The 267668-nt window shown below is 42.6% G+C and overlaps 14 protein-coding genes and 1 long non-coding RNA gene across 30 annotated transcripts; 2 read left to right on the forward strand and 13 right to left on the reverse strand.

Annotated features, from left to right (window-relative positions):
• Positions 1-7982: 7982 nt before the first annotated feature.
• On the reverse strand, positions 7983-38744 carry LOC125335538 (T-box-containing protein TBX6L). 2 transcript variants are annotated; one of them, XM_048323223.1, is made up of 13 exons: positions 37196-38744; positions 35999-36110; positions 30588-35593; positions 29854-29996; positions 20137-20462; positions 15849-15993; positions 14755-14857; positions 14145-14309; positions 13685-13831; positions 13112-13182; positions 12261-12352; positions 11752-11944; positions 7983-11160 (listed from the first exon to the last, which is right to left on the reverse strand). In XM_048323223.1, exons 5-13 carry the CDS (start codon positions 20150-20152, stop codon positions 10734-10736), a joined length of 1359 nt encoding a protein of 452 aa, XP_048179180.1. In that variant the 5' UTR covers positions 20153-20462; positions 29854-29996; positions 30588-35593; positions 35999-36110; positions 37196-38744; the 3' UTR covers positions 7983-10733. The 2 variants fall into 2 exon arrangements, with proteins under 2 accessions (XP_048179180.1, XP_048179182.1); XM_048323225.1 differs by lacking the exons at positions 29854-29996; positions 30588-35593; positions 35999-36110; positions 37196-38744 and adding an exon at positions 23585-24731.
• Positions 38745-38817: 73 nt separating this feature from the next.
• CABIN1 (calcineurin binding protein 1) lies at positions 38818-146486 on the reverse strand. Of its 6 annotated transcripts, none has more exons than XM_048323221.1 (38): positions 146367-146486; positions 145224-145361; positions 143728-143792; positions 143204-143296; positions 142812-142925; positions 142509-142643; positions 142064-142244; positions 141184-141313; positions 140315-140464; positions 139146-139429; positions 138421-138589; positions 137850-137986; positions 137249-137466; positions 135756-135834; positions 135327-135514; positions 133913-134062; positions 133331-133525; positions 132053-132289; positions 130001-130154; positions 129648-129763; positions 125779-125940; positions 123963-124169; positions 123458-123603; positions 121337-121598; positions 118885-119145; positions 118136-118287; positions 117523-117614; positions 107045-107227; positions 104584-104933; positions 99320-99433; positions 69494-69657; positions 67391-67487; positions 65527-66168; positions 64996-65070; positions 54896-55187; positions 42693-42857; positions 40713-40939; positions 38818-40218 (listed from the first exon to the last, which is right to left on the reverse strand). In XM_048323221.1, the coding sequence occupies exons 3-38, from the start codon at positions 143728-143730 to the stop codon at positions 40075-40077; spliced, it is 6468 nt and encodes a 2155-aa protein (XP_048179178.1). In that variant the 5' UTR covers positions 143731-143792; positions 145224-145361; positions 146367-146486; the 3' UTR covers positions 38818-40074. The 6 variants fall into 6 exon arrangements, with proteins under 6 accessions (XP_048179178.1, XP_048179176.1, XP_048179177.1 ...); XM_048323219.1 differs by having other exon boundaries at positions 117436-117614; XM_048323220.1 differs by having other exon boundaries at positions 139137-139429.
• On the forward strand, positions 97723-100224 carry LOC125335539. The gene is made up of 3 exons (XR_007207476.1): positions 97723-97904; positions 98511-99453; positions 100026-100224. It is a non-coding gene; the product is annotated as an uncharacterized LOC125335539 (long non-coding RNA).
• A 2706-nt stretch (positions 146487-149192) lies between the features above and the next one.
• On the reverse strand, positions 149193-151828 carry LOC125335344 (D-dopachrome decarboxylase). The gene is made up of 3 exons (XM_048322897.1): positions 151649-151828; positions 151339-151514; positions 149193-150533 (listed from the first exon to the last, which is right to left on the reverse strand). Exons 1-3 carry the CDS (start codon positions 151754-151756, stop codon positions 150461-150463), a joined length of 357 nt encoding a protein of 118 aa, XP_048178854.1. The 5' UTR covers positions 151757-151828; the 3' UTR covers positions 149193-150460.
• A 1287-nt stretch (positions 151829-153115) lies between these two features.
• Positions 153116-162513, reverse strand: LOC125335343 (glutathione S-transferase theta-1). Its single transcript, XM_048322896.1, has 6 exons — positions 162324-162513; positions 162164-162220; positions 158992-159079; positions 157704-157854; positions 155346-155522; positions 153116-154342 (listed from the first exon to the last, which is right to left on the reverse strand). Exons 1-6 carry the CDS (start codon positions 162433-162435, stop codon positions 154142-154144), a joined length of 786 nt encoding a protein of 261 aa, XP_048178853.1. The 5' UTR covers positions 162436-162513; the 3' UTR covers positions 153116-154141.
• Positions 162514-167335: 4822 nt separating this feature from the next.
• On the reverse strand, positions 167336-172612 carry GSTT2B (glutathione S-transferase theta 2B). The gene is made up of 5 exons (XM_048322468.1): positions 172479-172612; positions 169642-169729; positions 168833-168983; positions 168115-168291; positions 167336-167578 (listed from the first exon to the last, which is right to left on the reverse strand). Exons 1-5 carry the CDS (start codon positions 172588-172590, stop codon positions 167372-167374), a joined length of 735 nt encoding a protein of 244 aa, XP_048178425.1. The 5' UTR covers positions 172591-172612; the 3' UTR covers positions 167336-167371.
• Positions 172613-173859: 1247 nt separating this feature from the next.
• Positions 173860-182652, reverse strand: DDX51 (DEAD-box helicase 51). Of its 2 annotated transcripts, XM_048322454.1 has the most exons (16): positions 182595-182650; positions 182043-182422; positions 181410-181657; positions 181157-181307; positions 180359-180504; positions 179954-180025; positions 179665-179771; positions 179022-179130; positions 178507-178652; positions 177648-177840; positions 176927-177042; positions 176721-176837; positions 175610-175711; positions 175289-175352; positions 174942-175076; positions 173860-174109 (listed from the first exon to the last, which is right to left on the reverse strand). In XM_048322454.1, exons 1-16 carry the CDS (start codon positions 182615-182617, stop codon positions 174083-174085), a joined length of 2136 nt encoding a protein of 711 aa, XP_048178411.1. In that variant the 5' UTR covers positions 182618-182650; the 3' UTR covers positions 173860-174082. The 2 variants fall into 2 exon arrangements, with proteins under 2 accessions (XP_048178411.1, XP_048178412.1); XM_048322455.1 differs by lacking the exons at positions 173860-174109; positions 175289-175352 and having other exon boundaries at positions 174952-175076; positions 182595-182652.
• A 788-nt stretch (positions 182653-183440) lies between these two features.
• LOC125335136 (macrophage migration inhibitory factor) lies at positions 183441-185862 on the reverse strand. Its single transcript, XM_048322469.1, has 3 exons — positions 185627-185862; positions 184547-184719; positions 183441-183705 (listed from the first exon to the last, which is right to left on the reverse strand). The coding sequence occupies exons 1-3, from the start codon at positions 185732-185734 to the stop codon at positions 183639-183641; spliced, it is 348 nt and encodes a 115-aa protein (XP_048178426.1). The 5' UTR covers positions 185735-185862; the 3' UTR covers positions 183441-183638.
• A 2124-nt stretch (positions 185863-187986) lies between these two features.
• On the reverse strand, positions 187987-191692 carry LOC125335137 (macrophage migration inhibitory factor-like). The gene is made up of 3 exons (XM_048322470.1): positions 191493-191692; positions 188905-189077; positions 187987-188230 (listed from the first exon to the last, which is right to left on the reverse strand). Exons 1-3 carry the CDS (start codon positions 191598-191600, stop codon positions 188164-188166), a joined length of 348 nt encoding a protein of 115 aa, XP_048178427.1. The 5' UTR covers positions 191601-191692; the 3' UTR covers positions 187987-188163.
• Positions 191693-193895: 2203 nt separating this feature from the next.
• On the reverse strand, positions 193896-203417 carry LOC125335133 (solute carrier family 2, facilitated glucose transporter member 11-like). Of its 2 annotated transcripts, XM_048322465.1 has the most exons (12): positions 202005-203417; positions 201004-201102; positions 200406-200566; positions 198284-198408; positions 197896-198025; positions 197174-197322; positions 196428-196615; positions 196172-196282; positions 195556-195657; positions 195317-195392; positions 194512-194639; positions 193896-194174 (listed from the first exon to the last, which is right to left on the reverse strand). In XM_048322465.1, the coding sequence occupies exons 1-12, from the start codon at positions 202026-202028 to the stop codon at positions 193968-193970; spliced, it is 1500 nt and encodes a 499-aa protein (XP_048178422.1). In that variant the 5' UTR covers positions 202029-203417; the 3' UTR covers positions 193896-193967. The 2 variants fall into 2 exon arrangements, with proteins under 2 accessions (XP_048178422.1, XP_048178423.1); XM_048322466.1 differs by lacking the exons at positions 201004-201102; positions 202005-203417 and adding an exon at positions 199145-199277 and having other exon boundaries at positions 200406-200492.
• A 1162-nt stretch (positions 203418-204579) lies between these two features.
• Positions 204580-215002, reverse strand: LOC125335131 (solute carrier family 2, facilitated glucose transporter member 11-like). Of its 2 annotated transcripts, none has more exons than XM_048322463.1 (12): positions 214885-215002; positions 214192-214290; positions 213172-213332; positions 212453-212577; positions 210943-211072; positions 210649-210797; positions 209848-210035; positions 208690-208800; positions 208513-208614; positions 207388-207463; positions 206322-206449; positions 204580-206001 (listed from the first exon to the last, which is right to left on the reverse strand). In XM_048322463.1, the coding sequence occupies exons 1-12, from the start codon at positions 214906-214908 to the stop codon at positions 205795-205797; spliced, it is 1500 nt and encodes a 499-aa protein (XP_048178420.1). In that variant the 5' UTR covers positions 214909-215002; the 3' UTR covers positions 204580-205794. The 2 variants fall into 2 exon arrangements, with proteins under 2 accessions (XP_048178420.1, XP_048178421.1); XM_048322464.1 differs by having other exon boundaries at positions 205911-206001; positions 207388-207552.
• A 2348-nt stretch (positions 215003-217350) lies between these two features.
• LOC125335130 (solute carrier family 2, facilitated glucose transporter member 11-like) lies at positions 217351-228788 on the reverse strand. 2 transcript variants are annotated; one of them, XM_048322462.1, is made up of 13 exons: positions 228702-228788; positions 227669-227767; positions 226913-227073; positions 226309-226433; positions 225838-225967; positions 225084-225232; positions 224532-224719; positions 223420-223530; positions 222715-222816; positions 222316-222391; positions 221404-221531; positions 220848-221067; positions 217351-218027 (listed from the first exon to the last, which is right to left on the reverse strand). In XM_048322462.1, exons 1-12 carry the CDS (start codon positions 228723-228725, stop codon positions 220861-220863), a joined length of 1500 nt encoding a protein of 499 aa, XP_048178419.1. In that variant the 5' UTR covers positions 228726-228788; the 3' UTR covers positions 217351-218027; positions 220848-220860. The 2 variants fall into 2 exon arrangements, with proteins under 2 accessions (XP_048178419.1, XP_048178418.1); XM_048322461.1 differs by lacking the exon at positions 217351-218027 and having other exon boundaries at positions 219943-221067.
• Positions 228789-231576: 2788 nt separating this feature from the next.
• LOC125335134 (solute carrier family 2, facilitated glucose transporter member 11-like) lies at positions 231577-239959 on the reverse strand. The gene is made up of 11 exons (XM_048322467.1): positions 239725-239959; positions 238754-238914; positions 238120-238244; positions 237080-237209; positions 236482-236630; positions 234227-234414; positions 233772-233882; positions 233044-233145; positions 232634-232709; positions 232174-232301; positions 231577-231783 (listed from the first exon to the last, which is right to left on the reverse strand). The coding sequence occupies exons 1-11, from the start codon at positions 239818-239820 to the stop codon at positions 231577-231579; spliced, it is 1473 nt and encodes a 490-aa protein (XP_048178424.1). The 5' UTR covers positions 239821-239959.
• Positions 239960-242867: 2908 nt separating this feature from the next.
• LOC125335129 (solute carrier family 2, facilitated glucose transporter member 11-like) lies at positions 242868-256338 on the reverse strand. 4 transcript variants are annotated; one of them, XM_048322457.1, is made up of 12 exons: positions 256241-256336; positions 251509-251607; positions 250811-250971; positions 249279-249403; positions 248438-248567; positions 248160-248308; positions 247243-247430; positions 246828-246938; positions 246258-246359; positions 246052-246127; positions 245038-245165; positions 242868-244408 (listed from the first exon to the last, which is right to left on the reverse strand). In XM_048322457.1, the coding sequence occupies exons 1-12, from the start codon at positions 256271-256273 to the stop codon at positions 244208-244210; spliced, it is 1503 nt and encodes a 500-aa protein (XP_048178414.1). In that variant the 5' UTR covers positions 256274-256336; the 3' UTR covers positions 242868-244207. The 4 variants fall into 4 exon arrangements, with proteins under 4 accessions (XP_048178414.1, XP_048178416.1, XP_048178415.1 ...); XM_048322459.1 differs by lacking the exon at positions 256241-256336 and adding an exon at positions 253354-253590 and having other exon boundaries at positions 249279-249399; XM_048322458.1 differs by lacking the exon at positions 256241-256336 and adding an exon at positions 253354-253590.
• A 5050-nt stretch (positions 256339-261388) lies between these two features.
• LOC125335291 (derlin-2-like) lies at positions 261389-266266 on the forward strand. 3 transcript variants are annotated; one of them, XM_048322800.1, is made up of 7 exons: positions 261389-261523; positions 261636-261698; positions 262342-262415; positions 262901-262994; positions 264368-264563; positions 265025-265115; positions 265643-266266. In XM_048322800.1, exons 1-7 carry the CDS (start codon positions 261431-261433, stop codon positions 265755-265757), a joined length of 726 nt encoding a protein of 241 aa, XP_048178757.1. In that variant the 5' UTR covers positions 261389-261430; the 3' UTR covers positions 265758-266266. The 3 variants fall into 3 exon arrangements, with proteins under 3 accessions (XP_048178757.1, XP_048178758.1, XP_048178756.1); XM_048322799.1 differs by having other exon boundaries at positions 261390-261523; positions 261633-261698; XM_048322801.1 differs by lacking the exon at positions 261636-261698.
• The last annotated feature ends 1402 nt before the right edge of the window (positions 266267-267668 follow it).

The raw sequence follows: 267668 nt of genomic DNA on the forward strand, positions 1-267668 counted from the left end.
CTCATGCTCTGCAGGGCACAAAGGAAATGTAATTCATCAGGCTTGGCGGCCTTCGTTGTGTTAGGAAGAGCCGTATCCCACAAAGATGGAACACCTCCCGCTGTGCCTGACTACCTGGAATAGCTGTGCCTACTCGGCACTTTGGAGAACTAGATCTAAAATTAACAAAGATCATTTCCCTGCAAGAAATAGCACCTTGGCCTGGACACGGGACACATCAGCAGGAGTCTGAAACAGAAAGGCTAAAATTAACGCAGGTCTGGGATTCTGCTGAATGTGCTAACACAGGTCTGACCACCACATGCAGGATAAGCAGCACCGTTGGAAATCTCTGGCCAAAATCATCCCAAACCCCAGCAATGACAGAAAGGTTACTCCCAGTACTCAGTAGCAGCTCCTGCCTGTATGAGGCTCAGTGATCCACCCTCACCATCACTAGTGACCATCTGATTGCGGCAGAGGTGGGTGATGGGATGGAAACGGTTCTCCAGCTGGTGCTGGATTTCTAGCAAGGCTTTGTGCTGTACAGCAGTGGAAGCCCACAGACCTCCACAGTGGTGTTTGTGGGATCAACACCAGCAAATTTAAATAGACAAAAATAAAGACACATTGAAGAGCAGCCTAGGAACAGAAAGCATGTGCAGACAGGGCAGTAAAGATGCGGAACTTGCATCCATCAGCCATGCAGGGCTCATGCCTCCCTCGCTGCAGTGCCCTGATTTCAGCCCATGCTGCAGCCCTGCAGCCCCATGGCAGCGCCGCCTTGGAACAGCTGTGGGAAATGGAGGGGGGTGGAGATGATGTACCTGGAGAAGGTCAGGCTGATTTAACACCCCTCCCTGCTGCCAAATGCTCCATGGGCTCTGCAGTCATCACCCAAAATAGAGCCACGGTCTGTACCTCCTCCAAGAGACAGTCCCTGCTGGAAACATATCAGGGCATTGCTTGGGGCAGTGATTTACTGCAGGAGCCACCTCGGGAGATGCCGGCACCATGCCCCACTGTACCTGGCTCCTTTCCCTCTCCCCCACCATTCAAGCTGCCTGTTGACGCTTGTTAAGCCTGGGAACACAAGACACAGGGCTTGACCCAGCAAGGAATGTAGGCAGGATTTGGGTGGAATGGAGGGAAGGTCCTGCATTAACCTCACAAATCCACCACACGTGGCTGTCACCTACTACCCAAGACACAAGAGGTCCCTTCCTGGCACAGGCCAAGGGGCTCCAAGGCAGCTCCTGAGACAGCCTTGTCTCTCTGGGACTAGACACGCTGCCCAGGAGCCACCTGTGCTTCCCAAAGCAGAGACACGTCCTCCCCATGGAGAGCAGCTCGTCCCAGGTAACCACCTCCTCCTCCCTTTGTTTTGCTGACAGGTCCCTCCTAAAACGTGAGCTGCTTCAGCCCCAACTTGCCCAACACTTGGCTTCTGTCAGCACCTGAGTGAATTGTGCAAAACCCTCGCTCCAGACATGGCACGACAGCTCCAGAGCTTTGCTCCTTGTGCCCTGTAACCACAAAGCAACAACGTCGATGGTTTCTCAGCTTTCTGTTCTCCACACTGCCCTGGGATGCCCTTGCTGCAGCTTCCAGGCCTCAGCACCTTTGCAGCAATCCCCCTGCAGGCTGCCCCAGCTGTCCCCTCGCAGGTCACACGCAGTCACTGGGTGGCACTGTGCCCCTGCCTGTGCATGCCCGGCTCCAGCCTCCTCCTCTGCTCGGGGGTGCCCGGAGGAACCCCCGGCTGGGCCAAGGGGCAAAGGCTCTCCTTGCCAAAGTGCACCCACGGTGGCACCGACAGATACCCGGGGACCCCAGGAGCTCACAGGGTTGTGACCCCAACTCCCAAACACAGGCTCCCGCTGCCTCCCTGACAGGGTCTCTCTCTCTCCCCACCGTGGTTATATTTTCATTACCGTGGCAAAAGGAGACCAACTGCATCCTTACAATACGCCCCTCCATAAAACTAATAGGCCAGGCAATTGGGACAGGCCTGTGAAGTACTTTATAGTCTGGACCCAAGGAGTTTGTGCCACAGCTCACAAGCTCTCCCAGCCCTACATCCCAGGAATCACAGCGTTATTTCTCCTTATCATCCCCACTTTCAGCCTGGGAGCAGCGTGAGGATGAGCATGGTACCCCCATACCTGCTTTCACTTGTCTCCTGCCACCCAGAGCCTCACCCGACTCCAACAGCACAAGGCTCTTAGGACCATCAGTAAGAATCAGGGTTTCCTTTTTCCAGGGCACCATGATACAGTTCTGCCCTGATTCCAGGAGATTTGACACCATCAGTACGTGTCCAGGGTCGGGAGGCTGGACCCAGCACTGGGCCAGGGCAAAGGCCAGGGAGGTCCTTTGTCAATGCTTTGCCATTTGCTTCATTTGCAGTTGAAAGCCAGAGGAGCAGAGACCCCTTCTGACACTGCAATGGCAAAACTTGCTCAGCTCTGTAGAAGATCATTCCCGCTACATTGACACCCCATGTTTGTTTGGGAAGCTGGGGTGACACATTTGGTGTAACCCAGAGCCCCATTTCAGAGGGTACCTGGTGAGGTTTGAGGGACTGCTTTGCCTTGCTGGGTCCTGGCCAGTCTCAGTGGTGCACTCCAAGTGTTCCTAGAGTAGGGAGCTGGGCTCTGGCCCCAGCAGGGGCTGGGCAGATGACCCTGGGGACAGCAATAACCCAACAGAGCAGTTGCTGCCACCTTCCCTCTTCCTGCTGTGTAAAAACTGCCCAAAAAAAGCCTCCTTTAATCGTTCCCCCTACATTAGACCTTCCAGGGGAAATTAGCACAAATGCAACATCAGTGGCACCAAGGGAACAGACCCTGAATGACTTGGAGGGAGGTTAATTAGTTTGTTAAAATCCTTCTCTCTTTAGTTGCCACCTAAAGCTCCAAGCCTTGACAAACAGTTGAGAAAAGGGTCTCTGCAGAAAATCAATGCTCTTTAGAGGTAAGAGCTGAAGATCCTCCAAGGAACACACTGTTGGAAAATAAAGCGGAGAAGACTGTTTCTCCACCATTAGGGTAGAAGACAAATGTTAGATAGGAAATCAAAAGGTTTCCAGGTCTCCATGAAAGTCAGAAGGGAGACAAAGAGCCCTTTCTCCCCCTGTGGTTTACTGTCTTTAATCTCTGCCTTAGTGTCCCCACCTACCCTGCAACAGAAGTGCTGAAAAGCTTAACTGGCTTTTGCAGAACTGATTCAGGATCCCCAGATACTGAGTGCCCGAAATGTGCCAAGTGTTATTGCCTGTCCCTTTGGAGGACCACCCCTCAGTGCCGGAGTTGCCAGCAGACTGCTCCCCACTCCCAGATGCACCAGCCAGGGAACACGAGTGTGCTGGGGACAGAAAAAAAACCCCACAGCCCCTTACAAACAGCTTCCCTCTTAGATTAATTTAATAGATTACTGTTTTGACCCCAGAGAATTTCGTACAACTCCCAGCCCACTGTAGCCACCCTGAGCATGGTGGCACCAGGAACCTGTCAAAGGGCTGGTGTGTGCTCACAGTGAGACGAGGCCCTGCCAGTGCTTCTGCTACTTCCACTGCCACTTTAGCATTGTGGTGGGACAGCTAAAGCACAACGCTACAGCTCCGTGACTGCTGCAGGCAGCCCTTTGGGACAAAATTTCCTTGAATACCTGGTTTAAAGCTGGGACTAACTTCATTCAGTCTCCACATCAGAGCTCTGTGCTACCCCGTGGGGGTAGAAGGGCAGACAGTTCTGGCTCCAGAACCAAGTCTCCTTTAATCTAAGGACATGATTTCTTTGCTAGGTATAATGAGCTGTGTGCCCTGCCTTCTATACTGTCCACTGATGTTTGTATTTCAAAAGCCACTACATCACCTGATTCTGCCCAGCTGTCTAAAAAAACCAAAACAGACAACATCCTGTGTACCGCTGGGACCTCTTTGTCAGAGGCTGTGAACTCATCTGCATCCAGCGCCAGGATGGATTGAACAAACTGAGGCATATTTTATTGCTGAAGCATAAAACACGGGAATAAACAAGCACCAAAGTGCTACTGATCATTAAAACCAGATGGGAGCCCATTTACTGCCTCCAGCAGCGAGGTGCCACGGCTGCTCCGCTGGGGCCCCCTTGAAATAGGAAACCCAGCACACCATCTGGGAGGTGCTGGATGGCAGTGGCTACAGGCAGCCCCTGCAATTCCAGCCTGGAGTTATCTGCACTGTCTGCTCACCACCACCCCTGGGATAACCAAGGAGTGACAGAGCTCTGAGTCCTAGCTCTGGAAATACAGTCACCCCTGTAAGGTTGCGCCTATATGAAAATGCCCTGGTAGGGACAAGCAGCCCGGGGAGATGGGATGGGGAGAATCACAGGCTGAGCTGCCCACACACAGACCCGGGACTCGGCGACATTTATAGTATTTGTTCAAATGCACATCAGAGAACCATCAAGGGGTTCTGGTCATTCGTGTGCAATTCAACTCCCAGATGGTGGATTATCCAAGGCAGCCCAGGTCTGACCTTCTTCCTTACCAGCCAACGCTGCCTGGCATAGGAAGTAAAGTACTATGGTGGGAAGAAGCCAGGGGCTATTTCCTCTCCTTCCTAATCAACACACCCACCACAGATAAACACCAATGAGAACATTCTCAGTCTGGAGTACTGGATACTGGCCTCCAGGAACAGCTCCATCCTGAGTACCCCTGGCTGCAAGCTGAGATCAACCCCCTCCCTAGACTGAAGCTTTGCACCTTTGCCTCCAAGTCCCATCTTCCTGTGATAGGGAGCCCTCTCAGCAGTCAAAACCCGAGCACTGCATGGGGCCAGGGATGGATTCCTGGGCAGCCCGAGAGGAGATGCAAATGGAGCGCGAGACTGCTTGAGAAGCAGAGACAGACAGATGCTTTTACACTTCAAAGGGAACAGGGCCCTGTGAGGCTTTCAGAAATACTCACAAATCGATAGACTCCTTTCAAACACCGAGCACATTTGCTCAAGTGTGAGGCAATTATTCCCTGAGGATGGAAGCAGGACAAGGCCATTAACAGCCATACGGGCAGGATGAGGAACATGCGGCGGCTCCAGGACTGCCAGCCCAGCCTGAGGAGCAGAACACCGCTGTCCTGGCCGAGCTTTCTCATTCAGGATTTACAAAATGCCCTTGTGTCCCCAGGGGCTCTACAGGGAGCACGTTAGTGTCATTCAGCCTATGTCAGTGCAATACTCAGCACATCCCTTTGGTAGACATCGGGTTTGATCACATCCCCTCCACTGCTCTAGTTCACTGCCTTTATCCCTGGAGGGCTGACTTACACTTACTGAAGCAATTCCCATTTCCCCCTCACCTGAATGCTGCTGGGCAGTGCCTGAGCTGCTCTGGAGAACTCTGTCTCCATGGAGCCCCATCTAGATGGCAAAGCAGAGCCCATACCAGATTGTGGGCGAGCAGAGGGCTGTCTGCTCAGCACGAACAGAGCCAGCATGGGGACAGACCCCGTGGTGTGACAGGAATCACGCCTGACTCATCCCTGTCTACTCTGCACCAGCACTTCCACACAGATTACCCTTAATGCACCATCTCCCTCCCAGCAAGGATGTTACAGAGATCGCAGGTGCCGGTGCTTTGCGACCCCACAGATGGGAGCTGGAGTGACAGTGCCAGCACACAGGAAGTCTCTCCTGTGAACAGCTGCTGTTTTACATGTACAGTCTTATTTGTACAACGAGAGGCAGAGATACTGAAAGTGAGCAGTGCTTTATGCCTGCTGTATGACTGATGGGAGTGCCCATCCTGTATCACTGGCTGCCCACTCTGCTTTATGGAGGCACATAATTTACCCTCTTCAGTAAAAATAGAGGAGGAAGGAATAAAAATCTCAGCATGTCCCCAGAGAACTGTAGGAGATTAAAATTAAATCCATCCATTACACTCACCAAGCAGGGCGCTGTCTGGGCAGGAACACTGTAGTTGTACACCTGCACGTTCAAAGAAAAGAAATTGAGTATTAGAGAGGTGTCAGAGGCAATCCAGCACCCCACAGCAAAGTACTTCAGGTCGTAAAACAAACTCACATGACTTGGAAAAACAAAAAAAGGAATAACACTAAACTAAGCTGAACAGCAACACTGCTCAGCACAGCTGCAGCACCTCTTCTCAACCCTGCATCACAGGGTTGCTTCGCCCTCAGTTAAAATTTTATCTGACACTTCTGCTCAGGCTGAGGTCTCAAGAACGTTTCAGGGTTTGTTCTGGGATGTGCATGTCGTGCTGTGGGGGAGAAACACCTTTCCTACTTCTTTCGCTGTGTCCTGTAAGCCTCTCCATGTTCCTCCTGCTGTTCCCCAGATCTGCTGCAATGTCCAGAAAGCACATTTAGACCTCACTACAGCTCTGCAAGCCAGGACAGTAAAAAGCAGCTTACCTGGAGGAGCAGGGAGCCAGGCCAGCAGCAGAGGACTAGGAACAGAGCCCTGGAGACAGGCAGGAACAGGCTTCCCTCACAGCCACTGATGCTGCAGCAAAAGTCTTGTCTCTGAGCACGACTGTGCCCAGGGCAGCTGAGAGATACAAGAAAAGCCACCCCCACCACCATCCAGGAAAACCCATCCTTTCCCCAGCTAGCCCTGCACAGTTTTATCCCTCTCTCTTTGCCACTCACTGAGTACCTGGAGGCCGAGGGCGGGCAGGCAGGTAAGTGAAGGCACCTGCAGCCGCCCATGTGGCTGCTGGTGAGCGGGAAGAGGGGCCAGCCCGGCGGGCAGCTCCAGGCAGCAGGGATGTGGCTTGGAGCCGCTCCGGCCTCTCACGGTGGGTGACCAGCACTGGTTGTTGCTCCAGCCAAATGCTGCCTCCCCCCTGCTAAGAGGCTCCACATGGATCCCAGCCTGGGGCTCGGGAATTAAGTGGATTTTAAGCTCTGCAATAAAAACCCATTTGACTTGAAGAATGTTGTTATTCCCGGAAGGGGGTTTGCGCTGCTTGCTTGGATTGCCTTAAAGTGACCCGGTACTTAAGCTGACCAAGGAAATGCACGTCAGAGTCTCCTGGGAGGCTCAAGGAGCACCACGACAGCAACCCCAGCCCGGGCAGTCGGGTGAACCCAAAGCAAGCCTGCAGTCCTGATCAGCCTGGCTGTCCAGCACCGGGTGATTCAAGAGCCCCAGCCCCCTGGAAAGGCTGCTCTCCAGGATCTCCTCATGCCTCTCTGCAGACGAGGAGCCTCCTTGGCCCTGCCCCGCCCCACATGCGTGAGGGCTCGCCCCCACACCGGTGCCCAGAGCAGCGCGGCCCCGGGGCCGGGCCCGGAGCTCGGCCAATGGCACCATTCCAGAGCTTGGTTTGCACCAGCACATCCCTGTCCCTGCAGCACCTGGAAATTAGATAAGCTCTTAGTGAAACCAGCTGGAAGTTGCTTCTGCAGAGCCAGGGCAGGTACAAGTGCGGAGGCCACACGCTGGGCCAGGTGAGAGGGGACCCTGCAGGCCGGGGAGGACTCGCCGTGTCCCCACAGGGGCGTGGGGAGAGCTGGAGCTTTGCTGCGCTGCAGGGAAACAGGTGCTCTCCCCAGCCTGCTGCTGCCTGGGGAAGAACTGCAGCATCGGCAAGAAAGCATTTTTCTGCCATTCCCATCTGCATTGAAGCAGTGTCAGACAAGGCTTAAGGCTGCAAAAACCAGTAGGAGAAACCAAAACAAATCAAGATCTTTATTTCCCATAGGAAATTTACCTAGATCCCATTTATAGTCCATTTGCCCTCCTCCTTATGTAACTCCTCTGCAGGAGAGGAGCAGAAAACATAGAGAAAATAAACAATTTGCTACAAAGAATTGGTGCAAGAGCCTGAGTCACATCTAGCAGTGTGAGCAGATAACCTGAGGCTCGCTGAACACACTGTGGAGAACAATGAATGCTGAGATCAACAGCCTGTCATGCATGTACAAACTGGCCCCAGGTAACATGACTAAAGCAGAGCACGTTGTGCTTGAGAAAGATGCACAAAACCTACATTTTCGAGTTTATTTTATTAGTCTTAATGGCCTGACTTCCGCATGTCTCATTTCCTTTTATTGAAGCTGTCAGAGGCATTACATTATCTCACATGAGTGCAAAAACAGCATTTCAGTCGAGCTCATACAGACTTTAAATGCCACAGCTGAAGAAAACAAGCCAGTGGGAACTGCAAAGGGAGGGGGCGGGAGCAGAGTCCAGAGCACACCTACAGGCAAAATCTCCAAAGGCCTCCCAAACCAGCCAAGCGCAGTCTCTAATCAGAGGCAGGGAGAGAGAAAGGATAGGTACTTCTCTAGCAAGCTGGATGATTCACTGAAGAGCGGCAAGCAGTCCTGTTGCAACAGAAGGCTGATGAGTAATTGATGGCTCGTCCTAGGCCCAAAGCTGAGTCTTCTACCCCAGTGCAGAGTCGTCTGCCAAACCACCTCCAGCCATAGGCCCAGGGGGCAGCAGCACCTGCACTGCTACTGCGAAGGTTTGAAAGAAACAGCATTGCACTCGTATTTTCACAGGAGTTCCCAGTGCTGCCCAGTTCCCCTCAGTTACTCATACTCACCGCAACATTTCATCCTTATTAGCACTCTGTGACAGGGAAACACATCCCAGCTACAAAGACAAAGAAAGAGCTAACCAGGTAGCCAGTGGGGGATGTATTCTCTCTTTTACAGGCATGCTGCTGGCAGCGATTCTGTGTCGTGCACAAAGTACCCCCCTCGGGTCCCTGCACATGAGGCTCAAGGCACTCACTCACTCACCTCCCCAGCCATTCTGCTCATCTCATTTCCAAGATGTGAAAGACAGTGGTGGCAAAATTAACTACTAATGGCCAGAGACAGCCTTTTACAGCTGACCTGCCTTCACACAGCTGGCATTTGGACAGCAGGAAACCACGACATTCTGGCATTAGAAAAAAACCTGCTCCACATTTTTTTCCCAGCCAGATTTCCTTTTAAGTGAGTCGCTCACATCCACATGTGTGTCATGCACAGCAGGTACAAATCACTACTGGCCAGGATGCCATCAGAGGGGAGGCTCACAGGGCATTATGTACATGTACCGTGGCAAAGTCTGACCTTTATTTCAATGCTGCACATCCTCAAATCCTGGGAAGCCCAGGAGAAGTACTCAGCTGCTCTGTACATATCATAATTGTGGTATAAAAGCAGTTAGCAATATACAGTTTAAATAAGGCAACAGTCATTGTAGTTGAGTCCATAATTTACAGGACTACTTTTCACAGTAATTTTAACAATAACAACACAGCTCAACATCCCTATGCTATGCACATGCACAGTGCTGAGCTAGTGCCCCAAAAGCCCGTGCACAGCCTTTCCCAGTGTCCCTGCACAGGGGTCCTGAGGCACTGGGCACAAGCCTGCCCAGGTCTGCTCAGAGACAGTATCTTGCCACACACACACACGTGTGTGCACACAGAGAAAACCATCTGGCACACAGGCTAAATGACACACCTCACTGCCTACTGATGGCTGCAGGCCACACAGCAGCTATCAGTGTGACAAGAAAACATTCCCTAAATAACACCTAGGAACATGTCTATCCTCCCTGAGAAGCAAAGAGCCTGTCTCACCTAGTCCCCAATGCCAGGGCCATCTGCACTTGGGTAAACAGGGAGGCCTCCCCCTTCTAACAGGAAGATGAAAAGAATCCCTGCTTGCACGGCACTGCACAGGCTGCTCCTGCCCAGGATGGGACCAGGGAGAAGGGAGGTGGAACCACTCTGATAACTGAATGTGGACAGATCCCTACAGACTCCCAAACAGCAGCCAGATGACTTCACACACTCACAGAGCAGCGCAGGAACCACAACTATAAATGATATTCTCCAGGGGTGGTGGGAAGCGGGAGAAGGAGTAAGTTCACAGCGGAAAATTTCCTTTCCCTCTAAAGGGAGAGGTTGGAGTGACACAGCAGCACTGCTGTTCATGGCCTTGCTTCTGACAACCTTGGAAAGCCCCAGAGGAGACCCCACATTCCATGAACAACCTCCCTCCACCTCCACAGAATGAAGAGCGTTTCATTGACCTCGAATCTAGGGCTGACAGAGGAGGGATGGGCACGGGGACAGGAAGACACCACACAGCCTTGCTGCTGCTCCTCCTGCATATAACAAACTCTTCCCTGCCTGCACAACCCACTGCTGTGCTCCAGACATGCCTTACTGTGCATTTTACTCTCATCCGCTGCTGGAAGAAAGGCAAGACTCTAGCTTTAGTTTGACTATACTAACTGAGGAAGCTGCTCAAAGGTCACCAGGATTGCTTGCTTTGCTCATCTTTGCAATATTTTCTGCAGCTTTTTGGCCACGTGGATGGCTTATTGAAAGTCCTCAGCCCCTATCTCCTCTCACCAAGTCCCAGGAGGGAGGGATGCTGGAAACTGCCAAATGTGAGGTGCCAACACTGTGACTGTGAGTTCAGCAGCTCTTTAAATACTGTTCTTGCAGATCTGTGGTTTCCTACTCCTGCTGGGAAAAAAAACACTACAGAACACATTGAGCCTGACCCACAAGACATGGCTGGGGCAGCCATCAATTTAACCACTGCTTGTGAAATATGGTGAGGGTTGTGCAAGGAGATAAGGAAGTGATGGTGTCCCACGCTACTGCTTGCAGCAATACCTCTGCCTAGTGTAGGCAAAGCTTCAAAAGTCCAACACCCCAGAGAAAATCCAATCTCATTTACAATTCTCTTTCAGTTTTTTCACTGGGAAGGGTCCTCCCCCTTCACCAGCAGGCGTAGGGGAACAGAGGGTACTGGCTCCACTCTGCCATGGTGCTGTGGGCATGTCCCGGAGTCCCTTGTGTGTTGTACTCCGTGGAGAAGGCCGAGTAGCTCATTGCCCTGTACTGGCTGTGGGAAGGCACCACCCACTGCCCGAGGCCCTGCTCGGTGCCATAGGGACTGTACATGGGCGCCCGGGCCCCGGCTTTCCCCACAGAGTCCAGAGCCATGTTCACCACTCCTGTGTAGTCCTGGGGAGGAGGCAGAGGTGGGGGCAGTGGGGGCAGGTTGGTGAAGCCCTCTGGGAGCTGTTTGGAGTCGTGCTCGGGCACTGTGGTGAGATCCAAGGCGTGGCACCTTGCCCGGAAATCGTTCAAGGTCGCAGCATCGCGGGTGGGAAGCTGCTGGCTGTCCCCAGCTTCGTGGAACCTGAGTCCAAGGGCAGAGAAAAGAGCGAGTCGGACCTTCCAGAGTGGAAAACCACGGAAAACCCACACAGATCCCCTGGGGAAAGGCATGGCAAGCTCTTCCATTTGCCTACTGCTTCATCTTACTGTTACTGTGGATTTTAGCCCAGGCCTCACTCACACCCACAGAAAAATGAAATGCCAGAGAAGGTGAATCCAGACTACCTTATTTCTGGCTCAATTCTAGTCTGGGCTCACTCACACCAAATTTTGCAATGAGGAAGGAAAAATCACTGGAGTCTTGCCACTCCTCCAATGGACAGGCAAGCTCTGTAGTACACAGAACTGGCTGAGAGAGCATTTTGGGACAGGGGAATAAAGAACATTACAAAGACATGAGTATGCCCAGAACCAGTGGGTTTGAACTGGAAGAGAAAGGCTATCCTTGGACCTATCTCCATGCTAATCTACCATCTCTCAACCACGTGTGCTATCCAACAGAAAGGCATCCTCCCCCTACTCCCAACTAGCTGTTTTTGTTAGGAAATACCCAGCATAAGATGACAAACCCCACCAATTAAAGGGTGGTGTTGGAGGAGAAGGTAGGACTCACCGGTATGTCTGGTAAGACGGCGTTGGCACTTGCTGCTCTCTAGCCAGACCCTCCCTCTGGTCAGCAGGCACTGGTGAGGCTGGAGGGAAGGCCTGGCTGCTGTTCTGCTCCGAGCCCCAGAAGGGATATCCACTGCTGACCACCACGGGGTTACTCTCTTCCTTCACATCTACATTCTCATCCTTCTCAAAATCTGACTCAAAGCAGGGAAAAGAAAGAATGGAAAAGAATGAGGAGGGGGAAGAGGGAGGCAAAGGTCACAATGGTCTATTGGCAGTTGCAGTAATCACAGGATGGTGGAAGGAAACACGCTAACACCTCCTGCAGTCCTTCTGTCTTAAGGGAATAACCCCTTCCAGCTCTTTTCTGCCCAGATACTGCGGTGATCAGTCCTGCCCTCTCTCCTTAGCTGTGCTACTGCAAGCAGCACTGTGAGCTGGAGCAAGGAATGACTTAGCTTAAAAACCTATCTGAATATCATTTTCTGGGTTTGTTGTGATCAATATTACCACGTTCCTCAGCACCAGGCTCCTTTTCCTCAGGCAACTTCCTCTTCTGGCTCTTGGCTGGACTGGGCTTCTGGCATTTGGCTCGTCCTTCCCTGGAAGGAAACAAGACATGGGGATAGCTTGGACGTTTTTTGCCTAGATATACAGGCAGCAATGCTATTAGGAAAAGAAATAAAATCAATAACATTTTTAAAGTTTAAGTAAAAAAGAGTCAGTTTTGGCCTTTTTTCATCAGGAAATGAGATTTTTTTTTTCAGGCATAAAATAATGCAAAAAAAAATCTCAGATATTTTAGCAACATTTTCTGCTTGGGAAAAAACCTCCATTTTTTCCTTCTCTATTGCCAGTCTGGGGTTTCAATTTAAGCTTTTTTTTTCATCTCATCCACTGGCTGCCCTCAGACCAAGCAGAAGATCTCACTGGTATTGGTATCCATCTTCCGTCTTGCAGACAAAATCTCCCACTGGAAGAGACACTTTTCCACTCACAGGAAAAGCAGACAAGGGAGCTTCCAAATGTCAGAATCAAGCTGATCTCCAAGAGACCAAATGATCTGCTGTGGACTCCTGTTATCACTGCTATTCACATGTCAGACTCCAGTCTAGCTCCAACATGCAGGTCTCAAATTTGTCACACCTCCCACATTTCTGTAGGAATTGTCACCTCCCACTCCCCATGTCTCTTGAGAAGAGGCTGCACAGAGGGACATCACTCCCAGATACAGGCAAATGCAGTGTGCACAATGCAGCAGGCTCAGCAGAGCTGGCTGGTAGAGTTTTGCTCAAAGACTTTGGGTAAAATTCACAAGTGAACTCCAGCTATAAATAAATTAAAATGAAAAAACAGTTTACCTTCGAGTGTTCTTCCCATGTTCACGGAAACCTTTAGCAAATGGATTGTTGTCAATCTTGAGCTTTGTAATCTTTAAGTAAAAGGAACAAGACTCAGCATCACAGTGACTGGTTGGGTTCTTCACTGTTCCAAGACCTTCACCTCAGTATTTATCACAACAGATAAACTGTGTGAGAGTTTTGGACATGGCCTTGCCACAGTATCTCAGCTCTCCCAGCAGCTCCCATTATTGATAAGGAACTGACCCACAGAGAGAAGTGACTTTACCAGGGTCAGCAGGGATTTGACTAGAGAAATATGCAGGGTGAGTATCTGTATCTGGACCTGCAGCCATACTTTTTACTGCATTTGGAGTTCTGTGTGTCACTGACAGTGCACTCAATACCATCAAGGTGCATGACTCATCTCATCACGGAGTAGATTTTTCCACAGGAACCACAATGTGCCTATTTCTTCCCACTGTCCATCACAGGTGCCCAGGATGAGCAGACAGGAAGGAGACACCCTCCTTTACGAGAATTTTACGGACAGCATTTCGCAGTGCGTCCAGAAGCAGTGCTTGCACACCGTACCTGCTCGTTCTGGTAGGCAGTGACAGAGGTGAACACAGTCTCAGGGAAGCTGAACACCTGGAAGATGCTCCAGCGGACACTGAAGAGGTCATCTGCCTGCACAATGTGGAAGCGTGGCTTGTAACGGTGCATGGAGTGCAGGATGATCTGGGACAGACAAGGGACAAGGATTCCATGTGCAAACACTGCCAGCACACTGCAAATCTCCTGTGGAGACTCTCAGGACACCCATTTCAAACCAGGGATGCCTGCTGGGACTGGGGTCTCCACCAAGCCCCTTGTAGTGACAGTACAGACCCACGCCTTCCCTAGCTAAGAGGGCACGAGGGCTGGGCTGAGTGAGGAAGAAAGGGCACTTGGATATGTTTTAATTTCTACATTATTTAATTTCTCACAGATCCTGCTTATTTCCCACAGAGTTCGTCTGCAATGAATTCCAAGAGAGCACAGCACAACCTACATGCCCATGTTGATCCAAAGTGTTGTTAGTGAGCTTCAGTTTTTGGAAGGAGACAGGTTCTTTCATCCAGTGGCTGCCAGGAGCTGGGGAATCTGGGTGGACATAGGTGCGACAAGGGAGCTGGGGCTCTGCTTTTCCAGCAACTTCCCACTGATCTTTATTCCACTGTGAAGGGAAAGGCAGAAATCTGGAGCTTAAAAAAAAAACGCTTTCAGTACAGGAAAACCCCGGCAAGTTTGCTTCACTGTCAATCCAGTGCACTCCTCTGAAGCACAAGTAACAGATTCTCTCTTACAAGCCATGATCATGTTACCAAATCAGCTCCAAGTTTAGGCCTCATTTTTCCTCCTTTTCTCCCAACGGCTGCCAGAAAAGTCTGACATTAATCATGATTAAAACTGTACTGCTTACAATGAAAATTAGTTACCTTTCCAGCTTCTCCCCAAGCAAAACTGACAAATAACTCCACAGAGGCATAAAATCCATCAATTACTTCTGAACTTTGTCCAAAGAGAATTTATTTATCAGTGTGACAAGTGAAGCATAAAGATTAATCTATTTCAAACAAAGATGAAAGCACAGCATAAATTCTGTTATTTAAAGTACTTACCTTGTACCTGAAGTTGTCCATTGGCACAAAATCTACCAGCATGAGGTACTTGGCATATGGGATTAAGCCAGAGACTTTGATTTTGCATTGTGGAAACATTCGTCTGAAGGAGAAATAAAAAATAGAGTATAAAGATTTCTCTATAAAGTGGTTATTAATGATCAAGCAGCATGTCATGTTTACTCGCTACTGTGCAAAGCCCTGGCAGCAGTATTTCTCCAGCCAGCCATTGACCATTTGTCCATCTTTTTGATGGACTGTCTAGTCCTATGGGTTTAGATGGGATAGACACTAACAGGGCAGCAGTCACTGAAGGCCTGACACTGTTGCTGCTTTTGTTCTTCCAATTCCTCTAATACAACAGTGGGAAACTTAAAAGGAACTATTTGGAGGCTGTACGTAGTTCCTGGCCTGCTGCAGCTCTCACAGACCTGGAGGATGGATTAAATCTGAGCGTGGGTAGAAAATGCGCTCTCATCTAAGAGCACACCCAGCTTTCTGTTCCCGTGCTCCCTGCCACTACTTTTAACTTCTGACTTTGCAAAAGAGCTTTGACAGCTACCTCCCTACCCAAAGGGATTATTCCAGCTCACAGCAGCTTTGACACAATACTTTACAGTTTCACAATTCCATCTTCTTTCACTGCAAGCTCCACAGTACATGACTCATTTATACTTTAAAGGAGTCCGCACACACAGATCGTTACGAGTCTGCGCCATGTTCTTGTCTGCAAACAGACTCAAACCCAAGCACTTACTGCTCAACTGCTGCTGCCTCCTGTGACCCAGGCAAAGGGAGCCCAGGGCACTTCCCAGAGCAACCTCCAAGTGACAGGAAGAACACCACTGTTAAGTGGTGAGATAAGAATACAGGAGTTTTCTCAGCATGTCAGTCCCACAGTGACCTTTTGCACTTCACAGTTTGGACTTCTATAACACCCTGAAAGTGCAATTCTTCTGCCAGGATCAGGGAGATCTGCATAACTGGCTACAAAACCAGTTTAAGGGCTACCATTTGAAAAATGAGCACTTGGAGACTTTGATAACAGCTCAGAAGGGTGTGGTGTGTGTGGGCAGCTGTCCTGTACGCCTTACCTGCCAGATTTGGTGATGATCATCTCAGTGCCTATCTGGTGAAACTTCATCCAGAGCCCCATGTCCTCGAGGGTGACCACGATGGAGCTCTGTGGGAAGGGCTCCAGGCTGGGGGAAGGAAGGGCCTCACACGGCGCTTTCACGTCTAGAGAGAGGAGACCGTGACTGCAGACAGACAGGAGGGGAACTGACCCTCGGGCTGGGAAGCCTGTGCCACAACAAACCTCTTAAAAACTGTTACTTTTCTTCAAAGGATTTTTGTTACTTAGTAGGCTCAGAGGTGCAGAGCCTTTTCCAACAGGTTTGTCTTTAGCTGGTAATTCCTTTTGTAAGGATCTGTGTGTTATACCAACTCAGTCTAAATTCCACTGTTACAAAACCCACACTGGCAGGTAGCCACAATCTACTGTTCTGGTATGATCAGGGTTACACAAAACACTTTACCAAGAGAATACAATGAAAGCTGAAAGGACTGGAAAGATTTTAAGTGCACCAGTGGGTAATAGGGGAAAATGACAAGTAGGTGGTCGCAGAGGTGAAAAATCCCCCCAGAAGACAAAGATGAGACAGACAGGAGTCCTAAATGTATGCAAAGGAAAGAAAAGGAGGTGACAGAGATAGATTATGGATAGACTATATTGTGAAAGGAGGATGGCTGGTCTAAACTGGAAGTAGAGATGGGGACCACTGAGGAGCCTGTGAGAGTGGTGGAATGTGCCTCTTCAGTAACACACCGTGGCACAGTGCTGCAATCTGCCTGCACTTCCTCTTGGAGGCACAGGACCAACTGTGGGCCTGGGGAAGAGGAAAGGGAAACCATTCTGGAGGAACTGCCTTTGGTGTTGATGGTAGCAACCACCTCTGTACAGCTGTTTGGATAAAAAACTCCTTAAAAACCCCCAGTAGGTGTTCTCAACAATACTGTAAGGCAGGCAAGACTGCTGCTGCCATACTGAAAAGCCCAGTCCATTTTAGGCCAGAACATGGCCCAGTACAGTTCTGGTGGGCTGAGTTCATACCCAGTAGAGCTTTAGGAACACTGCCCTGAGGTTTGGCCGAGGGAGGAGGAGCCTGCTCGGTGGGACACCCACGGCAGCAGTGCTGTCCCAGCACAGGGCCAGCAGGACCTCTCTGGGTGCTGCATTAGCAGCCAGGCACAGCTATTTGTTTCAAAGGTTGATTTTTCTGCTTCTCAGCCTGATCAGATCTTATTCAGAGCATAGCAGAAAAAAGGGAATTTTCACCTTGTTACAGCTTTCCTGAGTAATGTCTTCAAAAGAGTTTTCACAAAAAGTAGACAACTATTTTCAGAGAAATTAGCTTTTTTCACAAATCTTTCCACCAAAACAACCCAGTACAAATCTAAGCAGTTCTCCCCTCAGTATTAAGAAGTAAATAACATTAAAATGTAACTTTGTCAGTTTGTAGAGGTCTTTAGGCATTTTAAAAAAAATCCTCTACCCTTTTTTCTGCTTTGATCCAACATTAATGAACTGGCCAAGAAGTGACACCTAGTTTGCTCACCAAGATTAGCCTGTTAACATCTTCTTACTAAAGCTTCCCCCATATCCTCTTGCAAAGACATGAAAGCTGCCATGAGACCATGCATTTGGTAGCTCAGTGCAGCACATGTATCAAAAGGAGTTACAATAAAATTCGGCTGATTTCCCACAGGAGCCATCCAGTCACAAATAAATGCAAACAGATTTTGATTAGCTAGACAGATGCTTGCTCCTTCCCCAAATGAATTTTAGAATTAACATTTCTTTAAGCAAATTCCAATGCCATTAAACGAGAATACAACAAGGCAGATCTCAGGAGTCCTTAATGAGGGGAGATTTCCAATGAAGTTGAGAGGAATTGAAGTGAAAGGAGTTCAACACTGAATTAAAAATCAAAGGCAGATCTTATAATTTGGTTTTTACCAAAATGAGTCCACAACACACTTGTAGGAGCACGATGCTGCAGGAGACAGGGACAATAAATGTTGCAGCTAAGATTTAAAAATGTAGTTAACGCCTTTCACCGTGCAGGTTTTGTGTGCACAGGCTGAGGCTGAAAAGCAGGACATGAACAGTCTGCATGAGGACCTGGACCCCAGCAATGGTGTGAGCTGGTGAACGGACCCACACAGCTTCAGCGGGATCCTGCAGTGATGGATCTGTTTGTAAGATCCACTTTGGATTTTGTTTGCAAATTTTGTTTGGATTTTTCTTTCCCTCCTAGTTTGTGCCTGTGTAACTGATGGCAAGGCTCATGCACTCATCCTCCCACAGAGATGCCTGAGTGTTGGACTTACGGCACGGAGAGGTTGGGGCAGAGTGTCCAAGCACTGAACGGAACCTGTGTGAGCTGTACTTCTATGGTTTCCTCTCCTGTGCAACTTGGTTTTAAAACCATTATTATCTGAAAGAGATTCAAACCTTTTCCAGGAATTCTAGTATTACTTATTAAAAAATATTACTATTATCATTGTGCTGGTAACATCATATGTGGCCCATTCTAAAACATGTTTTTTATTCCAGATGAGGTTGAAAGGTAGGAAGCTGCTATGATAAAAGCACTGAAAATTAAGAGATCTTCAATCTATTCTGTGCTTGATTTGAAGGTCCCAATACCAACAGGAGTAGCTTGTGCTACAGTTTCTGTATCTAGAATGAGCTGTACATATCTTTTTATCATCTTGGGGACAGAAAGGAAAGAAGGAGAAATGAGAGACAATTTAGTAGTTTTAGGAGGAAGGCCTTTGGATAGAAGATGATGGAGTACAATTGCCTCACCTATTGCACTGCCTCATTATTGAGACAATGTTACAATGTCAGAAAATTTGTTGCAGCCTTCCCAAAATGTGCAGGATAGGATTTGCAGTACTGGGAAACCTCCAATAAGGGAAAAAGCTATGCTTACCTTGACTAAAATCAGTTATTATTACATTTGTTGCTGCTATCTTCCAAGTGAAGCCCAACACTAACAGCTATCCAGTGTCCACCAGGGAGGAATGCACATCAATATACAAAACTATCTAATAAATTAATCTTTGAAACAAGCAAAAAAACCCTCCCCATGCTCTCTGATCTTCTAAATGTCAGTAGAAACACCCCAACCCTCTGGAGGGAACCTCATTTCTCAGATCCAGAGAGTTTTTTGGCAATAACAAAAGTACACTGTTTCCACAAATGCAACGGCTTCATCTCTCAGATGCATCCAGTCATCACCTGGAATATTTCTGCTGTAGGGGGTCATATACCAGAAGCAACCCAGTAAGAAAATGAGGTGAACACTGCAATATTTTGAATCTTTAACATGAAAATACCACAATACAGTCTATATTTTTTTCATTGCTGCTCTTTTGTTTTTCAGCTCAAAATTCAAGTGGCAGAAGTCAGCATGAATCAGATCAACACAGCAGGGACTGAAAAAACCCAAAACAGTAGCAAAGATGGAAATAATCTAAATCACTGCACATGTATTTTGCTCATGAATGAGACAACATCTTGCAGAGGAAGAGAAAGGAAGCTGACACTGCCCAGTCACCTCTGATGTGCCTACAAACTGCACACCTAAACCTGGGCCGGTTGTTTTCTTCTGATGTAGAGTAAAATCCCAGAGTAAATCTAGGGTTCAGTTGCACTGACAAATGCAGCACCTCTGGGCTGGCCCTTAGTGTCCCAAGGCATATCTGTCATTGTGCCAAATCCAGTCATGCTCCACGCGAGAGATTAACAGCATGCTGTGAGAGATGGATTGAAGGAAAACATAATGAAACCCTAAGGAAATCACAAAAATCCTGTGCTGGGTGTGAACCTGGAAGAAGTCGGCTATGCCTGCTTGGGGTTCATACTTTCAAAGGGCATAGGAAATAGGAAAAAAAACCCAAAACCAGACAGTTCGTATCAGAACTATTATTAAAAGCATAACAAGTATTTCCAAACCTTCTGTGGCCTTCAACCTGAAGAACTCAGTACTTTGCAGACAATACACAAATAACACCTCCAGCCTTCAGCTGAAGGCTCACACTGCACAAGGTGATGTGGGTTAAGTGAGTTTTGGGCACAATTATGAGCAAACCTTTGCTAGCTTACAAAAGATCTTCTAAGGCTCTCAAAAAACACTCAAATGCACCATTTTTCATCTATTCCTATGAAAAAAAGCCCAGTTTTTAGATGCTCTCCAGCCCCATGCACTCTTCTATAAATGCTGGTAGCCCTTCAGGAGCACTTGTTCCTTTTCTGGCATTAGTCTAGGATCTTTCCATGCAGTAAGAAAAGGGAAGGAGTCCTTCACTTACCTGGTAAAGCTTGCATTTTTCCATGTACTGTGACGTCGAGGAGCTTGCACGACCAACGGAGCCCCAGAGTTCTTACAAGGGGAGCCAAAATAGTCCAGTTCAAAAGCAGGTCTGATTTCCTGAAGCAAGCACAAGCCCTTCCTTCCGAGATCCAGTGTCAAGAGTGAGCGGGATGAGGATGGGACTCCAAGCACAGCTAGCCAAGGTGAGTTCCTGTTTTATGGAGGCTAATGAGCAGGGAGGAGCTTCCCGCCAGGGCTGTCCCCTTGTGAGCCTTTGATGTCCAAAGGGACAAAGAGAGGAAGGATCTGCAGCAATGGCTGGGGCTAGGGGAAGAAAATCAAAGAGAATTAACATGGCTTTGACATACAGGAAACCCTACAGGGGAAATGCACCTTGATTTACTGCTAACGAACTTTTAAACAAATAGAGACAAGACTGGAAACATCAGTTGAGGACTTAGCTACAAAATAAAAACAAATCCCTTAAACAGCAAGCAGGGAGAATTTCTCTTTGGCTATTCCATGGGTTTATGATAATTCTCATCTTCAGCACACAGAATCATTTTACTCTTGATTTCTGGTATCAGAATCAGGACAGCATGGAGCTTGTTCCTTCCCAAATGGGTGATTAACAGTCTGTGTGAAGTTTGCTCTCACAACCAGAATGCTGCAGCAACACATCCCTTCACCCACAGATGTCTTCTCCAACAACATAAACACATTTGATGGTATAACGTCACTCATCTGCCCAATTTCTGCATTCCCAGCCTTTAACTGCACTTCTTTTCCAGGAGGATCAGGCACTGAGGTTATGCCTTTCTCAAGGCGCTGGTCTTACCCAAGGAAGGCTGAGCAGAAATCGAAGGGCTTGAGCATTTTCCCTTAATTAGTTTATTCTGCAAGTGTGACCATTAGCTTTTGTGCTTATAAGTGCTTACAAGTGCTAAGAGACAGCAATCAAGGCTCAAGCTCCAGGGCACAGCACAGGCACCTCCAAGAGGCAGGAGGTTCTGTGCATTCACACACAGAAATGGCTGTACTAACATTTACAGGGCCAAGACAGTCAAAAAGTGGAGGTCAAAAGCAGGATATCAGTCTGAATGGGCCATTGCTGGGTCCTGCACAGCAAATTTAGGAGCTCTGTTCATTTCAAAGAACTTGCTATAAGGCTGCATTTCTTTCACTGTCTAGATTTATTCCAAATAAAAAAAAAAGTCTTCTCTGTTTTGTCAGTGATGTTACCTGGGACATCTAATCTTCAGTCTGATGTACAAAACAAACTTTGAATTTATTTAGTGAGTTTCTACACCCAAACAACATTCCTTCAGTTCTGTTTTTACTGCCTTTTGGAGCAGGCAATGCAAGGGCATGCAAAGAGGACAAAGGAGCTTAATCAGAGCAGGGACCGACTCTCTTCCAGTGGTATATTGGATTTTAGGCATCCCAGTGCTAGCCAGGGAGAGAAAAGCCAATGCTCAGCGTGGCAAGGAAGAATGTTTTAAAGAAAAGGGTTGGAGAATTTGGGAAAGTCCTGAGGAGGGCTTTATAGCAAGAGATGGTCCACTGGCTCCTGGCACCTCTGAAGAACCACATCCAGCCTTGCTGGCATCTCTTTTAAACCACTGGTTAATACAGAAGACTACAGGCTTTTCTCCCTCAGGTAACTTGGAGACATCCAGAGCTGTGGAGTCTCAGTACCACTGAGGAGAGGACGACCATGTGGTGGAGAAATGTCAACCTGTAGCTCAAATGGCAATTGTTTATTAAATATGTGGATAAATAAATCAGAAGGGGAAAGGTCAGCTGAAACAGTATCAAGGTCAGATCTCTGCTTGCACTTGCACAGCCACTACCAGACCCAAACAAAATGGGATTCAGAAATGCTTTCCTGCTCTGCTACAGAAGGAAAGCTAGCATCGCATCTCCTCCCCCCTCCATGTCCTGCTTTTCTAATGCTAGTATTTTAATTGTAGAAAGCGGAAAAAGACAACCATAATCAGAATCTGAAAAGGAAAAATAGAACAAAAATTGGGTCAGATTTAAGCTAGCAGCAAGATGAATCAACATCCCACACAGTCAGAAACCGCACAACAGCAGTAGCAGCACTGGGAATTTCAGACTTCACCTGACAGGAGCGTGGGATGTGTATCATGACTTACTGCTTCTTCCACAAAGGCTATGAGATGGTCTCCTGCTGCCACTTCATTTGCACACTGCGTATCAGCATGTCTGGGGAACACACATTTGCTACCAGTACTCAAAATCCTTTTGGCTTCTCCCAGCTGATTGATGGGGAAGGTGGAGCCATTAATTACCCATGACTAGTTAACAACCAGCTTTCTCCCAGCCATTCTAGTTGCACTGGAAAGGTTTTAAAAGTGAAAAAGAAGTGATTTTGTTACTATTGCTGGAAAGTGTGGCTAATAGGAGCAATCCCCAGGAAATTCATCCCTAGCAAAGGGGGAATTTAGCACATTACCCTCATCTGTCCATCCATGGAGAGCCCTCAGGCAGTTTGATGGGAAGTCAGAGGTGAATGTGCTGGTGTCTAACAATTCACTGGCAAATTGGAGGCTGAGGGTGTGGAAAGGGATGGGAGAGAGAGTGGATCTGACACGTGTAAGGCAGTGACATACACGGCTCTGCTCTGAGCCCATTTACAGCAGCAGGTATAAATCCTGCTGAGCCCAGCTCTAACAGAAGGCTCTGCCCTATGCCGAAGGGACGAGGTAGGGCAGGAGGGAGGGGATGTGTGATGACAAAAGCAGAGGCCAAGAGCTTTTGCTTTGCATCTCTTTGGGAACCCGATCAGAAAGAAACATTCCCCTCTGGGTTTTGTAGTAAGGCAAATGTTTTCTGGCATTTCTCCCACCTTAAGTGAAGGTTTAACCCTTACTGCTCAACAGGACCCTGTAGAGAGCTGGTTTGCACACAAGCCTCCGAGCTCTCCAACACAGTGTTATCTTGCCATCTCTGGCTGCTGCCTGGGGCTCCCAGACAGCTGGAGAACAGATAAGGTGTCAAGCTTTGGCTAATGGGGTCGGAATCTGCAATCGGCTGTGCCCAAGGCACTGCCACCTCTGTCCAGGCAGAGTTCCTAGGGAAGCATTCTGCCCGGAGAGCAAGCCCCAGTCAGGGGCATAAAGTTACTGCCTGGGAGACAGCTGAAATGTGAAAGTCATCTGTCAAAAGAACCAGCCTTGGATTATTGCTCGTGGGTGCAGTAGCCAGTATCCAACCCTCAGGTTTCCGAACTCTGTGAGAAAGTGTTACCATACCAGCTTTAATAAAGTGGGCTTAAGTGATGCTGCCTTGTCTGCCTGGATCTGCACAAGCAGGAAAGAACAACATAGAGCAGTACACACTGCATCTAAGAGATACTCCCCTCTGAAACGTGAGGAAAGCCTTCCTGCCATTTGAATGTGACTCATTTAGCCGATTCCCACCTGGCACAAGGAGGCCACAGTCCCAGAGCATCTTGGCAACTCTTTGTGAAGGATCCTCTGCCATCTGCACGGGATGAGTACTGAAAAGTGAAAGGACAGCATGTCATCAACAGGGCCCAAAATAAAACAGAGAGCTCTACACCGATACCTACTTACTTTCATACTTCAATAAAAACATGAAGTGGCCTCAGATTCTCCAGGATCCACAAACCAGCTCCTTAAATCCAGGCTCAGCTCACTGTGAAGCAAATGCAGCCTGATTTATGCACACAGGGCCATGGGGAAAAGCCGAGTTTTTCCAGAGAAGCTGCCTGATGAAACTCTTGCTTCTGCAGCTGTGCCAGCATGTGACTCCTTGTCCTTGTTAGTGCCCGACACCTCACCCAGAAAATAGGAAATACAAGTGCAGGGTCTGCCAGGACAGAGCTGCTGAGCTCTGGCAACACAGGCACAGCCTGAACTTGGGCAGCTTTCTGAGCAAGTCTCTGTGGGCGGCTACAGGAATGGTAAAAGCCTGCAAAGTGTTTTGAGAGCCTCTGAAGAAGTGGTACATATCTCCTATCATGCTGCAGCACAAGAAACAGCTCCTACCCAGCTCCTTACAGCAGCTCACATAACACAGCATTTTCTTCTGATGGAGGGAAATGGCACCTTTCCCCCTCCTTTTTATGGTTTTGATTGATTTTTTCCTGGGAAAAGCTAGCTGGTGTCTTCAGGTATATTACAAGTGTCATGCAGACCTTCCTACCCTGGGACCAATGCAAGGGACCCCACAGAAGGCATCTGCCAGCTCTCTGTAGGGCTGAAAACCCCATACTGAGCCCCAAATTGTATCACCCCCAAATTTTCCCTGTGCTCTCGAAAGTGCAAAAATGACATTTGGCAAACCAAAACAACTGGTTGGAGAGGGCCTGTTGGTAACATCTCAATGCTAATTCACCACAGGGTCCCTGGACAGAGGTGCAGTGAGCTGTGGGGACGGCTCACAGGCTGCAGGTCAGCTGTGACAGGATCTGTTCTGGAAGGGAACGTGGGAAAGCAGCTCACATAGACAAAAAGTTGTACCTTATAAGCTTAACACAAGACTTTTCCTTTTGCAGGTTTGTGGATTGAGGTATCTGGCCGCAAAGATGAAGAGGCCACTCCTCTGTCTGTCTCCCTCCCTCATATCCGCCCTCCCCAGCCCTCTGCAGTGAGCCCCAGCAGTTCGTTAGCATGGACACAAGAAGGGAAATACTTAGCGGCCACTTAACACGGCAGGCTGAGTTTGGCCTCAAAGGCTACAGTCCAGAGTCAAATGCAAAATATGTCTGTCCAGAGCCCTTTCAAGTTCTCACAGACTCCTGATGTTGGGCGCACTGTTTTCCTGTCCATCCATTGTGTTTCCCAGACACAGCTCAGCATTCTGTCCCGCTCAAATCCACAAAAAATACCTACTGAAAGGACTGGCAGCAAGCAGCAAGGAGAGCTCTGCAGACAGCACAGCAAAGGGCCCCCGAGCAGCACGGTGCAAGCACTGCCTTTCCAGCCCTGCACCGGGAAGGCTCTTTCCTCTCACACCTGGGACACAGCAGCCCTGCCTGAACTCACCGCTCTCCACCGGCAGCCACAAAGGAGCAGCCTGAGAAAACAGGCAGCAAACAACTCTGGCCTAACATCCATCTATAAATACTTCTGTATTTGTACACATGTGCACACACTCATATGCAAAGAGAAACATCGTGCAGAGCTTAAAAACGGCAGCAGTTTACTTAACCATGAATTGAGACCAGACAAAAGCCCTGAGCAGAATGGATTCTGCTGAGCAGAAGCCCAGCCGGCAATACTGCAGCAATCTCTGTTAAAAAGCTGACGTTTCCAGAAAAAAAACCCAGCAGCTCAGACCCAGAAGGTTTTATCTAAACTTTATGGACTTTCCAAGATTGCTGATACACTGTCATGGTATCTTGGTTTCCACAAAAGATTACTTTTGTTGGTGATCAGGCATTTGTAAAGCCATGAAACCAACAGGTAAAAAGCCAGACTTCAATCGTGCAAGTCGGGGTGCAAGTCACTTTGTTTGGCAAAGACAGATCTCTTCTGCCATCAGGAAGTTTCCATAAGCTGTTCATCACAGTAAGGTTCTAATCAAACCAGGAAATCAATAAACAGTATAATTCCTTATCAGAGGAACTACCTTCAAAGAGCAAATTAAAATTGATAAGACTTAAAGTGTTTGGAATTTAAAAATAAAAACTGCTGTGAGCTCTACAGAGCTGCGTAGAGCTCTGTTCCTCCAACATCACTATTGACTCTAAAGAACTTTCTGAGGAAGTTAATTATCATTCGCAGAAATCATGACAAGAGAACAATTAAACCATATGCAGTAGATTTTGATTCAGAGCACTTACAATAAATCATGTTTCATTTTAATAAGATTTTATTACTGCGTATTTATTTTCCTTTTATAGTACCATTTATAATTTAAAAAGAACTATTAAAAATTATATAGCCATAGGATACATACAACTGCACATACATCTCCCAGCATGAAGGGAACTGAACACACAGGATGTCTAAATGACCTGTAGAGTCTGAGCTGTGCTTTATAGGATCTCCCAAAAATAAAAACGAACACCAAGACAGAATCATGCAGTACATCCTCCAAGATGATATTTGAAAACTGGTATAGAGCACTATGATGGGACATACATCATCTGCAGCAAAGTCTGAAGTCAGTAACAAAGAGCTGGAAATATATATGGGTTTTAAGCAGAAAGCCCTTGGATAAACTCTGAGCTGTACTTTTTCTCACCCAGCTTGTTCATCACCTTGCAGCAAAATATTTGGGTCCATAATAACAATATTCAGGTAAGAATCCTTCAACTCCACTGATAATAGAAAATAACGCCTGTCAGATTTCATGGGTTCCTCAAGTCAGCACTGGGATGAGGCTGCCATAAGTGTACGTGAACTGGCAGAATCAAACACAGCTGCCACTTCTTGCACTCCCTAATCTCACCAGAGTTCTTTCCTTCATTCTTCCCATACACTGAAATTTCTCGTACTCTTTGTTGCACTCATGGGTCGGGGTACAGACTGTGGGCAGATCACAGCCCAGGGCTCCCTCCCCCTCCCCAGCAGATTGTGAAGTGTTTATGACCTGGCTCTTATGGCTCTAGAGGTGCTGAATGGCCTTTTCCCCCCTCCGAGTCTCAGCTCCTGATGGGCAGCTACAGACCAACTTTTAGCCGGTTTGGTCCGTAGTTGTGGATTTTATTGCCCAGTTTGTCTCTTCAGCTCACATTTGTAAGCTCCAGAGTAGATTTTTCCCTGGGTAACACTCTGCAGCTCAAAGAACTCTTCTTGTTTTTATTACATCCTTAGTGATTAAAGGGATATTTAAACCTCACAATGTTCCCTGCTGTGAATATAAAAGCCTAGCATCATTTCGGATAGATGTGCTTAGAAAAATAAATTAAAAATTAGCCCTACTATATCGAACAAATGCTTCTAAGTGGTTAAGAACATCAGACACCTGAATAATTTAAATATATTGGATGCAATTCCTTGAGAAACCAAGGGATGACACATGGCTTTGTCCTGTCAGAGCAGTTATATAGGAAGGAAGACAGCAGAGGTGTGCAATGAGTGCATTATACTGAAAATACTGGATTTTATCTACTTAGGCATAAATGACTTAGATTTCTTCTCCTCTCTAACCTTGCAAACACCAATACACATAATAGATGCCACTCTTAAAAACACTTTGCTTTTGTGAGTCAAAACTGTTTTTAAATGACTGCCACTTCACAGCCTGACCTATGCCTGCCAATCAAATGCAGATACAAACAATGCAATGTAAATTTAACAAAAGTATTTATAAATTCTGCTCAGAAAAGTGCTGGGGAGTGTGCAGGAGGAAATCAAAGTCACATTTGGGAGTAAGCATTCCTGTGAGCACAGATCAGATGGTTATCAATAATGAGGTCACTGGTTTTGCCATCCTCTAATACTGCAGTTACTGGTTTAAGTTCCTGCAGGGAGCTACTGCTGGGTTCAGATTCGGTGAGTTGAGCCTGCCTGAGATGGAGGTTTGGACTCACTACCAAGGGGCTTCATTTTCAAATAACTCCTGACAGTGCAGAGAGAACCTACTAGTCTTAGACGGCTTGTGCTCTACAGGATGGGAGTGTGCAAGTTACAACAGCAGCTTGGGAGGGCTGGTTTAGATTATCAGAAACCTGAAACAAAAATTTGAAATCTAAGTACATACATGGTCCCCCAGTACATCTTTCTGACTTTTTTGTCTCGTATTTCCTCTCCAAGATGGAACTATTCCTTCTCCTCCCTTTGCATCATACTGTGAAGAAGCTGTCCAAGGGAGGAATTGCTGAATTCTGGAATTCTTCACCCCAATTCCAGATTTTCCCTTAAGAGAAGATCACTTAAACTTCTGTTTTGAACAGTGATGTTCAGCCCTATCCACCTGTAAAAACATGATAATATTAAGGAGGTTCCATTACAGAGGTAATTTATAGGGTTTTCTGCACTATGTGTGATGATTTCATTTCCTTGTTGAAAATATAACCACAAATAGATACGTATGTGAAAATACCATGTAGTTGAGCAGGAAACTGGCAAGGCTTCTTTCTGTGAGCCTGCTGTAAAAGAAACTGGCAAAACCACATGTAATTCTTATCACCTCATTATCAAAGCTACTGGGGAACTGCAGGGAGACTGGATGGGGTGAACACCAGAAAAGATTAGAAGAGTTGGTTAAGGAAAGCTTCCCTGATTGATGGCCCTGTTCATGAAGAAGAAATGAACATGTCTGCAGGGTGTAAACATACAGATGACAGAGGAATTAATATTCTACAAAGGGATATAATTACCTTCATCAGTTGGGATGAAAATGAGAGAGAAGCAATTTGACTATCCAGGAAAAACTGCGGCTGTGCAGTGGCAGCCTATGCACAGAGGAACAGACACAGTCCTTCCTGTATTATGCTTTTAATGGCTTTTTGCACACATCAGTGGCATTACACAGAACAATCCTGCCTTCGTGTGAGCAGTAAAGAAGGCTCTGAGGTATCTGCTCCTCTCTTATTCCTATGATTCCTCAAGTGAGCACTAAATGAATTCTGGGACCACATGGAAGAATGGATGTTACACTGGCATATGAACAGGCTGTTTCCCAGGAGGATGGAACCTGGGCTCACTGACACACTGTGGGTTACAGCACCACACATACAACACAGAAAATCCTGTATTTCTACACATCATAATTCACAAAAGACCAGCTATTGACTCACAGGAGAGGTGTGACTGCAATCTAAATATCACTGTCCTTGGGAGAGCATTCCTCTTTCCCACTCCAAGGATTAGGTCAGAGTGAGGGGAAAGGTGACAAGTTATTGAGCCACTGGGTTACATTTCCCAGGAAGTGCCTTTGGGTGACAGTGGAGATATACTAAAGCTGTAACAGCAGCCATTGTGTTAGAGCTGACAAAAGATTGATCCATGGACAAGAGAAGCATTTTCTCTGCAATTCTGAAGCACAAAGTTTATGAGCTATTCTCTGGGCTTTCAGAGGGCTTCAAACGGCCCTCAAGGGAGAGAAAAGAACACCACCATGCCCACTCTGTTCAATCAACTTCTACACAGTGTTCATGGTTCACCAAGTCATTTTCTGTGTTCTAACAAGCTCCTGCCACAGGCAACTCCTCCCTTTTTCCATCACAACTTCAGAAACAGAACATTCCCTGTGCTGAGAAGTCCTTTCCTTTGAGGAAAGCAGCCTAGGGGTGTTTTTGCAACAAACTGGGATGGACAATACCTCCCTCTCTTCTGTTTCACCCTCAAGGTTCTCAGAAGTGCCAGATTCAGCTTTGCAAACTCAAGTCCTTTTTACCAGAACTGATATAACTCTGGTCAAGGCAGTGGGTATTTCTCATGGATTCTGGAGAGGAATATGTCCATCTTGTTCAGTAAGGTCAACCTTGAGATTGACTTTGCACCCTTCAATACCTGGGTTATGGTCTCTGATTAGTAGAAATGCAGCAAACCCATCAACTCATTGTTTAAAGATGGCTTTAGCCTTGAAGAGAAGTAAAACTCCCGTAACAACAGTTATACAGGAGCAGAACTTGTCAGGTTCTGCTTTAGCACTTACTGCCTGAATTTTTTCTTGCCTGAAGACAAATTAAAATATTTTTGCAGAAATACAGGTCTTTTTCGATTTGCACCAGGATCAGAACAGTCATAATAAAGGAAATCATCACTGTTACCTGCATGTCCCACTGACCAGCTTTGGCTTCTGCAGTGCAGCCATCTTCAACGATTTTGTGACCCAAGGAGTTCCAAACTGCTTCTGTGCCACATCCTCATTAGTCAGTTCTGCATTGCATTAGGTGAGACAGTACCAACAAATCTGCAGTGGGATTATCACCATTAAAAGGTTTGCTGGCAAGCCTGGCCTTACCACTTGTTTGCCATTCCCAAAGTTAAAACCAAGGCCTGCATCTTACTAACATTTTACTCAGCAACATAACAAGGGTATTCAAGCCTCAGTCTGTTTCTGTCTGCAGAGATAAAAATTATGTTAATGGATGAAGATAGTGTGGGAGACAGTTATTCTTGAGCAAACTCTGCCCAAGCTGAAGAATCCTGGGTTTCCTGACAGCAGTTCTGCCCCAGTTTTTCCAGCAGGTTGGATTCAGAAATGGAATTAGGGCCATAAGAGAGCTGTCATTTAAACGCATTTACCAATCAGAGGGCATCTTAAATAAATCTCAATGCACTTATGTTCTCATTCCACGTTTAGCCAAACAATATAAGAGATTTTCTTCAGCAAATAAACCAGAATTCAGCAAAAATAAAAGCAGCAGAATCAAGCCTCCCTACTCTAACATCATTCTCCAGGAGGCAAAATGCTAAATCTACACCAGTTTTGGCAGTGAGGAAATATTCTCAAAACAACAGTATCACAGCAGTAATGTCTTCTGCTTTGGAAATGTGTTACCTTGATGTTTATATAGCCACAGGAGACCATTCAACAATGGCAATGTGTTAATTCCATTGACATTATCGCTCAAATGCAGTCACAGGGGCTGGCGAATGCTTTTTTTTTACATGGCTCTTTCATCTAAAAGAGAATAAAGCAGGACATAATGGATGGTTAGTAACATATTGTTAAATGGTTACAAGACTCAGGAAATTTCAGCCAGGGAATGGGAAAAACTGAAAAATCCAAGTAAGTCTTAATTAGAACAGAGATTTGGTTTTGCTACACTGCATTATGCCAATTTCTCAGCATTCAGAGGTAAGGGCTCTCAAAAAAACTGAGCATGTTTTACATCTACATGAGCAGACATTTTTTAGTCCTCTCCAGAACTCTGTTCATGGGAAGCTCTGTTCATGGGAACTCTGAATATTTGGAGTTATTCACCATCACAAAAACTCAGGTAACTTTTTGTGTTGCTTTCATTTAACTTAACTATGGGAGTGGTTCCTAGTAGATACTCATATTCAATCACTCAAGATGAAAAAACCCATTGTTTTACCTAAAATTGGCTAGAAGATATTATAAACAATTTATGACAAAAATGTCCTAGCTGCAAATTCAGTGGCCATTTAGAGGAGGGGGATAGTTTGGACAAGTAGTTTCTATTTGATGGAGACAGAAAATGGAAGATAAATTGAAAAGCTCACCAGCTAGTGGGAAAGCTCTGAGGCAAAACTGAGTTCTTTTGACTTACAATTTAACCAATAAATCAATGGTGTTATCATTAAATAGATGCAGAAAGTGAATATTGACAAAGCCCAGATACAGAACCCAGGAAGAATGAGCCAGCTTCTAGTCCATCTCATTCCAGATGTATCACCAGTTCTGCTGCTACTATTCTGAAAGCCACCAGGATTTCCTTGCTGGAGCAATATCAGCCACTGAGGATGCGGGAGAAAAGCTGTTAAAGAAAATTGTATTCTTAATAAACACCGCCTCAGGAATCACATGAAGACAGGTGCCATTAAACAGAGCTTACACTAGCTGTTCTGCAGAGTTCATCTATATGCCATAGCCACCATAATTTCAGGGAGAAGTAATGAGGGCCGAATTTTTTACCAGCAGAGGTATTTCCACCTTTCCTTGGCCTTTTGCATTTTTCAGTGGTTAACCGTGAACTTTTGAGTTTGCATGTATTAAGGAAGTTAAGTCTGTTTATTTTAAAGCATCTATTTTCCATGGAAATTTTAGTTGTAGAAATACTTCATGTCACTGAAGAAACTGTACACATCATAAGCCTAGGGTGACCCACAACCTGAGGCTGCCCTTTGCTGTCTTCATTGAAATCAAGAGGAGCTATTTAAGTTTTGGTGCCTTGTTGAATCAGGCACATCTTTTAGAAGAAACATTGCTCTCCTCCTCTCTCCCTCTTCCCCAGCAGACACTCTGCACTTGGAAATAACATTTCCATATTTTCATATTCTTTCCAGGTACTTTTCCACATGTGTTGACAGTACCAGATAACAGACAGTTGCTACACTGTTGTTGTCTGTGCCTGAGTTGTTGTAACTGAAACATGACCACACATCCAGCCTGGACATTATCACATCCTGAGCATTTCCGAGTTTCACTGACATTGCAACAAGTTCATCTTATTAAAAAATAAAATGCAGCAGGAGTGCATTTAAGCACAGACTATTTACTCTCTCTTACAATTTAATCGAATTCTCAATTATCTAAAAGTGAACTCCCCAGTTTGGAGGATAACACCTGCAGAGCAGCAGCTGGATTATGCACAGTTGTTAAGGCCCTTGTGTCTGGCTCTCAACAGCTGCCAATACACATGTTCAGGGGCTCAGCCCAGGCCAGGCAGCTGCACAGGGACATCTCTGTGGTGAGGGGGAGGCAGTGCAAGACATCAAGGGATTAAAACAACTCCCAGGCCTTCCAGCAATCCTGCACTGCTTTCTCATCTTTCTTACATTGAGGAAAAACAGCTGTATTAACAACTTCCAAGGAAAAGTACAGGCCTGGTAAAATGTGCCATTGTAGGAGAATCCTTGTGCAGTTCACTGGAATATTCATGTTAGAGACAGTAAAAAGCATCCCAGAGCATCCATGCATGTACCAGTAAATGCACTTGGCTTGTTTGCCTTCTGCAGAAAGACCCACGTCTGCCCTATCAAACTAAAACATGAGCTGACAGCACTGCCTGGCTGCCAGCAGCTGGTTCTGACTGCACTAGCAGAATCCAAAGGCTTCCTCAGCTTGCAAAGCAATGGGATCATAGACCAGGTTATCATTATGAATCCTCTGCACTTCTCTTTGCAGAAATACTTCACAACATGCAATTCCAAGCTATTATTATGTTCCAAGAAAGCCAAACTGAAAAATCACCTTGTACCACTGCTACTTGCTGGGAGAAAATACATCAGGCTCTATGTTTTGCTCCCAGGAAAGCCTGTTTACTTATGAAGTGTAGGAAGCATTTCCAGCAGGGTGTCTATTGGGAGAGCCATGACAGAAGTTATTTGCTTGAACTTGTGCTGCTTACTTGAGGGCACAGCATTGCAAATTGATGTTTTAAGCTCAGAACTTCCACTGTGAATTTCTAAAGTTTAATTTTTTTCCCTAACCCGCTCTAACCTAATGGAAATCTAACATCCAGCCAAGACTTTCCTAAGTGACAAATTTCTATATTCAAACTGCTTTCTGACATCCACATAGCATGGTGAGTTTCTTGGTGAGTATGTTGGCTCAATTAACAAGTTAAGCAATTCTTTGAGCATCTAATGCCATCTCCTAAGGGGAAAATTATCGCTGCAATCTTACTGAAAGAGTTACATTTTATATATATCCATGCATTTAGAAGAGAAAATGTGACTCTTCATACACATTAGGGTGTAATTTAAGGAAATTAAATCTCTGGTGCGACTTAAATTACAAAGCATCAAAGAACACTTCTAAAGTATGAACCTTTTCTGCTCTTACAACATCCTCTACTAATTATTACTGAACAGTATGTGTTCAATGTTATATGAGATCATAGTTCATGCAATGCATATTGCAAATAAAACTCAGTTGTGTATTATTCCTTGTGAACAGCCCTCTGTATGTGTCAGACACCTCAGAGAAGCAAAATGAAAGGAATGTGAACATAGAGGCAGGTTCTTAGGCTAAGTGTGGATATATGTAACAATTCAGCATTCACACAGGAAGCACTATTTCTAAAATACCTTTGCCTTGTTACGTGGCCTTTCACTTCTAGTTATTATATCACTCAACTAAAATTAAATGAATACCATTCCCATGTGGTTCTCATATGCTTATACCATATACGAACTTTGTTTATACTCCATTTATACTGGAATTCACCCTTGTTTGCACAGTTTCTGAAAGAGAAGGGAGAGAAAAAAATAGGCTGAGAAATAAAACTTGAGAGGGGGATATCTGTGTCTAATCTGAGAGCAAAAACTACTTTTTACCATATATGTTGACTCGGCTTTAGATAGGCAGTTTCCTTCAGTAAGACAATGCACTTAAAGAGACATTGCAGAGTGTTCCTCCCACTGGGATTATATAATGGAATGTTTTTCTACCAGCTACAGACACAATCATTTAATTGCGCAGATAAATCTTACATGCAGGCAGAAGTGTGATTTTACTTTTCCCCTTGGTAGAAGTGATTTGGTTTTTCTGATTCTGGAGTCAGTGAGTGGCGTCAGCTCCATATCCCTGCTCCCTTTCCTGAGCTGCCAGATGGCTGCAGGACCTGATCTCACCTCCAGGCTGCTCCAGATAACAGAGACTGTCTTACAAGATTTTACCCAAGATTGAACACTACGTGTTTCTTCCATCATTCTCATACTCATTTTCACCCCCGATTAGAATTTTACTTTAACAAAACGACCTCAAAACACTTCACAGATCCACAAGTTGCATGTTTATCACCGACTCTTGGGCTCAGTTATGCCAGCATAAGCCCCACACCACTGCCACAAGCCAGGGTTGAATTATCAGGATTTACACTGACAAAGCTGAACGCATTATTTGAGCCCTTTCACACAAGGCTGACTGTCAAGAGATATCCATGACACCCCAGTATAATATGCTGCACATTATGAAAATGGAAACACCCAGGGGGCTTCTTATAGGGGAACTAAGGGTAAAAAAAAAGGAAAAACATGGTCATGGGGCAAACAGATTTTGTGTGAAAAGCAAGTATATAGTGGATCTGTTTTCCTGCCAAGTGTCAATATTAATGGTAACAAAGCGAGCTCTTGTCTTTTGTTGCCACGGCCAGGGACACAATCCTGTAAACAGCCTGTGAGGATTCTCATTCCCTCTGCCTTGAATCAGACATACATTATGCAAAGGACATATGCTACAGTAGCAGAAAGCCCTTAGAGCTGAATGAGGTCAAAACCAGCAACGCACTGTAGTCTCAGCAGTTTCAAGATAGATCTTGGACACCCATTTAGGGTGGGGGGTTGGTCCCCCCATTTTTCCTCCCCCGCCCTTCCCTCTTCTGTCCTAGGGCCCCCTCTAGTGCTACCGGAGCAGCCAGTGTAGCTTCCAGGTGACACGGGATAAACCCCGGGCATTGTGCTGGAGATGCACCCACAGCCAGCAGACAGCTGCACAAAGCTGTGCTGAGGCCAGTGAGCTCAAAGACAGCTTTGAAGGCTGGACCAGAGAGGTTCTGGAGTTGGCTAAACAAGCACTTGTTGATGGGTGTCATCCTCACAGATGCATTAAACAAACAGCATCAGGAACAAAAATGTCTATCCAGGGAGATGCATCTCTTAATCTCTGGTGAGACTTGCCTGGGATTCTGTAAGTATTAATGTGAAAGAGCCATTTGAGTGAAGATAAGTCATCTTCCAGAAGCCAATAAACTCAGATGCTGGTCTGTTGCCCTCTGCAATCCTACCTGTTCCACCATGCCCTGCAAGGACAGCTGATAGTACCAGAAAGGCATAACTTGGGCTAGTACAGCCTGTGGTACAGTACCCTGGGGTTACCTGAAAAATAATAAATAACACCACAACTTAGCTATTAGTGGATCCCTAGTCATTAACTGGAAGGCAAAGATGGCAATTAATACTCAACCTACAGTGAACTTCTTACTATCAAAGAGCAAAGCCTCTTCATCCCAGTTTTCCATGACTAAGAGACCACAAAATTTATGTCTGTTGTGCTTTTTTTTTATGTGCATCTCAACTAATTTACCTGCCATCTAGTCCCCTAAAATATGACAAGCACCTGCAGGAGCAGAAACAAGCCATGCTCAGTGTATAACTGTACACACAGGCTGCACCACAGATGCTTCACCTCGTGGAAATATCCAATTCAGTACCGTGCTTCTGGCAGTGGAGTTAACAGTGCTGTGATCCCACCCTTAATGGTAAGACTTTGTCTATTCTCACCTGGCCCCTGTGATTCCTTCAGTCCATTTTGTGTCCTATCAACTTCAGCTGCTGCTGTGCCTTCCTCATCTTTTCCTGGCCCCTTTCCCTGACCATATGGTGTTTATTTTGGCTGCAAAAGACATTAATTTCATTATTCATGAGAAACCTCACTCCAATTAAGAAAAAAAAAACAACCAAGAGACAACAACTGACAAACCCTAGTACATAATAAAATTAAGGAGATACTCAGTATCTTCCTTGATCTGCTATTTTGGTTGTGGAAGGAAACATTATTAGCTTTTGAAGAAAATGCTACAGCATTTGTCAGACAGTGGGCAGAAGCCACTAATGACAGCCGTGCTCAACAAAATTAATTCTTAGTAAAACACTAGTTCTTGCTTGAGAGAGAGAAAATCTCAGTGGTCTTAACTGCACATAGATTATATAATCCCTGTGCCAGGAAATGAAATTGCATTAAACCCAAACTGGGCCAAACCCCAGTACTATGTACCTTAACAATACTTCCACCTTAACAGACAAAGACATCTGTGTGCAAACAGTGCCCAGTAACTGCACAGAAAGGATATCAACTCTCCACAAATTACCTCCACAGCCAATTTAAAAGAATTCCTTTTTCCATCTCCTTTGGAACAAAAATGGTTTTGCTATTTGCCTGAAAGTCTTAACAGTCTGGCTTTTCAGTAGACAAAAAGGATTTGGTTTTTAATGAATTATGGTCAAGGAAAAAAAAAAAGAGAAAGCCTCATCCCACTTGGTCACAGACCTCACCTTTAAGTTTACTTGAGGCACCAGACATTTCTGTCCCTATGGCTTCACAGGGAAAACCCAAACCAAAATCATACCAAAGCAATATACTTTAGTAGCTGCCATTTATTTGTCTGGCACACTGGAAAGGCACCTGGGAACACAGATTTCAGAAGCAATGGTTACCCAGTAAATCCTGAATGCAGAGGTAATGTTTACATTTGATCTGGAACTTGGTAAACTGGATCTTGCCTAGGCTTGGATTTCAAGCTCTTACTACCAGGATTGGACCAAAATAAAAAAAAATCTACTTCAAGTCATCACTAACTGCAGTTTTACTATCATACTTTTTCTTGACAATGCCACAAGATGATACAGCCAAGCTTCAGGAGATGCATTACTAAGTGAATACCTCTGTTTGTAAGGATTTGAAGTTCTTGCTCCAAGTACCTTTAGGTATGGCTCTTCAGACAAACATCGTTATCTCCATGCATCCAGGGCTCTTGGCATCTTCACTCCAGAATATGGCTCCTTGAACTGAAGAACTACGTCAGCTGTACTTACAGAAAGGTGATTTCACACATGGAGAAGAAGAAAGGCTCCTTCAGTGCAGCCCAGCAGTAACACCTTTGTGGAGGAAGGCCCACAGCTGAGCAACAAGGTATTTAGTCAACAGCAGAGGGGCAGGATTGGAGGGAGGTGGCTTGTATAGTTCAGTCTCAGTAATTTCTTGAGCTTGAGAAAAAGTCCTTGAGCTATTTAAGAGCATAAGGAAAATCAGGTAAGCGAATTCAACATAGGATAAAAAAAGTTGCACAGTTGAGTAGTTTGAAGGTTAAAATGAGTTTAAAGAACATCAGCAAATGCAGCTCTTGTTGCTGGCAGGAAAAGTTACACTTAACTGTTCTAGCTTTCCTAAACCAGCAAAATTTTAAACCCTTCTCAAAAAGCAGGACTAGAATTCAAAAGAAAACTCAAGACCAGCATTTTAGGAAGTCTGGAGAAAAAAAGCCCAGAAAGCCTAATGCCAAGGAATCCTTAAGAATAATAAAAGAAAAACAACAATTTTAAGTGGTCCCATTCAATTAGAAAATCAAATGCTTTACACATCAAACCCAAGCTAAAGCGTGGACCTAAAAATTTAAATGTGATCTTTAAGTTAGCAATACACTTAAGAATACACATTAGCCAAAAAGTCTGTGTAGCTTACTCCATTTGGGTGAAACAGCCCTATTCAGACCTACACCCTCCCTTTCGATTTCTCTTAAGTAGATGATTTATTTTATCCTGGGCTTTCTTCTAAAAAACCTAAACATCATGCTTATCTAAAACTTCCTCAGTCTTTTACCAGTCAGTGACTACACAGTATGCTATACACTGCATTTATAATAACCTACAGCAAATCAAAGAGTAAACACTGAAAATATATTACTACTGAAAACACCTATTTGCTTTTACCATCAGCTGACTCATCTTTTCTACATCAGTTGCATTCACCTCACCTATCAATTGTAGTAAATGAACAAGTAGCATGAACAGTTGCTAACACATCCAAAATGGACATGCTCACTTCCTTGTAAACCACATTTTCTTCAAAACAAAGCCCCCAGAATTTGAGAACAAACTTGCAATACAAAGTTTGCCACAGCTTCTTTTTATCCACAGTCTATTTATCATTCTTTATCAATTAGATCAATCACTGTAATAATGGATCAAGTGCAAATTGGTACAGCCAAATATTCTGTGTGATCCTGTTCCCCATGTGGTGTCTTCCCCCTTATGCTGCTCACCAGCTTTCAAAGACACCAAGATGGGTGAAAAAGAATTCACATCACGTCTCAGTGGGGAAGTGAACCCACTGCAGGCACCCTTGGCAACACTGGCTGACCTGGGTTCTGGGTCACACAGACCAAACCCATCCCAAGAGCTCTGGCAGTCCTCAGAGAATAAAGTGGCTCCCATCACATCCCCCCAACCCCTTTTTTGTTACCCAAGAAACAAAAGGAAAGAGAAGCAGTACTCTTTCCAGAACCATGGCACCTTGTGCCCTCTCAGACAAACAGAGACAACAGTGCATTTCAACTTTATTAGAAAAGAAACCCAAAGGTTTATACAAAGCTCTGCATTTTACAGAAAACCAACCCCCCAAACACAAAGAAATCCAACATTGCAAGCTGTATGCATTTTCTGTTTTCATATACAGACATATATATATGTACATACACATATATATGTGTGTGTGGGCGCACGCGGGTGTATATATAGTGTGTGACTTTTTTTTTGCATGGTTTGCATTCATTATTTTACAAAGTTAACATTCAGTAGAAAAAAAAAAGGATTTTTGTTACCATTATTTTCTCATATAAATAACTGTGAGCAGTCCCTCTGCAGATAGATAAAAAACACCTTTTCGTGTCATTCTGTAAAAAACAGACATTACTGAAATGGTACTGAAATCTTTCAAGTTTTTTTTTCAATACCACCATAAAAATATCATCTAGCCCCCAATTCAAAATGCTTGTCCAAGGCATTAGAAGATAAAGGACTGTAAGACAATTCTGGAAAGATCAGTTCTTTAAGCCAACATTCAGGTAGATAATTTTTGCTGGACCTCATACATTGGTGTGAAATGAGCACAAACAGGAGACCAATGTCTCTGTCTGCCTGGAAAAGCTGGTTCTTTTGTCTGTTTGAAAGAGTCAAATTCCAACAAAGCACCCAGCAGTGTGAAGGAGCTGACAGACTCTCAACTCTCCCTCCTTGCCCTATGACAAAGCCACAGACTTTCTCGATACAATTAAAATCTCTACCAGCTCAGCAAATTTTCCCTACTCCATTCACCTTAAAAGGAGCTGTTGGATTAATCATGGCATGGTTAGACAGACATCAGGTTGCTGAATTCCTGGGAGAAAAACTTAGCTAGAGGGGAAAATGCAAGACAACTAAAAGGAAGAAAACACTACAGAAAAGAGCTACCGGAGCAACTCCCAAGGCTCTGGTTTGAAGAAGCAGGAACAGTAGAGAGATATAAATTGCAGCTCAAAACATCCTTGTGTTTACTGAAGTTCCCGGTGACAGCGTGATCCAAATTAACGAACTGCCTGGTAAACAATCAATCATTCTTTCCGTCAAGCACCATGATGGGGAGAATGGCGAAGATTCTGAAGGCAATACAAGTGGTTGTCGTGATAACAAAGGTAATGAAAGTGAAGAACACAATGATGCCAATTAAATGGAGAGTAATGCCAATGAAGATGTTTCAACTTCCAGAGATGCTGGCAACAAGAAGAATGGTTATGTGGTTGGTGTTGATGATGGCCAGAATTCATTCATATGTCCATGTAGTCATCATCTTCATCAGTATCACTTTCCAGTGAGGACTCCTGGCTTGAGGTCTCTAAGATTTCCAAAGCTGGCTGACAAAGGCTCTCCTTCTTTACATTCGCTGCAGACTGAGCAGACAAAATAGCAGACTGACCCCAAAAAGAGAGAGAGAGAATATATTGCTAAATAGTCAGGATAAACCCATGGTCACAGGGACAAAACCCCACTGGTTGCTATTCCTTCACATTCAGTAACTGTCCTGTGTCTATGAAAGATATCATCCTAATGTAAAACAACGTAACATTTACCAGTAGGCTTCCCCACAGTTAATGTTCTGGTAACTTCCAGTAATCTAAGAACTGCAATGGCTGCACCAGGTCACTCAGCCATTTCTGTAATTTTTTCCAAATCCCTCAGAAAAGGGATAAGGACTAGAATAGCTCTCATTTCACCCACAGCCAGTATTTCACCAGTCCTTTAAAAACTGGCTCCTGCTGGTAACAACTAGCACCTCCTTCCACTACTTATCTGCCTCTTGTTATGAACTGGGGACATGAACTGTTGCTTCTTTCATACAAGTACTTTACTGAGGAGAGAATTAAGATTAAAAAAATCTAAAAAATTACTGTTTCCCTTTTATTACCTTTAATTTTTGCTTGGTCTCTTCTGAAATGCTGCCCTTTGGAGAAAGGAGGGTGGGAGTGGGTGGAGTGACAGTGATCTCAGGTGGAAATTTGGTGACAGATGAAGGTATGAAAAGCTTTGGCATGTTGGGCAGAACGCGAGTTTTTACTCGGGTGCCATCTGTCTTGTTCTGCTGACTTCCCAAAGTCTGTGAACTGGAGCCGAGTTCAGGCTTGGAACTGGAGGCTAAACAGAAAACAGTAAGAAAAAATATGTTAGAAAGTTATCTAGGATTTCAGATGTCAAAGAAGAGGGAAGAGTTCATTGTTAGACGTAAGGCTGGCTCAAAAGGCCTTTCTTCAAGCCTTGCAATAAGCAAAGCTTAGAACCAGAAAAAAGATTGTATAATGACAACTGCAAACCAGTAGAAATTAAAAAATATCTTACTGGATGGCAGAAGCTCAACCTGACCAAGCACAACAAGTGGTAGTGTAAGCACTGGCCATCTACATCTACTACAAACACCATCTTCCCACTTGTGTCAGATGCAATCATCTGATCTTTGCATTCTCTGTCTCTCCATTCTGTAACGCAACAAATGAAGCCCTTTAGCTTTACTTATGAGTCTTAATTTCCTCCACCACAGCGTTGTCTCTTTAATTATTGAGAGAGCAGCTCCCCAACAATTAGAGAAAAATACATGGTAACACTTGTCAAAATTTCCCCATTACTCTGGTTCAAATCCTGCCATAAACCCCTCCTTGGTGTGCTCATGCCACTGGCTCCCACACTAGTTAGCATAATTTCCACATTCTTCCCAAGTGTCTCAGCTTGTGGTCTTCACAATGCAAACTGGCTCAGAGTGTTTACTGAGTACATCTCATAAGAAGGATTCAGCCCTTCCCCAGGCACTATCACATTACAAGCTGATATATACACAACAATAACCAGTATATGAAAATGCTCTCACATTAAAAACTGAAGATGTGTTAAAAGAGATTTCTTACTAATAATGCTACTTCATATGGAGTCAAAATTATTTTTTAGAAACTATATAAATGGAAACACCAGAGTCTTTCTCAGTCTGGTAATAATGACAGGTGTTCATACACATTTTTCCAGATTCAGTATTGCCACACCCATCTCTGGCAGATACTGAGACCGACATGGCCACTTACACACAGCAAAATAAAATGCCAGTTTCCTAATGCCATCCTGAGAAACAAGAAGCAGAAGAACAAACTACTAAGGGATGTAAAATTGAATTGCATGTTCTCAACAGTACACGGGAATGTAAGAAGCTACCACAACAGATGAGACATGGCTTTCCATCAACATCAGTGCCCCATCTCCATGGGCAGCCAATCCTTTCAGACAGTAATCAGACACAGGATAATCTGCCTCTCACAAATAAGGAAAAACAAGATACCCCAAAAATAAATATCTAGATTATGCTTGCCTGAAATAACAGGTTTTACATTTTTTTCAATTAAAACACCAACTTCTACTTCTCTTGGGAAGAGGGCAGAAGAGGGATAGAACACGTTAACTGCTGTAATGTTGGTTTTTATGTTTACTCAAACTGAGTCAGTTTTGTGAAAAACGATTTCCTTCTGTTAAATGTTCCAACAGTGTAATCCAAAGTGTTACCAAATTGCCCCATGTAGGACTTCAATTAAAAGAAAAGTTCTGCTTTAAAGGATGCACAAATGATATTGCATGAAAGCTGGTACAGAGGTTTTTTATTTGGCTTTGCTGCCATGGTATTTAGCATGCGAGACATGCATCAAACAGAATTACCACTAAGGGTTGACTGGGCACTTGCCCAGGAAGTTTGGACACTGCCAGGAATGCATCTAAACTCTGGAATACCTGACTGGAAGGCAGGCAGAGAAATTGAGGAATATCATTCCCAACTGTCCAACCAATCAATGCCTGCAGACTGATGCACAGCTCACCACCCCATTTCAGAATTCTCTGAAGCACAGGAAGCTCCTACCTGGGGTACAAACATGTCCCGAATTTGTGCTGGTCACGGGCTCCACTTGCCAGCAAACAGGCTCTGGCGATGGTGCGACAGTAGCCATTTTCATCTGCTGACAAAGCCGTGACTCCTGCTGCTGAAATCCAAGCCCCTCCAAAGGCACTTCAAGCTCTTCTTCCTCTTTAGTAATGAAATATAATTCACAGATTAAGAGACATCCTGATCTCTCTCCTAAGCCTCAATCCTTTTGCTGTCTAACCAACTGGTAGGAAAATTCTTTTAACCCTTGCTCTACTTCTAAACTGTAACATGACTGAGTGAAATTAAATATTGGCAAGCCAAGATGGCAATAGCAACTTTTTCATACTTAGTGCCATCAATTCAAACTCGTAAAAAGAAGTAAATGTCATTTAAAAAGTGAAGGAAAAAATTATGAGTCTGACATTTTGTCATCTCTGCACATCTGCAAAAACACAGACAGCCAAGCATTTCCTTTGGAGCTGTGAGGGCTGGGAGGCAGAGGTGCCATGTGCAGAGCAAAATCCATCACTCTTAATGAAGGACCAGCTGTGATCAATGGGTCCCTCTCTGATCTCCAGCCACAGGTACCCGCTACACTGAGGTACAGCTCACTGCTAAGGAAGATTAATTACTGTGAACATCAAATAACAGGGCCAAATCCATTTTTCATGAAACCAATATCAAGTGATACTGAATGCCCAATTTTCACTGATATGTCCACTGTACCTCTATAAATATATTAGCCTAAAATTCCCACCTTCTGCTATTCTAGAACCTGGGATGTTTGTAACTCAGAATCCACGTGTGTGTGTACAATCTTGTTATTATGTACCAGCTGTACCTGCTTTGAAATTAATGCAGTGTTAAACCAGCTTTCTTACACACTGAGCTGCATGTTGTACATAACAGGAATAATTTTCACTCAACTACGGAGAGCTGTCAGTGCCCTTTCTGGGCAGGGCAGCAACCCTTTCAAGGCTACGGACACACAAACAAGCTCTTATTCTCTCTTAAAAATGGAGATGTTCTTCAAAAACAAAGGGCTGCCTAGTCTAATTTGAATCACCTTATATTTACACAGGCTAAGGTGTGCACAGGCAGCTATCATGGGCCAGCACATGCAGTGGATATTCACAGTCTCACTTGCTCTAAATTCTTTGTATGTCAATGCTCTAAACTAATTTAGGATTTTGACCATGCAATGTCTTAAAAAGGAATACATATTTTAACTTTTCCTCATTGGAAAACTGCTCCCACCCCCTCAAGTGTTGAAAACACTTCTCCATCTCCACCAATATAGAGAAGAACTCGGAATTTACCATGGTAATATTCCCCTGTACAAGAGTTCCCCTTGCAGAAACTGCTTCAGACAACATTACAGCTTAACAGTCTGATCTACGCAGTTTGAAAGATGCAACTTTTTTATAGAGTTATCATTTCTATGGTTCTTGAATAACTTGTATGAAAAAAAGCTCAGGAAAGCAGGCTGTAAGTTCTTCGATCCGCTAATTTTCATAGGTAAAGAAAAAACCCTGTCATCTAGACTTGTAGCTGAAAGCTTGTATAAGCCTTAGGATAAATGAGATTGCTTGTAGAAAATAGTCCAATAGCTCCCAAAAAGGAAAGGTCACCCACTACAGCACAGATCACAGGCAGCTTCTGTTCTGTGATGTTCCACTCACTATCAAGCACAAAATGGAATCGTCTAATGCAGAAGAATGTAGTTCTCATTCTCAGCACTCTCTTGCACATTTCTCTCTGGATACTTCAAAATACAGCACTGGAAGCAGGAAAATAATACTTGCATCTGTACATGTATTAATAGACCACATCAGCTGAGAAGCAACACAGAAGGAAGCGCTTAACTGCAGGAATCTTGAGTAGGAAAATCCTAATTCACTGTTTCCCTGCTGAAGAAGCAGAGCACAGCTGAAGGATCCCTAGGTATTGCCTGCCCTTTCCACCATCACACACAGGATTCAACCACGCACTGACAAAGGAGCGGAGCCCGCAGGAAGCAGGATCAGCCCCAGCGTGGCCCAAAGCCAACACACACATATCCCATTACACTGCTGGTGCCTGATGACAGGCTGCAGCCTAAACCCAGAGCACTCCCATACTGAAATGGCTACAAGACACTTGATCAAAGGTAGGAGGAAACATTACAACAACATCTGAAGAAAAGCAAGATGAAAATTATGATGATTTCAGATTACTTTACAAGACAGTCAAGAAGTCAACTCGTTCTTAACTTACTCCAACACTCCAGAATCACCATCTTAAGTAGCAAGGGTAAGTAGTAACAGAATCTTTCTTATCCACTTATTAACTCAGAATACAAACCAGTAATTAATTTAGCAGGTACAAAACTATTTACAAATGAACTGCAAATCCTACAGCCTCAACTATACTGCTAACTGAGAGCAGTTTGGTATGTACTCTACTACTTAACTACATTAGGGACTTATTAGTTCACAATACAGAATAAGAGCTCTGATTTGCATTACTATTTAATGACAAAACTCTACTTCTTATGCTGATAACAATATTTGTTTAACTATAAGATATATCATTGCTTAAACTGATTTGCTCTACTTTATTTTAACTAAATTATGGCCCACTGACAAAAGCTCTTTTGAGCAGCCTAATTCTAGGAAGATGCTACAAGACCAGTATCAGTCTATGTTCTCTCAAGAGCACTCAGCATCCTCATATACATCTCCATTTTCCAGATCACATTTTTGTTAAGTTTTGAAGATGCAGTTTTACAGTGCAGTAAAATTAGATTTAAATTTGAATAAGATTATCTGACAGCAGTTTTTAATGTAGAAGTGAATGGAAATGAAAGGGCAGGAGTCTGGCACACTGTGTATATTTCTATCACTGCACTTGTGGAAACAATATTTGTTAATATTCTATTAGAATGTGCCTTTCAGTACAATAGAAATCAAGAACCACTGTCTGCTAATCAATCCCTTGCTGTCAGAGATGTTCAATACAGTCACAGAATTCTATCCCCTGACTGGGTCATACACTTTATTCTTTCAAGACTGTGCAATTTTAAATTTTTTTCTTTACATAGAAAAAATGCCACTCAAGTGACCAAGTTAAAAATAAAGTTAATGAACAAAATATTTTTTAGACTTCTTGAAAATAACAAGAAGTGGTTGTTTCAGTGTATATATCATAATTCATACTTTAATATATTGCATAGATATTTGTTCTTTTTTCATTACAGACAAAAAGGTCAAAACACAGGACAATCAAGAAGAAATATACAGTTGGATCTCCTCATTATTTGTCTAAAACAGGTTTCTGAAAAGAATATTTTAATATTTGTTTTGAGGAAGATGCTGTTAAAGCCCTGAACATAATGTCCTAGTTCTTCTAATAAAAACTTTCCCCAGGGAGGTAAAGACTCCACTAACTTGTGAGCCACAATATTCTGCACAAGTGCGAGAACACAAGAATATGTAAGTGCAGCACATTCTGAAGGTGTTCAGAAGCTCAGATTTAATATCTGTTAATAAATCTTTTGGTATTACCCAGTACTTGTACTGTCTTGGCAGGTTTTCAAACATTAGCTCTACAAACCCAGTTTAAAATAAAATCAGTTTCTGAAGATACAGTATGAAGAGACACTTGTCCCCGGGCTGAGGATGGGACAGGTACTGTACTCTGGAGACCCATTTAGCACTCTCACAACACAACACACAAAAATTAAGCATACCGAGAAAAGCACAGATTTGCAATGCACATCACTATTGATATTGAAAAGTTCCTCTCCAATCGAGCTGAATTACAAGTATTTTTTTTTAGCCTTCCCTTTCCCAACAACTGCCTAAATACACATAAAAAATAGTACACGACATAGAAAGAGGGACATCATACCTTTCAACATCTCCCTGCTTTAGTGAGGAAGAAACAAGCTGACAACAATTCAATGCAACAACCTACTCCAGCTTTCCTCTCCAACCTCTTCCCACTTGTTGCCAGGGTAACCAGTGTTTGCAGATGCCTATAGCGGGCGCCTGGGTTCATGACTTCATCACAGTTAATATCCTCTCCCCATCTCTTTATACAGAGAATGCACTACATACATTTATCCACACACTATAAGCACACAGATTATACAACCCTGCAACCGTTTTTATACTGAGACCATTCACTTTGCTATTCTGATGTATATAAAATCAAAAATAACACTGGCAAAAATAATCACTTGGCAATTTGAAGATGTGGAGAAAGTTTAAAAGCAGTAGTACTGCAACCAGTAAGCAGCCGCTCTGGTCCCTCTGCACTGAACACTTATTAATTTGATTTCATCATGCTGTCAGGTATGAGACATTAACATTACATTAGTGTTATAAAATATTTCGTATGGAGTTTCAAAAAATTCTTTAGTCATGCACTAAATCTCTTACATTACCACTGAAAGGCAAGCCCAGAAAATGTGACTAGCACTTGGAAAAAAACATTTTCCTGTTTCAGACAGAAGCAGTTTGAAGTATTATAGCACAGATATGTTAAAGAATATAAGCAACACACAGTGCATGCAAAAAGCACCATTTCATTATAGGAAAGAAGAAGGAGCTGAGCTTTGAACTCCAGGACAAAATATTAACATAGTTTCAAAAGAAAATACAAGGAGAAATGAACAGACAACAACCTTGAATGCTTAAATAAAGCACTTGCACCACTTGCCTTCATCCCTCTGCAAAACACCTTCCCCAGCAGTTCTGTGTGTTGAGACAAAAAGCCTCAAAATACATCAGTAGGATTTAGCTGATTTGTACTACCTTGCCTTCCAATCACTTCAAAAGAGTAAGGATGGAATCCTATGTGCCTACAGACTCTAGGAAACACTTATCTTCCTCATCCCAGTAACAAATGGTTTACTCTGTACTAGTGGCCACCCACAGCACATACAATTGTTCATACAACTCATTTACCGTACAAGGCAGAGACTGTATTTTTTTCCACAGTGATGAAAACGGGTCTGATCCTTTGCTCCCTGACATAGTGGAGTAAGTATCTTACCACATTTCCAAGAAATAATACTAATGTGAAAACAATTCATTTTCTGTATTCCATCCGCCTTGCCCTCCAGTGTGCTGGGAATTAATACAGCTTTTTTCCCCACACAGCAGTTGCAAAGGCCATGGAAAGCCTGAATTTGAAGGAGCTCAGAGTTTCCTTATGAACTGTGCTTCTAAGTCAGTGGAAAGACTGCACTGGAACACAGGTTGGCTCAGCTGAACAGAGTTAAGGATGCTGAAACACAGAAACAACAGAGCCATTAGCCATGAGGTACGACAGCACAGCAGACTGTGAGACTACCTAGTTCACCACAGAATGTGGCAGGTATACTTGGTAGCCTGGCTTTCTCTGAATTAATTCCAAATATCTTGCCATGAAATTTATTTCTGGAAAGCACTGCCAAGTTATAGCTGTAGAAACAAGTATTTGACTTGAAATGCCAAATGCAGGAAATTACATTCAAAGCTGACACACAAAGTCGTATGCTAAAAATTAAGCATCAGAGTAATTTTGGAGGCGAAAAGCTGCAGAACACAAGTTCTATTGCCCCCTGAAATAAAAGAAATTCAAGCAGTCTGGTGAACAGAAGTTTGCAGTGCAACAGCACAGCACAGTGCTATATTTACCCCTAGGTCCTGAGCAGGGAGAGTGTACTGTACAATTATATGAGACATACCCCAAAACTCCTCCTAATGCTGAGGTCAGCTGTCACAGAACATTAGTGAGACTAAAATTTAAAACAGGTGGCTGCTTTGAAAGTGCTTCCTGGAAATAGTCCCTGGCCCATACTAACTCCCAGATCCCTCTAATAGCCATGCTGGTGCCAGTCTAACAGCAGAGACAATGGAATTCCTGTGCCCAAAAACATTTCCTGCCACCACCAGCAGTCCGAGAGGTGCAGAAACCTGGCATGCACGTGAGTAAAGAAAAACCCTGAAGTTCAATCCTAACTTTCTCTTTTTTTTTTTTTAAACAAAACTTCAATTTAAAAGAGCAAACAATGGGCCTAGATCAAAAAGACAACAGCCTGATATTCAAATACATGAACTTTCAAATGGCATTATCAAAACACAGCTAATTGATATTGTTTAATATCTGACTCAGCAAGGACACATCATCTGGAGAGGACCACACAGCAACACCTGTGGACAGGAAGAGTCATTTGCAGTCTTCTGCTTCTGAATTTTCTCTATGAGTTATCTAACAGAAGCTGTAAGACCTTTCCTTCACCATCAATATTTCACCCTCCTAAGCCAGCTAAGCACAAGGAAATTAGCAAAAGCAGCTGGGAGAAAAATCTCTTAAGTGAATGTAATGACACCCCACAATTTTCTAAGTACTTTGTAAGCAACACAATACCTGTGCAGAGGACTCATAACTACATCTCTCTTCAGTCTGCCTTTGTGCAGGAATATATGTAAATTTTATGCTGCTGACAGCAATCTAAAACTAGTGAAACTGAACCATATTGTAACCATACAGCACTGCTACCACGTTCCTTTACAAAAGACCTCCACAAAACGTGTTTCAATAGTGCAAGACAACCATAGGCCAGTGACTCTCCAGGATTTTCAAGGAGATCTAGGAGTGCACAGGGCTAGAGAGCCTCCTGGAGCACAGACCTGCCCTGACTGCATTAAACCCCTGGCTCCATACCAGCACCTCACCTGCCTCTGCTGGGCAGCTGCTGCCCCTGCCCTATTTGCTCATACTGATCCAACACAGGTACATAAAAATTATGACAGTTTAATGTCAAAGGATTTTCTGCACAACACTGGATTGAATAAATAAAACTTAAGGAATCTGAAGTGTAGATATCAGAAATAGACATTAAGTGTACTGAAAAATTCTTCTGGAGTGAGTTTGTTTCAACAGGAGGCAAATCAGCATACTTTTACAAGGGGAAGAGAAAGAGCCATGACTGACTGGTACTGTCTGAGCACTGCAAAAAGGAATTAAGAAGTCATTCGCAAACAGGAAACCCCTGCTGACATTCAGCAGTCAAGTTGTTTTCAGAGTGCACCCATTGTGAAAAATAAAAAGCTTCATGAAAAGCACAGATCAGACAAGGGGAAGTGAGAATACCAATGCCAAGGAGGCTGAAACAGCAAGAGATCAGAGAGATCCCATGCAGAGCTCACTGGAGGAAGCCTGGCTGATTTCCATTGATGATTCTTCAGTCACTAACAGGTGGGCAGGAGCTTCTACCCCAGGACAGTACCAATAGTGTGGGACTCCATGCATTTAAAGAAGAGGTTTTAAAGCCTTGGAGAAATACAGCCTTGGGAACTGGGGAAGACAGCTATCAAACACCAGAACACATCAACACTGGCAATTAAGGAGAAAGTAGTGAAAGCAAGATGCACACAAGTGACACAAGAAAATAGAGCAGAAGAACACATCCATTTAAGAGAGAACCTTCATACCAGGTAACTGCAATATGAAGGCAGCTCATATGAGGCCACTGGTCCTCGGCCTCCCTAACTTTTTCTGTTTCATCTTTTTTTGAGTCATCTGTTGAAAACAACTCTGTGCTCTACAGCACAATTTTGAATTCAACAGAAAAAACAAGGTAAGACACTGACTGCAATTAAGAGGGTTGAATGTTACTACTTAGACTCATTTAAAAAGTACCTGAAAATGTGAATTGAAATGTGTCATTAAAATAAGGCACAGCCAACAGGGACAAATACTTTTGTGTAAGAAGAAAGTTGTCAAAACACTGAATCACAGGCTCTTAAAATCTGTGTTTGTCTCTGGAAATTCATGACAAGGAACTCAGGAGCCACTGAGATCAATATGAGGTTAAGCTCAGCTAATGATGGCAAAGTACAATCTCCACTATTTTACTCAGAAACAGGAATTGTGGATGTCCACTGATGTCTGGGTATCTAGAAACTGTAAGGAACCAAGGTGGACCCTTGTGCCATGCACTTTTAACACAAAGACAGATGCTGTCAATGCAAAATGATGGTTTACATCCTCTGTAATAATGCCTTAGGAGAATGTTCAGTCTTCTCAGTCTTCTGAGAACCCACTATCAATTTAAAGTCATGTATCAGTTGCTAAAATAAACTAAGTCACAGACTTCTGGAAAAAGATACTCCTTACACCTAAAAGTTCTTCTATTGTGGCGATGCGATACCTTTACTGTATTTTTATATAAGTTTTCTGTACCCCAATGGTTCATCCCTACCTTCCCCACTCCTATTCCCAGCTGGTTTGCCCCAGACCCAAGCTGCTCCCCCGGTGCTCCCTACATGGTTCTAGCTCTTTCCCTATCAATCACCCAAACCCCTCCTGTTGTTCCCGAAGGTCCCGTGTCCATCATGTGAAACCTCCCAATTTACCCTTATATGGTCCCCGTCAATCCCCCGAGACCCTACCCCTCTAGACACCTCCCCCTTTGGAAATCCCCTAAACCTCGATGCCCCATTGGGGCAGGTGATCCCTTTCCCTCCTCCCCTTGGGGCTATTGGCCCAAGGAAATGTCTATCCTCGTCCATATCCCTCCCTTAGAGATTTCTATTGGTCCCCAGTTAAGCCATCCCCATTGTAACACCTCCCTTTCTAAGAGGTTCCCTGGAGCTGCTCGAGGCTTGTCTCCTGGGCGTTGCCGCCAAGAAATTTGGATTATCCCGTGTGGCAAGGTTCCTTGCTACTTTTTATCCTCTCCCTCGTCCGGACTGCTGACATCCACCGTGCCTGGAGCTTCAGCTCCCCTGGGCAGAGCTGAACTCCTGAGGAGCAGCTTTAAAGCCGAGAACCTCCAGCTGCTCCCCACTCCTGTCGCACACCGCAGGAGCTGGCCTGGGCAGTGGTCAGTGGCGGTCCCTGCGACATCCTATGACTCCAGCACCCAGTTATCCTACAGGGTGAAATGTCACATTCCAACACTACTGAACATTACTGAATTCTTAGGACTTCCCACTTCAAAACCCTCTTTAATTGGAACATTTGCCTTTCAAGGAGTCTGCAGCTGCCTACACACACTTAAAACAATTTAACTTCATTGCTCTCTATGCAATAGTCTGCTCACCTTTCCATGCAACTGTCCACACCTGTATTTATTTCTTGTGCTTCTGAAACTCTCAAAGTTCTACAGGTTAAACTATATTTATACCTCTACTTGCCCTGTTGTGCCCATTTCACAAACATCTGAAATTACAGCAGGATATTCACGTGGCTTATGGAGTGCCACTTCCCTGCACAACACAAAGAATTGTCTTCCCTAGCTTTGAATTTCTAAGTTTGGGCAGCTTTATCATGACCTTACTTGCATACTGAAGTGCTTAGGCCTTAAATGGACAAAAAATTAATAGTGGGGAGTCTTCTACTCAGATTTTATATTCCAACTTGGTAAATACCTGGCTTTAAGCAAAACACAGAACTTAAATAATTCCAGGTACAAAAACCTTCTCTTGGTATCAGAACTCAAATGTGAATGTTTTCCTGTTCATTCCTCATAAAAATCATTATTGCAATAAGACAGCAAAGAAGAAAATGTCAAGACTTTTCAGCAATTTAGAACAGTGTAATACTGGAACAGTGTGACAGGCTGGAGGGAGTTTACCTTAATTGTCCTATTTTAGCTTCCCCAGAGAAATGTTAGGCTGAGCTACGAGGGCTAAAAGTCCCAAGTACATTTATACCCAAATGTAGGAAGGTGTCATGCTGAAACTGCCACCATCACCACTCTGCTGCTGGACTCCATCACGCCATATTTTGTACCAGTTAGTCATGCACTAGACAAAATCTCAGGAAAATATTTACATAAGAAATGAGTGGCATAGCATCAACATTGCTTGGAAAAACAAATCCTTTCCCTGGGTGAAATCAGAGAAAATGAGAGCAGCTAATAATCTCTGATGTGTAATACTTCCACGTGAACAAACATGGTACACGTAGAGGTGATGAGACAAAAAAGTTGAAAACAGTTTACTCTAAAAATGGGAGGAGTTTTTACCCAAACAGAACTAATGGAAGGCAGATGAAAAAGGATTGTAACAGAATTATAAATAATTCTTTTTAGAGGAGGTGGATGCAAAGGTAGGAGAATTAAAAAGAAAAGAAGAAGAAAGGACACAGCAGTAATTGGTGTCTCCCTCAGCTAGAAAAATGACCTGCAAGGTAAGAAAGCCAGAAAGCCAGATACAAACACATGCATTCAGTGCTGGGCTGAGAGCTTTGGAGAGAGAGCCTCTTGATCTTCAGACAGTTTCACAGGTGTAATTCTAGCAGCTAACCCTTCCATCTCCCTCAATCAAAATGATGTATAGAAAACATGAAAGAAGAACGAACAATATCTAACTCTACAACCTTAACAAAGCTGAGAAAGTCAAAAGATTAAAATAAATGTTCCAATCACTGCAACGTGGCCTGGGGAATTGCAGAGAGGAAAGCACATCAGAAATGCTCCTGAGTTCTGTTTGAAAACCAGAAGAATGCATGTGTTCTTACCAGCATTGTCATTCCTACACCAGTTTCCTTAGTAAGTACATAACAACTTCACAGAGGATTCATTTTTTCCTCTCCTGTTGTCTACCCACAAACCTGAATTAGTCCCCGTTGAACAAGCCTGCCAAGACATCTTATGACACCAGGCAACTCCATTCTTTTGCTTCCCAAGGACAGTAACAAATGTAATTTACACACAGCCTAAGCCATTCCTTCCTTATCACTCCCCTCTTCTCTTTTCCCTTCCCAAGACAATCTCTCCCTGGAACTGTGAAAAAGGAAAATTAGACAGCCATAATACAACTGCTGATACTGGATGTTAAATTTCAGTTTTGTCCTGTACTCAGAGATTAGCAAATTGGGAAAACCTATTTCTCCCTAATTTGCTCTTCACTGCTGATGAATTCAGACTATGTGCATTCCAGTACCAAGGCTGATTACGTAAGGAAAGAAATGACACACAGAAGTATAAAGACAAAAACTTCACAAAGTCACAATTCCAAACTAAGAAAACATTCTGTCTCACAAATCTGGACACTATATCCACTGTATCTTCATGCATCATTTTCCACAATACCTGTTCTGTATATGGTTCATTCATAACTTTATCTGGGCTCCCATGACTTTGTCTAAGGCATTTTTTGAGTAGTGCCGGGCCCAGGTTTGTGAACAGATGGAGTGAGCACAGGCAGCAGCAGATGCTTTTTCAGACAGTGTTTCTGCTAAAGTTGCAAGAAAGTGCAGGCTATGGCAGGTGCTCTGCCACCTTAACATGCACAGTGTCCCACAAATATTCCCAAGCACCTCTTTGGGCACCCAAGGCAAGTCTGAAATTGGGTCTAATCTTACTTCATTCTCCAAAGTGGATCAGTATTGCCTGGCATAGAGATTTTTTGGCTGCTAACAAGCCAGCCTGCCATGGTAGCAGTAAAGCAAATGACAGCATTCTCATTTATTCTTTCCTCATCTAGAAAACCATATAGAACCAATTACATAATACAGTCATAAACAAATCACACAATCATGCTATAGAATAAATAACATTTGTTCGGTTTCTTCAATCCTTTCTTGTGCTCTAACCTGGCACATAACCATACCAGGGCTATAAATAATACATTCCAACATTCTGGTCCTTTCAGAGGCTTCTTTTCTGAAATGTGAAAAGTAATAGTGATGATAAGCTAACTTCATAGACCATGCAGAATCTTGCTCATCAGTGTTATGTATCTCCACACACACATATGCTGGGCAGTGAGAGCAGTGCAGCTAATTATGGTAATCAAGCACTTCTAAGACAGATGTAGGCTGCCCACCAGTTTATTTTAATTGTAATCACTTTAAAATACCTTAAATCTTGTAAAAAGTTAAAAGAACTGGATCCTCAACTCATTGAAGAAAACAAAACAATTTTAACGCTGCTAGAGACTTCAGTTCTCTAAAGGAGATGACTATTTTCAGACTGCTATTTCATGATTTCACACACAAGTTACATAGAGTGGTCACTTCTAATCTATCCTACAAATTAATGTATGTATCGACTATGCAGATGCACCCATTTCAGGACCAAGACAAAAATCTGTGTAGTCTTTTGAATGTGGTGGAGTGATCAGGAAACGGGACAGAATCAGAACTCAGGCACTAACGCACCATGTGGCAACTGATTAGAGGGGGCCAAAACGTTCTCCCTGGCTGAGACTTACCGCGAACAACATCACTGATGCTGGGGGCAGCCTCTGCGCTCTGACTCCGGAGCTGCTCGGTGTCCCTGTGTGACTCCTGCGAGGGCGGTACTGAAGATGCTGAGGAGGAGGAGGATGAAGAAGAAGAGGCTGGTTTGGATTTGGAATGCAGATCATTCAGTCTCAGGAGATTTTCAGGAGTCACAGTGTCTGGATTCACTGGGGTAGGATGCAGTGTGGCTGGTGCTACTGGGAAGAAGCCCTCTCTGTTGTCCTTTGTATGCTTTGGGGTTGTGGGTGCTTCTCCTGTCGACTACACAAAAAAAGGGGGCAGCAGTGAGAAAATGTCTTCATGTCACTAACTCTGTGCCACCTGCTTCAGTGACTACTGCAAGCAGCACTTTTTATAGACAGAAAACACTCTCTTTAAAGTGAATATAATAGTGACTCAATCACTGTTATGAAGAAATCTTTTCTCCTTTATGGATTATTTTTCCGTTCTCTATGGTCTATTTATCAACCTAGCACTTGAATGCTTATTCACATTTATAAAGTCTAATTTAACACATCCCTCACAACATAACATACTTTTCTGAACTCTGTAATTAAGTATGAGTTACAATCTCCTGTAAACAGAAACATATTTCTTTCATTTAAAAATATGTTGACAAGTGCTTGACCTGAACAAACAGATCTGCAGTGCTTTGCAAATTATCACAAGAAATAATTCTTAGTGAATGATGTGAGAAAAAATGGAGAAAATAGAAAACTGTATTCGCTTGTGAAACAAGAGATCAGCATAACTCCAAATCATAAATTCCTGATAACTGCAGACCTGAGTAACACTGACATCCAGTTGAAACAGGCTTGGGAAGATCTGCCTGTGCAGAAGTAAGAGAGGCACCAAGAGCAACGCTCTTCTCCAAAGCCAGTGCTAAAAATTTAACGCAGTCTCATTTATTATATAGACAGAAGGTGGAAGTGGGACATAAATTCACCAAAGAAGGGAATAAAAGTACCCATAAAACGAGTATCTTCTCTATAACTTTTATCAGTAATCAAATAAAGTATTCTTGCTTGTGAGACCACAGAAAGCATTTATTTTACACTCTTTACAGTCTTCATTTAATGGAGATTTATTGGACTGTAAAAGATATAGTTAGAGAGAATTCTCAGATGTTTAATTGTTTGTCTACTATCTCTACCAAGAAAAGAACTCCCTTATTTCAATCATGGTGGTAAGAGGTGAATGTCCAAAATAGAAACAGAGTTCTGCTGTCCAATGTAAAATCAAATTGGACCCTAATGTCCTAGATGACCAAGGATTTATTACAGAGCCAGAAGAGTCAGTAGAATTTCACTGAGAAAACAGAGGAACTTTCAGGTGAAGAACATGCATACTTAAAATTCAAAGGTAGAGAGCACACAAGTACATTTTTTTAAAAAATAATTGGCAGAATGTATTTTTGAAGTTCCTGAACTTGATTAATCAATCTCTAAAAAGCATACAATTAAAACCTGCCAGATTCTATGTGTGCACACACACCAAAAAAAAAAAACCAACCTGCAATGATATTCACAATTACCATCCTGGGTCAAAAAAAGGTCTATTCTGCCTCTGAAAGCAGCAAGTTACTGATGCTTAAAGCATCAGTTCCAAAACTAAAGGTCTCAACACACAAATGGGATCACACAAACCTGAGGGAAATTAAACTGCAGAAGAAAGCCTTAAGCCAGAAGTGAGATCACCAGAGGAATCGTTTTCAGCTGTGATTTAAAGGGAAAGCCCTTCACACCCATGCACTTCATTAACTTGCATAATAGATGATGTAGAACCTGACATTTCTGTGCTTGTATTGTATCCAATTTTTTTCCAGAGAAACACATGAAGGTACTAGTACTTAGGTACATATATGTTAAAAATATATCTGCACCTCAAAAACTGGATTTCTACAAAAATGCACAGCTATTTCCAGAGCCAGAAAGAGGACATTTGGAAAGTAACTCAGCAATATTTGGATGGTATTCAGACGAAAAATGATTAGAGGAAGAGAGCAACCCCATGGAATAATTCCTGCTGGAAGGGACCTCTGGAGGTCTCTAGTCCAACTTCCTGCTCAAAGCAGAGCTGATTTCCCAGTTCGACCAGTTTACTGAGGGCCCAGGGCCAGTCCAGTCCAAATACTGCCAAGGAAGGAGATTCAACAGCCTCTCCAGGCCCCTGTTCTAGTGTTTTACCACCTTCTCAGTGAACATTTGTTTCCAATCACTTCATCCAAATTTCTCCTGCTGCAACTTTAAATGGTGCCTCTTGTCTGGTTCCTTCCTTTCTGCTGAAGACCACAATTCATAACCTTATCCTCCATTATTCTTCTCCCTACCAGGATGAAGTATCCCAGCTCTTTTTCCACAGAATTGAATCATTTTATTTGCAAGAAAGAATAAAGCTGAAACTAACATGATGTTTCTGACTTGGGAAAACCATGACCAAAAAGTCTAATATGTAGTCAAAAAGTGCAGCCTTATACAGAAGAAAGCAACAAGAAGATTACTGTGTTTATGACTTTAAAGAGAACTTTCCAGATGTGACCTGGTAAAAAGTTGTCTCAGGCTGCTGTAAACAGACAGGTTCTTCTCAACCCAATGAAACAGAGACTTAGGAAGGAAAAATAAAAAAATCTCACACTGACTTTGTTTTCTCAAAAGGGGGGATGGGGGTGGAAGAAAAAGGACAAAGCTTTCTTTAACGTAAGAGCCAAGCATTAAAAAACCCATTGTTGTCTACTGCGCACTCTGCAACTCACAGAGCCTAAGAAAAGTGATTTAAACCTGCTTCATGTATTTTTACTGCACTCAGAAACTGAAGACCATCCAAAAGCTGTAAGCACAAAGCTAAAATGAGCATCACAGTGAGGCACGTGTTCTTTAAAAGATTTTGGGTTTAGTGTAGGGGCAAGAATTCCAGCACCTCTGATCAGTAAGTGATGCTACTCACAAAACCCAGCTCAGGGCAGTGTCACTAACTACACTGCTCAGGACTTACGGGGCCACATTTCATCATCCTGCAGATCTCCAAGAAAACACAGGACCTCCTAACACCCAGCTGGGAAATAAACCCAGAAAAACTCACTACAGCAAGTTGTGGATTTACCAGAAGCCTTTAATGTTCATCTCTCTCTACTGCTAAACCACCAGTAAGGCATAATAAAGACTGTTTTCCACAGACAGATAGTAGGAAACTGAGAGGCAATGACAATCCTTTACCAGTGTTTTATGTGGTTTCTCATCAGAAGATTGTTTTTTAGTTTTTACTTTGCTGTGGCATTAACTCAAAATTTAGTCTGTTCTGACTGAGTCAGAACTTCTCCTTTTCCCCTCTCCAATCCATCTCACCACGCTCAGTGCCTCTGTTACTACCACTATTACAAAGTGGCTTCAGTCACCAAGAAGAAACAAATCTTTTCTCACATTTAGTGTTACTTACAGAACAAGTGCATATAACTGAATTAAGATAAAAAATCTTTTATCTGACTTCTTCCTGTCTTTCATTGTAATTACAGGTTCCTCTAGTCAAGACTGGACTTCCTTCTAGGTTTTTAAAAAACACATGAGGCACTGAAGGGTATGCAGTACTAATTTTGTATGGGCTACTATATCAAAGTGGATGGAAGAAATATTTAAGGCTTATTAATATCCAAATTATGTGTAATGGATGATCCACTGGTTCCATAAAGACCCCACTATCTTATTTCTCTTCTATAAAAAACTTAGCAAAAATTGTTTCTTATTTTGAAGAATGTATAAAGATGAAATTTAAATGAATAATTAGGATGCATGTCTGTGTGAATTGTGACTATTTCTTACTTAGGTTACAAAAACAGTCTCCTTATTTGTTAGAACCTTGACTATTTCAGCATACTCCTCAAAGAGTTCATTCAGCTTCACGGAGGTGATGGACAAACCCTTCCCATGTTGAAAGCTTATGTAAAAAGAAGTTAGGAAAATGCTGGAAATCCAGCTCTGGGACAGCCTTCCACCAATAAAATTATCAGCAAAAGTGCAGAATTTTTTCACAGATGTTACTGGAAAAAAAATAGCTCCCAGTTTCCCAGTGAGGCACTTCAGTAGTGAGACAACAGCAGCAGCAAAAAGAAATAGAGCATTAAGATAAAACATAAGAAAAATTTTACTTTGTAACCTGTGAAGTCACAAACCAGAGAACCTGACCAAGGGTTTATTTTTACCACACTTAATGTTTTTTCAAAACATTTGTCAAAAAACAAAGAAATCCTACAGCAACCTTCCCACTACTGCTCTTGGGAGGGCTCACTGCTCTGCGGCTGTAGGAAAAATTAGCAACCAAATGTTCCGAAGAAAGGGAAAGTGACAGTTTTCCCAACAAAAGTTTCCTAATGAAAAGTGCTGGAACTGCAACTGTTACATAACAATTTTTTGTTTGTTTGTTTTTTGTTGTTTCAGGTTTTTTTTTGGTTTTGGGTTTTTTTAATTACTTTTACAATTTTTTTTTTTTTTAATTACTCCCATGCCTGAGTTTAGCACTCTAGTGGGACTGAAGTCAGAATCCACCTCACACAAAGGTGTGCCTTTTTAGAAGGATACCAGCACATCCCCACAAAGCCTGGAAGCTGTCTCACAAACTGACTGAACAATATGCTGGCCACATTCCACAGTAGTACCACTCCAACTCCTGCTCAATATTGTGTTTTAATTAAATTATGCCTATTCATTCTTCCCCCCACCAATCTCTCTACAGCAGCATTTAAAAGAAATCTCATTCAGAAGTTTTCCTCTAGGTGCATCAGAAATACCAGCAGTATCCATGATCAAGATTCTGAAGAACCTCGTATTTCTTAAGACCCTTTATATACAGAAAATAACAAAGGTTTAGATACGTATGATTGAACTCTAGCCTTACTAAATCCCCTATTTACACAAATGCATGCAGGGGCTTCATGTCCTGCTCCACACAGGCAGCCATATTGCAGCAACACTTTCATACACAAAAACATCATTATTGGACCAAAAGAGATCAGGTAGCAGGATGAAAAACATTAATATACAAAGTAAAAGATAAAAAGTGTCTTTTCTTTCCTTCATGTTCACTTAATGATTGCTTTCTGCAGGAGACAGAAGGAGGAGAGCTGTTAATTATATCAAGAATACACCTCCAGGATAGAGTGAGAGGGGGATGCCATGGCAACTGGCAAATGCAATAGTGAACAAAATGGTCACCCTTTGGTAGGAGACCATGAAAGAGCTCGTCCTTTTGTCCCCCCCCCATCCCCACCTCCTCCTTCCCCCTCCTTTCTTGTCATCTTTGCTGCATTAATAAAGCATACAGACAACTCAGGAAAAACAACTTTTTCTGTAAGCAGTCTCTGACGTCTTGATGTGCAGGAAGAAAAGATGAAAATTAGCAGCATGTGGGTGGAACAAAAAGGGGGAGAAAACACATGAGGTAGAAGATGATTATTTTCTAATTATTTAATATTCTCCTAATCTCCTCCCATTCCCGGCAAAGTGCCTTTACAGAAGGCTTTTAGCTGTTTCCTGAAGAGAACAGCTTGGTGGTTTGTTGCTTTGTGGGGGTTTTTTAATGTGAGAATTCGAGAAGAAAACGCTCTAGACACCCAAAGCAGTTCAAACAAGTCACTCTCAAGTTTTCTCCTTGAAGAAAAATGCCTGAGAGCCCATGTCACTGCAGTGCTGACGGCATTCCACAGCAGAAGGGGAAAAATCCACGGGAGTGCCCTCTAGCTTCACCCACAGAAGAAAAGTTTTTTCCTATTCCAAGTGAAATATCACATTCACTGTAAGGTCCAACATAGGGACTGTACCCATGCTCCAGAGTCAATCTGAACTTGTTGTGTGTGGTTTCAGCTGCAGCCCCCATAGACCAAACCCACAAATGATCCCATAAAATTCTTCAGTACAATGTTGTGGATTCAAACTACTCCTCACCAGCCCTGGGAAGAGGTAAACACTGGTAGAAGGAGAAAACACGACCCCTGTTTTGGAACCAGAGAAGGGCAGTAAGAGCACTAAAACAGCACCTTCCCTCAGGAACTACCACTTTTATATTACAGTAGCAACAAAACTTTATAAAATCAGGGATCACCCTGGCAGCCTGCCAGGAGCCTGAAAGGCACAGCTCGTTCACATAACCTGATTGTGTTTATAATAAAAATCATTGTTTTGATTCTGGTGGTAGCTTCATGAAGCATCAGTTTTAATTAGACCTGACACTGAAATCTGCTGATGAGTTTTGACTGTAGGTTGAGACAGGGAAATGGGAAAAGCACTTGGAGTTTGGCATCAGCCAGTGGGAGGTGGTCATGGGTGTGTTACTTTGGAAGAGGTGAGTGAAGCAAAAGCTGAAAGGGAAGATTTGATCAGTCAGAACCAAGCAGGAAGAGCTCAAGGCTTGGCAGTTGGAGCAGGAAAGAGCAGTTGAAAATTTCCTTTCTCTCCCTGACACTTCAGGGATGGAGTTGGTCCCAGAGCAAGGATTTTTTGGCTAAGGCAACAGTGAGTCTTAAATAACTCAGCAATGCTGAAATAGTCCCTTCTCATGACATTTAGATGATATACTACACCTTGAAGAGCCAACAGAAATTTCAGCTCCTACAACACTACCCATTACTAGGGCTTTCTACATAGAGTCCCATATTCTCAGGGGTCACAACACATGACTTGGGACTTAGTGGCATTTTGGAACTTTGCCTCTGAACATTCTTGTATTTTTAGAGATGTTAAATCCAGCCCTCTGTGCAATGTTGATTTTTGCAATGTTTTAAGGTATTTGTTTTATATAAATTCAGTTCTCAGGATTAGTGGTACATTATATCCCAACACACAACCACAGAGTTTTAACTGTCATGACTTTCAACACTGGTGAAAGGTTTAATTTTAGTATTAAGGAATTCAATACTAAGTCCACAGTAATAAAAATACCTTTTCAGATTGCAGGAAAAAAGAAGACAGATGGGTCTTTAAACTGAAGTATCTCCACATGCACTTATAGAATAATCTGTGCAATACAAAGCTTCATCCTGGCTTGTACTGCAGTAACTTTCCCATATCAGTATGTCTTTAACAGCATAAAATGAAGAATTTAGTAAGAGCAATTTTAGGCAGTCAGTGGAAAGGCTTATTAGGAATTCTCTAATTATCTAGAATCCTTACAACTGCTCTCTGCCAATATGTCCCCTCCTTGATCCTAAGAACCACATATTTAAGTAAAATGCTACTTCAAAATCAAACTAGTCTGCCTCAATCTTTCATTCTCCCTCAACAAGGCCTCCTTCATATTCCATTTCCAGGGACCATTAATTTCATATGAAAATCACAGTTGGCAAGACTAAAAATATAACTCAGAGCAATAGATGACTGCTTTCAGGATCTCTGCAAATCTTTTAGATAACATTCTCAGATAGAAAAATCAAAGAAAAGAACAAGAAACCTTCAAATGCTGCTTGATCAGAAAGTCAGTTAATCTCCAGTGTAACTTTAGTTACTTGACTACTAATGACACAGCAACCACCACTGGATTTCAGCCCATTTGATACACGTATATCAAAAGTCTTGTTCACACTTAAGAACTTAAACTGCAAAGGACAAAAAGTGGAGGAATTGCTTTTGGCCACACCTGTTCTCTACAACAGCATTAATATCAGCACTTAAGAATGTTGCATCACCACTCTGTAAACTGTGAACCAAAATGTGCTGAAGTTGATGAATCTATCACTTAAAAAAAGTATTAATATGGAATACTGAAAGAAATGTCCCAGCAACTTACGTAGAATACAGTTTTATATCAGTTACTGGAATCTCCCTATGGAAAACACTCCAATTTCTCCAGTCCCCCAGGAGCACTGGAACTTATCATAGCAAGGTTTTGTACCACTTTTTCTGCCTTCTTCAAAGCTGGAAGCCAACCTTTCTAAGCCACTTTCCATGTTTTTAGCTGACTTTGTAGAAGGTGATGTGCCTCTCATTGGCTTGAAACATGTTAACAGTGCATCACTCGTGACGACTACAGAGGATTTCTGAAACCAAGTCAAAGGGTCACAGCATTGCCAAGCTATTAAAAAGATTAGATCTCATCACAAAAGTGTAAGGACCCACTTTGTCCAGTTCTGCTTACTGATTGCTGTAGTGTTTCCTGCTTGTGCCTGAAGAGGCAGAGAAGTAGATTTTAACACAGTTGTTAAATACTTAGGTTAAAAACTGACTGGTCTGGAAGAAAGTAGAAAAGCCAGAATTTAAGTAATGCCTAATTTTAGTAGCAAGTGAAAACTTTCATAAAGAAACCATATAATGCCTGGAACTGTAAAATACAACAGCCAGCTGAGAAAGACATATATCAAGGTGGATTCTGTGCTCACTTTTTTTTTTTTTTACTGTCAATTTCTTGGATAAGTGACTGAAGGCCACTTATTTGCAGGCCCTGCAAACCCACTCAAACTATCCAGGAACAAAGCATTTCCCTGGGCTGCAGCAGCTCTATACATGACATCATTTGCTTACAGAAGGCAAATACTTGCCAATTTTAAATAAAACAGGATTCAGGCTGTTGAAAACAGACAGATGTCTACAAGAGTGGCTATTCCTGTGTCTCCACACTAATTCATAGTGCTATACGAGCAGCTTCACACAGCTTGCAAGATCCTGCTAGAAGCAGATGAAAATGATACTGCAGGATGTAATAAGCTCGTTAGCTGGGACTGCTTCCTAAAAGGGAAAGCTTCCAAGCTTCCAAGTGCAGCATGTTAAGGGGTATGTTTTATTTCAAGTGATTTAACAGGAAGTCTTACTGCTTCCAGTGCTGTTAAATTCAAGCTCACCTATTGTGTCTACACTAAAGATTAGTTTGTGTGTAGGTTTTTCACCATTCTCACATTTTGTCACATGCCTGAGTAACCACTGACTCTGCTGGAAGAGCTTGAATAGCAATCACATTCCCAGAACCTTCAAGAAAGCCCAGCAAGGAACTGGGCTGACACACGAGAATTTGGGGAGTGTTTTTTAAAAAGGTGAACACATCCAAAAAAGCAACGGTAGCATTACTTTTTAAAGAAGCTTATTAGCAAATTCTTTTTATTTTGAAGTCATAAATCACAGTGTGATGACGTCTATTTTTTCCCCAAAATAAACTGAAAAAGGCTTACCATGCTGAGCTAACATTTATTTATTAAAAAAAATTTAAACCTGAAATACCAGACTACAAGCAAGCAAACATGTCTACTAGAATAAATACTTCTCTTGACATTTCTGTTCATTTCTATAGTTCAATGGAACAATGTTACTGACTTCCTGAGGGGCACAAATTGGAGAAAGTTACTTCCGTGAAAACCTAACAAAGAAAAAAACCTATCATTTCTCTTACATCCTCTCCTATTACTCTGCTAAGAGGTGCACTATACAAAAGCACATTTTAACTGAAGAAAAATTATGGAAAATACAGATCTAGTAAATACTTTGGGGCTGCAAAATGAATACCACTGAATATGTCATTCATCCAGTTTTCTTCTTGGCTTTGATTTCACATTAAGGACAGATAAATAATGATCCCTTTAAAGCCCTTATAATTGTTTGCTGGATAAACCCAGAAACTACAAACTAAAAACAAACTGAGTAACAGTTTGTTTTTAACAGAGTTAAAATCAGATTCTCAAACATGCACGTTGAAAGAAAAGCTATCTGGTATCTCTGGAGCAGAGTGCAATGTTAGCAAGGGAAGAGCTGATGAGGTTGTAGCCCTTAAGGAGCAGAGAGAAGTAATTACCACCCATGAAACGCTGGGATATGACGTGGACATCAGGAAAATTGTAGTGTGCCATAAATATTTCAATTTGAAGATGGTTTGGGGTTTCCCCAACAGCTTTTGAGCACGAAAACTATTCTTCAAGCCTGACATAAACAGTAGCAATGACCCTAATAAAGGGGATGATCCTCCTACTAATGTAGCCCAACTTATCTTAGATGACACCAATACAAGGAAAGTAGGTATTTCTAGGTGCTGCAGACACTGAGCAACAGATTTGCCTGTACAGACTCATAAAAGCTTGTTAGCAGCAGTCAAAGGCTTCAGAGCTTACCTGTTTCTGTGCTGATGCTCCCATATGCACCTGGCAAAACTTGACTGCCTGTTCAAGTGCTGCTTCTTCATCCACCTGAACACAGAATCACAACTAATGAAGTAATAATTACTTAGCTAATGTATAAATCTAATTAAATTGAGATGAAATGGGGATGTAGAGCATGGGAGCAAGGGGAAGAAGCAGTACTTCTACAGCAGAACGCTGACCTTAATTTACTGAGGAGCATATATCCCAAGATAAATACTCAGCTCTCTCAATTCAAACTAACATTTAGCAGGAACAAATACCACATAACTGGTACTACAGCTCTTAACTCATTTCAGAAATTTAGTTTCAAAACATGGAGGGTCCTACTCCCCATCCGCAGCAACGGTCTTGTCAAGAGAATGGTTCTTTGGGAGATGTTTATCTCCCCAAGTTTTAAACAGATACAGGGCCTATTTTATACTGCTTGGTTTAGCAATTCCTGTTATATCCTAAAACCATGTCTGAGGCCACATAGAGAAATGACAATTAGTCATACAATACCTGCTTAATCAGCATGTACGTTTCAGACATGATCTTCTCAATTCTGCCCAGATCATAGGCCATAACCTTCTGACCTTGCTGCCAGACTCGATAAGCATCAAGCAGAAGTGTTTTTCCAGACTCCACATCCTCAAGTAATTTCCTCTTCCTGCTTGACCTCTGGACAGGTTCTTCTGTAGGTACTGCTTGCACTATTCCTTTGGCTGCCTGCTGCTGGTGTTTTGAGCTGATACTTAGCTCTTCCAAGGAAAGTTCTGGAGTCCGGCTCTCTGGAGCTCTGTCCTTTGAGATCCTGCTGGACTGGGGACGGTCTGGCTCACTGCGTTTACATGAGGAATCAATTTTTTCAGGGTCATTGGAATAGCCATCAAAATCCATAGGCTCAACTGAGCCAGGACCAGGAAGCTCTTTAATCTCCTTGTCATTCCTGTCCTCTTGCTCCAATACGTCCATAGCATTGGGAATTTGTCCCTGGGTCACTTCCTTTACTCCATTTTCAGTACTATGTACTACTCCATCTGATAAAACTGGCTTTTTGGGAAGGACATCTTTTCCCTCTTCAGCACTAGTTTTATTGGAGACGTCTGTTGTCATCCTTCCTGAAGCAAGGCTAGAAGACTTGGAACCCTGATCTTCTGAAACCTTAATAAAAGAAGTCATTCTTCTCTGTTATCATTGAAATCAGAAAGCATTTGAGCGCAGCTGTGACTATCATAAATATTGACACATACCTTTCATTATTGCTTCTGCTGAAGAAAATGCATTTATTCTATGTTCATTCTTTTTTGTTCCTTAATATTAATTAATCCAGGCCTCAAATCTTACAATTAGAAGTATTTTAATACGTGAAAACACCACAGAGAAGTGTCAGCAGCTCAGGCTGAACTGAAGCCACAATGTTTATTTTCCCTCACTACTTCAGTCCATGCTAAGGGATCCATCTAAATGAAATGCAAGGTTTTAATTGCACAAATTTTTCTTCTAACATATTGAAATCAAAACCAAACCTGTTTCTTTTGGCAGCTGCAGATCAACCTCAAATTTAAGAATCTTTCCTATCGTTCATACATAACCTTCTGGTAAATAGATCAAGAAGTAGGCAAAACCCTGCTATAGTATTTTAATTTTTGTACCTTTACTTCGGTGATGTTCCAAAGGTAGAAAACCTCAGTACATCATCTCTTCTTTCAAAAATTGATAATGATACAATTCTTCCATCCAGATTTATGAACAAACTATTTCATACACAGAGTTCCAGGGTTCTTGAGGATGTTTTCATTTAATTTGTTAAACCTGCAGTCTATTAACTTGGAAAACCCTTAGGAACAAGTTCTTCCTTGAATGTATTTACCAAGTAAAGCTCCAATATCCAGATCCCTTAACCTGGAAACTGATTAGCTTCTATATGACCGTTAAAAACTAAATCTAGATTACAATTATATGTAATAATGAGTGTGGTGCTGTCAAGGACTAGCAGTGAAAAGTGGCTAGGCATGTAAGACCGAGTTATCTGTTTTGCAAGAGGAATCTTAGTTCATTTTTAAAGGAAATTTTCTATAGATCCCACCCGAAAATGGAGCTCTTGTACACTACATGTATCTACCATTATTTGAAGATTAAGCAACAGTCAGACCAAACTTACTGCAATCCATTTTTAAAAACTGTATTTGTTACTGAATTTCAAAACCAAAAAACAACAATGCTGGAAGAAAATTTTCTGTGTAGTGGCATATAAAGAAAAGGCATTAGAAGTAAGTGCTTATAAATGTAGCCCTTCAGTCTCAGGAGATCTAAGGAATAAGTAAACTGAACACTGCAAAACCTAATTACTAAATTACAACCATGAAGTGCAATGCTGCCTCACCTGTGTGAGATCGTTGAGAGTGTCCTCCAGCACTTTCACTGTGAGCACAAAGGCTTGTTGGGCCAGAACCTGGCGATCTGCATCACGCAAGTACTTCCTGTGCCACAGCAAGAGAGCAGAAATGAAGTTAACTGCCAAAAGCTTACAGGACTCTAAAAGCAAGAACCAGTACATTGAAAGAAAAACAAGAAAAAGCCAACACAACAACTTTAAAACAAGAAGAAAGCAAACAAAACATATACAGGTGCATATTGAAATATAACAATACAGGGATATAACATTTTAGCTCTGTTTCCCTCCACTTCTCCCCTTACCACAAGCATCAAAGATGACACAAACAAAGCAGAAGACAGCATGGGCTACAAACAGAGGGAAGGGGAGAAATGGGAAAACACCAAACAACCAAACCCAGAGCAAACCAAGCAACCAGATTTACAGTTTTCTTGTATAAAGCCTTCTGTGCCCCTCAAATACCAGCTTTTAATTCAATCCTTTTTTTTGAAAAGGAGTATTATAGTTACACAAAGCTATGTTGAACTCTCAGGTGATTTTCATGTTCTGGATAAAGCGTGCATGTGAGATTAAGGACATCAGCAAATCCTCTCTCTTTGATCATATCAGCTGCCTTTGAACCTAGGATTTTTAGAGCTAACACATGGGTGTGCTACTACCTTTTTTCCTAGTTAGTATTACAAAAAAATTATATTGTATGTGTAAAACATTCACTCCATAGCTTCATTTAATTTACTAAAGCACTATAATTTCAATGTATTCTGACACAGTTTTAGTCTGCTTTCAAGGAAAACCCTTCCAGCTGTCAATTCCACCTAATCAAGTTTAATGGAAAACTTAATTTCTATTTCAGAATTAGCTGGTTTTATTGAGAGGGCTACAAATCAAGTAAATAACTTTGAAGGGTACTATTTCAGTCAGAAGGCCAACATTTTTAATGCACATATTTCCTCTCTATGATTTTAGGTTAATTTGGTAATTTTGTACCTTTTGTCTGAAAAGCAAACCATAAACATCTGACTCCTCATTAGTTCAGTAATAACTAAAACCTCCCTATTTTTAAAAATAGGGCTGTTCCAAGCATATACCAGACACACCCAGAATATCTGCACTGCTAAGTTCCTCTAATGATTGCAGCTCACCATGGCTGGCACCAGCTGATCCAACATGTCAAATTATTTGTTTTTTGAATTCAGTCTAGACTTATAAATAACATAGTATTTTTAGTACAGCTATGGGCTTGCTTAGGACAGAATTTAAACCTTCTATGGTCCAGCTCTTCTGATATGCTAAAAGTCAAAGTATTTTTGCCCTCAAGTTTGCTGAACAAGTGGTGACATATTCCCAGACACACTACAATCCATGCAAATTCACATGCACTCACACTCAAAAACACATGAAGAAACCTTCAATGCCTCCAACTTATTGCCATCAATCATTCAAGTTTCATTTCTTAAGCATTTGCCAGAGACTCATTTCAACATTTCCCACAGGGCAACCTACTAGAATTTTACCTCAGTTGCTTCTGTGTTTTCCTTGGATGTTTATTATGGTCTTCCCATTGATAGGAATCCACATATAGCTCACATTAATAGCTTCTTTTTTCTTAAATAAGGTTAATGCAATTAAAATTAGATCACCCCCTGAACAGGATAAGCTTTTTAAATAGCATCAGCTGCCAAGAGGTACATAACCATTGTTCAGTCCATCAAGGATTACAGGAAGGCAGGATGCTGGGCCGTGACCTCCTGCGCTGGACTCAGCTCTTATGCAAGAGCGAGCAGAGGGTGCACAAATCACAGCATTCTGTTTCCCCAGCGAATCCCTCCACGTGACACAACACCTCTGTAAGCCTGTTAAGGCACCTCTAAGGCTGCTCTGAGTTGCAACAGAAATGCAGAGAAACTCTAGGCTGTATTAAAGAATCGTAATCCTGAGAAAAATTAACCATCATTCCACTATATTCCCAAGGGAATCTGTCTAAAGACTTTTTTTCCTAAACAAAGAACAGCTTTAAATAAAATAGTCATACAGTGAACAAAATATATTCAAAGCTTTAAAAAGTAATGGCTTAAAATAAATCTATCGTACTTTCCCTGATCAGGGGTCCTCTGCAGCATAGATGAGACTTTGAGCAAGGTGTTGTAATCCTTTAGCTGTGACAGCACATTCAGCAACAGGACAATTGAGCGGTTCATATGAGACGCAAAACTGCCCGGGCGGTCGATCTCATCCACGGGGATGCGCCAGATTCCCTGCAGAGAAAGGAAAAGAAACATTTAAAGAGGGATCCAACTGAAAAGGACAGAACCATGAAAATATGCGTCAGATTCTACAGCATGTTGAATTGCACTGAGGGCCAGCGGAATAATGGACAGACAAAAGTTGTGGTCCCACAGATTTAGATCTAGATTTGAAGTCAACTGACTCCTGCCAGTAGCAAAAGAGGAAGGCTCGCAGAAGCCACAGCACACCTTCTACATATGCTTGTGAACTATTCCAAGAAAAAGCAAGCAAAGCCCAAATAATATTGTGCCTTTTTTCTTCAGTGTCAATGAACATGCCCTACTAAGCCAAAGCTCAACTACCAAAAATATAAGGAGTAACTTGAAGTAAGTTTTCCTAGCCTGAAAGCTGTTAATATGCGGTCACAGCAAGTTTCTATCTTCAAGTAATCTGTTACTAAAAATCTTAGGAACTTGATTAGTGCCTTGACATCATCAGTGTTCACTATGGACTAAGCAGTCCAATAGGAATCATCAGATTCCTCAGCAGAATCCATTTTCCAGTGGCAGATGCAAATACTTGGCCATACATCCTGATCCTTCTAATTAAATTTCTGGGACAAGGGAATCTTTGGAGAGCAAGGCTGGAGACTGATAGGAAATATAATTTAGTTAGGGTTAGCCAGCTCAGATTTTGCCATGTGTAATAAATCTAACGAGATTGTTTTCAGGCGTTTATTGGTGGATGCTGACAGCATCCTAGTCAGCCACACCTGAAAAAATGAACTGCACATACTACCATGCTTGCACGTTAGGATGGGACTTAAATTATGATCATTCACAAAAACTGCTCTTGCATTAGTGAAAACCCTTCCCTCATGCTTTATTCGGTTCTGAAGCTTTTCCTGTAGTAGCTTTCTAAGATGAAAATCTTCTGATCATGTAAACAATTTTGTGACAAGGCAGGAAAGAATAGTCTCATTCATAGGAGTACCTGACTGAGAATGAGCTTGGCTTTCCAAACCTGTTCAGAGAGCAGGATATACAAATATTTACTCCTTTATCCTTGTTTAAAGGTCTTGTTTCGATTTGTTTAGCTTTACTTTCAGTGTGATCAAAACTCTTCAGAACTTAATACAAAGTGGAAGCAAAGAAAATTATTACTGCAATCACAAATGACATTTGACCAGAAAAGCAGACCCATAACCCCCTAAAATGGACCCTACCCCTGCATGTCTGCAGAAAATCTGTAGTTCCACTCCATAAGATGTATAAGAACCCAGGAAAAAACAACACAGAAGTATCAGTCGTTTAGTATCAGTGTTTTTACATGAAAAAACATGTAACAGTGTTACATGCAAAGCAAAACCCAATGGCTTCACCTAGATATAATGCACAGACTAATCTGCCAAATTTTCTTGGTTTTGCTTTTCCTCATGCTCTCTGCTCTTACTCCCGGGCAATCACAATAAAGATGTTCTTCCTCTTTGCTCCCTGAAGCTTTCTTTCAAACTCTTTTTGTAGCTTTCCTTTTCCAGAATGTACCTAAAACCGTACCATGATCAAGCCCCAGGCACAACCGTCACTTCCTCCTATTCCCAACAACCAATGTCCACAAACACCTCCTGTGGCCTGGTGGCCAAGAGCTCATCTGCTCAGGGAGCTCAGCAGCTCCCAAGCACATAGAGATCGTGCAGCTAACAGCTCTGTAAACCAGTACATACTTCTGTTTAAATAGACATGCTTTTTCTTCCCCCAGACCGTACAATGGCTTTCCTTTCAGGCTACAGATGAAACACACATTCTGGAGCTGCTATTTTTTGCTTTTCTGCACGTATGTAAACTGGGTTTCTGCCAAATCCCAAACAAGTGAATGCCTCATAATGGCACCACATTGCAACAACCTACTTAGCCAATTTAACTACACAAAACAATTTATGGTCAACTACAGCATGCTGTAGGAGTGGAATACTGCCAGTGCGTAGGTAGGTTCCTGGTCTTTTTCAGCATTATCTCATCCTTCATTTGAATCAGGAGGATCACTTGGATCAGATACCGTATCTGGAATTAGTTGGAAATAATTTTGCAGCCCCTTCTCACATATCCCATGTATACATTTTAATGCTACCCTGGAAATTACAATAATGTATTAGAACCATTTTCAATGACAGAATATACAAACTGCATCCAGAAAGCCAGGAAAAAGTCCCTCAGATAGAAACAAAGTTGTGTGTTTTGAAGAATGCTTCTACAACAGGGCACATTAGAAGAGTTTAAATTAAAACTCACGTTAGGGGTATTCAAGTTTACCACTGCAATTACAAAAGTAGGACTGATTTTGAAAGGAAAGTCACTAACTTTTCATGTGTTGACTTGCAGCTTTATAAATGCAAAACAGCAATAGATAGGTGCCCAATGTTACATACCTGCCTATTCCACAGGCAGCTTCGAGCCAAAAGCAGAAAGAAACCCGCCATCAGAGCAATCTTCATTCCATCACTGTGATTTTATTAAGCAATATGCAAAACACTGATGTTAAAGTGAGTTTATCAGAATTTATTTCATGAGTCATATTGAACTTTTAAGACTGCGATTGCAGTCAGAATCTAAAGAATGTCTGCTTTAAATCTCTCCCAAAGAGAAGATTAACAAAGCCCATCAGGTATTAATTTTTCCTTCCTAAATATCAATAAACTTCAGGAAGAATACTTCTGAATTCAGATAACACACTGCAACTTTTTTTAAGAAGCTCAATGTTAGGTTTTTATTATTTTTAACAAAGCTTAAGAAATATACAAATGCAAAACTTGTAAAGATATAACTGGGGAGACCACCAGGAAATATTATTCAGTTTGACTAAAATAAAAGGTTTTATATCACCACTTGAAAACTGAGATTTGTTAGCAAAGTACCTCTCTTGAAAGTACATTCACAGAGGAGTGCAGATCCTTTTGACAACAATTTCCAGTTCTTTGAAAGGTTTTCTTACTGATTATCGCCACTCACAGTACCTGACCAAATGTCTCCAGCTCTGGCCACCAAAAGGATTTTACATCCAATGCCCACTCCTGTTTGCTGGCCACCATTCCTGAAAGGTTCTCCTCCCCGGGGCCACAGCCAGCAGAGCTGTTTACACCAAACCAGAGGAAGGAGTGAGACACTTCCAACAACTCCGAAATGCCTCTCAAGATCCAAAACATCAGGCTGCTCTCCATGCCTTCCTGGGAAAACAAACATGCTGCAAGAGTGGGGGCGGGGGAAGCCTGACACACACTGCTAAGAAAAAAATAAATCTGGGAGTAGTGAAAATCCTGCAGAGAACTTAATACTGAATGTTACATTAAATACAAAATTGAATAATGAAGCCAGTCTACCATAATCCTGGTGACATTTTTACAATTCTTTTTCAGCTTGGAATTGCTGCTCTGCCTCCCCTTGCAGAACTGCAGGCCCAGGAGGTAGGTGAGCAGAAGAGGACGGTGCTGTGAGCAGAGCTGCAGCACTGTGGTACTTTCTAGTTCAGTCACTGAAAATAGAAAGGAAGGAAGTGCTTATTATTCCTCCACGCTGCTTACTCCAGAACTTTAGGGGAGGGGATTCCCTGGGGTTTAGGAATGCCTCTCTGAGGAGGAGAGGCTGACAGATCCCAGCAAACCCCAAATTTCCCTGGGGATGGCTGCTGCTGCCACGGCACAGCTCCAGGGTAAGCCATTTTCTAAGCAGAGATCAAACTTTACTCTCTCAGTGCTCGGTGGCTTTGTTTCTTAATGAAATGGAGAAACACAAGTCATGCCTCAGATGATCCAATTCACATATAACAAGCGAACACATAAAACCCACACTGCCACAAATAAAGACTTCCCATTACTTAACTCCCTCTTTTTAATCCTTTTTTTTTTTTTTCCCCAAGGGGTCCAGGAAGTTCAAGTTGCACTACATACAACAAACTGGATTCCAAGAGACCAAACCAAAACCAAACACTTCTTTATTTGTCAGTCTCAGTAATGTCCTGCTAAGAGCCCTTAGTAAAAACAAATATGATTTAAATATTATTTTAAGATTGCCAGAAAGTGTGACAAAACTAGCAAACTAACTAATTAAGTGGTGCAGGGAAGGCACCAATTAATAATGCAACATCCTACATGGTATTTCAAAGTCATGAAGTTGAAATAAGCACACCTGTATAATCCCTGGAAAGCTCACACTTTCCTAAACTTTCTAAAGTCTATGCTTTTATACAGGGTTAAGCACAACATACTGAAATACTAGTTTTACTCATGTCCTGTCTTCTTAGTTACTTATATCATTTTAATGTCTTGCTCTGGGTGCCTGCAGAGGAAAGGAGTATGGTTCAAGCCGAACAAATTCAACACACAGGATTTGAGACCTCTCTATTTTAAGAAGGTACACCACAGACCCCTGAATACCCCCACTTTTCTCTGTAAGCATTGCTTTATTTAGTGCTCAAGTTGGGGAGCGTGTCTTTGCCTGACTCACGACTTCCTGCTACTTCTGAGTGTAACCATTAAAACCACTTCCCCCTCCCCCATTTAGCAAATTACTAAACCATCTTTCCTCATCCAATCTTAACATGCTCCCATATCTCTTATTATTTTACTCTGTCACCTGATTTGGACTTTTCTTCTTTTCTACAAATAATTCTATTATTTTTCTTCCTCAATTCCTCATTTCATCCACACTGCTATTCAGCAGGTAATGGAACAATTCTGCCTCTGTGAACAGGAATGCGAGTGGGCACAAAAGTATTAAGAAAGGAAAGCAGCTACATTCAGAGTATTAAAACTATTATCTGCAGAGACCTGTGTCATCAAGTAACCCTTGCTTCCTGTAACTTAGCCAATTTCAGGAAAATCTTACCAACTTTTTCAGACTATAGTTATTACATAGTACAGTAACAGAATATAAAAAAAAAGTATGATAATAAATAAATTATATTTTATCGGCCCAGAAAAGAAACAGAAATAAAGGCAAAACTGCAGCAACCTCCTTTCAGTAAGCCAAGAACAAGCAGGATTACAATTGCTAGTCTATAAGGCAAATATTGTCAATTCCCTATTTTCTTATCTTTTAAACACACACCCACTTGGAAATAAAAAAACCAGCATGTATGCATTTTGGAAGAACTGTGGAATTCTGTAAGGTTATTTCAGCAAAACAGAAGTAAGAAAAAATATTGACAAATGGAAGTGCTCCACATGTTCCAATCATCATATGCAGATAAAGAAACATAGTGGACAATTTTCACCTCTTATTTCTCTCTTCAAAATACAATGTATTTGCAGAGCCTTAAATTTCAGACTTTTCAATTTCCAGAACATTTTACAGTTGACTTGACATTAAGTTAGTTTTAACCCTATGAAAAGAACACCCAAGCCACAGCCACTTGGGAGACTGAGCATGAGTCAGGGACATACACACAGGAGGCAGGGAAAAGGAATGATTACCTTGCTGCATAAGCAATTACATAAAACCAGAAATGCCTTGTTAAGAAGATGAGTTAGAAGTTCAGGTGGAACTAATGAAACAGAAACTGAGGGCTACAGATGGCCTTTGCAGAGCTTTGGGTTTGGCTATTTGCCAGGCAGAATCTAGAGGTTTATGTTCACCCGGTCAGGAGGCTTGAGGAGTTTTTACTCAGATGGTTCCCATGTACCATGTGATTTCACAACCATGTCAACAGAAAGTCACATCACTTTTTTTTTTTTAAAGGGAAACAGCTAACTAGACTGTAAGAAAAGGAAATAAAGAAACCGTTCTACTGCATGGCTATGACGGAAAGAAAGACAAAGAAAAGTAAGGAGAAGCAACAGACCAGTCTCTTAAAACCTGTTTTGAAGGTGCAGTCCTGCTCAAACAATAACACAGCTGCACTCCCTCCGGAGCTCTGCACCAGTGTGCCTCAGGCAGACATCACCCACATGAAAATCCAGCAAACACAGAAGGTGTGTGCATAATGCATCATCCTCTGGATGAAGGGGGTTGCTCCCTGCACTGCTTTTCCACGTTAACACCAACAGTGCCGGGGCAGTATTTTTCTCCACTAAACAAGAATTCCCTCTTGTTTAGTCCCTCATTCCTCTAACCTGCAAATCTGGGATGCTAAAGCAAAAGTGGATTTGAAGATAAAGCTGTAGAACACTGACTTTTTTCCCCTTTTTTCTATTGCCAACATTAACAAAGGTTACCTTTTGGACAGCTGGACAACTTCTCAAGCTGGAAGGTCAGTTACTGATAAAAAGACTTTGGAACAAGTTACTTAACTACATTTATCATCTTTCCTCTGTAAGTTCCTCCCTTTTACCAACTGTATTTTAGGAGAAAGAAAAAAAGAGATTGGTTAGGAAGTAAATTACCAGCAGTTAAGTTTCATTCACTGTGTCTTGCAGACAATTCAAGGTTGCCAAAGGGATGAAGAAGAGCAGAAGTCATCCAGAGATTTAGTCAGGCACTTCCACTTGCTCAACAGAAAACACTGAGGAGAGTCTCCTCATCCATGTTGGAATTTCAGATTCTGCCTTTGTTACTTCAGTATCCTTTTTTGGGGTACATTTTGGTTTTATGTCATGTCCCCGTCTCAAAGAGTTTGGCATTTTTTCTTTGGGAGGATATAAAGCACAGAAATCCAGAGAACACAGACTGCTTCTAAATCTTCTAACACGCAAATAACTTGATGCAGAAACCTAATAAAAGAATATGAAATCTTTTATAGGAAAACCCTTTACCAGAATTTTGAACTTCTTTAGTCATTTTCTGGGGCCAGATGTGGGAAGACTTCTATACCACCAAAATAAATGGCTAGCAGGGCACATCTAGACAGTGACAGGGGTTCTGGTTTCGCCTAATAAACAGCCTTTCCTTGTTTTAAGAGGCTTTTTCTGCTAAGAACTTTTCTGTGTATCTGCTACAACCAGACTGCCTGGCATCAGATGCAAATGGTATTCAAAGCTAATGAAACAAGCTTGGTACAGTCCATCCATCAGCCTGGAAGTGGGTGGGCTTCTGCCTTAGCCCCCTGAAGAGATAAGCAAACTTTTTTTTTTACAACATGCGGCATTAATTTAATCTAACTCCACACGTCTCTGATATAGACACATACATTTAATAGCACCACCCAGAAACCTTTTACAGAGGGAAAAAGGCATTTAGGGGATGTGGCTCCCCTGAGCTATTACTGGCTCCACTTCAGGATGAGATGAATTACAAGCTACAAACATCTACTTCCTTTCAACACAAAGAGGGATGACTAAGTCATAAAAGATGACAAATGTTAGGGGGCATAAATGACAACTAGAAACCAGGTGGTTCTGGTCTCTATCAGTGGCAAACCAAGGCTGAGCCCCACCATTCAGTCTTACTCCTAAAGGAGGTGCTGCAGAACCAGAGAACTGGCTTTAACACAGAGCTGGGAGAAACTGTTGGTTCCCAGAGAATGGCAAGTTTAAGGATTATGAGATTTTTTTTCACCCAAACACTTCTGTCACTACGGTGATTGTCCCCATCTCCCCAGAGGTACAAAGTAAACAGCCAGTAGTGTACATGAACTGTAACTGGTATTATTTGGCAGAAGGAACGTTACCTGGGGATTCCACCTGGAGTACTGTGTCCAGCTCTGGGGTCCTCAGCACAGCAAAGACATCGAGCCACTGAAGTGGGTCCAGAGGAGGCCACAAAAGATGATCAGAGGGCTGGAGCACCTCTGCTGTGAGGAAAGGCTGAGAGAGCTGGGGTTGTTCAGCCTGGAGAACACCGACTCCAGGAAGGCCTCATAGTGGCCTTTCAATACTTAAAAGGGGCCTTTAAGAAAAATGGGGACAAACTTTTTAGCAGGGCCTGTCACGACAGGACAAGGGGCAATGGTTTTAAATTAAAGAAGGACTGATCTAGGTGAGATGTAATGAAAAACTTATTTCACAATGAGGGTGGCAAAACACTGGCACAGACTGCCCAGAGCAGTGGGCAGATGGATGCCCCATCTCTGGAAACCTTCATGGCCAGATTGTACAGGGCTTGGAACAACCTCATCTGGTTGAAGATGTCCCTGTTCTTTGCAGGAGATTTGGACTGGATGACCTTTAAAGGTCTCTTACAACCCAAACTATTCTCTGATTCTACAATTCTGTGATTCTACCTCAGCCTAATTTTAAGAAATTTGAAAATTGCTTCAGAACACAGAACTATCAGCTATCATTTCTGACTACATCTTGTAGCACCCAAAAATAGTGAACCTGGCACAGAGCATTATTAAGGTTATTCTGACAGCATTCCTGCCTTAAAAGATGGCATGGGCAGTACAGCATAACAAAGCCTCCATCTTCTAGTGCAGTATATACAATACGAGAAAGGAAAGTAGGACAAGAACTTCGTAACGTTAAGTGCTATGCTAATTGTTGAGATTCAGCACACTGTTAATGTGGAATTAAGAGTTGTTCAGAGATTCTTAATGCTGCAACACTGCAGTAAGGGTCTCCATCTCCTCCTTGTACAGGATGTCGCGTTCTACTATTTCAGCCTGAAATCCTTCAGACTTGAAGGATTTGAAGAAACACATTTTCACCTACTTAAATACCAAGTTTTAGATGTAAATTACTGATTATCCAATACATAAAGACTCATTGATTTTGAGTATCTTAAACTAGGCTGTCAAGAGTGCTAAAAAGTTATCTTACCAAAATAGTCCAGTTTTTATGCCAACACAACCCGGTCTTCAATCCTACATTGCTTGCTTTTCAACAAACAAAATGCTTAACTGCCCACTCCCACCCAACAGCTGACATCCAGCATCCCTGCACTGACAGCAAAAAGTGTCTTTCAGCTTTTACTCTCCTCAACATAATGACACACAGAGTAAAATATCAAGATGAGAGTCTATAAAATCCCACTGTTTGCAAAATATTTCAGCATGTTCATAAAATGCTTAGAAAAAGTGACATCATTACAGCTATATCACTGTGTTAAGACTCAAAGTCTCAGAAAACATCAAAAGCTAGAGGGCTAGATCAGCAGCACAGAGGAAAATGCCCATTTCAGAAAACAATACTGATCAAGCACTCAGTGCTGACAGTTTCTTGTCAGTACTAAATCACTAGAATCCATGGCATTAGGGGATCCTGCTGAAAGAGATCTTTGAGCCTGAAGGAACATAAATCAAAAGGTCCAGAAAATGCTTGCTACTAATTTCCATCACAATTTTTGAAAACAGAAGACCCTCTATAGCAGCATCACGTGTCAGTTCATAAAATACAATCAAGTGATGACCTTTAAAACTGGAAGATATATCACTATAATTTTACCTTGATACAAAATTACATCTTCATAAAAACTACCTAGAAACATTCTCCTTAAAATACCTGCTGGCTAAGATGCATCTTTCAGACAAACACTTTTACCTCAGAGTACTGTCAGTGACCATACAGCCACATCACCTTGGCGGCCACTTAGGCACTTTTCAAAAGAGTACATTTTTCTTCAGTGACCTGTTGGGTAGCTTTTCTCAACTGACCCCAGTAAGTAAGAAAAGGTTCAAGGTGACACAACACAGAATCATATTTGTGTACTGTACATACTGAAACTTGGTCAGAAAAGGGCCACGTCATTACTCAGAAGTGACAAATCCATATGTAACAACTACTCTGGTTAGGTCCTGGCAATTTTCTTTAAAGCTATTATGACCTTAGATTCACGTTCAGTAGTTTATAAGCCACAGACTTCGAAACACACATAGGTAGAGGGTTTTGCAGCTTATTTAGGAACAAATCAAGATTATGAAAAAAGCTAGTAAACTTCACTGAATAGATTGTGAAGTCATTTTCAAAAGTTAAACGAGCTGCATATTGGAACTTAATGAAGAACTGTCAGTACTTTTAACAGCACGAATATAAACAAGCACTACCAACCAGGATGAAATATAAAATGCAATACATACCAGGAATAGTACTAAAAAAAAATACACTCAACTGTTCACTATTGGAAAACACTTTTGGAAAGTGACAAGAATGGCATGTTCCATGACAGGCCAGTATTTTGGTATGTGCACACAATCTGGAAGCACAGAGAAATACTTGAATCTTTTGTCAATGTTGAGAAGAAAAAAAGCAATGAAAAGCTGAAGGGAACAAAAATTTAAACTCCTCTAGAGTTGTAACAGAGGTAAAGTGACAGCAGGAGCTAGCAGAAAAGCCTTTCAAACCAGAATCCTGTAAGATCTAACTAGGGTTCCCTGCTCCTTTTTCTAATGCCAGTTCTAGAAAGACTTGTGTTTGTAAACACATGACTTAATTCGTATTGGAAGGTCACAGCTCTGTCTGAGGTTTCATACTGGCTTAGGAATGACAGAAGTACACATCCTGGATTTCAAACAGTTTGTCAGCTGAAGTTGAGGGCAGGAAGCAGCTTATTTGAAATAGGTAGTAAGAAACAAATACCCCATAATAGAGGTTATGAACCAGAAAAAGACATAGGCAGTGGTAAAGCCTTGGAGAAGACATACTCCTCTCCAACAACTAAAGCTCTACATGAGTTTGCACATTTCGTCCCCAACAATTAAGAGCCTCAAATTAAGCCATTAGGAGCTGACAAGTAATTAATTTCATTATCTCTTTTTCCCTCACTACAGCAGAATCCACAGAACACTTCCCTTCTCTGTCTAGCAAGTGGAGGCCCTGAAGGAATCCTGACGGCTATAAAAGGTAAAAAAATCTCTTTCTGTTATGTACCCCACAGCTAATCTCAAGTATCTTTTCTCCTCTGATACAGGAATTCATGCAGCAAAAAAGAATTTCATTAACTCTATTTTTCAAGTATTTTACCTTTTTTCTGAGGGGAGGACATATATGTGTGTTAACACCTTATGCTGTCTTGCTTTCAGACACTCCCAGGGCTTCCTCAGAAAGGCAAAAGCAGTTCTTTATCCAGTTGTTAAGAGTTAGTGGAAATGCTTAATTCAAGTAAACATTTAAGCAGCAGCCTGCCTAGAACCCCAACTAAAGTTGACTGATCTTTGATAACACCAGAGGAACAAGACATTGCAGGGAAGCAATAATTCAATTACCCTATTTACAGTAACATAAATCACAGTATACACAGGGGAGCTTCAATATTCAACCAGCAGCAGTACTACAACAGCTTCATCTAACACAGGGCACGGCAGTGTCTCAGATCAGCAGAAGACAGGGCACAGTCTGCTGGTGGTTGATTTCAACGATACTGTGAGATAGAAATTATTTGAGAACAACCGGAGTAATTATTGAGGGGGAGGAGGAGTTAGGAAGGCCTCAACATTTAGAGTATTTCAGACTCCAATAAAGATGCTAAAAACACACAACAGTCCTATTACTGAAAACAGTATCTGGGTATTCAAGATGTCAACCTGAATATGCTCCAATAGAAAAGACACAACTTGCAGCTCCCTGGGTAATAAAATCCTCTACAGCATATGCTTTAATTCCTAGATCTGCTTCATGCAAAATGCCCTCAGCACACTCAAAAAACTGCCATTGCACAAATAAACAGAGGCTGCAGTAAATTAAAAAAACAGAAACATGGAGCTGCCACAGCCAATGCCGCAAACAGCATGTGTGGCACTTGCTTTATGCACAATACCAGAATTTACTGCAATTAAGACATACGTTCTAAAATTATAAACACGTGACCAGACAAAGCTGACTGGTTTTTAACAAACTGCTAATTAAATTGGAATCCTCTTATCCTCTCTCTCTCTCTCTTTAGCTGAATGAAGCAGCAACTGTTACAGCATAGTAGCTCATGCAAAATAGACACTGAACAACAGGCTTTCCTGTTAGGTCACCGTTAAGCAGGGGAATCTCCCGTGTGCGCCTGGCTCTCGTAGCAGAGCAGGGAGCGCACAGCAGAGAGCACAGCTGGGCTGCTCTGTGCCAGACTGGATTCTTAGAGACCTACCGGCTCTTCGCTCTTCGAGACATGAAAGCCGCCCCTCACAAGCTTTAGGGCTGGATTGAAAACGAGGGTGCTAAGTAATTCATCCCACCCAGGGGGTGGAGGAAGGAGAAATACCAAACAATGCAGACCGAATCAAACAAAAATCCCTCACCCTTTCGTCCCCCCTTCCAAACTTCTCTCGACTCCTCCGTTTCCCATCGCCCTTAGGATTTTCCTGTGCAGCAAAGCAGCTCTGTTCAGCCTCTAACCGCAGGCGAACCGAACTAATGAAATAAGTATTTCTCAACCACGACGGCAAATGTCATCAGATCCCATATCCCTCCCCCTAGCTCGGAGCTGGGAAGAGCCCAGCGGCGCCCGCAGCTCGCCCAGTATCGGGGAAGGGATTCCCCTCAGGTCACGGCCAGCTGCTCCGGAGGGTTTGAGTACCCGGGGGCAAGCGGAATGGGAGAGGGCAAAGGCACGGCACACCGAGGAACGCCCTACAGCGCAGGGGGGCCGGCAGCTGTATGTGCTGCTGCGGGCAGAGACACCGAACTTCCTCCAGCACCGCATCTGTCCCCGCCGGAGCTCCCGGCCTCCCCGCGGGGCATCACCCGCAGCCCGGCGCGCTGGCGGCCCGCCCGCCAGCCCCGGGCTCCCCGCGCGGCGGTGGGAGCGTGTGCGTGGGGGAAGTTCCCCCCGAGCCGCCCCCCGCACTCACCATCACCGAGGCGCGGGCTGGCTCCGCCGGAGTTCCCCGGCAGCCGCGGAGCCGGAGCGCGCCCGCCCCCGCTCGGGCCCCCGCGCCGCCCCCGCGCCTCCACCTGACCGCCCCCGCCCGGCTCACACTTCCTCTCGCACCGGAGTTGCCCGAGCCCTGGAAGCCGCATACCTCGGATTTCCTGCCACCGCGGATAGTTATTTATTTTATTTCTCCCTCTGTCTTCGCCGCCGGGAGGCTGCGGGCCGGGGCCGGCCGTGCCTGACAAGAGGATGTCGGTGCCGGTTACCGCCGAGCCTGGCTCGCAGCCATCCCGCTTAGGGTAACGGAGCGAACAGCTGCCGCTGTCGGTTCGCGAGCATTAATAAAAACCAGTTATCTGCTCCCACCTGTCCGCCAAACCTTCCCGAAATATTCCCTGACCCAGTTTAACCCCGCGGGTGCCGCTTCACCGCCCTTCACCTCGCCGCCACCGAAGGCCCGTCCGTGACCTATTTTTCCCCGGCGCGGCCGGCTGGCTGCGCTGCCCGCAGCGCCGAGGCGGCGGGGCCCGCCGGGATGCTCGGAGCGGCGGAGCGCGGCCGCCCGCCACCGGCCGCCTCCCCGCCGCAGCTGCCGCCATGGCCGGGCGCGGGGCCGCCCCCGCAGGCGGCAGAGCCCGCACCGCTGTGCGCTCGCCCCCGCGGGGCCACACCGCAGCTCCCCCGCACGGCACCGACACGCGGCGCGGCGGCCTCGGACCATTCTCCCGTGCTGCCGCTGTCGCATCGTCCCCTCTCCAGCTCCTGCGGTACCGAGGGTGCTGCTGGCACCGTTCTCGCACCAGTCCTTTGCCACTTCTTTCATTACATCCTTCTGCCTTTCTCAAACTATTTGAAGGGAAAAACAAAGATCTCCCCTTGTCCTTTCCCCCGGACTTCCCTCTCCCTACTTTTGATTATTTCGTCAATCCCCACCCAAAACGTGTGCCAGTGCACTGCCGACCTCAGTCCATGTAATCCTGCCTCACAAACTCACTGATACAGCTTTCTCAATCTCAGTTTACCACAGCTAAACCCATCTTCTTTTCCCAGACACTGATCCAGGCTCTGCTCCAGATTACGTTCATCTCAAAAGTTTAAACATTTTATCTTTGCTTGCTCCTTTCTCTCACTTTTGCAAGCAGGGCAATTGCTTTGACCTCTTCCTTGCCGTTCTAAGCATTGCAGGGACTTGGTTCAGTTTGGTTTTTTTCCCTCTCCCACTTAATAGGATTATTCTGAAATGATCAAAATCCATCCTCTTTACTAACACCTCAGGTTTAATACCTTGCTTCTCAACTACGACAGTCCCCACATGCTAGGTAGAAGGCAGGTGCTAACATTATCTTCTTTTCCCATCATTTTAGCCACTTTTAACCCATCTTTTCATTTCTTCATGTTCCTATTTTCTTAGCACAGCAATTCAAGGGTTCTCACGTTGAAAGCCACTTTGCCACTTCCTACTTGTTTGCATACATCATATACATACTTTCATGCTTAACAGCATCTTGAAAAAGTAGCTAAAGAATAATTCAGCTATCATCTTTACCTTCTATAAAATTATATTAATCAACAATACCCTGTATCTATGTCTCCACTTAAACTGTAAGAGAGAGTTTTTCTTATTTTAAAGCTAAGATTTCACTATGGGCATTACCACTCTCTAAAATAAACCATGTCTTCATTGCCTCTCACACCTTTCCACCAAAGGCAATAACAAACTCTATACTGATTAACAACACAGTTCTGACACTACCATTTCAAAAATCCATTAACCTTTACTCTTTTGACTGCATAACACAGATTTACATTTTAAATACAGAACTGGAATGAATACTTACTTTCTATGTATTCAAGCAAATAGGCTTCTTTCTGACCTGCCCTTTTTCATCTGCTCCTTTAGTCACAGTAGAGCTCCTATCTCCCCAATTACACTGGGGCTTTTTCCTATGTATTGTCATTTTTTATGCAAATTAAGTAGTTTGTGTACCTGGAATTAAATACACTGTTGGTGTTCATTAATTTGAAATTATCTCTTTATCTTTAAAGTTTAAAAGGGTATGTTTTTTTACCACATATTATCTTTCATTCTGTCCAATTCCAAAGGTTTCTTATCAGTTTTTTGTCTCTCTGACCAGCATTTTCATAATCACCATGGTATTTCCCATGTTTGCATTGCAGACTCCTACAGCATACATTAGTCAGTTGTCTGAACCATCACAAGCAGAATGAATTTTGAATATTTGCATATGCAGGTGTACATAACTTACAATGCTACTGAGCAAAATAATTCCGAATTAGTTACCTAAGGTAAAAAATACATCTGCTCGATGAAGGGTAAGTGGCATCCCCTGTACCTGTGGGAACCAACAACATGCCACAGGATTTTCATATTCTGGCTATGGGACATGTTACAGAGATGCTCCAAATTCAGGAGGGTTGTGAAAAGTAAGTGGATAAAACCACCTGGTGCTCATAGAAAGGGACTAAACCTTTGGTGCTCACGTCAGAAATGTCCTTGAGTTATTCACAGGCACCCACACACATCCCCATAAGCTGCAGCCCTGGTTCAGGCAGTCCTGCTCCCAGCGCTGCCTGCTCCAGTTCCTGCAGAGCATGGCTGGCACCATCCCACCAGCATTTTTGGTTCAGACTTAACACCACGTAAAATCAAAGGCCTTTTCACTCATTACTTTTATACTGAGCAGTATTTAGGACACTATTTAAGTCTTCTGGCTGATTAAGGGTAAAAGATTATATACTATTTTCTTATTTTATTAGTTGGAGACACTGTGCAAATGAGGGCTGTAGAAACAGCTGACATTTACTGCTTTTTAAGCTTAATTTAGGTGATATAGGAACAAAACAATGTAGCTTTATGCATCTCGGCAAGGAAGGATGGATGGGAAAAAGACTGACAGAGCAATTACAGGGAACTTGAAACATGCCCAGAGTCAACAAGATGACCTAACATTTGTCCTTTTAAAAACAAATACTCAAAATGAATAGTTTCAGCTCAGCAAACCATCTCTGAGAAAGAAAAACAATCATCCTAGGTGCAACTGGTAATCCTCAAAGATCATGTCCTATACTTGTCCTTCAGTTATGGGAAAGCAGGAGTGCAAAGCACTATTCCAGACCATCAAAACTGAGAAGTTTGTATTGCACTCTGTGTTTCCTGCTTTGAGTCTCATTTAAATTTTGTTTAAAAATCGTCTCTTCAAATCAATAACCATCAGAAAAAGTCTGATGAACACCTCAGCCAGAATCACCTACAGGATGTGAGCTCTAGCACATGCTCTCCAGTGCCACAATACTAGGAGCCAGATGGAAATGATTTTACACTTCTGTACACTGGGATTTCTCCATGAAATGTTCTAGGGTGAATAATGAATGTTCAGAAAGATTGCAGGCCTCTCTGCACTGTTGAGATAAGGGTGCCAGTTTTCCTTGCAAACACAGCATATGAGTTTGTTAAGGTAATTTGAAATTCTGTTCCATTTTCAAATATTTTTTTTTCAGTTTGAAGGATATGCACTGTAAAGCCTAGCACAAACTCTATTTCCACTTAGCAGAAGTAGATTTCACCTCTTGTTTTTAAGGAAAAAGGACATTGTTTTCACTTACAGATGACTTTTTTTTTCCTTGTTGAGATGAGAGTAATCTCAAGTTTCCAGTTCAGTGCAAGTCCTACAGGAACTACAAAGTATCATTCCTCCAGCAGCAGTATTTGCCTCCTTTAACTCAGGTATTTTCAATCTTGCAAACAGTCAGATAACAACAGCTACCAGACTGAAATATTTGCCTAGAAATCCCTGTCTAATTCAGTGGTAAATTTTGTGGTCTTCCACAAGTATTTTCCAGGAAAATTTCTCTTTTCCATCAGTGCTGGAACTGAATTTGATGGAATTTTATACCTGAAAAACTTGCTCAAGAGCAGCAATTTCTACAGATAAAGCTATTATTTTGGGAATTTCAGAGGGACTATATGCTGTCTGTCTAGAGACAAACAAATCATATCAAATTATTTATCTACACACTACATTTAAACTGTTCTCAAAAGGGCAAATGGAAGAAGCCTAAGTGCAAATGGAAAAATGGGAGAGGAGTATGTCAAAAGGTGTCAATAGGAATAAATGAAGCCTAAAGGAGACTTGGAACAGAAATCTGCAGTTCATCGTCTTGTTGTCTTCACCTTGCTGCCCACATACTTAAAAGACTTCAGATTCAGATTCATCTCCTGGTGGGCCTTTCATTTTGTCAGCTCCAGTCTTCTGCTGGAGACAGCTCTCAGACAGAAGTTTTCAGGAAGAAAGACACTTTTCTTTGCTTTACCTTATTGATTTGAGAACATACAGAGGCAGGAAATTTTATTCTGGCTCAATTATTCACAAAAAGCAAGCACAGACTTGTCAGATTTTGAAGGGAGGAAAGTGACATATTGAGAAGACAGTGACAAAATAACCCAGAAAATAGGCCTACATGGGAATGGTTTACCTGCCTGCCCTGTCACAGTGATGCTCAGCCCAGAAAACAGTATCTGTGGCTTCTAGCAAAGATTTCAGAAAGAGAGCAATACTCACTGACTACTCATTTACATAGAAGAAACCCACCCTTCTTCCTAAAATTGTTTCTCCCATATTTTGTCAGCAGGGTCACATTTACTGATTCTTTAGGATTACTAAATCCTAGGCTGAGAACTCCCCAGGCAGGAAATGTGCAGGGCAGTTAAGTCCTGTCTATATGTCTCCTCTTTTCTTTCCTAATTCAAATCCTTTTGCTTTCTAAGTGCCTGGGTGACAAGGGGCACAACTTGAAATAATAACTTTTATGGCACAGGAGTTGGTATTTCTGAATGTCAGCAAGGGCAACTGACTTTTCTGAAATTTCACATCAAGACACTGACGATCTCCAAAGCAATCAACACTGGGTTTTTTGGTAAAATTCTTCATTTGAAATTCTGTAACACAACCTAGCAATGCTGAGAATCCAAGCCCGTTTCCTGATCAAGACTTCCTCCAGCTGGAACACACTCACTGCTGTTAATTTTAAATTTCAGTCAGTTTCTAATGCTTTTATAGCTTAGTGTTCTGTTTATAAACTATATAGAACACTGCTTATTTGCTCAAGGAATTTAAATATTGAAAAGAAGTTTTTTTAAAAAAACATTTAGTAAAAGCTTAAGCTTCCAAAATCTTTGTTTGAAATAAGCTTAACTTTCAGAAAATGTGTACATGGTTGCACGTTTTCTTTGAAACACTGAAAAATGCTAAGTATTATTTTTGTTGGTCCTGAAAGTAATGTTCTCTTTAGTATAAATAATTCAGAAAAATACTTTTGCTTTCGTATTAATTGGAAAAAAAAAGACAATGAAAATACCCTGACCTGAAACCTGCTGGGAAGTAAGTAATTTTCAGTAAGACCTTTAGTACAGAGCTGTCAGTCTAAGGGCAAACAAAGCCATATGTTTTTCTTTCAAGCCTGTTGGAAAAACTACTGTGTTACAGGCATGAAAACAGCACCTTTATGTGTCATTAAATACAATTTTTAAGGATTAAGTTTATCCCATTGTCAGTATTTCAGCCTACAAAGTATTTGGAATGTGCATTTCATTTCCACACTTACATTCCCTTTATGAGTATTTTCTCTTATGCTACCAAGAAAACACCTTTGAAATCATTGCACTGCATTCACATCAGAAATCCCATCTTCGTTATACAACTACACGGGCCTGCAAGCCCTACTTCTCTTTAAAATCTGATTTATGATTCTATTTAAGTTTTTTTAACACTGAATCTGCCACGAGCTGTGACACACATGGATTACAAACATAAAATATGTACTCTATATTAAGAAGATCAGCCATGATAGAAGGCAGTGTTAAAGTGTCAGAGTTTGGGATGGCTACACACGCTTCTCCATGGATGAGCTATATGGACATAAAAGCCTGGCCTATCTTTAGGTTTGTCCAGATTTTTTCCCACTGGAAATACTTCAGTCACTTCAGGATCACTGAAATAACTGGAGCTCAGAGATTCTGAAATGCTGTAATAGCTAGTTATACTATTCATTAAGAAAAAAACAAGCAACAAACCCCAACACACACTTTTTATTAAACCCTTAGTGTAGTCTGTCAGGAGGAATAAATCAGGTATGTGTAAACAGAATTCATTTTAGCTGTTATACTGAGCTAATTAAATTATCTCAAACATCTGAATACTTAAGAAAATGCCATTATATTAATGACTCCCACTAGTTTCAGTCTACTAAGCAGATCATAGTCTAAGTGCTAATACACTTTGAATATACACACAGGGAGCAGCTGAAGAGACAAAGATTTAAATAGAAAATGACCTGGTAGGAGTTTTCAGTTCTGATTTTTACTGTGTCAGCAAACCAAATAGCCAGCAAAATTCATAATTCATTCTGAGTAACTGTTAGGAAGAGCTTCAAGTGAAAAGTTTGTGGTGGCTTTTTTTTTTTGATTTTGCTTCCTCTAACCTATAGAAAAATCAAACAACTTCATAAAAGCTGAATTTGTGAAACTTTATTGACAGAAGGTGAGTAAGCAAACTGGAGGAGATGAAGTGGAGGCAACTGAAATGAACAAAGGCCATAAGCTCCTGGAAAAAAGCCATTTGTCACTTAAGCTCTTATAGAAATTCCCTTGTCAGATCAGTCGTACATCTGAGTGTTCAGAGGAGCAAGCTGAAATACTGACCACTATTGGGCTTCATTACTTTCACTCACCCACTCAATCCCATTTTGTTTTAATTCCTTTCAGAAGGCTGAGAAATTCACCTTTTCTAAGTGGTCAGCCCCTGCTGTTTCCCATAGTAGCTACCAAGCAAACTCCAAAAGTGTTCATATTATGCCAGGAAATCCTACCTCCTCCACAGGAGCCAAAGAGTCTGGAACAATATTCAACATTTTTACTCCTCTAACTTTAGGAATTTTGCCAAAAGATGGAGTACTATTACTCAGACAACTCCTGCTTCAACTGCTTATCACTCTGCACAGTGATAACTGCAGTCAGCTAGCAAACTGGTCAGCCTACACAGCAACAAATATGCTCTTACCTATCATCATCTGCCACCTTATTGTCTCTGTCTTAACCTTTTTAATTTGGCCAGTTATATCTTGCTGTAGCCATTAAGTTAAAAACATTTATCTATAAATGTTGCCTGTTTGCACAGGTACACACAGACTGGCACCATGGTGCTCCCATCCCACATTTTTCTGGTTTCATTTTTACACTAAGGCAGTGTATATCCATGAAAAATACTTATTATCCTTTTCCAGAGAACTGAAATTCCTGGAATATTTCTCATGAAATATACTTCTTCTATAAAATAAAGTTAATTTCACCATTAATTCTCTTCTTTCCACAAGGATGAAAGTTAAAATAAATTACCATAAGTCCAGGTAAATTAAAACCATCACTGGTGCAGAATGAAATGCTCACAGGATTCCAGAAAAGCAGGATGAGCTGTTTGACTGATGGAAGTGGTTTTGTGTTCCCTTACTGCCATTTGGGGTCTTCTGCCTTCAGAGTGAGACTGGTATTTTTACACAGACAAGATACAGGAATGAAAACAATCTGCCATACCTGGAATATGGAACAGACAAGTGCCATACTGAGCAAGATCAGATATAGGCTGGTATCTACCTCAAAAGCAGTCCTGGAAATATCCACAAAATTGAATATATAGAAGAGGAAACTGCCTTGGTTAACATCACAGAATCCTCTCAACATACAGCTGGTAGAAGCAGCTCATCAAAAAGCACAGCTCATCTTGGCATGATCACACAGTTTCACCTAAGAAAGAAGCATTGAAGAAAACTTCCCTGAGTATGTCTTGATTCTGGCTCTACATCCATTTCACAAATATTCCTCAGAGTGATGCCACCAGTTTTAGAACAAAAGAAGAGGGTATTTAAAGAAAACAAGGTACAACTTCACCACTCCAGACACATGCACATTATTTGCCTGTTCAACATTCTTGTGTGAATTCCACACATGGATATTAATAGGAATTCTGTGTCAAAGCTTTCAGAGAGAGACTGTAGGAATTTGTAGGAGAAAGGAAAGCTAAAGACAGCCAACTAAAGATTCAATTTTATGTCTTAGATTTTCTTCAAAGATTCCAGATTTAGTCTTTTCTGGTTTTGTTTGCTTTGTTTTGATTATGCACAGTCTACACTGATGTAACTGTTCTTGCCATTTATTTCCATGATAAAACTAGGAGAAATAATTCATAGTAAGAACCTGCAAAAACTAGTCTGGTAACTGGATAATAGACGTATAACAGACATATAATATAAAAACACGTATTTTAAAGACCTTTCATGGATCACTACCTTTAAAACTCTGTTCTCCTACTGTATTTAAAAATCTCAAGTTAGTTAAAAAATCCTATTCAAATTATTTTAAGAGGAAAGAACCCAATCCAAGTGTAAAAGTAACCCCATTAAGTGTCTAAAGGTAGCTCTCCCACCTGTATCTGATACACAGCTAGCAGATGGAAAAATCAAATTATGGATTTATTCATTACACATTTGTAAAAGGACACTCATCACACAGTATTCCAGCAAGTCTCCATCTTTCAAATACTGTGCAGAGTGGGTGGAATGGTTGCTGCTAGACTTTTAAGATCCAGGTTTAAAACAAACTGCTTTATGTCCTCTAACACACTACAATCTCCATGACAATCTCTCTTCCGTAAAGCAATACCTTCATTTATTTCAAGGTTATTTGTTCCCTTGCTTACCTTTGCCTAGAAATTCATCTACTCAACAAAAGAAGAAACTTTTCCTAGGGAAACAGAATGGAAAAAAATAGCTGTTTAATATCCGCTGGCACAAACGACAGTCCAAAACCCCATGCTTGTATCTCCAGGGATTTAGATTTATTGGCATCTTTACTAGCTGGGTCTTGGAAGCCTGCAAAGTTGGCCAGAAAGAACAGCGTGTATATATTGAGACAGAAAACTCTGTGAACGACAGACATTTTTCACTGATGAGTTCTGTTTTTCCAAGAGGATGGAGTGAAGAACTGTAAATAACATGTTGGGCAGAGGTTGAAAAAGTTATCTAGCTTTTTATAGGCAACTTTAAGACTTCATTGCTGACTGGGTTTCTGGTCTCAAGCCAATCACTATGAAAGCTGCACTTGCACAGTTAACTCCTTGCTTACCTTTGGTCCCAGAGTTGGTATTAAGGTTGCATAAGAAACTGAGCACACATGAGAGCAAGTGAGAGAGAATGAGAGAATAAACTCCTCTGTACCTACTAAAAACATTCTTTAAACTGTTAGAAAATCAGTGGACAAGGGATGTATGAGTAGAAGTACATTAACTTTACAAATGGAAAAACAAAGAGCAAAGATGGAAAATGGCTTGTTACTGACAAAAGAACAATTATCAAGGGTAAAGTCAGAAAAGAAATCATTTAACTCTGACTGTACGGACAACTTGGATCACACTTTCCTGCTTCCCCTTTCCCCAGTGGAGGCCATTTACCAAGTTAGACAAGAAAAACAACGGACATTAATATGATTACTTGACTAAAATATGATTTTTGAAAAGCTACCTTTTTCCACATAGAAACAGTCTGCCTATTTCAAACACAAAAACCTCAGTAAATTCAGTAAGTCAGAGTCACTAATCTCTCATACATTCAGTTTCACAAAATTGACTTTCAGTCATGGTTTGAGAAAAGGGCCAGGCTATCACCTTATTATGCATTTTAATGAATCAACTTGTCCAAAATTTAAGTGTTCATTAAAAAAACAAAAAAAACCCCCACCCCAGTTTCTAGATTTGATGCAAAAATAACCTTGTAAATAAGAACTATATTTAACCAATGAAAATATGCTTTCCTGAATCTGCAGGCAGGTAAGACAATTATTTTTTTCAGTAGGAGTTCCTCTATTCTGTGGCTCAAGGAACATTCAGTGATGGGTGCTGGAAGCATCATACCTGTAACATTATTTTGCTCTGCAGAAGATACAGTGAAGGAAAATGAAGAAAATTAGCAAAGACCAGAAAGGAAGAAAAACAAGAAAGAGGATGGGAAAACACTAATTTGTTTTCATTTTTCAGTCTTCCAAACTTTAGCTTGTACTGTAACCATAAAATATCTGCCATTTATACAGCTGACTGTATTTACAAATTAAGGCATATGATCATACAATCATTTGGCCCAGAAGGGACTCCTGGAGGGTTTTTCATTTATTCCTCAGCAGCTTTCCACACAAATATGCGTGGAAACACCAGAAATGTTTCCTCACACAGATGAAGAACAATAGCTTTATAATGCCATTATTTGGGAACGTAGGAAAAGCTATGAAATCCTTGTTAAAATTCCTGGGGCAGCAGCCAGGCAGGCAGTGTGTCAGCTCCAGCCCAACTCCGAGGCAGAGCAGCAAGGTCTCTTATCTCTGCCTAAGGAGAGCCTTGGCTCCCCCAAGCCCCTCTGCAGCAGAGGCTCCCCACAGCAGGTGCCTCCCGAGCACAGCCCAGCACTGCTGACACCACCAGTTCTGAACTGTCACATCATTTCCCAGAGTAGCTTGCTCTTCCCTAGCACAAGGAGAAAATATGTAGCAGAAAGATGTCTTTTACTGGAGAGCTGGCAGGAGGATCTGCATTACTGAACAGCCCTTTCACAAAGCAGAGCACTCGCTCGTGCTGGGCCTATTCCTGCCCAGGGAAAACACTGACATTTCATGGCTGTAATATGGCCATCTCCTGAAGAGATTAAAGACAATTCTATCCTCTAAAGTAGGTAGGGATTTAACCATCTGCTAACCAGATGTCCCTATCTACCTAAAATTAGCACAGAAAAGAAAAATAAGTAGTAGGAAAAAAAAATTAGACTATTATTATATGTTGTCATTATGGTATCATTACTATTTTGTTTAGTGCAACTACACAGTGTTAATGGTGGAGGTCACCTTTTCTGGACACTTTTTTTTGCATATTATATGGTACTAAGTCTAATAACTCTCTTCAAGCATTATCTAGTCACTGAAATCAAAGTGTTGGGGTTTTTTTTAATGATTCCTTTATGGTTTCTGTTCCCTTGAGGTTGCCTAAAAATGGCATCCAAAACACTCAGAAGCAAGAACGGCAAAACTGAGTAACTAAACCCTTCTGCTTCTGGGATATGACTTGTGATTTCTTTTTTTTGTTTTTTAATTTGAGTTGGCAACCCCTCATACTCATTTTCACAAAAGGTGTTAGAAGCACTAAAAAGACCAACATTTTTTTCAGAACCAATCCTGATCAAACTAAAACATAACCATTAATTTTCTTAGAGCCCCCCCATTAAACTCCAACTCTCACCATGCTGAGGGCACAATCTCAACTCAATGGATGCACAGTAAGTTTCATCAAGTTTTTTCCATTTTCCCCCAGTCTGATTTAAATGGCAGTAGTTTGGTCAGAAGGCTCATGTTCCACATAGCAGATGTCTAGGAGCTGGAAGCACATTTGCCAACCAAAAAGAGACACATCAACTATGAGCAGGAGGAGAGTAACTCAGATCTCTCACCAGCCAAGGACAGGAAGGAAAGCAGAGTGGTAAGATTTCTACAAAAGTGGCTTTAGTCTGCTGTTGCCTCCAGTTCCAAGTTTTTCAAGTACATGGCAGGAAACACTGAACCTTAGCTTTCAGTCAGGTTGTCTCAAGCAACCTTGAAGAGCTGCCCCTTGGCATTGCATGCTGTTTGGGGGTTCTTCAAGCCAATATTAGTAGCAAACTCAGACTGGGCAGAACACACGTCTAAAATAGGTTCAGAGCACGGCTAAAGGATTTCCCTCTTCCCTTGGATGATACATAGCCAGTTACCTCTAACAGAGACATTAAATTCTGTAACTAATCTTTCATTTTAATCAAAGTCATGAGAATCCTTAATGCTGAGGTTACACTTCAGGAAATGGGAGAGAAACAAATGACAGCTGTATTGGATCAAAAGAAAATCCCATATATTCACTCAATGCCATATTTTTGACAGTGACCAGTAATGTATGTACAAAAACAACTGAGGCATAAAATGAAATTTCCTTGATAGAACAGCCCAGCTTCCAGGAGAGCTGAGGCATGTTGCCTTTTTGTCCTCTACATTGGGGACTTCATAAGAGCCTTCTTTTCTACATCTCGAATTCACCTGTACAGCTCTGGTCACACAGAATCCCAAAACTGCACCCTGCTCTCCTTTTCAGAATTAGCTTTCCTCTTAAGACAGACAGATGTAACTCTCAGCCTGGAACACAGCTAAGGAAAGAACCTGCTACACAGAGAGTACCAGAGAAAGCTCCCACTGGTTAACACCATGATGTATAATAAGAACTACCTTTAGAAACTTGCAGCACCAAATTTAGACTTCAACTACTTAAGCGTCCAGAACTTGCCCTTCTGCTCAGCAGAGTCTCCTGCCAGTGCTCAGTCACACTTGGCACAAACAAAGGCAAAATAAAGGAAATCACTGCTGTCTTCAGCTTCAGGCTCTCAGTGGATGCCCCCACCTTAATTTGACCCTGCTTGCTCAGACCGCAGAATGAAGGGCTTTACACATACAGAAGAGAATTAACACACTGCATTGCTTTTGGAATTAAAAATAAAACAATTATCCATAACAGTTTGCAGCAAGACTTCAAGCACATCAACATCTACATTGTAGTATATAGGGTGCATGCACAGCTTTTGTCTGTGGGGAACAGTTACCAAAGATGGACATCAAGATCTTTATTACAACGGATTATTATTACCACAGATGATGTGCCAGGAAAATACAAATAGAGTATATTAAACCATATGGAGAATTTGCTGGTATGTGGAGCTCAACCACCAAAATGCTTCTTCCACAATCCCTACCCACCCACAGCCTGATGAATGCCCATCATCTGTGCACAAAGTTTAACTTTGTTTTATTAATAGAAGCATGAAATCTGGATATATAAGAAAGTGCCCTACTATATAAAGCAATATATTGAGATTTTTTTCTCCTGCTGAAATAATTTCTAATTTAGTTACTATAGAAACGATCCTGCAGCCATCCTCAAAAAAAAAAATCTCTGTATATATCTACACTCACACTGAGAAAAAGAAGAGGAGAAAAGCTGGAGTGTACCTGGACATGCAAGAGAGAAATGGCCAAACAAAACAGATTTGACAGTAGTTTATAGGAACACAGCTAAAACTCCTGAAAATCCAACAGCAATATTCATTCATACGATCATCATCACTAACAAAGCCATGGACATGCAAAAACCTCTGCTTGTAAAAAATCAGGGCCTTTCTTTTCTGCTTGGGAAACAATGCAGTAACACTATTTTTTCTCAGAACTGAAAAAGGGAAGTTCTGAGCATCCTGACATTATTCTAATACATCAAATGAGAAGAAATCAGGGCTAACTGAAAATGCCCTTTTTGCTCATTTAAGTCGCATATGAGTGACAGCTAACAAATTATACAACAGCCCGTGACACACAGATCCAGACCAGCAGTTCTGCAGTAAAATTTAACAAGAGACAGCTTTACCCAGGTTTATTTCTTTTCATACAGTGCTGTCATAAACATTTCATAAATAATTCTACTAGGAGTATGCATGATTTATAAAATGTCTGGGAGGAGCTGCTAGCTTTCCCTCTTGTACTCTGTTGTTTGTACTTGTAAAATTGAGTCAGCTGTAATTTCAACAACCCTAAATCTTCTATACAAGAGATTAAAAACACCAGTGCTACTTACTCCAGAAGAAAAAGGTATTCCAGTAGTAAAGTATCTATCTACAGAAAACCACTGAGACATTCATTTAACTCTTTTGTATCATGACGGCTGAAGACTTCTCAAAATAAAACCAAATGCATTTCATGGAAGCAAATAAACACTTTAAGTGAAAGGTTTCTGTTGGAAATAGCCCTGGGGAACATAAAAATGATTAGAAAATTGTAAGGTTGGCCATTTAATTTCTAAGATTAGATGAGACTACTTTTGTAGAGTGCTAGAATTTGTGTTTTATCACCCGACTCTGTATGTGAAGACAGGAGCTGGGACAGTGGGCTGCACCACCATCTGTACAGGGGATGACACACCAGAATGTGCTCTGAGCACTGACCCAGATGGTGCAGCTCAGTCGATTCCCCACTGCCTGGCCGGGAGCTTTGCATGAGAACAGAATAGTTGTGGTTTAACCCAGGCAAGGTCAAGGCAGAGCTCAGAGGTTGTTTTCCAAGTTGTTCACAGATTTAGGTTTGTCCAATTCTGGAATGTCAGCTGACACCACTGGCTTTTTGTCATGGGCACTTGTAGCCCTTTCCCTCTCAGATCTGGATTTTCTCACTGTGCTATGTCTGTGTCATCTGTTCTGGATTAATGCCACATGCTTCACACAATGTTACTTGAAGAGGATTTTGAAAATATAGCTGGGTAGAAAATGAGACCACCAAAACATTTTATCATGCTAAACTCGTGCCTGTTACCAGGAAGATTAACCTACATGCATGCAGGAATAAGTCAAGATGTCCCCACAACTGAGACACTGGAGTTCATCCCCAAACCAAAACTTCTAAAGCCTGGAGACAGTGGTCTGCATGGAGGACTCCAGACTAACACTACCTTTGTATGTTGACAGACCCAAGTTCAAAATGAGAATATCATTTACAAATACCTTCTGCCTTTTCTAACAGCATTCCCAATATATTGCACTGGGCCAGCATATGAAGGTTGTCTTTTCTCTCAAAGCGTATCTAATTTCTGATTAAAGAAATCAATTATGGGAATTGTGTTTTTGTTGATTTACAAAATAGTACTATTATACTGCTGTCTAGTATCTATATTAGGACTTTTCATCCTTCAGAGTTTAAAAATATCAGTATGCAGAATAAGAAATAATTACGTTCTGAAATAATGCTAGAAAATTCCACCTAGGAATATAGTGGAGTTTCCTTAAATTAAATTAGCTAGCATTAGCACTCAAAACCTAGACACAATTTAGGTCAACCATTGATCTCTCTTAATGTGGTAATTCACATTTTCAAGTAGAAACACTCCCTTATACACACCTCTCAGTTCCCTACTGCTCATCTTCCTCACACATTAAAACAGAATACTTTTGACACTTAACCCTGCAGTGATGAACAAGTCAGCCTTGGTCATGCAAAGTTCACACTTGGCTTGAAGCATGTTGAATAATTCCATTAATTTCTACAAGAATACTTGTGCTATGTGAATCTGAGTCAAAGCATCCACCAGTTTGAAGAGCTAATCACAGCAGGATTTTTGTAGGGAAAACTGGCAGACAGTGCAGGGAAATAACCAGCACAAAGCCACCAATTGTAGTCATCAATCAGGTCACAACTGTTCAGTCTATCCTATCAGGCTGTGCCCTGGTTTCAGCTGGGATAGAGTTAATTCCGTTCCTAGTAGCTGGTACAGTTCTGTGTTTTGGATTCAGTGTGAGAATAATGTTGATAACACACTGATGTTGTAGTTGTTGCTAAGCAGTGCTTACTCTAAATCAGCTTCCCAGGCTCTGCCAGTGAGGAAGTGCACAAGAAGCTGGGAGTGAGCATGGCCAGGAAAGCTGACTCGAACTGGCCAGAGGGTAGAATAGAGGTATGTATATAAACCAGTATAGAAACTGGGGGGGAGCTGGCTGGAAGGAGCTGGTTGCTGCTGAGGAACTGGTACATCAGTCAGCAGGTATTGAGCAGCTGTATTGTGCATCACTTGTTTTTCTGGGGTTTACTCCTCTCTATTTGTTATCTCCCTTTTCATTACTATTATGAGAATATTTTACTTTATTTCAGTTTTTTAACTTATCTTAGCCCATGGGCTTTACCTTTTTTCTGATTCTCCTCCCCATCCCATGGGGGGTGCGTGGTATTTAGTTGCTGGCTGACAGTACTTGTTAATCAAAACTTCTCTCCAGAAAGATGTATTGATATAGAAACCCTTTTTGCAGACTGATCCATGACTCCATTTTGAACCATTGTCAGTATTGCTTAGTTGTTTAACCCATGTGAGGGATTATAATCAGAGAAAAGCATTTACCTTGTACTCAACAGAGGTTTGCAGAGGTGCTAATTAACACAACATACAGCAAAAATGAAGATAGATGTTAAAAGATATAAAACTGAAATAAATTTCACTATTACAATATTAAAACAGAAGCACTGGATGGGAAAGCAGAGACACAAAATCTTGTCACTGCCATCACAGGCAACCACATAACAGATACGGACTGTACTCAGCCCAGAATGACAAGCAGAGCGTCTCCAGGCTCTCACCACGCACCGCAAACCAGAACTGCTAAAGAACCCTATCACAAAAGAACAAAAGGCACAAAACCCTGGAACATACCACAGAAAAGCCAAAGATACCAAAGACAACAGCAGTGGGTAAGTAGCAATCACAGCAGGGAGTTCGATAGATGAACGCCTATGTAAGTCTCAGAAGTACTGTGTGTCCCATGTCAGTGAGAGGCACAGACACCCCTGTGGCAGGTATCACAGACACAGGGACAGTCTCTGTGACAGTGCTGCTGCCTCACTGTGGGACTTGGAGATACTCTTTCTGCTGAGCCATGCTACAGAGAGGAGAGCACAAGAAAACTCATTCCAACTAATTTCTTAGAGCAAATAGCACTATTTTTCCATCATGAGACGTGCAGGTTGAGTTGAGAAACAATAAACAAGAGGATAATTAAATGAACAAAATTAGAATTTTTAAAGAGGGCTCAGCCATCAAGTATATGGTAAAGGATGCATAACTGAAAAATGTTGGTGCTTCTCTCCCCATGGTTCCAAGCTCATCAGAAATAATCCTTCTAGTGTGGTTCCCTTCAAGAGAGAGATATTCACCCAGTAAATATCCCTGTAATTCTCCTTTCCTTTAGCTGCTCATGGCTTGTTTAACATGCCTGTGTGGAATTTCACATCCCCAACCCCTTGCAAACCTTTCGAATGAGAAACAGGTGTTCCAGGGATGGCTGAGAAAGCGCACTGTGTTTATCAGCTGTGTAAACTTACGTTGAAGAAATTTGTCTTGTTCCTCTCACAGAAGAGGCCCTGTGCAGGCATGTGCTTCAGCTGCTGCCAGGGCACCCCGCTGCCCAGAAGCACGTCCCGGGCCCACTGCAGGTTCTGTGGACAAGAAAGGGCAGGTGAGTTGCAGGCAGGGGATGGAAATGCCACAAGTGTAAAACAAAGTACACATTTATTTATTAACCTGCAGTGGCTTTTCTCATTTTCCATGTAGTTGCTATTCCAACAGTATTTGTTCTCCCCACACACTCTCCGGAAGCACCCCCAGCTCTTCCCTCAGGCCAGTTACCTGCAGGGAATACCTGCCAGAGCTGAGGCCTCGACCCTCAGGCTTAAACTGCAGCCTTCTTCTAGTGAGGTGGTGAATTCAGACCTTTTACCCATACCCAGCCATTGCCCTCCACGTAAGTTCACTTAACCTCCCTGGAAATTCCATGACTGTCATCAGACTAAGTTAATAGTGCTCAGTGAATTAACAAGAAAGTATCCGCAGGGGACTAAATGATAGATGACAACCAAAAATTGATAAAAGCACTATCACTCTAAGAGTTCCATGCATGAACTTCTCTTGTGTAGCTGAGAACTAGGAACAGCTGTTGGCTCCAGGCAGAATGTTAGCAACAGATGGGACAATTATTAATTGTAAGATTTCACCGATGGAAGCTTTGCTTTACTTCATTTTTTACTTCAGGGTTTGAAAGTGGCATTTGAGTCGCATTTGACCAGCTTTTGTATGGACAACTTCACAAGACAGGACATGAAAGAAAGAGGAAGATGTTTGGTTCACAGAGACAAATGAGAATGTTGGACTCTAGCTTGTGTTCTGTGGACTGGAAATACACTTCTGTGAGTCATAAATGTGATTAAATCACGTCCATGAAAGAAGCGTATTCCAGCTGTGATATCCTTTTTTTTGTGTGCGTGTGTTGGGATTATTAGAAAAGTTCTTATCCCGTGTTCCAGATTATTTTTGTTTATGAGACTCTGGTGAAACAGTAAAAGCTCTGCTCAATCATCAGTGGCTTTGTCCTAATGACAGTAATCATGCAGAAATCTCCAATGTCTTACCAGAACTGGAGCATCCCCTCTGGCAATTATGGATTCATGTGCAAGGGAGCTGAACACTGGCAATGCTAACCAGACATTTACGGGTGTCAAAAGCCCTTCATTCAAAGAGCTCCTATAGGTACTTACACTGGACCTTCATGATTATAGTGTAGCATTAAGCAAATGGATTTGGATAGCTTTCTTTTGGTATGGAACAAATACATGCTCACTCATAAACATCACAAGGTACTTTCTGGCTGGTCACAGGAATCAATAAACTTAATTATTACCATTGAGTGTCAAATTTAATTAAGACTGAAGAAAGCAAAGTATGTAAACTCAGCTGCATACTAACTTTTTTCTACATAACTTCTTTTGTAGTATGTATTTCTCTAATCCTGTTAACCCTGAAAAATACCTGGAAATACATACAGAAGAAAATACAACACAAGAGAACTTAGAAAAATCTGGTCTTCCATGAAAGTCATCTTGTTTTGAATAAAATCAAAACTCAACAAAAATAAGCCTATTCTAGCATCCAAGATCCAGGCACATAAAATGCTTTATTTTATGGTAATCATAGTCATCAGAAATGTAAATTAATTCCAAGTGTGAAAATGAAGTAAAACTCGCCTAATGTGTGGTAATCTGAATCTTACAGTTAAAACTATCACATAAAAATTCAAGGAAAACAAAACCCTTAAGAAAGTTACCATCCTACCACAAAGCTTAAATCTAAAATCCCAGTCTAATGAAATGTTAGCCATGGATGTATTCCCGAATCCAAGTTTTACAAGGGAAAGGTTAAGAGATCACTAATTGTAGCGTCATGCTCTGGTGCTGGGATGTGCTGTGCACATTACACTGACCATCCACAGGCATGTGTTTGGTACACATAATTCACAGGCTTTTATTGACCAAGATGATGGCAGTAACCCAGCTAGGAGGAGAAAAGATCATTCAGACAAATGGGGCAATTACACGGTAACTTCACACAATCAAAAATAATAGGAATAAAAGACATAGTTACAGATTTTCCACTACCCTTCTCCTTAAATCAGCATGATCGCTTATTCCCAGTAAATACGCCTGAGCAGGTCTCAACTCATTAGATTTCACAGAGTCTGCTCTGCTTGATTTTCAGCTGATGAAGTTATTAGGAGTAGGTGAAGGGATCCAGGACATAGCAAAAAGGATTTATTCTTCTTGGCGCACTGCTTGCCAGTCTGAAATGCTGGATTTGGCTGTCTGACTCAGGGCAATTATGAAATACTCTTTCCAGTTCAGCTGTTGCCTCCCACATCTTTATCACCCCAAGATTCAAAGACAAGATGACTGACAGGGTACAGTAACTTGCAAAAAAGCTGAAGTAGAAAATGAAAATCTCCTAGGGTCAACCAAGTAGAACCCTGAGTCACCTGGGATGGATACCCCTTAACTCAGAAGCACCTTTACCTAAATTGGAAACTCCACAAAGTGTTTCTGAGAGGTGAACAAAACACTCCAGTATATTTTAATCCTTCCCTCTGTTTTCATTTACAGTCCATTAGAAGGCTTTGTCTCAAAAACCTCCTCCTACTCCTGCATCAAATAAAAGCAAAATAAAAAGACTACTGATTTGAAGGGTGGCCTTTTAAATGAACTGTTATTACCAAACTGTTTCTACTTGGTTACATCTATTATGCTTACAGATTGATTGTATCTAAGTATATATTAAGCCTACATACATATAATCTTGTAATTTTTACATGCATGTATTATGCCTAGTTTGACTAACTTGTCATGTCACTGACCTTACGTCACACCTAACATTAATATCCCCATTAAGGGCTCTGCTAATAACAGACATAATAGAACATGCAAACTTAAAAACTCACACGAACAGTATTCGTGAGCAGATTCTTCCAGGATTTACAGAGCACTTTTTATTTTGACATTAAAAAAGGCATGTAAGTAAGCATTTTTATTTCCTGACAACCTGCGGGTTACAGATTATCAGACCAGTTCCACATTCTGATACATAAGGACCAGAAGGAAATACTTTTCACAAAGTTACACTGACAAACATTATCTTGACAAGTCCTAACTTCTCCTTCCAAACTGTGCCAACATTCATTTTGGAGATAAAAATCACAAAGGATGAAGACTTTACTTCAAGAAAATGTTAATGGGAAACTAAAACTACTGCCCAAACTGGCAGTGAAGTAACTTCTTAAAATTCATCCTTACTTCCCTGCACGTTTACTCTAACTAAAACCAGCTATGTATAAATTTGCTCTGATAACAGACTAAAACAAAGAAAAATAGACTCCAAATATTAAGCTGGATTTTGCAGGGGAAAAAAAAACCCAACAGAACACGTAGCCAAACAAAATGTTCAGAATTTGGAAAGATGTTTAAAAAACTCATCAATTTGAGCTGATAGTTGCTCAACAACTATCTTCGCTTATCTCACAACAGCAAAACCAGGAAAACTGTAAAATGGGAGAAAACAGATTGCACATGGAAAACTTGTTTTTCTGTGCACTATGGAGACCTGCCAATCCTCTCCTTCTCCCAGCCAACCATGAATTTTGGCCATCAGTCTAAATTCTTCATGCAAATTCCTGGTGTTGGTATATAAATGCTGAATTTTCCAAGATGGTTATATGCATTTAAACATTGATTTCAGTTTTCTAAAATTTACCACTCTGCCCCCCAACAACACAACCTGATGTAATTTATCTCATTTTTTAAATCAGGCTTATCATGAGTATATGTAAGCATAATCCTTACTCCAGTTACTGCTGAAAATGCATAGATCCATTTTGTGTTTTAAGTTCATGCAGGAGTGTAACTTCCACTAAAGACATAGCAATACGCCATTAAAACACAGACATTTGACACTGCTCTACAAAAGAACCTGAATGAGTCAATAAAGAAAGAAAACGTAAACCCCATGTGAAAATATGTAGTATACATACATCAATAAGAAGATTTTTTCAAGTGGCTGTTCATTACGCACAGAAATAATAAAAAAGGACAGTAAAACCCAAAAATGCTCGTTGAAGCCAGTCTGGTAACTGCTAGGCTCAACCAGGCAGGATTCAGTTTTTCTGAGTTCCAAGAGGAAACAGATTTAGACAACAACGTGTATTTCACATAGAAATCCATCACTGAGTTGATATTTATATAAGGAGAGAGATATGAAAAGTAAAAGAGAAAGCTTCATCAGGGAAAAATAATAGAAGAAAATATTTTGCAAGTAGTTCCTCAGGCAAGGGCATGCTATTTGAACCAATAAATTGAAAACAGGCAGCTTTTTTTGTTGAATGTTGATACAAAATCTTGTCAGCAACAGTAATGACAGATTGCAGAAATCTATGGCTCCTATTCATTATTAGCTCCATGGAAAAATTAACAACTGTTACATACAAACAGTGTAAGAATGTTTTCAAAACAAGCTCTCTATAGAAAAGGGTAATATTTTTCTGGATAATCACTGTACAGACAAATGGAATATTCATCACCTTCCAGTAGGTTGGTAAGACATGCTTGTGTTCACTTTGCAGTGACACTGGTGATGTGTTTTCTACCACGAGGCCAGGGGTACAATTTGTGTTCCTACCCTATTGTTCAAATAAGCTTCAGTACTGGTGGGGAAGAAAATTCAGGAAGCCATGCAGAGCAGCATATGACCAAATACAAGACTTCAAAATATAAAATCTGGGAATTCGAACCTTAATTATGACAATTAGTAAAATAACACTGATAATTTCAATAATTTCAATGTACTACTCCTACACATTTTACTAACAAAGACCCAGGATACCCAGAAAGTTTGTCTGTGTCACATGCTGTGTTTACACAATACTGATTAATTTCTGCTTCCAAGTCACTTTTCAGTCCACTTACCCAGTAAAATAAATAATTGCTGTCATTTTTATGAGAACATCTTAATTTATGTGACATATCTAAAATGTAATTCTCTGCTGAATGACAGAAAATTACTTTGTTCAGTAATAAAAGAAGAAATTTTCTCCTTAACTGACCTCACACACAAGTCAGGCAATCTAGGAGCTGAAGACTTCCCGAAGTGTAGTTTCATTCCAAACTGCATTGAACAAGCTTATCTGCTGTATTTTAACACTGAGACTTCTGAACTAGTCCCAGCTTGTTTGCTTGGGCAGTGAACGTGGCTGCTGTGGCAGCTCAGTGCTCACCTTGTGAGTTTTGCTGTAGGTGTACAGGTAGGCCAGTCTGTAGAGGCTCTTGTAGTGCTGGGGGAAGCGGCTGAGGCACAGGCAGAAGGAGGAAATGCACTGCTCCGTCAGGAACTTGCGCTGCTCCTCCAGGTCTGCGGGGAGACCGTGAGGAAATTCAGATGCATCGTCTCCACAAGGGTCAGCTTTCTTTTTGCAGTCCCACTGTGAGGGTGGGGGGATGGCAGCTTTGAGGGGATTGCCAGAAGCAGACTGAGGATCCACCACCAGTTTTTGGCCAGTAGGCTCAGCAGGATTGTAAGATTCTGAGCTCTCCAGCAGCTCTTCTGACTTTCCTGCAGCTGGAACAGTTGAGAAAAGTGACAATGAAAAGTGACAGTGAAATTGCCATTTCCGAATGGTAAATGACATACAGAAAATGACAAAAATTAAATATGACAAAAGGTAATCCTTTTCTTCATTAAAGCATAGGCAGAAATAGTGAAAAAAAAATTATGACTATTTGTGATGTTCATTGAATAAATAATCTGCAACTCATTGACAGAGCCACACAGTGATACTTCCATTGTCTTCATCTGGGTTTTATCCTGAGCAATAGTATGAATTCAGCACACCTTACACAATGCAGGATTTTACCTGTTCTTGGAAGACTGAGGAGGAGGAGAAAAAAAAGCCAAAAAATAGAAGAGTAAATTAAGTAAAATTTTTTTGCAAAGAAAAGAAGAAAGAACAGAAAATTAAAGCTACCTTCTCAAGGGAAATGTATTATCCTTAATAGTCTGCCTAGAAGAACACAATTCCAGAACACCATACGGGCTCGGACAGAATAATCAGCAGTGGCTCACCTGGTCTTCTGCATAACGTAGGACCTACAGTTCCATGTAAATATTTTTGTGATTAACTTGCTAATTTATAATTCAATTGACCCATCTTTTGTTGAAGGATACCAAATCTTACTTCAGAAAACATGTGTTACAGTGGGAGCTTCCATATTTCCTGCCAGCTAATCATTATTGCTGGAAACACACATGCTACATGCAGATTAATTTCTTTAACTTTGATTTTTAGTCATGGAAGTTTACAATGTCTTTGTCTTTGCTAGGATAAAGAGCCTCTTACATTAGATCTTATCTCCCAGCAGAGAGTGTAGAGATACACTAAAGTGTACTTCATTCTCAAGTATAAAGCTACTCCATAGCTTTTTCTATAATAAGGCTGAACTTTTGAACAAACATGCTTTACAAAACTCACATTTTTCAAAATTTGCTTGCCTCATGTCTGTATCCATTATAATTTCACTGTACAGGTAGCTTTATGGAAAACAACATCTGTTCTAATAAACACCAGTAAATTAAGAATGCATTTGATGTTTTTTCTGACAGATAACTTATGACAATAACACAACTCACTGCAAGCCTGAAAAAGAGCCATGTTTTTAGTCTATTAGCCAAAAGACTACTGGATTTAGTGATTATGGAAGTACTATTTTACAAAACTAGGAACTGGCATCTACTGCAGCATGTTAATGCAAACACCACCACAGGCTTCTCTAGATTAGGCAAGACTGAAGTAAAATATTTTTAAAAACAAGAAACCAAGGTAATACGAGTCTGCAAACAAAAAGATGACTGCTTGGCACTTGTTCCTAGTGAGATCAGGGAAGTGATTCAGGACTATCCATATAGCATGGTTTCTATATCTCTGAAATAGGGAAAGTGTGAACTAAAGATTTAGAAAGAAAAAAAGATTTAGCATCCCACAAAAAGCCACAGTCTGGAAAGGTGGACAAAATTTAGACACTGGTTTTGTTTGTCTTTCCCTGTTGAAGTCCAGTCTTTTTATCTACTGCCACATCCAACTGTACAAACATCAGACAAAGGGAAATTCCAGCTAATGGATTTTGAAACAATTTTTCCAGTGGAATACAGAACGCTTAGTACTATTATATACGGAAAAATCAGGTAGAAAGCAATTCTAGTTCTCCACTGGAATGAAGTATACAATGGAATAAAGCATCTAATTCTACTGCTTCTGCTCTTCTCTGTAATGAATATTAAGCTGCTACTGGGACAGCACAAAAAGGACATCTATTCCTGGGAAAAGTAAAAAAGTCTTGTTTGAGACTATATTCAAATAACTACTCCTTAAATTATTTAGAGATTTGAAACACTGAAGAAAAAGCAAATAATTGCCTAAAAGAAGGCAAGTCAGTCCAAGGGACACCACAGACAGCAGTTTATCTTTATTCTTTTCTTTATAAGATTTAACAGATAGAACAAATTGGGTTGGTGGCCACATAAGTGAGGCACAGTTCCAAATTTAAGCTACACACATACAGGCAGCAATGATACCTAGTTAAAATTCTTAGTCACATTGCAGCATATTTTAGTGCATCTGCAAGCCAGGAGAAACATTTTAATGAGACTATTCCAGCTGACATTATCTATTAAATCAGGCATACCCTTTTCCTCTGTAGATCCCAGGGTGTCTTTGCTGAGCATCAGTGGATCAGCACAGGTAGTAGAAATTCTCTTCTCTGTGTAAGTCTTCTTCAGGCTGTCTTGAGAACTGGCAGGCTCATTAAACATATCCTGTGTGGAACTGGAGTCAGACAGCACTGCTCCAGTGCTATCCTGACTCCGCTCTGCAAAAGAAATAAAGAAGGAATGCACCACTTCATACTCTTCAAGCTGTTACTCTTGGTAACAGCCACACAAAACTGCAGCCACTCTGCAAACTCTTACAACCGCAATGTAAGATCCCTAACCACCACCAAGAAAAGGTATTTAATTCTCACCACATTTCTTCCTAGAATATAATCCTGGAACTTGATTCAAAAGCAATAAAGCTCAACTTTCAAAAGCAGTCAGACTGAGGACACAATATTTCAGCTTGTATGGCCCTGTAAAATTTCCCAGGTTTACTGTACCATTTGCCTTGAAAAGCACCCAGTATAATTATGAACCTGACACAAGCAAAGTTCAATTGACAAGAAAAAACCATGAAGAACAATACTGGTAAAAATTACTCACAAAGGAAAGAAAAATCAGTACAATTAGAGGGCAAAGACTTAACAGGAATGATCTCTGATGCCAACTCTCCTGCAGGTGTAAGATGCTATTCAACAAACATTCTGAAAGGTGATTTGATATGGCAAATAAACAACACACCAAAGAACTAGGCCTAACACAGACAGGAAAACTGGACTTCAAGGCAGTAGACAGAAGAATAGGAGAAGTGACTTTACCTTGACAGAGTGGAGCAGTGGCTGCTGACTACAGTACAGTCACAACTAAGTTGTTAATCTGCTCAGGAACGGGCATCATGATTTTATCATGGGGGATAAAACACACCTCAGAACAGGCAAGTGAAAACCTCCCACTCATGTCTGAAACCTGCCTGATATAACCCAAGTTCTTTTACATCAAGGGTTATCAGAGGCAACCCTGCATGACTAAAGAACACAGCTTAGTCTCTCTGACAGAAAGAGGCCTGCACATTCCCACTGAGATGGGAAACTGGCATTTTTCCATAATATTGTGCCAACACAATTCAGTGTTCAATATAAAATTCCAATACAGGCAATTCCCTTTAAATCTGGAGTCCACAAGAATTATTTCAAATTTCTTCTTAAGATACTGATACTTGATTCTGTGATCTAGTTAAAGATGTCCCTGCTCATTGCAGGGGTGTGGGACTAGATGATCTTTAAAGGTCTGTTCCAAACCAAACCACTTTATGATTCCATACAGAAATGGCATAACCAGAAGGGGGTTACATCCATTGTCTAGGTAGTTCCACTGCACCCCAATTCATTAATTTTACTGATAAGATCAAGAAAGAAAATTAACAAAGCAAAAGTCCTTGCTTTGAGATGAGTGAATAATTTAATTAAATTTCTTTTGTTCCATCTGAATTGCACTTGTTCAGGAGAGAGCTATGGGCCTCCTATGAATTTATTTTATCAAGATAAATCCCTCTGCAAACCTTCAGCTTGCAGATCAGGTTCTGCTTATTAGGATTCCAATGAATTTAAACCAAATTTGATGCACTCCGTAGGCTTTTCACTACCACACAAAGAAAACCTTCCCCTTCAGTGAACAGATCTTAATAAAACTGTATCTTGAAAAAGAATGGGGGGAACAGTATTTGCTTCCTAATTGGAAGCTATACAGTTGGTTAATGATGACAAGTTTTATACAGAAAGAATATAATTATAAAGAATTGGAAGAGAAGGATTCTGAAGAGAGGTCAGTCAAGCTTTAAATGACTCATTTATAAAGCTTTAATAACTTTCTGTGGTACAAATCAATACTATTGAACTCCCAGTTGACATCAGGAAAACCATTTACAGTAGCTCCCTTGATATTTTTTTAAAAGAAGTTTCTGTATCTGTGGCAAAGAGGCTGAGTTACTCATCTAGGGAAAAAAAAATTGCAAATTTCCAGATGTTGCCACAAGCCTGCAGGTCAGTTCTGATGTGTGGGTTATGACAGATGAAGCATTAGAATGTAAATCAAGAAGTGCCAGACCAATATGCGAGGGTGAGATCAGATCACTAGGAAATTACAATAACTTTTCATCATGCGAAGATAGACAATGATTCAACACATTAAATTTCAAATGTATACACGAGCTTTTCCTTATGGGAACAAAAGTAAATACCTCCTTACAATTAGCTAACTATTTCAATTTGAAATTTCTGCTTAAATGAGTGTGGGTCTAGGAAGGGATGTTCATTCCCCTTTTCTTTCAATACATTAACTATATTCAAAAAATAATGATATTAACATTGGGCTCCTTAATCACTAAAAACCAGAGGAAGATGACTATTGAGACAACTTTCTATTATATTAGATATTCCTTGAATTCAGCAGATGCATTCAAACTAAGTGAGCCAGATGGAAAACCCTGGAGTATTCCAGAAATTAGCAGCAGCCACCAGTTATTAGTATTAATTTCTCAGAAATCACAGAGGATGGGTATAGTCCCAGGGAATGTAAAACAAAGCATAGTACTCATCTTTACAAAGGATGAAAAGTCAAAGCTGTGAGCCAGCCAGCCTTCATTTTCCACAGAATTATTTGAGCATAAATAAATAAATCCTTCTACAAGCACCTCAAAGATAACACGATCAGGAGCAGAAAATGTGTCAGTGGATCCCAGCACACACATTCACATGTGCTGGTAAAGAATTTGTGTTCTCAAACCAGAACTGGCCAAAGTGTCAGGCTTCAGCAAAGCAGCACTCTTCAGTGTGTAATCAGTAACTTCACAGAAAAATTATGTATGTCTTCCTGTTCTACTGAGCACTAATGAAAATTAAACTTAATTATGGTGTCTGTATTTGGGACCCACATTTTAAAAAAGACACTGAAGTAAGGAAAATTAATTCAGAGGAGAGGATAAAAAATGAGAGATTAATGAGATGACATATGAAAATTACCAGGAGAATTGGACTTATTTATCTTAAAAAAGATGAGGGAGAATTTCCAAATACATATGATTAACCAAAATAAAAATACAATAATTGCTGTTCATATTCATTCAGTACAGTGCAAAAGGCAATAGGTTTTAATTGCAGCAAGAAAATCTACTCTTTTTTTCCCTCATCTCTATCTTAACTGCTACATACAGTTAGAAAATAGTATAGTGAACCTATAGAATCACTGTAGGCTTTTGAAGAAAGGCAGACAAATAGTCATCATTTGTTAGGTTACCCAAGATGTTCCTTAATATAATAAAAAGCTCTGTCAAAACCTAAATACTGCAGTATGTAATGCAAAACTTGTGGCAACTGAACCAATTCACATCCTAACCCTGGTTTTCTAAAAAGAAAAGAAAATGGCATGTTTTATACATAAAAGTACTATTCTCTTCTAGCCTAACTCCCAAATACAGCTCTTTTTTATAAATACATATATGTTAGATGGACACATAGCATATATTTTTACATTTGTTGTGCTATGAAGCTTTTCCTTCATCTGTTAAGAGCTGACTGTAGTTGAGAGTCATTTGTGTTACTCAACCTACATGCCAGACTGCAGTGTGTGAGGCATGAGAATGAATTCCAAATTCCCAACTGCGATCAACACCTGCCCTTTTGAATGACACAAATCCATGGAGAACATCAGTCCTTTTTAATAATTTCTGCTATAATTAAAGAAAATTTAATGCAACCCAGTGTAATTTAAGAGTTAAAAAATTACTGGGTTTTATATTTTGTTTACCTAAGTTTCCCCACCCAGCAATAGCAATAAGGCAAGCTTTTCCAAAAAAGGTAGGGTGGTCCCTTGTTGTAAGAGACTGGTAAATCAAGGACTAAATATTCTTTTGAGGTCCCTCCCTGTAAAGTTTCCTATTACTTCAAAAGCTAAGATAAAAATACAGCTGGGTATTAATGTCCCAAAATTATTATCTGTAGCAGAAATGAAGAGACTAGGGAGAAGTTCTACTAAATTGTGCATGAGTAACTGTAACAATATTCCTATGAAAAACATGGTCTGATAGTAGATGTCTCTCCTTGGTATTATTATATTTTGTTTCATTACTTCATTGCATCATTCCCAAGTTTTAGGAAGATTTCAAACAACCTGAAATCTCTATTTGCTGTAAATTTAAGTATTTCCTGTTTATCTCTAAAAATTTCAGAAAATGGCACTTGAAAGCAAGTTTTTTTTTTACCTGATTTCTCATAATGGACTCAACTTGTGATATTTCATTTCAAATCTATGTCAGATTACATCACCTACTCTGTCAATGGGTGAAAAAGAGCAGCTTTGGACAGGAGATGTAAGAAGGTCAAAAGAAGAATCTTGTTAACTTTCCAAGACATTAGTAAAAAAATACTAATTATTATCAGAAAGATGTCATTGGGAAGAAAGAACTTGTATATTCACCTGTACTGCCAAGACCTTAATTGTATCATGCTGAGGTCCTGTCAGTCACATGGATGATTAAATCACTATCATTACTGAAACGCATCTGTCACAAATTTTAGAAAAAATATCTGAAGTCCATTTGCCTTAATTGGATGCTTAAGAGCATTTTAATGTTAATCTTATCCTAAATGAAGTTAAGTTTACTGCGTTGACTTCAAAAATCCCTATTCCCCACTATTCCTCCATAGCAGGAACAGCCATGGGCATGTCACTGTCACTGCTCCCTCAGCATTCGGGCATACTACCTGCATGCCACCCCATCACCAGGACAAAGCTGCGTTAAACTTTGTAGAGCCTAAACGACTCTTTCATTTTAAAATGCAACAAGAAAAACAGGGCTCAGTACTGCAGCAGGAATTACCCTGTGCCAGCATCTTCCCACGGGAGCCCTGTGGACCATCCATAAGCCTTGTTACCTAAACTGAGCCCACTCAGCACTGGAAGAGGGACAAGGAGAGTGATGTGTCACAGTGTAAGTGACCTGAACTAGCAGACAGACAATCCTAATGACAGAGCTCTCACTGCTAAGTATGATGACCAGGTACCAACTGTGGCACAAACTCACATAATTTATTCTCAGGGGAGCTGAAGCACAGCTTCATGGTGCCAATGTGAATGAGGTGTTCTGCCTTTGACAATTAATTACTATGCAGCTCAGTAATCCTCTTTTGAAACTTTCTGGAAGTTAAAAGGAAGAGGGAGAAGACCTCTGAAACACCTGCATGCAGGAGTAAGTAACAGGCTGAGAAAGCCAAGAGGGTACAACTCACTTCTGAATAATATCTTTGTCTGTCTTAAACATCTGAAGGAAAATGTGTGTCCAGTTATTATAAGAAGATATCTGAATCATGATAAACAATTAGCTACAAGTCAAAAAATCAGAAATGAGCGGCACAGAAAGCTTTTCTAAAGAGCTCTATACATATGCTAACTCAATTTGCAGAAAAGAAAAATCCTGATGCACAGTTCAGAGCTTATGAATAAGCAACTATATATAACTGGAAAAAAAAAATCTTGTCTCATGCAATAAAGGTGGGTTGTTCCAGGCTGTGAAGGTACAGACTCTCTTTGTCCTGCCTGGCACCATCTCTCCCCTCTTCACTTGAACATATGAGCATTCTTCTTTACTGGTCTGCAGTCAGAAACATGATGTATCACAGAATTCTCATTCTGCAAACAGATTCCACCCATAACAGAAGACAACATTTAGCTCTGCATCAAAAGGCACTTGCACATTATTAAAAACAAAAGAATTGCAGAGATTTGCATGGGAGTAGGTTAATTTGAGGACAGCAATTTAAAGGGAGTTCTCTTTTAACATGAGTCAAAGATGAGAGTCTATGTTTTGTCTGGCTGCACTGAGCACTGAATGTGTTTCCATAACTTACAGTCCCATTGCTGTTCTGCCTTCAAGAGCAGAGCAACAGAGTATCTCACTAATGTCCCATTTATTTGGACAAATGCTTTTCACATAATCTCACACTATATCTCAGTGTGACACTTGTACTAATCAGAGAGAGGTTAAATTGGGGAAAGGTAAAAATGGAGCATACTGCAATAAACTGGGTGTGATTCATTATTCATGTAGTCCAGTATGCTGTCCCCATGAACATCCAGCACCACGTGCCAGAACAGGACATGTACTGCAGACCCAAAGATTTCATTTTTAACTGCTGAAGAGAGAGAATTTTAAGGGCAAGATTTCAATGTTCCAAAATGCAATGTGGATGTTCTTTTTACGCACAGAAACATCCACTCCATCCCAGAAGCTGATTTAGTTTAGCATGAGTGACAACCTGGTGCAAGAAGCTCCTCAGAGATCACCTTTGTCTCATCAGGATGTTGAGAACCCCGTTTACAAAAACTGTGCATTTTCATAACATTTGCAGAATTACAAACCAACAAACTATGAAGTGAGACTTATCCCACAGCACGAAGCAAGGAGCCTTTCCCAGTGAGTTTATCATGCAGGTTCTGCCAATTATTAAAAGCAAGCCGTGACAGGTAAAAGCAGGAAGAGAATGCCTGGGGAACAGAGATTTGTGTAAGGTTAGAGGCAGCACGGGCAATATTGGTTGCAAAAGCAATCAGGCAAAGACAAACACAAAAAAGGACAAGTAAGTCTAACTACACACAACATACTACACGGATGAAGACTTAAACAATACAACATTTTAACACTGTAATAGCAATGGATACATCATCTGCATACCACCACAGTAATATGGAATTGAGTATCAACACAACAAAGGCATAACACAGCAAAAAAGACCTCCTAAACAATCTCCCAGTCTACTCTTTAGGAAACAGATACCCTATTCTGATTTTTTTTTCATTTTAACACTTTTCCTGCTTTCTGAACTAACTTTATTGCTTTTATTGCAATTGGTCTTTACTGACTACATACATCCAGCCTGTATAGAGGAGGACAGAGAGCATATCTGTTTTGCTATATAGCACTGGCCATTTAGCTGTGTAAATACAGTAACACTACAGGTAATGATAGTCTGGGTGCCTGGCAAGTTCCTACGTTCCTGTTTCCTATTTTGCTCTTAGAAAATAAGAGTCTGAACCTACGCTTCAGACTTCAAATGTAAGTTTTCACTTTGGAGGGTTATAAAATAGCAATAGGCAGGGGTGATGACAGGAAAGACAGGATTAACAGAAGGAAAGAAAAGATGTTGCTGAATGGAAGGACAAGAAAAGAGAAAGGAAGCTACCCATTTTACACACATGACAGCAGCAAGTCAGGCAGCAAATAACAGCTGCCATTCAGCAATACTTTTGTCTCCTTGAAGGAGATATGTGCTAGCAGCTGCTATGAGGGAAAAGAAGTTTAGCTACTTTACAAGCTGTATTTACTGGTTCCTTTCTCCCATTTTCATTAAATACAGGACTTAAAACTAGTATCACCAGCATTCACTGGATCTGAAGCCTTTCAATGCTCTCAGCTTTAACAGTGATTTCTGCATATCCTCATCACCATCTTCCACCAGCAAAATTTGCTAGAGAGCTACAGAATTATAATGATACATTTAAATATAATGTATTCAAAATAAGTCTGCCCTCACAGCTTCACCTATTTACAGATAAATGTTTGAAGATCAGAATCCCAGTACTTTCAAGAAAAGATGTTTGGCTGTACAGAAATTCTCTCCAGCTTGTCATGAGATAATTTGCTGCTCTAGAAGGCAAGTTGTTGGGTATCTTGTTAAAAAATTAAACTAACAACCCACCAAAACCTAAACCCACAAAACCCACAAAATTAATAGAAAAAGTAGAGTTCTGAAAGAACTGCAAGTGTTCATCTAGTCCATTCCTTTTTCCATCAGGATAAATTACATCTCCATCATGCCTGGCAGACAGCTGTATCACCACTGTTTAATGACTTCCAGTGCTAAAATATTGCAGGGTTATACGAAAACGGTATTTCCTAAGACTGCTCTAACACCGTTTTCTAATGTTCAGAATGAAAATGCATTTAAGTGTAGTATCATCTGTTCTGTCTTCCAGGAACATGGACATCCTGAGGTTTTGCCTCTTTGTACAGCTTTCAACATTATTTAGGTCACTCTGCTGTCATGTCTCCCCTGAGTCTTCTCCTCCATAGACAAACCATCCCAATTCCTTCTCTCTTTCCTTATGGGTCATGTTTTCTTGAAGCACAGAACACAAAAATGGTCAAAAAAGGTCTCAAAGATCAGTAATGATCCCAAATAGGCTCTTGCTTGAGGTAATATATGAAAAGAAGTGTGTAAAACTGTACAATACCCTTACTTTACTTATGCCATGTATGATCAACAATATCAACACAAAATAAAGAGTATTGTCAGGCCTCAGAAGGAATAAATACTTAGGCTTAATTTAGGTAAATTTATTTGTTCCTGAACAAAAATATAGACAGTTTCATTTCTGTCAGAATGGTTAAAAAATATTCTAAAGAGTAGTCAAATGATGAGTATTTTCTTGCTATTTTTAGGAATGGTACAACAGAAATGCTGGCACCAGCTTTCTTCAGTGATGTGACTATGTGTAAGATGTCAAGAGCATTTTATTTCAAAAGTATGTATTTTAATACAAGTAAAATGCAAATGTATGCAGAAGAGCACAGTATATGTAATAATATAAAAGTGGAAGATTTCTGAGCCTGTTAGCTCAGCCTGTTAGCTCTTCCATCTGTAACAGCCCCAAGGCAAATATTTCAGTTTCCTAGGGTTCTTCAATATGCTGTATCCAGGGTTTAGTTGTGCCAGCAACTTACAAAACATTATGAATGATGCAGTACTCTGCAATTCTCCTTGTCATGGTTACACACAGCCTTGCTGAAGATCACCCAAACTCGGCTTCTTGCAGCAGCTGACATTTGGAATTGCTTTGACAGCACAAAGCTCAGTCCCAGCTAGGCTCAGCTTGCAGATCCAGGAACTGCTCCTTCAGCCCTGGCAGAGGCAGATGTTCCTGCACTTGCACCTCCAGGCTTTGCTCAGCAGCCGCCTCTGCTCCCACTGGGCCATCGGCTGCCACAGCCCATAATGTCTTACTTGGAGAGAGGTACTAACGACACGCATTGGAATATTTATCTAACTTATGTCTCTCCTGGGAGCATTTAGACAGTCTTCAGGACCTAAGCAGATGTAGTCTTAGCCAGAAATGCTTCTCACAGGGAATATGACTTAAGAAATATTTAAATATTTTCTCCCTTCTATGCTGTTTCGTCAAAAGCCATCAAAAAGCTAATAAAAGAGCCTGATCACTGCATAATCCATTGACACCTCTACACTACAAATGATCTCAAAACAGTCTAATGAATTACTCCCAAGTGAAATGCAAGCAATAACAAAACAAACATTTCCCTGTTCAATATAATGAAAGAAATAAAGGAGCTTCTCTCAGTTGCACCAAGAATTACTTGTTGAGGAAAAGGAATAAATTCACCCTGCAAAAATTTCAGGCATACGAACATTTGTTTCAAAAATGTGTCAACAAAGTTATTTACAAATTTCCATTCTTCAGAAAATGACAATAGGAAGCAGCCCACCCTCCAGAAATAAATGCATATCAAGCAGAGCATTTCTGTGGGGCCTGGCACATTCTACCAATGCTAAGCTAAACACTGTAGATATTTTACTCCTTGAGTGCTGATACTCAAAGATCCAGATGGATAAACAAATGGCCAGAAGAGTAGAATCAGAATCAAATTCCTAGCCAAATAATAAACTCAGGTTACTTAAATTGTAACTTAATTTCTATTATATATGCAATTTCAAAGATCTTCATTAACACTATGATACCACCCCTCTTCTCCATTTATAAGCCAATTATTTATTCTATAATTTTAAATTCTACAAAGATGAGCTGCTAACCAGTCATTGTAAATGATAAAGAAAAATCAAAAGATGAAATCTACAGGACTGTCATGCAAATCACTTCGTGCTGAATCACAATATATTCCAAATAGTTGCCACCTGCCTCCTTCGAAAAACGGTAATACTGGTTTGTGCTGTCTTTCTATCAATCTTGTTTCAACCAGTTTGAATTTTCACCTGGTCATTTCATACACGCCGAAACAGTGTCCAGTCTTCTGAAGATTGAACCCACATCTTTCCTAATGAGCTCCGAAGAAAAAAAATCACTGAAAATTCGGTGAGCTCATACTCCTCCTACCAACATTACTGTTTTGACTAAGTTACAGGTACCAGTGGTGGCAGGTGACAACTTTGAGTTTTGTATTTAAAGCTCTGACTGTACATTGATTCTATTTAAGGCACTGAATTCATAAAGATAATGAGCTTCAATATTGCCCGTGTTACCACAGACCCCTCACCCTCCTTGAGCAGTTTGATCATTCCTGGTCAAACCCCCCATGATCAGAGCACCTCCCTGCTGGCAGTATTGAGAACAGGGACTGTACCGTCCGGCGTTGCCTGCTGGTGGGGTTTTTTACATTTGACGTAATCGTGGTCAACTGGAGTGGCTGTGTAAGGTGGGGATGTCAGACCTGGACCGGAAGAGGAGGGGAGGGAAGTCCCAGGGCCTGGCACTGTTCCAGCTGAGGAGTGAGAGTCTTCATCTATCATGCAAGGTTTTTCTCTGGGAGGATGAGAAGAAAGGTGAAGTGTTTATATAGTTGCAACATATACAAAGAACAAAAGGAGACTACATGTTCTTATAGCATTTCCAAGAGAGCAATTAAATCTCACTAACAAATACTAAATGAAGGAAAGTTATATTCCTCCCTTGTCACTGGTCAACAGTAAACTATTCTTTATCTTGTAGTTGTTAATGAGACAAATAATAACGACTAAAATCTCTCGTCCAATTTGCATTTTTTAACCGTTGATTTTAAAAATCAGATTTATTAATAAATAAAAACAGTGGCTTCAAAATGGATCACAAGATCAAAATTGTTGTTTTCTTCCCTTCCCATTTCCTCTGTGCCAATTATTGAGATCTCAGAGCAGCATGTAATCTTATTCATGATACTTGAAAACTGCAAACATTAGAATAAATTCTATTCACTTTGTTTTGTTTGTATTATATTCAGCTTAATTTTAATGGTTTATTGTATAGTAGTTTATAAGCATACATTCAGAGGATAAACTAACACTCACTTTTCTGCAACTTTTGGGGTGTTCTTCTCCTCACCCCTGGCAAAGGGTCCCTCAGAAGCTTCTTTCATGAAACTAACCAGTACCTCTGCATCTACTCCAGAATCTGGTTTCCCCACAAGTTTCAAAATAGAAGCATGAAGTCGAAAATATACCTAAAAAACACCAAAGTCCATTTGGTCAGTAAAGAATTTCTAGCTCTGCAATCTATTACAAACAGTCTTTTCTCTATAGAATCTGCAGGAGTTAGTTAAGACAGCTACTTGTCACTTAAGCTTACCTGAATTGAACTTTCCCTGCCTTTGAAAGTTGCTTTTAAATTACAAAATCTGAACACTCTACAAATTTTATAACCACAACCTATGGAATAGAACAAAGAAAGCAGAGCTGGTCTCCTTGCAAGCAAGTCACCACTGGGTATGTTCTAGACCCACTGCTTTAACCACACGCAGTGAAAGCAAAGGTCCTACCTCTTGCATGAACTTGTGCTTCCATAGGTACAAGATGCTTGTGAATCCTATCAATGTTTGATTTTTATAAAAACTAATGAACTGTGTGCAGCAAAATTCAGAAGTGGAATTGCTACCCACCTGTTCAAACTGCCTTTGAAATTAAATCAGCCTGAGCAACAGGCTCTATTTTACTCTCCAAGTCTACCTTGCAAACGTTCCCTGATGCAGAGCACCATGTATGTGTGCCTAACAATCTGTAGAGAACAAGGCTTCAAGCCTACAAATTTAACTTTCTTTTACCTCCAACGCTTCCATGGCAAGTTCTGGTGGATTATGGTAGTGAATCTTCTTTGGATACCGAGCAGCCTCCTCATGCAAGTAATGCCCTGCCTGTTTGTAGTGCAGCAGGTATACGACAGGAGGCTGCTTCTGCTTCTCGGCAATCTTGCCCAGCATGTAGTGGATCAGCCACTCCTCCTCGTCCCCGTCGCCCTCACAGCGTGATGCCGACGTGAAGCACACCTTGGCTGTCTCCAGCATGCTGTCCCTGCGCTCCTCCATCTGCCACCCAGCCAAGGGGGAGAGCACAGAACACACCAAATTCACTGCAGCTCACACAGAAAACTCTCAAAATGCGCTGCTGCCCATACAAAAGCGCATAAACAAGGTACAACTTTTAAACATTTTCAACCTAAAAGACATAGAAGTGATCAAATACATCCCAAGCGATCAAATACACTCACACAACCCACAAAATGTGCTTATGGATAGGTTTTTGCTCACTCCAGTAACTGCTGACACAACCAACCAGAACAAAACAGTAAGTAACAGAAGTGTAAGAATATGCAGATAAATATAAATCTGAAAAATAACAACCCAATATTCACATCTACAGAAATTCTACCACTTTTTTGCAGCTGTAATTATCTTAACTCTTCAAAGAAAAAACTTATTTGCTTTGTTCTGCAACTGAAGCCTGCTAGAGCCACTATGGACCACTCTCACTTGTGAAGAAATGTATTTCGTCTTGCTTGCAATGTATCTAATTTGGAGATTAATACTCTCCCCACCCCACCCTGTCAAAAAAAAATTAAAATCAGCAGCATAAATTAAAGTTAAATGCCAATAAATTCATGTAAAAAAACTAGGTCAAAAGATGCATTAATGTAATTTTCTCTCTTTGAAAATGAAGTTTATAAATTTAAGCTGTGTACCTATAACCAAGAACTAAAACATAACCTTTCTTTTCCTAAAGATTTTGTAAGAAGAAGAGAATAATAAGGTTTTTATGTATGAGGAACACATTCCTGAAGAGACGTATCTGTGGAAGTGAGATGAAATTGTTTCAATTTATCTTTTATGGTAATAGAACTTTTCTTGCTAAATGATGCATTTTTAATATATTCACTTGAAAAAAACGAAGACTTAAGTAGTCCTAAATAAACATTCCCATTTAATCCTCAACTTCAGATGGCTGCTCTGTATTGCTCCTTGTATCTGATAATAGGAAGTAACTCCAGCATTACCCCTGGAATTCCTCAACAAATCCCTCATAGCCAAGAGGCCACACGACCAGAAGACCAAACTTCTGGTAACTCAAAGGCGTAAAGTGTAGTATCTTCATTTTCCAAGGAGTTCATTTGGAGCTGTCGGATGCAATAACCCTCCAAAAGAAAACTCTATTGTTAATTGTCATTTCAAACATACTATTTAATAAACAAATTGTTCCCTTTTAATATGCAGGCTGACATCATCTTTCTTCTTCGACAAGAAAGTGCCTGTGGGAAGTGTAGTGTTAATCCAGTGCTGGAGGCAGCTCAGACTCACCACCTCACTGTAAATACTACTCCTGGAAGCAAAGGGTGTTCCCAGCACTGATCTCTGTAGTTCAAACATTGAAAGTTTTACTAATTACAGCAAAGAAGCAGCACTTCCTTTTTTTCATTCTGCTTCCAGCTGCAGACTACGTAATATTTGGAAGTCAGAATAGCTAAATCAGAAACGGAGTTCACTGGTCCAAAAGACAGATAAAACATTTTTCCCAAGCAACTCTTATCACTATCAGAGTGTATTTACAATTGCACATTTTGGTTTAGCAATAAAATTCTTAATAATCTTTTTTACCTCCCTTTTGCAGAAAGAGATAATGAATTCATAACAATGTTTTCAATGGAAATTCCACCAATCTTCTCACTTTGATCTTTTGTTTAGGTAAATGCCTTGCTCAAGGCACTGCTCTTACCCAGGGAAGGCTGAGCAGAAATCGAAGGGCTTGAGCATTTTCCCTTAATTAGATTATTATGGCCCAAAACCATAGAAAAAGTGGAAGATTCTTTAGATATAAGAGATGACATGTGGACACAGATATCAGAGTAATTTCTGATCTCTTTACTATTTAAATCTGTATACATTTCACCTCTTCCTGGAAACACTGCATGACATTTACTGAAAGGAAAGGTAAATATAACTCCCCTTTCCAGAAGGTTACAATAATTTTGTGTCACCTTCAAGAGACAATTCAAAGATTAGGCTCAAACTGATTTTACACAGGAAAAAGAAAGAAAAAAACCCACCTTCAAATGCTGTTTGACATCACCAGATTACATGAATATTGGAACTTCCAATATTACTAAGTAACCATACAGTCTCATACGTGGAATATAGCATGTAAATACTTAATTTAAAATTTTACTATGTTAGAAAACTTAATTTTAAATGTTTAAAATTTTATACGCTCTCTGTTAGATCCCACCTGCTGCACAACTTCAGGCGGAAGTTCCATTTTCCACTGCTTAAGCTGTCGGGATGCAAAGGAATGCAGGGCATAGGAAATGGTGCCGTACTCGATCCACAAGGACAGGTTGGAGCTGTCGATCTCCAGGGCTCGTTTGAAGCAGTTCAGGACAGGGGTAGAGTGCTTCCAGATGGGGCCATCGCTCTTCAGTTCATTGGAGTTCAACTTGTCCTGAATGCGACTCGCTCGAGCCAGAGCCATCCCAGCCCAGGAGTCAAACCTACGCAAGCAAGAACATAACACATGAACAAACTCCCCCCTGAACGCTACACTGAAGGCACAGACAAGATTTATCTTGTATCTACAACTTTTTCCTCCTTTTATCACAGGCTACCTCAAAACAGATTTCTGCACTTCCTCCTCTCCTCAGAGTAGAACACAAGCTGTATAGCCTAAATAATACTGATTTTATTAAAGGGGTTTCCTGATAACGCACTGTCCCCAGTAACTGTCACACATGGAAAACAGACGAAAAATCCAGGTTTATTTGCCATGCAAAGCCAGTGTATCTGTATTTCTAATGGCAGCACTCTACTGTTTTTTTCTCAGTAACCATGCAGTCCTGTCAAAATGTTGCCACCCTTTATTTCTGTGGGCCAGCAGACATTATGACACCTTGTATTGCTGGACTCAACTGTGAATAATCACAATCATTTCCCAACATAAAAATCATAAAGCCAAAAATGCATTCAAGTAGGAAAATTCTGATGAACTAAAACTGTAATTTCTGACTGAGGGACTGTTGAGGATCCAGCCCTGTGTTTATTGACAATACAGTCTGAAGGGTGGTTTCCATAGGCCACAATCTCACATTAACGCCAGGGTTCAGCTGCTCTGGGGTTTTTCAATTTTACCATGATTTTAACAGCAAAGTAATAACCATAATGTTCTCATATTTTTGCTTGCAGTTTCTTCTGATTCCAACTGAAAACCCATTTTTAGGTCAAGTGACCTCAATAGTCAGATTCCTGGGGGGAATGGAACAGGAACTGTAGTACAGACAAGTACCATCTAATTTGACTGGGGCAAAAATACTGTGCTACCATACAAGGCATCTTCTGAACAAAAAAAAAAGTCACATATTAAAACAAAAATGCATTCCATTTATTTGTTTATGAATTTAAGTTTTAGAATATCAAAACTACAGAAAAATGGGTAGGAGGTGGTACTGGTAATTTCTTCATCTGCCTTCAAACAAGACTTTTAGCCATTTGCTAGTCACAAGTCCCAGACCAGAAGATGCAATAAGATTAAACTACAGCTATTTCCTCTGAAGATTTCACATCTAAAATTGCTCTGTGCCTTCACCTTCCCTTTTGTCTCTGTTACGTGACTGGATTTAGAAACAATTTTCTTGTCTCAAATCTATCAAATTAGGGTTTTTGTCACTGACCCTGATCTATCAACTTCAAGGAGAATTAAAATGATAACTAACACCTAATATGCAAACTCTACATTTAATCAGCAAATTTAAAGGTTAATTTAATTTAGAAGACTGATATTGAGAACATGCTTTATTTTTAAGATGAGAAAGCTTAATCTTGATGGTATTTCAGTGAGTTGTAAATTATCAAGAAACAAGGTGGGTTTGTTTAAATATCACTTAAATACTTTACTTGTATTCTCTGTGTAGATCTCTAGCAGCAAAATCAACATGTTTGGAAAGAGGTCAGCCTAAACAGTTAATCCACTAAAGGATGCTATTTGTGCTATAGCTACACTATGAAATGGTGACATTTTTCACTCCTTATCATGCATGAACATGCCGAAGCAAAGAATAAAAGGTACAAACAATTCATTCTTCACAGTTACTCTTTATTTCAATTTAGCTTCCCCCCCCACCCTTTCATTTTTTGGTTTTAATTTCAAAGCAATCAAATATTTAACCCTACATTTTCGGTTTTGTTTTCTTTGTTGGGTTGTTCTAGAGATGCCCTTAAATATACAATGGACCTATGATAATGGGGGTTTTGGTTATTTGGGGTTTTTTTTCTCATTCCTGAGACCAGTTGTCTGCTTTTTAGTACTGAAAGAAGTGAGAAGAATGAAGGATGTGCAGCAGGATTCAAATATACTGACCTGTTTGGACAAATACAAATGTCGTGCATGTAAAATTTAATGGCCTTAGACTGTTCTTTGTTCTTGAAATGATAGTCTGCCAGAAGATAATACAGCTCAGTCACCACCGGTGGAGAATAGTCTGCACCCTCTGGGAGAGATGGTGCCTGAAAATAAAAAAGGCAAAGGTTCACATTAAATGAGCTGCATATTTGCTTCTTCCTTGTAGGGAAAGTAGCCTTTTCATCAGACAATATGAAGGTTTTGAATATGAAGACATCGAAAGCATTTCACAGATATACAGAGCACTTACAAACACTAATGAACATCTCATGCTGACTGTATTTTACCATTCAAAGACTAAAAGCTTTGCTGGGATCTTTCTTATTTTAAAAGCAATTACCCACAGAAATCCAACATCATGGAAAAAATCATTCCACTAATAGTCTCAAAAGTCTACATAAAAATAGCAAGAACAATTTTCACTCCCTTCAATTTAATTTTTTAAAAAAACAACTCACTATACCTTGCTGCATGTTCCTTCAATATAGGCAGATACAGTCTCCAGGCTTAGCATAGGCTTGTCTGTTCGAGGAACAATTGTGGCAGTTTTCTTCAGAAGGTTGGCCAAATCAGCAGACACAGTACTGGTTTTGTAACTATCAAATTCTGGAAGAGTTTTAGGCTTAAAATACTCAAACATGAACAAAGCATCTTCCCATGTCAGATCAACCTGAAAAGGGAGGTAGATGAGAGGGGGGGAAAAATATTTTAAATTCCAAAATTCAATTCTACTAATGGTGGTTTTCTACAGCCTTTGTAGTTCATAAGAGTATAGATATCACTCTAGCAGGAACCAAATTAAACCTCCCAAGAACAGAGCTAAAGGTGCTATTAGTTTATGCTGCTCACAAATACAATACACTTCTCACTGATATAACAGACTAAGGTATTGCTGTAACTTAGTGTATGTTAGTGTATGCTTAGTGTATGCTTAGAAGAGTTGCTCAGAAAAGTTGTCTGTAAGCAAGAATCAATTGTAAACATTCTGAGTGACACTGAGATCATGGGTAAGATATGGAGAAGAACTCTGCAGCTTCCATTTCAGAGTCAAGTAAGAAGTGTTAATGTAATGGGAATCAGACAAAATTCTGAGACTCAAAAATCTTCACTCTCTACAGAAAGTTACTTTCAGAATTTACTCCTCATTTTCTCTTCACTTTTCTTTCTTGTAAGCAGTAAAAATACCCAAAAATAATTCACAGTTCTCTTCTGCTAGACTAAGTTTTTCTCCTTTTATTGTTTACCTTACCCTTACAGTAAATTTTGCTCTGCATTGAAAAATAGGGAAGCTGCAGAGGGTAATCTCCTTATACTTCTCTTTTTCTTCCTTATACCCTTTCTCTCATTATCTTCACTCTCTAAGATACACGTATAACATACAAAATTCCCAAATATTCAATGAATAGTAATGTAAGAGTATTTGTGTATTTAAAATGGTTTGTTCAACAGAGCTAGACAATCATTCTGCTTGTATGAAAATGATTTTGATTGATAATTCTATGATCATTTGAATTTGGTTAAGCGCAAAATAGTCTGAGGTTTTTGAACAAAATCCATTCATTTGTTTATGAATTTAAGTTTTAGAATATCAAAACTACTGAAAAATGGGTACGAGGTGGTATCGGTAATTTCTTTATCTGCCTTCAAACAAGAGTTTTAACCATTTGCTAGTCACAAGTCCCAGACAGGGCTTTGTATTGCTGACTTGTATTTTTCTCTCCCTCCCTTAATATTACAACCCTCTTCCAGAGGCACTCTGTAGTTGCCCTTCTCCCAAATCCAACTGAATTTCACTTTTCTTATAAACAGCTACCAGGTATTTACCATCAGATGTCAAAATAAGTGATAATATAATGTACTTGCAAATTTTTAACAGTGACATTTTTCACTTTGATAAAACTGCAAGGCTGGCTGCTAAAGTTTTCTTCTCTCAAGCTGACTTTTCCTCTCTAAATTTTTCCCAACCTTGGACTTCTTCTCAGCTGAAAACAGGAAAGTGATAGCTTAATAAAATCAATTTCTCAATATTTTCAAGATGGCAGACTACTATGGATAAGACTACATTAACATTTAATTTAAAATATCTGACTTGTTATATTTATAGTTTTAAAAAATATGAAAATGTTTAGTTTATTCTCTACAATGTGTAAAATACATAAAATTTACAAGGAAATAAAAGTAATCTTTCTCCAAAATATATCAAAATGCATTAGAACAAAACAAGTGTGCATCTTTCATCACTCCAGGATATTCCAATGACATTGGATAATATAACTAACCTGCTGTACTGAATGTTCCTCTAGGTACCTTGCTTTGCTTTTTTTGCTAGGGAAACCATATAAACAATAAAAACACTGTTCCAAGGCTGTTTCCAGCTCTTCTTTGTATGGATGAGTATCTTCAGAAGTGGATGCTGCAAGTTCTTTTTGTAGTACCTGAACCTACAAGCCAAGCATCAAGGGAAAGGTCACCTGAAGATCACAGTAAGCTACCCAGCTGTCTGAAGGCAGATGATGAAAACAACTTGAAGGGACTACATGTATTTTTCCCCAATAACAACCAATAACAATATTACACCTGTATTTCTGTAAACTAGTCTCACCCAAGTCATTTCAATGGTACTGCAGCGGCATTGAAGTGCTTTTATTTTTCTTCCTATGTTAATTCACAAACTCTTATCTTTAATCAATGAGGTTAGATATCAGCTTCATGTTTCAGACTTAAAATCATTCAAAGTTCTCCCCTACACATCAGGTTGGTTCTGTGAATATCAACACTACAATTCATCAACACTGTGAATAAGGAAAAGATACAGAAGAATTTCTGCCCTAATTTACAAACCACAATTTCCTCTGCATAGAAAAAGCAGGATGGAGAGGAAAGAAAAGAAGAGAGAGTTAATGACAATCTGGCTAAAAGGACTAAAGAGTTGCACAGTATGAAGTGTATTACACAGATGGCTACACACCAAGGAAAGTGGCTGGATTGATCCCAAATGACTAAACACTGTAGCAAGTTGCTATCTTTACCTTCAACACTACAAGAGAAAGTACCCATCAGTAGTGTATTTTGGAAGATGCTGATACTTTTAAGACATTCATTATAAAAACTGCAGCTGAACGCCAAAAGAAGAAAGGTAACTCTTTGAAAATTCTCACTAAGTTTCCATAAAAAACAAACCAAAAAGGAACACATTCCAAGAAGACATTTCAAGGTCAATAAAAACATCTTCACCAAGAATAATCTGTGGAGGGGGATTCTGGATATTTATTTCAAAACCAAAACAAAACCCACACAACCACTGAGGTTTAAAATTCAATTTCAATGTGTTCCACTACAAAATTTCAATTAAAAAAACCCAGAAATGTTTATTGTGACCATTTATAATTTTTCAACATCTAGGACTGCAAACTCAAATATTTATGCATGATCCTGAAAGAAACTTCTCATCATGATGGACTTTCCTGACAATACAAACACTGCATTACGCGGCAAAAATCTGCCATTCTACATGTAAGAAGCTAATTTGTAAGAGCTGTGATTAAACATAATATGCTGATTCTCTTCTGATTAAAGTATCTGTGCTAAGATCAAGGTACCATTTATTAAGAGGCAAGCCCCTGAAAAATAAAAGCAAAGACAATTCTTAGAAAGCATTTCAATGACATTTTGAGTCACAGCAGATTCATTCATACTGTCCCAGCAGACATCTTATTGCCACCACTTTCCCTGTATGAATTTGTGAACATTTGAAATTTACAGAAAATGTAGCTAAATAAGCTGAAGAAAAACAGTGAGCATCAGAGGATATTGTAACAAAAGCATGATATTCCTACTGCTACAAACAAAAGCACATCTAACAGCAGTAAGCGAATTCTCACTTGAACAGTGTTCAAAACAATATCCTGTGTTCTTATTCAACTTTTAAGTTCTTGGAAGAAATCCAGAATTGTTCCTAATAATTCAGACTACTGCTAAAGGACTTAATTAATATTAACATCTTCTCTTGCACAGCACATTCATCCACAAGCAATATACGGTCCTTGAGCAGACAGTTCACCTACAGAAGGTGAATACCCTCTTGTCTCTGAAAACTAAATTCTTGTGTTTAATAATACTATATTACATTTTAGTTTAAGAAGCAGGCAATTCTGTAAGTGAAAATGGAACATTTTGTTCAAAGAACGTGATGACATTTGCAAAGATCTCACTGCAGATACATTCCCAGCTCTCAGTTGTCTGTACTTTATGCAGGTTCACAGACCATACTCTGTGACTCCCCAGGCTGTGGATACAGGCACATTGTACAGACACAATTTAGACTTATCACTTAGGACCACGACATCCGTGGGCAAGCTCGAGCCTGGAAACAGCCTATCTATTTTCATGAAGCACAGGGCCTGAGCTAATAAGCCCTCTGAATTCCCTGCAGGGGCAACTCAGGTGTATCAGCACTATGCTCCTAATACCAGGGCGGCTGAGGAGAGCAGGACACAGAGATAATCTGATAGTTCTACCCTGAATCAGCCTCAGTTCAAACACTGCTCATCCACTCCAGCCCTACAAGGGTGAGCAGACTCCTGCAGAACCCCTCAGGCTCTCTGTGCCATCCTTCCCAGCTGTCTAAATTACTGTCCTGGACATGCTGCTGCTCAAATGCAGAGGTAGATGGGGTCTGGCACTGAGCTGTGGCTAATAAGCTCCAGGGAGTGCTGAGAAGGGAAATTAAGAGATTCCTGAGTAGCTCTATGCAGAACTAATAATGATTTTCTCTTGGCTGAAGGTAATAAACCTCAATGAAGTCAAGCTGAACCTGTAAAGTGCCACTGAAATGTCCCTGTAGAGCACAGCCCAGTGGATGCCACGGCACCGCATTATCTGGGATTTGCCACAGGCACGCTGTCCCAGGCTGTCAGTGCTCTGCTCATGGAAACACTGACTGCACTTGGGTTTCTAAGCCAAGATAAAATGAGCAAACACATAGAAATATTCTACTTCAACCACTTCAATTACTTCTCTGGTGTAACAATGAGACCTCAAGGAATAATCTTTAAAAGGTCAACAATGAATGGGTAAGTCCTTTCATCTAATAATGCTACAGCATTACTGCCCAGACACCCATTTCTGGAGCATATTTGATGCAACACACCCATCTGAACAACAGAGCAAAGAACAGCCTTAAGGCACAGGGAAATGGAGGGCTGAAGTAATTCTTCATTCTCATCATTGTTCAACAGATGAAATCTACATTTTAAATAATAGTTAATAACATGAAAACAATAGAATTGCTATTTTTTTCACACTGTGGTATAAAATCAAGGTAGGTATAATCAAACAAGAGAAATTTATCAACTGCAGAACAATTAAATACATCACAGCTTCAGATCAAATCCATGTAATACCACAGGATGTGGGAGCAATCAGTAGCATTCCAGTTGTGTAACTGAGGACAGATGATGGCCTGCAAATCTTTACTCCTGTGATTTGGAAGAAACAAACAACCAAGCTATTCAAAACTGAATTTTCTTGGCTGAAAGTTTAAATATGTTCTTTTTACATGATAAATAGTATTTACGTACACTGAAAATGTGCAAACCCTACCTAACACTTGAAAAATTCAGTTCTGTGAAGTGAGCAACTTATTTAGAATCACTGAGACAAGATGAATATGGAATCCCACTGTGTTATTTTAGCAGCAATTTTAAAGATGTATCACTACAGGTTTTTTTTAGCTTCTGAATGATGTACAGTACTACCAGACTGGTTATTCCTACTTCCCTTTCAAATCCCATGAACAAAATAAAATACTAGTGCAAGAAGCAAAACAAAGGAGGAAAACCAGAAGAAAACAGTAATTCTTCTCAGTGAGGTAAGTCCAGAAAACAATGGGAAGTGTGACAGAAGCAGACCAATGGGAAAGGGTCCGGAATAACAAGCCTTTGCTATTCAGATTAAACTGACTGAAACTTTCATATCTTTGTCTGGGAGAGATGGAAAGTGGATTTAAAAGTGTATATTTAACATGAAGACAAGGCAGTAAACAATCTAATTTTGCACTTTGTTTCCTGCTTTGAAATGTGGCTTGGCCAAATGACTTTCAGAGATCAATCTGAGTCAATCTCGCTTATTCCACGATGCTAATACTTACATAGAACTTGAGCAGAGCACCATCTGAATTGCAACACCAGGATCTTCTTCCCAAATATTCATGAGCTGTGTTCAGCAGCATAAGTGAAGAAGGCAACACAGGGGTGTCAGGACTCACTGGAGGAAAGAAATTGGTAAATATTGGTAAATAAAGTAGCACAGAATTGAGTTAAATCCAAGTCAATGCTTCAACTGTCAATAAGCTTCCTCTCTGGTAGAGAGTAATGCTTGCATAGCCCTCTACTCCCTTCAGCCAGCAAGGTAAGACAACAAACAAGTACTTTATTATTTATATTCCTGAGCTAGAAGGTAAAGGGCTCAGGTCCAATATGTAAAAGTGAAGAAATAATCCACCTTCTTCTCCCTGGTTCTGCTGCTGCTGGCAGCAAAGGGATCGAAAAGCATCTTCCTCATGCTGGATGATCCGGTGCAGGATAATCCATGGAAGCACCGAGGAGACATATGGTTCTTTTGGTTCCTCCTGGACAGCCATGCTGCAGTCTATGATCTAATAAAGAAACAGACATTATACAGACAAAGTGATGCAAAACAAAGGTGTCTTGGGGTGACTTTATGATATGTATCCCCTATCGCTGCTCTATGCCCAGAAATTAATTTTGTGTCTTTCTGTGCCTTTAAACCAAGCCTGAGAGGGGGGAGAGGAAAAAAACCAAGTGAACTTTTCAAAGCAGTTGTCCAAGGACACAGGCACACACTCCTCTGCATCCTGCTGCAGCAGCAAGAGCAGAGGAAGTACCCTTCTTGCTTTCCAGCCACCTTTCGGCCCCATTCTCCGGAGGGAGACAGAGAGTTGAACTTTGTTTTCCTGGGACTTCGGTTTTTCCCTTCTTCTCTTGTGGACTGTTTCAACATCAGAACACAGTGGGAGAATTTTCCACCAAGGCCCTGGAGGTGGGCCCACACTGACCCAGCTTCAAGGAGGAGGAGAGAGAGTACACCTACAGAAGGACTCCGAAATCTTCCCAGGTTTCTCTCCACAGCGAGAGGTTTTATTATTTAGCATTATTATCCTTTTCCTGTGTGTTTGTTAAATAAATAGTTTTTATCTTTTTCACTTTCCTCCAAGGAAAATTTTTTTTTCCCCTGAACCAGGTGGGGGAGGGCTGGCTGTAACCTGCCTTCTATCAGAGGATATTTTCCTCCAAATTTGTCCAAACCAGCACAAAAGGTCAGGTGTGAATCCTTTCCAAACAACCCAAAGTTGGCAACACATTTTACCCCAAGGAAATAATCTAAAGTTGAGTCTCAGCCTCTCACGAGTGGCTATAAAAATGCTAGAAGTAGATCAATCAGTAGGATAAATATAGTAGATTATTTCCCCTACTCTGACATTCCTCTTGCACCCTCATTTTCCATCTAGATTTTTCTCTGTAAATATGATATACAAACAATTCATAGTAAGCAAATACACAGCATCAATTCTTAGCCTCATTATTGTACAAGAAATTTCTCTACAACCCAGATGAAGAGTAAGTTAAAAAAATTCATGAATTCTAGATCAGGTCTTATCACAACTATTAAAGACCAACTAGAATCATTAACAGATGCTATATGAATGATGTGCCTGAATACTCTGTTCTCCAGAATTCCATTACATTCCATAACACATACAACTTTACACAATGAGAGTATGATTTTGTAAGTAGTGAAGGTCCTTGGCTTTTACTGAAGTAAATGGAGATTTGAGAATTGCAAGCACATTGAATTTCAACATTAACTAGAACCTCTTCTTAATAGAACTGCCATTTGTAAATCTGCCATTTGTTACCTGGACTGAAAATGCTGATTCAGTTTTAAGGTTTCAAAGTACCTCCTGTAAAAGCCTTAAATTAGCTGTATCCATAATTCCAGAAGCAGTTCGCATTTCATTTTTCTCCTGCCCTGTTCAGATCACCCTCTCTGTTTTTACTAGAACAACTCTTACTTTGGTAAGTAAGTAATTGCACTTGCAAGCAATTCTACCATGTCTGTAAGGCTTACAGGATCTTGCCCTCCAGCCCAAAGCACATACAGAAAGATCAGAGTCATAACTTACAAGCTACACCCAGGCAGCTCAAACAATCTTCACATTATCACCATTTCAAATAGCCTAAAACCCCCGTGTTGGGTTATCTTACCACCACCTTTGATGGTTTTAGGCAGCTTGGTGTCTAAAGATACCTGCTGGTACTGATTCTAGCATAGATGTGTGCTCAGTGCAGGTCTATCATACTGAAGGCTATGACAATGTTCACACATTATGATAACGCTCATCTTCCCAAAAATGTAACAGAAATGTAACCAAGACCATCACTGAGAGTGGATGGGAATTCAGACAGCAACTGTATCATGCCTGAAGGTCTGCAGCACACAACACATCTTTCCTGGGGCCAGCACAGGGATTACCTGGATCAGGTTGTTTGTTAATCGAACAAGGCTTGGTGTTACAGAAGAGTCTTTCAAGATGCTGTTAACTGATGATAATGAAGTATCTATTCCTGTGAGCAGCTGTGTTACCGTAGCAACCCACTCTTCTTTAGCAGAGGCTGCTGTCATATTAATCATCTGCTGAATTGCTTCATTCAAGGCAACATCTGAGCATTCAAAGCATTGCTTGTAGTCTTTCAGTTTGAGCAGGGAGTCCTAGGGAATGTAAATATGAAAAAGATCTATTGTAACAATGAAGAGTTTATTTTAAACATGAATGCACAGCAGGGCAAAGCAAAACACTATATTCAGTTAATGTGATGACTTCAATGAAACATAACAGAACACCTTTAAATACAATATTAAAAGGACAATAGGAGATGCATGGATCCTGGATGACAAATATACAAGTAGGATCTAAATACAAAAAAATCATCACATCTCTCTGCTTTAATAAGAGATGCAAGGAAAGAAAATAGGAATGGGATGGCTGTAGGTCTGTAATTCTAATGATCTACAGCTGAATAGAGCCCTTACAAGAAACAGGGTTTGGATCTTTATGATCTTGTGCTACCATTTTATTACTTCATAAATAACAAAATAGCAACTCTAAGGCCAGCATTGGAGCAACATTCTCCTGCTTCTTTCTACTCTGAAGAGGCTGGGTCACAAGATGGCATGGAAGCTGTAGGACTTGGTTCAGTCCAAGTAAAAGACCATCAGTCTTTTTTTGTGCAAACTTTTTTCCCCCAAATAACCTAATATACTCATATTGTTCCTACAGCCGAGTTCATTTATACACTTATTTTTACAGTGTCAAATGGACTAACTCTACAGCAATTATACTGCATATATCAACAGTTTCTCATTCATGCAGGAGAGTGACATTACAGTATAAAAATCATTCATATGCTAGATAACCAAGCTTCAGAATGGTTCTAAGTCACCACATAGTCAACAGCAGTATGAATCCATCCATAAAATAACTCAGGAAATGATTCAAGTTTCTGTTCATTTCATGGAGGCCTCAACATCTTGTATCTTTAGCCACACTCTCAGTCAGCAAAAGCTGGCACATTGCTAATGATGTTGATAAAGCTGTGCTCTTCAGGGCATTTACAGATTTGGTTCCATGTTTTGCTTTGTAAATAAGACACATTAACTATTAACACCCACTCTAGAAATCCTTCCAATCCTGTTTTCAGGAATAAGTCTTAATTCCCTAGTAAAAGAGACTTTTTAAGAAACAAACCAAACCTGCAGGAGAAGCAGCTGTGCTGGTCTCTCTGGTATGGATGTTACAAACTCCAGATGTTTTGCTCTGCCGTAACCACTAAAGCACAAAGTTGGACGAAGCAGATGCACCACTGCATTATAATCCCCTGCCTCATACAGTCGCTGGATCTCTTCCAAAGACTGGCATCTCTCCAGAGATTTTAGGTTCTTTTCAATCTGCAAACATCACAGATTATATCATCTAACTTTTGTTTTCACATATATTTGACTACTGACACTTCTCCCAGCAGTTTAGTTCTTAATGTTTAAGAAAAGAAAAGAAAAACACTGATTCAATAATCTACTGCTGTACATGCAGCTCCTTTAATATTTTTAATTTGCATAAAAGCAATCTAAAGATGTACAGGACCAACAGATACCAAAACCGTAATTTTTGAAAAAGAGAACGTAGTCTTGACATAATCTTCAAATTACAAAACTTTCACTCTGAGATACAGTAAACTTCCACCACAAAAGAACTAATTCATAGATGACATTTGAAACTGGGAGAGATGGAATGTGAGGGATGGAACAGGGAACATACACCTGCAAATTAAATCTTACCTCCTCTAAAGAGACCACAGAATCAACATGTAGGTTAGGCAACCGTATTACGATGCTACACTCATTGCCAGCTTTAGCTTGTGTGGTAGTGGAGTTCTGTAGCATTTCAGTGCAGATATCATAGTTTTCAAGTGCCTGTTCCATGTCTCCCTACAGAAACAGTACAGAGGAAAACAATCAACCAAAAATTCCTATGGTTCACACTGCAAAAAGGGTCTCCAAAGCTTGTAGAAAATGTTTCAATTTAATACAGGCACTGCCAGTGTGATTACTGCATGTCCTCACAAATTTAATAAAAAATTCAAGTGAAAAGCTCAAATTAAAGCAAAAATATTTTAAAATATCTTACCAATTACTTCAGTAACAGATAAACCAAATCAGAAAAACAGAATTCAGCCTGCATAAATTTGTAAGATTGGTCTGGAGAGCTAAAATCCCTTTCATTTAAAAAGGCAGAAGAGTAAACCAGCAGAAATAACTCTTCCATTTGTGCAAATGAAAACATTGACTCAAGAAACATTCTTATATTCTGCAAAGTGAATGAATTCTACTTGCTCTGTGCAAAGTAGTTACTGAAGTTGAGAGGTCAGGAAGGAATGCAAGCTGCACAGGCAAAATACAACTCTGCATATCACAAGGGAAAAAATGCCACTAGTTGTACAGGAACTCTCATTTCTCCTAAATAACTTTATTAGAAAGGAATCCTTAGATGCAGAAAAAGAAGAAAAAAGAAAGGGAAGGAACAAGCTAGTTCACACTTATGAAACTGACTCACATAACTAGTTGACAACTGATTTAAACATAATTAACGCATAAAGAAATCCTCTTTGATGTCCTGTGGATGCAACACTTAGAGGGGGAAAAAAAAGACTGGGATCAAATAACATTTCTTTCAAATTATTCCCTTAGTGATAGGTTTAAAACCCTTTGCTTCAAAATCTCCATATTAAATTAAAAGTCTTCAAAAGCAGAATCATGCTACCTTGAAAAAGCAGAGGGAAGAGTAATAAAACAGTCTGCTTCAGTTAAAATCTGCATTTTGGACTGCCTGAGACTTTGATAGTGTCCATGAGTCCAGGCCCCCAAAAAATCTATGTTCTGCAGCTACACAATACTATTCCAAGTAACTTTAGTACAAATAATTTTTTTAAGCTGAGCACAAGTTAATTTAAACAAGGACTCATATATTAAACGTATCTGAGTATTTGCTCAGCATGTGAGACCTCCTACTTCATCTCCACCTCGACCCTTAGGGAAAGTTAATTATATTTAAAAGTAAAATGAAATCACTATGTTTTATGCTGATTTTATCCACATGCTTAAAAGACCTGAGATTCCCAGATCAGCTGCATCTGAACAATATTGACTTTAATTTGGGAAAAGTTGTGTTTGTTAAACCAAAAGTAAAACAAACCTGCAGTGCTAGAAAGCGAGCTTTCAGCCAGTATACTCGAGTGACAAACTCCATCCAGCCCTCCTCAAACAAATCTCGTTGTGAAGATGCAAACGACAGCTGCAACAGGTCTCCCAAAAAATGAGTTCCTGGGAAGTCGGGACCAAACTTTCCATTCACAGAGGCAGCAGGACAATTTCGTGGAGAAACTGCAATTCAGTTAATTACATTTTATCATGAAGTTACTAGCATCCTATGGAAAGAGTCCCACATACCAGAATTTCAAAGGTACTGATCTACTTAAAGGCAAACAATTGATAGACCAATAAAACAGAGATCTGGAAGAGACTAAGAAAATATAGCTCCAAAATCAAATTAATCAGTGGAAAACATTTCTTCATGTATCCTCAGTGTTTTTAGAGTCTGAAGAAAGTGACATCAAGTTCTCACCTGCAGAACTCTTCCCTTTTGTCAGTAGCCACTGATCTAATTGCAGTTCCATACAAGAAAGGCTCATCAACATCATATCCTTCAGAAAAAGTAAGGAGGTATCAAAACAGTATTCACAGAAAGAAATACATTAAAAGAAGAATAAAGTTAAAAAAAAAAAAATCACTGAATTTGCAATTTACTTCAAAGAAAGCCTTCATCTGGTCCTCTTGGGATTCCCATTCCCAAGCTATAACTACTACTTCTGCCTACAAGGTGTATAATACCATTTACAAATCAACAGGTACAAAACCAAACAACACTTAGCAGTATTAAAAAAGAAAAATCTCAGCTCATGAAAGGTCAGAACAGCATTGCCCGACATTAGAAAAAAATTGTCATCCTTATTTTTGTATCTGGCTGAAATGAAACTATATTAAATTGCCAAATCATGCTAAAAGCACAATTCCAGAATATAGCAGTAGCACTGATATTTGAAAAATAAGAAAAAATGTACAAACAAGTAAGCAGTTATGCAGCAATAATGAGAACCAAGGGAATACATTTATAAACATATTTACATTTGCTTAAAAAAGGGCATGTATATATGAAAAATGTACATAAATAAGTCACAGGATGTGTAAAAATTTAACATCTGCTACACAGAGACACTTTTGTTTTTGTAAATGACATCAATGGAACACAGCAATTTTCATAATTAATATTTCACTTGCAAAGAAGTAAAAACACTTGGTCTGAAAAAATATTTCAAACTGAAGTCATACCAAAAGCAAATAACTTTCCGAATGAATTCAGACTGCTAACATTGAAAAGATAACATAGGCTGGCTCAGTGGACAATAAGTCTCAGAAGTGCTTTTATAATTCAAAAAATATCATCTTCTATCATTAAGCTAGTTTAACATTAACATAAAGAACTTAGTATTTTTTCTATTTGCTTTCAAGTAATTATGGATTTATGAAGGTAATAAAATGGTGATGCTGAGGAGCTGGTTTTGGTTTGTTTTGCTGTTTGGGTTTTTTACTGTAAATTTCAGGTTATCTTAAAACTACACTGTATTTATTTAAAGCAGCAATGCTGACCCTCAATCAGCCAGTTGAGAACAGAGCAGCCTCTGTACTGACCTGATGACAAAACAAAAGTGTGTCATATCAGAAGAAAAGGGAGGGAGGAAAAAAAAGACACAGCAACAACAGAATGAAGGGGTAAAATACATCTATGTCTATTTATTACATCTCTATGCACATGTGTGTGCATACACACACACTACATATAGGTTATAGCTGCATGTAGCATCACCCAGGTCTGTTCAGCTCAGGAACAGCTCTAGGAGCTGCAGTGCACCAAAGTTTAGGACAGTTACTACAGCTGGGACAAGCAGTTCCAGACATAGCTAAGCCAAACCTGTGTCTGCTGGATTTCACTTGGGTACGTCTGGCACACTGACACCAAGACAACAGCAAATACAGGAATAAGGAAAAGTGCTGCATTACCTTGATATGTTGATTACTTGAGTCCCTCAGGAGTGGATTGGGAAGGCTACTGCTGTGCTTTCTCCAGCTATTATAGATACTGAGGACCACCTCACACAAGCCAGGAGGCCACTTCACCAGGAACTTTTGGCTGATGACTTTTAGATATCTCATCATCAGCTCTAAGATCCCACCATTGTTCAGGTTATCCAGCAGGAATTCATGAACATCCTGTTTTTCTAGAAAGCAGATAAACATAAAGCCCTACATGTGTAAGGCTGAGGCAGATCATAACTTGGAACAGTTACATTTCAACAGTGTTTTATGCACTTATCTCACAGCAGTTCTTCTGTACTGCACATATGCAGAATTCAGTTACTGTATTCCAATCTGTTTACATGGAAAATTCCACAATAGGGTTCTTGCACACATTAAGCAATCCCCCAAGACTTAAAAAATTACACTCAGTACCAAATGAGATACTTCTATACCATAAAATTATACTTCTTAAAATAGCATACACTTCTGTATCTCCTAGGCATGACAGGAAAATACAGAAAATAAAGCATACAATATGGCAAAAACAACAGAGAAGGAACAGGGGTTATAATGAAATCCTTACCAGATTCCATAAATGTTGTAGAATCAAATGACATTCTATGTGGTCCAACATGCTGGAAATTCTCCTCTTTGATCTCCGATTGCACCTCATAGTTATTGAAAGGGTCCTCCTCCTCCTCAGGATCCAGTTTCCTTAATCTGTGTGAAAGGGGGGCAAAAACCACAATATCAAAAAAGTCCTCATGCTTTCTTTCATTACCAGGTGAAACCTAAATATGAAACATTGTGTAAATTTTAACAGTGAAAATATATTACTGAAACAAATTCAGAAATTTGCATCCAGTTCCTTTTGTCCAAATCAAGATTACTTTGTTTATCTTATCCATTTTGACACTGCATTGTCCACTAATTCACTTTAACGGTAGTAAAAGCTTTTTTATTTTTCAATTTTTATTCAGCAATTTTTACTAAAAGCAATTTTATTAAATTTATCAGAAGATAATGCACCACATCTGCTTCAAAAAATAACGTGGGACTGGTAGTTTTAAGGTTGGGGGATACCAATCAAACAAAATCCCAAACAGCTTCCTCTCCAGGATTATCTCATAATGAAAGTTGTTGCTGTACAGTACCTGGAAGGAAGGAACTTCACCAACAGCTCTTGAAAGTCAACCTTCTCCTCTTTCTTACACTTGGTGTTCCGAACTCTAGCAGATCTCCTTTTGGCTGTTTCACCACTATCTTCTGTAATTCTCCTTCGCTTCACTCCTTTCTTAGATTTATCACCTGCAGATATATCACCTAAAAGCATAATAAAAAACGCCCAAAACCTGACAGGTTAAATTAACAAATAAAAAGTGACTAATCTTTTTTATTTTAAAAAAATTAATTATACAGAAACACTTGAGATACATTGGTTTCCTTCTGAAGACAGTGCCAAAAAAAAGCTTGTACAGGTTTCAAATAAATATAGCTGACAGCTTGGTCTTCTCAGGTTCTTAAAGTGACACATGAGCAGAAAAATAACCCAGTCATCTTTTTGTAAAACAGCTCATTCATTCTAAGGAGCTCAAGGCCCTTCTCAACATTAAGTTTGATATGCATCACTGCTGGAATGGAGTCACAATTCGTTTCATCCTAAAGACTGAAAAACTGAAATGTGAGGCAACAGCACAAAACCAGAAAAAGTCAGATACTCCTTCACTTTTCCTATCAGATGTTATACATATGCTGAAAAGGTTCTGACTCCACCAATATGCAGTTGAAAGACAGCATGTCCCAAAGAATTCTGAAGTGTTTTTTACATAAGATAAGTAGGAAAGATATCTTGAATCTTAGATTGAAGTACCTTGCTCACCTACAGTAGCTCCTGGCTCCAATGAACTCTGACTGTGACTTGGAAAGCTGGGTGTCGTTGGAGTATAAGGCAATACAGGATCTGGCATTGTCACCACTGGATTAGTGCTGACAGGAGTTGGCTGAATAACACTGACAGGAGTGGAGGTGGGAGAAAGCATCAAATGTTGAACTGGGTCTCTGTATTCTGAGAGATCAATTCTCTTTCCCAGACTGGGTCGAGGAGGATCACATGTTGTGAGGTGCTGATACATGGCAAGTAAAGCTTCTCCTAAACACTTCCACCTGCAAGTAGAAAAACAACAGCATCACAATTCTTATCACATTATTTTATATATTATGTTTACAAACCTAACAGCATTACACATTGTTTTTCTCCAACAGCTTACATAGCAAGAGCAGCTTCTCAGTGGGACAGTGATACACATTTGAGTGTCAAAAACCTGTCCCATCACTCAAAAAATGTCGCTAAAAAATCCGAGGTCCATGCAGTAATTGCTGACGAAATTATACCAAAAGCTAAAAAAAGTAGTGTCAAAGAAACAATTTTCAGGTTCTGCATTCAATCAACAACAGTAAAAGAACTCACCCCTATTCACAAGTAGAAACAACTTCTCTGCAATAGGAAATACATGCAGAGTCCAATAATATTCCAGAAAAATATGTGCAATACAAAAACCAGATCCCAATCCTTTATGCCTTAACAAAGACATATATAACAACTTATTAGTATCCTTATATATTCCAGCAAATAAAAAGCTGCAAGTTTTTTTCTAAGTTTTCATTATCCCAATAGTAAAGACAATTTTTTAAAAGCTAAACTTGCTTTGAAATTCACGTACAAACTAGTCATATGTGAAAAACCGAATAATACAGTTGGAATAGTTGCCAAATCATTCTCAGATACCATATTTGTTTTTTACATCACTGGTTTAAAATCAAAAGTTGAAAACTAAAATAGCTATGGGGTTTATGCTAAAATCATAAGCACACCAAACCAAACTATAAACTAATAACAAAAACAGTGGGGGGGGGGGTGGGGGGGATGGTTTGTTTTCACAAGGAAACAAAAAAGTGTTTTGAAGATTTGAAGAAATCTGAAGCACAACATAGTTGCCAGAATATGTGCTTCAGAGGATCTTTTTGAAAAGAGAAAATATAAAGACATACGTGAAAAAGGGAATTGGCTGCACCAGTCTGAGGTCTGGTTCTCTGTCACGCACCAGCAAAGCTTGTCTTTTCTTACGTAGCTCCAGTGCTTCATTTATGATTCTTCCTGTTTCAGCTGCACTCACATTCACATTATGGATAGACATGTCACTAAGAAGTAATAAAAAATGGAGACAAGTTTTTGTTTGCTGGTTGTTTTCTTATTAAAGCCTGGAGGGGATTAATTTAATATCTTCATATAACATAACAAAACAGTGTTAAAAGAAGCATTCACATAACATTATTACCAACTTTATGGCATACATATAGAAGTGTCAACCATCAGAAACTTCTGTACTGAAGGATCAGTTAACCTAGACCCTGTAAATTTTATGGGCCTCTATTTTCTTTTCCCACTTTCCTCCTATGCACTCATACTATGAAGTCAATACAGAAAGAAAAGCAGTAACATGTGGGGAGTTTTTGGTGAAGCAGTAACATGTGGGGAGTTTTTGGTGAAGTTTTTTTGGGGGGGTGAGAGTTGGTTTGGTTTTGCTTGTTATTGGTTCGTTTTAATTAGGAATACTAAAGTGAATGCTGCAGGGATCAGGAGCTAATAAGTAAAACAAAGGCAGATGTTTATGAGACATCTAGGCATGAAAATAAATGAGCAGCAACAAATGGATTATTTTCCTCTTTCTACTTCCCTCCAAAAGTAATTACTGAAGGACATTCTGTCAGCAGCACCAACACATAACATTATTATTCAGAAAGCAGGTCAGCAAGGTATCCCTATAACTTAAAGCACAAGATCTCAGCAGGTTTTTTGAACAACCCCAACCCCAAAATTTACACTCCAAAGGCAGTATATAGGCTAAGACAACATTCACCATTTGAGGAACATCCTTAAGGAATCTTTCCGGAGGCACGGCTGCTCCTCAAAGATCTTCTCCTTCAGAACCAATCCTTTGCTATACAAACAGTCTTTTTCCAGAGCTTTGCAGATAAAGTACAAACATGCTGACAGAGAAATAGAAATTGAATGGTCAATGGCTGCTTTGGTTCATTCAAAGTTCCCATTTCTGGGCCTCACGTACATCACTGAATTCCACCCAAACGTGACATTTACATGAATTGCTTTGAAAGGTGTCAAATAATTGCATGCATACAGTTAAAAAAGCCTATTGTGTCTTCCTAAGTATTGTACCAAGAAAAAGAATGTAATTAATTTTGTTTAAACAATGTTTGCAGTTCATCTTTCACTTACTTTCAAGATTGTTCTGGCACAGAAGAAATTAGAACCATAAAACAGAACCACAATTATTTACCATTTTTATGTTATCAACCGTCTTAACTGTGGATGCCATCAGTGAAGCAAGCAGTGTATCCACTGCTGCAACTACAATGAATCCTACTAGGCTATGAATGAGACTGGAGTTTTATACCCAAACCCCAGAACTATGCAGCTGGAAATTATTAGAAAGACAAAACCAACATATACGGAAAGGCAAAAGAACAGTGTACAGGGAAACTTCCTGCAGAGGCTCTGATCTGTGAGACCACAGACATTTATTTTTAGGGTAACCAAAACTTATATAAGCCATCGTACTTTATCATTCAATAAAATCTCTATCATGAAGTCTCTATCAAACCCTGCTGCATTACTTATGCAAGATACACTTTAACCTATACGATTTCATTGTTACAATTTTTATTGGTATGTAAAATTACACATGTATTGAGATGTTTTTCATCTTTTGATGTACTCACTTGTGTAGTCACTGAGTGTATACAAAATTGTGATAAGGTTATCTAAACAAGGCCAGTGATCAGGATTACACCTGAGCCCTTCTTCAAAAGCATGACGAGCCAAGGGTAGGCGGATCAGTTTTATTGCCACACGACCAATTTTATACCAGAGGTTGACATCAGTGGAGTCCAGCATTACAGCCTAGAAAGCATAACAAAACAATATTATCCCCATTTCAGACATGCATACCCACTTTGTTGCAGGGACTGGCACTGCTTTAGTTCTCAGCAGCATACAACTGCTTTGAAGACTGAATGGTGGACTAATTTTATCCCATACAGCATCAGAAAGAACACAGTATTCAACTACACATTGACACGATGTATGCTGAATGTGTTATGTCTGTATTTTAGAAAGTTTTTATAAACATTAATGCTCCAGTGTCTTATTTCAGCTGCACTGTACCTCCAGATAAAACTCCATGGCTGTCTCTAAGTCATCCCGCCGTGCTGCCAGTTGTGCTAGGTTCTTATAGGTGGAATATTTTAACATCAAACCTGGGTGCTTCAGCCCTTCTTTCTCATCACCAGAAAGAATTGCCTAGAAATTATAAAATAAATTCAACATGGGCATTAGGAATCAGATAAGTAACAAGAACAGCAAACAACTTGCTACTTGATAATACTGACATTTCTAGTTAGCCAGTTAGAAATGAAGTAAGACAAAACATAGCAAAAAGTTTCTAGACTGTCATTCAAGGTCACTGACCTCTCGCAGAAGACGAATCTCAAGCAGTTCATGATAAGCTTTAGCAGATTCCTCAAATCGGTCATGTTTCTGAAGGTCCAAAGCTTTGTGGTACAAAGCAAAAGCTTCTGCTTCCTGTGATTTAAAGAATTAGAATGTATTTATTAAGACAATTTTATTAAATATACTTATATTTATACATATATCAGTGGTTTCACACTTTCAATACTTTCACTATATAGCAGAACATTTGTGCTACTGACCCAAAGTAACTCATTTGAGTGAAGTTTTAGTTTGCTAAAGGAGGGTTCAAGAGATATAGCAACTAAACTTTCATAAAAACAAAATATGGCTGAATAAATCCCTGCAACTAGAGGACAAAACTTCATTAAGAAAATTGTGGGATTACTTACCTGAGCTTCCTTTGTCTGTGTCTTATGGCTTTTGAAGGTACCTTCACAGTCATCCTCAACTGTGGAGCTCGCATTCAGTGCTGCGATTCGAATCTGGAATGACAGTTGAGAAGTGAGGAGAAATGTGACATCTACCTATGTCCCAGTTTCCTTTGCAAACTGGATTTTTCTCTTTGTTTTAATTAACCGGTACATGAACAATACTGAGAGATCTCTACATAAAGGTACAAGAGCTGTAATTAATTTAATCATCACTAATTGCAAATAATCAAATATCAAAGCCACTTCCCATCTGAAATCAGCTGAAAAAAGAAAATTTCAAGTGTCTTGCAAGCAACAGCTTTCCTAGAATAGACATGTGCATTATAATGATTTTTTCCAAATTCTTAAATTTACCAATAACTACAATCACTCCAAAAACAAAGTTCTCACTATGGCAATTTATTCTTAGTCTCAGGGAAGGAGAAAATTCTCCATTTTATTTCTACCAAAACATCTCAAAAGCCATCTCAAAAAACCCTTACCATGTTCACAGCTATTCACAACGTCTTTCTCCAGGAATATAAGGAAGGGTCTATCACAAACAGGTCTGGAAAGCAAACAGGATTAGAATATTTATTCTGTTCACAAAGAAAACATTCAGAAGTAAAGACAAGCTGGGAATACTTTATAAGCATACTTTAATAACCAATTTTAACTAGAGACAGAAAATAAAATACAAAGTTAAACACATTCACTACTTTGGGATGGCTTTCAAGACTCTAGTCCTGGTGGTGAGTGGAAGTATTGGCAACATAATTACAGCTATAAGATTAATCAGGCACTATATAACAATCGGTGAACATACATTATATTAATAATATTACAACATTAATCCCTTTAAACACCAAAGCTAAAACCAAAAATGCTTCTTGAATACTCGTTTTATGAGCACAAATCTCTAGATCTTATAGATAATTACAGAACACGAAAGGAAAAAAATCGAAGGTTAACTGTGTCAGACTGACTTTGCAGAAGGCCATAGTGATTGGTGAATCCACTGCCCAAAGCACTGTCTACACATGGAAATTCCTCTGATTAGAACTTTTCATTACTGCCATCCCTGCTAGAACAGAACGAGTGTTTGTAACACAGTTGTTCTTTCTGAGTATACTGACTATGGGAACCCAGAATACAGAGAAGTATTCTCTGACCAACCTCTACAGACTACCCCAATGCAAAAGAAAAGAAACTGAATTTTTACTAACTAGCATTTCTTCATTCTGAAAAAGGATACTAATATTTCCAGTCCTTTTTACCACTGATAAGAAGTTTGAAGTGGCAAATACACCTTTATAATCTGTAAGCAATTTTTCCTCATAACTAAGACCATAATTTATAGTCAATTAACTGCTTGAAACATCATGTTAGTAAAAGCAAAAATATATGAAAGAGGTCTGTGCTGCTTTTATAGAAAACCTTCACTGCTACATGATAAAACCTTCCCATCAACTCAAATAAGAAGATGACATATGCAAGACAGGCTAAAATCAGTCTTTAATATGGGAGACTACATTAATAGAAGAGCAAGTCAAGAATTAACCACAGCAGGAAGCAGTGGGAGTTTTGAACTATAAGCTGAATTAACTCACACATCATGATGATTACTTCTGCATGTAGAGAAAATAATGCTTTGACAGGAATTTCACTCATTCAGCAATGAGCATTTGCTTGCCCATGCACCACTTGCTCTCCTTGCTTGCAGTCAAATCAAACTGACAACTGCACAGCAATAAAGCATTTTCCTCCTTAAGTCACCAAACAAACATTAATAAAACCTCAAATCTCTTCCAGGACAGATTCCTTGTCTACTTTTCACATGAAGAAAATACATGCACAGAGATTAATGGTTACCTCTTTCAGATATATTGAATGCTACACATTTTGAGAGAGTGTAGCTGCTTATGACGTCTAAGTAAGTCAGTCTGTATGATCCCAAATCAACTACATACTTAAATTGAGGGGGTTTAAGCCAACTTACAAAAATGTCTCTATTCAGTAATATGCCCAAATTTTTTGCTGAATCCAAATAATCTTGCTCAAGGTGGCAGAGGAAGTCAACAGCAGAGACTATGGTCAAGACTTTACTTCCAAGGTTAGACTCTTGGGGAAACTGCAACTACAGAAAACATGGGAAAACAATTTCAATTCTACGTATTATTTATACTGGGATCTTGTAACATACAGGAACTTAATAAAAAACATTTAGCATTTCTCCTGCCTAGTGTTCACAAGTTGAAAGCACAGAACCGAACAGGACTGTGTAATGCTGCTAGAAAACAAGGGCAGGGTGTTGCCTCCACACAGCTTTTGCACTGGTGTGTCAGGCACGTGAGGGGTTATTTCATTTTCGTTTAAACCAGGCACCACACATGGCTGCGGAAGTGCACTGACCATGGACCGAGTTACACCAGTGTCACAGCATTTAGGAACTGAGTATGTTCCTACAAGCACTTCCAGAGGAACACAGCTACATCAAATAAGTAGGCAAAAAAATAATTACTCTTTTGTACTAAGTATTGCAAACCACTTGGAATTTTTTCAGATACAAGTGTCTCAGCTATACATCTGTGGCTATAACAGGTGTGCAGATCCTGAAAGGCAAGAAGCCTTTTGCCTTCAAAATCTTCTCTCCTTTTACCTTAGTAGTTTAAAATTTAAGTAAATATTTTCAATGTCAGCTCTTGCTCCCAGAGCTCGTGTTCTCAACTTCTAAGTAAGAAACAAACGAAGTGACTTGGGCTTTCCCAGCGTTTGTTGCTCCTGCTACACTTGGGATCCATACACTGCAGACACACGTTTAAAAAAACACTAGATTTTTGGTTTGGGTTTTTTTTTTTTTTTTTTTCAACATTGCAAAGATCTGCCGCACTTTAGCACAAGACGTTTTTACCAAAACACTATCCCTCTCTGCACGGAGGGGCAGGGACGCCCCTCACGCCGCTCGCCCGGAGGGCGGCACACAGGGCCAGGAGGAGGCGGGAGCCCACGTTCGCCTCCGACCGTGGCTCCGCGGAGGGAGGGGCGCGGGCGAGGCCGCCCAGGCCGGGCTCTCGCTGCCCTCACCGGACAGGGCCCAGACGCCGGCTGCGCCTCCGCGGGGCCGGGCGGACGGGACACTCACCTCGGGGGGCCGCCCCCGGCATGCCGGCGCTGCTCCCGGGGGGCTCCCGGCGCGGGTCCCTCGGGCTCCCGCCGCTCCCCCGGGAGCCGCCGCACCGGCGGTTTCCACCGCAACCGCCACCGGAGCCACGGCGCCAATAAGGCAGCGCCTCACTGGCCGAGCCGCCCTTCCCCAGCCGGCCAATGGGAGCGCTGAGCACTGGGAGGCCGGAGGGCGGGAGCTGGGGCTGAGGGCGCTCACGGGTCACGGAATCCCGGGATCGGTTGGGTTGGAAAAGCGCTCTGGGGTCCGAGTGCGAGCTGGGTCCGAACAGCACCGTATCGGCCAGACCAGGGCACCCAGTGCCACGTCCAGTCTTTCTTTAAACACCTCCAGGGACGGTGACTCCACCACCTCCCTAGGCAGCACGGTCTAGTGTCTTAATCAGCTTTTCTGTGGAGAAATTCCTCCCAATATCCAATCTAAACCTCCCTTGGCGCAGCTTAAGACTCTGATTACTCCAACACCAAAAGCAGCAGGACAGAAAAGTCATGCTGGCCTTTACCTCCCCTGAGCTGCCTGTTACCTGCACCTGAAAGACTGGGTCTAGATGTTTTCTTTCACATGGAAAAGCATCACCATTCCCTTTTAGTGACCCACCACCAAAATCTGGATACCACCTCCAAAAATAAATATGTGTAAGGACTGATCCCACTCAAAAGCTGTCAGGACAGAAAGGTGTTTCCTGTACCTCTGGACAGTCTTGTCTGAACCATCAACAGTGGGATCACGAGCATTCCTTCCCAAGGAAAGGTACTGTCATTATCTTTCAGCAGCCCAGCTCCAAAATGTGGGGTTGATCTTCCAAATTGAAAAGGTCTGGGGATTTCTCACAGAAAAATGGTGCAAGGGCAGAACGCAGTTCCTTGCCTTTTCATCCCTCAAACACCCTAACACCTGCACAATCAACACTGGGCAGAGCTGCTTTCCTTCACAAATTAAGGCACTGTCATCCTCTTTTTGCAGCCCATCTGCAAAATATGGATTCCAACTTCAGAAATTAATAGGTCTAAAGACTGTTCCTCCTCAACAGGTGACAGGAAGGTCAGATGTTCTTCTGCCCCAGGAGCTTCAGTCATGGCTTGTTTAGGGTGTGTGGGCAAAACCTTGAATGTGTGTGGATCCCCTGCCCAGGGGGCTGGAAATCAGCCCAAGGCCACTGGGTTTCCCTAAAGCTTGCCATGGAGCTAGCTGGAGATGGGAACACACTTCTGTGCCCCTGCAAGATGGAGGAAGTGAAGCCAAGCACCACTGTGACAGCTCCTTGTGTAAATAACTTTATTCAACTGTAAGACAGTCATACAATAGGGAGTCTTAAAGAGCAGGTGTGCTACCTGCAGCCCCACAGAGACCTCAGGACAGCCCAAGCACATGCCAGACAGACTGGCAAGGCCCCAACTGTGGGATAGGACCTCACGTTTAAATCCTCCTGTTGCTACATCACATCACATCACACTAATAAAGGTAAGCTTGTGCTCAAGCACTGCACTGAATCACCACTTAGCACTATAGAGTCCTCTTCAACTCAAATGTACCATCTCCAGGGTCCCATTTGTGTTAATGCCCTTCCTTTCATCATGACACACCAAGTACAGGGTTGCTGTGAGCAGCAGCATCACAGTTACATTTGGAGAGTAACTTAAAAGCTATCACAACGCTGTAGTACTTTTCTGTCAGTAGTGCCCTGCAGCATCCTCAGGGCCTCACTGCTCCTCTCCACTGTAAATACACAGAAAGATTGTCCAAAGTTCAAAGGTTTGAGGCTAGGAAATGGTTACTCAGTGTTCAAAACCAGGGCATTACCTTTCAATTTGAACATATGCCTATACAGCGTTCTCAAACAACAGAGGCCACTTTGGGGAGCAGAAATACTTGTTAATCTTAGGAGGTTAAGCTTGGGAAGTTACAACAGTTAAAAAAAACATAGCAGGGAGATACTAACTCCAGATGTCAGGCAGGCTCCAGCCCATGGAAGAAGGACCATCTGCACATAGCATTCAAGAGAAAGGGATTTTATAATGTCATTGCTGAGCCATAGTTAAGGGTGGTGTATCTGATTTTCTCCTACCTGATGTGTGAAAAATGTTTCCTGCTTCTGTTGGTCGCTGTGTTCATGCACTAGGGTGGGTTCCAGGGGCTTGCATAACCCGTTGCAGGTTATCCTTCTTGAGTCCCAAAATACTGTCAAACCTACTCTAACATTAGCTCAGTGAAGAAAAAATAGGCCATTTCTTCAGATCAACATGAACTTTCTTAAATCTTATTGCTCAACTCTGCAATAGTGGAGAAGTTGTTCCCAGGCACAAGCCCACAATGGGAGCAGCCAAGGATGAGAGGAAAGCACAGAGCCTGCAGAAGTCCCCAGGGTGGCCAACTTGGCCCAAAACCAGGAGAACTGGGGCCCAGGGCTGAGCAAACTTGCTCTGAAGGAAACAAAGGCTTTGGCAAGGGTTTATGTTTGTTACTTCAAGAGGCAGAAGGACTTCCAGGAAATGAACCATCTGCAGATCAGAATTAAAGTGAGATCATTTTCTGCATTTCAGATTATTCACCTCAAGCTGGTGCAAAGCCAGGGCTGTCCACCCCCTTCCCTGCAACACAGTACTCCTGAGTTAGTGTTCTCAGACTCAGTTCACCCACCTGTTCACTGCCTGAGTTTCAAAAAAGTTTGATTGAAGAGACCTCCTGAGAAAGTGGGGAGACCTGGGCAGCCACGATGTCTGTCTCTAAGCACTAAGACCTACAAATCCCCAGTGCTGTGAGCCAATAAACTGACACTTATCAAAAGAAGTTCTGCTACAGTTTATTAACCAGATAAGGTGTAGCCCCCCAGCCTGATACACAAATTTGTGTTTGGTATTATAGTCCTTACAGATCTGGCAAACATATAAGTTATTATTGGTGTATAGGAAACAAACAACTCTAAATGGTAATTAGAAGAAATATTTTCAATAACCTTGAGACCTCAAGCCATAAACAAATTAGACTCCATTTAGAATGATGAAGGAGCACAGAAGCCCCCTTCAGCCTTGTGTTCCCATGGACCCCCATGTCCCAGGGATGTGCTCTCAGCTCTGCTGAGCTCCCTGACCTCATCACAAAGTAAAAGGGAACTGATAAATGTTTTTATTATTAGCAGAAAGCAGAGACAACATTCTACATAAAAAGTACCCTGCTTTTGTTTTAATAAAATGCCGTGCGTATTCCAGTTATAAAGTGAGGGATCCTAAAAACCCAAAGCACTTCTCTGCAGGGACACTGAGCTGGAAACATCAGCCACAGATCACAGTGAGATGCTGTATCATCCCAAAACTCCCCATAACAGCGAGGAAAAGGACTCTGAACAAACAGTGAATAACAGGAATTAAAGCTGGCAGTAGCAGAAACTTCAATATATTTTTTGGTGGCACAGTGCAGGTCTTCAGAAGTGACTCTCTCCTCCAGACACTGCCATCAGCACACAGATGTTCAGCCCTGAAAATCTTGTGAACAAGTAACACCTTGTAGGACCAATCACAGGAGGTGGCAATGGCAGAGCACAGAGCACAAGACCTGACATGAGCCTTCAATGCCTAAACTTCTCTCCCAATAATCCCTCTCTTTCCAGAAAGGGCTTTCAGAAGAGCCTGAAAAAGAAAAGAATTTGACTTCCAGGTCATCTTTGCTGGCCTGGGACCCTTCTACTGCCACAAAGAAACAGAAAAAAGGATTTTTTTCTGCCTTACAAACGATGAGAAAAACTGGATAAACCTCAGAACCTCTCTGGTCCTCAGTAAAGCCAAGTGTTCTAGAATTAAACTTTTTACTGGTACAAGCAGCTTTATCTAGGCCTGGGCTTGAGACAAAGATTTTGAACTATATTCAGTAAAATCAGTACAGCTGATTGCCTCACTCTTCAGCCTTGTGTGTACAGGATGCAAAGACAAAAGTAAATCATTCAGTGAAGGTGTAGAGCTACACAGATTTGATCACAAGAGGAAGCAAGTAGATAGATAGAGCTGGTCATCTCTGCGTTGTCTTCATCATTGCTTTGTTCCAGTCAGCCGCTCAAAGGATCACAGGAATGTCATGACTGTCCTGTTCTTGCCAATCTGCCAGGGCTCCAGTGGGTAAAAGCGGATGACAATCCTTTTGGGCATAAGAGCAAAAACGTGCACAGGAAACATTATTTTACAATTAAACATTATTCCTGCCCAATTTGCAACACAGTAGAAAATCTGCACTAGGGTCTCACTGTCTTACACTTCAAGGTGTTAATTTAACAGAAGCAAACATAAACTGTGTATGGGCAGGGTAAAAACAGGTGCCAGACTTCACTCACACAAACAGTCTGAATTTCAACACTTTAAATGAGGTACTTGTCCATTTTAGAAAGACTCATGTAGTGCATAATCTTGTCAGGGAGTTATCCTGACAGCATCCAAGAGGCAGGGAAATATTATTATCACTCTCCTTTGGGGAGATGGGTAAGATGAGCAGAGATGGACATGGCTGACCTTCAGGAACAGCCTTGTTCCAACATTTGGCCTGTGAAGGTCATAGATCCTGTGAAGGTCTACCAATTCCAGTGGGGTTTTGCACTAGTTTCACCAGCTGGAACTACTATCTTTAGAGAACAGTAATGCCTAGACTGTTCAACAACTGCATACCAGTCTATGGTTTTATCTGGCTCCAAACCACATGTCTGGGATTCAGCATCCAAGAGCACTTAAGTGTTTTCAATCTAGTCTTGGATCTGCATTACAGCTTAACCTCCTGGAGGACATGGGAACTGCCACTATCCTCACTATTCTGAACATCCCCTTGGTATTTGTTTGTCGTGTTCCATATCCATGGACCACACAAACCTGTAGGACCGATGGGAGGACGCTCTCCCTGCCCTTGGGGTGAGCACGGTGCCCCCCGGGCTGAGCCCCCGCCGAGCCGCACTCACCGCTCGGGGCCGAGGCCCAGCTGCGCCGTCAGGACGTCGAAGAAGCGGGCGCTGTGCCGCTGGTTCTGCTCCGCCGTGCCCACCACGCCGATGGATGAGACGACCAGCTGGGCGCAGGGCTCGGCCGAGCCCGACAGCACCATGGGCAGCCCGCTCCGCACCGTCACGTTCACTCGCTGCCGGGACAGCCACCGTCAGCCCCGACCGCCTCCAGCCCCGCTGCCTCGGCCTAGCCTCCTCCAACCCGCCGCCCCGGCCCCGCGGCCTCCAGCACCGCTGCTCCGGCCTCACCGCCCCCGGCCCCGCTCACCTCCGCCGGTTTGCCCAGGATGTCCGCGGCGGCGGTGCACAGGGTTTGGGCCAGCCCCGGCGGTAGCCGCTCGGCCGGCAGGCTGGTGTCCAGCTCCACGAACGGCATCACGCTCCGGCTCCACGGCCCAGCGCCGCCTCTGCCTGCGCCCCGAGGTCCGACCCGGCCCGGCCCCCGCCCCGCCCCCGGAGCCGCCCAGGCAGCGGAGCCCCGGCCGGGTCGGGCTCAGCGCCCTGGACCGCCCGCAGCAGCGCGGTGCGCGTCCTGCCCTGGTAGTGAGTGCCCTTCGCCCCGTGCCAAGGCCAGGCGCGGGTCGCGGCTTACTCTGCTTCGCCACAGCTGCACCAGCTGGCTGCCGGGTCTTTGGGATTCACCATGGGCATTGCTGGGATATGCATTAGAGGCTGTGAGACCAAAACTCTTTCACTAACGGATGGGTGAAATGAGTTTTGTGATGGCCCTTAGGGCCAATGGAAAAACATTTCAGGTCACTACAATAGACACCTCTGTGCAGGGAGGGTTGAGAATGGAAGTGCAGTACTTTCTCAGAACAACCAACACTACAAGGTATTAAAAAGCAACCAGAGAGGTTTACCGCTTTATCCAATGTGTATTAATTACAAGGACTTTGAGCAATCAGGACTTTGAGCTCCCAAGTTGATGAAAGTGATCCTGGCAGGCTGGCTCATAGGGAAGGTGTAATCTACAGATCAGAGGTGTCTAAACTAGAGATCAGAGGCTTCTCAGAAGCTGAGTTACTGTCTAGTGAGGTTCCACGATCTCATTTACAGCAAAGGGTTATGAACCAGCTAGATTAAAAGGTCATCATTTAAGCCACAAAACTGTTAGGAAAATTTGCCTTGTGTAATGTGACACCTTGGTTTTCTACAGTTTAGACAATGCTAATGAAAACTGATGAAATTGCTCATTTCTTTGCTTAGGGAATTGCTTGGCCTTCACTGCTGCTAATGAAGACAATAGTGGCACAAAGAGTCATGTGCAAAAACCAGCCAGGAATAAGGCTGGGGAAAGATTTCTAGGATAGAATAGTATCTAGAACTGAAACCTTGGTGAAAAACACCGTAAGAAAACAACAGGTTTTTTTAGAACTTGCCAGCAAAAATTGTCACTACCCAAGACCTGGTAGTAACGGGGAGGGGAAGGCAGTTATTTGATTAGTGAGAGAAGCAATTCCTGAGTTCCATTACTCATTTTGTTTTAGTCTTTACATGAAGAGTTTTTTGGCAAGGATTTTAGGGTAAGGGCAACAACTACTCATGAATGGAAATATACAGATATATTCTGCCAGTTTCTGCATCTTGTACAATTTGTTATTTTCAACTGAAAAAACCGGAAATGGTTGGATTTGCTCAGTTTTACCTCATAAATTGTGCTGCAATACAAAAGGATTTTCTATTTGAGCTATAACTGTGCAGAAACAAACAGCCAAGAGAAGAGCCCAAAAGCTCCAAAACAACTCTTTGCCCTTTTATTGTGATGCATGTGTTGCTCAATGCCACAAAATCTCTCCTATTACTTCAGCTGTGCAGGGTGACTTACTTGGTGAACTTCCATCCAAAACAGTCTCAGAAGAGTATATCTGCATTTATTCCCTCCCTGCATTTTCTAGGAGAAATGTGGATTGCTATTACAGTATTACCATAGAAAAAACCCCGATTTGTGTGCTGTTATATTCTCTTTCAAGAAAACACTGTGAATGTATTCTTTCAGGGTACTTCCTATATAATATCAGCACAGTATTTAGGTAGGCAATTATTCCAAGGCTGTGGCCACCAGCAGCACAAATCTCCAAGAACAGCTGCTGCCACACATGTACTGGTAGTCAGAGCACCAACAGAACCCAGGGTTTCAGAAATCAAAAGCAGTGGTTAAACTGAAGAATTATAAAGATTCACAGTTGTAGATGAATACAAAGAAATTTCTCAAAGGAACTTCAAGGCAAATGGAAGTGTGGAATGTACATGGACAGCCAAGCAGGATGTCTCAACAATAAGAAACTTTTAAAATTTCTTTTTTTCACTTTTGTGAAGTAGTTTTGTGCTCATCTGTGCAGACACATGCTGGGATGATGAGAATCAGACACACTTTGCAGTACAAATGTTAAAATCTCATGAAAACTATGACCCTCATCCTATTCAGTTCTTTAATGTTCCCAGTTTATAGGCTGGCTTGAATTCTGTCAGGCAATACTGTTCTTGTCTCTACCATCTCTGAGAAGACTGACACTGAAATAAAATCCAGATGCACGTTAAGTGACCTGTAGGGCCTCAGCCTTCTGTATAAATTTAATGTTTTAGGTCAAACTTTCCCCAGCTTCCACCCCCAAGGATACAAGAAAGACCTGGCCAGGGGGGAAACATTCTGCAATTTCTGTGTTAGAATTACAGTGCTCTTTCCAGTTACATGTAGAAATGGATGTCAGAGAAGTTAAAAAGGAAAAAAAAGGCAGGAAAAATGCTAAAATAGGTTAATTCATTTCAACATCTTCATCAACACAGGTGCCAGTTGCTCTTTCAGCTGTGGATCGATTTGAATATTGCTCAGTTCTTTGATATTGAGGATCATCTCATGGGCTTGGAAAAAAAGCTCTTTCCCCACCGCATCCTCCACCCGCCTGCGCCACTCCCTCAGCCTGGGTCTGTCTTCAAAGATGTCACAACCAACTCCAACAGGCTGCAGAAAGGGAAGAGAGCAACAGTGAGGCTTGGGGCAGTCACTTCTTAACTGAGACAACAGGCACTAAAAGTGTACTTGCAGGTACAGGTAAAGAGGAAGCGCTCATACAGGAGCAGTAGGAAGGAGGGAAATCTCCTCTGGTCGGGTGTACCTATCTGGGGGACACAAAAGCTAACCTGTATTTTAAAGAGCATTTACAAGTCAATTCCTGGAATAGCTATGAAGTGCAGCATAGATGACCACGTTCAGTGAGTGATTTTCAGCCACAACACTGAAGATGTGGTGGGCTGGCAGTTCCAGGGACCACTGCCCAGTGTGCAGTACAGAGTGCTGCATTACACAGCAACACCCAGCACAAAATGTTAAGTGTTTAACTGAACCAGTGTCCTAACTGACATAATCTACCCCCTTCTACTTTCTGCCTGTGCCACTCTCTGGAACACAATGTAGAGAAGCAGAACTGCTGTTTTTCAGTCCCTTGGACACTGAACCGGGAGAAAGAAATCACTGCTGGGCTGCAGGATCCAGGCCCTGGTGGGCTGGCAGAGAACCATCAGTTTGTCACAGACTTAATTTGATTACCTTTGTCTGAGATAAATTCTTTCATCTTCCAGACACGGCATGGGCAAGTACCATATTCTTGAATGACAGAAATATTCCTATACGGTTTTCTCATTTCATCAGACCTGTCTGCTATTGCTTCTCACTTACATATACTACCTCCTTCTCTGGAGGTTAAAAATAAAAGTCATTATAAAAAATGAAGAAGAGGTATTGCTAGAGATGAGAAACAAAAGAGATCTGTTGCAGCTAGCTTTTTTTTTGATTTTCACTGCTGTTCTGAACCCACTCCCACTCTCCCCATTGTCTTAGGCCAGTTCTGCTGAGATATGCTCTCACTTCTCCTTCTAGTGAAGTGTTACCACATGCTGCACCCTCCCTGCCCAGCAGCATCTGTTTTCCCTTGTGCTGACATTCCTTAGCATGCTCCAGCACTCACTTGCATCAGTTCCACAATGGCCACAAGATCTGCCAGGGAGATCTCATTCCCAATGATAAAAGCTTTGTCCTGCAGAAACCTCTCCTCAAATTGCTTCAGGGAAGTGGACAGCCCCTCCATAACCTCCTGGAGCTTCTCAGAAGGCAGTGGCTGCCCTGTGAAGAGGGGAATCAACACCTGAGGAGAGAAGGGACATAACAGAACAGATGACCATCTTCTCTGGTAGTCGTAACTTAAGTTATACCCCATGATTGTCAGTGACCTGCAATAAAGCTGCACAAGGGGATGGCACAGCTTCATGGACTGCAGCAGCTCCAAGGAGCTCCTGGACAGAGAGCACACAAGCAGTCCTAAGCAGCTGACCTGCCACGGTAGTGGCCTCCAGCTAATCAGCAGCAATATGTGGAACAAAATGAAGGATCCTCATCTTATTTTGTGCCTGGCAGCTGTGCCCTCCCACTCCACCCTGTTGGGATACAAAAGAAAAATGGGCAACAGCTCCAGGGAAGACAAATCTCTGCCACAGTCACCCCTGCTACATCCTCTGTTTCACCAGCAGCTGCCCACCAGCCACCCCTGCCAGCCACCCTGCTGTGGAACTGGGTGCTGAAGGCAGCTGCCTGTCCCACAGAGTGATGGAGAGGAGGGAACGGTGGTGGCTGTGGCAGGAGCATCGGAAGGACTAGAACGCATCAACACTGGCTGGAGAGACAGAAATGGCTTCCTCTGTGTGACAGCAGCCAGCAAGGCTGGCAGTGGCCAACACCATTTTTACATGACCCTTTCTGTGGCCTGCCAGGCATCATTCTTTAAACCACTAGAAATTTTTCCAGAGCAATCACATAACTGCAGTCCTTGTGTCTACACAAACTTGCTGGCACTGGGGGTAGTTGCCTTTCCACAACATTTTTCACCAGTGACAGAGGTGTATGCACCACTGGAGCCTGCAGCGTTTCACAGCCATGCTGCCTTCACCTTCCACAGCTAAAGAAGTATAGTTTATTTAGAAAATCAGAATTAAAGATACAAATTTCAGTCAGTGCAAGTGGACTGAATTTCTACTTACTGCTAGTATATTCAACAATTCAAGTTGGGATTGCTTAATCCAAGCCAGGATTTTGGCCAAACACATGTGGAATCTATTTCATCAGAAAATTCATGGCCAGTTGTATTCCTAAGTGATTCCAATTATGCATGACGGGATTTTTGGGTAAAATCACTTGAAACAGCATCTTCTTCCTTTTCCTTATCTCAGGGCAGTCTGTCTTCTCCCATTTCTAGCTAGTATGCTTCTCTTACGTGGTGGCTTTATATATTTCCATATTTACAGTTATTCTGAGGACCTTTTCTGCATCTGGGTTATCTAATCATCATCAGCAGCAATTATCTGGATTTCCTTCCCTTGGAGCACTGCAGTGACAGCCTGCAGAGGCTGGAAGAAACTGCTTCTTGTATGAATCTGACTCATATTTGAATTGCTTCTCTGCACTCTATAGCCAAAAAATCAAATACCAATAAATTCAAGAAGATGAATGAGTCCTGATACGCTTTGTTAGGCACAAAGAAGGGCAAATTTTACAATGAAGGAATGAAGTTCTTACTTGTTTACTAGCAACCCTGATTTCATCTGAAATTCCATACCACAGTTGTCCTTGCAGGACTATATTTGCACCTAGGTCTCTCTAAGGATAGTTGCATTAACTGTCTGGTGAGTTGGCTGGAAATAGGTGTCCAGCAAAATATCATCTAATACTAAATGATTTTCTGGCTCAGGGTTAATCAGTTAATTTTGCCTAAATGTTAATTGACCTGACTACACTGAGTAAAGAAAATCTGCCTCTCAGTGTCTCTCCTCTCTGTCCCTGAGCCTATTTCAGAGAAGCACATAAGTGTGCTGGAATCAGAAGGCTCCTTCTGGATTTCCACACTAATGTGGCTGCAGGGACTTGTATGAAGAATGCAAGTCTTTCTGCTTCCAGCAATAAAACACATGATCACCAAAGCCAGACTTTGCCTATGTGCACACTCTGCACAGCTGTGCAGTGGAGGAGAGGCCCTTGGAAGCAACACTGTTACATATTGGCTCACAAATCCAGGCAGTGGAAGTCTGTTGGGTTTGAGATCTTCTGTACCAGACCTTCTTTAAGGGAAAAAACTGAAATGGCCAATGCTGCTTTTGCCAAATCCTGACGTTGATCAGTTTGGAACAGCTCCCTCGCCCACAGCTCCTTTCAGCTAGGAATGGCCCACGTTTGTTGTTTCAGCATGACAAACGGTCTCTGAATTGGGGCTTTTAAAATGCTCAGTATTCTCACAGGAAAACATTACTTTACTCACATTTTTACGTTGTCTCCTTACCTTGATCCACATGGTCTTAGGAGCATTAGCCCGGATGTTAGCATGGTGCCAGGAGAGGTACTCATCTACCCGGGCCCGTTTTTGTATGTCTGAGGGGTACCAGTGGTCGGGAGTGTTGTACTTTCGACTCAGATACAGCAGAATGGCAGTGCTGCTCATGCATCAACAGGAGACAAGAAAGGGGGCAGGCAATTATGATGCAGAATACTTTTGCCTAAGCTCCCTTTCCTGCCTCTTCTCAGCTTGCTGCTGCCACTAAAAAGCATTCAGATCAGGATTTCCAGTGGAGGCATCTCTTATAAAGGCATCTAATTCATGTTGATATCAGTGGCCCTTAGTCACCTTAGCTTCCATGAAAACTTTAACCTGCTGGAAAATCACAGCACTGTTCCCGTCCACCATCATGCTTGCTGGACAGTACTGGGGTAAACAAACAATAAACCTCCATGATCATCTATCAGTGATGGTAACTCCACTTGCTCCTTGACTGTTCTGACCCATCTCTCTGAGACCTGTGCTGTTTCCGTGCTTGTGTACTAAATGAAACTCTTTGATAGGTTATGCTGCCTTTTCATCAGGTCTGTCTCCAGCATGCAGCTTCCACTGAAGTCAGTGGAAATCTCAGCAAGGAAACCCGACAGAATCTTTTTTGTGTTTGTCCAGATATTTATACTTTCACTAACTGGCAGAAGTCAGAGGGAAAAATATCTTAGTCATCTGCAACAATACTTAGGCTATTACTACAAAAAAAAGATGCCACAGAAAATGTGCTGACAAAATGGAAGAAAATGCAGACACCTTTACCTGATACTACTATAGTTCAATTGTTTCAGTATTATGACATCATTAACCAGTCTCCATATTAATCTTTTAATGTAAAGCCTAAATTTTATCTGTGTAGATGTTCACTCAGCCTTTATGGCTAATTGTACAGTCACCCCAAGACACTAATTCAGATAAACAGAATTCTTTCCTAGAGTAAAAGGGATTTCCTTTCCTAGGGTTGAAAGGATTTTTATAAGCTTTCAACATCTCCCAGAAATGTTTATAATCCCATTTTGAGGTAAGTGCATTCAGGATGAGATGAAGCAGCTAAGTCAGTTGAGTTGTTTACATTCTGAAAGATAATTCAAACAGAAAGTGGAAAGAGATCAAATGAGGTTATACTATTAAAAATAACCAGCATGCTCATATATTCTGTGATCCTTAAATATTCCACAGGAATGACATCTTCTGAATGCAGCACAGATTGCTGTTACACAAGGAAGTCTAAGGACTGAGTTCTTACCATTCTGCAAGGGTGAAGTCTCCGTCCTTCAGTGCTGGTACTTTCTTCAAGAGGCTCACTTTGCCAGCACCTTCACTATTTGATGGCCCTAAGAACATGAACAGACAAGTCTGAGGTTAGAAGTGTATCTGCCAGTGCCTGATAAATGAAATACCTGCAGCCAACTGGATGATCAGTGAACTGTGTGAGGTTTTCCCAATATGGTCGTAGCTCACAATCGAAAGGTAATGAAATGGCAGAGGGCAGTCAGCTCAGGCTGGGCACATGGCATGGAGCAGTTTATATTTCTATACAGGAGTTCTCTTGCTGGCTCAGGTACCAGGATACTTGCAAAACTTACTGACAGAGTGGACATTCGCTAGGGGCAGGGAAGCTCAGACACTGCACTACTCCTGACTCTGTGTTATTCCTGGCTCTGCATGTCAACCTACTTCTAAAAGGAAAACACAGGAGGAAGACACCATTCTGTAAGAATTTAAACTCCACAGTCCCTTGGAGGAATTAACAGCTGACTATCTAATCAGGCTTTCAGGCTTTCAGTTTCCCACTGCTGGCACAGGACATGCCACTCAGCAGTTAAATGCCAGGGAATTGCACAACAGCCCAGGAACACCCGAGTAAGAAAAGCTATGAGGAATTTGTTTGCTTTGCTTGTTTTAAGTGCTACTGAGAAGGAGACATGACAAATAAGGTGCAAATCCTGATCAAATCAGCGTGACCAGCAGGAGGTCTTGTACAAAAATCACTTTGTTCAAAAAAAGACAAGAAAAAGGATCATTAACTTACAGTGATCTCCATCTCTAAGAACTATTTTTACCCATTGAGGAAGCAGCAGCAGTGTCTACATTACTGGACAAATGTGCAGTAGGAAATAGTCTCCAGGAAATAAAACCAGTCTCTGGACAAAAAAGTTTATTTGCAGCTGGTTTGAGACGGGGTCAGAGAAGGCAGGTTGCTGCATTACAATTACAGACTGCTTTCCGTTATATCGATTTCATATAATGAGTTAATTCAAGCAGAGCATACATTACCACTTGTTCTCCTTTCTAGCTGACTAGCCTCTACCTTATTTCTTCTTTGAGAAGTGGGTTTTCTAAAAATTCCAGTGTAAGTAGCTTCATCAGAGACTAGGGTTTACATTTATCTGCTATTTGAAGGGATTCAAACCCACATCTTCCATTTCATTAGGAAAAGTCTCTGGCTACCTGCTGTGATGATGGCTTCCACCTTAGCTGGGTAAGAGGTTCCATCTGCACAGCAGAACCAGGCAACACTGTCAAGAGAGGCAGGAAGCCCTAGGTAGGGCTTCTTAAAAATAATAGCCTGACAAAAAGCGCAAGTTGAGTGTAATAATTGAGAAAATTGAGTCTAAAAATAAAAATGTCCAAAAATCAAGCCAGTGGGCAAAGTACTGTATGCCTCACCCCCATGAATTGTATCACAGAAACAGCAAGGCAAATATTTGTAAATCTACTGTCATGCAAGGAGTTGCTCAGGGAAGGTGCTTTGTTTTATGCTTTTAGAAGGTCTCCAAAGGCCAGTGGTCATCACACACCCAGCTCTGGTGAGATCTGTAGTGTTCAGTTGGTCTTTGGAAAAATGCAGTAGAAAGTTGCCAGTCAGTAATGCTTACAGCTAACAAGCAGTCCCTTGTCAGACCCAGCTATTTGGTTGTCCTGCTGTCTGTGTTTATTATCCAGGACAGCAGGAAACTAAGAAAAAAGGATATGAGAAGCAAGCAGTGGGTGAGGGCAGCCTGAATCAGATTTCAGACAGCTTTCATCATACAGAAATCCTAGCAGGAATACTGAGCATATTTGTTCCCTGATGGGGCAAACATGTCATTATAGCAGGTTGGACAGTAGGTCAGTGTCAGTTAGACAGCGTGCACCACAGCCCGGGGATGGCATCATTTATTTTGGTTTGTACAGGGTCTTTGCACATAGACACAAAAGACCTGTGCTGAGACTCTGTGACTGAGCTGTGAACTGGTAAATGCCTTGGTGTGAACACTAACTCCAGGCTGCTTCATTAGGATCCACTGTTTATTGTATGAAAATAGAGACTAATATTTGTATTTGCAGTTTAGCAGAGTTTAAGCTTGTGCCTCTCTTCCAGCCAGCAGAGCCAGCCTTTTTGTTTAGTGGTATTAGGCGACCCATCTTTATCATTCCTGTGATGCTGGCTTGAGTTATCGTTCTGTTTAACATCAGTTGTATCTGGGGTAATTAGTTCTTGATGACCCCCAAGGATGGATGGAGATATATAGCTATATACACACACAGTGTGTATTGCTAGGCTTTGAGGTGTAACTTTAACAAGCAGAGTATACACAGTCAAAAAGCAGGGTAGGCTTTGAGGTGTAACTTTAACAAGCAGAGTATACACAGTCAAAAAGCAGGGCAGGCTGCACACATGAGGAAATCTTAAGCGTAAGTCATAGTGCAGGGAAGGAGGTTTATTGGTGGGTGAAAAGAGCAGTGGAAAAGATTTTATGCAAATAGAAGGGGAAAAATCCCACTCTATTTGCCAATCATGTACCTGCCTAATCATCTCCCCAGCCAAGGGTTTCCAAGTAATATGCTTCGCCTTAGGCACAAAAGTAACAATTTACTAGGAAAACGCAACATTTAACTGGGCAATAGTCACACAGTTGGACGAGCCTGAACAGCTGAGTGTTTCTGCAACGTACAGCATTCCCAGAGCACTCCTCGGCTGTCACTGTGACTAATTTGCTTGAAATGGCTAGAGGAACATTCCTTGGAGAACCTCAAAAATAGATGCAACAGAGCTACGGGACTGCTCCGGGAACGGGAGCCGCACGGTCAAACCACGGCGTTCAATGCCCCTGGGCAGCGCAGGGATTCAGCATCAGTCGGGTGACCCTGAGAGCTCGTCCTTCCCTCCCACCGGACTGAAGGACGCGGTGCTGCTCCTGTGCCGGGAGGCGAAGGGGTTCCCCCGGGGGCCGTGAGAGCAGACCCCCGCCAGGTCCAGGGCCGCAGCGGCGGGCTCAGCCCGGCCCCCGCCCGGGGATCGCGTTACAGCGCCGAGCGCTCGGAGGGCCCGTCCGGTCCCTCCCCGGCCGCGGGGCCACCTCCCGCGGACAGGCTCGGCCGAGCAGGGCCGGTGTCCGGCGCGGGGACCCTCCCGTCCCCTGCTCTGCCCTCACCTGCGCGGGGCTGCTCCGCGCCGCTCCCCGCCGCCGGCTTCTTCCCCAGCACCGAGTCTGCCAAGAGCCAAGAGAGGGGCTGAGCCCGCGCCCCGCCGGGCTGCGCCCGCCCCGGCCCCGCCGCCTCAGGGCAGCGCGGCGGCGGCCGCGCCCGTCCCACCTTTGAACAGCTCCACGTGCTTAAACTCGAAGGGAATGTTGTTGCTCCGGGCGAAGATGTAGATGGAGCGGCAGGGCTGCGAGAGCAGGTCCAGGTACAGCTCCAACCCCATCCCGACCCGGCCTGCCCTGCGAGGAGCTCCCGCGGCTCTGCCGCCGAGCGCCCGGAGCCGCCCTGCATGGGCCGGCGGGGGCCGAGCTGCGCCGGGCGGGAGCGCCCTCCGTCCCTCCCCCGGGCCGCGCCGGGCGGGGGCCGGAGGGAGCGGGGTCTGCGCCGTAGGGAAACCGCGGAACGCCACTCTCCTGCGGGGCGCGGACTGCAGAGTGCCGGAGGACCCCAGGAGAGCCCCCTCGGCCGAGGCAGGGGCGGGGAGGCACGGCTGGAGTTGGGACAGGGGTTACAGAGTTCCCCTTCCCACGGCGTCAGGCGGCTCTGGCCCGCTCTGGCTGCCATCGTGTCTATTCATTTTCCTTCAGGAAGGGAAGGTAACATGTGAGTAGTGACAAACTGCGAGTAACGGTCAATGACCAGCCTCAAAAGAGAGGCTGGAACTAAGCAGTAAGGGAGAGGAGGCTGTCACTCCCCTCCAGAGCCTTGGCTGGAACCGCAGGGACTCGGGAGCCACTCTCACCCACAGCATCCCACTATGACTCTCACAAGGTAAATGCTGAGTTTTGTAACACAGTTCTGCAGGGTTGTGCTACGCTGCAGACTGAGCCTTTGCACAGTGTCCTCTAAGCCAGTGTTAATTATGCACCGCCAGACCTCAGTATGGTTTTCAGTCCAGAACATAATTCTTTGGTCACATAATCTCTGCCAAGTGCTGCAAGGTGACATCTGAATGGCAGTGAAGTGCGGAGGACTTCTGTGTGGGCATTACGTCTGCATACTCACTCGAAGTGACTTTCCTCTCTCCCTGGTATTTGTCACTTCAGATTTTCATGCAAGTGGAGGAGAACTAAAGAAGTTTAGACTCAATTCAAGCCCTTGCACTGAGCCCACAGCCTTTCACAGCTGTGTGATTCAGGACGGTGATGTGCTGGCTGAGTACAGGGACTTCTGGGACTCTGGGAGACAGAGCAGCTGAACCACTCAGGGCAAAGTCACCCCCAATCAAACCCACCTCAGCTGCGCTGACACCTTGCTATCAGTGTTGTGCCAGAGAGCTTGTATGTCACACAGAAATCTTTGGAAAGACCCGTGGGAATCTCAGGGAGAGGAAACTGGAGGATCGGTTGCTCTTTTTCTTGTGCAAAGGGTTGTGAAAAGGCTTGGGTACTGAGCTGGGAGCTTGTGGACTAGATAAATTACAAACTGGAACACTTCCAGGGGTTTAGAACTTTCAGATTTAGAAGAGCACTGTAAGAATTTTTCAGTTTCTCAGCCAGAACAGGAAGAGAGGCTGTGCACACCCTTTACTTCCCCTGCAGCACAGTTCACCCTCTAGAGCACCTGCATCCAGCACCAATATGCTGGAGATCACAGCTCATAGAGTATTGTGGCAGGTGCTTGAGTTCAAACTCCTTCGGTGCAAAGGAATCTTAAATGTTAAGGGAGTGGGGAAGAGGAGCATGAAAGTGGCTCTGCACAGGTAATAGTCTGAGAAGTCTTTGTGCTTCAAAGTGCTTCCGTGTCCCTACTCTGATATATCGAGAAGAGTGTTGATCTCAGCAGTGTGCAGCAATGTTAGCAGTGTGGGTTCACTTTGCTCCTTTATTCATGGTTCAGTTGATCCATTAGTCCTATCTGAACTTCAAAGATATTTTCATGTGCCTCCTGGAAATGTTCCTTCCTTAACTTTTTCTCCAATGTGCTGACTGCACTGCACAGCCCACATAACCAAAGAGGTATTTTTATCTGGTTGTATTATAGGCCATTTGATTGATTATTCCTGGCTCCAGGCTAGTGTTTCTAGCACTGTATTTTCATTTGACTCCATCACCTCAAAGACTATTTTTCCTGCCTTTATATCCTCTGTCAGCATTTTGGAAACAGGAACAAGACAGAAAAAATGCATTAAGTTTTGTAGTTTATTTCTTAATCATTTAGAGAAAGTCTCAGGATGTTTTTCTGTTTTTTTAAACATTCCTCCTATTTTGTTTGTTACAGCTTCATTTTATTCCAGAAATCACAGGTTCTCACTTATTTCCAAATAGCCCTGGCAAGAATTGAGGAAATTGAATCGAACATGTTTGGTTAAGCTGACAGTGCAGGTGTAACCCCTCTCCATTTTCAGGGTGAAAGGGGAGTGGACAATCAACAGACCTTGTACCAAAGCAAGCAAAACTCTTGCACAATCTGTTGGGTTTTGGTAGGCAGCTCCTAGGGCTTACAATTTGGGAACTGGAACCAGACAAGATCCAATGACACAAAGGAGCAAAATGCAGAGGTGGAGGGATAGAAAAAGGCAAAGTACAAGGATGAGCAGCCTTATCTCCACAATTCAGAGCAAAAAACAAGGCAGATTTATCTGTTTTATAACTCTGTGGCCATCCAAGGAGTTACTCTAGGGAGGTGCTTTGTCCGGTGGGAATAGAAGGGCCCAAAATGCCACTGGGTCACTGCATACACGCCAGGCAGAAACTATGGGAAAAACAATTTAAAATCTCTTCTTGCCACCATGACCAGGCTGGAGTGAGGCAAGTGTATTTATGCTTTGTGAAACAGCAGTGGAGGAGCACGAAAAAGCCAGCTCTGAACATAGTTGCAGCTTGGTTTTGAAGGCAGCTGTCCTTGCAGGAGTGCACAATGGGTGACATTTAAGGAACTTGTGCCTCATTCCAACAAGCAGAAAATTGGCTCAAGACTCTTACGCAGAGCTCTTGTGCTACAAGTATCATAAATAAAAAAGTTTTAAAAGGACACTTTATTTGCCTCGGCTTGTGCAATGGTTTGCATGCAGAACAGCCCTATCTGGAGATTCTGCTGGGAAATGTGTATCACAAAAGGCTTTGCTCCTAAGTCCATTTTGAGATCTGTCAAGATTAGCACCCTGCAAAATAGACTCTTGGTTTTGATTATTCCTCTGCTCTGCTTATACTTGAACAGAAGGGGTGGGAAATATTTATGATTCTGGTAGAAGTTTGCTCTCTACAAGAAAGGGAAAGTTGAAAGTCAGGGAAAGTACAAAGGTGCCAACAGCAGAGCGCAGCGAGGCTGGACAGCCGTAGTGAGGCAGCGAAGGTACCTCTTTAATTGCAGGTGTGTAGAGCAGCCCAGCTGGTAACTGTGGTAAAGCTGCAGTTAGAGGGAAGGAAGTGGTTGGTGGTACAATGTAAACAGCTCTTGAGGCTCAGCACTGCTGGCAACAGAAGCAGGATGGCGTTGTCAGGGATTGCTGCTCAAGCACCAGTCATGCAAGCACTCTTAGGGCCAGAAGAGAGCTGCTGTCATTGACTTTACTCACTGGCATGCAACAGGCCCTTCCAACAAATTTACCAATAAAAAATCAGGTAAAAAGACAAATATCTTTGTATGCGTCAGCACTGAAAGCGACAGTTTGAGGGCAAATGTTCCTTTTCACCACTGACATTGAGGATTTCTTGTAGGTTGGAAGGATGGAAAGTAAAGAGACCAGCCTGCAGGCATGTGCATTGCAAACCGTGGTTCATGTGGCCTTTTGAACTAAAGGGCAGGTTTACTCAGGAAACAAACAGAAAAGCCAGCTGGCTCATTCCCCAAAAACAGTAGATCCAACTGAAAGAATGTGTGAGACTTTGAGCAGCTACATTCACCATTTCTGAGGACTGTAATGACTTGCATTCAGATGACTGACATCTTACACCCAGCATACTGCACAGCTTTCGTCGTGGATGGTGCAACCAGCAGCAGAGACAGACTTCCAGATACAACCACAGCTTAACAAGGAGGGGAGAAAAACAATTCTGCACACTGGAACCCTCCTCATGGAGGCCTGTACTTGGAAATGGGAGGTCACAGGGACAGAAAAGCAGGAGGGGCACAAAGGGACACAGGCAAGAGGTTATGAAGGGTGCTGCACAGGTGTGGAGGATGACTCGATGTCCACTTGCTTCCAAATCCAAACAGAGCTACAACACCTGGCAAATACAGCCACTGGCTTTATGGAGGATCTGATGAGACTGAAGAGCAGTGGAGCATTAACTATGTTTGGGACATTACTCAGCTCATGTACCGAGCTCTCTGCTCATCAGGGCTGGCCAGCACAGCTTCCTCTGCTACCTGTGCTAGCCCAGCCACCACACCGCTCAGTCTGACAGCCCAGTCAGAATGGTTTCTGTTGAGCTGACAAACCCCTCTGGGAAAGGGACAGAGCACTGATGTAGTTTGGAGAGGGGACTGTGTGGTTGGCAGCAGCTTGACCAAGAAAAGCAGGTTTTTTTCCACTGTGCAGGATGTCCTTTGTAGAGTGTAGCATGAGTCTCTGGGTGAGCTTTATTGATTCTGTCCTTCCCAAAAGCTGGAGGCATTCCTTGGGTACTAGCACAGCTCCCTGCATCTGGGCACTGTGTCCCTTTGCTCTCCCAGGTGACGCAGCAGCATCTAGTGGCCAGGTGTTTCCAGAGCCCTGGCAGGGTTCCCACCGGGGGCTGGGTCCTGGCTTGTCTCTGTCCTAAAGAGCAAAAATCTTCCAGCAGACTGTTTTCACTTTGCAAAGGGAAAACCGTCTACTACAATGATTTTTCCTTGTTTCAGACACACCAGTTCTGCCATACCCTCAGGAAACCTTTGGTCTGGCCTGGAAAACTCAGAACAGAGATGGGAGAGCAGCTCTGCTGCCCCTGTTTCCACACAGACTGAATCACCTCAGCCCTGAAACAGATCCAGTGGTGCTGGAGCATGAAAAAAAAGCCTACAGGGCTAGAGTTCCCATGCTGCAGTGGACAAGAGGGAAAAGCAGCTCATGGCAGTCTAAGATGTATTTTTCTTCCCTTCTAAGTTGCAGAAAGGCTGTGAATGAAGAGAAGTGCACTTTGTGGAATGGTGTTTCTGTATGATTTTTAGAAGAAATGCTGAAAGACGACAATAAAGCCTTCAGAAAATAATCCATTTTATTAGAGCATTACCCTCTAATTCTGGCTGACCTGCTTTAGGAGCTGCTGCTTGAAATTCTCCATCATCTCAGGTGCAAACTGATCAGCAGTCATGTTCTTAATGTTCATGATCTCTTTGTGGGCTTCCTGGAAAAGCTGCTTCCCCACAGCTTCTTCCACCCGCTTGCGCCACTCCATTAACTTTGGCCTCTCCTCAAACAGGTCGTAACCAGCACACACAGGCTGCAGAGACAGACACAGCACCCAGGAGTGAGGCAAACATGGCATTTACCACGGATGGGACCAAATGAAAGATGGATATGCTTCTGGCTCAAGGCAGCAGACAGTCATGAGGTTAGGTGGAGCTCATCTCTGGCTCTTAGGTCATAGGAGGTAAGTGGTGACATCCTCAGCAGCTGCTGTCCCTTGGGACGTGCAGCAAAGAGCTCTGCCATGGCTAACCCAAGAACGGTCTAACACAGAACACGGAAGTCCATGCATACCAACACAGCTCTTCCAAATATCTGTACTTTCCTGCCTAGTTTGTAATTTACCTTTCTTTCTTGATGAATTCGGTCCATATTTCTATAGAAAGAACTGTTTCATCAAAGTAGGTGTTCTTCCCTGGCAAACTTAATTGTGGTCAAAGTCACAAAGGAACAAGACTTAACCCCACGGAAGATCTGCCATTACAGCGGTGGGGGTGCAGCAGCCACTCCTTGGCCTGGCCTGCCCACAGCCTGACTCACATATCCAGCAGTGCTGGGGTTGATGCTCACCTGCATGAGCTCCACCAGTGCTACAAGGTCTGCCAGGGAGATCTCGCTGCCTGCGATGAAGAGCTTGTCTTGCAAGAACTTTTCCTCAAACTGCTTCAGGGCAACGTTCAGCTCCTCAGTAGCAAACTCCAGTTTCTCTGGAGGAAGTGGCTGGCCTGTGAGGAGAGGCAACAGCACCTGGCAGGGAGAAGAAACAAGCTGTGTATGTGTTTCCTTCCAAATCTAGTCATCACACTCTCACTGCCACCTTCTGAGGATCCCTCACCAGCCATGCACTAGAACAACCAGAACTGCTCATCAACCTTGCCAGGTTAACATTAAATGTCAGTCATTACTTCCTGCCTCTCCTTGTCTGCTGCCTAGAAATCTGAAAATTCAACCACAAGAGTCTCCTCTCAAGGGAAGACTGTATCATCTGCCAGCAACTGTGTTTTGTTTTCCAGAGGGAGGTTGGTATTCTCCATGAAGCCGAGCAGCCAGCACTGAGCTGTGTCTAGTGGGAGCTGCTCACCCAGGATGTGTTTGCTCTGGACCTTTGGCTGCAGCATGAAGGATCCAGGGCACTTCAGTTAGGCTCCCTTCAGCAGCCAAGTCAGTTTTGTTCCTATCTGTCATCTGGCTTGTACATTTGCTTAGAGAGGCCCTGCACACAGGCAGGCAGGCAGGCCATTTAACTTACAGTTCTTAGCTCGTAAGTTTTGACATGTCATGGTTTTACCTTGGTTAAGAACAACTTGCTTCCCTTTGCACGGATGTTGGCATGCTGCCAGGACAGGTATTCATCAACCCTAGCCCTTTTTTGCAGGTCAGATGGGTACCAGTGATCAGGAGTCTTGAATTTCTGGACGAGATACAGGAGGATTGCAATGCTGCCCAGAGAACAAGACAGACTGGTAAGCTGATCATCTGAGATTAAAGGACCTCATCCTTTCTTCCCCCCCCAATTTTGCACTGCTGGACAAGCAGACACACAAACCTGATTGGAGTCAGGCAGAAGTTCAGCGGGGCACAGCACAGGAGAGAGTTTGTGCTGGCTTAACCAGCTGCTTGTGGACAGCAATTACCTGATATGAGATAATTGCCCAGTGAGACAGGTGTGGTCTGCTGGCACAGTTACCCCATCAACATTTTTGAGCAAATAGAAGCTTCAGAATGAGTTTATACCAAATCTGAGCTTCACGTTGCCTGGCCATCCAGGAGCAGGTGCTTTATGTCAGATGTCCTGCACTGACCTACAGCCTCCAGCTGCAGGCAGAGAGCAGGAGGACACGTGGACAGGTATTTAAGCTCAGAAACACTGCTTACAAAGTAGCAGAGGAGCTCCAAGCAGCAGCTTTTTCTACTATTAATGCTGTTCAAGCTGCTTACATGTGATAGGTTTTCTTGAAACACAGGTTTGTACAAGTGGAACATAGGATAGGAATGAGACAAAAAACTGCCTGGACTGGAGTCCCAGCAGTACACTGGCAATCCAAGCATTGGGATAAACAATACTGCAGTAGGGGATTGAGTTTATTTGAACCTCACCTCTCTGCTAAGGTGAAAGAACCATCCCTTAGTGCAGGCACCTTCATCAGGACATTCACCTTCTGGAACTCCTCTGTCTTGTGCTGCCCTGAGGAAGGAAATGAGAAGTTTTACTTTGCAGGGATACTCAGGACCTGTTTGTAAACACCTCAGCAGTTTGTGGGGGCCATCTAGCTTCAAGTTGGTTTTGATTGTACAAATAGAGTTTTGTATCAAGTTTACAACCAATGAATAAGTGCTGCAGGGCGAGTAGGGGGATAGTCCTATGGTATCAGCTTACTTGCTTATTGCCTGCATACCAGACCCACCTCTTCACCAAGGGCAGGATGGTTAGGAGTCCTTTCATACCAACAGCACTTGACAGCTTGGGGCTCTATCCACTCCAAGTTTGTGCCTGGAGGTACCTGTCCTGTACAAACCCAGAGGGAGCAGCAAGCACCTTGGAAGAAAAGGATCTCACTATCAGAAATATGAACAACAAGGACAGTGAGAAAGCAGATAATTTTTTTTTTCTGGAAGATAATGCAATTTATATTCAAGTTGCTTTTTAAAATCCACAGATGAAAATAAATTCCTGTGATTCCATATATAGTCATGGGTACTTCATTACAGATCTTTCAATTAGCTCCTGTGCATTTTGTGTATCTTTTGTCAGAGCAAATATGGATTTGAGGTTGCTTTTAAGCTACCTTGTAGGTCCTCCCTGAAAAGCACGCAGAGTGAATCTGACAGGAGAAGGTGCTTTGTTCATCTGAGGTCTCAGTGTACTCCTTTATGTCTGAAACCAGTCCCAGCAGCCTTGTTTTATGTGACTTGTTAGTGACAGCCTGTTCCAGCCACTCGCTTCAGTCACATGTGGCTGCCTGGGTATTCAAGCCTCTTTAATGTGTAACTAACCTTGTGCCATGCCCTGCTATGTGAGCCATCTGAGAATCTGTGTGCCAGAGATGCTCTGGAAGCAAACTTAGCTTTTCTAGTACCTGGCAAACCTGATTTGTGACTATTCCCCTGTCACTTGGCTTGCAGCCCATCTCCCCTACCCCTTTCAAAAAGATGAAGTGTGCAGATTCCAGGTCTTCAGGTGTCCTTTGAATGTCATGTGATTCCTATCCATTCTCACTCTTTCTACCCCTTTCATTGACCCCTGCCCTACTGGGGGCCCAAGAGCTTTTCTGGGGCATCACATTTAACCCACCACCTCAATTCTGAGTATCAGTTCTGTCACCTTGTCCTTATAAACTGTGCAGTGATGGGTACCAGTGCAGTGAGGCCTCCTGCACTGTGGTACCAGTGCAGGTACTTGGAGAGCTTCCCCATGGCATGGGAGGTACGTGCTCTGCAGGAATGGGATGAGATGCACCCAAATCACCCATCCTAAATTCACAGGCCAAAAGCAGGCACTGTTGCCAAGGGGCACAGAGCATTGGAATCTGTGATTTAATTCACTTTCCTTTCTCTCACTTCCCCTATACCTACACTTCAGTTGTTCCATTCTCTTTGGTGCTCTCATTCCTTGCCTGCCAGTCTCCTCTCTTTTGCTCCAGTGTCTCACCACAACAGTTAATTTATTGGGAAAGAAGGGGAAGGACACAAGATGAGCCAGCCCCCAGCTACAAACAATTGCAAAAATTTTTGCTATGAGACAAGTGGGAGGAAAGCCACAGTAAGGTACAACCAGCGCACAGCTAAGGTGTGCAGGGGAACACCCAAAAACTCAACCACAGCATGTCTGAGGTTTGTCTCAAGTTGGAGCTTTTTTCGTTCCTTTATCAATTCCAGCCCCAGGAGCCTTCTCATCTTTCATTGTTTTTAAGCATTACTTAACTGAGGCCTTTTTATGCCCCATACATTAATTTCAAATCCAGCAGATTTCTGGAAAGGTTGAAGGATAGCTTTTACCAGCTTCAATTACAAAGAAAGAAGATACAGATCTTTGGGCCTCCTTTGGTGAAAACACACGATACCCTTTGGACAGGCTCCTACCAGTTATCGGTTGGTTTTAACCCAACTAAACCACCTCCCTTCTTCCTTTCTCAGTGTTCAGATTACTGGCAGCTGCATTGTCTCGCTCCACAGCCTTCACAAGCTGGTCCTCAACCCTCTCAAAATAACCTGACCACAAACTGCTTGAGCCAATGGAGCCCCCAGAGGGGCAGCCTTACCCCTGCCCTGCCCTACCTACACATGGGGACAGCTCAGCAAGCTGGTGCAGGAGGAGCCTCCCAAGGGGGTGTTAACCCCTGCCAAGAGAAGAGTTGCTCTACAGCAACTGCTGCTGCTTACCAGAACAAAAATTTTTTCTAAGTTGAAGTAATGAACAAGAACCACACATCTAAGCTGTCCTCGCCCATATGTGAACGTCCCATCTCTGCAGCTTTTTGTTTCCCATCTAAATCGGGAATGCCTCAGACCTGGGACGTACTGAGCACTTCTTAGAAAAGCATCTCTTTTTTCAGAGACACATTTTCTGCTGGGGTGGGGCCGATTTCAAAGATAATCACACGCCTTTACAGTGTCCTGTTTGCTGCGGAGGAGCACAGGCACTGTAATCAGTATTTAAAAACAAGGTTGCATTGAAGAATTAGGTATTGTTTCTGTGTAGGCACCAGAAACCCTCTGCAGCAGGAGGGCCACCCCACCCTCTCTCAGCATCTCGCACTGATGGGGATGGTGAGTAACCCACTTGCTTCCACCCGCGGGCTGGCATCAAGCATCTCCCCCGGGAGTGGCCAAGGGACCCGGGTGCCGGCGCGGGGAGCAGCGGGGCACCCGCTAACCGAGGGGCTGGGACCGCCTGGGGCACAGGGGCCCCCCCGCCGCCCCCTGGCCCCGCTCACCTTTAGCCAGCTGCACCCGCTTGAACTCGAAGGGGATGTTGTTGCTCCGGGCGAAGATGTAGAGCGCCCGGCAGGGCTGCGAGAACAGGTCCAGGTACAGCTCCAGCCCCATCCTGTCGCTGCTGCTGCTGCTGCTGCTGCTGCTGCTGCTGCTGCTGCTGCTGCGGCTGCCGGCGCCTGGTCTTGTCCCGGCCCGTCCTGGCCCGCCCCGCCAACCTTGCTCCCGCCCTGGCCGGGGCGGGGCGACAGCGCCCTGCCCTCTGCAACTTCATCAGGGCGGTGCCTAACTCATAGGACATGGGGGTGGCACTTTCAGGGTGAAGTCTCAACTAGGCTCTGCCACCTTACATCTGATCTCTGGCTTGTCCCAGTAACTGCCCTTAATCCCTTAATGATAAAGAAACAACAGCCCGGCTGAGAGGGCGTGGGTGCTTAAGAGGCAGATCCTGGTTTTGCCTCTGGGAGCTCACAGCTCTTGCACAAGAGGACTTCCCATTCCTGTGACTCCAGTACCAGCCCAGACACCCGTGCTATAGAAAAACAAATGAAGAGCAAGCAGTCACAGTAGGAAAACAGACATTGCTTCATTGCTATAAAACAACCTTGCTCCTATCTTCACAAGATTCAACCACCTTCCCCAAAACCCATTCGTCCAAGATTCCCAGCTTTCAGTAATGTATTACTAATGCCTGCATACATTTATTTTGCTTTGCAAAACAATAGGCCAGAGCTGGAACCATTCCTGCTGAAGGAAAAGCAACCCTTGGAGAGTTGTTGCAGGCCACAGCTACATGGCAGCTTTAAGCCTTCGGCCAGGGCAGCTAAAAATACCACGGCATGTGTCAAATACAGACTTATGGCTTGCAGTGACACTAGCTGGCTCCAGGACATCTATATTAGACATCAGACATTTCGGTCTGCATTAACACCAATCGAACACTGAATAATACCTGCTGTTACCTCTGGTACAGAATGCTGGAGGGAAACAACATAGGCAAGAAAAGGATAGGGCACAAGACTGTAACAGGGAAAACTCCTTTTAACATTTATGTCCTAATCATAAAATATCCTGAGTTGACCCACAAGGATCAAGTCCAATTCCTGAGCCCAGCAGTCTTTATTAGACACAGTTTTAAAAATATATGTAATATTTATTTAAAAGTTGGAGTCACTGCAGCCTAGAGCAGCTCTTCAAACACACTTCTGCTACAGGCACTGCACAGGTGTTTATGCATTTGCAGAATCATTATCCCAGCGCAGAAGTGAGGGCCCAGCCCTCACCACTGGAGAACAGCAGTTCCATCAGACCATGCTCAGGAGCCAGTGCTAATTCTAGATACGCCAGGAGGATACGATGCAAAGTCCTCTTAAAGACAACCTGTATCTCAAAATTTATCTTTTTATTATTAAACCAGTAACTGAACTCTGTTCACAGTGTCCTTGAAAGAGGAATAAGGCCTGTAACAGCTGACTTCAGATATGATAAGGTTGAGGAACCAATCATTCAGGGACCACGACTCAGCATTGCTGTGCTGGGGAACAGTCCATGTCCTGTCCAACTCAGCAGCTTCAGTGCCACATCAGCCATCTCAGCTTCCATTCGTTCAGGCTCGTTTCTGCGCTCGCTCGTTCTGTTCAAAATTAAAGTTGAGAAGGTGACTGAAGATGCCCCTGTCTCAGAGTCACACAGAAGGGACTTCAGGGAGGAATAGGACAATTTGATAATCTTTTCTGCCCCGGTTCTCAAACATTCCTAGTCTACACTCAAAATCATTTTTCAAGGGCAGGTATTTATGAGGCGTTCTCAAATTAGAGAGCAGAACACTTGCCCAAATCATGCAGCACAGTCTATTAAGGATCCCTAGTCCACCCATCTGCAAGGTAAATGATATCCTGCTTTTGTCTCAAAGCTCTCAACTTCACACTGGTGTATAAAACAAGGCCTGCAGATAATTCTTTCCTGGCTTGAGATACCCAACTTTTAGTCAGCATAGCTGTACATTACAGTCAAACTCTGGAATGACAAAAGGTTTAATCTCTGCATTTTGCTTGCAGTCCTCTGAGTAGCTGTCAAAATCCCAGCTACAGAGGTAAAGAGAAGGACAGAATAGAAAAAACCCACCAAAAATCAGAGTTGAAAAAGACCCTTAAGACCATTGACTCCAACCCTTTACCTGGCACTGCCAAACCTACCACTAAACCACATCCCCAAGTGCCACATCTACACATCTTTTAAACTCCTCCAGGAATGCTGCCTAACTTTGACAGAAAACCTTTCTCCCCTCCCCACCCTTTCTGAGTATTCCATAAGGATGCAGCCACAAATGTTGCCTTCACACTGAGATGGTACTGTCTCAGACAAAGGAAAGGATCCCGGACACTAATACTTGTGCTAAGCATGTATTGCACTGAACTGTGCAAGTTGCAGTTTGATTTTTTTATTTTCTTCCTCATTTCCATTACCTTGACTGTCTTCTCAAGCTTACACAGAGCTCCCTCATATTGCTGCACCAATGGCTTCAATGAGTTGCCCTTCACTGGGTGTTTCTTTATATCTTGGATGCCAGCATCCCTCAACATCCGCAGAAACCGCCGCTCCTGCACAACAAAACAGACACTGCAGATGAGACACCCCACCGCCTATCAGCTAGAAAATGAGCACATTTTGGAACATGCTGCTTAGTCAGGAAATAATTGACATTTCCAGGTGCTAAGGTCAGCTGACTGGAAAAGGTGGGAAGTAGTATGAACTTTACATTCCTTATGCCCCTGCATGCATCCTTATTGAATGAATCCCCTGCCAGACATACCTGAATTCTAAGGACCAAGCTGAAAGCAACACCTGCTTCTCCTGCACGAGCTGTTCTTCCAACCCTGAAAACAGTAGCTTCGAGTCAGTTTAGCCCCATAGTCACTGCCATTTATCAGCTCCCAGATTCTGATGCTGAAATTCTCCAGTTCTAAGAGAGTCTGATTCCAAGCAATGCTATGGGCTTAATTTTTGTTAGAAAGCTATTTGCCTATTAAAGTAAAAAGAAAAGCTAAAAGCACTTTTAAGTGCATGTCACCTCTGCTAAATATTTCAAAGCAAACCAAGCTCAGACACCTTCCTTTTGTTCCTGTTGTCTTACCGGTGAATGTACGTCCTGATGAACTGTGGTGCATCATAGTTTATCACATAATTCACTCCTTTAACATCAATCCCTCGGGCTGTGGCATCTGTGCTGATTAACCTGGTTGTAAGTGTATATATAGTCATTTTCAGGTAACATCTCAGGCACTACACACACAAGTAAAACACAAGTAAACACAGCACAACTCTTGCTAATCTTGAACTGGACAGTGAGCCTCTGCCTCTAAGCCTGGCAGGAGCACTGCCAAGTCATTCCATATTGCCACTGGCCTTATCAGCTGCCCACAGACCTCCAAGCATCACTGCAGGCCTGTCACCCTCTGCTGAGCATGAAAAGTTACTGTGTGTTTCCAGGTTCTCCAAGCATGTCAGACAGCTGCCAGCACACTGGAGGTTACAAACTTCTAAGGTATCTGAATATTCCATAAAAGCACGGAACACAGATGGTGAGGTGAGAAATACCAGTAGTCAAGGAGAAATTTATACACCAGGTTTGGATAAAAAGAACATCCAGAAAAAAAGTATTTACCTTCTCCTCAGAGACATTCCACAGACACAATCTCATACAGCTACCAAAACCACAATGCAAATCAAACATGTATAGAAGTAGACATCTATGCCAGTCTGAGCAGGGATTGCTTTGGTAGGAAGCTCTAACACTATATATAGTTTTAGCACCAACATCCATTTCCTCCCTACAAATACCAGACGCCCAGCACAAACAAACTCCGTATTTGCAAACCTGTGTGTTCTGAGTAACTCTATGAACAAGCATTTGTATTTACTGCTTGTTATAAAACAATACATAGAAATTCAGATTGCAGCTAGATTAGAACAGGCTGAGTTACATGCAAGATAAACAATTCAAAGTCACAAGTCCAAGTCTCACACCCATTCTGCAGCAGACTCCTGCATGCTCTGTTTTAGAAGACCCCATGTAACTGTGTCCCTTGTTCTGTTTAGCTGTTTACACTGTGTCGTGGTTTGAAGCCGGCTGCAGAGCCAGCAACTTATATCAGCAACTTGTCCATCAAATAAGTTTCAACCTACTACACACTAGAAAGAGCCTGTGCTGGAAAACATATATAAAAGTAGTTTAAGATGCTCACAGTTGTATTTTTCCTTGTTCAAACTCCTTCATGGTTCTCTGTCTCTCATTTGGAGGTAACCGAGAAGAAAACTCTGCCACTGTGACTCCACCAAAGGCTTGAACCAGCAGGAACAACCTGCAGGTAAATGGAGAGACACTGTCACTTCCTTACCTCTGTAACATCCCTTGACAGATATCTAGGACAGTGATCTCATTAATGTTTACCTGTGAGAGGCTTCCCTGGAGTTGGTAAAGCACAACACGCGGGTGAATTTCATTTTCAGCATGAAATACAAGAGGAGCAAAGGCTTGGAATTCAGGTCACAAGGCACGTAACATTGCTGCAGTCAACAGGGAAGGAGTTCAGAGAGAAAAGTTACTTCTTGCTAAGACTATCTTCCCTGAAATCCACTACCTGTCCATGACTTACACAGGCTTGGATGTTTTACAACTAACAGCAGCAAAACCAGAGCCCATAATGCCACCCCTTTAAGAATAAACAGGCTGGCAGGATACAAGTGGAGACAGGAGACCTGAGTTGTTCTAATGCCCTTACTTCTCCATGGCAAGTAACAACATGCATTGCCTTCCTGTCTACAGGTTGGCACGTATACACGTCTTGAAATGAATGTTAGACATATGGACAATTGATAGGTGCTACTACGTTATAATGACTTCATATTTCCAATCCCCGTTGCTGGTTAACTCAACTCCACATGAAGAGAGATTAATTAAAAAAATAATCCAGTCTTAACCAAATGAACATTAAGTAATGAGAAAATATATGTGCAAAGGTAGAGCTCTCTGGGTCACATATACTCCCAAAGCCACTTCTGGCAAGGAAACACAGGGAAGACATACTTGTTTTAGGGTAAAACCACAACTAGACAGTCTGGAATTAAACAAATCTTCAAGTATAACTTACTCAAAAGAATTAACATCATACCGATAGCCCCTCAGGGAGTGTGTATTTATCATTAGTATCTCGTTCAGTTTCTGTTCCATCTCTATTCTTCTCGGAATACACAGATGTGAAGAGGCGAGGCTGGAATAAATCCAGCTGCTGCAATTTCTCTGGGTCCTGGGTCAGTGTGGCTGAAAACAGCAGTTTCTGTAAGGGTATCTGAGGAGAGCAGGAACTGAAAGAAACAGCACACAGAAACTGGGCTTTGAGGATGGGGCAAAGGAATTTCACCCTAAGTGCCTTCAGATAATATAAGGGAAGCAATGAATGCTCTTTGATGCTATTTTCCTGCCCTGGGCTTTTCCTATAGGTTCTTTTCCACCCTTGTTTATCTGGAGTTCACAGACAGAACTGATGAGCATTCTCAGTCAAGTGCACAACCCCAATCCATTATTCCTGCACAAGTCCCTGCACCCTGATTACCCCGTCCTCATTCTAGTCATGTCCTTCCTTGGCCATTCATCTCAGTTTCTGACACAGCTCTACCATTGCTGTACAAAATCAGCAGCTGCAGATTGTTAATTGCATGAGTTTTCCTCCAAATCCATTACTCAGCTTTGCCAAAGGGCATTACTATACTGTGCAAATGGGTCACAAATTTGCAATATCTGTGCATTCTTTTGATGCTCCTTTAGTCTAAATAAGGAAAGCCTGCAGAATACAATACTGAGTCTGAAGGACATCCCCTGGCATCAGCTGTTCACTGCCTTATTTTGGTAGACATCCCTCATAGGAATCAAGCTTTGAGAGTCCATCTGGGAGCGTACAGTGGAGAAGGGCAGCGACATCCAGGTGCTGGTGTCCATACCATCAGTTCAAAGAAATGCATTCTGCAACTTACCTGGCTGCTGTTATAGGCCCTGGTTGGGTCCTCTGAAAAAGCATGTTGGAGCCAGAGTCATTTTCTACTTGGAATGCAGCTTTGACAATTTGGTTCAGACAGTTCTGGTGCATGTCATCAATCATACGGTCAGCTTCATCTACAATCTGAATTCACAAGGATGAAAACCACCACTTGTTAAATACTGGGAGCTTTTATTTTCCTTTGTATCTGCAACCAGTGAGCCACAAGGTAAAATAATGGAAGGTTCTAGTCAAGAGAATTGCTTTCTTTGCCCATCCTTACTCCGAGTTTGCAAGAGCCTAAGAGAGAAGAGGAAGTGGGTGGATGCTTGGGTGTCACGAGTTGGAATAAAACATCTCATCTTGTGACTGCTGCCTCCACAATCTGGAGCATAGACAGGCCCACACAACAGTTCCAACAGAGATGTATTTATGTTCCACACAGGAAGAAAGCAGGAATTACTGCTGTAGCAGACATTGCACTCAGATGGGAGACCTGTGGATGTGACTCACCAGGAAGCGAAGCTGTGTCAGGCTGAAGCCCGGGGTCTGGTTAATGTGATCTGTGAGCCTCCCTGGTGTGGCCACAACAATGTCAGCCAGGCTGCAGTAGCCTGTCACTCTGAAAGGACAAGCAGCCCACCAGTAAGTATCGTCTTCACCATAAAGCCTGTAGCAGAGACCTTAAGGAGCAGACCTTAAGGTTTTCCTACCACTCAGTGAACTGAGAAATAGCAAAATTCACATATGGACTTGACACTGGACAGCATGCAGGGGCAGTGGTGGACACCAAACACCAGTCTCCACTGTGCTGCCTCATTTTAGACAGGAAGTGTCATTCTTCACTGTTCTTAAAAAAAGTATAATTGCAGCAAAATCCCACAGTCATATGTACCTGTGGATACAAGGTAAACATTCACATTCTGAATAACTGCTGATTAAGAACCCCAAAAATCTAGTAAAACATTACAATCACAAAACACGGGTAGTAACAGGCACTATGACAAAGAACCCCCAGAATCCAGCATATAAATCCATTATCCAAAATTACAATAGCATGATGGTGTGCTGCAACAGACTACATTTTAAGCCCTGCTTAATGACATTAATTAGCTTGCAATCTCTATAAACCTTATCAAAATACCTTTTAACCTACTTTTTCTGGATAAGCATCTCCTGCTCCTTTGCAAAAGATTTCTGGCCAGTAATCAACACGACCTTCAGACCTGTCCCATCAGTGTAAACGTTGAACACTTTACTCACCTGCAAAGAGATGAGCTTAGTCAGCTGCCACAGAATCAGTTGCAGTAAATACTTTCTATTACATGAACAGCATCAAACCCACTGGCAGGTCTTCAGCCTGCTCCACAGAACAGCCAAAGCACTGGCTGCACCAGCCTGTCCCTCAGCCCAGCTCTGCTCAGAGATGGTGAAGAGCCACATACCTGTTGTGCCAGTTCTTTGGTGGGCAGAACAACCAGAGCTCGTACATGGCAAACCACTCGATCTAACAGAACCTGCCAAAATAAAGGCCAAATGAGTCCCTGAAAACCAGAAAATGGGGCTCTTGTACCTAACTTAGCAAGAAGAGAGGGGCTTGACACATTCTCACAGTTCTATGTTTCCATTTTTCTCCCTCCACCCTCCCAAGTCCTCATGCTGTGCCTACTGTCTGAGAAAAGGAGTGGGATGGTGACAAGAAGCTCCCTCAGACAGCTCTGAGCTGAAAATCTGCCACCTTATGTCCACAAATTCCTTGACTTTTTAAGCTACTTTTAAGTTCAGGTTTTGCTTGAACAAAAGCAACCCCAGCATTTCCCCTACAGATACTTCCCTGAGGATAAACTCACCTGTACAATGGGTATGACAAAAGACAGGGTCTTCCCACTGCCTGTGGGTGCTGAGACACAGATGTCCTTGGGGCGGTATCCCCCCCGCCCCATCAGATAGCCATTGGAGGCACTCTGGAGAATGGCAGGAATCACCTCTGCCTGGACTGAGCAAAACCAGAAATAAACACAAACCAGATGGTTAATGAACTCACTAGTAACTGAAAATGTTATATAAAAGCATTTTTAAAATGAGAAAATGTGTACTGGCTTCCCAACATAACCCTGATAGGCCTCTGACACAGCCTAAGCCTCCAGGCTCAGCTGAAAGTCACCCTCTGTCCTTATCCCTGCATCCAGCTGTCCCTTCTACTTATTTAAAAGCCGACATTTATTGCACTCGTTTGCAAAACTGGCAAAATAATGGAAAACAAACAGATTTTTTTTTTGTTTGTATGTTTTTCTGGTGCTTTAATGAGCTGAATGAGTTCCCAGATCTGATCAGCAGCAGAGATGGTGGAAAGTAAGGAGCTAAAACACAAGCTTGGCATAAGGAGGAAAAATGTGAGGACACAAGTAAGACTTCCCTCTTTGGGCAGCTCTGAGCCATTACTCCAAGCTGTTATTTCTGAGTAGATAACAGACTTTTACTCAGCCTAGACAAAGCTTTGAGAAAGAAGGGTTAAATCTGGTACCATCACTTTTGAGCATTAAATTTTGTCCTGTATTTTACTTCACTGACAACATAAAATATACAGCACCAGAACACAGAAACTCTTTAAGTCCTTTTAGAAAGAAACAAAAGCACTATCAAGGTACCTGGAAAAAAGGACTCTATTCCATTCATTTGCAGCTTTTTCAGCAGCCGGGGATGGATTCCTGGGACATCTCTGATTGGACATAGATTATCTTTGATGCGTTTCTGCACTCGTTTCGGTTGAGCAAGCCACTGTGGTAAGAAGGGCTGAACCTGAGGTGAGGGAAAGGAGAATATGGCAATACCATATGTAAAATAAACTTTTTAAGAAGCATGTTTTCTCAACCATCATCAAAACTCAGTCAAGCTAGTTACCTTTTGCACTGGCTTTGCATCATAGTCTCCGAGAATCATCATATTGGAGGGTGGGCAATTTGCCTCTTCCCCTGAGGCTGCTAAGGGCAGCTCCTCCTTTGTACTTTGATTTTCTTCAACTTTTTCACTGTTCTCTTTCTTTCCTGTTTCATCTCCTTGTGTTTCCTCATCAATCTTCTTCCTTTTATTAGACTTGTTTTTAAAGTTGTTTCTGTTTTCCAGTTCTTTGTCTTCTTCAGAATCTGGAACTTGGGTAATAGCAATACAAAGATAAGGTCAGAACATGCCACAGAAAAGGGACATAGGCAATATTACAACACAGGACTTAAGCAACATCTTGCAAGCTCTTTTTTCCTAAATCCAAGTGCAAAAGTCAAACATTTCTTTTTTGGTATAGATGCAACAACACTGAGGTGATATGACATGCTTCCCCCCTCCCCTTACACCAAACTGATCCTCAGAGTTTGCAGTACAGGGCCTTCCCTTAAAAAAAAGAAATTGGAAATATATGAAGGAAATGAAAACAAAATCAGGTAAACTAAGCAAGGTACTCAATGAGCAGCTTGTGTCCACTTTCTGTGGAAACTGTCAACCACAATGAACTGAAATCCTACAATCTCACTTTATCCTTACCTGCTTCAGTCTTCTCTCGCTGCACTTTCGATTTTCTTCTATTTGCTTTCTTCTTCTTCGTGGGGCTGCTGCCATCTGCTGTCTCCTCAGTACCAGCCCTTTCTTCGGAAGAGCTACGGGGCCGTTGTTTTGTCTCTAGCTTCTTCTGTCCTTGAGCACTGGGCTGCTCTTCACTCTCCCTCTTCCTCTTTGCTTTTCCTTCGCCGGGCTCACTCCTGGGGCTCAGCCCCGCGCCCCCTGGGCCTTCCCTTCCCTGGGGCTGCGCCTCTCGCTGCTTCTTCAGCTGCCGGGCCCTCGCCTGCTGCTGCAGCCGCTCCAGCAGGACCCGCGCCCGGTCCTCCGCCTCAGCCTCCTCCTCCTGCTCGTCCTCCCCGCCATACCTGGAACAGCCCAGACAAACCTCCTCAGGCACGAGCCGCCCGCCCGCACACACCTCCGGACAGACACCCCCGGCCTGAGCCCGGGGCTAAGGCAGCGCCCGGGTCAGGGCCAGGGCCATGGCCAGGGCCCGGGAGCAGGAGCGGAGCAGGAGCAGGGCCGCGGCCGCGGTACCTGTTGATGCAGAACAGCGCCATGACCACGCCGCGCCACCGGGGCGCACCGAGATGACGTCATCACGCCCCGCGAGGCCACGACGGAAGGCTCCAGAAGCCGCGGGGTGGGCGCCCCCTGCCGGCCCAGCGGGGAGCCTGAAGGGAGGGCGGGAAAGCGCTGAGGGGACGGATGGGAGCCCCCAGCCCAGGGGAGCCTCAGTGCGGGGCAGGGCGGGAAAGAGCACTGCACCCGTGTGGGACAGGCTGGCACGGCACTGCACCAGTGCGGGATAGAGCACAGCATCAGTGCGGGACATGCTGGGAGAGGGCACAGCATCAGTGTGGGATGGGCTGGCAGAGAACACTGAAGCTTCCCACAGCACTGCAGGCCCCTGCAGAGCTTCCACAGCACTGAGGGCCATCCCCATTGCCTGGAGCAGGCAGTGTAAGCAATGTGGATAACAGCATTTCCCCTCAGTGAGCAAAAGCACTCCTTCCTTGCTTGTTTGGCCACACACAGGTAGCACCTCCTCAGGGGAAAGATGCCCTGAAGCAGCAGGCTCAAGACTAGTCCAAGGACTGCTTCCACTGTGGCAATGGCAGACACAAACCAAAACCAAACCTCAGAGCGACAAGCAGCCCGGAAGACACCTACAGCCTCTGGGACACAGCAAGGTAAAAATCAGTGGAGTGCTGTCAGGAACCAGCCCCAGGCACCACCACCACAGCATGAAACGCTGTGTCTAAGAAACACGGGCAAACCCAAAATATTCCTTTTGTTTGCTTTAGGATCAGAGTGAAACAGACATGTTAGCAATTGCCCAACTCCACCCCCAACCTGCCAAAGCCTACACCACACAGCTTACTTCTAAATCTTTATTTGTTTTCTACACAGAGAAAACAGAGGAATGTTGAAGCAGCAATATTTAAACACACTAGCAAGGAGCCATCAATCTGTGAGAGTGCACAAAGTGCAACACGGGGCCGTTTGTGCTGTGGTCTCTGCTACAGGGCAGGGTGAGGGGAGGTCCAGGAACAGCCTCTTCAGACAGACGGGAGAGCTCTACGCAAAGGTGGAGCCATTCCAGCCCACATTGGCAGCATTCATGTCAAAGTAATTGATGTAGACCCTGCAGAAGAGGTAAAGGAGGAGATAACAATGACCTTATTAACTGATTTATATAAGTCATGACAACACAGCAGGGGACAGTGCTTCCCATTCTTCTACTTGAAAAAACATCAAGCTTCATCTTTACCAGAAATCTGGTAGAGCCTCCAAACAGTCAGTATTTCTTAGTCCTCAAAATTGTACTTTTTCTCTTTTTTTAAAATTCAAATTCTTCTGCAGTCAGGGACTGTCCAGACACTAGACAGCTTTTGTTTAGCAGCCTGTCAAGAACTTCTGGAGATTAATCCCTTTTGTTTCTGAGCGCTGCAGTCCCTCACACGTGTCACACAGACTGGCAGCCTTGAAGAGTTAAGCAGGCCCTCAGGCCTGGCTCTGCAAGACTCCCTTCCAACCCTCATGGCACCAGGTTCTTCCCATCCTTCATGGCTGGCACACAAACCCTCTCCTGAGGCTTCGCAGCCTGCAAGGGAGCTGTTCACAGCCTGCTGGCTTCTACTTTTGTCTCTCAGCTCCAGCCTGTTACTTGCTCTTTCCTCGTGTTTTCAGCCTTGCTTCACCAGAGGAAAAGACATCACACCTCAGAGGCAAAAGACACACTGGGCAACTTGTCAGTGCTCCGGTGTTTTTCTATACTCTCAGAGCAGAATGCTATTGAACAGAGGACTCTCCAGGGAAAGAGGCAGGCACCAAACTCTTATGTGGACATAAAAATGCTACAAGCAATCACTTGGTAGTTTCCAAAACACATGGAGTTATTCCTGGCTTTTTGTACTTTTAAATGAACTTCTCAAAGCAGTTTCAGAAAGCCAGATAAATATGGTTACACTGTGTCCCAGCCTTACCTGTCTGCAGATACATGCAAGTGCTTCGAGATCAGATCACACAGCATCTTGGTGTAAGTCTTGTTCTGCTGCCCTCCTATTTTGCCGATGCTGTAGAGGCTGCAGAGTGCGCAGGGATCGGTGGAGCCCCCAAAGGACATCATCTGGTCAGGTATGATGTGCACAGCTATGTACTGCGGGAGGGAAACACTCAGTTACAGGCTATCTGAACTGCACTCTCCTGATGAAAATTTGCTCTGGGTACCAGCTCTAAACAGGGCAGTTTTGTATTGGGGTCAGGCAGCTCTTCAGTGCTGCCCTCTGCGCACTTCCTAGGCCCAGGGGAGGCTCAGGCCCTCCAGCCCCCACGGGGGGCACGGCCCTGGGGGCTGCGGGGCCCTCGGCCCGGCTCTCAGCTTTAGGAACGCGGCTGTGTGTGCACAAAGCCGCCGGCGACACGGCCACTCCTGCCCGCCACAGCCTCGCCACCGCACGGGGCGGAGCGAGATAAAGGCCCAAAATCCGTGTCTGCGTGCCAGAGCTCACATCCCCAAATCACGGGCCGAGACGGCGGGCCTGACGGAGAGCCCGGCAGCGATTCGGTCTTATCGGGCTCCGGCTCCTGAGGCTGCTGCGGTGCGGCCCAAGAGGGGCCGTGTCGGATGGCTAAACCGCCAGGAGCCGCCCGGAGCGCTCGGTCTATCCGAGCCTCTGCCCGGGTGAGTCCGTGCCACTGCGCGGCTCCGCTGCTCGAATCCCGACCGCCAGCACAGGCGCAGCATATCCCCGGCTACGTGAGCGCCGCGCTCCTGCAGGCCCGGCTGCTGCTCCAGGCAGGGGCCGGGCATCGGGAGACTCTGCGCCGCGAGGTGGAACGGGCGCAAGCTCCTTCCCCCGAAGCAGCGGGGCCCCTGCCGCGTTGTGCCACAGCTGCTCCCCTCGGTGGCATCTCCGCCGCCCGCCCGCCTCAGGGGGCGAGGGAGCGGAGATGCCCCAGGCCCGCCCCGCCAGCGCCTCCCCTCCCGCCGGGCCCGCCGAGCCTCCGCCGCGCACGTGTTCGCCCCCCTCCCGGCGCGGGGCGGCCCCGCCACCCGCCCTCACCTGCGCGGGCTTGCCAGTGGCCTTGGCCAGCTGCTGGGTGAGGTCGCCCAACAGGCTGTCGGCCACGGCGTCCTTGCAGACATTGGTGTAGATAGTGAACATGGGCATGGTGGCGGCGGTGGGGACGGCAGGGCCAGCGATGAGAGCGTAAGTGAGCGGCGGGACCAGCACAGTGGAGCAAGGCAGGCGTCGGCGGCGCTTTTAGTGCGCGGGGCCGCACAGGACGTAAAGCGGCCCCGCCCGGCGGGGAGGGGAGGGAGCGGGGCGGGGACACACGCACACACCAGTTCCCTGGTTTGCAGTCGTCGCTGCGGCGTGCAGCTCCCTCCCGCAGCAGGCTGTCGGCCAGTGGTCTCCCCGCTCCGCCGTTATTCCTTGGCTTTGCTGCTGCCACTGAATATTTTTTTAGGGTTTGTTGCAGGCTCCTTCCTGGAGCGCAGTCCGGGCGCGCTGGGCAGCTCATACCTGATATCAGCGTAGCGTATGTGATACGACCGCTGTAGCACTCCCACTGGCTTCTGCAGGATCAGGGCCAGAGAGGGATATAAGCCTTAGCTTGGCAGTTGCAAAAAGGGATCCTGGCCCTGGCTCCGGGATTTTCTTCTTTTGCAAAATAAAGTAACATTTGTACCGATTTTGCTTTAATTGTGTGCACAGCTTTGCCTCGGTGTAAGCAGAAACGTCTGCCTTGCTGGCATATTCATTACTCTCTAAGGTATTTCAGTCAAATTAAAAATTACCTATTGTTCCTCAGCATCCCCATTTTCGCATAATATTTTTGTACTGGAAAAAGGCAGAAGTGATTTTTGTTTTGCTTAGGAATGAACTGGTGCGTGCCTATTCGGAGGTTAGAGGCAGCAGAGCCGAGCCGTATGCTGGGCTGTGTGATGTGATGCACGTAGGCCGCCAGGGCGCAGCTCCCCACCCCTGACTCTTGCCTGCCCCGACGGCGGCAGCGCTGCTCTGCTGCACGAAATGACTCACAGGAAGGCTAAAGAGGATCAGGCCCGGAGCCCTCTCCACCCAGACGTTTCAAACACAGGAATCATGCGCTGCTGCTGCTAGAGAGCTTGACCATATGTACACGTTACACATGTGAACACACATAGCCCTGAATGAGGAGTAAGGGATGGTGTTACACGGGAATGCTTTGGAGTGACACAGGTTATAATGCTGGGAACTGGAGCGCTTCCTTTTTTAGCGATTAACGGGGCTTAAGAACAGCAGGTAAGAACTGATTAAGTTTCCTCCCTTTGATATCCTCAGCTCCCTGCCATTGCATAGTCCCACTTATTCCTCTCACCTACTTGCCTCCCAGATTTGTTGCATGGAGGTAGGGTGGGAATTTTACCTCTGCAGGGAGAAAATCTTGAGAGCAATGTCACCATCGGTGTGCTTGCTCTGTGGCCTGCTAGGCCCAGAGTGGCAGCCCCTGGCTATGCTGCCACACAATGGAGAGACATCTGCAATTTCATTCTCTTTTGCTTACTTAACTAAAAAAAAGCTTTCACCAAAGCAGTTTCCATTTGTTATCCCAACAAAGCATTTTTGTAGGTTGAGGTGCAGGTCTGTATTTAAAGTCTTTGGCTGCAAAGCAAAGCTGTGGTAGGGACAAAATGCAATGTTTACAATAGAGTTCAGAACAGGGGTGCGATAAGGTTTGCTCTTCCAGAAAAAAGTCACAATACACTTAACTGTAGAATTTCAGGAAACATCTCTACTCAATCTTTTATTTCACTTTGGAAGCAAATGATCTTATCTGACCAAAGGCTTAAATAATAAATATTTATATGCAAATCTTCCTTTCATAATTAATTCACCATTTCAGTCCCTAGGAATGGCTTACTCTGGCTTGCTGTGCCTCTGCCTCATTCTGAGCTGTTCTCTAATCTTCACTGTCACTACAAATTGCTCAATGGATGAAAAGGGGAGGGCACAACAGCGAACAGTGGTTTTTTCCACTCACTCCCTCTGCTTATGCTGAGCCCTGGGACACAGCACAAGTTTTTCTGCTAATCAGTTAGATATCCCTGTAGTGTTAGGCCTAAAGAGGACCTGGACTGCAATCCATCCCTTTTAAATAAGAGGTAATCATATCTTTCCTCCTTTGAGATGGAGGTCCACGTGCAACATTTATAGCCACATCTATTGAATTAAATAGATCTTGAAACCAGGTCAAGATAGTTCTCTTGAAATTTGACTCTTGAGCATGGACAGGGCAAAGGCAAATGGAATGTTCATCTTCACATGTGACTAAACTTTTTTTGAAAGAAAAGCTTCTGTTAGCAGTATTTTGAAAAGGCACCCTCCATCTCAACTGCAGGTCTTCCCAGAGTAACAGGAAGGTCTCAGTCATAAGGTTTCTGCTGTATTTTTACTTTTATTTCAGCAGCAGGCAAGATGTTAAACAGCAGTGGGTAGCAGCAACTAAAGTAACAATGCCTTTTGCATTTGGCAGATACCAGAAGGTGACTAGAACTGCCGTTCAGAAACCACGGCGAGCGTTCAGGAGTAAGCTGTTACCACCCCAGGGCACCTCAAGCAAAGGCGGTGTTATTCCAGCCTACATTGCCAGGACTGATGTCAAAGAAGCTGATGTAGATCCTGGAAGGGAAGACAGGCACTGTCAGCTGCTGAGAGCAGAGTGCTGCAGGCTGATCCGGGTGTTCCTGCAACAGGACACAGCCATGCTGCAGACTCTCCCCTAGGGCTTTTTACTTCCCAGGTCTTACACTCCCTTCCTCCTGCACCTTTTAGTGCCTCACCTACTTGCATTCTGGAGTTCCTAGTGTTTTTCTACTTCTTGGTTTAAGAAGCTGTCAAGATACTGTATTTTATTTACAGTCATTTCTGGAGCAGAATGACATACCTTCAGGGAAAGGACTAGAAGGGCTTTTATGTAAGTGGAAGCTCTTGGAATACACTTCCACTTGTACCCTACGGCCAGTAGGGAACTGTTGGTACATGTGACTCGAGTTATCAATATAATAACATTGAGTTATTGTGTCTGTACATGTCTTTTGCACATGATATCTCTGGCACATACAGTGCCTGAACCTACATCATTTTAACCAAGGAATTCTGCAGCTTTTGGACATCAGCATTGCAGGTCATGCAATTGCTCCTCTCTTCTCTTTAGCTGGAGAGTTGCTCAGTTGACTTGGCATTTAGCCTCTTCAATCAGCACATTAATAGAGAGCACCAAAGGACCAGCCTGGGATGAATAGTTTTAACAATCTGTGGAAAGTCAAGTCAGAAAAATTGCTGTATGAGCTCACCTGTCAGATGGTATTTTCAGCTGGTTGTTTAGCAGGTCACAAAGCAATTTGGAGTAGACCTTGTTCTCCTGCTCCCCTATCTTTCCAAAGCTGTAGAGAAAGCACATAGCACAAGGATCTGTGGAGCCACCAAAGGACATCACCTGATCAGGAGAGATCTGTATTGCTACATACTGTTGGAAGAAGAAAATGAATGTTATTTTCTTTGCCACTTTAAGAAAAGTTTTGAAAATCCAGGAAGGTATTTATGTACCTAAACTGCAGTGAAAATAAATGCATGATTTTCATATGCAAGTCTTTAATTTGTTGACATCTTACTGTCTAGATTTGCATTCTACTCCAAGATATTCACTGCTGTGTCAAAGGCCAGTACAAAGACTCCATAGTGCTTTGGCTTCCCGGTCCAGGTGCTCCAGGAGCTCAGTGACCTATAATATCTGCAACACCTCCTCTATGCCACCAGGCTCTCCCTGCCTGTATGGAATGTCAGGGGCGAGGGGGGTGTGCAATTGCATTGCTGCCACATTGCATTCCGGAGAGATTTTGCACCTCACTGGCTCCTGCTGCAGTCTTCCCTGCTGAGGTAAATGTGAACTGACACAACAGAGGTTTAAATCAACATCCCCGTCATTAAACAAAATGCAGCCTAATCCTACTTTTGTTCTTGATATCAGGAAAAATAGAAGAAAGTATCTATGTTAATATTAATGACTAGCCTGCGATTTTCCCTGCTGCTAATACACAGTGTCAGATCCACACACTGGGGAATCTAGGGATCAGTTCCTTTGGCATTCATCTGGCTTCTGTGCTGCTCTTACCCACGTTTATTAGCAGCGCATCATTGGAACTCGGCAGCAATCAACCCTCTGGATAAAACAAGCTAGCCTGAGTACCAGGAGTTGTCTGGGTAATTAGTCTTGGCCATCATTTACAGTTTGTTTGCGTGTAAGGTGCATCAGACCACAGCAGTACAGGATAAGCCAAGGAGATCCTGCTGAGGTCCCACTTGCTTGGCCCTGTTCTCCCCTGTCTGGACACCATGTGCTCTCGACTTTATGCCAAATGTAGGTACATCCATGCCTTTAACATCTACCCAGGAAGCAAGTTATCATGATTAAAAGAAAAATCAAGTTGAAGAATTAATCAACATTATTTTCTTCTTAGAGCAGTTTGAAAATATTTGAAACAGTTCTTCCAGTAGGAAAAAACCCTATTTGATTGAAAATCAGTATTTTTCCCAAATGGTACAGTTTCCTGTGAGAGGAAAGCTCTGCATTCCAGCCTACCCTAATCCTTTCCTTCTTTCTGTGTTATAACTAAGAGACTCTCCCTTTCCTATTGCCTCCTTTGTCACGAAGAACTTGTATGTCCTCTTCAGAAAAATCTCTTTGTTATTCCCTGTATCTTTCTAAGTCCCATTACATATCCCTTCCACACAGCTGCACAAACCTGTTCCAGCTGCATCCCAGCCCTGGCCTCTAGCTTTATATTCAGAAGCTGTTATGCAAGAACCACCAGCTGACACACCCCCCGCCCCCCCAACAGCAAGCACTTGTTTGCTAGACTGATAAAATTGTTGGCTTTTTTTAAAGAGGGATAGAACACATTAGTTTTACATAAGAATTTCATGTGTTTAGGTGTCCCAGTACATAGAGAAACGTTTGCTGGGAAGCCCTCAGAGTCCTTTCTATAGGCACCAAAACTTCATTCTTTCTACAGTTTCAAAGCGTCACTCCCAAAGCAAGATAAACATTTTCTGAAAATGGGGTAGTGAATGTGCAGAAAGGGGGCTTAACCAAGCTGCTACAGATCTGTAGCCAAATCACTGAAGTTACTGCTGCTACAGCAACTGAGGTATAGCTCATGTTATGAAGTTTACAGCTCTGTAGAGAAGTTTTCTTTTGGTTTTTCATATTCAACAATCTTCAACTGATACAGTGACTAGTGACCAGTCAGTATTAAGAAAATAATAGCCCTATAAATCCTTATAAGACTCTTAATACCAGTATTTCAGTACGTTTCCTCAGTAGCGTACTGCTCTATGTTTTGGCAGGTAAAACCCCTCCAGTTTGGTAGTGAAACCAGCAGACAGCTTTTACTCTGGTATTTTGACTACAAATAGCATGATGCCACATAGATATTTTTGCCAGATGTCCAAGCAAGCTGAAAAAATAATTTTTTTACTTCAACTGTAACCACTAGGCTACAGGCAATTTGGTGGCAGATAACAAGCACTTATTCAACAGGACTCAGCAAGGCAGTTGAGGGTGAGGTTTGCTTTTCAGATTCTTGAGAGGTATTCACAGAGATACCTGTGGACACATACCACATGCATCCAGTGTCTTCACTTACACAGATAACTACATGGAATATCATCCTACACAAAGATAGTTTGAATAATTCAGTGTTTTGTGACCTCAGTAAAACTAAGTTACAGCAAACAAGTATTTAATATTCTCCCAGAGAGAAGACTGCAAATACTGGTGAGTCATTAGGTATATTAGTTTATCAAGGCTATCACTCAGAAACAGCTCATTGCATAGGTACAGCTGACTAAAGAAGGAAAACATTTCAGCAAATGGACTTACCTGTGCTGGTTTGCCCAATGCTTTTGATAATTGTTGAGTGAGCTCCCCTGCAAAAGATTCTGGAACTTTATCCTTGCTTATATTTGTGTTAACAATGAATTTAGGCATCTTTGGATCACAAGCAGGTTTTTTTTCAGCTCACCCTGTGCACAGCCTTCTTTCTAACTCTCCATAAGCTGGCTCAGCCCAGTGTGCTAGTAAACACCTCAGGAGCCTTTAAATAGTCAGTGATACCTTTGGCAGGTGCATTGAGAGGGGTGGGAGTGTCTCAGGAGAGGTGAGGCTGAATGTGCCGTCTGCAGACTGCTAACACAGACAGCCAAGGCACTGTCCTGGGAGGGAACCTGTGCTCTGGAAACCAAAGCATCCAAAACGACACTTCATCTTTGGATACAGCCTGACCATGAAACCAGTGAAAAAGCAAGTGTTTCAGAGACTGAGTGTAGGTTGTAATGCACCTCTTTATGCAAGTCTAATAATTACTTCTAAAAATTGGATGGATGATTCAGTTGTGAGGTCTGAAACTCTTTCTGTGGAATAGACCATAACACAAAAACCCCAGTGACACGTTGTGCAGACCTTTCCTGAACCATGACTAAGTCATGACAAAGATGCCTAAAAATCAGGGTCTTGATTTTCCACTGTGGTGAGCACTGGATGCTGCATGCTCAGAGAAGGCTTGTTTTCAACTTGCTCCTTTGTTGTGCAAATAGTTCCATAACAGTCATAACTCCTGAGAGACAGGAAATCCACTGGCTTTCTGACACGAGCAGCTTTTATCCAGAGTGGAGGGAGTGTGTGGCAGAGATGGGATCATTTCTCACTGCTGCCTAGAAGAGCCTTACATGAGAGAAGTGATTTAGAGGGGTCATATGGCATTTGGTAGGGGGTGTTCACAGCAAGATATGTGGGGAAAGCAGGCTGAAAATGCTAATGGGGGTAAAATAAATGGTTTGATGATCTCTCCATGTTAAAAGTGATGGGTGTCTTTATGCCCAGTAGTTTCTGAGTTAAGAGCTTTTGTACTGAGTCCATTTTCCCCAGGCAGCAGAAAAGAGGGAGAACTTTCTATAGCTTGCACTAAATGCTTGTATTGAATGGTGTAATTGAAGCAAATGCTTTTAAATGGTGAAAACTTCTGTATGAACATGCTGAAGCTGATTGTGTTCAAGGTCAGGTTGACTGGGCCCTGAGCAACCTGACCTAATGGGTGGCATCCCTGCCCATGGCAGGGGGTTGGAACCAGATGATCTTTAAGGTCACTTCCAACCCAATCCATTCTTTCATTGTGTGGTGTATGTTGATTTTAAGCCAGTTCCTTCACTGTAGTACCCTTGCTGTAGGAGGTCAGCAAATAAAAAGTCAGGAGATGAAATTACTGTGTCAGTGTTCATTTACAGCCCACGTTTGTGGACTGTGTTTCCTGTATGCATTCTGAAAATAATGAAAACCCTAAAAAAGACCAGAAATAAAATCTAGTTTACAAAAAGCCTTTTCAGGGTATGTTTCCTAAGCCAAAGCATTAAAAACAAACCCAAGTGACACCTCCATCTTTAAGGAGAGAAACTGTAGTTTGTAATATTGATTCATTTTTTCTTTGGTGGTTGGAGAAAAGCAGGTGGTATGATCCAAAGTGTTTAATTACAAATCATACTATCCTTGTTATTGGTCACTTGGAAAAACTTAGACTATTTCCAATGAAATTCACAACCTATTTTTACTGCTGGGTACAATAATCAGTCGTTTTTCCCAACTTGCTTACATAACAAGAAAAACATTTCCAAAACAAACTCTTTCTTCTGTGAAAACATCTGATGTAATTCCCAGAAGCCAATGCACCAGGTTGGAAATCAGTTCCTTAGACACCAAAGATGCTGTCGAGAGTCTGCTTTATTTTATAGCAGCCATTTTACCTCTTTTGCATGCAAGAATATCTCTGTTTGGCAGGTCCTTCTCCCTGCCTGGAGTTACTAGGATGTTCTCCACTGAGATTTCCATTACATCTCCAGGATTGTTGCACATCAAATTTCACTTTCAATATTTTTTCTCTGTCATCATGCTGAAACCTGTTTTCTGAATTTGAGGTGCTATGTTTTTAGTCTGCATCTGCTTGGGTCACCCTAAACCATGTATTTAGCTTTTCCTCTGCGTCCCTGTCAGCCAAATATTTTAGACCTCTGTGTTTCTCCAGCCTCATGACTGATGGTCATTGAGCCTTCTTGATTCTACTTTACCTTGGTTTGTCATCTTAAATTATTTTACTTCATCTTTTGTATTTCTGATACTCTTCTCTGAGCTGTTTGCCAGCAGCTTCCTGCTTATGATGTACTTAGTGTTACTCTAGCATAGTGAGTTTCATATCTATCTTAAAAAAGAAAAAATAGATGAGACAGAAGAGCTTGCAGTCTGTTTTTAATGTTTCCTTTTTACTTCTGTTGCAACATTGTTTCCTGTACAAATTTCTTCTCTGAACTTTCAGAGCTTGGTGCAAGACACCTGTTCCTTAGGAAAGTTATTTTCAGTGACAGATGTTTCTTTTTTCCCAAAGTTCAGCTTGTTGAATTCTGCTTTTATTTCCATGATTGACTTTCCCTTGGTCTCAGGAAGATATAGGTAGATGAAAATTGCTGATAAAGCAAGGATTCCCAAAAAGATAAGGAAGCAGAAGGGTCCAAGGTTATCCTGCAAGCAGAAATGCGAAACAATGTAAGGAAAACAAGAAAATCATTTCTATTTCTCTGCCCTTTAGTGCAAGCCTGTCTCTTAGAAGTTCAAATTCAAAGGTGTGGTCAATACACAATCCAGGACAGGTATCAAACCAGGAGTTTCCACTGGTCATGTTTGACCTGAGTCCAACTGCTGCTCCTCTGACAGGCCTGGGGAATTTCTGAGTGGGTTTGGTGTTTGGACAGAGCTCTAAGCTTTGCATGGCATTACAGTTTATTGCTATTATTTTGCCCCCTGTCAGCATTCAGAAATAGATTAGCCTGGAAAGAGGGATCCTGTTAGAGTCACTTACAACAATTACTGGAAAAATCATCCCAAGTACGAACAGTCCCATCCAGTTGATGCAGCCAACAATCAGAAAGGCTGATGGTCTGTATGACTGGCTGAAGATTTCAACCATCACAGATACAGTGGCTCCAGCTGAAAAAGCAAGGTCAAACACACACCAGGTTTATTCATTTCCTTGCTTCTGCTGAAGTTCCTCCCAATGGCAGTGGAAGAGATGACAGACAGGCAGAAGAGGTGGCCTGTTGGCAGGTGGCCTCTGGTATGAGGGTGAAAGACCTTGATTCCGGAAATGGAATACAGCAGTTAATTTAGGTTCCTCTTGTACGTACTGGACTCCTTTTTCTGGTATCAGTGGATCTGTGCCATTCCATATTGCATTGGTAGTTGTTATTGGTGCAGTAATTTATAAAACCGTCTTCCCTTTTGGATCCTATGGCCATTTTCACCTGGAGTATGTTGGTAGGCATAAGCTTAACTTGTTAAATTATCGAAGATGATTACTATAACATACCTGGCAATGCCTAGAATCCTGTTTTTAGCTGAGTGATTTAGAAATTGTTTTGAAATTTCTATCTCACATCCTTTGGAGAAGACGATACTGTGTTTTAAATTATTTAGGTCATGTGATCAGCAATAAAATTTGAGGCATCTGTATCCTTTTACTGTGTCCCACTTGTATGTGTCTGCCCTTCCCTCTTTAATTTTCAGAACTCTTTTAGCAAGGCACTAGTCTGTTCTTCCTCTGCCAGTTGTGTTGCCAACCAATACAATACAAAAGTTCCTCCCAGCAAAACCCCTGATGTACTCACATGGTCCAGTTCCATAGAAGACAACGAACAGAAAGATCAAGATAACGCTGAAGTAATGCATCCAGAAAAATCGATGCTAGAAGTGAGAAACCAGCGATATCAAACCATTACACACACGGCAGAATAGCAGGGCTCTGTATTTTCTGCCGCTGGCTGAAGTTTTTATACATACTCTGCAAGTTAAGACCAGAAAGGTGGGCTGGTGCTCAGGAAGTGGCCAGAGAGCTGCTGGCTCTTACCTGCAGTGACAGGGTCATGGTAAGCAGTGCTAGCACAGAACACATCAGCGTGTATCCGCCCCATAGCAGCACCTTCCGCCCAAACCGGTCTATAAGGGTGCTCTGAAAAGCAGAAAACATGGATCATAAATCCCAGTTCTCAAAGGAAATAATTCCTCCTCTCTCCATGTCTTCTTTGAGGAAGATTTGTCTACGTAATAGCCGTAGATCAATGTCATTTGAGAGTCTCTTAATTCCTAACAAATTTGATTCATTTCTTCAAAAAGGAATTCATTATTAATTAAGCTGTGTTTATTAGTCAATCCTAGGCTGTCATTAGACAGTTCCCTCTCTTACATGCTGGCATATGTCAAATTGTGCACACATACATACACACATCTAACCCAGAACATCAGAAAATTATTATTTTGCAGGAAAAAAAGTGAGTCCAAAGATATACACTCGTGCAAATAATTTGGGAAAAAAGCTTCTTTTTATTCTGCATGTGGTTTTGCAGAAGCAGGAAGGTGTGGCTTAGGTTATGCAAAATTTCCCTGAGCCTGGTTATAAGAAAGAAAAAGCAGAGTTGTTGACCACATTAAATTTTTCCTTCAAATGCAACTCTGAAAAGACTTACACACAGTATAGAGGATAAGCACTCACACAACCCAACTCCCAGGGACACGTATGGGATAAGGTATTCTTCAAATTTGGCTGTGTGGAACACTTCAAAAGAATAGAAGTATATCTGAAAAATGCAAAGAGGAAATGCACCTGTGAAAAAAGTGTATCAGTTGAGATACAGTTCTAAGCTGGTTAATAACATTGACTTTGAGGGGTTTGTAATGCTGCCTAGCGTTGTCTCTTGTTCTGGGGATAAGAGAGCACTCAACTGCATTGATTCCACAGAGCTGCAGTGTGGTCATGACAGTCATCAAAATGTAAAGTTGCCAGCGCAGAGATCGTTCTTTTATTACTTCAAGGACACGCAAGGTTTTTGTGCTCGCCATTGCACCCTTCTCCTTCATAATGTCATCAATTTCTGCTTGGTGGTCTCCTTCCCCCCAGAGCTTCCTGATGGCTGTAGGGGAGAAAGAAGGAAGTGAATTATTCTACCAGGATAGCTCCTTCAGGAGTGGTTGCATTAAACCCTTTAGTCTGCCTGTCCATTGGTGTAGGTGCTGGTGCTGGTGCTGCTTGTGCCATCTGGTTGCTGCAGGGGCAGTGGGCAATTGGAAGGATTCTGTCTCTCTGGTTGTCAGCATAGCACAGATTTCTAATGTGGAGTTTACTTAACTGTAAACAAAGTAAATATTTAAGTACATTTTATTTAATAATACAAAAAAAGAGCACTGCCACATCATTTCCTTTAAAGAAATAAAGCAGTGCCCACCAAGGTGGGAAATGTTAGACATGCTGATACACATCTATGTTTCTTGTCTTCATGGACTAAACGAGGCTAAGTGAGGCCCAGGTTAATACAGATGTATTGTCATAGGTACCTCAAGTGTTGTATGTGAAACTGCCTCTGCTCAATGGCACTGCAGTGTGCAGTACAGTTCTGCCCTGCCTCTTGTCTTCTGCAGAGGCTGTAACAGAGCAGATGAAGTGAAATAAGTGAGGAAAGCAGACACTCTACCTTTCCTGCAGGCTTCCTCATTACCCTTCTGTATCAGGAGGTAGGATGGTGAATCAGGGAAAAATGGGAGGGTAACCAGTTGAACCAATGCTGAAAGTCCACTAGATGCTAACAACCATGGCCACAAAGCTTCGCTTCCTAAAATCTCCCTGGAAAGTGTATGTGAAACAAAATTATGCTGAAATAATGGAACGAATGTTCAGGAAGCTTTTCTGAGTGATAACAATTGCTCAGATTCCATTCAAGGGTGCACTGGAGCTAACCCCTGAATTTTCATTTGGCAAATTTCACAAATTTGCCTATTTTTATTTCTGAAAATTTATTTTAAAATAATTATTTGCTATTTTGAAAATCTTTCTGAATATCACTGGAACCCAGGAGAATGTCTAGAGAGATGATGAGATTTATTTGACCACTGCTTGGCCACGAGACCAAAGCATCTAAGACTTTTCATGTAAGTGCAATGGATTTTGAAGGGGACGTCTCCTAGTAGAAAGAGTGTGGAAATAAGAAGAAATCAGATTATGAGAAAATAATTTTCTGCCTTCTATATTTAAAACAATGTTTCCCTTAAATATGATCAATATTTTTCTTCTGCTATAAGCTAAGTCACATTTTGGGGAGGATGAGAGTGTTTCTCAGTCACTGACTAGATGACAGAGTAAAGTTATAGAAACATTTCTACTTTTAGTGCAACCTGATAGAAAGATTGGAGAATTTACCGTAGTCCAACAACCTGTCCTGTGAGTTTTCCCAGGGTCAGAAAAACAGCAACAGTGGAGTTGGTAAACCCACGCAACTTCTTGGGTGAAATCTCTCCTACATACTGAGGATGTATATTGAGAGAAAAACCTTGAACATAGAAGAGGATAAATGACAGTTAAAATATTTAGAAAAGCTTAACTTTTTGGCCATTGTCTCATATTGTTTCCATTCACTCTGGTATTTAGATTACAATTTCTTGCAAAAGAGATGATATCTTTCACTTTCATTGAGTGCCTGGTATATTTGCTTTAAAAATCATTCTTCAAGGATGGCTGTAGAGACAACCCTGGGATGGGAAGTCAGGGGGCTGCAGGCCTTGCAGGCCATAGGGGCATGAGGACATACCTGAACCAATGCCATAGAGAAAGCGCCCGACTAGAATCATCTCAAAAGATTTGGCGGTTTTACTGAGGGCCATGAAAAGTGCAGCTACCAACATGATCAGGTTGGTGAACATCTGGCACTTTTTCCTGAAAAAAAAAAAAAAAAAGACCTTGAAAATTTAGTGTGAAATAAGAAACTCTTGTACTCTTTTGACTACTCTTGCTGTGACAGGAAGCATGGTACAGCCATTCCTACTGTTTTGAGGAATGGCTGAAATAATTTCAACTTTGGATAAAATGGTTCTTTAGAATTTTAGGATCATTTAGATTTGAATTAATTAATTTTTTATGTTAGAATTTAAAGAGTTGGAACCCTTTCTCAGCATTTTTACGGTACAAGTGGGGAAAAAGATTGAAGAACTGGCCCAGTTTGTCACCAAGATTTTTAAATGGCTGTAAGTCCTCATAAAATGTCAGGTTGTTCCCCAGAAATAGTCTGAGTCCACAGGTCCCATTCTTGAATGGCTCATACTAAAGCCACTCTTGGCTAAATGGGTGATCTGAGATGGCAGACAGAGTTTTTTAGAGGCATATTTCATTTCAAAAGTCATTCTGTGGGAATCATGGGCTGGTGTGCTCACCACCCTGGTGTCTCAAAGTCTTTTGCACTCAGATGTTTTGCTGTGACAATTGTTAGACAAGAGCCCTCTTGCACACATTAAGGATTCATAGAGACTCTGCGTTTAGGCTGTGATTCAGTGGTTAGGCTTCCATGTGTTAAATAACCCATGGGCGAAGTGCATGATCTTGTTTCCAGTCTTGGGAGACTCTCTGTGTGTGGGATCAGGCAGTGTCCCACAAGAAATTTCTTGGGGGCACTTACCTGTTAGGAAAGAACACAATTGCAGGCAGGCTAAGATGGTTTGTTGAGACCCAAATGAGGGGCCTCTGGATCAGTGTGTTGTGGAGCAGATCTTTAAGTGGATCACACCAAGAAGATATGTTTGCCAATTTCTCTGCAAATGAAATTAGTGGTGTTACACACAAGGCACCGAGAACAGACCAGACTGGTGAGTAATCCTTCCTTCATCCAGTGGGAAAGATAGTTTGGAACTGACTTTCAGTAAGATGTGATGCCTAGGTTTTAACTTTTATATTTTCCTGATTCTGTACTGCTTAGAGTGTAACTCTGAGGTTTCTTGTAGCTTGCTAAGTTCTGCTCACTTGTGCTAGGTAGACGTAACAAAGCCTCTCCAGCCCTGCTCCCCCAGGTCACCCAGACTGTCCTAGGCCCAAAAAGTATAATCCAAAGAGCTTCTAAGGGGGGGCAGCAGAGGAGAAATTACATCACTGAACTGAAGCTTTAATTGGAGAATTAACCCGGATATGCAAGTGAACCAAACCTATAAAGGTGTGAAGAACTCGTGACCTGTCATCCACCTTGGCGTCCATTTTTGGCAATAGCCTGTGGCTCCCAGGGTGTACCTTTGAAGGCCTTTCAAATAACTACCTATTTTATTCTTTTACTCCTGTCCAGTCACTGTGTCTGGGAGGCCTCTTAAGGCATCAGATGGATTGCCAAGGACAGAGAAGTCTCTTGGACATTAGTTTTGGTGCTGATTATATCTTTACAGTGAAGTTACAGGGTAATTTATTTTTTTCTCCTCTCTCCATATTTTCATTGGAGTAGATCTGAATATTTAATGTAATATCACCATCCCCAAATGAGTGTATTTAAATGGAAATCTGACTCTTCTTTGTCACATAAGGATATTTTCCAGGTGTTTGAGTAACTGCATATAATGTGTTACAACACAAGACACACAGCTCCTTTATTGGAGTTTGTAAAGCTTGGGAGGTCTTTATGAGAGTGATAGGGGACCTTGAAGAGAATATGATTCTATGCCACTGCTCCCAGAGGCATTAATCTGGTGATGTGATGATGACTGCAGCCTTTACAGAACACAGTTCCATGGGGAGGACAGATAAGTAGGACATAAGACTGCTTGGAAAAGTAGATGTGCCAGGAAACCCAATCAATTGTCTTCAACAGGGCTGCTTCAACCAAAAAGAAGAGATTTATTTGTCCACCTTGGTATTTCCCTGTATTTTCTGATAGTTGAGCTGTTACAAAAAGCACTTACTTCCTGTATTTTGTAGTCAGGTAGCCACAGCAGAGGCTTCCCAGGAGTCCTCCTATCCCATAAACAGACACAATGAACGACCACAACAGCATGATTGTCTCAGGATGGAGGGGAGAGCCATGTCGATCTATCCAGGTTTCATTAATAAACTTCCTGATGTGCTGAAAATAAAACGAGATTTGGCTGGATAATGGGTGTAAGATCTGTTCATGTTTGGCTGTTGTACTTCAGGTCAAGCCTGTGGTTCTAATATTAGACTTACTTTGAGACTTTTTTAGTAAAACAATTTTATTAAGATCACACTGAAAAATCTTCAAGTCTGTATCAGTCAGGAAACTTCCTGGCAAGTATGCTAAGAGCTCATTTTGTGCCCTCCTTTGGGTGCTTGTATACTACATGGCAAGAACTTATTCAAAACAGGAAATGCTATCCAGTTCTTTAAAGGAGAAAAAGTTCTCTACACATGTGATGTTACTGTTAGCCAAAGAAAAGGCTAAGATATATCAGCTGAATGCTCAGTAAGTTTGGGATTTATGGGAGAATGGAGGGCGCAGGCTCTCACTTTTGTGTTTTCAGCCTCAGGGAGATGGCTACTTACCACAGAAGGATAGTTGATGACAGAAATATGGAATCCATATGGGAAACTACCACCAATTCCCAGCACTAAGATCATTTGAAGTAGTCCCTGGAACTGAACCTGCAAAGCAAAAATCAAAAGCTCTATCAACTTCTCACTACTCTAGTTCTGTGCAAGGCCAGAGACTTTGTAGACTGGTCCTTCCTCTTTGTCCACTCCAGATCCTTTTAAGTTTAAACATTTTTCAGAATCTCTCTAATCTGCTGCCAAAGCACGACCATCAGCCACAGTGCCATAGCAAACAACATGCTGGTGTAAGGGTGATAATCCATCACTCTGCTTGCAAGAAGGAAAAGGAGCTTGAAAAGATGTTCTCAATAGTGCAACTCTCGCTGTAGGCCTGCAACATCTGACAGGTTGGCTGGATAAAGGTGTCAGTCCTGGATGCGGGGAAGAAGTAATCAGTTTCCTTGTCTGCAATCTACAGTAACCAATGTACACCAAACCATAATGTATGATGATACATATCATTTCTTCCCTTTTTAAGGTTATGGAATCTCTTGATGGATTATATTAACTATCTTTTGATGAAGTGAAGAAAGGAATTAATTTAAAGGTTTATGTCATGATTTCTCAGCCTTTTGCTGTACCATTAATATATTAATTATTTTAGGAAGTAATCAGAGTGCTTAATATTGTTTTCAGTAATTTAGAAGACAAAGTAAAGTAGCATAGTCAGTGGTGGAACAGCCAGAGCTGTTGTTAGATCTTAAATTAATTTAATTTAGTTTCATTTCATTTCATTTCATTTCATTTCACTTTATCTTGTTGTGTAGAAAAGGTGATGCAACGTGATCTTCATGCCCCAAGCCCCACTGCTCTTTGTGATGTTTGAACACAGAAAGGAAAGACAATCTCTGTAACAAAGGAATTAAAAAGCTTTAAAGAACCTCAATCTCTAGTATTATGTTATCTTTGTCCTTGTAAGTCAGAAGCCTGAGAAGATGTGAGCAGATACTCACCAGATTGGAGAAGAAGGCAGCCATCTCCTACGAAAGAGCTGGGGCCTGTTGCTCGCTGGCTGGTACCTGCCAAAGGAACCGAATGCTCACATTATACAAGAGCAGTATCAGTGGACTAGTCTCGTGTTACTGAAGTTAAATTTTACTTCAGAGGTTTTTGAGTTAATTACACATATTTAAGCTGTCGTACAAAGTTTAGGATTGCTGGATTAAATATTTCAACCAATGGTTATATCTAGCCCACATAAACAGGATGGTGTCTCTTGCAGGAAACCTGTATACTTCATGAACTCTGTCTTCTGCTAGGGAGACAGGGGACCAAGAAAACAATTTAAAACAGGATTTCCATCATCATAACCTGCTCAGTTTTCAATATAAGTGAGAAACATAGAGACAAAGTTCTCTCTTGGGAATCTTAAATGGAGCTTGGACAGTGAACTCCAGGACTTTGACATGTAATAGGAAAGAGCTGTCCTCTCTTCAGGTGACGGCAACTGGAGCACATCGTAACTTAATCATTACTGGAAGGAACTGAACTACTCTATGATTTTGAAGTGGGGTGCAAACTTAACAATTCTACAGTGGCACACCAGGCTTGACCACCCAAGTATTTAGTAGATGATTTTGCTTTGCTAGTAGAGACAAAGATTCATCATACACAATTTTGTCTGGCATTTCCACTAGTCAGTATAATTATTTCTGTGTCTGCAATGAAAAATAAGGTTGTTTTGAAACTGTTTTGTAACCTCCACAGCTGGATTGATGTCCGTTTCTTCTGAGAGAAAATTCTGAGGCTTTAACTTCAGTAATTCCACAATTATGAGGGTCTTGAATGTATTCAGTTGGTAAATGGCTTCGTTATTACTTGCCATTTACACGTCAGTTAAAGGAGAGGATGAAGAAATCATAAAGGGCTTACTTGATGCAAGCAGGCATATTTACTAGAAAATATTTCATATGCAAAGCATATTGCCAGATTCTATAGCTAATGTTTGAAATATAGTGTATGGCACCACCCAGCCATTTCTTCTGCCACTTTCAGGCCTCATCATGATCTTGACTTTGCTGTTGATTTGTGCTGAGAGTTCATGGAGGGACTTTTTTTCAGTTTAGGTTCTCCAGCAGATAAGCTGTTTTTCGAGCATAAATGAGACTGTCCCTTTGATGCTAAGAATTAATTTCCTTTTCTGTAAAGTTACACAAAGTTGAAGCAACATGATGTGCACCTGACAAAGGGATGAAAATTCCATGTTAGCTGCTGGTATCTGCCTTGCTCAGATGATAATTGCGGGGACACACAAAATAAGGCAATAACATGTAGATTTCAGCATGGGGCACTCTTTTTCAAATGCAGCCTGTTGCACATATTTTCTTATGTTTTACTTTACCCACTTCTACTTAGGGTATTTATACATATTGGAACTTACACTTTTGGCTCATGGACTTTAATTTAGGATTCCTACTTTGGGTAGGTTGAATCTTCCTCCCATAACTCCCTTACTGTGTAATGTCTTTTACATTTGTGGTGGTTAGTGACTGTACTGCTTGTGCGCTGTTATTGCTTAGACTGTTCTGAGGCCCCCTTTATTAGATGTGCAGTAATTAGTGCTAACAAGTAGTTAGCAGATATCTTACAGATATCCTTTAGTTAGATTTGTGCTCAGGACAGTAAATCTCACAGTATCCAGTCATTTAATCATTTATCTTGCAATTTTACAGTCATGTGACACACATACCCAAAGCTGTGCTAAGCCTTCCTTAATATATATCCATATTTTTTGTGTCCAGCTGACAGAAGTTCACTGATAAATTTTTAAAGTTTTTATATCTGGCTCAATTAGTAATTGAGATATATCTTATCTATCAGCTGATGTCTCTGGAAGAAAATGTGCATGTAGTGTTCCTGAATTGCTGTTCTCTTTGTCCATGTCACCTCCTATGCATATTTGAAACATCCCTTGACCACACTGTCCCCACAGCACAGCTCTTGCTCCACTGAGCACAGGCAGAGGGTGACCTGTGCTCCACATGGCTGTTCCACTTCATTGTCACAGTAATGTTCCATAGGGCATCGCTTGCTTCCTGGGAAGGGTCTTTTGAGAAAGGCTTTCCTAAATAACATCTAATAAATAACTGAGATCAGAGAAGTGACTCACTAGAGAGTCTCTCAGCAATGCTACACAATGCCACTCTGCTCCTGTTTCCAAAGATTTCAGGGACTGTTGTAATGGAATGGTGTTTTCAGAATGACTGGTAGGGAAAGAGAGAATTCTGTTTTGCAAAAATTTGGTATTTCTTTTCTGTATTGGTAGCTGTCTCCAGATGACTGGTAGTTTTTAATCATATTGCATGTATATGGAACACTACAAATTACTGAGTTTTCTGACTTTAGGACACTTCATGTTTTGTAGATATATAGTTCTATTTATGTAGTTGCATTTAGTGACATATCTGAAGTGTCACTCAGTCCTAGAGGCAGGAATAATGGAAGACCCCAATCATGGAAGGATATGCACACCAGCTACCCCTGAGGAGATCATGATGTGGGGAAAGAAATGCTTGTGGAAGCCAGAAGTTTTATTACAAAGCAATCTGCCATTTTTATTATGGTTACCATTTGCAATTAAAATTAAGTAGCAGTTAAGATGAACGATTGAATTCTTATTTTGAATAACCTTATTTGAGTTGAAGTAAATATGCCAGTCAAAACAACAGCAGAGGTAAAACCACTTATTTTACTGTGCAAAGTTTGGACTCTAAATTGTATAGTGTTCTTCACAGTAAGCCTTAGTTTTGTTCATGTTCTTCCTAATAGTATTGCTTTCCTTCTACGACGGTGTGAGCCTCTCACTAATAGAGGGAAACATGCAGAATATTAGACACATTCTAAAGAAAAGCCCCATGGGCTTGTATATTTCAAAAAAAGTTTCTGATTAAATCAGTTCCAGTCTGAGGTGGTTCTTCTGGGGTAAACTTGTTCCAGGTAGCTGAATGTCACACAAGGAAAGCAGCAGTTCAATTGCTGTGGGATTCACAGCCCTTCAGATATCTGTGGGAATTCTGTTCCTGGAGGAAGAGCTACAGACTTGAGATGACAGCAGTGATGGGCAGGATAGCACAGAGTACCTAAAATGGCTGTATGTGCTCAGGGTTTATGGTGCCTGGATTCTACCCATCAGTCCTTCAGCTCTATTGCTGCTGAAAGGCAATCTGAAATGGTTGAAGTCTGTCAAACTAGATACTACCCAAGGACAACATGGCACTGTGCATGGGAACCTGGCAAGGTTTGGTAATTCAGTTGAATCTAGAGAAACAAAGAATTTATCTCCTATTCCACTAAATTTTTTCTTTAATCTGTTATGGATTGAACACTAGCCAGAGATAGCAAGCCAAGAACTTCACTGTTCTCATTTCAATGCTGTAAAAACATACTCAGAAATCATAGAGAGAGAGGATCACAGATCTTTCCTTTCTCTGTGGTCAGCAGAGTGTTTATAAATTCTACATGTAGTTTCAGTGTGTATTAGTTGCTCTGTTAAAAAGAGATTTATACATCAGCACATTAAGCCAAAATGCTCATGATTCACATGAGTCTATCCAGTTAATATCAGCCCTTATCCCTTTTCAGAGTGGAGTGCTTGAGAAAGAAGCTGGTTTGGCAAAATGGGAACCTTGTAAGTGACAGATAGGAAAGCTGACAGTCCATCTGGAGCAACTTGTTAGTCAGAAAATGGCAAATGTCTTTCTTTTCTACTTTTTTTACAAAAACCTGATTCCCCCTAATGGCCAGTCAAAGCCTGGTGCAGAAGGTATAATCCTCTGTGACATGATTTGGAGTTACTGGAATACACTTGTTTTTAAAGTTTAGCTTATTGAATTCTTCTGTGATTTCCATGATTGATTTCCCTTTTGTTTCTGGAAGGAACAGGTGGATAATTATCCCTGAAGTGAAAAGTACCACCATAAAGATGAGGAAGCAGAAGTGCTTGAGTCTTTCCTGTGGGGAAGAGCAAAGTGAGAAAGAGAGCAAGATGAGCGTATCTTTGCTTTAGTCACTTTCTTGGCACATTTTTTGTATTTGGGTACCAAAGTATTGTGAATTTGATAAGGAATTCTTTCCATTTTGACCTCTGACAAATATTTCAGTCTGAGTATTGGGTAAATGAGGGCCCTTCAGCTGCAAAAGTGGAGTTGGGAGAGCAGGTGCCAAGAGCGCCCTAGACTGACACAGCACTGTCACCTCTGCTGCTCATCCTCCCGCTCCCATGGCTGGCTGGAACTGAGTGCCATGCGAGTGTCCCAGGCAGAGGCACTCACCACAATGAATGGGAAGGTTGTGGCAATCACAAAGATTCCCAGCCAGTTGAGAACTGAGCTGACCACAAAGGCAGGAGGTCTGCAGGAGAGCTTGAAAATTTCAACCCTGGTGGAAACTGTGGCACCACCTGAAAGGAAAGAAGAATAAGAATTGCTACTTGTTAATGTGTTTGGCTTCAACATTTGGATTGTTACTGTTACACAGTCAGCAAATAGATGCTACTATCATGGACTGGCATGAGTATGAGAATTGTGTAGCGACACTGAGCATGTTGCTCTTTTTTATAAAAGAAAATGTTTGTGGCATCTAATAAACTGCTAGACATCAGTTTATTAAAGTGGTAAAATACTCAAATAAACTTCTGGGGAAGTCCAAGAATTAAGTATTTGACACTTGAGAAAGCCTGACATCCTCTCATGAAAGGAGATGTGTCAGGACAAAATGACAATTATTATTGCTAAAAAGAATTCCCAGTGTGATTCTTCTAGATCACCAATGAGTGATCTTCCCAGATTTACTTCCTGGGCATTTCAGTTATGTTTTGAAGTCACAGGACTTCAACTGTTTTGAGTTAGGAAAATAATTCAACCCTGCCATATGAGAAGGCAAATATTTTGAAAAATATTAGCCGTTATAAAATAAAATTTAACGAGTAGCAGGCAATAAATGCTAGGAAAAACTTACTCTAAAGTAGGTCTTCTGCACTGCTGTCTATGTGGGATAAGATGTAACATTACACAACACTGAATTTAAAAGAACTCTTGCTTTTCTTTTTCTCTTTTTTCCCCTAGCATTTAAAAAAAATGTTTTACCCATCTGCTTTTGCTCTATTTTTGCTGTATTTTTCCAGTGTGTTGATTTCCTCTTGTTAGCAAAACCCAAACCTGGTGGTACTGAATTTTATGTCCAATGAATAATTGGACTCACAATGTTTAAATGACTACAAGATTATGTTAAATGAATTTACTTATACTAGATATTGTGGAATATAATGCGGTATTTTTCTAACCCTATTAATAAGCTCACATGACTCAATTCCTTTATTTCCTTTGATTGAGAACTTACCTGGCCCAACAGCAAAGACAACTGTAAACAGGATAATGAGAGCAAGGCTGCAGTATGGCATCCAGAAGTACCAGTCCTGGGGGAAAAAAGTCCATAACAAACTTCTGGTTGAAAACTGTTAATAGCCCTGGGTGAGGAATGCTCCTTCTTTACCAGCACTGTCACCTGAAGGAAGAAATATTCAGTGTGTGGGAACCGAGAGATGTGAGTGCTTTACTCTATGGACGGAGCAGTTGAAGTCTTTGTTAGGTGAGCAGAGATGCAGGTCTGCCAGTGCAGAGCAGCCGCAAATCTCGGAAGGCTCCAATTAAACGAAGTCTGAGGAGTACTTTGGCACCCTGTGCTTCTTTCTTTTTGACCTCATAGTGCTTCCTCCGATCCTTAGAGATATGAGAAGGACAAATCACATCTTTCTTCACTTTTGTTAAGTTATAGATTTAATAACTAGTACTGAAAAAGAGTTTTTCTAGATTTTTGTCAAGGAGAAATGAGACTCGATGCTTTAGGAAAAAAAGATTTCTCTCTCTTGTGTTTGAGAGCCTTCATGAATGGAACAAAACCAGAAGTCTGCTGCCACCTTGCTTCCAGGCTAATTTTACAGTGTATCTGTAGAGCTCCGGGTGAGTACTGATAACCCAGGTGATTTGCTTCTGAAGAATCTACAGCAATGACTCAGAAGTATCATTGCTCGAGAGGCAAACCGGACTCCAGTCTGTGAACAGATAGTGGTTTCCCACAATTATCTGCAGCAAAGTTCAATTTCAAATTAACTGATGCAAAAGGTCTGGGGTTTTGTTGTTACTTGTTAAAAACAGCATGAATAGAAAAGGCCATTTTCCTAGGACTATCTTGTGATCTGTGCTGGCTGGTGTTCGGTGCTTGCAGTCTGATGAAGCCAGGAACCAGTCTTCCAGTGTTTTATATGCTCCTTGCTAAGGTCATGGGATCATATTGAAAGGAAGGCAGGAGTACAAGAGACTACTGGCTAAGAGAGAGTTTAATCCTACATATAGACAAGCTTGATTTAAGCCTCACTTTCCTTTCTCAGTAGTGTGGTCCTGCCAGTGAGCTTTAGGTCAGAAATAGAATAGGCAGAGAAATCTGCTGTGAGCAGTATTTCCTCACCTGTAGGGAGAGAGTCACGGTGATAGCAGCTAGCAGTGAACCCATGATCCAGTAGCCTCCTTTTAGGAGCACTTTCCTGCCCAGTCGCTCAATGATGGAGCTCTGAAGGACAGAAATCACATCAGTGTCAGTGCTGGAGAGCAAAGTGTGTCCCATTCCCCTGGTAATGTGACTTACACAGACTACAGCAGCTACGAGTTCGGAGAGTCCAATAGAGAGGGTCATATAGGAGGCCATTTGTTCATCAAAGCCAGCTGCCTGGAGGACTTCAAAAGTATATAAATATATCTGGAAAAAACCCCCATAAAACAGTAAGAGAAGAAAATTATTGATTTCTTACCCAAACCTGTGTGACACTGCCCTAGATATGAGCTGCTAGTCAGGGAGCATGCATCTCAGCTTTGGAGCGATCTAGAATTCTGCACTCTTTTTGATAGTATTCACTTTATCAGAAGACAAAAATATTATAAAATGTAATTCATTTATTACTTAATTTCATAAAAGATAAAATACTGGGATAATTTGACATCCTGCTGCTGCAATGCAATTAGGTTTGCAGAATCCTGATTTAGATGCTTTCAGAAGCACCCAGGTTTCTGGAAAGGTATCATGTTTTCAGAGCCCGTCCAAAAACATCATTGTAGGATTTTCTCAAGAAAGAAGAGTGCAGGTTATGGAGTCACGAGGGGGTAAAACAAACACCTTTTCAATTATCTCTGCTAGTGCTTGGAGATATGCTGAGGTGATAAAGATGCCAGTTTAAGCTGTGTTAGATTCAGCTGTATATTTCCTTTACAGATGCTGCTGCATTGTGATGTTAGAGGTAGGAGGGTCATGCAGGCAATTACAAAGCTGTGTCTTCAAAACGATCCCAGAAAAGTGCTGCTGAGAGGAAGAGCAGAGCTGCAGAAGCTGCAGAACAGGGAGCATGTTTGTTGTTAGCTTTAAGGGCAGAGTGAGCAGTCTGCCATCCCAACATCTCAGGGTGCTAGGAGCCAGGGGACAAATAGCAGCAGTTGCAGCGAGCAGTCACATAAAACTGCAGATTTTGCCAGTAGAGGGTGGGCTCATTTGTAAGAGTGAGTTCCTGAGCCCTGCAATGGCTCCCAAAGGTGGCTGTTCAATGAGCCTAACTAGAGAGGAAGGTAATTCCAGCAAGGACCAAGAGCTGGGCAGAGAGATGTTACACAGAGAGCCCAGACAAGCTTTGTGGCTGCTGCTGCCCTGTAGAAGGGCTGGCAGACAGCAAGGTTTGGTCTGAGAAGCCTGAGAAAAATGGAGGAAGCTCCTGTGAGCCATGAGATCTTGGGACTTTAAGGGGGAAATACACTCAACTGCATTGATGCCACATAGCTGAATTGTGCCGGTCAGAATAGCTGTCATGTACAGCTGCCAACGGAAAGCTGGTTCTTTCACTAGTTCCAGGACACTCAAGATCTTGGTGTTTTTCATTGTTGCCTTCTCTTTCATGATGTCATCAATCTCTGCTTGGTGTTGGCCTTCACCCCAAAGCTGCCTTATGGCTGTGGAAAAGGAGAGTGAGACCTGCCGTGTTAATTTGTCTCTGTTCCCTACGGAGTTTTCTGAGTAGGTGATAGAAGTGCCTGGCAGCCCAGTGTGCGTGGGCTGGGGCTGTGCTGAGAGGCAGAGATGTCTTATAGGGTGTTCCATACTCCTGATCCCCTCCTGCATAATGGGACCTGCTGTGACAGAGGGGCCTAGTGGGGTGCACACTGGTTCCTTCCCTGTCCATGGGGCCACTTTTCTGCCTTCCTCCTTCTCTCAGGGTGTGAGCAGGGTACACAGCCAACAGCCAGAGTTAAGGGTTGCCCAGTGGAGCCCTGCAGTGCAAACAGCTATTTTTCACTTATCATTTGGCATGAATCATCAGACTGACAGTGCAGGTGGTGTCAGCTGAATGCAAAAGGTTTTGTAATACACAGCTGTAGAGGGAAGTAGTTTAATGTTCTATGTGGGGACTACAACAATAATGGACTTAGTAGGTATTCACAAAGCCATGTTGGAAATGAGCAGGGAGAAGCTTTGTCCTATTTATTTCTTTCCATATGGGGAAAGAAAGCATCAAAAAATTATTCTAAGTCAAGTGAGGAACAGCAATCTGAAGCTCTCAGTTACCTTTTTTGCAGCCTTCCTGGTCTCCTGCATGCATGAGGAGATATGGTGGGGACTCTGGGAAGAAGGGAAGTGCGACCAGCTGGACCAGTGCTGGGAATCCACAGGAGGCCATCAGCATGGGCCACAGGGACTGGCTGCCCAGCAGCTCCCTGGTGGGGATAAAACGTGTGTGTAGAGTAAAAGTTCATTGCATTGGCTTTGAGGAGAGAAAGGAATGGATGGAAAAGGAGAGGAAGAAGCAAAAGGTTGAAGGGATCCAGAAATGAATTGTGTTGGTAATCAATTGCATTATACCTTTGTCCTGAAATTTGCCCTATGACTTTTCCCAACGACCAAAAGAAGGAGGAAGTAGAGTTTGCAAATCCACGTAGCTTCTTAGGGGAAATTTCTCCAACATATTGGTGATGTAGAGGAACGCAAAGACCTTGAGGTGAAGAGAGAATTATGGGAGAGAAGAAAGAAGACGTAACAATTGGAAATAAAACTGGACGTAAATAATTAAGCATTACAGAATACAGCTGTATACCTCGACCCACATACCAGACTTTTCAGGACTAGATTTTTTAACTGTTTCTACAAAAGTATTGGTTGTCTTTGCAGAGTGCAGTTTCCTGATCTTAAGAAATGTACAGTTTTCCCTTTAAAGTGTAGATGTAGCCTCATCATAAGATCTCCTGTGAGCCTTAGCGTATTTTAGAGGACACAGAGTATGCAAGTGCTGAATAACTAATCACTTTTTAGCAGTAGTTAACCCACATAATCTCAGCCTTTTCTGGCATAATGCTATTGAAGAGCTGTATGGTAGATTCATGGCAAATTATCACATGCAGTGCTATAGTCAATATTGATTTGTATGTGATTTAGATGGAGATATGAGTATTTCTTTTCTGCTATCCAGCAGTAATTTTTTTTATTTCAGACACAGTTGAGGTTTCCAGTTATTAACTCAGACATGCTGAATACTAGTCTGGGAACAGAAGCTTGTTCCTCATGTGGTGGTCACAGCCCCTTTCGTCTGTTCCAAATGCAACATGTTCTTCTCTTGGCTGTATGTAATGTCAAAGCAATCTCTTTTGATTGCAATGTTTTTAACAAAAATCAGGTTTTTGAATGAGGCCTGATACAGATTCTAGACCAGAACAGGGCCCCTGTGGTTAAGCTGTTCTCAAATTGCAACCATAGCTCTTCAACACAACCGTATGTCAGAGAAGCAATGTACCAAATCTGGTTATTTGAAAAATAGGCATTAACTTCTAAGTTGACTCTTTAATAAGTTAAAATAGGCATCCCAGTGAATATGCAAACAATGGAAAAGCAAGTTTTGTGTAGGGGAAAAATACAAAAAAATACCAATACCGGATGTTTTTACTGCCTGTAGTCTACTTGCCAGGAGTGATTTTGGTTTATTAAGCCCAGATCTTTGTATTAGTCCCAAGGACTTACTATTGGGGATACTCCCCTTTATGAAAATACTAGCTTTGAACCATATAATTTTCAGTACTGCCCATCAAATTTAAGAAAATACTATCAATTCTTTTTCCTTCAGAAAAACACCTTGTTTTGTGTGGTAGCAAAACATTTCTGACAGCTCTGAGTATTTATACACTTTGCAAAGCTGAATTTCATTTGGTGTCAGTGAAATTAGTAATAATTTTGCTCTTTATAGCTGGGTGTTATAAAAAATCTTCTTACAAAACACCACTGACTTTAATATTTTCTTTTCTTAGTGGAGGTTTATTATTTACTTTGAATAAAGATGTAAAATTTTGTGAGATCCTGCTGACCTGTGGGAGAAATCACTCACCTGCACTTACTCCACACAGGAAGCGTCCAATTAGAATCATCTCAAAGGACTGGGCTATTTTACTGCAGCCCATGATAGATGCTGCCACTATCATGAGCACATTGTTGCACAAGAGACATTTCTTTCTGTAAGTGCAAGAAAATGAAAAGATTTTTTGTAACTCAGAAGGGAAATGGCACTTAATGCCATGTAGGAAGTCTTGGCTGAAGTTGTCTTGATAGTTTTGTGAAATTACGCATACATGCTCCAGGCCAAAATAAGCACTGGGTACTCTGGACCCATGGTGTGCCTTGGCATGTGGCTGGACCTGGGAGTTTGGGTACACTTCTGGGTTGTGTAGGCAGAGAAAAGTCTGAAAGCTTTTCTGCACTTGAACATTCATTGTGAAACACATTATTGTAGCACCAGCAAGGATCTCAATGCTTCTGTATTTTGAGTAGCACTTCCAAGAACCCATTCTGACTTCAGCCAGGTGCTGCCTTTCCTCATTGCTGAGATTAACCCAATCTGAGTAACTGTGCCTGGTAGGACAGGCTGGCAGCACAACTGATTAGTCCATGCCACAGGACATAGGCAGGAAGCAGGAAAATCAGCTGACACCACAGCTAAGCTGGCTGTGCTACAGCCATGGCAGTCTAAAAGTCTGTCTCATTTAAAACCTCAACTATCATTTTCTTAAGCTGAGATTCAATTGACACATTGTCTTTAAACATACATACTTGCCAAATTTGACAGTGAGGTATCTGCTTCCTGAAGAACCAAAGAGACCTCCTATACCAAAGATGGACACGGTGATAGACCACAGGAACAAGAGGTTATCCTGTTGGATGGGATAGCCATATCGCTCCAGCCAAGTTTCATTGATGAAAGCCTTAACATGCTGAGACAGAAAAAGAATTTTCGTTAACAATACCTGTGACAGCAGTGCAGGTATTTTATTATACTTACAAAATAATTTTGTTGCTTCAGCTGAAGTTACTATTTCATATAGGCTTTAAAATTATGTGTTAGCTAACAGACATAGTATAACAGAGTGTGCTATGCTCATTCTGCCATTAAAAGTTCAGTCTTTGGGTTTTTTATCCTTGAAATCTGAGGAACTGAGGCATGAACTGGTACTAAAGAATAGTGTAAACAGTACTACAAAGTTCTGCAAAGGAGTTATGGATTTTCTCTCACATACCTGCCAAGAATGCTGCATTACACAGTGCCTGTTCAGTGCAATTCCTAAATACCTTTTCACTCAGAACTTAGTGCTGTGAAGCCAGAAAATAATGTTTTTCCCATAAGGTGATGTCTACAAAATAATGATGTCTTCCCTCTAGACTTTAGTGCCTTTAATGGAAGTTTCACCTGTGATCAGTGGAGAGATGCAGACATTTTTCTGGAGCGTGGCTTACTTGTTCTACTTTTCTGTGGGGATGGATAACCGTAAAAATACCAACTGAAACCACCGGAGTAGGCACACGTGCTGTAAGATTTTAGGGGAGACAGATGCCACCCTACTCAGTGTGTCTTCCGAAGAACAGTTCTATTAACAACAACTTGCAGATCTCTCTTTTCTTCTCTTTGAAACACTTTGACGTGTTTTGCTTTTCATGATAGCATAGCATAGCAAATGGGAAATGAGAGGAGAAAACTGTGATTAAACCCTTTCTGAATGCCAGAGGAGCATCCTCAGTCAGCAGCGTAGACCCCGTGTTCTCATTAACCAGTGTGTCATGTTCATCGTTGCCTACCTGAGACATGTAGGTGATAGCAGAAATTTGAAAGCCAATTTGGAATGTACCACCAATCCCCAGGACAGTGATCATTTGAAAGAGCCCCTGGTACTGTACCTGCAGAAGTAGAACAAAATCTTCTTAAGGTTGTAGCCACATCAGGCTATTCTCACCATGTGTCTTTCATTCTCCAGAAACATGTCATTTGTTCAGGGGATTTTCAGGTAGGAATGTTCCCTCTGCTTGCCCTGGCGTGAGATGTCCATCCTCCTGTGATTTCCCTACATCCTACTCAAGGAAGTACAGCTTCCACAAACATCTTTGTCAAGGCACCACAGCTGCTAGCAACCAGTCCTGTTCCCTGCTACTCAAAACCTCTGCCTGCCATGTCTTGCACTAAATAATCAATTGTGTTTAAGAATGCACTTTTTTTTGTCAGGTAAGCAAAGCAAATTATGTTTGTAGTTAAGCAAATATTTTCCAGTCAATTAAAACATTTGACACATTAGCATATTGATAAAAATATGACAAAGATGGATGGCAGAACACATGAAGTGCTGTAATACCTCAAAATAGTGGGCAGAACCACTTCCAAGATGCCTGTAGTGAATGGAAGCCTTGTTGTTCTTAGCAAGATACTGATTTTGTTTTCCTTTTCCTTTTGTAGCACACAAAAATGTCACAGATGTAAATACCCCACCAAGTACTTACCAGGTTTGATAGGAAGCCGGTCATCTCTGGCTGAGGGCTGATTGTCCGGTGTGTGATGTGTCTTTGTCATTACAGCCTTGTGTTCCTCTGTCTCCTGCCTGCTGGTACTGCAGTTGGGAATTTGGCTTCAGGAATCAGAGTTAAATTTTTACTATTTACTCTTCACTCACTTACATTTACTTCGACTGGCTAAAGTTAACACTGCCAGATTAAATATTTCAGGAAATAATTACATCTAGTCCAGTTTGCAGGGGGAAAGTTTCAAAGCAGAGGAAATTTGCATCTGGGGACTAGTGAGGGCTTTGGGAAGGGAAAAAAGAAAAGTTCAGGCAAAACAATGCAAACAGTTTTCCAGGAACAGTAAAATGCTATGATACAGGCTGGTGCATGTATCTGCCATAATCGATAGAAAGCAAAAAGCAGCTGGTACAAGGTTTAGGTACTGTTATTTATTAATAAGTAAAGTATGTGGTGTTCTTTTTCAGATTCTTTGATACAGTAAATATTGTAATTAGAAGAAAAATAGACAAATTTCAAAGCCTAATTTTGCTGTTCTGGCCTTATGAATCAGTTAGACTGTGCTAAGGAAGGGTATTTGTTGTCTGGTGTTTATAGTGATGTTTGTCGACCAGGTGTGATGAAAAAGCAGTAAGAGACTGAGATTCATGGAAGCTGGCAAATAAGATAAATATGCCCTAATGAATTGGAATAGGACCACTGGGATCTTACTCCCTCAGGTTTTACCTTTGACACAGAACAGCTCCAAAATCAGTGTTGCAGGCATTGAAAAATTACCTTTGACTCCCAGAGGCTCCTTTCTTGTGAGGTAAAGCTCAGACTGTAGCTCCACGTAGATTCTGCTGGAGCCAGCACTTGAAAAAAAGAGGTTGGTTTGCCTGGGGCTTTCACATGTGGTTGAAGCCCTGTGCTGTTCCTGCCTTCAGTCTTCTGCTCACTCTCCTCATGCCAGGGGACTGTCCCCTGCCCTCAAGGCCTGGGGTGGGGGCAGATGGGGCAATGGGGTTATACTGAAGCCCTCAGTAAATGCTCACCCTCGGGACTTGTACTTTCAGTTTATAAAACACAGAATGCAATTATTTACAGATTTATTTATCACTGCAAATATGGTGAGTATAAATAAATGAGAAAAATGCATGTTAATATTAAAACCTTGGTTACTCGTGTAATTCCAACTATTGTCTCTATAACTGCATAGCAAATGCTGTTTATCCTGGCTTGCAATAGTGTTTAGAATGAGTTAGCGTTTTTTGTGTTTTCTCTTGAACACTGACAATATAACTACTTGCACATCTCTTGGCTATTGTTTGAAAATGTTAATGTTTCCTTTTCACTATGTGTTTTTTCTCAAACTGTAGTGAGGTGTAGGGAGGCTTTGTTAAAAGGATTCACCTCTTGAAAATAATTACTGAGGACCTCAAACAGCAGCAAATTCCACCAGCTCACAGTGAAATTTCTCTTATATTTTAAAGGTGTTTCAGGTAATTCTGAGCCATGGTACTATTTCACCTTATTAGCAATTTTAGGAAAATTTCATTCTAGGAGCTTACTTCTTGGATTTTGTCAAGTCAATGAAATGGACCATTTCTGTTGAAAATGTCACCTGTATTCTTGAAAAAGCTGCTACACTGGAAGTTGTGCACAGTTTCATGGTTAAAGAATTATTACTGAGTTAAGGAGATCTTGTAATTTTTTTTTTTTTTAATAGAGCTGTAAGAAATGCTTGTTGTGAAATGGACAAACACATGAAACCCACCCTCATGAGATGTGTCAAACAGTTTTGTCTAAAGAGCTGAAAGTCAGGCTAGCTTCTAAGCCAGCTTGAGCCACACTAGATTGCTCATTGTTGATGACTGAAGCCATCTTCAGTTTAATTTCGTGGTGAGGGAAACTCAGTGGTTTCTTTTAGATTTGATTTGGGTTTGTTATAATCCAAAACTCAAAATGAAATTTTGAATAACAAAATTGTGGAGATTGGAACTAAAGGAGACATTTAGGTACAAAACATGTTCTAAGTGAAATCTAAGAGTTTAACATAGCACATATTTTATGTTACAATCACTTATTGATTGTAGACTTCTCTCAGATTTTCAAGGTGATATGAGAGTGACTCTCATTCATGAAGATTCCACTTGTGTCTGTGAAAAAATATTTATATATTTTCCGATAATAGAAAACAATAATTTGCCTTTGTTTTGCAGTCTGCAAGCATCAAGGTCTTTTATGACTTTAATACATGGTGTTTCTGCTGACCAGCTGGTGTAGGTGATACTTCCTCAAAAGAAGTACTTCCTGTAAAGGAATGAGGTCTCTTCCTAAAATCTAAAGTGCCGAATTCTTTGATTATTTTCATAACAAAGTTCCCCTTTGTCTCTGGAAGGAAGAGGAAGATGAAGATGTTGAGCTGATGGGGACCTCAGTAAAGATAAGGAAGCAGAAAGACATGAGGTTTTCCTGGAAATGAATCAGAGGAAGATAATTTTATTTTATTTTTTTGCTTCTCCTTTTACAGCATTTTGAACATGATGACAAAATGATGATGATGGCAAAGTTTAACTTCATGAAATCCAGTTTGTTTGGTTACTGTGACATGGTACACTCCAGTCTTTAGGTGTGAAACAGCAATAGAAATAAAAATATTTAAAATTTTCTTCTTTCCTGAAGGCAAGATAGGCAGGGTGAGTAGTCAAAATAATTTGCGATGTTGCTTGCAGAAGTATGAAAGAGAGACCCTGGGATGGGATTAAAACAACTCATAAAGATTAATACTGGCAGGTTAATCATATACTCACTGGTTTATCAGTAACTGCAAGAGATGCAGCAATAGTGAGCATTTGGGAGAACAGACCTCCTGAGGTCTGGCACTTTGGATTAGTGCAGTTTGGGAGGATGAATGTTTGAGATGGAAAGGTTCATCAAGCCGTGAAGCAGAGGAGGTGCCCAGCAAAGCAACCTGACTTCTTGTAGGAGACACTGGAGCTATATCAGAGTCAGCATGGCTGGACTTCGTAAGAGAGAGAGAGAGGGATCCAAGGCTGATGGTTTTAAACCAGCCATGGTGCTGTCTGACAGGGATGAACAGTCCTTCTGCAGTGTTCCAGCTGTGCTTCTGCTGAGACCAGTTCCTGCAAAAGGACCAGCAAAGAAAGTAAAATCAGAGAGAAGGAACTGAGACATGAAAGTGGAAGTTACCACAGCAGAACACACCATTGATCTGGTACAGTGCCAAGAGTTAACACTGATCCCATCATGTATTTTTCCATCTCTCTATTGAGTTAGTGACTCTATGACTTCAATGTCTATTCAGCACCGTTCAGAGGTACTGCCACTTGCAATTGCATTTCACTGTGAAACTGGTGCAGACCAGGAAAGAACAGCATGGAAAACATAAATGTTTCATTTTTGTTCCATTTTGCCTCATGCTGTTCTTATTTTCACACAGGAAACTCAGGCATTAGAAATTCCCCTTTATAGCATTGCAAGGGAAGCTGCAAACTGCGCTGTCAGAGAGGGCATAGGGAAGAGGGCATGGTAGCTACATCTGTTAAGTGGAGGGACTGATGTGTTTGTTACCTGGGCATGCCCAGTCAGAGGCAGCTATAGGCCAGCTCTTGTTCTTTTCTTCTGCAAAGAAGGGTGTGTGGAAAGAGCTGGGAACGGAAAGTCAATGGAAACAATTTGCAATTTGATTTGGGAAGCATCCTTTACATTTTGACCCCACCATCAGTGTCTCCTGAAGGTGCTGTATCTGCTTTTCTTGTCATGGATGAGGATTTGTTCTTGTCATGGATGAGGATTTGTTCATAGAGGTTTGAAAGGGATCATCCTTTGTGAGGGATCCACCAGTTCCCAACACAAAGAGCATTACAACCAACCACTGGTACTGAACATGCAAAGAACAGTACAATCTCATCACAGAAGAAGCTGTGATATCATAGTCCCTGCATTTCTAGGATATTGGCTTGTTTGATGATGCTTAAGCAATCTCAGCAGAACATGCCTGCCATCAATGCAAAAAAAGGTCAGAGAGATAAAGGTTGTGGATTTTCAGTTTTGCTACTCTTCTTCACATTAACTAACTAAACCATCCACAAAACCTTTCTTTTCAAATGTACCATTTCATAGCATTATCAGGCTAGCAGCTAGGAAAATAGCCTGATAGTATCACACTTGGACATGGAAGCAAGCGGGAGCAGATAAAAATGGTACAGAAATACCTCACCATTTAGGAACTAGATGAATTTAATTTTTTTTAATTAGTTTTTCTAACCAGCTGGAACTTCCTTCAAAGTTTCCATGATGATTTAGTCCAGAATATTGTCAGTGTCTTTTGATTTTTTAAAATTTTAGATGTTAGCTCTAATTTTTACAGTAACAAAATTAAAAGTATTATCCCCTGCCTATCCTATTATTTTGAAAGAAGTTTGGTAAATATGTAATGCATTTTCTGTAGGTATGGTGGTTGCAACAACCAACCTCTCAGTTCTTCTGAAAACTAAATGCTAACAGCTGGTGCTGCCAGCTGCAGTACTCACCACTTCTGGAAGGAGCTTGTCCATCTTATATCAAAAAGATGGCTGAACCCAGGCAGACAGAACTCTGTCAGACTGAGGAAATGTTTTCTCTCATGCCTTTTCTTCACCTTCAGCTTAAGTAACCATCCTACTCTGAGGCTGAGGTTAATGTTTACTTTGTAAGATTTCTGTTGATTTATGGTTTTTGTAGCAATTGGACAATGCTTAAAATGGGTGGATTAAATATTTCAGTCCCTCAACAGGAGAGGGCCCTCTGAATGAGAACAGTCAGTAGCATGAGTGCTCCCTAGTTTGATACAGGGAGTGATGAAGGGAGTGAATATAAAATCTAACCCAGGTTTCAACTGCTGAAACACACACTCCTGCTTTAATATCAGAGTTTCTTCTGTGGTTATTCCTTTAGAAGCAGTAAATATATTATTTGAAAATTTTAAATAGAAAACTCCCTAAAACTCAACACTAATTCAGAGCTCAGCACAATGATAATAAATAAGAATGGTAAAACTGCAGAAAGAAAGGACTTTATGGTCCTGCTAAAGAGGAGGCATGGAATACCATTTGTAATCATGACAGAAAAAGGAAAAATAATTGATCATCCTATACAAAGGTAGAAGAGTTTGGGGTGGGAAGTGATTAGATGCTGCAGTGGTCAGCAGGACCGGCAGTCGTTGAGTAGCACAGTCCAGAGGTGGAGCTCAGCAGTGGTAAAGTGTAGGACTGTGTGCTGATGTGCAGCAGCAGAGTGCTGCGTGTCCTAGGCCAGTACAAAGCTAGCAGATACAACTTCTTTTTTTTTGAGCAGTTACTTATTTATAAAATGGGCTGAATTTTCAAACTGTCTGCTGTCTCAGTACTCTCTCAAAGTCTTACTCTCTGTATCTCTCCAGGGCTCTTGTCTTCCAGCTCTCAGCACTGCATGTGTATTTATTAACCTGTGTGCCATCCATGAGGCACCAGAATGTATTACAAGAACTTCCTCCTGATTTTGCTACAACTGATATGCATGGAGAGTGCAGTCAGTTTGCTCCAGAGGATGCAAGTGAGAGTTTGTCTGTACCAAATGCCCAGGGATCAGGGCTGATCCCTGACAGTCATAGAGACAATCAGGACACACAGTTACTCGATGTCAGCTCACAGAAATAGAAGTTGTTATTCTACATGTTTATGCATGTGCAGTGTTTGTAATCAATACTAAGTCCTTTAGAGTGTGATAGCAAAAAGAGATGACATGAAAATTGTTTGCAAGAACTATGCCTATGTTTAATCCTCTCTTCATCCTGCTCTTAATCCTGAGCAGAACCTTCTTATAAAGTAAGAAACATAGACACAAATCTTGCTGCTTTAAAATGATAGCAATGGAGGAAGACTTGAAATACAACGGATGTGTTATGCCTGAACAGTGGAAATTACTTATGGTGGCTTATCAGAGCTTGGTGCAAAATGTCTTTTCCTCAGCGGCATTCATCTCCACAGCCTGATGACGTTTCCTCTTAAAGTGGCAGGTTTTAAATTCTTCTGTGATTTCAGAGGTTGACTTCCCTTTTGTTTCTGGGAGGAACAGGTAGATAAGAACCGCTGAAATGACCAGGACAGCAATAAAGATGAGGAAGCAAAAAGGACCAAGAAGCATCTGGAGATAAAAAATAGAACAAGATGAGTGATTTCCTTGGCAACACTTGCCCCTATAGATTCTTGAAATTTGTTGATCTGTTCCTGTGAAATAAGGAATAGGGTCATTTTACAGAAACAATATTTATTTGTCTTTTAAATCTCTTCTTGGGGCAGAAGATGGTTTCTGAAGTATTGGGAAGTGTTTTATATAAATCGTCTTCCTATGCTGTACCAATAAGGAATTCACAGTTTTGATAATCTACAAGTCATTTCATCCTACTCCCTGTCTAGATCAGCCTAGAAATCCAGATTAAATTGACAGAGTCAAAGAGAAGATTTGAATCAAATTACATACTACAGCAAAGGGGAAAATCATTCCAGTGAATGTGAGGCCTAGCCAAATGACGATTCCACCAATTACAAAAGCGGATGCCCTTGTTGAGAGGGTGAAGACTTCATTCATGACAGACACAACAGCTCCAGCTGAAGAAAAAAACAACAAAAAAAGTGATAGAAACATTGTTGTAATTGACCATTTCCCATAGAAGTTACCTCAGTTCTGCTACTGTGGAAATTCTGCTGTGTTTTCAAGACGTTCGTGGTTGTCATATACAACCCTTACAATACTAAAGGCTGCCATTTGAACTTGGAGACTTTAGTAACTACTGGTAGTGTTTAGTCAGAGAACTTCCAGAGTAAATACTGGTCTTAGGTGAGTGAGGTTTTAACAGAGAGCTGTAAGTTTGGGTCTGGTGTTACTGATGTAGGCAATTAAGAGTGACATTAAGAGAGGACAAGCAAGAACACAGAAGTGCTATGAAACCGATTATGCATGCTGTCAGGTGTCATTCTTTCACAGAGTATGATTTTAGAGGTAAGTTGAGAAAACTCTGATATTTTAGAAAAGCTTATCTCTGCCCTTTGGCAGAGATCAGACGTTTGAACCTTTGTGCACTGAACAGTATTTACACCGTGCAAAACAAGTCTTCGTGAATTGATTAACAAGAATTTATTTGGTTTGAACCAGTAATCCAGTGAGAGAAAACAGGGTCCTGATTCATCTGGGTGTGAATGATTTAATATAATTTGTTAAAGACATTGTTTCTTGAGTGATTAATTCATCAAAAATTGAGATTCCCTCAATCTCCGTCTCAACTAAGCTGTTGATTTTCAAAGACATACTCACGCATTCTAGTTCTAATACATTCATGGCCTGTGCTTATCCCTGTGGTCCAAGCTTTCCTGTGGCTTTTATTGTTGTACTCACCTGGTCCTAGTCCATAAGCAATGATGAATAAAAATATGAGAATAACACTGCAATAACGCAACCAGAGGAACTGATCCTAGACAAAGGTGAAGGGAGGGAAGAGAATAAAAATTACTTTTATAGCTGTAGCACAGCTGATCCAAGCACAGGAGCAGCAATATTTGTGAAAAAGCCCATGATCCTGAGCTGTGTAATAGATGCTCTCTAGACCTACTTATCCTTCTTTACTGAACACAGCGGAAGGCCAGAAGCCGCTTGTTGTGTCACGCCTACAGAAGTGAGCTTGTATTTAGAAGATATTCTGACCTGCTGGTTTGGACATGAAAGCTAAGGCTGACTATCTGCTGTCCTGCACAGAGAATTCTGATGCAGGTGCACTCCAGAGAGACATTTGCTTACGCTCAGCAGAAGGCTCGTTTCAAGCAACACCAGTATCAGTGCCATCAGCAAATAACCACCACACAGGAGCATTCGACGTCCAAACCGATCGATTATGGAGCTCTGAGGAATAGGAAAAAATTGCCTATCACTGGAAGCATGGCAAAATCCATCTGTGAGCCATCCAACAAATCAAGCATTCTCCTTGAGCTCTTTTTACGTCAGAGAACACAAGTCTTATTGGTACCAAGTTTGTTATTTTATTGAACTCCTTCTAGACTCTCTAATTCTATGAATTACCATCACTGCCCAGCATTGCAGCTACTTCTACTGCCCAGCTACTTCTTCAACACTGTAATCAATGGAAGCATGTTACAACTCCATTTGAATGTATAGATACACACAAATACATGGAAATGAGTACACATATTTATGTTTGAATGACATTTCATAAGGGATTCTTATAAGGACCATGCTGCTCTTAGTGACCAGGGCTAGAACACAAGAAGTGGGATACTCACCAGGTCTGAGCGGAAACCAGCCATTTCCCCTTGAAAGATGGGAAGAAACACATGAAAGTTGGGACAAAATTTGCAGTGGGTGGTAACAACCACTGTACAGATTTATGCAGCACCACAGAAAAATTCTTTGGTTCATAAGGAGAAGATTCATTTGCTTTAAGGAAGAATACTTTAATTCTTAAAACCCCAGGAAGCTCTGACTTACACAGAATATGATAGAGATGAGTTCAGAGATTGAAACTCCTAGAGATACATATGGAATTATGTTTTCCTGCAGATTGGCTGTCCGAAAAATTTCTGAGGTGTAGAAGGTGATCTGGGAAATAAGAAAAATAAAGCATAATAATAGATGTGATATGTGCTTATCCAGCATCACTGAGAACGAGATTTGTCATCACTGCAAAACCAGCAATACATTATTGGGCTTAGGAGAGGTGACATAACTGCTCCAAATGTGAGAAATCAACAGGTTAATGGCAATCAAGAAAAGGGATTTGTAAGTCCAGAAAAAAAAAAAGGAAAACAAAAAAGTAGTTGAAAGGAGCATATTGCCTGTAAGATTTGGGGAAAAGGTGTCGTTCTGACAAAAAGGAAAAGGACAAGACGAGAAAGAAAAGCAAATCTCAGTCTTAGCAGACCATACATTGTCATCCAAACAGTTGGTTCTGATGACCTTTTCCAGCTGCTAAACAGAAGCTGCTCATCTGCAGAGTCCCTGAGGGAATGGGCACCATTTCCCTGCCAGCAGAGTGCAGAGGGAATTCCATTGCTGGAAGCTGGAATGAACCACCTCCAGCAGAGCTCACAGGTTGAACCAGGGCTTATGGAGAGAGACCCCTAGACAAGTGATAAAATGAAGGGGAATGACTGCCAGCTTGGGCTGCATTGGGCTCAGCCAATGTGGAAACAGCTGAAAGGATATTACTTAATGGATAAATGTCCTTTACCAAATGAAATGAAACCGGATGGAAATAGCTGGCCATCTTCTACTGGAGAAGTCAAAGAAGGTGGTGCTGGGTTGCTGCAAGCCTTAGGATACTTGCAACCCTTTCCTCTACAGACTCTTTGGTCATACCACCAGGGGAGTGAAGGCAACAGTGCCCTTGCAGGAACTTCGGCTGAGTTGGATCTCTTGTATTCCCACCTAAGAAGCTCCCTTAAAGGTATGAAGAATACTGGGGATGATGCCACAGGTCTCAGGCAGTGTGCTCTGTGTGAGGAGGAATAATGTACCCCCAGAGGAAAGGGACAAGTTGGCACTATGGCACTTTGGAGGCTTAACAGCAGATCTGAGCACGGAAATAGGGCATACTCAACTGCACTCAGGCCACAGAGCTGTAGACTCAGTAGAAGGAGGACCATGGTACACAGCTGTGGGTACACGGATCGTTCTCTCAGCACCTCTAGGACATTCATGATTTTCGTGCCTTTTGTTATAGCCTTTTCCTTCATCAAGTCATCAAATTCTGTGTGATAGTTCCCTTCTCCCCAGAGTTGCTTCATGGCTATAGAAGAGACAGAATGAAGTATACTCCTCCATCATCTGCTCCACTCATACTTCTGTGTTTTTCAACTTTTAATGACACTAAATATTTGCAGTTGAGTCCATGCTTTGATTCATAAGTTACTGAGCAAAGGACTGGAAGGAACATCACTTACTGGAACATGGTGAAACTTCCCTGGAAAATGTTGCGGCAGTTAGGGGTAGATCTTAAATATTTCTGATGACTCTACTTGGTCTGGAGGACTTTAATCATGTAATTATCAAGAAATCTGTAGCTGGCTAATAGAAAAGCCAATTCCTGCTGTTAGCTTCACTTTCCCAAGAGTTATGATTTAACAAAATAAGGATCTAAATTTTCCTTTTACCTTTCAAGCAACCAGCTTTGTTGTCTTTTTGCAGCAAAAGATAGGCCGGGGACTCAGGAAAGAATGGTAAAAAGAGCAGTTGAATCAATGCCACCAGTCCAGAGAAGGACAATAGCACATTCCACATGTCTTCAGTTCCTAAAAGATCTCTATGAAAGCATGTTAGAATCTATTTATAGTCCAGTAAAATTACAGTTTATAAATAATTTGGTATTTTCTAAATTCTAGGCTAGCTAAAGAGACACAAAATACATACAGTCCTTGAAAAGTTAAATTGAAATAGATGATGTTTAGGTTAGGGACAGGAAAATACGTTAATACTTTATTTCTTCTGCAAGACTGCAGACTCTTAGAGTTTGAATAATTTCTGAAGGTCAGAATATTCTCACAACAGCCCTTTGAACCAATACTGCAAGTCTGCATGAGGTTATCAAGAAATTAGCAAAATTTTCAGATCTCACAGATTTACTAAGAGTATTTACATAGTCTTTTCTTATTAACTTCAGCAGAGAGACTGCACCTCCAGAGATGGAGTCTTCCTTCTCAAGGGACAGGCCTTTCTCTCCCCAGGGAATGACATGGAAACCTCAGTGACTTGTATGGGGTAGATGCCTCCTTTTTGACTGCTGTATTTAAGCAAAATAAAACCCCACCCTTGGTGTATGTCTGTTTCTAGGACTGGGAGAACACCACTTTCCTGCTATATAGAAGAAAAATAAATATAAAACAGGCTGAGAAGTAGCAGCACAGGCACCTTAATCCAAGAATTCTTGCTACAGTTTTTCCTAGTGCAAGAAACACTGTCGAGGTCACATTTATAAATCCACGCAACTTCTTAGGTGAGATCTCTCCAGCATACTGAACATGGGCATTCATATGTATTCCTAAAGGGAGAAGACAGGAGAGTGCTAAAGCTGTAGAAAGAAAGAGAGACGGCCCCTTTTCAGCTCCCCTTCAGCTCTCTCCTCTCTCTTCTGAACTCTTTCCCATATATCCTCTGCAGTAATAGGCTGAAAACGCACCTTTTACTTTAAGCAAGCTGTTTAGCTAATCCATCAGATCTCTCTACAAGACCTCTTGAAGGCAAAGGACAGCTTCTCTTACCTTGCCCTAATTTGTTCCTTGTTCCACTGGGTTACAGCACACTCCTGGGTACTCCCAGCAGGAAGATTTCTGTATCCACCCCAAAGAAGTCACATTAACATGGAATAGTGAGGAGTCCTACCAGCACCGATGCCCTCGAGGAAGCGCCCTGCCAGGATCATCTCAAAAGACTTGGCTCTCCTACTGAAGCCAGTGTGCAGCGTGGCTGTTATTAGGACCACGTCATTGAACAGGAGACATTTCTTCCTGCAACAGCAAACAACACGTGGGTATGAACCATGTTTTACTTTTTCTTCTTTGACTAATGTCTGACTGTTCCTCTGGATTTACAGACTGAAGCCATGGCCGTGTTTAAGTCCATTGCTTATAAGACAATCAAATCTGGTTATGAAAAGGCATGAGGTCTTTGCAGAGGAGTGGAAAGGGAAAAGCTAGATTCCTCTTACTCGCTGTGTGAGCAAACCATGAGGCTGAAGGAAACTGCTGGGGGTAAAATGTCAGCAAAAATACGGGAATTATATGCCAACAAAAGCTGTGGCAAGGGAATCAGAAATATCTACATGTTCTTGTTTCTCCAATGCATGCAGGTACAGTTTTACATGCTGGGTAAATTCTGTGGCAGCAGAGGGCAGTGAGATTCTGGTATCCTTTCTGTTAGTTGAATAATATTTAATAGCTTCCCCTGTTGCAGCCCTGGGTAGCAAGATGCTGGGAAATATACTTACTTTCCGAATTTTGCAGTCAGGTACCCACTGCACAGACACCCTATCATCCCACCTATGCAGTACACAGACACAATGAGGGACCACAGTAACATCAGGGTCTCCTGAGGCAGCACAGAACCGTATCGCTCCAGCCAAGTTTCGTTGATAAATTTCTGAATGTACTGGGACAGAGAAAGAGATTTTTGTTCCACCAAGGCACTAATCATAATGTTCTTCATAACGTTTACAATTAAAAAAAATTGGATTAATAGTCATGACTAAAAGTGTGACTATAGGACACTTGTTTGCAATTAGGAGTGATATTTCCTCTCATACAGCCTAATAGTGTAAGAGAATCTTTCAAAAATAAATTATACTCTAGTGCATTGAATCCAAGCTCTCCTACACCAAAAAATTAGAAACTTTTATTCATTATAGTAAAGTGCAAATGTTCTTGTGGCTAGAATGGATGTAAAGAGAAAAGGGCTGAGCTGAAGGCTGACTCTATCAGCTAGATTTATTTCTTTTTCTCCATGTCATAAACTTTAAGGAGATATCTCAATATGTTGTTTCCACAAACTTCTGTGGGAAGTTGTCTTTGGAGCACAGCTCCTAGGAATCATGCGAACTTTGACAGGACAGTATGGCATTGGAAACAGCTGGGAATAAACTGACATAGCAATACCTAAGAGCTTTTGTAAAGCATCTGTGAAGTGTAAGGCCTAGGACCACGAGGAACAGTTAGAGATGTGATTTTTTTTCTCCAGCTTTGCTTACCGGAGAAGTATAATTTATCACAGACATTTGAAAACCAGAGAGGTGGGTTCCACCAATTCCCAGCACCATAATCATTAGCAATAGCCTCCGGTATTGAACCTGCCAAAGAGAATGAAACACATCCTAAGTTCCTGATACCAGCACACCTTTCAAGCCGTGAGGTAATTTACAGGATCTTATATCTTCACATTTCCATGATTAAGAAACCTTTAAAATGCAAAAACCCATCTTGAATTTTTCACTAATCAACTTAAATTCATGGGAAATTGTTAAATTACAAATCTGTACATTCTGCTATATTCGTCTCCTGGTTATTAGCAATCTGAAAAGATACATTCTCTAATTCTGTTAGTTCTGCTAACCACAGAAAACAAAAATCATAAACGCCTTGTTGAGATCATTTGTGTTTACCTTTGTACTAGAAAGAAGCTACAGCTTTCTTGAATCCCTTTTTGCTTTCACCTTTGCCTCCTCAGGGACAGTGTTCACCATTTTCCAGAGATGACTCAAGTCTGTCCTCTTAAATCTTATTTTTTTTTACGTTTCACTTTTATGAACCCCATATGAAATGACATTTTTAGAGGCACTATCTGAATTACTCCTATTGGAAATGCTGTGTTTCTATGATGTACACTGAATTTCAGAGCATTCCTCACAAGCACATATGTTTTCAGGCTTTTAGTCAGGTCACACTTTAAACTGATGAGTATCCTCAATTGTCCTTGACAGTGCAGAGCAGTGAAGTGGGAGGGGTTTTGTGGTTTATGTTTTTCACTAAGTTCTCTATCTTTCCCCAAACTCCCATCTTCCCTGGTTTCCTAGGTCCTCTTTTAAACCTCTCACTGTTTTGCATTTCTAATGTATTTTCTGCAGGTGTCATTTAGTCAATCTTATTGCTGAGCCAGTGTTGTCCCAAGAACATGCTCTGTTGCTCATTTTAATTACAAGAAAGAATGATTCCCTTTGCTGTAATCTTTAAGGACCATGCTGCTCTTAGTGACCAGGGCTAGAACACAAGAAGCTGGATACTCACCAGGTCTGAGAGGAAACCAGCCATTTCCCCTTGAAACCCTGCCCGCTCTGAGAGCCCTTGTCAAGTCTGTCAGATGAGAGAGATGGGTTCCACACTGAGATTGTAAGAGCTTGGGATCATAGCGCAGAAGTTAAATTCTAACTATGTGGCTTTTAGCAAATTGTGTCCTCCCCTGACACTGGCCAGGGCCTCTTCTTGCTGGTTTAATTATTCTAAGACCCAGATACAACAAGCTGATTACAACATTGGTAAATGTGTATCCCTCTTGAATTGGGAGCACTCCCCCTTACTCGCACTGCTAAAACACCTGCGTGTTCCTGTTGTGTGAGGAGTCAGACAGTGCTACCATCTTCCTTTCAGGGGAGCAGAGTCCCTCTTCACCTCTCTGACAAGCAGCTTAGGCAGGGGATATTTTCCTCCCCTCCAGTCTACAAAAGGCCTTTAGAATTGTAGCTGAGCCATAATGCCTCTTTCTGCCTGCTGGAAGATTTACAATTGCTTGAACAATTTCCCAGATGCAGGAAACAAAGTATTGGAATATTGGCATTTTGTGTCCTTGCTAACACCCAGTTCTTTATAAGGGTCAGAGTTTTTCCAGAACTGGTCAAAAGCCTCGCTCTTTCCTATCTGTAAGAGTGGAATTGACCCTCTGTGTGCCAGAGCAAGATGCCACATCTCAGTGGGCAAAGAGCTGATGAGCCTGGAGGAACTAGAGGGGAAAGGAAGATTTTTCTTTGAGGTGAGGAGGGAAGGAAGGACACATATGGCAGCTCTGGACCTTTCTGGAGAGGTTTCTAAACACTGTCTGTGGCCAGTTTTTAACATCTGGTTGATCAAACAGTCCCTGCAGAGCCCTGTTCTTCTTGCTCCTCTTGTCTGTGTCCCTCCTAGAATACTCCTACTGCTGTCTCATTTTCATCTGGCCTCACACTATTGTTCAGTGCTGTACAATGGAAAAAACATGCCTTAAATACCTAGTATAGTTTTTATTTATTTTCCTAAAGAAGAGGACAAGATTCATCCTTCCACCTGGGATTTGAACACTGCAAGAAATGTGCTTTTTCCAGACCCAGTATGGAACTCAACCAATACTCTGGGCTTTAAGTGATTTTGTCTTCAAAGATGCCCTTCGTTGCACTTGTGTGATCCTGGATCCTACACTGCAGATTCACAAGTATTTCTTCAACCTTTATTCCCAATCCATAATAGTTTATGTCAGTGTTAATGATTTACTACTTTCCCTCTTGTGGACTGCCTTTAGTAAGAGGGAAGAAGTAACACAGGTTGAACACAATCATGCTGTAGGAAGACATGTATAAAGAAATGAGTTCTTAACGTCTTGTAAGACAGTAAAAACTTCCTCATTGGGAAACAGTAAGCCTGAGAAAGACAAAACCAAATAAAGACCTTTAAAATAATCAAGGCCTAACCTAATATTTTCTTTTCAAAACACTTCAAATGCTTCTTTTTTTCTCTCCATGCATTTTTGACAAGAACAAGAAGAAATGTATGTTGGTTCTTAATATGGTACAGTACAATCCATGATCTAAAGCCTTGAAACAATAAACTTTATCTAGTTTTTTTGGTAGTGTGATGATTGTCATGGGAGGGATGGCTGTGTTGGGGAAGTACCCTGCTCCTGGCATTAGCTTTTGGCACTGCCACAAATACTGCTGGAGGATAGTGTGAAGATAAAATAGCAGAACCCTTAGGGCTGTGAAAGAAACTGCCACTCAATATTCAGATCCTTTTGCAAAATTTATTGTGCAGCATCTGCATCAGCTGGTAGTGAAGATCTCATCTCCAGAACAAGACAGAGACAGTATTCCTTGACCCCAACAACACCACCCCGAAGATGGTCTCTCCTCTATCCTTGACTCTTCATTCAATGAAAACCAATCCAGGCACAATCAGAAGGATGTGTTTTCCTAGCCACTGCTTTTTATTTCCTTATCAGAAAACTGTAAAGCATGAAGAAGACCAAAAAAAGTGTCATGTCATGTAGCAATGAATACAAATGTGAAGCGCTTTTTACCAGGTTTTATAATGAAAATGTGAAGTATTCAGAGGCCCGGAGAGAGAAGAAAACACTCATACATACAGATTAAATTCTCCAGGAGAGGTGTCCCTCCTTTCTATCTCATCGGTACCGGTTACTCTCAGGAGCTCAATCCCATTGAAACCCAGTGTTCTCCAGGCTGAAGACACACTACATAGTCATTGCTAACGAAGAAGGAGATCCTGCCACTGTGGATTTGCTCATGATTTCCTGCTGCTCTGCTTTCTCTGCTCATTGCTTTCTTTCAGCGCTGACACAGTCCTGTTTTTCCCAACAGAATAATCTCTAAAATTGTAAACGTGGGGGGAACACTGAATATCAATCCTGCCCACTGGTAGGCAAGGCACTCTTCTTCCACTGGATTAAAGAGCTAAACACGTCTTCTCCTGTGGACTGAAGCTTCCTCTCTGCGAAAGGTCATCAGAACTGACTTCTTAATAGGAGCAGATAATTTCAGTGTCAAAGCTCTGTCTTCTTTGCAGGTCTGCTGTACCTCTGGACCTTCCAGAATCACTTCTTCCAACTGTGGAGTCCTGGTTTTGCCAAGAAAATAGCAGGTCCTATGTTTTCTGTTTACAACTGCAAGCTAGGAGGGACTGACAAAAATCTTATTTTCTCTATAAACCGTGTTTAATTTTTTTTCTGCAGAGGAATTAATTCAGCTCATACTTCAGGAGCTGGAGAGAACCACCAAGTTCATCCTGTGCTCTGCACTGCAAGTGGTTTTTTGGTGGATCTATGGATTCTCTCTTGCTTAGTGAGGCTTCTGGGCACTACAGTAATAAAAGAGCAAAATATGAAGTGGAGAGTTTGCTCTTAAAGCTTAGTAACAGTCATCACTGAGCAGTTACTCTGCTGTAGGACTGCCTGTCCCTTCTTTCCACGGTAGTTGAGGCGGTTGAAGTCCTCCATGACCTGCAACATGGTCTTTCCTTTGGTCTCTGGCAGCACCAGGAATACAAAAATAGCCATGGACAGACAGTATGTCAGAAAAATGATGAAACAGAAATTACCAAGGCCTTCCTACAGGAAAACAAAGAGACAAAATGTGTTCATAAAAATTTATCTCGATTTCTTTCTCTTATGATATAGAGTTTCTGGGTTTGTATTTACTAAAAGAACTTGGTCAGGGACTTAGTTGACATAAATCCTGCTTCAAATGACATCTGACAGTGTCAGTGCCTCTGTCACTGTATCTGCTTTCCCAATGTCACTCTAACTTGTGTAGAGTTAGAAGCATTTGGTGGGTTTGCTACACTTCAGTAAATACCTGGTTAAAAAGGAAGAGGCCATCAGAACTGCAATTAATTTGGGCTCTGTCCATTGCATGAAGTGTTGATAAGAGAAGCATTCTCTGAGTTCAGTAGGGGTCTAACTTCCTCTGAACTGAAACAAACACCCTACTTTGCTTACCACGATGAAAGGGAACGAAAGTCCAAGGATGAAGAGTTGGATCCAGTTTGTAACACCATTAAAAACATAAGCAGCTGGTCTGTATGACTGAATAAATATTTCCGTGAGCAAGGGACATAGTACTCCAGCTGAAAAAAATTTGAAGAAAAAAGGAAGCTTAGAAATTTGCAAGATGCTTCTGTACCTCATACTTCATTTTGCTGCATAAGTTCATGGCTTTAAGTGGCCTGGAAGTGTCTGAGGTGGTGCTTGGCTCTTCAGAAAAAAGGCATGTAGGAATGCAATAGGAAATGAATTTTACCTCCTACCATAGTATGGAGGGAAATATCTACGCCTGCACTGAATCAGAAGTAGGAATTCATGCTTACTATGAAACTGCTATGCCTGGGATCTCTCCTAAAGGCTGCAATGAGGAAGGAATGAGTGGGTAAATGAAATCATTCCAGTAGAAAATACCAACCTGGCCCAATGCCAAAGCTCATGATGAAAATAAAGACAAGTGCAACAGAGCAGTATGGTATCCAGAAAAAGGAGTCCTGTGGTAGGAAATGAAAAGCAAATAAAATCAGAAATTAAAATTTTGTTTATCTAGCTCCATTAGAAATGCTCACCACTACTAACTATGTCAATGCTTAACATAGATCTATTTCCTCTACCTTCAGAAATTTCATGAGATAGCCTTGGCAGGGATCTTGGTGGTCTGTCTTTAATCCCTGTGTACATGGCTGGGAACAGACCTCTATTAATATGATGGTTAGCCCCAAAAATACTTCTTCTCACTAAAAAGTGATTTGTGGGGAGGGAAATAGTTGTGATATCTGCCATACAATAAAACATTAACACAGTTCTAATGCATCAGTGGGGTCTTACCTGTAGTGAGAGAGTGACTGTGAGGAGCCCTAGAGCCAAGGCCATCACAGTGTAGTTTTTCCACAGCAGTGTCTTCCTCCCTGCACGCTCAATGAGGAAACCCTGCAAGCAGGAGGACACACTGCCAGCTCCGAAGGACAGACCGAAGGCAGTCACTGCTGAGCTGCTCCAGTGTCTGCCTTCACTGGCCAGGCAGGGGAATCAGTGGAGGACTGGAGACTGGGATGTGGCGCCTTCTCTGGGAGGGTGAGTAAAGGCAGCTGGGGAGCCTAAGCAGGACCAGGTGCTGCAGGGAGGAGCAGGAGGTGGGGAGGTGCCGGGCTGCAGGGGGCATTGACTGGGCAGAGGAGGTCAGAGGTGGCATTCTGCAGGCAAAGGAGAGACAGATGGGAAAGCAGAGTGGGAATGCTTACACTGTTAATTGCTGTGATTCCTGCAGCCCTGAGTCTGACTGAAAAATGATATTTGCTCTTCTTCCAGGGGGTGCTGGGGCTCCCAAGACTGGCCCAGAATGGGTTGTGATTTTGACAGAAAGACTCTCCACTCTTCCCAGAAACAGAATAGAAATGCCCACGTTTGCAGGGTGAGGGGAGAGGACTTTATGTGATTGGTTCCATGGTTGATTTGTCACAAAAATTTGATTCTTGAAGCTCCGTTTACAGTATTTCTGAAGATCAAAATGAACGATGTATTACAGCCAAACAAAATTCAGCTGAAAAGTCACTTACACACAGGACTGTGGAGAGGATTTCAGTGGTCCCAACCCCCAGTGACACATAGTGGGTTTGATCAGGGGGGATTCCAGCCTTTGTAAAGATATTGTATACATAAGAGTAAACCTGGAAAGAATAGAAATTTGTGAAAGCTGTACACATGTGGCCGCGTTTACACTAGCTTCTGTCTTTTTGGACAGAAAATAACTAACTAGGCCTTAACAAAATACAAAATCATCTTATCATAACAGGGCAATCCATAGAAATGCCTTCAGAAGATGCTTGCTAAAACACAGTTCTTGACTTATCCCAGGTCCCAAACTTCCATGGGAAAAGACTGTATTAATAAAGAGTAACAACAGATCCCTCCTTACAGGCACTGTTGCAGTCATTCACAACTCCTTGCAGAGGTTACTTTTGCTGAGAAGCTTGTCAGCAATGCAGAGAGAAAAGCAAAGCACTGCATGCACCACATTGGCCCCGATGAGCTGCATGCACGAGACGACGAGGAAGAGAGTGATGAGCTGCCAGCGCACGGCTCTGTCACGGAGCAGATCCCAAACGCTCTTTGCCTTCTCCCCACGGATGGCTTTTTGCTCTGACATCATGTCATCTATTTCAGCCATATGGTCCCCATCTCCCCAGAGCTGCTTCACAGCTGGAAGGAGAGGAGGAGAGGTGACCAAGCTCACCAGCACAGACATGAATCCAGAAGATTATTTCCTGCTTTGCAGAGTATCTTGTTAGAACTTCATGCTCTTTTCTTGTGTGAACTTCCTAGAGATCTGGGCTTAGATATGACACAGATCCAGATCACTGCTATCTGTTTTTACCCATAAATCTTAATCATGGCCTCACCTTTGGCCAATAGCTGCTGGCAGTCTTTCAATGTAAGTCACACCTAAATTCTTACCAATCCTTTCCTGAATACCCTCCTGATAAAGGTGCAGTTCTAGTGCACACTCCAAAACACAGAAAAGGTAAAATGACTCCTTGTCATAGGTTAGCAAGCATAGTCCCGGAAGGGATGTCCTTGCTAAGGGGTGCTTACAGTTTCCTCTGGGAACTGATAGAACCTATCAGCTGGCCAGTTTGAATATGGACAATTCATTAAGCCACTTAAAGTTGTGACTGCCTCTATGATACACACTTAAGAATAGACAAACTCCCCCTCCAAGCTCTCTCTCGTTTCCGGTGCTGGGACAGGTGGCTGCGGGCCCCGTGTGGGGGCCAGCGGGCCCGGCCAGGCCCTGCTTGGGCCAGGCCGGGCCGGGCCACGGCCATCCTGGAGCCAATGGACCTGTTCCAGTCATGGAACCCCCCCACTGCCTTGCCGTGGGCAGCCGGAGCGGCTCGGCTCTCCCCCCTCTGCACTGCGATAAGAAAAATTCAACATTCCAGCTGCAAAGCTGGAAGGCCGAGGTGAGATTAACCCTTTTTATTGCTGTGAAGAGCTGAAAACCCTAGGGAAGAGAGAGAGGAGATGCTTAAAGCTGAAATTCTGTTGAGAAGCTATGATATAGCAGAGTATCCCGTTGTAATTCCATGAAGATCTGGGGGGTGGAGTGTTCAACTCGTAAGCAAAAGCACCTGCGCTGAGATAGGCAGATGCTGACGCAGCTGTAATTGCATGAGAAGTTTGGACAGGGAGAGATGGACCTGATGAGGACTTTTGCTCCAAACGGGAAAGGAGAAACCTCAGTTCCTAGAGATGCTCCCGGAGATAGTCCTAAAGATGAAGATGATGAAGACCCTTTGCTCCCAGGGAAGGAGAAGGGCCTCTGTTTTTGTTTCTGAACGGCTCAACCTTAAAATTGTACCCCAAAAAACTTCAAGAGTGGACCCTCGAAAGCAGTTGCGGGAAAAGCTGCAAGTCGGGGGAAGGGACTCACACGCAGGCAGAGAGACTCCTCTTCCTAAATGGACTGAACAAAGTTATTTGGAAGTGAGCGGCTGTCTTGTTGTGATACTGTTTTCATAGCATGAGCAAGAAGAGACTTCTCTTCCTAAATGGACTGAACAAGGTTATTATGGAAGTGGTAAACAGACTGAACATCTTAAGGGTTGTCTTTTTACATTGTCAGTGGGAGAAAGGAGGAAGGTGGGGGGAGGAGGAGAGTTCTGAAGGTGGTATAATTTTTTTTTCTTTCCTCTTTTAGGTCTGTTAATAAACTTCTTTATATTCTTTCAAGTTTGGTGCCTGCTTTGCGTTTCTCCTGGTTCTTGTCTCACAGAGGATGAACAGTGGTGGGTATTTTGGACCAAACCACTACACTCCCATATATAAAAAATAAGTTTACATCCAAGGAGTTCTATCTTTTGATAGTTAAATACCCACAGTGGCTGTTACTCAGTTTCTGTCAGAAGCTGCTGTTAGGATTACTGAAGAACATACAATACAGCATGACAGTACAGGGCCTCTCTCACACAGAGAAGGTACTGTATCTCTACTTTGTACAGGGCAGAATCTGCATTGATGGAAATACAAGCTGTGTGTGATCACATCCCTCAGAGGACCCTGGCAGAGGGTAAGGGAAATACTAGTGCCAAGAGACCACAAATATCCAAACAGAAGTGGCTGACTTTCATTAAAGTTGAATGTGGTTTCAGAGCCAAAAGACCACAAGTCTTTTTCCCACCTGTACCTCTCTTCCAGGCTCATCTGGGGCTTAACTGTATTTTTCCCTTTTTCCTGAAATGAATGATTTATGGCCCATTTCCTCACCTTTGATGCATCCCTCCTTGTCCTTCTTGTCAATGAGCAGATAGCGGGGAGAGTCTGGGAAGAAGGGGAGGGTGAGAAGCTGAACAAGGGCAGGAAGCGCATTGGCTGCCAGGAGAATTGGCCAGAGAGCCTCCACTCCAAGAACTTCTCTGGAACAAAACCAGCAGAGTGAGAGGGGCTGAGGAGCCATATGTGCTGGCCATGTGAGCACACACAGACACAGGGTGATTCCTCAGCCCTCCTGCGTGTGTCCCAGCAGCTCCCACCCAGGAGTCTTCAGCAGGGAGTGCAGAGGATCACTACCTGCAGCACAGGAGTTGCAGGTGTTGGCTCCTGCTTCTCAGTGCTGGACACAGCAAGGCCACCTGTATCCTCCTGCAGCAGCTGAGGGCTCACAGGGACCAGCAGTCCCAGCACGAGCGCTGAAGGAAGAACCTGCACGAGCTGATCCCTCTGCTTCTGACATTACAATTATTACAAGATCTGTGAGTTATCATCCTGGTACCAACTGCCCCAATAGCAGCCACTGGGCATAGGTGTGCATTGATATATGCATGTATTTTAATAGCAGAATAGATTATGTTTCAGACTCTCTTACCTGAGACCCAGAGCAAATCCCACGAATTTTCCAGCAGCAATGGAGGTAGAAGCTGTTATGGCAATCAGCCCGCGGAGCTTCCGCGGAGCACATTCCCCAGCATACATGATATGGATATTCAGAGCTAAACCTGCGGTGACAAAGGACTGTTAGGGCAATGCAAACCCACACAGGTCTGGTGTTTTGGAGGGGACCACTATGGACAGAGCCTGTAGGGATTGGCTCTCAGATACCTTTTTATCCATGCTGAGGATGTGGCTGGCTGACATGAAGCATGTGCCCCATACCTTGGCCTTGTGCCTTTGCTAAATATTTCACTAAGTAAGTACGGGCCCCTGGGAAATCTGTCCTTCAGCAGGCTGGCCTTCTCTTACTTTGTTTCCTACAGCCACATATACAACAGGACTGTGGTTATTTCCTTTAGTCTCAGATGACATATTTCAGTGGCTATTCAGATGCTATGTGCCTTATTTTCTGCTTGAAACCACCAAGCTGGCAAACACTGTACATTCTATTTTCTCAGTGGATTAATTAATATTTATACTCTCAATTTTTTTTTCTGGTTAGTATTATCTTTATCCAACTGCACAGAGATCAAAAGCACTGGCAGAATGTAACCATCTGAGGCATCTGGAAAGTAGAATTGAAAATTCTAATTGAATTGGCTTGAGAACCATTCCATTGTCTGTAATATGGAGGGCAGCATCAGCCACAGAGAAAAGCAAGAGGAAAAACAGAGGCCAGTTCTCTATTGAGTGAGCATGCTTCCCTGAAATATTGCATGCTTTGGCTTTTTCAGAAATTGGCAGTATCTTTTATATGGACTGGATGTAAAGATAGAAGAAAGAGAAATGGAGATATCAGACATTACTAATTTAATTATGTTTGTGGCTTCTTATTTAGTTAAAAATGCATTCAGCAATCATGTTCTCTGCAGAGTGTAGTAAAAATCTGGGATCTGTTTACTCAGGTAAATCCTTGTCACCCTCAGTCACTGCTCTTCCCACTATTTAATACCACAGGTAGGAATGTCAATTTACCTCCACACACTCCAGAAAATAACCTTCCAGCAATGATCATCTCAAAAGATCCACACAGCTGGCTGAGTCCCATCAGAGCTGCGCCCAGCAGAGCAGGGATATTGGCAAACAACATGGCCTTCTTCCTGGAAATAATTCAGATTAATGTGAGCATAAATACTGCCCTTGAGTCATTCACAGTCTGACAGGAGTGGCTTGAATTGTACCGTGGTTACGGACTCAGTACTGGCTTCTGTATAGATGCAGTTAAGTCAATGGGAAATGGCAATAGGAAAATTTTGTCACAGACTGGTAAGTTAGTTGAAGCTTTTGATGCCTTTAGTGGAGTCAATATCTACAGTAAAGAACAAGCTTTGTGAGTAGCTGTCTCTGAAATTCTCTTCAAAATGTACATGTACTTCTTGTATGACTTCCCTGGACAGTATTTGCTTTGGGCTTTATAAGGGAGAGGTATGATTTTCCTTGTGATTATTGGCAGATTTTGCCGTTCTGTTTCTTCGCTATACTGGTCTTTCACTGGAAGCCCTGGGCTACTCACAATGCCACATTACAAGCAGTGTTTCTCCCAAGACACAGTTTCTTATTCTGCAGTTGTGGGTGTAGATAGAAAGACTGGTGTAATCACTCTTCCTACCTTCCAAATCTAACAGACAAATATCCAGCAGACGAGGAACCCAGAAGCCCGCCAATGCTGTAAATGGACACAATAAAGGACCACATCAAAGTGATCATCTCTGTGCTGAGAGGAGAGCCGTATCTCTTCAGCCAGGTCTCACAGATGAAGGTTTTGATGTACTTTAAAAGAAAGAAAAACAAACAATGGACTCAGTCAACATGTTTTTGCATAATTGCACCACTTTTTAAATTCTCTTAGCTACTTACTGCTCTTTTGGATACATTTCTATCGATAACTTGGTTGAAATCTTAGCCCCAGTGAAATCAATGGGAATTTTGCCATTAACATCCCTGGAGCCGATGTTTTAGCAATGACATCCAATTAATAAATACATCACTATTAAATATCAACTGTGAGTGCCAGTAAGAGAATGGTAGGTGGGTTTTCTGTTTCTGTGCTAAACCCTGACTGTTTTGCTACCTGATATTTTCCCGCCATTCCCTCTTGTCTGTGGTAATAGTATGAGCTGAGTGTCCTAGGTACCTTTCAGGATGACAAACACCTTCCCCAATTTTCCCTTTCCAGCTGCAGGTATTGGTGCTGACCTCAGCTCTAGAGCTACAGTCCTTCCCTGTTCTATTTCACCTTACAGCCACTTGGAAATAGCGTGTGTGGTAAAGCACATGATACAAGGGCTCCCTGAGCAACGGACAGAGGAGAATGCCCCGGGAGCATTTCAACTCAGTAAGGGGAAAATGGCTGATTTTATGGATGTCATTCATCCTTCCCTTTCCCAGTTCTGTCACATCAGACAGAAGTTCAAACCCCATGAAACACAAGAGCAGTAGCAGCTAGTCTTAGAACTAAGAAACCATGATAAATCTAATTTTGAAAGCAGAAGTAAAAAAGTTAGCCATTGCGTGTAGAGGCATGAATGCCTGGGAGCAGTGAAATCCTGGTAGTTCACTCTTTGAGCTCTCCATGCTTACCTCAGCAGGAGAATTGATAATGGAGACCTGCAATCCATACTGGAAAGCTCCAGTAATGCCCAGGACAAAAGCCAGGAGAAAAAGGTTGTAGCTCATTTTCTCGCAGGAAATAAAAACAGCAAACAAACTGGTACAGCTATTCAGACATGCCTCCGAATGTCCTGTATTTTCCTTGGGAGCTCTAACAGTTTGAACAATGCCACACACCTGCCTCCTCCGAGACCAAGGAGCCAGCAATAGGAAACCACAGCTACTAAAGCCCAGGACAGTGAGAACTCTGAGTAGAGACAAAGCTCACAGATGTCTCCCAGAACCCAGTTACACACTTTAGTGCTTCTCTTTTCATCTTTGTCCATCTTAATCTGCACAGTCATAGATAACTAGCTGTAGGAGCATGGTGCAATGTGCAATCACTTAGTGAAGAATTCCATCTATTTGTCCTTTCTCGTCCTCCTTTCCCACTTGTTATCCCACCTAAATGAATATTTTGCTCAGTGATTTGGCTGAGACTAGATAAACATTTGGGGATTGAAGGGCATTCCTGGTTTCATAGTTTATTCACCCTTTCTTAGAATTATCTGATAGGAGGCTTAAGAATATAGGACTGCAATACATGTGTCTCAATCCCTCCCACTCCTACTGCTCCCTGTTAGCAACTGTCCTGGGCATATTCTGGCCAGCAACGACAGCATGATGCTGCACCTCTATGCCTGGAATATTTCATATTCACAGTATGACTGCCAAGCATTTACAAGCTGATTTCTAATCAGGGGAATGCCATTTCTTGGATGGGCATCAAACCTCTCCATACCAACTTGCATGCAAAGGTAGTCATCCCCACTTGCAGTCTAGGTCTTTCCTGATGCTTTCTTTGGTTACTTTGGAAAAAGTTCCTTTTTATATAGAGAAAGAGGAGCCTGAGATGGTATTTCAAAACATCATTTTGTTCTTCCTCAGTGTTTATACTCCCTTTGGTTTGTCATGAAGTTCTTGCTGTTTGGTTTGTCATTATTGTGTTGGTTACTGATGAAGCTGAGGATAGCTGGTGAGCTGTGTGCTTCTGCCAGGTCTCTGGGCATGCTCTGGCAGCAGCTGTGGACAGCAAGAGCTGTGGAAGATGAGTAAAGGACAAAGAGAAAAGCACTGATAGAAGCTGAAGTCCAAGGACTGGCGCAAACTAGAGTGGACTGGCTTGGACTTCCCAAGTCATAGGCTGGATAATCAGTTATCACATGTAAAGGAAAAGTCCCTGAGTGCTATCTTGAGCCTCAATTCAGCAAAGACTTTTTAAGCCCAACTTGTCCAAGCCTGACATTGCCTGTGTATCCAACTCTTGAATTATCAGTTGACTGATCAATTGACTCTTTAAGGGTAGTGGTCATTGGCCAAAAGTTCAAGTATGTATCCCTATAATATATGGCAGATGCTAGGAAAGCTTAATGTCAGTTTTAAATCCGGACTGTAAGATCTTTAGTTTTATCCATCATTTTCAAAGGGCATCTTTACCTAGCAGTGTCCAAAGTGGTTCTGTTAAAAGGCTTTTACAAGTTATTCAAACAGCTTAGGGGGAATTCCTTCTCCTAGTGAGCAGCTGCCCTTGGCAGTTCCCCAGGCTAGGATGATGCATGTCTTTGAAAGAATCCCAGCCCCTGCTGGCTTGTGCAGAGGAGCAGTGTTTGAGGACAGCAGCAATACTAGTTTTCTCTAGTGTTGATGGTTATTAATCAATCTAACAGTGCACAATTATTTGATTCGCAAACAGTAATACCAGCTGTGAGTCTCTGAGGATCACTTTTCAAGATGTGGTTTTGCCTAACACTTCACATGATAAGAAAATGTGAACAAGTGTCATAGATTTTTCAGTTGAAGGTGTTTTAATTCAGTATCAATTAACCAACTTGTTAAATGCTTCAATTAAAATTTAACAATTTAGACCATCTGAAATGTAACCATTGTTTGTGTTTGCTTAATCAGTTTATAGACTCCTGATTTCAGGCCAGTCAGAAAATATGCTGGAAGTTGGAATTTGTGTCTTCTGCCACATGTACTCACAGGACTGGCTCTAAAAATCAGGAACTCAAGTAAATGTCTATAATTTCTAAACAAACCTGTTTCATACTGGCATGTGCAGATGGCCTCTGTCCTTCCAGGGCTCTGGGAAAAGGCACAGTCCTGACTCATGGGAGTAGCCTCAGAACTGGCCAAGGTGAGGACCTCTGGACATTGGTGGACTTCTCTCTCCTCTGACCTGTATGTTCTAGCAGGGTGTGCCAGGCCTCTCCCTCTGCTCAGGCAGTCTCTCCAGTCCATCCCTGCTTCCTACCCTGCATGGTTCTTACTGATTTGCTTCCCTTCTTCACTCTTCTCTGCTTCACTTCTGTCTCTTGTCCTTTCTCTGGTCCTCACCAAAGGAAAGACAGAATATTTTGCTACCATCGTGATGGTAGTGGCACTTTTTGCTTTCCCTTTGTGTTTCACTCTTTTCATCTACCCCTCACTACTCTCTCCAAACTAGTAATGAAAAGCATCTCTTCACTTCCCAATTCTATGGAGTTGATGCCATGAAGATTTTTTGCCTTTTCTTTTATACCCCTGTTATACCTGTTTAGCAACTTCTGTATTCTTAGTGCTTTTTGCCTACATTATTGGACTTGTTTGTCAAGCTGAGAGACTAAACATTTTAGAAGCTTCGTAGCCAGGGATCAGTGTGCCCCAGACCCCAAGGTCCTCTCCAGAACACATTCTATAAACTAAGATAGAACCATCCAGGGGAAGGTTCCTTGGGGAGGGGGTCTCACTTGAGCCTCTCATTGGGGAATCTTTGAGAGATATGCTAATTAGTAAGACCTACAATGATATACCCGATCTTTTGGGAGGGGGGGCATTTTGCGGGGCGCATTTTGATGCATATGGACGTGTGCACCTAAGGATCCTTAAAATAAATACCAAGGTAAAATCCCTTTTCCCCTTCTAACCGTGTTCGACTCTTGATTTTAAGACCAGGAAAAAGCATCAGAGTCCTGCTCTTGATTGTCTTGTCTCAAAATCCTCCATACTTCAAAATCTCAGTGTTTTCCAAGAGCAGAGGTAGCTGCTCTTGCCCATGTCTATACATTAATAACTTCTAAAATAGCAGCAACCACAAAGGAACAAAAGTTTACTTTTATTTTTCATATGTTATAAACTTTGGGTAGTGAAAGAGAGTTCTTGCACAGACTCCTCTTCTGAGAAATAGATCTGCTGTTCCACTCATGCCCAGCATGACAGTAATGCATTCCAGAAATGTTTACAATCTTTTTATTCAAAAATGCTGTATTTTTCTTAAAAATGTAGTTAAAAAATACACTGAAAGAAACTTTACCTTCTTATTTTGAAAACATACATATTCTTCTTTGCTGCAAACATGAGCAGTGTTGTGACTTTCATACAAACAAAGTCAAAAGAAAAGAGGTGGCTTGATTATGTCTTTGAGAAGACATAAGAAGAGAAGACATTTGAGAAGAAACTTAACCAGTCAAGCCAATGCCTGTGAAAGGCCATATTAAATGAGGAATGTTGCCCTGTGTTATATCAGATTAACTAAAAAGAATCAACATCACATCTGGGTCTTTGCCAATGTGTTCTATGGAGACAACAAGGACATGCTGCAGAGAACATTGTGGTGTGATCTAAAGATCCACATCCAAAACAAGCTTCTGCCATATGAGCTCCTCACCACACTTAATGTTAGCAGAGCATAGGTGCAAAACCCTATGAGATGGACCAGCAGTATCCATGGGAGCAGTACAAACTGGACTGGGGAATTACTTGTGCTTTACAACATAGGACTGGAAGACAACAAACAAGCCATGAAGAAAACCGGTCCAGAATAAATAGTCTGCAAAACAATGCCCAAAAGTCTGTTGTATAATAAGCCACTTAGCAAGTACTAGAAGCTTTCTTTCTAATCCATCTGTCATATGATTTTATAGCTGAAAATAATTAACCGCTCACTCTTGCTCAACAAGTAGGAGTCTATTTGAAATCACTTAATAACAGAAACGACGGGAGCACCAAGACAAGGTACTGAAAATTTCATTTGGTGTCTGAAAACAGAATTTAATCGCATTAACTTCTGGGTTAGAAAGCCCAGATTCAGGGGCAAGAAAGAAGGACTTCTGAGATGGAAGTTACTGTTTGGAGAAATTCTGAAATTTTCTAAAGCATTACATGGTGCTGTATGATGATAAGAGAACAAGGTATCATTCTGTTATTCTCTGATATGGATTCTAAAATATGCATGTGTTAGTACTAAAAAGTGAGAACAGATTATTAAACTTTTGTTTGGATTTATCAGTTCAAGTGTATGTTTTCAAGGTGAATTTAAGAACCTAAAAGTAATATATTGTCCCTAACCATACTTCTCTCTGTGTCCCTGCAAGGGCACATAGCCACTGCTGAATTCACTGCAGAATTCCCCCAGATGCCGTCTTCCTTTCTTCTGCTACAATGTGGTGGTTTTGATCTCCTCAGGGCCTTTATAAAAACCTGCATGGGTCTTAGCTTTGAAGTTCCGTTTCCTGAACTCCTCTGAGATTTCCAGGAAGGACTTCCCCTTTGTCTCAGGAAGGAAAAACCAAACGTAGAGAGCAGTGCAGACACAGACCACAAGGAATGGGATGTAGCAGAAATGTGCTAGACTTTTCTGAGGAGGAGGAAAAAACAAGACAGTGTTGGTGACATTCTGTATGACGACAAATAGGCATAGACAAATCCCTCTTCCTGCATGGTCTGAGGTCACCCAGGGAATATTTCTGTGCACCCTGGTAAGGGCCTCACATGCCTGGATGCAACAGCACCCCAACAGAGATTGGGAAATTCGACATAGCAAGAACAGTCTTTTGAAATGTCTTTTTCTGTCTTTCTCCCTATACATAATTGTATAGAATGTGAGCCCTCAGTAGGAAATAAAACAGGAATGTATATTGTGGAGTTCTGCTCCCTTTTGCTTCAGGAATCATCTTAGGGAATGGTGCCAGGGTCTGGCAAAGGGAAATTAAATCACATCTTTAGCTCCAGCTGTTCTCAACTGAGGACAGAGGAGGAATATTGATCATCCATGCCCCAAATGATTCAAATCCCAACCTCAAATCAGAAATCACTGTAGGGAACATGGAGAAAATTTGGTTTAGAGGAGTTCTGGCCACTTTCCTCATAAAGATACTTTGCATAGAAGTGCTATCTTGCTGCTCGCAATACTCTCTTTTCCTGGTCACTATCAGAACCTCTTTCTTGTGCAGAACATTAAAGAGCTGCTTTGCTTTGGGAACGCACCACAATGAACGGAAAGGCTGTTCCAACCAGAAATAGATTGAACCAGAGCAGGGAGCCACAGATCATGTAAGCAGCTGGTCGGGACATTTGATCAAAAACTTCTGTGGGCAGAACTCCTGTTACACCAGCTGGAAAAAGAAATGGCAAGAAAGTTAATAATATTGTTGACATTACATTAAAAACAAGAGAACACATCTTAACAAGAATGCCCAATATGAAGTATGAGGTGAATTTTTTGGTTAAATATTAAGGACTGGGTAATTATTCAAACTTTCTCACATTAGAATGAACTGCCAGGAAAAGTTTTGTAATCCACATTATTCTTACCAGGACCCAACGGTGAGAAAGGCTTATAATTAATTCAACCCCATGGCACTGTAGGGACTGGGACAAGAACTTATTGCCAACTTGTGTGGCATGTGACACTGGCAGCTTGGTTCTATTCTTACCTGCCTTCCTTCAAACTCATGTGAGCAGAGTCTCACATCTACACACTCAGCATGCAAACATCCACAACAGTCTGTGTATTGCCCACCCCCAGAAATGAACAGATTCTGCCAAGAAAAGGCACATTAATAGGCTAACAAATAGATGTGGAAATCGTGCTTCCAGGTGTTTGCAAGAAAATAATCAGATGGCATAGCCAACAATTTCTAGGATTAAAGTGAAGCATTAGAAATGCTGGTTTACAGCCCTAATGGACTGGGCAGCAAATCAGAACCTTGTCATCTGCTTAAGCCAAGAATCACTTCCAAGTGCCTTGGCCTAATAGCCAAGAAGACTGATGGGGAATAACACAGAGAGAAATGGGCACAGCCTGGCCCTGCACAACACTGACTTACCACGGGCATGCAAACCCCTGTGAAACAGCCAAACACCACTGGCAGAAATTACCTCGTTCCTTTGAGTGTGCTATAACTAAAGGGGGTCTGAGAGTTTCCATAAGATGCCTGTACACATCTCTAAGCCTCTGCAGTACCCAAAAGTTTCACTGAAAACACTGAGGGAACTGACCTGGTCCGATTCCAAAGCTCAGGATATAGGCGAAAATGCCGGCCATGCTGAGATAAGGCATCCAGCTAATCTGAGTCTACAGCCACAGAGACCAATGGAAAACCAGTGAGGGCACTTACACTTATTTGCCACCACTGAACACCCCAGTCATATAAAAGGCAAAGCCCAACTCCATTCCATTTAAATAATTAAGTAAAGTTTGTTACCTGCTGGCTCAGAGCGACCATGAAGACAATGGCCCATCCTGCCATGAAGGTATATCCCCCAAGCAGCAGTGGCCTCCGACCAGCGTAGTCTATAATCATGTTCTGCACAAAGTAACACAGTGAAATAAAGCAAGATATTTAAGCTGTATTTATAATTCCTGCCTCTTTCCTCTTCAGATTTCAATACTCTGTACCTAGTTTGCTCTACAATAACTTTCAGGATCTTGTCTGCTTCATAGAAAAAAACCTCAAAAGAAAGTTTTGGTGGCAAGACGGGTGTTCAGGGGAGATGAGAATGTCCTAGCTGCACCTAAACTCTGCCACTATCCATATGGACTCAAAGCAAGAAAGTTACACTTCTTAGAGATTTTAGACAGTGATGGCAATGCAATGTCTGACCAAATACTTCTGCATTGAGCTATCTGGCTGTGGGTGCTGACAGAGAGCCTGGCTGCTGTGCTTAAAGGGCTTCCTTGGCATGAAAAGCAATGTAACCCCCAAATTTGTACTTAACAGCCTCCTCCCTGCCAACAGATGCTGCATGTCACCAGAGTGCATTGAGAGTCTCACACAAGTGATGGATGTGATCAGTTCACAGCTTCCTGTGCCGATTACAACATAGGGGATTATGTCCTGAGGAATTCCAGCCTCTTGGAACACATAAGCTGCATAAAAATACATCTGTGGAGAGAAGAAAGTAGAAAGCAGTAAGGAAAGACATCTGAAAATACATCCCATTGTTTTTCCTGAAGGACCATGCAGAGTGACTAATGCCCTGTCATACAGGCTATTTTGACAGCATCCTTCTGAACCTTCCCATAACGCACAGGTGCATTTTGGGAACCAAATATCTGACATTTGAAGATCTCCACAGGCAGAGAGACACTATTTGCTCCTCTCCCGCTGACAGAATGTTGAATCCAAGTGCTCCCACCCATGTCCCATGACACAGTGCTGCTGCTGGCTCTGGTGCCAGGCTGCTTACCGAGTCATTCCCGCAGAGCTGCATGGCACTGCTCAGCACAACGATGCTCACCAGCTGCCACCTCAAAGCTCGATTTTGGAAGAGCTCCCATGGGTGCTTCGCTCTCTGGCCTTTAACAGCAGCCTGTTCTGCCAGCATCTCTTCCAGCTCTGCACTCAGGTCACTGGTACCTCTAAGCTTCTGCAGTGCTGCAAGGACAAGGGGACCTCTTACTCCTGGGCTTTCTCTTCAGTTTGGTGCTCTGCAGGGTAAAGGATCGAGCAGCAGGTGATGGCTGCAGAAAGCTGCAGGACAGAGCCTGTGATCATGCTGTGACCTTCACAGAGTTGATCAGCTGTGGTGAATCCACTTGAAAGATTTGGGGGAAAGGGAGTGCAAATCCCTCACCACTGTTTGACAACTGAGTATCTCCCATCAGTGCCATTTCAGCAGCCATGTTTCTGACTCAGATCTCAAGTGACTTCCCTGGGAAATGCAGGCAATTAAGATGTTCTTGGTACACAGCACATATTTCCCAGAAAATAATTCCAGCCACTATGCATATGAGGATTTGTATGCCACAAATCTAAGTAAATCCTTTAATATGAGTTGGCTTCAGATTTGATCCTGAGCTCTTCAACCAGCATTTATTTCACTTCATAGTTACAAAACATATTTGCCATTGTGAACACAAGTCTTACCTTTTGACCCTATTATTGTAGCAAATAAGTCTATTGAAGGAAGATGCCTTTCAATTACCTTAATAGATCAAATATATTTAATATTATAAAATGTTCTTTAGTTTGGAAAGAGGAAGTGATCATATTTACAACTTGATATGAAACTTCCTACATGTAAAATTTGTGGCACCGTTCCAAAAATTTTGGGGCCCAAGTCTCACATGTTCCATGAGGACCTAACAGTCACCCTAAACTCACCAGAGATGCAAGATTCTTTGTCTCCACGGTCAATCAAGAGGTATCTGGGACTTTCAGGGAACCAAGGCAGAGCTGTGAGCTGGATCAGGGCGGGAACCACGTTGCTTGCTAAAAGGAATGGCCAACTCTCTTCCCCTCCTAGGAGCTCCCTAGAAAAACATAAACACAATTTACACAGTATTTTCACAACCTCATAAAAGAGGAAGGAAGGAAGGAAAGGAAGGAAAGGAAGGAAAGGAAGGAAGGATTTAATAAGTGGGCTTCTTGCTTTACATTACCTGAGTCCAACAACTTGCCCCAGCACCAACCCCAGGGCTGTAAATGATGCAGAGGTCAAGGCCACAGCTCCTCTGAGCTTCTTTGGGGCACTCTCAGCCAGATACATGGGCTGAATGTTCATGCTTACACCTGGCAAGGCAGACAAATGCTGACCTCAGCTTGTGGGCAGAGGAGACAAGAATAAACGCAGTCAGCCACCTCTCGAGGTTGCCAGCTGCACTCCTCTGTTGCAGACCATGTGATAACTAATCTACCAGTGCTTGCCATTTACCAAACCTTCAATTTCACCCCTATCCCTTGTATAAGCCACTAAACACACATTCAAATATTCATCAGTAGCAGTGGCTAATGAAACTGAAACCTGTCAGGGCCTCAGTTCTATGGTCTTTCCAGCACCAAATCCAAGGTTATGTACAATGTTTCCCTCTACTTCCCTCTTTTGAGGGTAATATCATATTTTAAGTCCCTTACATTGATCATTGTTTCCTGGGATGAACTTCTACAAAAGTTTTTGTGGTGGTGCTCATGCTGGTGAGTGACTGACATTCTTACAAGCAGAGAGGGATCCATTTTCAGCTCAAACTTTCCCCATGCACAGAGATGCTCATGTGTAGTGAGCAAAAACAACACCCCCCCCCCCCCCCCCCCCCCACCTGTGTATGCTTTAAAAGAAAGCCCTTAGAAGCGAAGTATAAAATCTGTATATAAAATTTCTTAATTCACTTACGTGTGTCTGGTCATCCTAAAGGATTAATTGCTTTAATATCTTGGATCATTCCTATTTATATTTCTTCTAATTGTTACCACCTTTGTCCTTCTATACTTCTCATGTTGCCGTACCTGCATTCACGCCAGTAAAAAATCTGCTGAGCATAATCATTTCAAAGGATTTGGCCATTCGGCTGAATCCTGACAAGGTTGCAGCTATGATCACAAAGACGTTGTTCAGCAGCAGGGACATCTTCCTTCCAAGAGAAAAGACAGTGGTGAGCACATGTGTGTCAAGTTCAGCTATCAGGTGCCACCTGCCAAGCCTGGAAGCTCCAGCTGGGCTGCTCAGCCCCACCACAGACCATCCTGGTTAATCCAAGCCCTGTTTGAGGTGTCTGTGTGGCATGGGGTATACCTGCAGTGCTGGCTTTAGGCTCTCTGAAGGCACCACCAGGTTCTCCCCCAGATTCAGGGCTCTTGTGCTCACACACAGTTTCCATTTGAATGGAGAGGAATATTCCTTCAGCAAGCCATATGTATTTTGGTCTGAAAATGTTAATTTGTTGAAACAGGCAATTTTCATGTAATAGTGTAATTGTTGTGAAACTTTGTCAGAAAGTTTTCATGCGTCCCAGGAGAAATTTCTGCCGAAAACCAGGGAAAAAAAGAGAGCTCTATTGACCCATACTATTATTATTGCCAGTAATTCTCTCTAGTCCCCGCTCACTGCCTTACCAGTCAGTCTTTGTTTCTCTTCTTTATGATGGAATATGATTTTATTCCAAGGCAGTACAGGATGAAATCTCTAAAATTTTAATGGGGTAAGGAAGCCATATCCTTTCAGGTCTTCATAACCTTGAAACTAGTAAGTCATGGGACCTCAAACCATAATAGGGCCTGCTTCATCATATAAGAGGAGCAAACTAAAGTGATAGCACATAGAGGAAAATCTTGGGGTCGAGAGAGAGGGAAGCAAAATCTAATTTCCTATTAGTTTATGTCGGTAACATTGGTCTGGGTTTCTTTTTCTGAAGAGAACTGGGGGTGGAGCTGTGTATGAAAGATAGGTGAGATAAGACAGATACTTGTACTCACACACAGAGGAAAAAAACCCAAACCACTATGGAGATTTATTGAATACTTCCAGAAATATTTCAGACCAAAAGGTGGATGCACAGCCTGTGAGACATGAGGAGCTGGGATACTAGCACTGCTCTTTGTAAGCACCCTCTGTTTTTCTGTTTTTCATTCCCACCAATTACCACAGTTTATTTTGAAGAAAAATCCTTAGTCTGATCCATCATGATTTCCCATTTAAAAGCATGGCAGAAAACTGGACACAAAAATTATAGGGATTATGTAGGTGGTTATTGTGATAAGGAGTTCAACTGATATCCTTGTAGCACCTCAGCTGGGCTGGAATGTGATGAGAAGGTAATGTGGGGAAAAAAACCTGTTCCCTGTTGAGTTTTGAGATATGAAATACTGTCTTGTCAGGTAGTTTCTCCCTGCCAACCCAGAATGTTTATAGCAGACTGATCTGTGATAGAAAACTTGTTTTCATTCTTTGTAACTACGCTGGGCATTTTGCTGTAGGGCTCCTAATTCCTCTTAGATTAAGGGAAGCTGCAAGGCTTAATTTAAACTCCAGCACTTCTTACCTTCCCAACATGATGGCCATGGGACCAGCAACCACAGCCCCAGTGAGGCCTCCCAGAGGGTAGGCAGAAACAGTGAAGGACCACAGCAACAGGATCACACTGCTCTCCAGGGGAACACCCATGCGCTCCAGCCAGGTTGTGTTCATGAACGTCTGGATGTACTGAGAGAGAAGGACAGTGCTGCAGAATCACCAGAGAGGTGAAGGACACTGAGAAAGGCTCCTTTTTAATATATCTATTTATGCTGGGTTTGTGCCTCCAATCTCCTCCAGTTCTTAGATGTGTTTTTAGCAGAGTTTAGGGTATAAAACTGTTGCTGTTGCAGCTGGTTTATATCCGTATGTAGTTATTTTTGATAATCTAAAAATTAATTTCACGGGTCTCACTTTGAATCTAAGGGCAAAAATCAACTTTAAAGGATGCAGGTTGGTAAAATTTTAGATTTTGGTAAAGCAGTTGAAACAAAGCTTTTGAATAAATTCTTGTGACACTAAATGGATGTTTTTTAGGATGGCTTTGACAACAAAGTCCTGTACTCCAGATGTGAATTTTACAGAGGCAACAACATGTCCTTGCTTCCTGTCCCTCAACAGCAGCAGCCTGCAGATTTTCAGTTGCATACCACTGTCCACAGCCCAACAGAGCCACCAAGGAAGGGTCTGTCTTGGGGGGCAGGCACTTGGACTAGCAGTACTTACTGAGGCTGGAGCATTGATGATGGAGATGTTGTAACCGTATTGGAAAGTGCCTCCAATCCCAGCAGCACATATTGTCAGGATCAGGATCTTGTTCTGAAGCTGAAGAAAAGGGGAAGACAATGGATGGCTTCCTTGCACAGAATAAAACTACTCAAAAGACATTCAGACTTTGAGCTGGGGGATTTTCCCATGGCCATGTGTATCCAGTGCATTCAGGAGTTATTGGTGTGCTAGTATTTCTATCCTTTCATGATAGTAACACATATTTTAGTTTAGAGTGCCTTTCCTGTGATGCTGCACGTTATATGGAGCAGACAATGTTTAGCAGTCTATAATTGCGTATTCAGTATTATGATACAGGTGAAATATGTGGCAGACAGTGAGTTCCTATGCCACGTTCAGGTCTCCTTGAGGACATTTCTTCATGAGTATTGCCACTTGCTTATATTGCCAACTGACACCGCTGCTGTGCCTTGGGAAGCACATGCAGGGGAATGGGCTGCCTCACGCAGCATCATGGGATCGGGTGTTGGTATAAAAGTAAGGTCTCTTGACTTTTTGAAAGGTGTAGAACAAGCTGTCCTGGCTGGCCCAACATGGCAGCTGACAGCTAACTGGCAGGCTGACAAGCAAAAACATACATCTTTTTTCCTCTGTTTTGTGCCTGTGCCTTTGGTTTCCCCATATGTAGGTGAAATCCTGTGACAGATAAGATGCACCCTGAGGGAGTCCTGGGACTGGGAGCTCTGTTCCATGTCTCAAGACCACTCTGAGCATGCTGGGGGTCCCAGCATATCTTTAGCCTGACACCTCCTGCACAATGTTCTGGGTGTCCCAGGGCCAGGATGGCCTTTGCCAGCCCCCTGCTTAAAAACCCCTCCCACTGGGAAAGCTCTAGTGTAACATGAAGAACCCATGCTCAGGCTTGGCTGTTTGCCAGTCAGTGCAGGGCACCTCAGGCCAGATTGTGTTTTGCTACATGAATATGACCCCAGTGACCCTGAGAACTTAAATAACCCAAAGCTGGGGACCTCTTTCTGCTTTACCTGTTCATTTTCTTCTTACAGAGCTGTCCACTAAAGAAAAGGAAATTTTGGTCTAGTCTCACAATAGCTCTAAAACCACAAATTCAAATAATCTTGGATTTTTTCCTTTCCTCAAAGTGTTTTCTTCTAAATAACTTCCATACCAGCCTGAGACAAAATGTTCTCCCAGGACAAAAATTAAAGCCAAACTATTCCAACCCTGCAGCAAGAGGAGGCTGAGCTCTCTCCTGTCCCAGCTAGCAGTGGGTACATTTCACTTGCACTTTCCATGGCTACACCACTTCCCTGTCTTGTTACTGAGAACTGAGCTAAGGATTGGGCACCTGATATCTGTGCTCTTCCTAATTATTCTAGTTCTCCAGGTTCTCCCTACAATAGCACATTCCTTTTTTAATTACAATGTCTAGGAATGCACCACTCCTGCTCATTTCCCCGCTTTCGTTATAGAGTACCTCCCCCATCAAGTCCTGTATCACAGAGCTCTTTTGTGGCCGTGAGCTAAAGTAAAATGGTTTGTTTCTCCCTTCAGAAGCCAGTAAACACTACTGTGCTCAGAGCTGAGCTGTATTTACAGAGTGACCTTCCCAAGCCCTCCTTAACACCCGGCTTCCGCGCTGTTTTCCCAGCCATCATGGTGGTGTGCAGCTGCCAGGAGAGCCATTAGTCTGTCAACTTTATCCCAAGGACTGTGATGAATTGGAAAAATAATTCTACGCAAACCTGACAGTATTTACCCAGCCTTATAAAAATTCAAATTAAAAAAAGTCTCTAAATAATAATAGTAAAATAGATGTTTTACCAGTCTCTGCAGCTTGTTCATCCTCTTTCGTAGGTTTTCCTCTGTCTGCCAAAGGCTCTGGTACTCTCACAGTGCTCTAAAGGATTATTTAAATCTCCAGCATAGGAATGTGTATTTAGTCACCCATTACGTTAGGATAAGACACTTGATTTGGCAGGTGTTTTGCCAGCTGATTTACATTCTCAGAATGGAGCTGAACGTTCATTAGCAAGACAGTTCAATTCATTTTGTTGAAAACCGATGACAGTCCAGGGAAATGATTCTCCAAGAGCCAGATCTGTCTAAACCCTCTTGAAGGCCAGTGTGGTTTACAACATTCCTTCTCAGAGCATCTGGCACAGTTAGCAGTATCACTTCTCTGATTAAGTGTGATAAAAGCAAAATTAACTACAATTTTTTTCCCCTGACTGTATTTGTCCTGGAACACAATCTACGATCTGAAAGACAAACCAGACTATTTCCCTTGGTCCTGTCAACGACTGGAATGAATGAAGCCCAAGCCTTTCAAATCCCTGATTACTCAAGGCCTTTCCCTGTACGCCTGTCTGTGTTCTGGTGACAGACAAGGAATCCAGCTGTTGCTGGAAAGGCTGTGTACAGAGGTACAGAAGGCTGTGGTCCTGTTCCCTCTCCTTAGCCTGGCACAGAGCAAACAGCCACACTTAGAGCACTAGATCTTGTGAAGTACAGAAGACAGCAGCGATGGCTTTGCTTCTTTCTATAAAACAGAAAGGCACTCCCTGGCAGTGGGAAATGGTGAATCCTTATGAATCCTAAAGGTGGAGATGGAGGTATATTGCACTGCCAGCAGTAACATTAAGGGGCTGCTTCACAAAATATCTGGCCTTCAGGAATAATCATGGTGTTTTAACATCCTTTCATCCTGCAGAGTGAAATTTGTGAGGTCCCTGACAGATTTCAGAGTATTTGAAATAAGCTAAATGTTTTTAAATGCCTCTTTGTCCCTACTCAGGTTTTACTGCACCCGAACAGAAATATGAACCTATTCCACATCACAGAGGTATTTTCTAGTGAATGTGTAGCTAGGGATGTGGTGCTGCATCAGCTGCAGCCACTAAGTGGCAGGATAAGTACAAAATTTGCTGTATTAGGCTCTGAATCCAACATGCCAGCACTTTGCTGCCTGTGACGTGTGGCAGGGGTTAGATGAATACTTCCAACAGCTTTCCAAACAATAACTTGTTAACTGGGGAACCAACATAACTGTGCAAGCCAACAGACACTGATAGATAGTTTAGGCAGCATATATCGAGAACAGTAATTAATTCAAAAAGGAAAGATCTAGTTTCTTCATGCTGTCTGCTCTGAGCTTGTGACAGTAACCAGAGCTGAGTGAAGTCCTATGAGTAGGCATTGAGATGCTGGGGATTGTGGCACAAGCTGTTCACAAGCCTCCCTGTTCCAGAGGGGGCATAAATTGGATTTTTTTGCTGTAGCTAGATCTATGTGCAGCCGGCTAGCTGGGAGTTTCAGGAAGTTGTCCTCTATCTTTTCTAGTAACAGCTGCCTTGATGAGGAGTGAAGGGATAGATTTTTTTTTCTTCTACACAGCACCTATATTACCCATGCTTTGGCGCTGAGAGATGCTCACACTGGTTGTGTTTCTAACTGGCTTTTTGCTGCACCTTAAAAACCCCAGCATTCCCACTGTTTCATCCTTGTTGTCAGAGTTTCAGAGCTGCAGTTGGTGTAGATGAGAAATCTCTGGGGTTAGGGTCTGTCACCAGGGTATAACCACTGCTCTGCAGTTACTCAGACTCCTGGTTCTGGAAGCCTTCACATAAACCCGGCAGGTTTCCACAGTACTGTGGGCACCCACCACCCGCTTCCTTCAAATACTCTTTCACTGAAACCCGTCATAATCAGGGTGAAATATGATGCCATGCACATGGAAGAGGAGTTATTTGGAGAACGTGATGGCAGTCTCTGCCTGCAATTATCTGACTGCAGGAGTAAGTGGTAATCCCGCCATTAGGAAAGACCATCAACACATGCTCTTTGATCTGTCACGAACTGAGAGGTTCCAATGTTTTAGTCTGTTTTTACACCAGAATTATCTGGACCAGCTTCAAGGGGAGAAAAAGGGCCCCATTTCCATCTGTGAGGCTTGGATCTACAGGATGAATTCTCCCTACAAACGCTACACTGTAAATTGCAGAAGAGATTTGGAGCAGCTCCCTGGCTGGTTGGTGACTTTCCCAAGCTCTAGCCTGGCTATTTTTGCAAACCCTTCTCACTTTCCTCTAAGGATCATCACTGTGAGATACAAAATACCTCTGTTTGCTTGTCCTTACTCTTGCAGAACTCACATAGAATACAGAACACAAATAATAAGATCTACAAACAAGCAGCTTTCTCAAGAAACATGCAGGTTTGCTGATTTCATGGTGAAAGCAATGTTTATGGAACTTAGCTGTTGAAATGGATTTTCTTTGTAGGAAATTAGTGCCCTGCTGTGACACTATTATTCTCAGTTCCAGCAGTTCACTAATGTTCTTTATAAAAACCCCACAATTTATGTAAGTTCAAAACACTGTATAAGAACTTCAGGAAATGAGCGTCATCATAGAGGTTTCTCAGGGCAGGGACCCAGTGCTGACAGAGCTTCTGCTACCACACAGAGTCACTGGGACACTTTCCAGACCAGTGGAGATATATGGGAGCTGAGTCCTTTGAGGACACAAGGGCTGATACAACCAAGGGAACTAGCTGCTTTCCCTTGCTAGCTAGGATTTTTGGATACCAGAAGAATAGCTGTATGTTCTGTATGTTGGATCAGCAGTCCGCCTTTTCCTCCTCCTGATAAGCAACAGAGCTTCTCTGGGAAAACTGAGGAAACCCAAAATCCTAAAAATAATTCAAATACCTTTTTTTCAGTCCATTGTGAGCTGTAGGTCATGCTGTGGCTGAACTATTTCCTTTCCTTCCGTCTTTGTATCAGACACTGATGCAGGCAGTTTGTTGAAATTGGGTGACCCGAAGGCCAGAGAGAACAAAGTGCTTGGTTGAACAAAACCTCTATTTCTGTGTGTATGAGAAGAGCATTTACACTCTACCAAATGGCATCAAATGTTGCTGAATGTTCCCATCAGAGGAAAAGAAAACGTGTACAGCATTGTCAGAGTGTCAGACTTATCCTGCTTTCTTATTTAACAGTCCCTTCAGACAGAGCTTTTGATTAGAGCTGTGCCCTGGCTTATTGAGAGGCAGCTGGACTGGGACATGTAGTCCTGCCTCTGGTGAAAACCAAAGTACAAATACCTTTTCTGACTCCTTGTAGGGGTCTTCAGCAGCTGACAGCATGCTCAGTTGATGTGCTACTATTGTGAGCTGAGCATAGACCTCTTTTCATAAGACACAAGCATTGTTTTTCAGTTCCCTTGTTGATTTGGCCACAGTGCTTATGAAATGGATGTTACAAAATAAAGGCCCCTGAAGGATATTCCCTACTGACAGCTGTGGGAGGTGACCTATGGAGTAGGGGACAGATCACAAGGCAGAAGAATTTAACAAGAATTATTAAACACTGGAGAAAAATAACTGTGCAAAGAGACAGACATTTTCTTGTTTGATGTCTTCAACTGATGATCAGAAGCTGTTTTGGAAGAAGTGGTTTATTTAGATATGTGATGAGGCTCTGCTCAAGGAGATTTAAATGTGATCTTCTTTCTCATGATATGCCAGATGCAAAGCTGTATTTTTGAACTAAAAACCATAGGAAATAAAAATAACATTAACTGTGATTTACAGCAAACCCTTTGCAAACCACAAATCCTTGGAGGGCTGAACTCTAAGTGCTATCTTTAGTTTCTTTCTAACAAACACACAAATTTAAGAATCCATCCAGTTCTGTATGATTCACTTTCTCCTGACTTTAGCCATCACACTCCAGAGTTAGCTGATTTGGAACAAGAAATCCTTCAACGAAGGAGAAAGAATTTATATATGGCTATTATATAGGGAAAAGTAAACATTTCAAGTGCCTCAAGCAGTTATGATTACACAGCTTATCTATGCACAACAGCTTCATCAAGCTCTCGGCACCTCTTGTCCATGCCACCGAGGACTGAGTTTGGGAGCTGAAATAACCTTCCAGAAAGGTCCCCTGGCTGGTGTGGCTCACTTGTTCCTAGTGCCAGGGCATCAGTCATGTAGAGACCTGTTCTACACCAAGGCTATCAGGGGTCTCAGGCATGGCATGTCCTGGGGAGCACTGTGGGTGAGACCTTGAACAGAACTGTCATGGTCTCATATCCTGGTAGGGGGAGTCTCTCAGAGTGGGTGTGTGGGGGTATCTTTGTTTTCAGATGAAGGGAAGATTTGGGACTGTAAGCAGGGGGGTGGAGCATTACTCCAAGCTCATGGAGGCTTGGGGTTATGTGGCCTGGGAGTGAACGCTCTCCCTTGAGTACCCTACAGCCCAGCTGAAGGAGATGCCTGTGCGTCATCGCGCCAGGTATGACTTGTCACTGTAGGACACATTGCAAAATGTCATCAGATGAAGTTACAAACAAAATGCCAATGGTGTTAAAAAGCAGAGGGCACATGCCACTGGCTGCACACTCACCAAGTGCGTGCCTGGGGGCTGTTTTCCTGCCCCATCAGCTGCAGGCAGGGGTGAGCGCCCTGCCAAGGGCGCCAATGCTCGTTAGGGCCTGTGCTGACATGGCGCACAGCTCCTTTCATCCTGCAACCCCGGGGACTGCTGTGCTGGGCAAAATGGGAACTGCTGCCTTTAAACAAAGCATCTGTTTATTCTTGAAACAATTAGTGACAGCAGTTAGATCTTGAACTCGTTACTGAACCCAAAACAATTATGATAAAAACAAGTTCCAGATGGGCTCAAAAGGAGTTGTTTTTGTCTTCACTGAATTAGAATGGATTCCATGTCTTCAAGTTCCTCTGGTATTTATGGACAGGAAACATGAATTACACACAATAATTTACTACAAACAAAAGAGATGAATGCTGCAACAGCCCATTTATCTTTGCTCATGTGCCTTCTTGAGGTTTATGTGCTGTTTAACTCATGGGGAGAGTTAATAGCATTTTTTTCTAACTCTGCAGTTTTGGTTTGCAGAAACTGAGACAGGAAGCTGTTGAATTTCTGCTGCAGGTTACTATTACTGAGCCTGCAGATGCAGAATGGGTAAATACTCTCTGGCAAAGAGCTGCCTCTAAAACCATCATGTTTCAGTTCTTCCTTTGAAGGACTTGTGCAAAGGTTACAGTTGGGACTTCTTCTAATTAGTTCCTCTGGCAGCTCCAAGAGCCTGCAGACAGAGACCTTTTTCAAAGCCTGTCCAAAATGGACTGAAGTCTGGGCATCAGACATATTTGTATGGAAACTCTGAGTTTCTGACATCTTGGGTTTTGAAGCTGATGCTGCACATTGACAGCAATTGAACTGCTCCAAAAAGGAAGGGGAACCCAGCAGATGGCAGGAAGCAATGGTACATCACTATGCTACACCTGCTTCAAGTCCCCAGGCAGGGGCAGGAGGACAGGATAAGGCAGGAGGAAATCAGTGAAAAAAACTCCTGGGCAGCATTTTTCTGACAGTCCTTCTTACCTTCTTGCAGCTGAGACAAAAAGTTTGGCTTTGTTTTTTTTCAGGCTTTTAGTTAGATTTCATGATTTTATAAAAGGCTGCATGACAGCATCACTACGAAGGTGTGTATGTGAACCCAAATATGTGGCTGGGCTGATGGGAACTTGTGGAAGGACATAATTCCAAAAACCCATAAAATGTGACACGGATTGTAATAAAGACTAAAGCTGCCCTGGGTGTACTGTAGTGCATGAAGTCAGCTTGGCTGAGTTCCGAAGGGAGTGAGATCACGGGCAGAAAGCAGCCTGGGAACTCAGGGTGACACTGAGATTTGTTTGGCCTCTCCCAGTGGGAGCTGGTGAGCTTCCCGATGCACTTCATCACTTCTCCCCCTTCCCCCATAAACCTTAGAAAAGAAGCCTTAAGTAGAAGCCTGAACAAATAGAGTTCTCCAGTTTTGGCTAGAAAAGAAGGGAAGAGAAGAGAATTGAGAAACTGATTATTACTTTTTTTTAGATTTTATGCAATGTCTAATTTGCACAGTCTTTCACAGAGAGTAAGTGGGATTGATTATTTGGATTCTCATCTCTGTGGAGCTAGCAAGAGCCTCCTTTCAGCAGAGAGGCTCCCAATATTCATCTCCCAGCCTTGGTTCAAACAAGGACAGGGCAGGAATCATGGTGCATGAACTCAGCTTCTCTCTGGTGCCCATAGGCAGCAAGAGCAGATAAGAAACCTCTAATTCACCACACAAAGGAACAGGATATTTATTCATTTATTTCATTCATTATTCATGTATTGACTCTCAGTTCTTCGAGTCAGTTGCCCATTCTGCTGGGTTGGGAGCTCTGTGGCATGCTGGAGGGCTGAGCTGCAGCAGCACAGCATTTGGGCTGAAACAGCCACATGAATAAGGGCAGCCCTTTGCAGAGCTCCTGGCCTGATGAATTTCCCTGCAAGATCAACTCTTCTCAACTGTCAGAGCTCTCACATCCATCCCAGCTCCCACCAAAAGCCTGTAACCAACCCTATTGACACTGCTGCATTTTGGGGTCCAAGTTCCTCGCTCAAGTCCGTTCCCAGGATCCCTAATGCAGCTCTGACCTGAAGCAGTTTCTCCTTCTCCCCCAGCAACATCAGAGGTGGTCTCAGCACCACAGTGCCCAGGGCACTCAGGAGCCCATTCTCTGGTCTAACAGATGCCCATTGGTCTCTTGCCTTCTCCCCTCTCTCCCTCAGTATGTTGCTTTATCCTCATGTCCTGTCATCTTCCATCTGGGTTTTGTATTTCATCAAAGGGCAGTCGGGGTGGAGATGGTGGAAGACACAAAGACTCCCTCCCCCGTCGGTAATTTCATTTCCCATTAACTGAGGGTTTAAAGGGAAATCTCAGGGCTCATTAAGGCTCTGATGACAGCTTAACCCTCTCCAGCACAAACCCAACACCAGGCCCATTCCTCATCTGAATCCAGGGTGGCTGTAACATTAGACCAGACTCCTGAGCAGGGCAGACAGGTCTGGAAAGCACAGTCAGCAGGAGAGTGAAGGATATCGGGTTTTTGGAGATCTTTATCAGGCTCCCGTTTTCAGGAGCACTGTCTGTGTTGGACACGCGAGCAGCAGAGAGACTCTGCTCTCTCCTGAGGGCTGAATTCAAGTGCTGCCGCCGTTCCCCAAGTCGCCCTCGGCACCTGGTGGGACCACACATCTCTCGGTTTCTTCCAGCGACCTTGTGCGACCTCGACAGCCCGGTGCGATCTCGCACAGCTTGGGGAAACGCCTCACTGCTCCATCCAGGAGGCAGGAGAGGTTCTAGCAGGAATGACTGAAAACCCGAAGTCCTTTGTGCCTTAGTGAATACAAGGCCCTTCTGATCAGCGAAGCAACCGGCACACCGGCTGAGGCACCGGCACTGCCGCCCTCTTCCCAGCCCAGCTCCCCGCAGCGGGTTCCTCTCCCTCCGAGCCAGCGGGTGCGCGGGGAACAACGCGCTGACAGCCGCCGGCTCTCGACACTGCGGGACCGCATCTTAGCGCACCGCGGCTAACTCGGCCGGTGCAGGAACCGGGTGCAGGCTTCCTCCGCCGGGCAGGTCACTGTCCCAGAACCCGGGCCTCAGCCCGGGCACTGCCCCGGCCCGCGCAGTCCCGCGTGCGGCGTGCCACCCCAGCCCAGGTGCTTCGCCATCCTCTGCCGGTGACTGCCGCCCCCGGAACTCTCGTAACCCGCGCTTCCCGTCCCCGCCCTCCCCCGTCCGCCCGTCCCCGGCGCTGCCGCTGCCATCGGCCCGGGGGCGGGCCCGGGGCCGGTCCCATCCCCGGCCGCGGCGGGTCCGCTCCGGGTTGGCGGCGGCCGCGGGCCGGGGCCATGAGGCGCGTTCCTATTGGCCGGCGCGCGCCGCCTGTCGCGCGGGGATTGGCCGGGCGCGCCCCGCGGGGGCGGAGCGTGCCGGAGGAGCGGGGCGGCGTTAAAGGCGCCGCGTCGGGAGGGCGGTGCGGCGCGGCCATGGCGTACCAGGGCTTCGCGCAGGAGTACCTGGGCATGCCGGCCGTGACCCGCGCCTACACCACCGCCTGCGTGCTCACCACCGCCGCCGTGGTGAGCGGGGACCGGGCCGGGGGCACGGGGTCCCGGGGGGCTGCGGGGCGGGAGTCGGGGCTGGCCGAGGGCAGCGGGTGATAGCAGCTGCTCTGCCTGTCTCCCACAGCAGCTGGAGTTCATCACTCCCTTCCAGCTGTACTTCAACCCCGACCTCATCTTCAGGAAATTCCAGGTGAGGCCTTGCATGGGGTTTGGGGCCCCTTGTGCCTCTTCCCAGCGAGGGGTGAGTGTGACAGGATGGGCCTTGGGTGTCCTGCTCCCTAGGGTGGCCAGGGAGTGCTGTGTCATTCCAAGGGGCTCCTTTCCCACTACTCCAACCTTCCCTGATTGGTGCAAGCTGGGTCATCAACACAGCGTCCCCTCTTGTCACAGGCACCTGCATGGAGATAACTCCTTCCAGCCTTTCCCTGCCACACACCATCTTGGCATTTCCTTTTTTCCTTGACTCAAAACCCATCTCTTCCTTCTCTATTACACTGTGTGTGGCAGCTGCTGTTGGGCTGGTTGGAGAAGGCTTTATTGTAGAGAAGCGTGAAAAGTAATTAATTTGGCTCTGGGTGCTGAATTGTGGCTGCTTGTGCTCTCCAGAAAAGTAGAGAAATCTTCTTTCCCACACCTGAAAAGGTGAGATACCCTGATGTATCAGAGTATTATGTAAGGATGTCCTACTAGAGTCTGGTGCCCTGGGGTAGTTCTGAAGGGACAGGTGCATGACTGAGCATTCCCTGTGGACGATGTAATGGGCTGCTCTATATGTGATGAGGAGAGACCTCTGTCCACCTCCTTTTCCCTCTCCTCTCTCTCTTCTCTTTCAGATATGGAGGCTGATCACCAACTTCCTCTTTTTTGGGCCCCTGGGATTCAGTTTCTTTTTCAACATGATATTTCTGTATCCTTTGGTCTCAGTAAAGTTCTCTGCTCCCATTTTGGCTTAGATGCAATTCCCTCCATCCGTCTTCTTCCCCAGCATGACTTGCCTTGGCAGCAGTCTAGGGCTGTGGGTTCTTCCCTTGGCTCTTTTGAATGGAAGCCATGACCCTCCTGCCCCTCCATCTCCGCTTGCTGCGGGGCAGACCCTGCCAAAAGGCTGAGGAAGCTGGCAGTGCTGCTGCTGTGGCTCATGCTGGAGAGCAGAGCCCATTCCTGTGGTGAGCTCTGGCTGAAGCACAGCAGGTGCCTCTTTCTTTCCTTGGGGTCAGTGGTGTGAGGTGAAGTTTGCACTGTTCTGCTCTGGGGCTTGGACACCTGGCTGACAGCTTTCTGGGATGAAATAACTTGCAGCAGCTTATTTCCCATAAAGTCTTGCTGTGGGGCACAGGGTAGCCAGCTGTTAATTTCCTATACTGCAACCCCTCCCTTCTCTCCTGCTCTCAGGTACAGGTACTGCCGCATGCTAGAAGAAGGCTCCTTCCGTGGAAGGACGGCTGACTTTGTCTTCATGTTCCTCTTTGGAGGGTTTCTCATGACAGTATCCTTTTGAGTTGGTTTAGGCTCTTTGGTGTCTCTTGAGGTGCTGTGGATAATGTAGGGCTCTGCATGCTGGTTTTGTTGTGATGTGGAGCAGGTACCTGCCTGCTGAGCAGCACAGCTGGTTTAGGAACCTTCTTGGTGCCTCAGGGCAGAGGGTCTTGTGCCCCAGGCCTGCCAGGCTCATGTCCTGTGACCTGGGAGAGCTCTGCTGAGCAAGTGGTGCAGGGGCAGTTTCTGGCTCTATGGCACAGTTTGTGCTCCTTGTCTTTCTCACCCTTGTCTTGGCCTGTGCCTCATCCAGTGTTCTTAGAGGACAGAAAAGCTGCCTGTGATTGTGCTGGTGTCTGCAGAAGTGCTGATGCCCCTGGCAAGGAGCTGGGCTACCTCATCCCTGAAGAGGACATGTGGCAGTGTGCTCGGGAAGCTCAGCCTGAAAGGAAGCCATGTGTTCTACTCCAAGAACCTGTCCAGCTGTGACAGGGCCACTGCCTGAGCTCTGGTGAGTGCAGCATGATTGCATGAGGCTGGCTCAGGGCAAAGGCAAGAACATGGAGCCATGAGGATAAGGAGTGGGCTGCCCACATACTCCATTGTCAGCACGTCGGGCAGTGTGAGCTGAGAGCTTGCAACCTGTCAGTAGCTGGAGGTGCCATCACACAGCTTAAGTCCTTTTCATGACACAGTAATCTGATGGTGAAATATCTTTCCCTCCCAAGCATAAGCCTTTTCTGAATGTCTTCTGCTGTCTTATGCAGATGGCTCAGAGCACTGCTGTCTTCACAGAGCTCTGCATGAAGCTGTGTGAGCCATTAGAATCCAGGTGGCTGCAGCAGCCATGTGCTTAACCATGGGTGGATTTGGAGTCCAACTACAACAAGGATAGAGGAAATCTTTGCCTCTGTTTGTCTCCTTGTGCTCTAAAGAAGACTGTGAATTCCAAGAGCCATCTCACTGCTAAACTTCTTCTGTAGAAGACAGATACTGGATGTGAGGTAGTCGTTAAGATATGCCACTGTCCCAAGTGCTGTAAGACTGTGAGAGCCCTTCTTCAAAGGTCATGTTGATGTTCATTTTGTAAAGGTGACTATATGAGCTCTCTGGTCTCCGGTGGTTGTAGACATCAGCTTAAGGAGTGAACAACCTGCATGTGCCACTCCAGTGTCTTGTTCTGGGGTGACATGGAGGGAGATGTGTGTGGGGACAGTGATGGTCAGTATATCTCAGCCAGGAAAGGCTTGGTGACGTAGGCAATGGCTCAGAACACTCTGATCAGCTGCCTCTAGTTTGGGTTTCCTAGTCACAAAGCACCCTGTGCTGCCTGGAGGTGGTGCACAGGGTGGGTAGGTTTTTCCTTGACTCGGTAGTTCCCAGCTATTTGGGCTCTTTGCCAGCCTGTTTTTCCTGGGCCAGGCTTTCACCATCATGCTGGTGTATGTATGGAGTCGCAGGAACCCTTATATCCGCATGAACTTTTTTGGGCTTCTTAACTTCCAAGCCCCCTTCCTGCCCTGGGTACTGATGGGATTCTCTCTGCTCCTTGGCAACTCCATCATCATTGATTTGCTGGGTAAGTCAAAGCTGGTGGGTGATGGGAACAAGGACACCTTGCAGCCACAGAGCTCAGTTCTCATAGGTGCTACTGGGGCACTGGCACCCTCTCTTGGTTCCACCATACCTAAGATGTTGGGTTTCCTAAAGTGAGTTGGCTGGGTTTCTGGGTGGCTGGGCCTGGGCTTTTGCTTGTGACCTGCTTTTTGGTGTGTCTTTCCTGGGGGCAGAAGCTGGATATGGTGAGCTCTGCCTGACACTCAGGCTGTGTCTGGTCTCCTGGATGTGCGGTGCTGCCCCCAGGCTGATGGGCTCCCTGCCTGCTTGTGCTGATCACAGCAAACTACAGCATCCATGGCTCTGGAGGGAGCTGGATGTGGGCACACAGCTGAGGGATTCTTAAGAGTTTTGGCCAGCAGCTCTGGTTCAGCTGGCAAAGGAGTCACAGCTGTGCCTGACCTTGGTGGCATCTCTCCCCAGGGATTGCAGTGGGTCATATCTATTATTTCTTGGAAGATGTTTTTCCCAACCAGCCTGGAGGAAAGAAGTTGCTCTTAACCCCTAGCTTTCTGTAAGTAAAGTTGATTCTTTCTGGGCTTTGCTGTGGGCTTTTTCAACCTAATCACTTCCATAGAAAAGTGTGACCATAAGAGGCAACTGCCTGCTGACGGCACCTCAGCTCCACAGTTCATGCCCTTGCTGCATTATTTGCACATTATATACATGTGTACAGGGCCCATACAGCAGATGCTGCTACCTTCAGCTTTGCTACTAGAACTAGAGTCTTCTTACTGCTTGTGGAAATGCTAGATGGAAGTAGGATTTTTTCTGATGTATTTTTGTGGTTTAAGAAAGCAGAGTATGTTCTGCTTTGTGCACTGACATTCAAATCTGACCTAGTGATCAAGGAAGGAGATACTGTCATCACTGTGTATTGAGCTGAGCAGAATGGTGGGTGATGGTGCAATAGGCCAGTGGCTGTGGTATGACAACCTGGTCATGGAGGGCCATGGTGTTCCTAGGAGGGCTGGGGGTTTGTCATCCTCAGCTCAGTTTCCTAACCTGCCTGCTTGGTGGGATGGGCATGTCCCTTGCCAGGAAGATGGTTTTTGACACACCTGAAGAGGATCCCAATTACAACCCTCTCCCTGAGGATCGTCCAGAACACCAGCCTAGAGACCAAGACCAGAACGAGCAGCAGCATCCGCAGTAACATGGGGGACTTCTTCATGTGGCCTGATTCCTCTCTTCTGGCTGGACTTATGTTGTGGCCCAGAGATCCTACTGGAATAACACCAGTTGCCATTCTGTTGTGTAGTGTGTCGCTGTTTGTGTGGGTAACCCATCTTCCCCTTGTACAAAGTGGATCCACAGAGCTTTGCACATAAGAACTCCTGAATGCTTACAGAGGTGTTCTAGGGACAGGGACTGAAGTTGTGATGTCTCCTCAGTTAACTGGTGTGGAATAAGTATCAAATGGGGTGTTAAACCAGTTACTCCTTCTGCTCTTAATGACTTGCTGTGTGCCAGGTCACTCTTGCCCTCTGTACAAAGACTGATGCACCTGGCCCTCACTGTTGTGAGACCTCTTTGTGGGCTTTCAGTGAAGTAGTTCTGTACCATGGTAGAATGCAGCTCAGCCTCTTTCTTTCCTTTATGTCCCCCACTCCTTTTCTGGTGGTTGTTTCCAAAGAGTCTTTACATTAAAGTCTTTATTTTTCAGTTGTGTGTCCATTTCTGCCAGGGGCAGAGGCAGCAATTCATCAGGAATTTGCTCAAAACTGCCAGGTTTGGGATTTTCTTTTCTGGTGGGCAAGGCAAAGTTCAGGCTAGCTGAAGATGTCCTTCCCCTCTTCTTTCAGCAGGGCTACAGAGCATGAGAAGGAGTGTGGGGGATGTCTAATTGGATAAAGGGGTGCCTGGGAAAGGACAAAGGGACTGAGCTGGACACTTGATCCAGGCAGTGACTGGAAGCAGCACTTGACACTGGTAATAAAGACTGCACCTGCAGTGTAATTCCACTCTTGTTGAATTTTTTAGTTCTGAAACTTAAACATCTGAGTTTCAGGGGAAAACTAAACAAGCTAGTCCCTACCTTGACACTTGTATGAAATGGATCTGGTTGTTCTTGCTAATGTAGTACACACTGTGATTGTACCCGACCTCAAAAGCCTTCAAATCTGCGCACACTGTATGTTACGACAGCTCACTTAGTAACAGCGCTGTCTGCTCAAACTTGTGCACCACCACCAACTATGAAGAGAAATGCAAGTAACCAGCATCTGATTAAGCACACACACCCACCCACCCACACACACCAACTCCCGCTCCCCTGTGGCCTTCCAATGAAAACACTTTATCAAAAATCAGACCTCACTTGAACAAGCTCTTTTGCTGCACTTATGCTTCCCTCTAGGAAGAGGATGTGAGGCCTGTAGAGGTGGTAATTTGTTCTAGAAGACACGGTGGTACTAAGGGCAAAGCAGTGTCAGACTCAACAAGTACTTGCCCGGTGCTTTGCTCGCGACCTAACGATAACAGAACTGCTGTTTCAGTCCTTAGAAAGAGTTTGTCTTTGAAGTCTGCAAGTGTTCTGCTTTAAATTGCTTGAGATGGGGCTTTGAAACGTAAAAGTTGGACTATGCTTTTAGGTAGGGTACCAGATTAACCCGAGGAGTTGTGATTGTAGAGCAAGAAAGCGGCTTCTGGCTGTTTCCCAATAGTTCTAATGCTACATAAAGCAAGCTGGCTGAAGTTCCCATCTTTCTGGACTTGATCCCTTGACTGTCCTGCCTTGTCCCTGGCTGCTTCAAGGGACAATTCCTACAGCCTCTCTGGGCTTGAGAAGCAGAGAGGTGCTGCAGTCCTTGTGTGCCTATACCTCATTTTGAATTTGAGGATTAGTAATCACAGACTTCACAGCAATTAAAAAAACTGCACCACAGATGCTAATTTAAGGCCGCAGCAGTTTCACACTTATTTTAGTCGAATGCCCTGAAGAGGCTGCTGGCAGAAGTCCCTGGTCAAATAACAAAGGGAGGCTGAAGTGTTCTCAGGAAGGCTTGGAGTTTTTATGTCCATGAGCCAAAACATGTTTAACATGGGAGGCTAAGATGCAGCAGCA

Source organism: Corvus hawaiiensis, chromosome 18 (assembly GCF_020740725.1).
Source record: "Corvus hawaiiensis isolate bCorHaw1 chromosome 18, bCorHaw1.pri.cur, whole genome shotgun sequence".
Taxonomy (NCBI): domain Eukaryota; kingdom Metazoa; phylum Chordata; class Aves; order Passeriformes; family Corvidae; genus Corvus; species Corvus hawaiiensis.

Coding starts and splice junctions, on each gene's coding strand:
- LOC125335538 (XM_048323223.1), bottom strand. Junction 14,858..15,848: donor ATCATCACCAAATCTGGCAG/GTAAGGCGTACA, acceptor TTTCTCCTTCAG/ACGAATGTTTCCACAATGCA. Junction 13,832..14,144: donor CTTTGGATCAACATGGGCAT/GTAGGTTGTGCT, acceptor TGTCTGTCCCAG/ATCATCCTGCACTCCATGCA.
- CABIN1 (XM_048323217.1), bottom strand. Junction 140,465..141,183: donor TTAAGGATGTTCCTCAAATG/GTGAATGTTGTC, acceptor ATTACTTCTTAG/TGACATGTCTATCCATAATG. Junction 125,941..129,647: donor GTGCTCTGCTCAAGTTCTAT/GTAAGTATTAGC, acceptor CTTGGCTTGTAG/GTTCAGGTACTACAAAAAGA.
- LOC125335344 (XM_048322897.1), bottom strand. CDS start 151,756: ATGCCGTTCGTGGAGCTGGACACCAGCCTGCCGGCCGAGCGGCTACCG. Junction 151,515..151,648: donor TCCTGGGCAAACCGGCGGAG/GTGAGCGGGGCC, acceptor CTGTCCCGGCAG/CGAGTGAACGTGACGGTGCG. Junction 150,534..151,338: donor CTGGGCCTCGGCCCCGAGCG/GTGAGTGCGGCT, acceptor TATGCCCAAAAG/GATTGTCATCCGCTTTTACC.
- LOC125335343 (XM_048322896.1), bottom strand. CDS start 162,435: ATGGGGTTGGAGCTGTACCTGGACCTGCTCTCGCAGCCCTGCCGCTCC. Junction 159,080..162,163: donor CGCGGAGCAGCCCCGCGCAG/GTGAGGGCAGAG, acceptor TCATGTTCTTAG/GGCCATCAAATAGTGAAGGT. Junction 154,343..155,345: donor CCATTGTGGAACTGATGCAA/GTGAGTGCTGGA, acceptor CCCTTTCTGCAG/CCTGTTGGAGTTGGTTGTGA.
- GSTT2B (XM_048322468.1), bottom strand. CDS start 172,590: ATGGGGCTGGAGCTGTACCTGGACCTGTTCTCGCAGCCCTGCCGGGCG. Junction 168,292..168,832: donor GCAAGTTGTTCTTAACCAAG/GTAAAACCATGA, acceptor TCTCCCTGCCAG/GTGCTGTTGCCTCTCCTCAC. Junction 167,579..168,114: donor CACTGGTGGAGCTCATGCAG/GTGAGCATCAAC, acceptor CTGTCTCTGCAG/CCTGTGTGTGCTGGTTACGA.
- DDX51 (XM_048322454.1), bottom strand. CDS start 182,617: ATGGCGCTGTTCTGCATCAACAG. Junction 175,353..175,609: donor ATCAGGACGTACATTCACCG/GTAAGACAACAG, acceptor TACTGTTTTCAG/GGTTGGAAGAACAGCTCGTG. Junction 175,077..175,288: donor GCTTGGTCCTTAGAATTCAG/GTATGTCTGGCA, acceptor TTTGTTGTGCAG/GAGCGGCGGTTTCTGCGGAT.
- LOC125335136 (XM_048322469.1), bottom strand. CDS start 185,734: ATGCCCATGTTCACTATCTACACCAATGTCTGCAAGGACGCCGTGGCC. Junction 184,720..185,626: donor CCACTGGCAAGCCCGCGCAG/GTGAGGGCGGGT, acceptor TCCCTCCCGCAG/TACATAGCTGTGCACATCAT. Junction 183,706..184,546: donor TTGCATGTATCTGCAGACAG/GTAAGGCTGGGA, acceptor CCTCTTCTGCAG/GGTCTACATCAATTACTTTG.
- LOC125335137 (XM_048322470.1), bottom strand. CDS start 191,600: ATGCCTAAATTCATTGTTAACACAAATATAAGCAAGGATAAAGTTCCA. Junction 189,078..191,492: donor CATTGGGCAAACCAGCACAG/GTAAGTCCATTT, acceptor TTCTTCCAACAG/TATGTAGCAATACAGATCTC. Junction 188,231..188,904: donor CTGAAAATACCATCTGACAG/GTGAGCTCATAC, acceptor CTTCCCTTCCAG/GATCTACATCAGCTTCTTTG.
- LOC125335133 (XM_048322465.1), bottom strand. CDS start 202,028: ATGGCTGCCTTCTTCTCCAATCTG. Junction 196,616..197,173: donor TGAGGAAGCCTGCAGGAAAG/GTAGAGTGTCTG, acceptor TCTCCCCTACAG/CCATCAGGAAGCTCTGGGGG. Junction 194,640..195,316: donor CTTCTATGGAACTGGACCAT/GTGAGTACATCA, acceptor TTGCTTTTTCAG/CTGGAGCCACTGTATCTGTG.
- LOC125335131 (XM_048322463.1), bottom strand. CDS start 214,908: ATGACCGGCTTCCTATCAAACCTG. Junction 210,798..210,942: donor GGGCAAATTTCAGGACAAAG/GTATAATGCAAT, acceptor TATCCCCACCAG/GGAGCTGCTGGGCAGCCAGT. Junction 206,450..207,387: donor TGTCTTTGCTGTTGGGCCAG/GTAAGTTCTCAA, acceptor CTTTCCTTTCAG/GTGGTGCCACAGTTTCCACC.
- LOC125335130 (XM_048322462.1), bottom strand. CDS start 228,725: ATGGCTGGTTTCCTCTCAGACCTG. Junction 225,968..226,308: donor CCTCGAGGGCATCGGTGCTG/GTAGGACTCCTC, acceptor TTCTCCCTTTAG/GAATACATATGAATGCCCAT. Junction 223,531..224,531: donor AGCTCTGTGGCCTGAGTGCA/GTTGAGTATGCC, acceptor CTTATTTCCCAG/ATCACCTTCTACACCTCAGA.
- LOC125335134 (XM_048322467.1), bottom strand. CDS start 239,820: ATGAGCTACAACCTTTTTCTCCTGGCTTTTGTCCTGGGCATTACTGGA. Junction 238,915..239,724: donor TTATCAATTCTCCTGCTGAG/GTAAGCATGGAG, acceptor TTTCTTTTAAAG/TACATCAAAACCTTCATCTG. Junction 231,784..232,173: donor TTTCGTTCCCTTTCATCGTG/GTAAGCAAAGTA, acceptor GTTTTCCTGTAG/GAAGGCCTTGGTAATTTCTG.
- LOC125335129 (XM_048322457.1), bottom strand. CDS start 256,273: ATGACCTACAGCTCACAATGGACTGAAAAAAAG. Junction 251,608..256,240: donor CACAATGGACTGAAAAAAAG/GTATTTGAATTA, acceptor CCTTTTCTTCAG/CTTCAGAACAAGATCCTGAT. Junction 246,128..246,257: donor TGGTCGCTCTGAGCCAGCAG/GTAACAAACTTT, acceptor CTGTGGCTGTAG/ACTCAGATTAGCTGGATGCC.
- LOC125335291 (XM_048322799.1), top strand. CDS start 261,431: ATGGCGTACCAGGGCTTCGCGCAGGAGTACCTGGGCATGCCGGCCGTG. Junction 262,995..264,367: donor TTGGAGGGTTTCTCATGACA/GTATCCTTTTGA, acceptor GGTAGTTCCCAG/CTATTTGGGCTCTTTGCCAG. Junction 265,116..265,642: donor CTCTTAACCCCTAGCTTTCT/GTAAGTAAAGTT, acceptor GTCCCTTGCCAG/GAAGATGGTTTTTGACACAC.